The sequence below is a fragment of the Somniosus microcephalus genome, chromosome 3 (genome assembly GCF_052327205.1).
Source record: "Somniosus microcephalus isolate GS21.2 chromosome 3, FLI_Smic_1.0, whole genome shotgun sequence".
NCBI classification, from domain to species: Eukaryota; Metazoa; Chordata; class Chondrichthyes; order Squaliformes; family Somniosidae; genus Somniosus; species Somniosus microcephalus.
In genome coordinates, this window is record NC_140989.1 from 176,932,894 (window position 1) to 177,218,951 (window position 286,058).

The following is a 286,058-nucleotide window of genomic DNA, read 5'->3' on the forward strand; positions in this document are numbered from 1 at the left end:
CTTTGTATCATCTGCAAACTTTGATATGTTACACTCGGTCCCCTCCTCCAAATTGTTAATATAGATTGTAAAGAGTTGGGGACCCAGCACTGACCCCTGCGGAACACCACTAGTTACTGATTGCCAGTCTGAGAATGAACCATTTATCCCAACTCTCTGCTTTCTGTTAGAGAGCCAATTCTCCACCCACGCCAGAATATTACCCCCAATCCCGTGATTTTTTATCTTGAGCAATAATCTTTTGTGTGGCACCTTGTCAAATGCCTTTTGGAAGTCTAAATACACTACGTCCACTGGTTCTCCTTTATCCACCCTGTATGTTACTTCCTCAAAGAGCTCAAGCAAATTTGTCAAACATGACTTCCCCTTCATGAAACCATGCTGAGTTTGTCCTATTAAATTATGTTTATCCAAATGTCCCGTTACTGTCTCCTTAATAATGGATAGCGTGGTGCGCAACTTGCGACCCATTAGGAGTTCAGCAGGTGAAGAACCAGAGTCTAAAGGTGAGGCTCGGTAGCTCAGCAGGGTGAGATAAGGATCAGACTTGCTTTCTGTTGCTTTCTTCAGTAGCTGTTTGAGAACTTGAACACCTTTCTCTGCCTTACCATTCGACTGAGCATACAAAGGACTGGATGTGATGTGCTGAAAGTCATACTGTGCTGCAAGCTGTTGCCACTCCTTACAGTTGAAGGACGGACCATTGTTGCTAATGGCAATCCTGGGAATTCCATGTCTGGCGATGATGGATTTAACATGCATTATGACACTGCTTGCTGTGGTGCTTGAGAGCAGCGCCATCTCAGGATAGTTAGAATAGTAGTCAATCACTATTAGATAGTCTTTACCATTTAAATGAAAAAAGCTCCATACCAACCTTCTGCCATGGTGCTGTTGGTATGTCAGCTACTATCATTGGTTCCTTTGCTTGTTTGTTTTGGTGTTTCTGGCATGTCTCACATTTGCCTATCATGTTCTCAATGTCCTTATTTATGCCAGGCCAATAAACAGTGTCTCTTGCTCTCCTTTTGCACTTTTCAATTCTGAGGTGTCCCTCATGAATCCTTTTGAGCATGTCTTGACGTAGAGCCTGTGGAATGACGATTCTGTTCTGTTTTAGTAATAGTCCACTTGCGACACTCAACTCTGACCTGATGTGATAATATTTTGGACAGGAACCTTTTGGCCAACCATGATGAATGTTCTCTATTACTGTTTGTAACACTGTATCTTTTACTGTTTCTTCTGCTATTTGCTTTGATTTTGTGTCTGACCCGGGCAGCGCAGCAGTGACCATACTCACATGAACATCCACGTCTTCTTCAGTAGAGCTCACATGACTCATTGTGGGTGCTCGGGATAGTGCATCTGCTAACACAATGGGGCAGTAATTTGGCTCGGGTGATTGCCGCGCGTGCAAGGCCCCAAGGTGGACTTACCCGGTGCGCCGACATCTGAAATCTGGCCCGCAATGCCATTCCTGTGACTGGCCAGCTTGAGGTCCTGCCGCGCTGTGCGTGCGTGACCCAGCGGCGTACTTAGTGCGATGAGCCGGCTGGGATCACGTGAGCACAGGGCAACCAATGGGAGGTTGCAAAAGTTCATTCATAAGTTTGGCAGTGAGAGCTGTTAAACTCATGAAAACTCCTGGCCCCAAAACACTACTTAAACCTGAAAGAAAATTTAAAAAAACATTGCACTACTTAAATGAACCATAAATAACTATGAAAAACTATTTTAAACAATAATTTTAAAATTTGAAAAAAAAATTTTTATAAAAAATCGGGGCTAAAACTAAACTTACCTTACTGTAAATTCTTTAAAAATAACAAACCTGTGGGAAAAAAAATTCTAAATTGTATTAATAGACCACTTACCTGAAAAACTAAGCACTTACGTGTGGTTTTTCTGTGTGTAAATATCGGAGGCCTTTACACACGCGCATCTCTCTCAAAATACAGGAATCCCAAGGCGCACGCGCTGCCCGATACCGCGCATGCGTTCAGCCTCTGAACCCCTTCGTTCAGAGGACTGGAAATGCCGGCGTTCCCCGCATGCGCGGTGCTTCCTGAACGCCGGCATTTCCTCCGGCCAGATGCGTGAGTACCCAGACCGTACTCACGCATTTGGACCCGAATTACTGGGCCTATGTGTTTGCCTGGTGTGTAGATCAGTTCAAAGTCATATTTTTGCAGCTTCATCATGAGTCGCTGAATCTTTGGAGACATCTCATTCAGATTTTTTTTAATGATGGCAACCAGTGGGCAGTGGTCTGTCTCAACTGTGAAGGTGGGAAGTCCATATATGTAGCCATGAAACTTTTCTAGTCCAACTACCAAGCCTAGACATTCCTTTTCAATCTGGGCGTATCGACACTCAGAGTCAGTCATAGACCTGGAGGCATAGGCAACAGGCTTCCAATCTTCACCCTCTGCTTGTAGCAAGACCGCGCCTAGGCCATCTTTTGATGCATCCGTTGACACTTTGATTCTCTTTGTTGGGTCAAAGAAGGTGAGTACAGGTGTGGTTGTCAGCACTGTTTTAAGGTTCATCCACTCTTGTTCATGTCTTTCTGTCCATGCGAACTCATTTGTTTTATGTAGCAGGTTTCGCAGACAGGCTGTCTTGGCTGACAAGTTAGGAATGAACTTTCCAATGAAGTTTATCATCCCCATGATGCGTAGCACTCCTTTTTTGTCAGTGGGTCGGGGCATGTTGAGTATGGCGTTTACTTTTTCCATATCTGGCTCTATTCCTTTAGCAGATAGAATATCTCCTAGGAAAGTGACTTCCTGGACGCCAAACTGACACTTGGCTTTGTTGAGCTTCAGTCCATTCCGGCGTATGCTCTGTAGCACTTTAGCCAGTCTCTCATTGTGTTCTTTCAGTGTGGAGCCTCAGATGATGATGTCATCAACATAGACCCGAACTCCTTCCAGACCTTCAATTATGTGTTCCATCATTCTATGAAAGATTTCAGATGCAGATATTATCCCGAAAGTCATTCTGAGGAAACAATACCTGCCAAATGGTGTGTTGAAGGTACAGTATTTGGTGCTTTCTTCATCCAGTTTTAGTTGCCAAAATCCTTGTGAGGCATCGAGCTTTGTGAAGTATCTGGCACCTGACATTTCACTGGTTATTTCTTCTCGCTTGGGAATCTGGTAGTGTTCACGTTTTATGTTTGCATTTAAGTCCTTTGGATCCATGCATATTCTTAGATCATTGTTCTTTTTCTTTACACATACCATGGAGTTAACCCAGTCTGTTGGCTCTTCGACTTTCCTGATGACTCCTAGTGTGGTCATTCTGTCCAGTTCTTTCTTGAGCCAGTCATGCAGGGGTGCTGGAACTCTCCGTGGAGCATGTACCACTGGCTGAGCATCCTCCTTTAGCTGGACCTTGTAAGTGAATGGTAGAACTCCAAATCCTTTGAACACATCCTGGAAATTACTCACTACAGAATCCACCGATTCATCTGGTCTGCTTATGGCACAGTTTATACGGTAGACTCTCTTGACCAGTTCTAAGTCCTCACAAGCTTTGTCACCTAATAGTGAATCAAGTTCTTCAGCCACAACAGAAAACATGAGATGATGCACTTTGTCTTTGACTGTCACTTTAAGTCTGCATACACCTAAGCTATCTATTTTCTGTCCATTATAGTTCTTCAGTAGTACTGACTTTTTCTGTATTTTGGGCTTTTCTTTCATATTTTTAATGTCACTCATACTGATTAAGTTTGCTTTTGCCCCAGTGTCTAATTTCAATGTAACTAATGCTCCATTTACCTGCAGTGACATCATCCATTTGTCCTCTTTTACTGCATTAACTTTATGTTCAGCATTGTCCATTCCTGAGGGCTGCACATTTTCTGTATCCTTTTCTATGTTGTCACATGACACCATTCTTACAAAAAATGTCTCACTTAAATCAGTGTCCTCAATTATATTGACTTGTTGCCCTTTCTTTGTTTTTACTTTTGAAAAGCATTGTTTGGCAAAGCGATTCTTTCCATAACATATTGTGCACATTTTTCCAAATGCTGGGCATTGTCTTAACTGGTGTTTGTAACCACAGCGTTCACAATTAAAAATTCCTTCCTCTGATTGCGTTTCATTTCTGTTCTGCCCACGTTTCTTCCCTTTGTAGGACACAGCACCAACAGCAGCACTATCACTTACTACAATCGCATCATTATTGATTTCACTGAAAGTCTTCGCGTGCTTTTGAGCTCGCTCACTGGCTTGGCATATTTTCACAGCATTTTCCAATGTTAGTTCGGTTTCTCTCAACAAACGTTCCCTGACCTTTTTATCATTAATACCAAACACAATCTGGTCACGAATCATGGATGATTTCAGTTCAGAGAAATTACATGTCTGTGCTTTCAGTTTCAGATCGGTCACAAAGCTATCAAAAGTCTAATTTTGCTGCTGTGTCTGAGAACGGAACACGTACCTCTCATAGGTTTCATTCTTTTTGGGAGAACAATGTGTATCAAATTTCTTTAGCACATCATCAAACTTTTCTCTGTTCTCCTCTTGATCAAATATAAATGTATTAAATACCTCTATCACCTGTGGGCCTGCAACCGTAAGCAGCAATGCTATCTTCCTTGCGTCTGGCTTCGTACCGAACCCAATGGCAGCAATGTAGAGTTCGAATTGTTGTTTGAAAGTCTGCCAATTGCAGTCGACATTCCCCGTGAGTTTCAAACCCTCTGGTGGCTTCAAATTCTCCATGTCACGTTTCACAATATTCAGCAGATTTTACCAATCCTGGTACCATGTTATGTTCATAAATAACTAGACATTCTTATTATGAACAGCTAGCTTCTAGCTAGTCATTTATTCAGCCATATGGACTTGGTATACAGCATCCATCTTGACTACTGCCTTGTGGGTAGCCTAGTGCATCATGGGTAGTCTACTATTTAAACATACAGCTAAACATACAGCAACATACAGCAATATACAGCTCTACAGCTCCACCTAGTGTACCATTCTAGAATGACATGTTACTGATCATTACAGGTAGTACAGTAATCATGGGGGACTTTAATCTACATATAGACTGGATAAACCAAATTTGCAGTAATAGTGTGGAGGATGAATTCATGGAATGTATACAAGATAGTTTTCTAGATCAGTATGTTGAGGAACCAACTCGGGAACAGGCTATTTTAGATCTAGTATTGTGCAATGAGAAAGGGTTAATCAATAACCGTGTAGTAAAGGGGCTTTTAGGGAAGAGTGGCCAGAATATGATAGAATTTTATATTGAGTTTGAAAGTGATTTAGTTAAATATGAAACTAAGGTCTTAAATCTAAACAAAGCAAACTATGTAGGTATGAGGAGTGAGTTGGCTGAGGTAGATTGGGAAACTACATTAAAAGGTATGATGGTAGACAAGCAATGGCTAGCATTTAAAGAATTAATACATAACTTACAACAAATATACATTCCTTTAAGGCACAAAAACTCCACAGGAAAAGTGGTCCAACCATGGCTAAAAATAGAAGTTAAAGATAGTATTAGATCAAAGGAAGAGGCTTATAATGTTGCCAAAAAGAGCAGGCTGAGACAGGAGAAATTATAATGGGGAATAAGGAAATGGTAGTGAAATTAAACAAATACATTGGCCAGAATTTTGCTGGTGCTCAGAGGGCAGGATTGGAGGTGGTTCAGAGGTTAAATTCACAATGATTGATGGTGAGTTCTGAACCCACCGTGATCCCGCCTCCAAGCAACTTTCCCGAGTGTTGGGTCTCCGATTTGCAAACGGACCCGACACCAAGTGGCGGGAAAGGAATTAAAGGCACTTAACTGCCTATTACGTGGTAGTTTACATCTATTTTCACAGGGTTTTTGGATTTTCCAGCTTCTGGGTCGGGTTTCACGACATTCCAACAACACGCCAGGAAAGTGAGGTGTGAACACCAGCCAGCTGCAGACTTCACAGCTGCAACTGCGGTGTAAAAGCTGCAGTCTTCAATCTAGTCATTTAGAAATCTGTGAGGTTGTTGATTGAATAATTTGGGGGGCATATTCTGTGTTTAGGCTGCAAGTATGTGCTGTGCACTATAGATCCACTGTAACCTCATCGAAGTGGGGAGTAGCCTTCGGTTTTTGCGCTGCCATTCCTGCAGCAGCCAGCACTTCAGGGAACAAAAGGGAAATGAATCTGCAGAGGGGACATGGCCCCTTTAAATAATCAGTCCAACATCGCTTCATCAGACACGAGCAACTGACCCGCATCCAGCAATTGCCTTGGAGAACCCGCACGTCTGCCTTAACCAGGCCAATCAACGCAAAATCTCAACTGCAGGGTGACAGGAACTGGGAGCGGTTCCGGAACCCGCCGACCAGCGGGCCCACCACCATCCCGTCTCCAGGCGTAAAATCGTGGCCAATTTGTGTCTGTCTTCACTGAAGACGACGCAAAAAAACTCCCGGAAATAGTGAACAACCAAGGGTCTAACGAGAATGAGGAACTGAAAGAAATTAGTATTAGTAAAAAAATAGTACTGGAGAAATTAATGGGACTGAAAGCCAATAAATCGCCAGGACCTGATGGCCTACATCCTAGGGTTTTGAAAGATAGTGGATGCATTGATTGTCATCTTCCAAAATTCCTTAAATTCTAGAACGGTTCCCGCGGGTTGGAAGGTAGCAAATGTAACCCCACTGTTTAAGAAAGGAGGGAGAGAGAAAACGGGGAACTACAGACCAGTTAGCCTGATATCAGTATTAGGGAAAATGCTAGAATCTATTATTAAGGACGTGGTAACAGGGCACTTAGAATATAAAAATAGGATTGGGCAGAGTCAACACAGATTTATGAAAGGGAAGTCATGTTTGATGAATCTGTTAGAGTGTTTTGAGGTTGTAACTAGCAGAATAGATAAGGGGGAACCAGTGGATGTAGTGTATTTGGATTTTCAGAAGGCATTCGATAAGGTGCCACACAAGAGGTTATTAAAAAAAATTAGGGCTCATGGGATTGGGGGGTAATATACTAGCATGGAATGAGGATTGGTTAATGGACAGAAAACAGAGTGGGAATAAACGGGTCATTTTCGGGTTGGCAGGCTGTAACTAGTGGGGTACCGCAAGGATCAGTGTTTGGGCCTCAGCTATTCACAATCTATATCAATGATTTGGATGAGGGGACAAAATGTAATATATCCAAGTTTGCTGATGATACAAAGCTAGGTGGGAATGTAAGTTGTGAGAAGAATGTGTCTGAAGAATGAGAGGTGATCCCATTGAAACATACAAAATTCTTACAGGGTTTGAGAGGGTAGATGCAGGGAGGATGTTTCCCCTGGCTGGGGAGTCTAGAACCAGGGGTCACAGTCTCAGAATAAGGGGTCGGCCATTTAAGACTGAGATGAGGTGATATTTCTTCACTCAGAGGGTGGTGAATCTTTGGAATTCTCTGCCCCAGAGGGCTGTGGAGGCTCAGTCATTGAGTATATTCAAGACAGAGATCGATAGATTTTTGGATATTAATAGAATGAAGGGGTATGGGGATAATGCAGGAAAGTGGAGTTGAGGTAGAAGATCAGCCATGATCTTATTGAATGGCGGAGCAGGCTCGAGGGGTCGAATGGCCTACTCCTGTTCCTATTTCTTATGTTCTTATGAAGTCAATTACTACCTTTGTAGTGTCCGTGTGTTGATAAAGACACTGAAGACAGGAGTTGGTTCACAGGTGTACTAAGCAATGTCTGGGGGGGGTTCTAACGGATATACACAATATACAGGCTTATATAGCACGAGTGGCCATTACCGGCATTACAGCACACCTGGGGCTCTTAAAGGCACATACACTACAATTCCTCCCCTTTTAGCTAACCAGTACATCATATTTTAAGTAATTATTAATTACATGTTATAATAAAAATAATATACACATTGCTGTAGTTAATTAATTATAAGTCAATCTATCAGGAGGCTTCCTGACTCGGTCCGGATAACGCCTCAGGGGTGTAGTAGTTTCTGGTGGTGTAGTAGGTTCTTTTGGCAAGGCTGATTCGGCTTGAATGCCAGTGTCGGGGTTCATCGGGTTCCAGTATCACCGGATCGGAGGTAGATATGGGTATCTCTACTTCATCGTTAGATGTATAGAGTTGTGGTGTAGGTTGTCCTTTTTCGGATGACTTTATGATTTGGTCAGCATGGCGCCTTATTATGCTTTCTCCGATGTCCACGGAAGACATCAGTGGTCCTAGTCGTGTGCAGATAGTTCCAGGCTGCCATTTCTCGGTACGATAGTCCCGGGCCAAAACTTGTTGACCTATCTGGAAGGTTCTAGTTGGCCTTTCATTCATGCCTTGAAACTGCCGGTTCTCCACGTCCCTTCTGATGTTGGGCTTGACCAAATCCAGCCGGCATCTTAGGTTTCTATTGAAGAACATCATGGCAGGAGTTTGGTTGGTAACCATATGTGTTGCATTCCTGTATGCGAATAAGAAGTTATCCACCTTGTGCTGAAGTTTTATGTCTTCATTACCCATGGCCTTTATGGCCTTCTTGAAGGTCTGGACAAACCATTCAGCCAATCCATTGGTGGCGGGATGGTATGGGGCGGACGTGTAGTGCTTAACCCCATTGTTTTTTAAGAACTTTCTGAATTCTTCGGACACAAATTGCGGTCCATTATCAGAACATATCTGTTCCGGCAGCCCATTCCTGGCAAATATGGTCCTTAATACTGTGATGGTTTTTTCCGTGGTGGTGGAGGACATCTTTATTACCTCCGGCCACTTGGAGTGTGCATCAACCGCGATTAAGAACATTGAGCCCATAAATGGACCAGCAAAGTCGATGTGCACCCTTTTCCAGGGAGATGAGGGCCACTCCCATGGATGTAGAGGGGCTTGTGGTGGAGCGTTTTGGACCTTCTGGCATCCTAGGCAGCTCTTGGTCATTTCTTCGATGTCTCCATCGATACCTGGCCACCATACAAAAGCCCTAGCTAGGTTATTCATTTTCACTCCATCCAGATGCCCCTCGTGAAGCTCCTTTAGCACTTTATCCTGGAGTTTGGGTGGAATCACCACTCTGGGTCCACACATCAAGGTTCCTCGGCACACTGACAGCTGTTCTCTTCTTTGCGAGAATGCTGGCAACAGTGGTTCGCCATGTGCTGGCCATCCCTTCACTGTTAAATCGTAGACCCGTGAGAGAGTCGGGTCATTTCTCGTCTCCCTTTCAATGGCAGAATTTGTTACTGGTAGACATTCCACTATGGTAGAGTGGAACATTTCTACTGGGTCTACTGTAGGTGCCTCTTCTACCATTGGCAACGGTAGGCGCGATAAACCGTCAGCATTCCCATGATGTTTTGATCCTTTGTATTCTATGTTGTATTGGTGTGCCCCTAGAAAAAGGGACCACCTCTGTAGCCTTTGCGCTGTCATAATGGGAACACCCTTTTTAGGGTTGAATATGGAGATGAGGGGTTGATGGTCAGTCAACAAGGTAAATTTTTGTCCGTGTAGGTAATGGTTGAATTTCTTCACTCCCCATACCAGGCTGAGTGCTTCCCTGTCGATTTGGGCATAGTTACGCTCAGCTGAGTTTAATGAGCGTGACGCAAAAGCTATCGGCCGTTCCGAGCCATCAGGGAATTTATGGGATAATACTGCTCCTATGCCGTACGGGGATACATCGCATGCCAGTCTGATTGGCAGTGATGGGTTGTAATGAGCCAAAACTTCTTCGGATGTGATTAAGTCTTTGCATTTATGGAAGGCACGTTTACAGTCTTCGTTCCATTTCCAACTCACTCCTGTCTGTAGAAGTTCATTAAGAGGGTGTAGAAGAGTTGATAAATTTGGTAAAAATTTATGATAGTAATTTATTAATCCCAGGAACGACCTTAATTGTGAAACATTTTCAGGTGCTGGGGCTTTTATGACCGCTTCAATTTTTTCAGGTGACTTATGCAACCCTTCCTTATTAATTATGTGGCCACAATATGATATCTGATTTTGGAAAAATTCGCACTTGGGGCGATTTGCTCGTAGGCCCCGTTCTCTCAGCCTAGTGAGCACCTGCTCCAAATTGGCAAGGTGCTCGTTGTCGTTTTCTCCTGTTACAAGGATGTCGTCTAGGTAGCATTGAGTCCCCGGAATCCCTTGCAGGACTTGCTCCATAGCTCTTTGCCAGATAGCTGGAGCTGATGCTACTCCAAAAACCAGTCGATTGTACTGGTACAGGCCTTTGTGTGTGTTTATCGTGAGATACTTTTTAGAGGCCTCCTCAACCTCCATCTGTAGATATGCCTGTACCAAGTCAATTTTGGTGAAACGTTTCCCTCCGGATAGTGAGGCGAAAATATCTTCTATCCTCGGAAGAGGATACTGTACTGTGTGAAGGACCGGGTTTACAGTCACCTTGAAGTCTCCACAGATGCGAATATTTCTCTGTTCTTCAGATTTATCATTATTCAATGCTTTTTTCATGACTGGAACGATGGGTGTTGCCCACTCGCTCCAATCTATTTTGGATAATACGCCTGCCTTTTCCAAATTCTCCAGCTCTGCCTCGACTGCTGGACGAATTGCGTATGGCACCGGTCTTGCCTTAAAAAATTTGGGAATTGCTGCATCTTCCACTTTTATTGAGGCGGTGATGCCTTTCAAGGTTCCTAGTTTCTCTTGAAACACTTCTTTGGCATTGGCTAAGATGTCTTTTAATCGTTCAGGTATGATGTCATCATTGTTTTTTTTCTTACTGGTCACCGTCAGTGCCTGAATGGAGTGCCAGTCTAAACGTATCTTTCTGATCCATTCACGTCCCAACAACGGTGGACCACCATCTTGTAGAATGTATAAATACAGCTTTTGTATTTCTTTACCGTTGTATACAACAGGCACCCTTATTTTTCCTTTGGGGTATACTTTCTGCCCCGTATATGTTTTTAAGATAATGGATGTGTCTTTTAGAGGTATATGCGAAAATAGCCTCTCGTAATCCCGTCGATTTATTACGGTTAGAGCTGATCCTGTATCTAGCTCCATTTTAACTGGGGACCCTGCTATCGTGAGGGTAACCCAAATGGTTTGGTAATCATCTTTGGCAAGTACATTATGTAATTTGAGACAGCTTAGTCTCTTGTTTTCGGAGTCGCTATCGCTCTTCTGGTCTTCGGAGCTACTGTCCGTCATCATTTGTACCTTCCTGTACTTTCCTTTATTGATTTTTTTTTTTCTGTCTGTGGATTTATTTTGTCCAGATTGGCATACCCGTGCAATGTGTCCAATCTTTCCACATTGCCTGCATGCTTTGTCCTTGAACCAGCAGTCCCTCTGGTTATGGGTGGATCTGCTGCAGCAATAACATCTTTCGAAACCCTGTGTCATTTCATGGGTGCCGAAGTCCTGTGTCTTTTGTTGTATCTCTGCAGCTCCTCTTGCTGCTGCTTCGTATGATACAGCCATACTGAAAGCTTTGTCCAATGTTAAATCTTTTTCAGAAAGCAGCCTTTTTTGTGTTCCTTCACTTAAGAGACCGCAAACGAATTTGTCTCGAAGATAATCTGCTAGTCCTGCCCCGAATTGGCAGTACTTTGATAGCTTTCTTAATTCGGTTAGGTAATCAGTGTTACTTTCATTCTTGTGTTGATTTCTCTTGAAGAATTTGAATCGTTCCGCTATCAACAGCGGTGTTGGGTTTAAGTGCTCCTGCAGGGTATCAACAATTTCTTTAAAATTCTTGTCCTTTGGTTTGGCTGGAGTGATTAAATTTCATAACAGCCCGTATGCCTTTGCGCCCATTAGGTTCAGCAGTACTGAAGCTTTTTTTTCATCTTCTATTCCATTTGCAGTGCAATATACCTCTACTCTTTCCACGTATGTGGTCCAATCCTCTATTTCGCTATCAAAAGCATCAATATTGCCAGATTTAGGCATTTCAGAAAAGATATGGCGCTTCCCGCGCTTTTCTTTCTTTTCTGCAGCAAAGATATGGTGCTTCCTGCGCTTTCCCGCCGCTGCTGTCGATGACAACGCTGTTTCCCGCGGTTTCCGTTCTCTTTTTTTTAAATTTATTTACAGTTGGAGACTCGGTCCCGCCGGACTTTCTCTTCAGGTCTGAACGCTGACCTGCTTGCCGCGCCGGCCGTCTCCCGAGTGCTCCCTCCCAGTCCGTTATTGCTTGCCTCCGATTTCGCTGCCTGTCTCAGCCGCTGGAGCCCCAGCCTGACGCCCAGGAAGGATTAGCGCAGTACCTGCCACCAGCTTGGCCAGCTGGTGAAACCACAGCTTCTCTCACTTTCTTGAGTCTTCTGGACGCCCGAGGAATCGATGTCCTTGAGGTGCTGCTGAATTGCAGGTAAGTCCGTTTCCACTTCGTCGCCACTGTAGTGTCCGTGTGTTGATAAAGACACTGAAGACAGGAGTTGGTTCATTGGTGTTTACTAAGCAAAGTCTGGGGGGGGGTTCTAACGGATATACACAATATACAGGCTTATATAGCCCGAGTGGCCATTACCGGCATTACAGCACACCTGGGGCTCTTAAAGGCACATACACTACAACCTTCCTCACTGTTTACTACACTTCCAAGTTTCGTGTCATCTGCAAATTTTCAAATTGCACCCTGTATCCTCCAAGTCCAAGTCATTAATGTATATCATAAACAGCAGTGGTCCTAGTACTTAATCCTGGGGAACACCACTATATACCTCCCTCCAGTCTGTAAAACAACCATTCACCACAACCCTCTGCTTTCTATCCCTTTGTCCATTTTATATCCATGCTGCCGCTGTCCCTTTAATCCCATGGATTTCAATTTTGCTAACGAGTCTAATATGTGGTACTTTATCAAATGCCTTTTGAAAGTCCATATACACAACATCAATCACACTGCCCTCATCCACCCTCTCTGTTACATCAAAAAACTCAATCAAGTTAGTCAAACACAATTTGCCCTTAACAAATCCCTGCTGGCTCTCCTTTATTAGTCCATGCTTGTCCAAGTGGATGTTAATTTTCTCCCGGGTTATTGTTTCTAAAAACATCCCCACCACTGACTGGCCTGTAATTGCCAGGTTTATCCTTCTCCCCTTTTTTGAACAAGGGTGTAACATTTGCAATCCTCCAGTCCTTTGGCACCACCCCTGTATCTAAGGAGGATTGGAAGATTGTGGCCAGCACCTCCGCAATCTCTACCCTTACTTCCCTCAGCAACCTAGGATGTTGTCAGCCTTTCTAGTACTCCTCTTTATCTATTTTTATTTAATCCAGTATCCCAGCAAGCTCCTCTTTTACCATAGCTTTGGCAATGTCCTCTTCCTGGGTAAACACCAATGCAAAGTACTCATTTAGTACCTCAGCCAGGCCTTCTGCCTCCATCAACAGTTCTCCATTTTGGTTCCTAATCGGCCCCACTGCTCCTCTGACAACCCTTTTACTGTTAATATGCCTATAGAAGACCTTTGGATTCTCTTTTATGTTAAAACTCATTCATAACTTTACCTCTTGTAAGTTATGAAGTCTGTGTCCCCATGGTATGTCTAATATCCCATGTCTGGCTTTAAAATATTCCATTTATAATATATGTGTAGTTTCAATCACAAAAATATGTTTTATTTATTCTTTGGCCATGAAATTATGTTGTGCAATTATTAGCATATGAATGCTTAACACATTCATAGGAACCATAGGAACGGGAGGAGGCCATTCAGCCCCTCAAGCCTGTTCCTTCATTCAGTTAGATCATGGCTGCTCTGTACCTCAACTCCATTTACCTGCCTTAGCTCCATATCCCACGACACCCTTACCCAACAAGAATCTATCGCTCTCAGCCTTGAAAATTGACCCAGCATCCCCTGCCTTTTGGGGGAGTAAGCATACAGGATGCAGGAATTAATTAAAATAGATATCGTTTGCACAGCATAACATATTATATTCCAACTAATCTCAATAATAAGATGCAGAAAAGCAAACCTGACAAATAATTACAGGCACATTGATATGAGGAATATTAATAAGACATACATGAATATCAGTACCCTTCATCTCAGACTCTCTGTTGATTTGTGTTTTTGTTTTCCACCTGTCAGTCACCCTCTTGTTCCACGCTCCCCCCCGCCCCCCCCCCCCCCACTGTCCCACGGTGTCCCTGAGCGAATTGTGATCCATTCGGGTGAGAGCGAATGTGTCAGAGGAGGCCTGCGCTTGTTCTTGTTTACTGATTCATTCACTAGTTAAGTATCTGTACGGGTGACTCTGATGGTCAGGTTTTGTTATTTTAATGAGTAGGAGGCCTGGGCTCACCTGTGCAGCTGCCATGCAGCAACTTTCAATGTACTTTCCACTGAATGAACGTATGTCAGCATGGTGCTGGAGAAGTGCATGGCTCACAGTCTGAGGTGCACTGCACATCCTGTCATTCTCCTAAGAGCAAATCGGAAATTAAAAAAAAGAGCAAATTGGATCGCTTTCCCCTGGATAAGTCAGTCATAGTTTTCAATGTCTCACTATTTTTACTGCAACTTTGTTCATTATTTCATTATGGTTTAATTATAAGTGCAATTTAAATTAAAGTTACTGCCTAACCGCAGCATAATAAAGCACACGGTCAAAAGCACGAAAGAAAGCACGAAAGAAAGAAAGACTGACCTGCAGTTCCAGATTTCCACTGCCCTTTGTGTGATGAAGTGCTTCCTGACATCATCCCTGAATGGCCTGGCTCTAATTTTAAGGTTATGCCCCCTTGTTCTGGACTCACCCACCAGAGGAAATAGTTTCTCTCTATCCACCTTATCAAATCCTTTAATCATCTTAAACACCTCCATTAGATCACTTCTTATTCTTCTATATTCTTTACAACAAGGATTGATCCACTCGACCTACAGCTTTAATTTGTGAAAGTATTAGCATTTACGTCTCACTTGTCTTCATACCTGACCAGTCAGCCACCTCGGCTTCTTCTGACCATGGACCCTTCTTTCAAATTTGGGGACCTACATGGCTTCTATGCATCTTAATTTGCTTTTAAAAATCTGCCACTAAGCTGACCTTAACCAATGCAGTGGTAGGTTACTACAATCGCCCTTGTGTCCATCGAATAAGGAAAGGAAAAATTAGTCAGGTTGCCCACAGCCAACAACTGCTCAGTGCTTGGTCATGGATACTGTGTCCATCTGGACTTCAGGATTGGGGGACACTCTCCAAGACACACGAGAAGCATCAAAAGGCAGTCATAGAGTCATAGAGTCATAGAGTTTCCCAATGCTGTGGGCTGTTCTCAGGTGTACCTCCTTTCCCAATGTTGTGGGCTGTTCCCAGGTGTACCTCCTTCCCAATGTTGTGGGCGGTTCTCAGGTGTACCTCCTTTCCCAATGTTGTGGGTGGCCCTCAGGTGTACCACCTTTCCCAATGTTGTGGGTAGTCCTCAGGAGTACCTCCTTTCCCAATGTTGTGGGCTGTTCCCATGTGTGCCTCCTTTCCCAATGTTGTGGGTTGTCCTCAGGTGTACCTCCTTTCCCAATGTTGTGGGCTGTTCTCAGGTGTACCTCCTTTCCCAATGTTATAGAGTCATAGAGTCATAGAGTTATACAGCACCGAAAGAGGTCCTTCGGCCCATCGCGTCCGCGCCGGCCATCAAGCCCTATCTAATCTAATCCCATTTTCCAGCATTTGGTCCGTAGCCTTGTATGCTATGGCATTTCAAGTGCTCATCCAAATGCTTCTTGAATGTTGTGAGGGTTCCTGCCTCTACCACGCTTTCAGGCAGTGAGTTCCAGATTCCAACCACCCTCTGGGTGAAAAAGTTTTTCCTCAAATCCCCTCTAAACCTCCGGCCCCTTACTTTGAATCTATGCCCCCTTGTTATTGACCCCTCTACTAAGGGGAAAAGTTCCTTTCTATCCACCCTATCTATGCCCCTCATAATTTTGTATACCTCAATCAGGTCCACCCTCAGCCTTCGCTGCTCCAAGGAAAACAACCCCAGCCTGTCCAGTCTTTCTTCATAGCTGAAGCGCTCCAGCCCAGGTAACATCCTGGTAAATCTCCTCTGCACCCTCTCCAAAGCAATCACATCCTTCCTATAGTGTGGTGACCAGAACTGCACACAGTATTCCAGCTGTGGCCTTACCAGCGTTTTGTACAGCTCCATCATAACCTCCCTGCTCTTATATTCTATGCCTCGGCTAATGAAGGCAAGTATCCCATATGCCTTTTTAACCACCTTATCCACCTGTTGTGCTGCCTTCAGGGATCTATGTACATGCACACCAAGGTCCCTCTGATCCTCTGTTTTTCCTAGGGTCTTACCATTCATTGTGTATTCCCTTGCCTTGTTAGTCTATCCAAAATGCATCACCTCACACTTTTCAGGGTTAAATTCCATTTGCCACTGTTCCGCCCATCTGACCAACCCATCTATATCGTCCTGTAGCCTGAGGCTTCCCGCCTCGCTATTTACCACCCCACCAATTTTCGTGTCATCTGCGAACTTACTGATCATACCTTTTACATTCACATCCAAATCCTTAATGTAGACCACAAATAGCAAGGGACCCAGCACCGATCCCTGCGGTACCCCACTGGACACAGGCTTCCAGTCACAAAAACAACCTTCCACCATCACCCTCTGCCTTCTGCCACTAAGCCAGTTTTGGATCCATTGTGCCAAGGCACCCTGGATCCCATGGGCTCTTACCTTCCTGACCAGTCTCCTATGCGGGACTTTATCAAAAGCCTTACTGAAATCCATGTAAACCACATCCACTGCACTACCCTCATCCACACACCTAGTCACCCTCTCGAAAAATTCAATCAAATTGGTCAGACATGATCTTCCCTTGACAAAGCCATGCTGGCTATCCCTAATTAATCCCTGCCTCTCCAAGTGGAGACCAATTCTGTCCCTCAGAATTTTTTCCAATAATTTCCCTACCACTGATGTTAGGCTCACTGACCTGTAATCCCCTGGTTTATCCGTACTACCCTTCTTGAATAATGGTACTACGTTAGCTGTTCTCCAGTCCTCTGGCACATCACCCTGTGGCCAGAGAGGTTCTGAAAATTTGTATCAGAGCCCCTGCAATCCCCTCCTTTGCCTCACATAGTAGCCTGGGATACATCTCGTCCGGGCCTGGGGATTTATCCACTTTTAAGCCTGCTAAAACCGCTAGTACCTCCTCCCTCTCGATGCTAATATGTTCAAGTATATCACAGTTCCCCTGCCCGATTTCTATGTCCACATCGTCCTTCTCCATAGTGAACACAGATGCAAAAAATTCATTTAAAACCCCACCTACATCCTCTGGCTCTACACACAGTTTGCCACTTTGGTCCCTAATGGGCCCTATTCTTTCCCTAGTTATCCTCTTGCCCTTAATATACTTATAAAACACCATAGGATTTTCCTTTATTTTGCTCGCCAGTGTTATTTCATGGCCCCTCCTCGCTCTCCTAATTTCTTTTTTAAGTATCCCCCTGCATTTTTTATACTCCTCTCGGGCTTCCTCTGTCTTTAGTCCTTTGTATCTGCCAAAAGCCCCCCTTTTTTTCCTAATCCATTCTCGTATATCCCTTGACATCCAAGGTTCCCTGGGCTTGTTGGTCCCATCCTTGACCTTTACGGGAACATGTTGCCATTGTACTCTTTCAATTTCCTTTCTGAAAGACTCCCATTGCTCCGATGTGGATTTTCCTACAAGTAGCTGATCCCAGTCCACATTGGCCAGATCCTGCCTTATCATATTAAAATCGGCCTTCCCCCAATTTAGAACCTTTATTTCCGGTCCATCCTTGTCCTTTTCCATGACTACCTTAAATCTCACCGAATTATGGTCACTGTCACCAAAGTGCTCACCTACTAACACGTCTACCACTTGCCCGGCCACATTCCCTAGAATTAGGTCCAGTACCACCCCCTCTCTTTTAGGACTTTCTACATGCTGGCTCAAAAAGCTCTCCTGGATGCACTTTAAGAATTCTGCACCCTCTAAGCCTTTCACACTCTGACTATTCCAGTTAATATTGGGGAAGTTGAAATCCCCCACTATAATTACCCTGTTATTTGCACACTTCTCTGAGATTTGCCTACATATCTGTTCCTCTATCTCCCCCTGGCTGTTTGGGGACCGATAGTACACTCCCAGCAAAGTGCTAGCCCCCTTTTTGTTTTTAAGTTCAACCCATATGGCCTCATTAGAGGAACCTGTTAATATATCATCCCTCCTTACAGCAGTAATTTTCTCCCTGATTAATATTGCGACACCCCCTCCTCTTTTACCCCCCCCCCTCTGTCTCGCCTGAAGATTCTATACCCCGGAATATTGAGCTGCCAGTCTTGCCCCTCCCTCAACGAGGGAAACTGTATCCCAGCCTCAATCAGCACCTTCAGGAGAGGAGTGGATAGACTGGAGAAGCTGGGGTTGTTCTCCTTAGAGCAGAGAAGGCTAAGAGGAGATTTAATAAAGGTGTTCAAAATCATGAAGGGCTTTGATAGAGTAGGTAGGGAGAAACTGTTTCCACTGGCAGGTAACCAAAGGACACAAATTTAAAATAACTGGCAAAAGAACCAGAGGTGACATGAGGAGAATTTTTTAATGCAGCGAGTTGTTGTGATTGGGAATTCACTGCCTGAAAGTGTGGTAGAAATAGATTCAATAGTAACTTTCAAAAGGGAATTGGATAAATACTTAAAAAGGAAAAAATTTGCAGGGCTCTGGGTAAAGAGCAGGGGAGTGGGACTAAATGGAGAGCTCGACCAAAGAGCCGGCACAGGCACTGTGGGATGAATAGCCTCCTCCTGCACTGTATTATGGGGGGTATTTTAGGTGGGTTGGGACAGGATAGGGGGTGAAAACTTTAGATTTTTTGAGCGGGAGCGCAAGCTGGCTCCAACACGCCCACTTCCTGGTTTAATGGAGATGTGTTTGGATGCCGGCAAGAAACCTACTCACCGAAGTCGGGGATTTAATCATTGTTGGCGGGTGGATATTTATTGGCAGAATTTTTGTCCTTCGGAGACGTTAACGAGATATTTGCAAATTGTTTTTAACTTGGCTCCAAATTTAACTTGTGCAGCACATGTTTCCTGGGGCTCGGGAGAGTGACAAGGGAAACGGAGGCGAGTTTGAGCAGAAGTTCAGGTGTGTATTTAAACTTGTCATTGTCCCATCTGAATACAAACTCACTTATTGCAGCTGGTGTCTCAGTGCCTTCTGGCAAATGTTTGGCAGAGAGTGCTTGTGTGGATACAGTTTTTTCAACTTTTGAGGATTTCAAATTGACAAGATTAGGGTGGAGGTGTGTTGGATGTGATTGACAGCACAATTAAGCAACGCCTCGATTTCAAAATGTTCATCCTTGTTTTCAAATCCCTCCATGGCCTCGCCCCTCCCTATCTCTGTAATCTCCCCCAGCCCCACAACCCCCGAGATATCTGCACTCCTCTAATTCTGCCCTCTTGAAGATCCCTGATTATAATCGATCGACCTTTGGTGGCCGTGCCTTCTGTTGCCTAGGCCCTAAGCTCTGGAATTCCCTCCCTAAACCTGTCCGCCTCGCTACCTCTCTTTTACTCCTTTAAGACGCTCCTTAAAACCTACCTCTTTGACCAAGCTTTTGGTCACCTGCCCTAATTTATCCTTATGTGGATCGATGTCAAATTTGTTGTCTTAAAATATTCCTGTGCAGCGCCTTGGGATGTTTTACTACATTAAAGGCGTTATATAAATACAAGTTGTCGTTGTTATCAGAAGGCCATCACCATGCACGGCAGTGCAGTGATGAGGTACTGTGGTGGAATCACCACATGCACAGGAGTGATGACGTACTGTGGTGGAATCACCACATGCACAGGAGCAAGGTAAACAGGACAGAGGTGCGCAGGAGAGAGGAGCACAGAGGAGAGGGGCACAGGAGAGAGGTGCACAGGAGAGAGGGGCACAGGAGAGAGGAGCACAGAGGAGAGGGGCACAGGAGAGAGGGGCACAGGAGAGAGGAGCACAGAGGAGAGGGGCACAGGAGAGAGGTGCACAGGAGAGAGGGGCACAGGAGAGAGGAGCACAGAGGAGAGGGGCACAGGAGAGAGGGGCACAGGAGAGAGGGCACAGGGGAGAGGGGCACAGGAGAGAGGGTCACAGGGGAGAGGGGCACAGGAGAGAGGTGCACAGGAGAGAGGGGCACAGGGGAGAGGGGCACAGGAGAGAGGGCACAGGGGAGAGGGGCACAGGAGAGAGGTGCACAGGAGAGAGGGGCACAGGAGAGAGGAGCACAGAGGAGAGGGGCACAGGAGAGAGGGCACAGGGGAGAGGGGCACAGGAGAGAGGTGCACAGGAGAGAGGGGCACAGGAGAGACGGCACAGGAAAGAGGGGCACAGGAGAGAGGGGCACAGGAGAGAGGAGCACAGAGGAGAGGGGCACAGGAGAGAGGGGCACAGGAGAGAGGGGCACAGGAGAGAGGAGCACAGAGGAGAGGGGCACAGGAGAGAGGTGCACAGGAGAGAGGGCACAGGAGAGAGGGCACAGGAAAGAGGGGCACAGGAGAGAGGGGCACAGGAGAGAGGAGCACAGAGGAGAGGGGCACAGGAGAGAGGGGCACAGGAGAGAGGGGCACAGGAGAGAGGAGCACAGAGGAGAGGGGCACAGGAGAGAGGTGCACAGGAGAGAGGGCACAGGAGAGAGGGCACAGGAAAGAGGGGCACAGGAGAGAGGGTCACAGGAGAGAGGGGCACAGGAGAGAGGGTCACAGGAGAGAGGGGCACAGGAGAGAGGGTCACAGGAGAGAGGGGCACAGGAGAGAGGGTCACAGGAGAGAGGGCACAGGAGAGAGGGCACAGGAAAGAGGGGCACAGGAGAGAGGGTCACAGGAGAGAGGGGCACAGGAGAGAGGGTCACAGGAGAGAGGGGCACAGGAGAGAGGGTCACAGGAGAGAGGGCACAGGAGAGAGGGCACAGGAAAGAGGGGCACAGGAGAGAGGGTCACAGGAAAGAGGGGCACAGGAGAGAGGGTCACAGGAGAGAGGGGCACAGGAGCGAGGGGCACAGGAGAGAGGGGCACAGGAGAGAGGGGCACAGGAGAGAGGGGCACAGGAGAGGGGGCACAGAAGCGAGGGGCACAGGAGAGAGGTGCACAGGAGTGAGGGGCACAGGAGAGAGGGGCACAGGAGAGAGGGGCACAGGGAGAGGTGCACAGGAGAGAGGTGCACAGGAGAGAGGGGCACAGGAGAGAGGGGCACAGGGAGAGGTGCACAGGAGAGAGGGGCACAGGAGAGAGGGGCACAGGAGAGAGGGGCACAGGAGAGGGGGGCACAGGAGAGGGGGCACAGGAGAGAGGTGCACAGGAGAGAGGGGCACAGGAGAGAGGGGCACAGGAGAGAGGGGCACAGGAGAGAGGGGCACAGGAGAGAGGTGCACAGGAGAGAGGGGCACAGGAGAGAGGGGCACAGGAGAGAGGGGCACAGGAGCGAGGGGCACAGGAGAGAGGGGCACAGGAGAGAGGGGCACAGGAGAGAGGGGCACAGGAGAGGGGGGCACAGGAGAGGGGGCACAGGAGAGAGGGGCACAGGAGAGAGGGGCACAGGGGAGAGGTGCACAGGAGAGAGGGGCACAGGAGGGAGGTGCACAGGAGAGAGGGACACGGGAGAGAGGGGCACAGGAGAGAGGTGCACAGGAGAGAGGGGCACAGGAGAGAGGGGCACAGGGGAGAGGTGCACAGGAGAGAGGTGCACAGGAGAGAGGGGCACAGGGGAGAGGTGCACAGGAGAGAGGGGCACAGGAGGGAGGTGCACAGGAGAGAGGGACACGGGAGAGAGGGGCACAGGAGAGAGGTGCACAGGAGAGAGGGGCACAGGAGAGAGGGGCACAGGAGAGGGGCACAGGAGAGAGGGTCACAGGAGAGAGGGGCACAGGAGAGAGGGGCACAGGAGAGAGGTGCACAGGAGGGAGGGACACGGGAGGGAGGGGCACAGGAGAGAGGGGCACAGGAGGGAGGGGCACAGGAGAGAGGGGCACAGGAGAGGGGCACAGGAGAGAGGGGCACAGGAGAGAGGGTCACAGGAGAGAGGGGCACAGGAGAGAGGTGCACAGGAGAGAGGGACACGGGAGGGAGGGGCACAGGAGATAGGGGCACAGGAGAGAGGTGCACAGGAGGGAGGGACACGGGAGGGAGGGGCACAGGAGAGAGGGGCACAGGAGGGAGAGGCACAGGAGAGAGGTGCACAGGAGGGAGGGGCAAAGGAGCGAGGACCACAGGAGAGCGGGGCACAGGAGAGAGGGGCACAGGAGAGAGGGGCACAGGAGGGAGGGGCACAGGACAGAGGTGCACAGGAGGGAGGGGTAAAGGAGAGAGCACCACAGGAGAGCGGGGCACAGGAGAGAGGGTCATAGGAGAGAGGGACACAGGAGAGAGGGTCATAGGAGAGAGAGACACAGAAGAGAGGTGCACAGGAGGGAGGGGCACAGGAGAGGGGGGCACAGGAGAGGGGGCACAGGAGAGAGGGGCACAGGAGAGAGGGGCACAGGGGAGAGGTGCACAGGAGAGAGGGGCACAGGAGGGAGGTGCACAGGAGAGAGGGACACGGGAGAGAGGGGCACAGGAGAGAGGTGCACAGGAGAGAGGGGCACAGGAGAGAGGGGCACAGGGGAGAGGTGCACAGGAGAGAGGTGCACAGGAGAGAGGGGCACAGGGGAGAGGTGCACAGGAGAGAGGGGCACAGGAGGGAGGTGCACAGGAGAGAGGGACACAGGAGAGAGGGGCACAGGAGAGAGGTGCACAGGAGAGAGGGGCACAGGAGAGAGGGGCACAGGAGAGAGGGGCACAGGAGAGGGGCACAGGAGAGAGGGGCACAGGAGGGAGGTGCACAGGAGAGAGGGGCACAGGAGAGAGGGTCACAATAGAGAGGGGCACAGGAGAGAGGGGCACAGGAGAGAGGTGCACAGGAGGGAGGGACACGGGAGGGAGGGGCACAGGAGAGAGGGGCACAGGAGGGAGGGGCACAGGAGAGAGGGGCACAGGAGAGGGGCACAGGAGAGAGGGGCACAGGAGGGAGGTGCACAGGAGAGAGGGGCACAGGAGAGAGGGTCACAGGAGAGAGGGGCACAGGAGAGAGGTGCACAGGAGAGAGGGACACGGGAGGGAGGGGCACAGGAGATAGGGGCACAGGAGAGAGGTGCACAGGAGGGAGGGACACGGGAGGGAGGGGCACAGGAGAGAGGGGCACAGGAGGGAGGGGCACAGGAGAGAGGTGCACAGGAGGGAGGGGCAAAGGAGCGAGGACCACAGGAGAGCGGGGCACAGGAGAGAGGGGCACAGGAGAGAGGGGCACAGGAGGGAGGGGCACAGGACAGAGGTGCACAGGAGGGAGGGGTAAAGGAGAGAGCACCACAGGAGAGCGGGGCACAGGAGAGAGGGTCATAGGAGAGAGGGACACAGGAGAGAGGGTCATAGGAGAGAGAGACACAGAAGAGAGGTGCACAGGAGGGAGGTGCACAGGAGGGAGGGGCACAGGAGAGAGGTGCACAGGAGTGGGGGTGGGATGGGTGGTGTGTGGGGGGGGTGTGGCAGGTGGAGGGTGTGTGGGGTGGTGGGGTGGGGGTGTGTGGGGTGTGTGGGGTGTGTGGGGGGTGGGGGTGTATGTGGGAGGTGGGGGCGTGGGGGTGTGTGTGGGGGGGTGGAGTGGAGGGTGTGTGTGGGGAGGTGTGGTGGGTGTGGGGGGGGTGGGGTGGTGGGTGTGTGGGGGGTGGGGGGGTGTGGGGGGGTGTGCGGGAGGGTGGGGAGGTGTGTGTGGGGGGGTGGGGAGTGTGTGGGGGAGTGGGGTGGGGGGTGTATGTGGGGGGTGGGGGTGTGTGGGGGGGAGGGGGTGCGGGGGCTTGGGGGGGAATGTGTGGGGGGGTGTTGGGGTGTGTGGGGGGGTGGGGAGTGTGCGTGGGTTGGGGTGGGAGGGTGTGTGGGGGGTTGTGGGGGCTGTGTGGGGGAGTGGGGGTGTGTGTGGGAGTGTGGGGGGAGGGTGTGTGGGTTGTGGGGGGTGTGCGGGGGAGGGGGTGTGAGGGGGTTTGTGGGGGGGTGGGGGGAGGGTGTGTGGAGGGGTGGGGGGAGGTTGTATGGAGGGGTGGAGGGATGGGGGGAGGGTGTGTGGAGGGGTGGGGGGGAGGGTGTGTTGGGGGGTGGAGGGGTCGGGGGGAGAGTGTGTGGGGGGGGGTTTGTGGGGGGGTGGGGGGAGGGCGTGTGGAGGGTGTGTGGGGGTGTGGGGGGTTTGGGGGGGACTGCCTGGGGTGTGTGGGGGGGGGGAAGCGGGTGCTTCGGAATTTCCTCCCCGTTCAATAATTCCACGTGACACCGTATTGGTTAGAGTGATATTTTATTAGTTTCACACCACGATTGACACATGTAGGTGTGTGAGCAATTAACAACACAGTATAAGAACCATAATACCTGTTTCTGTGCTGGCTAGAGGTTGTGTTCTATTCCTTTGATTTGGCTCCGCTACCGGGCCTTGGCAAGGCTTCTCTTGTCTAGATCTCCTCTCCACAACCGGTCCGCTCACACTAGCCTCTCTTATACAGACATTCACAATACACATAACAGCAGCTTCTGCCAGCGAAACAATAGTTTCGACACTCCTCTGATCTGCCCAATCAGCGGGTGTCGCTCGTATTCAGCACAGTCTCTGGTTTCCAAGTGACAGGCTTTAGCCCTGGCTGGTTTGTCCCAGATAGCAGAAGTACTTTACGGGTAATACAAAGGTAAAAAGACAGGTTTTGGCACCTCCCTGTTCCACAATGCTTGGTTAACAACTCTTGCACAGTAGCAAATGTCATTTTAAAAAATTCATTCACAGGATGTGGGCGTCGCTGGCAAGGCCAGCATTTATTGCCCATCCCTAATTGCCCTTGAGAAGGTGGTGGTGAGCCGCCTTCTTGAGCCACTGCGGTCCGTGTGGTGAAGGTACTCCCATAGTGCTGTTAGGGAGGGAGTTCCAGGATTTTGACCCCACGACGATGAAGGAACGGCGATATATTTCCAAGTCAGGATGGTGTGTGACTTGGTGGGGAACTTGGAGGTGGTGGTCTTCCCAAGCATCTGCTGCCCTTGTCCTTCTAGGTGTTGGAGGTTGCAGGTTTGGGAGGTGCTGCCAAAGAAGCCTTGGCAAGTTGCTGCAGTGCATCTTGTAGATGGTACACACTGCAGCCATGGTGCGCTGGTGGTGGAGGGAGTGAATGTTTAAGGTGGTGGATGGGCTGCCAATCAAGCGGGCCGCTTTGTCCTGGATGATGTCAAGTTTCTTGAGTGTTGTTGGAGCTGCACTTATCCAGGCAAGTGGAGAGTATTCCATCACACTCCTGACTTGTGCCTTATAGATGGTGGAAAGGCTTTCGGAAGTCAGGAGGTGAGACACACGCCACAGAATAACCAGCCTCTGACCTGTTCTTGTAGCCACAGTGTTTATGTGGCTGGTCCAGTTAAGTTCCTGGTCAATGGTGACCCCCAGGATGTTAGATCGGCAATGGTAGTTCCGCTGAATGTCAAAAGGTGGTGGTTAGACGCTCTCTTGTTGGGGATAGTCATTGCCTGGCACTTGTGTGGCGCGAATGTTACTTGCCACTTATCAGCCCAAGGCTGAATGTTGTCCAGGTCTTGCTGCATGTGGGCACGGATTGCTTCACTATCTGAGGATAACAGAATTAACCCTTTTACCCCTATGTTTCAGCACAGACACTGCACATGATCAAAAGAAAAACAGCACATGATATAAGACTACAGGAGGAAGTGGGAGCGCTTTGAGTGGAGTTCCCACTTACATGTGCCCTTTTGCCACCATCCCTCTCCTGGGCCAGCACCACATCACTCCTACCTGTAGGGGTTTCAAAATTTCCCCTATTTCCCTGAAGATTGAAAAATATTGGTCCACATCGTGGACGAAGAATTGGGTGATGTGACTTGTCTACAATGTTTTAAAATGTGCTTAGAACCACGAAGGACTGCTCTGAGCTGGGCTGCGCATGGACTACAACACAGAATCGAGGAGGTTCGTGGAGGCGTTCACACACATTGAGACAACATATCTTAATGAAATTGTTCCCTGGAGTTTGGGCAATCACAAAAGGTTTTAAAATGGCCACAGAAAGCTTGGCCAAGAGGACAAAGCAGCAAAACAGCTTGCAGCGAGTTGTCTGTGTGAAAAAGTGGGAGGATACAGGGGCTGTGAGTCAGACCTGCCAATCAAAGGGAGGTTCCCTTCGAAGCACTTGAAGTTGTTTATTTACTTAAGAGATTAGCCCACTTGAGAATGACTGCAGGACAATCGATTTGAAACTGCTTCTGTTTACACAGCCATTCAGAGCTCTCTCAGACAATGATAGACTGAAATCATGGAACGGATTTTGATTTGCAACAGTTTAAGAACTGAATGGGTTTAAATCACCCATCATTCTGGACAATAGAGCAGTTGCATTTCCCTTTTGTTTTAGCCGAGGTGGACTCCGGATGTGGGCGGGAACATTTTGGCCCCACAGTGCAGACACACTCACCTAGTCCAACCACTTTGAGTTAGCCAATCACAGCTTTTCTCTTGTGAATTGGAACTTTTTGGGCACGAATTTTCCAGACAGGCAAACAGCAGGGGGGGGGGTCTCACCAGGTATATATGATAGCTCCTGAGAAGCCATCGCTCTCTCTTTTACTTCCTGGGCCCACAGGTGAGCCTCTCTCTCTCTCTCTCTCTCACTTCGCTGGACCACATGTGAGCAGAGTTTCTGACTCCTCAGCAAAGCAACCTAGTAAGGAGTTTGGGGGATGGTAATTAAGGGGATATTGCTAAGATTGTTTAATCAACATTGTAGCCACTTACCCCTAATTTTTGCCGTCTGCATTCCCCCATTTAAGCAATTTTACTGTAGTTACTATGTTCGTGTGGTATAGTTTATAATTTGATTGTAGTTCATTTAGTTAATAAAGTTTGATTTTTTTCTCTCATCCAAACCACGTGTCCGTTTCAATATCCTTAATTATAAGTCCTTCAGTCAGAACTGGAAGGTGGGGTAGCGATTCGAAACCGCTGTTTGAAAATTGGTTTATTGGAAATTGGTTTACAGTGTAGCAGCAAGGCTGCCTGACCAGGTGAATTACCGTAATCCAGGTAAAAGATTGGAATTGGTCAGATTGCAGGCAAAGGCTGCAGACCAGGAAAATTACCTTAAACCAGTTAAAAGAAGCCCCCCTACATACCACTCTGCTGCAGACCAACTTGGTGCAGATCAGTGACATGTTGTAAGGCCACAGATATGGTAATTGTCATCCCGTTTAAGGTAGCAGACAAGTTGGCTTCCAAAGTCTGCACGGCTGTGATCATGGCCTGCATGGACGCATTTGAGAGCCGTGCTTGAAGCTCCATCGAGGCGGTCACTCTCCCCATGGCAGACATTCTCGCAAAATCCTGCGCCACCAATCCACTAGCGATCCGCTATTGTGGAAAGTATGCATAGCACACCCATCAGTACCTGGCTAATTTGCTGATGCACCTCTAGCATTCTCCTTTTCAATGATAGTCCCTGCATTCAGCATCTGTGTCCAGTTGAGCAGAGCTTGGAGAGGATTGCGCTCCCCTCGACACGGACTCTCCATAGCTGTCCCTGTCACCAGTGTCTGCTCATGCTCATTTGTGAGGTATGTAGGAATTAACAGCGGGGTTGGGGTTATTGTCTCTGGCCAGTCAGATCCCTCTGAGATGCTCCAGGGACCACCGTGCGGTTTCAAAGCGCTCCCCTATTCCTGGTTCTGACCGCCGGACTTATTCGGTAGTGATGTGGACAGAAAAACACTGAGACTTGTGGTTTGGGTGCAAAACAGACCAACATTTATTGAAACAAAAGGACAGAAACAACTTAAAATAATCGACAGCACACCTGTGCCTGGTACAGCACTTTTGCTTAACGCAGTACACTTAGTGTCCACTAGAGCGCTCTTTGCTCAGTGCAACACTCCTTTATTTAAACACAGCACTTTTAATATAGAAACACCTTGCTCACTACAGCACCTTTGCTTAGTGGCTTTTACTTAAAAACAGCACTTTAGTACAGCTACTCTCTGTGTTCACTACAGCCTTATCTGCTAGTGCAGCCTCTGAGCTGCTCCAGGGATCCCCGTGTGGTTTCGAAGCGCTCCCCTATTCCTGGTTCTGACCGCCGGACTTATTCAGTAGCGATGTGGACAGAAAAACACTGAGACTCGTGGTTTGGGTGCAAAACAGACCAACATTTATTGAAACAAAAGGACAGAAACAACTTAAAATAATCGACAGCACACCTGTGCCTGGTACAGCACTTTTGCTTAACGCAGTACAATTAGTGTCCACTAGAGCGCTCTTTGCTCAGTGCAACACTCCTTTATTTAAACACAGCACTTTTAATATAGAAACACCTTGCTCACTACAGCACCTTTGCTTAGTGGCTTTTACTTAAAAACAGCACTTTAATACAGAACCCTTAGTGTCCACTGAAGCACTTCTCTGCTTAGTGCAACACCCTGTTTAATAGCACTTTTAACATAGAAACACCTTGTTCACTACAGCACCTTTGCTTAGTGGCTTTTACTTAAAAACAGCACTTTAGTACAGCTACTCTCAGTGTTTACTACAGCCTTATCTGCTAGTGCAACACTGTTACATAAATAGGGGAGGAGAGAATGGACACAATGAGGGAAAATCGACTAAAATCACAGTTCTAACAACATTCCCACTTAATTCCCACCCCTATACCTATTCTAAGTTGCCTTGTAATGGGCCAGAAAAATATATGCTCACCAATGAAGAATGCCTGCTCCATTGAACCTTTCTCACAGACACAGCAGGCTGCCTTTTCAAGTCCTTTTGTCTTCTGCCATGCGGTCTGATGGCCATTTTGATCCCTGGATTTTTAAAGGTATATTACCCAGGTATTCTTTTAATCAAAATTAATCTTCAGAACTGTAGGAAATCGCGAAATTATTGCAAAATCCCTACAGGTGTGAATTACCAAGTGAAAACCCAAATATCTGTCGAAGTGGATCCACCAAAGTGCAAGTATCTGTGCTGGTGCATAGCTGTATGACCTGTGACAGTGCACCCTCAAAAGGAATGAGGTCCTCTGAGGAATCATCCTGATGGATGTCCTGCAACACTTGTAGGCATGAAGGCCCTGGAAGGCAAAAGAAAGGGATATGATTTAGTCATGGCAAAGTCATAATCTTGACAATCACCATACTCAGTCTTCTCATTGTGCAGTCATTGATGAAATAAAGTCAACATATGTGTGTCAGAGATATTTGTAATTTTGTCACCAGCTATCTGTGAGCTCACTGTCTCTCCATCTCCAACTGAGAGGAATGCAGATGTACCGTTTATCTCCAGAGCCTCATCCTCTGCATCTGCTGGCTGGGCTATTTGTGGTGGGCCACCTCCAGGCCTCTCCCTCTCCCTTGTGTTTTGCATCTCTTCTCCCACAGGGGGCGAAAAACAAACCTGTGAGTGAGTGACGGTGAGGTATTTGCCCAATGGATGCAGTGCCTTCAGTGACACTCATGAATTGCATTGCATAAGGATTGAGGTGAATGTCAATGGTGGATGGCTAAATGGGGAGGTGATGAAGTGCATAGAAAGTGAAGGACAGGTGCTGCTGAAAGTTGAGTGGGTGTGAGGAGTGCTGTGATGGAGAACGCTTAGCAAGGCAAAGTGAAAGGGGCAGGGCTTAAACCACAAGATGTAGATGAATCATCAAATATACTCACTTTTCCTGACCTGGTTTGGTCATTAAAGTGCTTCCTACGTTGCATCAATGGCCTGGGCACAACTCTCCTGCTGCTCACCTCCTCAGCTACCTCCAACCCACGCCTTCTTGGTGAGAGCATCAGGTTTCTTCCTCCCATTGCTGGGGAAATTTATGTCCCTCCCGGTGAATCCTGTTCCTGACTGTAGCCAGCAGTAATTCCAGCGAGGCATTATTAAATCTGAGAGCTGCCCTTGCTGTATGTCCACCATCCATCCTGAGCACCTCCAGTTTCCATTTGTGCACTGTCCCTTTAAACACAGCTCAGATCGCGTCAAGCGGGTGCGCATCACGCCCACTGAGCAGCTTGGAGACACAAAACCCAGAAGTCAAAATTAATTGGTGCAATTGAATTCAGATTCTGACCGGCTCAATTGACTTCCGGTTTTCCCCCACGCAATTCCACCACATCCCTGCCCCCGCCAGCCCCCAATCCCCAATCCCCGCACCCCCAAACCCCAAGTCCCGCCCAACCCCCACCCCAACCCCCATCCCCCCGCCCCCAAACCCCAACCCCCACCCCAACCCCCGTCCCCCTGCCCCCAATCCCCGTCCCCCCGCCCCAAACCCCAACCCTCACCCCCAAACCCCAACCCCCGCCCCCCCGCCCCAAACCCCAACCCCGCCCCAAACCCCGTCCCCCCGCCCCCAAACCCCAAACCCCGTCCCCCCGCCTCAAACCCCAACGCCCGCCCCCAACCCCGCCCCAAACCTCAAACCCCAAACCCCCGCCCCCAAACCCCAACTTCCGCCCCCAAACCCCAACCCTGCCCCAACCCCCGTCCCCCCGCCCCCAAACCCCGTCCCCCCGCCTCAAACCCCAACGCCCGCCACCAACCCCGCCCCAAACCTCAAACCCCAACACCCCGCCCCAAACCCCAACCTCCGCCCCCAAACCCCAACCCGGCCCCCGCCCAAACCCCAACCCCTTGCCCCCAACCCCCGTCCCCTGCCCCCAAACCCCAACCCCAATCCCCCACTCCAAACCCCGCCCCAAAGCCCCGCCCCCAAACCCCAACCCCCACCCCCAAAACCCAGCCCCGCCCCAATCCCCGCCCCAAACCCCAACCCCTGCCCCCAACCCCCGTCCCCCCACCCCCAAACCCCAACCCCCACCTCCAAACCTCAAATCCCACACCCAAACCCCAACCCCCACCCCCAACCTCTGCCCCCAAACCCCAACCCCCGCCCCCACACCCCAACCCCCAACCCCCGCCCCCAAACCCCAACCCCCACCCCCAAACCCCAACCCCCGCCCCCCGCCCCCAACCCCCGCCCCGTGTGGAATCTGCCTTCAGATTAATATCGGGGCCCATGATTCTATGATTCCAATTGGAGGGGAAACAAATAGAAAGAAAGCTTCTAAAGTGACTCCGGATGAGGAGGCACAGAGAAAATAGGCCACAAAGCTTTGAAAATAAGAAATGACTGTTAACTGCTGCTAGAAAGATGCCCTCATATTGAGGAAATGAAGCAAGCCTTCAGTGCCTTGTAAGTCATTATTTTTGTGCCTGAATGTTTTCAAAGAATGAGCTGTTTTTGGCATAATGATAATAGCCTGGAGATTAGTGCGGGAGATATGGAGATATTAGTGGATGAATACTTATTGTGTTCACATAGCTATCCTCTGTCCATCATTTTAACGCAGGCATTACTATTGCCAATTATTTCTCGGCTTGGATCTAATTTCGAGCAATACAGCGTGCGTCAAACGGCCACTGTCTTCATTCAGAAATGGTTTTGAAGCCACCTTACACTTTAGTGTTAAACTGTACCTGCCTCAGGTAATGGTGCCAGTTTAAAAATCGAGGGGTTGAATTTCCGTGGGGGTTCGTCTGATGGTTTGCCTTACAGTCACAGAATCACAGAAACCCCACAGTGCAGATAGAGGCCATTTCGGCCCATCGAGCCTGCACCGACACATATCCCACCCGATCCCCGTAACCCCTACACCAACACATATCCCACCCTATCCCCACGTATTTAATCCCCCTAACACTAAGGGTCAATTTATCATAGCCAATCAACCTAACCCGCACATCTTTGGACTGTGGGAGGAAACCGGAGCACCCGGAGGAAACCCACCGCAAACATGGGGAGAATGTGCAAACTCCACACAGACAGTCGCCCGAGGCCGGATTCGAACCCGGGTCCCTGGCGCTGTGAGGCAACAGTGCTAACCACTATGCCACTATACAGTCTGCAGAAGAGTTACAAAAGCCTTGGATAAACTGCTGCAACCGCAGCTTGCACTCTTTTTCTGTGGTTCTTCAGCTGAACTTATGACAGGAGAGTGGGAGAACCCCTTCAAAAATTCTCCCTCCCCCTCCCCCGGAATGTTCACAGTTAAAGAAAGAAAGACTTGTATTTATATAGCGTCTTTCACAACCTCAGGATGTCCCAAAGTGCTTTACAGCCAATTAAGTACCTTTTTTGAAGTGCAGTCACTGTTGTAATGTAGGAAATACGGAGCCAATTTGCACACAGCAAGACCCCACAAACAGGCATCCGTTACCTACGCTTGAAGCTCTTTGCATCTATATATATAAAACAGTATGGCCTAGAAATTCAGTTTTGCCAGTTTTGGGGCGCTAATGTTAGCGCCCGCTTCGCCGAAATTCAGTTGCTTCACCCTAAGAGGTTGCTGGAGCGCTAAAAGAGGCGTTACACGACTATCTTTAGGCGCTAAGCCGGCGGTGCAGAGGGGTAGCGCCGAGGCGGGGCGCAGTGCGGGTGCGGTCATTTTTTGATTGACAGCAGACCCCGTGGCGCCGGCCAGCTCTTAAAGGGGGAAGGGACGATTTGGTCTGCTGCCACGCCCTGCACACTGCAGCTTTCAAACTAGGCCTCAACACTGCTGCTGAGCCCAAGGAGCCATGGCAACGCATGAGAAGGCCCGTGAGCGTGCCCTGCGTTTCTCAGAGCGTGATCTGGATATCATGCTGACAGCATTGGAGAAGAGGCGCAGGATCTTGTTCCCAGACACTGGCAGGAATCCCACCCACCGCGTCTACACCAAAGCCTGGAGGGAGATCGCCACCAGGGTGTCGTCCTACGGCGATGCCCTCAGGGACAAGGTGCAATGTCGGAAGAAATACAATGACCTGACCAGGATTGTCAGGGTGAGTACCCTTTTCACTCTCCTCCTCATTCTTGCATGTACACCTGACATGATGGGCAAAGGGACCTGAAAGGTCTAATGGGCAGCCCTCAGCCAGCAGCTTTGGGACAGTCATGAGCATCAATTGCACATTCTGCACTTTACACACTGGCCAAGCTATTCCACCATGAGAAGCAGTGCACACTCGATCAGGGCTGCACTCTGGCCAAGCTATTCCACCATGGGAGGCAGTGCACACTACGTCACGGCTACACACCGTACTTAGAACCCGTCCTTTCTCTTGCAGGCTAAACTTGCGAATAATCGCAAGCGCCGCGACATCACCGGGGGAGGCCGCGCCAAGTTCCAGAAGCTCACTCCCCTGGAGGAGCGCGTGAGTGGCCTCATGGGAGGCCGCGTGATTGTGCCCAGAGCGTGCGGAGAAGCCGACCCTCCGCTGCCCGGCAATGGTAAGGACCTCGCCTTTTGGCCCTCTCTCGTCACACTTGCGCATCCGAGCTACCTTCTTTGCCACTGTGCCACCAATGCGCTGAATGCCACCAGTCATGACTCCCTCGCTGACGCCCTCTCCTCACTCTGAAGCTACTCTTGTGCCTTCCTGCTTTCAGCTGGTGACGAAGAGCTCCCTGAAGCTGCCAGTGACAGCCCCTCCGAACAGGAGGAGGAGGAGGAGGAGGAGGAGGAGGAGCAGGAAGAGCAACCCGGACCATCAAGGGAGGACTCAGGTCCCGCAGCAGAGGGCGAAGTTTTGGACACGTCTTCCCTGGACGAGAGCCTGGAGCAACTGTCGGAGGGGAGTGCAGCTGCTGGGACCAGTGGCGTCCAGCCACCCAGGAGGGCTGCGGGTGGGCCGCGGCCTTCCCCCCAGAGGGGGGAAGGATCGGAGGGGAGTGCAGTTGCTGCGGACATTCGGCGCCAGCAACGTGCCAAGGGTCGCCTAGCTCGGACCCCTGCTCCCCAGCGGGAGAGTCCCGCCTCCAGTCCGGCCACCTTCACCTCGGAGGAGGTGCGCCAGCTGGACCAAATGGCCGAGGATTCAGACCGCCGCCACACAGATCTCATGCAGGTGGTGGGACGGATGCCTGAGGCCATCGAGTCGCTGGCGACCAGTGTGCGGGAGTTTGGGGCATCAAATGCCGAGAGTGGCCGGATGATGATGGAGGTAGTGGAACGGATGCCTCCGGCAATGGAGTCGCTGGCTGATGCCGTCAAGTCAGTGGCGGATGTGATGCAGGCGCAGACCAGGACAACAGGGGCACTCACTGCTGCCACATGCGCTGCCTCAGCCAGGCATCGCCAGGACACCCACCGCGCTGCAGCAGCACAGCGATCTGCCCTTCGGCTGATTGGTGCAGATCGTGCAGTGCGTGCCCGGGCAAGTGCCAGCGTGCGACATCACCAGCCAGCGCCTCCAATACGCCAGCTTGCCCACATTGCGCCATCCGTCGCCGCCACTCCCCCAGTGGAGCGTCAACGGCAAGCGGCTGGAGCTGATGGTGGGCATGCACATGTGCGCCAATCAACAGCCGGCCCCTCGAGGCCCAAAGCCCGTGTAGGCCGCCCCCCAAGGCCATCTGGCGGAAGGACATCTGACCCTCAGGCGCCTTCCCCCAGCCTCGCAGCAGCCACTGGGCAGAGCTTGCGGAGGAGCAGCAGGCCGGGCAGGGGCGCCAAAAGGCTGGACAAGGTCTCGCCCTCGCGGGCCACTAAGTAGAGGGTGTGGCCAGCTTTCATTTTATATGGCGGTGGACATCTTTATTTTGCCCATGGTTGTTTTGTTTATGGGTATGTTTTTTGCGTTAAGGCCGAGGTTGAGGCCTGGTTTGTTCAAATGTGGAGTTACTCCTCCCCAGGTTGTGGGACTGAGTCGTTTGTTGCACTTTTTGTGGGGGCCGTTGATTGTTTTTGGGATTCATGTGGGAAGGGGTTTCATTTTTGTCAAATATAAATTTATCTTTGTTCAGACAGTGTCCATGGTTGTTCTTGTTAGTCTTTGTTGCCTTCACCGGCTGAGGGCTTGCGGAGCGACTGCATTCATCTTGCTTCATGGCCACAAGGCATTCCCTGACAGGGGGCTTAGAAGTTACATTCAATAAGCTGACGTACTCCTCCTCCTCCTCCTGCTCCTCTTGCTCCTCCTCCTGAGGTGGTGGTCCAACGTCAGGTGGCAGTGCCTGAGTCCTGCGGAGAGCCAGGTTGTGCAGCATGCAGCAAACTACGACAAATTGGGAGACCCGGTGCGGCGAATACTGCAGAGATCCGCCGGAACGATCAAGGCAGCGGAACCGTTGCTTGAGGACCCCAATAGTTTGCTCGATGATGTTTCTGCTCCTTTGATGGCTCTCGTTGTATGCCTCTTCAGCAGCGGTCCTGGGCGCGCGGAGCGGGGTCATGAGCCAGGTACACAAAGGATAGCCTTTGTCCCCGAGTAGCCATCCTCTTGGGGGAGGCTGTGCCTCGAACATGTCATGCACAGTACTCTGCCGCAGGATAAAGGCATCGTGGCAGCTGCCTGGAAAGCAGGCATTGACAGCCAGGATGCGCTGCTTGTGGTCACACACCAGCTGCACATTGAGGGAATGGTAGCCCTTCCGGTTGCGATACTGCTCGCCATGCTCCAGAGGTGCCTGCAAAGCCACATGCGTACAGTCAATGGCGCCCTGCACCAAGGGGAAGGCCGCGAGTCTAGCAAATCCCACTGCACGCTGATGCTGGCTCTCCAGGGCCATGGGGAAGGAGATGAATTGGCGTCTCCTTCTGAAAAGGGCATCGGTCACCTGGCAGATGCAGCGATGCACGCCAAACTGGGATATGTTAGCTATGTCCCCAACAGCGGATTGGAAGGAGCCGGTGGCATAGAAGTACAGTGCCACCGTCACCTTCACTTCCACCGACAGAGACGTCCTGCACCTGAGCTTTGGACGCAGATCTCTGCGAAGCAGGTGGCAGGTCTCTGCAACCACCTCCTTTCGGAATCTCAGCCTTCTTACACATCGCGCGCCACTCATGGTGAGGTAGGAGCGCTGCTGGCGGTATACCCTGACTGGGTAAGGCCTATGTTGCCGACACCTGTTGCCCCCTCTGCCTCTAGCCAGGGCTGCCCCTCTGACCCCGCGTCTGCGAGCCCTACGCACATGGCGCTGAAACTCCGCGTTGGCACCCCATGCAACCCCCATCAAATGCTGGCAAACAGTCAAATTTCCAACAGGGCACTTGCAGCGCTTTGGCCTGAGTCCAAAAATACCTGAGCTATTGCTGCACGAAACCAGTTAGCTCTCCTCCTTGTTGTGTGTCCAGAAATCCGTTGCACAAGAGTGTTTGCTGCAAAATGGCTGCCCTTTATACTGCAGGGTACGTGCCCTTTAATTTGCGCTCCCCGGGGCCCGCGTCGGCTGTGTTGCGTTCCATTTTACAAACGCTCTGGCCGCCAGCCGCACAATGGGGCTGTCCGACTGAAGTTTGGAATCGGGGCGCACAAAGGGCATTGCACGAGGATGTGACGTCATTTTCTGCGCGCGCAGCCGGGCGGGTGCTAAACTTTGCGCCGGCGCTGAGGGTCAACTTAATTTGGGGCGAGGCGCAAACTGCGCTGCGCCCGGGCGCTACACGCATAGCGCCCGAAATTCACATCTCTTAAGGCGCTAGCTGCTGGCGCAACCAACTGAATTTCTAGGCCTATGTCTCTCTGTCTGTCTCTCTGTCTCTCTGTCTGTCTGTCTGTCCGGCGATACAATCAAAAGTTATAGAGCGTACCTACACATATGTTATATCAAAAGAAAGCTCATCATTAGGGGACTCTTGTAGGCTTATTTACTTTTTGGTCGGACAAAAATTGTGCCGACGGTATCCAAAAAACTTTCAAAATTCCGCTCATTATCCGCTCATTAGCATCGAGTGGGGGCGGGTTCATTGTGTGTGCGGGCGGGCCATCCTAGAGTTGAGTGACGTGATGATTGACCAATCTTACAGTTCAGTGACCTGACGGTTGACCAATCGGTGCGTGTGTGGGCGGGCCTTATCATTCTGAACTGAGGTGAGTGTCAGCCATCTTGATTCGTAAGTTTATTTTTTTCCCCCACTTTCTGCGTGTTTCTTTTCAAATCTAGATTTCCAGCAAAAATAAAGTTGCTTTTAAAACACAAATTGTTTTTAAAAAAAGTTAAATTAAGTTGTCAATCTTTTCTCTAACCTCTATAATTTTCCTACCTTTCGCCGTTTTTGCAGGCCTGGAAGCCTGGGCCTCTGTTGCCCAGCCACGCCCGAGCTAGGCACCGCCTCTCCCGCTGGACCCGCCCCGCGGTCGCCGCCATCTTGGTAAAGGCTGGCGGCGCGGGACTGGGCCGAGCGTAGCCATCGCTGCCATTTTGGTAAAGGCTGGCGGGGCGGGAGGGAGCCTAGCGGGAAGTGAGTTGCGGTCACCGCGGGGCTCGGGCTCAACTGATTGGGGGCTCATCAGGGGTCGGCCCGCAACACATCGACCGGAGGAGTGGCAGCTCTCTCTCTCCTTCCCCCCCACACGGCTCGGGCGGGGGGGCGGTGCTCGGGAAATGCGGGGCTCGGGAGGCTGGTGCTCGGGAGAGTGGGAAGGGGGGGAAGGGTTACCCCAGCAACCGGGCCCGGCCCTCTCTCAGCCTCAAGCCGGCTCACGCCCGTTGCCGGGGCTTTGCTCCAGCGCAGGCCCAGCCGCAATCGGCGGTCTTGAAGCCGGGGCTCGGGAGGGCGGGGGGCGGGGCTCAGCTTAACCGGGGCACTGTGCTCGGCTGGGCCATGTCAGTGCGTGGGGCGGCACGGATGTTCCGCGGAGCCATCGCCGGCAGAGGGGAGAGGGTCTGCTGGCTCCCCCCCTCCCTTTCTCCTCCCCTCCCTTTCTCCCTTCCCCCTCCCCCCTCCCCCCTCCTTCCCCCACCCTTCCTCCCCACAACCTTCCCACCCCCCCTTCCCCCCCCACACACCGCCTTCCCCTCCACCCCCCTCCCCCCCTTCACCGCCCCCCCTCCCCTTCCCCTCCCCCTCCCCCCCACCCCCCTCCCTCCCCCCTCCCCCCTCTTCCCCTCCCCCCTCCCCCGCCCCCCTTCCCTCCCCCTCCCCTCTTCCCCTCCCCCGCCCCCCTCCCCCTCCTCCCCCCTCCCCCTTCCCTCCAGTCGCTCTCTCTCTTCCCCCCAGTCGCTCTCTCTCTTCCCCCCAGCCGCTCTCTCTCTTCCTCCCAGCCGCTTTCTCTCTTCTCCCCAGTCGCTCTCTCTCTTCCCCCCAGTCGCGCTTTCTCTTCCCCCCTGTCGCTCTCTCTCTTCCCCCCAGTCACTCTCTCTCTTCCCCACAGTCGCTCTCTCTCTTACCCCCCAGTCGCTCTCTCTCTTCCCCCCCAGTCGCTCTCTCTCTTCCCCACAGTCGCTCTCTCTCTTCCCCCCGTCGCTCTCTCTCTTCCCCCCAGTCGCTCTCTCTCTTCCCCCCAGTCGCTCTCTCTCTTCCCCCCAGTCGCTCTCTCTCTTCCCCCCAGTCGCTCTCTCTCTTCCCCCCAGTCGCTCTCTCTCTTCCCCCCAGTCGATCTCTCTCTTCCCCCCAGTCGCTCTCTCTCTCTCTTCCAACAACAACATGCCCTCAAAAAAGTCTCGGCACTGCCGGGCACTCCAGCTAGTATGCAAATAAAGGGCCTAACTCCTGTTTGAGGCCCACTCTCTGAGATTGGTTTGCCCACTCCAGAGACATGAGTACATAATCTAGGCTGACATTTCAGTGCAGTGCTGAGGGAGCATTGCACTGTCGGAGGTGCCGTCTTTCTGATGAGACGTTAAACTGATGCCCTGTCTGTCCTCTCACATTGACGTAAAAGAGCCCATGGCACTGTTCGAAGAAGAGCAGGCGAGTTCTCCCTGGTGTCTTGGCCAATATTTATCCCTCAACCAACATCACTAAAGCAGATTATCTGTTCATTTATTTCATTGTTGTTTATGGAAGCTTGCTGTGCGCAAATTGGCTGCCGTGTTTCCTACATTACAACAGTGACTACACTTCAAAAGTAGTTCATTGGCTGTAAAGGGTTTGGGACATTCTGAGGTCATGAAAGGCGCTATAGAACTGCAAGTCTTTGGGGAAAAGATGGGTTGGTTTGCGGCTCTCGTTAGCACCCCTGGGAGGCGCTAACGGGGCGCAGATCCCCTAGAGCCCTGGCACGGTGCTGCTAACACCTCCCGCAAAATTCAGCAGGAGGTTAGCAGCGGCGGTAGCCGGTAGCGCCCCACGCCGCTGCGCCGCCAGCAATGATGTCATCGCCTTGCGCAGCATCCCGCTCGCGCCCCGGCCGCAAACTTCCCTCGCACCCCTTGACCTGTCGCCACTCGATATGTGCGACAGGATCAGGGGGTGGTTTGGCAGTGGCGGCAGCGCAACTTAAAGGGCAGGAGTCGGGCAGCCGTTTTTATTTTGGCTGACTGCCAGCACCTGCCTCCTTTCGCTTTTGTATGCAGAGTGCCGGCCGCCATTGCTCAGCCCGACATTCCTCTTGAATGCCAGGCTGTTTTCATGGCACCACACTCCCCAGTGGTCCAGCAGGGCCTCGGTGCACACAACGCTAGCTCCCTCCCCATTAATCAGGGGAGAGGGTCTGCAATGACATGGCGTTACGTGCCAATGCGCGCTGGTGCTGCTGTACAGAGCACCGCGAACTTCAGTAGTAAAGCCCCAAGCAGTAGGTGGCATGCTTTCAGTAGCGACCCACCTCCTGCTTGGGGCACTACTACTGAATTTACGGCGGGGGGGGGGCTAACTTTTTCGGGCGCCAAAAATAGTGCCCCACGATGTGAGCGCCCCAAAATGAGCGCCACCCAATTTTTCCTTCTTTCTTTCTTTCTTTCTTTCTTTCTTTTTCCCAGATTGGCAATGAAAACTTTCATCCCTTAACGTATGTGGAATAATGGGTCCGCTTCTATCGTGTCTTATCAGTCTTCAGCTGAAAATATTATCAGCTTGTCTTCAGCTCACTTGTGCACTGGGAAGCTGATGGGAAAAGCACCCAATGAATAATCTGCAGGAGTTCTCTGCCTGATTCAACCTTTTCGAGTGCAATCTTCTTCCAATTTTATCTAAGGAAATTAGATAAGGCCTTTGCTTCAAGGTATACATCTAATAAATGCATTTAAAAAAATCTTATTTTGAACATTTAATTAAATTGTCACTGTGGTGTTTCCTAAACACTAGCAAACGAAATTAAACCATTGGCTGTGGGGCTTTTGGAGTGTAATGCAAGTGCGATAAAGCTGTACCAAATATTTTAATTTCCCAGCCCATTAGTTTTGTGATTTTTGAGCTACACTTATACAGCGTGATTTGATGGTGCTGGTGAATGGATCTTTGCATTTAATTCCTCACTGGGTTTTTCCTGAGTTAGCAATGGATGGCTCGAGATTAGGATTGACTCCCATTGTTGCTGCACCAGGGAATCTGGATCCGAATCAGGCAGTCAGAGTGGCCTGCATATGAGTTTATAAAGATCATCCCTGTGACAGATTTAGTCCCAGTGTGACATCCATTTCTGATCATTTGCACAGGAACATGGGGCTGGAAAAGACGCTGCAGTCCACCTGGCCAGTTCCAGAATCTAATACCCGCCTTTCACCCACTCCCTCAAATACCTATCCAATTCTCCATTAAATTATCCCCTCGCTACATCCATCCAGTGCCTCCCTCGTCAGCCCACTCCACACTCGCACCACCCTCTGGGTGAACTAGTTCAATCTAAACTGGATGTGCACCTTCCCTCTTGAGTCCATGGGCTTAAGTTCTAGAGTCTGTGATAATCTCAAATGTTCACTGGACAAACAGGGGGCTATGGGGGGGAGGAGCTAAACACGATTAAAATCACTAAGGAGATGGTACTCGGTAAGATAATGGGACTTAAGGCGGATAAATCCCCTGGGCCTGATGGCTTACATCCTAGGGTCTTGAGAGAAGTGGCGGTAGGGATTGCAGATGCATTGGTGGTAATTTTCCAAAGCTCCCTGGATTCAGGAAAGGTCCCAGCAGATTGGAAAACTGCTAATGTAACGCCCTTATTTAAAAAGGGAGGTAGACAAAAGGCTGGAAACTATACACCAGTTAGCCTAACATCTGTGGTTGGTAAAATGTTGGAGTCCATTATTAAGGAAGCAGTGACAGGACATTTGGATAAGCATAATTAAATCGGACAGAGTCAGCATGGTTTTATGAAGGGGAAGTCAAGTTTGACGAATTTGCTCGAATTCTTTGAGGACGTAACAAACAGGGTGGATAAAGGGGAACCAGTGGATGTGGTGTATTTGGACTTCCAAAAGGCATTTGACAAGGTGCCACACAAAGGATTACTGCACAAGATAAAACATCACAGGATTGGGGGTAATATACTGGCATGGGTGGAAGATTGGCTATCTAACAGAAAACAGAGAGTTGGGACAAATGGTTCATTCTCGGGTTGGCAATCAGTAACTAGTGGTGTTCCGCAGGGGTCAGTGCTGGGACCCCAACTCTTTACAATCTATATTAATGATTTGGAGGAGGGGACCAAGTGCAATATATCCAAGTTTGCCGACAATACAAAGATGGGAGGGAAAGCAGTGAGTGAGGAGGACATAAAAAACCTGCAAAAGGACATAGACAAGCTAAGTAAGTGGGCAGAAATTTGGCAGATGGAATATAATGTTGGAAAGTGTGAGGGTATGCACTTTGGCAGAAAAAATCAAAGAGCAAGTTATTATCTAAATGGAGAGAAACTGCAAAGTGCTACAGTACAAAGGGATCTGGGGGTCCTGGTGCATGAAACACAGAAGGTTAGTATGCAGGTACAGCAGGTGATCAGGAAGGCCAATGGAATCTTGGCTTTTATTGCAAGGGGGATGGAGTATAAAAGCAGGGAAGTCTTGTTTCAGTTATACAGGGTACTGGTGAGGCCACACCTGGAATACTGCGTGCAGTTTTGGTTTCCATATTTAAGAAAAGATATACTTGCTCTCGAGGCAGTTCAGAGAAGGTTCACTCGGTTGATTCCGGAGATGAGGGGGTTGACTTATGAGGAAAGGTTGAGTAGGTTGGGCCTCTACTCATTGGAATTCAGAAGAATGAGAGGCGATCTTATCGAAACATATAAGATTGTGAGGGGGCTTGATCGGGTGGATGCAGTGAGGATGTTTCCACTGATGGGTGAGACTAGAACTAGGGGGCATAATCTTAGAAATAGGGGCTGCCCTTTCAAAACTGAGATGAGGAGAAACTTCTTCACTCAGAGGGTAGTAAATCTATGGAATTTGCTACCCCAGAGAGCTGTGGAAGCTGCGACATTAAATAAATTTAAAACGGAGATAGACAGTTTCCTAGCTGATAAGGGATTTAGGGGTTACGGGGAGCGGGCAGGGAAGTGGACATGAGTCTAGATTCGGATCAGCCATGATCCTATTAAATGGCGGAGCAGGCCCGAGGGGCCGTATGGCCTACTCCTGCTCCTACTTCTTATGTTCTTATGTTCTTATGTTTATGTTCTTGGTGTTCAATTTATCTCTTCCCTCGAATACTTGAATAATCTTTCTCCCAATCCTGATTTTTTTTTTCATTATCAGGATACGGGTGTGGCTGGCAAAGCCAGCATGTATTGCCCATCCCTAGTTGCTCTTGAGAAGGTGGTGGTGAGCCGCCTTCTTGAACCGCTGCAGTCCGTGTGGTGAAGGTACTCCCACAGTGCTGTTAGGTAGGGAGTTCCATTTTTTGATCCAGCGACGATGAAGGAATGGTGATATACGTCCAAGCTGGGATGGTGCGTGACTCGGAAGGGAACCTGGAAGCAATGATGTTCCCATGCACCTGAGGTGCTGCCGAAGAAGCTTTGGCGAGTTGCCACAGCGCATCCTGTAGATGGTGGAGGGAGTGAATGTTTAAGGTGCTGGAGGGGGTGCCAATCAAGCGGACTGCTTTGTCCTGGATGGTGTTGTACCTCTTGAGTGTTGTTGCGGCTGCATCCATTCGGGCAAGTGAAGAATATTTCAACACTCTTCTGACTACTGCCTAGTAGGCAGTGGAGAGGCTTTGGGGAGTCAGGAGGTGAGCCACTCACTGCAGAATACCCAGCCTCTGACTTGTTTGCCTCGCTTTAGAACCATGGCTCATCACATCGTGGCAATCGGCCAGAGATAGGTTACAATGAGGCACGTTGCCAAACACGGGTGCTGACTAAGGAGGCATCTGGCCTTCCCCAAACAGGAACCATTCTGGAGGAGAATCTCGCGTGTGGTCGCTCAGAAAGTGACCGAAACCGTGATGTTCTGTTCAGCATTGCCGGTGGTACAGCACCTGCACGCGCGTCACCAGTGAGCTGCAGGGATCTGGCAACGATCAGGAGGTCATTGTTTCCCAACACCGGCCACCTGAGGAGGAAACTGTTGGCAGCTAGCGAGCTTCGTTAGCAGTTTACACCTTTATCCGGTACTGGTAACCATGACGGCCGACCTCTCCTTCCGCTCTGATGGCTGTCCCTTAACCAACATCACTAAAACAGATTGTCTGATCATTATCACATTGCTGTTTGTGCGACCTTGCTGTGCGCAAATTGGCTGCCATGATTCCTACACTACAACAGTGACTACACTTCAAAAGTGCTTCATTGGCTGTAAAGCGCTTCGGGATGTCTTGAGGTTGTGAAAGGCGCTTTAGAAAGACATTTCCTTTTTCTTCCAACTAGGTCCACCCCCAACCAAACGTAGATGATGCATTCCCAGCAGTAAGGAGGGTAGGGGAATAGATTCATGGGGTCAGCTTCCGAGCTTGTGCTACTGGCAGGGAGCCTCACCCTACTGCTGCACATATCAAGATTAAGGACACACTGTCCTCGACATCCTACCCATTAAAATTAACGGACAGTAAATCATGGACGGCACGCCTGCGATCAACTGGTATGTGGGGGTATGGTAGTGTCGTGTTTATGGTACTGGACTAGTAATCCCAAGGGCTGGACTAATAATCCCGAGAACGAGAGTTCAAATCCCACCAGGGCAGTTTGAGGACTTCAATTTTGATTAAAATAAAAATGCTATCAGTAAAAGTGACAGTGAAGCAGTCAGTTTGTCGGAAAAACCCAACTGGCGCACTAATGTCCTTTAGGGAAGGAAATCTGCCGTCCTTACCCGGTCTGGCCTATATGTGACTCCAGACCCACAGGAATGTGGTTGATTCTTAACTGGCCTCTGTGGTAGCCTAGCAAAGCACTCAACTGTATGAAGCTGCTATCAATGGTTCAAAAAGGCAGACCACCGCCTTCCTTATTGGAGGTAGTTCAGAGAAGGTTCACAAGGTTGATTCCTGGGATGAAGGGGTTGTCCTATGAGGAATGGTTGAGCAGTTTGGGCCTATACTCACTGGAGTTCAGAAGAATGAGAGGTGATCTTATTGAAACATATAAGATTCTGAGGGGGCTCGACAAGGTAGATGCAGAGAGGATGTGGGGGAATCTAGAACTCGGGGGCATAGTTTCAGAATAAAGGGTCGCCCATTTAAAACTGAGATGAGGAGAAATTGCTTCTCTCAGATGGTCGTAAATCTGTGGAATTCTCTGCCCCAGAGAGCTGTGGAGGCTGGGTCACTGAATATATCTAAGGTGGAGATAGACAGATTTTTGAACGATAAGGGAGTGAAAGGTTATGGGGAGCGGGCAGGGAAATGGAGCTGAGCCCAAGATCAGATCAGCCATGCTCTCATTAAATTGCGGAGCAGGCTCAAGGGGCCAAATGGCCTACTCCTGCTCCTATTTCTTATGTTCTTATGTTCCTAGGGCAACTAGAGATGGGCAATAAATGCCGGCGACATCTTGGGAATTAATTTTTTAAATGCCCTGCCAGTGGACAAGGTTTGCTGGCAGCAGCACAAGCTAGGAAAATCGGCCCTTACCACCATCCGATTAACACAGGTGAGTAGGTACTTACAATGTTAATTATTCCTCTGTGGCTGCTCAGTGCGTGAACTATATCTTAGACTTGGCTGTGACATCCCATCTCTGAGGGCACCTCTCACTGACTGGGAATAGTGGCAGTGAAGTGTCCCTGGGGATGCTGGAGCCTCTGTACAGCAGCAACTCCAGTGGACCAGAATGATCAGAGGACCTCTTGTTAGGGTCTTGCTCCCTCTTTATCCACAGATTTATAGGAGTGTTTCAATGGCACTTTTCGCTTGTGATTAGACTCTGCACAGAACTGCTGCCAGCAGGAGTATCAATTGGCACAGGGCTGAGTGGCAGCACGCATGCGATGGCAGGAGGGAACGGCCCTTATAATGGGCATTAGTTTTTGTGGGCACCAACTGATTCATGAGCACCTGAATTCCCTTCTTCGGGGTTGCCTCTACTCTTTCACCCAAGGCTGACCCTCACAAAAGTGCTGCCCTGTGTGAGTTAGTTGTATGCACTATGCTTCTGGTCTTCTTGACCGATGATATAACTGTTGTGGTCATTTGCCAGCCACCAGACTGCAGGCAGCAGGACCCTTGCTACATGGTAGTAGCCAGCTGGGCTATGCTAATGGACATAAAAAGAAAGAACTTGCATTTATATAGCGCCTTTCACAACCTTAGGATGTCTCAAAGTACTTCACATCTAATGAAGTATTTTTGAAGTGTAGCCAAGTGTAGGAAATGCAGCAGCCAATTTGCGCACAGTAAGCTCCCACAAACAGCAATGGGCAGATAATCTGTTTCAGTGATGTTGGTTGAGGGATAAATATTGACCTGGGGAACTCCACTGCTCTTTTTCGAAATAGTGCAGTGGGATCTTTTACGTCCACCTGAGAGAGCAGATGAGGCCTCGGTTTAACATCTCATCCAAAAGACGGCACCTCCGACAGTGCAGCACTCCCTCAGTACTTCATTGCAGTGTCAGCCTAGATTTTGTGCTCAAGTCTCTGGAGTGGTACTTTGAACCCATAACCTTCTGACTGAGAGGTGAGAGTGCTACCCACTGAGCCACGGCTGACACCTGCTGAAGATCACTCAGGTCCTCTGCCAAAGTGGAGCCAAAGTAGGTTCTTGCACCACATGCTGCAGCATCCTCTGATCAAATGGGTCTGCATAGAGATCTACCTCCTCAGCTGTGGCAGGAGTGGTTATGGACAAGTTGGGCCTTCACGTTGACCTGGTTGCCCCCCAGTATAAGTAATGATCCTATTCACCACGCCAATTATGCTCTGTGTCTCTCCCTAGCTATGGAGAGGGGGCTGAAGAGTGAAATGAAAGGGTGACACAGATTGATCGTGAAAACCCTCTTCCAGGAACAGTTGTTGCTTCTTCCCAACGTGTGTTCTCTTCACTTGCGCAAAGAACAGATAGAGTGCCATGAGTGATTAAGCGCACGTTAACATTCCAGCATTGACAAGTCAGCATTTACCTGCACCCTACAGACAAACCTTCAGGAGAGAAGACTCTTATCATCATGTGCCACAGTGATGCACACACCAGAATGTGTTTGGGGCACTCATACCTGCAGGCCCTCTGTTCCTAGGGTATTTCAGGACCAATGCGCTTAAGTAGGTGTGATTGCCATGGCAACAAGACCTTCTCCCTACCATGTTTCCCACCAATGTTTTTCTGCCCACGTGTTAGGCAGTTCTTGCGGCGACATTTAGACATGCATTACAGGAATAACAACAGAAAAAACTGGAAAAACTCAGCAGGCCAGGCAACATCCATGGAGAGAGAAACAGAGTCAATGTTTCAGGTCGAAGACCCTTTGTCAGGACTACTATTGTACAGGACAGTTGTTATGTATTGTGTGTTCTCCTCCCACCTGTGGTGGCACTGTCACAGCAGATAAATGGTTGGGTGCTCTCTTGGCTAAGTTTAGCTCTCTTTGTTCGGAACTCTCCAGAACTTCCCTTTCCTTCCTGAATAAAGCACTTCATGTTTGAATCTCTGGGTTCTGAGTTCTAATTGTGTCTAGGTAGAAAGGTACCGACACAACAAAGTGGCGACGAGGACCGGATGAATCTGCGTTGTGGGAACTTTCTTGTTTTCGACTACAAAACACTCGGAACAGAGATTACAGCATCACATTAACGTTACGGGTGCAGTGAGTAAACAGAAATTTTAATTTGAAACGTGAGATGGCTACTATATTAGGAAACATCGGTGATTTTGATGAAAATGTGGAGCAATGGAGTGCTTATACGGAATGTTTTGACTATTTTGTATTGGTGAATGCGGTGGCAAACGAAAAGGTCGTGCCTACCTTTTTGAGTGTAATGGGGCCGAAGACATTCAATTTACTTCGCAGCCTTGTGCAGCCAGATAAGCCAGGAACTAAAACATATAAGCAACTAGTGGAAATTCTTGGAGCACATTTTTCACCAAAACCTCTGGTTATTGCTGAGAGATTTAGATTTCACAAACGGAATCAAGAGGAGGGGGAATCAGTGACAATGTTTATTGCTGCTTTAAAAAGGTTGTCAGAACACTGCGAGTTCAAGGAGGTGCTGAATGACACCATTAGAGACAGACTTGTGTGTGGTCTGCAAAGTGCAGCCACACAGAAGCACCTTCTTACTGAGGACAACCTTACTCTTGAAAAGGCCATTGAAGTTAGTATCTCCATGGAGATGGTGGAAAAGGAGGCTCACCAGTTGAGTTCAACAGGGAGAGTTCACAAGGTGTTGTCTGAGCCTAAAGGTGCACGGAACGGCACATGTTACCGTTGTGGGGAAACGGGCCATCACGCTAATGACTGCTGGTGTACGGAGCTGGAATGCCGAAATTGTGGCAAAAAGGGTCACATTGAACATGCCTGTAGAGGTAAAAAAAGAACAGACAGAGCTGGGAAGCATGAAAGCAAAATGTCTGTATTTGGACAAGAGAGGAAAAAGAGTGTTCATTCAGTGCAGTATGATGGAACAAGCAAAACAGAGGGGAGCGACACCTCTGAGGAGGAAGAGGTGCACATACTGACGGTTGCAGGTGGCTCAAATGGCTATTGGGTGTCACCACTGGTGGAGGGACAATCAGTGCGGATGGAGGTGGACACAGGCGCGGCTGTGTCCCTTGTTTCAGACACTGTCTACAACAAAATGCTAAAGTATCTTACCCTTCAGCCAACAAACATTGTGCTAAAGACGTATACCGGCGAACCTGTGGCCATGAGAGGCGCCATTGAGGTGACAGTTAAATTGAACGGACAGACTGCGAAGCTGCCACTATATGTGGTAAAGGGAAATTACCCATCGCTACTGGGGCGTGCGTGGCTAGAGAAAATCACGCTGGACTGGCCTGCAGTCCGCATGATGTCAAAAGGGGAGTCAGGTCTGACTGCAGTGTTAAACAAACATGCAGAATCCTTCAATGGGGAACCTGGGAGCATGAAAAAGATTAGCGTGAGACTGGACATTAAACCTGACAGCAAGCCGAAGTTTCACAAAGCCCGACCTGTACCCTATGCAATTAGGCCAAATGTTGAGGCTAACTTGGAGGCCTTAGTCGAGAATGGAGTCCTGGAGCCTGTGAGCGTGAGCAAATGGGCCACACCCATTGCTCCTGTCCTGAAAAAGGATGGATCTGTTCGAATCTGCGGGGATTTTAAAGTGACTATTAACCCGGTGCTGTCTGCGGAGCAGTACCCTCTTCCCCTCATTGATGATCTTTTTACGGGCCTGGCCGGAGGGCAAAAGTTCAGCAAAATAGACTTATGCCAGGCTTATCTACAAATGCATGTCGATGACAAATCAAAGGAGCTGCTGACAATTGTGACACACAAGGGGCGACACAGGTACTGCCGCCTTCCGTTTGGAATTACGTCGGCCCCTGCTCTATTCCAAAGGGCAATGGATCAGATTTTGAGTGGACTGCCAGGAGTCCAGTGCTACCTGGACGACATCCTTGTCACTGGGACAAATGAGGAGGATCATCTTCTGAACTTGGATGCGACACTACAACAACTGAAAGAGTACGGACTCAGAGTTCGTAAAGACAAATGTGAATTCTTTCAGTCTTCAGTTGAGTACCTGGGGTATGTGATTGACGCTACTGGTCTGCATAAGGCGCCGTCAAAGGTCAAGGCGATCGTGGAGGCCCCAGCACCCCAGAATGTGAGCCAGTTACGTTCATTTCTGGGCCTACTTAACTACTATGGGAAGTTTATTCCAGACTTAGCAACATTGTTGAAGCCGTTACATCAGTTGCTATGTCAAGGCAAAACATGGAAATAGACTGAACTGTGCAACGAAGCTTTCGCCCAAGCAAAGAAAGCATTGCTGAAATCGGAGGTCCTGACACACTTCGACCCAAAGCTACCCGTGCAGCTAGCATGTGATGCGTCACCATATGGTGTAGGAGCAGTCATATCCCACATCATGCTTTCTGGTGAAGAGAAACCTATCACCTTCGCATCACGCACCTTGAACAAGGCTGAGAGTAACTATGCACAGATTGAGCGCGAGGCTTTGGGAATCGTTTTTGGAATTCGAAAATTTCATCAGTACCTGTTTGGGAGAAGGTTCACACTCCTGACGGACCACCGTCCATTGACTTCAATCTTCGGGCCCCACACCGGAATTCCGCCTCTTGCTGCAAGCAGGATGCAAAGGTGGGCTTTACTGTTGTCAGGACATACATACGACATCAAATATCGCAAATCAGACTTGCACGGCAACGCAGACAGTCTCTCGAGGCTACCCTTGCCTGTTACTCCCCCAGAGCCTCGACAGATAGACATCTTCTACTTTAGACAAGTGGAGGGAGCACCTGTCACTGCAGTTCAGGTGCGAAGGTACACCCGCAACGATCCAGTCCTGTCTGAGGTAATGGACGATGTCATTCGAGGGAGAGCTATAGGAGATTCTCCTAGTTTGAAACCTTACGTTTCAAAAAGAAATGAGCTCTCCGTCCAGGCAGGTTGTCTTCTTTGGGGACGCCGTGTCATCATTCCGCCACCTCTGAGGGAACCTATACTGCAACAACTTCATACAGGCCACAGTGGGATGGTTGGGATGGAGGAAATGGCAAGAAGCTACTTCTGGTGGCCAGGTCTCGATGGGAATATTGAGGAGAAAGCCAAAACATGTTCCCCATGTCAAAGGTTCCGGAATGTTCCACAGCTGGCAACCCTACACCCCTGGGATTGGCCTGCAGAAGTGTGGCAGCGAGTACATGTGGACTTCGCCGGTTCTTTCAAAGAGAAGATGTTTATGGTGGTTGTGGATGCTCATAGCAAGTGGCCGGATGTCGCTGTGATGCGGTCTACCACGGCAGAGAAAACAGTTGAGAAACTTGGTGAGATGTTCAGCCGTTATGGTTCACCGGAACAACTCGTAAGTGACAACGGTCCACAATTTGTATCACAGGAGTTTGCAACCTTCCTGCATGTGAATGGTGTCCAACACATCAGGTCTGCGCCCTATCATCCCTCCACTAACGGCCTGGCAGAAAAGTTCGTGCAAACTTTGAAGCATGTCTTGAAGGCATCGCAAGGTCAGGGCTCAATCCACCAACGTCTGAACAGCTTCCTGTTGTCCTACAGGAACGAGCCGCATGCCACAACCAAAACTTCCCCCGCTTCGCTCATGATGAAGAGGCAGTTGCGGACAAGTTTTGACTTACTCAAACCTCCAAGGGCAGAACAGGTTGTCCATTGTCAACAACAAGCTCAAGTTGAAAAGAGAGAGAAAAGAGCCAAGGAGAGACGGTTTCACCCTGGAGAGCACGTCCTAGCTCGAAACTACAACACTGGACCGAAATGGGTTCCTGCTACGGTGATCGTGCAGACGGACCCTGTGTCTTACACGGTTGAGACTGCCAAGGACGTCGTCTGGAGAAGACACACAGATCAACTGTTGCTAGGAGCAGAGACAGCTGCAGAAGCTCCAACAGCTGGTTGGCCTGAACTGTTTCCGGATGATACCGCAAACCAGCATCCTTTGCCACAGTGCTCTTCTCCAACACAGGAAGTCATAGAGACTGTTCTACCTATGCAAACTCCTGACTTTCGACTGACACAGGCACCTTCTCCATCCAGGCCTGTGTCAATGCCTACTGCTGTGGAAGCCAGCGATGACCGCCGGTATCCTGTCAGAGAGTGGCGGCCTCCAAGACGCTTGGATCTGTAGGCTTAGTGACTTACCCACAAGACTGGGGCAGAATAAACCCCAGGGTAAAGTCAGGGTTTGAGGCAGTCTACCTCTACCCTTGGTTAGTTGAGTGCATTGAAAGTAACTTACCTTTTGAGGAATAATGTGGACCTTTCATTTACGAGGGGAGGAATATGTTATGTATTGTGCGTTCTCCTCCCACCTGTGGTGGCGCTGTCACAGCAGATAAGTGGTTGGGTGTTCTCTTGGTTAAGTTTAGCTCTCTTTGTTCGGAACTCTCCAGAACTTCCCTTTCCTTTCCTGAATAAAGCACTTCATGTTTGAATCTCTGGGTTCTGAGTTCCAATTGTGTCTAGGTAGAAAGGTACCGACACAACAACAGTATTTTGCTATTGCATTAGAAGAAGCTATTTACTGACTACTGCAGAAATAAAAGGCCTCGGTGAAAGTGGATGTTGGTGAAAAAGGCCACACAAATGGTCTCAGTCTATGGTTCCTCTAAAAAGGAAGACTTGCAGTGATATAGCACCTTTCACAACCTCAGGACGTCCCAAAGCACTTTACAGCCAATCAAGTACTTTTGAAGTGTAGTCACTGTTGTAATGTAGGAAATGTGGCAGCCAATTTGCACACTGCAAAGTCCAACAAATAGCCATGGGATCTTTTATGTACACCCAAGAGGTCAGGCAGAGCCTCAGTTTAACATCCAACAGCGTTAGCCTAGATTTTGTACTCAAGTCTCTGAGGAGTGGGACTTGAACCCACAACCTTCTGATTCAGGGACAAAAGTGCTACCAACTGAGCCACACCCTGTTATGAAGAGAGATTGGGTCGATTGGACTTGTACTCGCTGGAGTTTAGAAGAATGAGAGGGGATCTCATTGAAATTTATAAAATTCTGACAGGACTGGACAGACTAGATGCAGGAAGGATGTTCCCGATGGTCGGGGAGTCCAGAACCAGGGGTCACAGTCTAAGGATAAGGGGTAAGCCATTTAGGACAGAAATGAGGAGGAATTTCTTCACCCAGAGAGTGGTGAACCTGTGGAATTCTCTACCACAGAAGGCAGTAGAGGCCAATTCATTAAATATATTCAAGAAGGAGTTGAATATATTTCTTAAGGCTAAAGGGATCAAGGGATATGGGGAGAAAGCAGGGATAGGGTACTGAATTTGGATGATCAGCCATGATCACATTGAATGGCGGAGCAGGCTCGAGGGGCCGAATGGCCTACTCCTGCTCCTATCTCCTATGTTTCTATGTTTCTATGTTATATAGTGCACCTGAGAATTTGCCAGGCATGCAGAGGAATGACTCAATAGGAACACGGCACCGTCAAGCTATATTGGCCCAGTAATTCCGGTCCCAACGCGTGAGTACGGACAGGGTACTCACGCGTGGGCCCATTGGAAGTGCCGGATTTCAGCATGCACAGCGCATGCGCGAGAAACCGGCATTTCCTCCAAGGGGTTCAGAGGTCCAACGCGTGCGCGCAGGACTCTGCGCGCACGCGTTGAACTTCCTTCTTTTTGACAGGTTTGCCCGTGTGTAAGGGCCTCAACTTTTTAGACATATAAAAAGGAGACGTAAGGACTTGATTCTTTAAGGTAAGTGGTCTATTATTTAAAATTATAACATTTTTTCCACAGCTTTATTGTTTTTAAGGACTTTACAGTAAGGTAAGTGTATTTTTAGACCCGATTTCTTAAAAAATTATTTTTTTCAAAAATTTGATTAATTGTTTAAAATAGTTTTTTAAAGTTATTTATAGTTCATTTAATTAGTGGGATGTTTTTTAAAATTTTATTTAAAGTTTAAGTAGTGTTTTGGGCGCCCGTAGTTTTCATGAGTTTGACAGTTCTTACTATCAAACTCATGAATGAAGTTTTCCCTCCCCTGATTGGCTGCCCAGTGCTCACCTGATCCCAGCCGGCACATCGAACTAACTACGCCGCTGGATCAGGCAAGCACAGCGCGCCGACAGCTGAACCGGGCCAGTGACAGGAATTCCAAGCAGGCCCAGGCTTCAGCTGTCGGCGCGCCGGGTAAGTGCACATCGGGGGCTTGCACACGCGGCAAGCCCCCGAACCTAATTTCTGGGCCATTGTCACTTTCAGCTCATTGCATATGAATGAAAGGTCACTGACATAAAACCAAAAGTAACAATGGCCCAAGCACAGAGCCCTGAGGAATGAGCAATCATTCCGAACTTTAAATCTCTTGTGTTCAATTAAATAGATAGAAGACAGGGCCTTGATTTAACAAGGCCTCGTCTGCCCTCTTGGGTGGATGTAAAAGATCCCATGGCACTATTCGAAGAAGAGTGGAGGAGTTTCAGCCCAAATTTATCCCTCAACCAACATCACTAAAATTGGCTGCCGCGTTTCCCTACATTACAACAGTGACAACACTCAAAAAGTACTGCATTGGTTGTAAAGCGTTTTGGGACGTCCTGAGGTCATGAAAAGCGTTATATGATTGCAGGCTCTTTCTCTTTAACTGACCCCGTCAGGGCTGGTTGGTGACCATTTTTACAAAATATTTTTCTCGGGAAACAATATCCTTATTTATTTAAGACACACCAGTCACAAACAGGCTGCTGGGCCTGTGAAATATTCATACAGGAAGCACATTTAAATGTAAGCTGGAGGCCTAGCAATAGCAGCTGCCGCGTTCCTAATTGTGAGGTGTTGGGTCTTGAGAGGCAGAGAGCTTGCTCTGTCAGGCAAAACATGACACGAGAACAGCAGGTAGCTGGTGTTTATTAAAATGGGAAACATTTGACCATTGGTTCAGGGCATGTAAGTGAGGGGAGAATCGCTGCAGCTCAGCGGACAAGCCATTAGTCAGGGAGATGCTGCTTCCCTGCTCTACCTCCTTGACTGGAGTTCAGCATTATTAATCACTGCAGCGAATCACTGGACAGGATCGTATTATCGCTTGGTTTGAATTGTAAATCCTGCTGACCCCGCGGCTTGTGTGTTGCTAAAAAGCGACAGTACAATTAGGCCTGGCCAGTAATTGGTGTGGGGTTGCGGGGGTGCGGGGGGGAAAGCACAGTATCTTTGCTCTTGATAAAACGTCAGGTCTGCTTGCATCACCAATCGAGTGCTAATTGTCAGCAGCTTTTTAATTCGGCTCGCACAGGAGGGCGACCAGCCAGGTTGTGAAGGATCGGGGAATTAGCTCCATTCTCGCTGCTACTACAGATGTGTTCACCCTCGCTAAGGCACACCGTGATTATTACAAAGGGGGCCCATTGAAGAATTCTCAAAAGACCATCCCTCTCTCCTTAAAGGGGAACCGCCCAGCTCTTTGCGCCAATATCATTTAACTCATTGATTGTTGTCCACTCACCACTATTACACCTATTTTCACAGTGGTTCCTGAACTTACAGAGCATCTACAGCACAGAAGCAGGTCATTCGACCCAACTGAGCTATGCTCCTCACAAGCCTCTTCCCACCCTGCCCCCATCTCCCTCTATTCCCTTCTCTGTCATGCACGCTTCAAGCCGCCCATTAAATGCGACCTACTTCAGCCACTTCACGTGGCAGTGAGCTCCACATTCTCACCACTCTCTGTAAAGAAATTCCTCCGAAATTCTTTATTCGATCTGTTAGTGACTTTCTTATCTTCATGCCCCACGTGTCCTGGACTCACCCACAAGTGGAAACAAGGAATTATTCTTTCTTTTTAACACAGTGGATCAGCACTAGAACAGTGGATGGAACCCATTTTCATTTTTTTCCCCAATGATCCAATGAAATGACTTGAATTGAGTTGAAAATGCACCTCCCTCCGGTTTGCTTATGACACCATCCAAACAAGGATCATCCACAAGGAACTTCCCGTAACAAAACAAAAACACAAGTTTTCCAGACAATTCATGTGGAGAACGTGTCCTCCTGTAAAGCAGGAAGAGGCTCCTAAGGCGGCACTCCTCTTCACCTTGGTTAACTGGTATATCTTGAGTGATTCGACATGGACACGTTTGGAAATCTGTCAGATCCCTGAACAATTTTTTTTGTTGTAAACTCAAATATCTTATAGATCTCAGTGCTACTCAGCACCTGTCCCATTCCACCAGAGCACGTCCACAGTGCAAGTACCAGGCCAAAAAAGAAGCTCCCGGGCTTTATATATGATCCGGTTAGCTGGATAATGAACGGTCTGATTCATAGAATCGTACAGAATAGAAGGAGGCCATCATGCCTATTCTGACTCTTTGAAAGTGCGATCCAATTAGTCCCACTCCCTTGCTCTTTCCCTGTAGCACTGAATTTGTTTTCCTTTTCAATTACTATATATATCCAATTCCCTTTTGAAAATTACTATTGAATCTGCTTCCACCACTCTTTCAGACAATGCATTCCAGATCATAACAACTCACTGCGTAAAAACATTCTTCTCCTCTCCCCTTTGGTTCTTATGTTGAAACCCAGTGCTGAGTGGTTCACAGGGAAGGGAAGGGCATTGTACAGAGTTACCCTTTAATCCCAACTCTGATACAGGGAGGTATTTGTACATTTATACTTTACCTTTACAGGATCATAAGATGTCAGCTGTGGCTCAGTAGGTAGCACTAACCCTCTGAGGTAGGAGGTTGTGGGTTCAATCCCCATTCCAGAGACTTGAAGCACATAATCTAGGCTGACACTCTAGTGCAGTACTGAGGGAGTGCTGCACTGTCGGAGGTGCCATCTTTCAGATGAGACGTTAAACCGAGGCCCCATCTGCTTTCCCAGGTGGATGTAAAAGATCCCGTGGCACTATTTCGAAAAAGAAGAGCCGTGGAATTATCCCCAGTGTCCTGGCCGATATTTTTCCCCAACCAACATCACTAAAACAGATTATCTGGTCATTATCACATTGCTGTTTATGGGAGCTTGCTGTGCACAAATTGGCTCCTGCATTTCCTACATTACAACAATGACTCCACTTTAAAAATATTTAATTAGCTGTAAAGTGTTTGGGACATCCTGAGGATGTGAAAGGTATTATATAACTACAAGCTCCTTCTTCAGTATTGGTATGTTCAATATCATGGAAAGGGCCAACACAGTCCACACTTTAAGCACCATCAGTATGATTGGTACAATTGATCAATTGACCCCTCCTAATCCCCTCTCTCCTATCGTCAAGCCTCCTTTCGCTTCTCTCCTCTCAGATACTCTGTTCTCCGAAATCCCTAGCCCAATCCTTCAGCACTCCTTGTCTTTCCTACTCTCCTGCTGCCATCCCGGCTTGACTCCCTCATAGCTAATCCTACAGTTTCCCTCTGTGCCTCTCTTGGCATCCTTTAAAGGCCCATCGAGCCACTTGTCGCTGTCTCCTTACAAGCAGCAACCTCAACTGGCCCATCCTACTCTCTCCCTGACCTTCCCACCCGGTGCACCTGCTGAGGGCTAACCTCTTTCCCGTCCCATTCACTCCTCCCAGCGCTGATCCTATGGGCTCTGCCAGCGAATTGGCCATCACCGCCCCTCTCCACATCTCCTTCCAGAATATGCGTTCACTTGTGACCAAGCCTCTTGCCATCCATGAGCTTATTGTGGATGAATGCATCAGCATCATGGGCTTGATGGAGACTTGGATGAGAGGTAATGAAACCTTCCCACTTAATGAAGCTTCCTCACATGGTTATACCTTCCACCACTTGCCCCGTTCAAACTACCACAGTGACGGTGTAGCCCTTATCTCAAAATCACACCTTGTATGTCTCTCTACTCCCCTGGCACTTTCTCCGCCTTTGTGCATCTCACCTTGTTCCACCCCTCATGCCTCTCATTTCAAATCCTTGTTCTCTGCCGCCCACCCAAGTATCATGTCAAGTTTCTCACAGAGATATCTTCACTGCTCTTCTCCCTCAGTCTCTGCACCGAGCGACTTTTCATCCTCAGTGATTTCAACCTCCATCTCAACTCATCATGCTCTCTCTCCTCTGAGTTCACTGCTCTCCTATCCTCCCTTAATCTCTCCCTCCATATAAACTCCCCAACCCATATTCACGGCCACCCCCTCAACCTCGCCATCTCATGTGGCCTCGCTATTCCCATCATATCAATCACAGATAAGGCCATCTATGATCACTTCCTTGTATCCCTTTCCATTCACTCCCAACTCTGCTTCCTTCTGTATCTGCCCAATGAAAAAACCTCCCTCAAGTCACTTAAAACTGCACTTTCAAATTCCCAACAGTCTAGCCTTTGGCCCTCCATTCATCATGGCATTTCTGTAGCTGCCAATCAGCTCACTCACACTCTCATCAAAAATTCTCATCCTTGTTTTCAAATCTCTCCATGTCCTCGCCCTTCCCATCTCTGTAACTTCCTCCAGCCCTACAACTCTCCGAGATCACTGCTCTCCTCCAATTCTGGCCTCTTGCGCTTCCCCAATTTTAATCGCTCCACCATTGGTGGCCTTGCTTTCAGCTGCCTAGGCCCTAAGCTCTGGAATTCCTTCCCTAAACCTCTCCGCCTCTCTACCTCTCTCTCCACCTTTAAGACGCTCCTTAAACCTACCTCCTTGACCAATCTGTCGTGATATCTCCTTATGTGGCTCAGTGTCAAAATTTGATTGATAATCGCTCTTTTGAAGCACCTTGAGATGCTTTGCTACTTTAAATATGCTATATAAATGCAAATTGTTGTTGTTGTTATTACAGGCAATTAAAAAGGCACTGATATCATCAAAAGATGTTTGGTCTGGTTGTTTTTCTTTGCGAATGAACCATGCATCATTTTCATCATGCTGATGTCACCGTGTTTCTAAACAAATGATAAAGCATTTGTCAAACACTTTATGAAGACAGTGTCCCTTTAAAGTGATAATCTTCCGATTTAAATTGACACACGTGTGCTTTACAAGTGGTAGATGGTTGAATGGGGGAGGGCTTCTTACAATTGGTACAAGTTACTGTTGCTGAGGGGGTGAGCCAGCAGAATGATCTGGGGGAAAAATTGGGTCGCGCCCTCTTTGGGGTGCTAACTTTGCCGGGGCACTACTGGAAGTGATCAGTCAGCTCGACACTCAAGAGCAGAGCCGAGCTGAGCGATTGCAGCCGGCACCTCACAGGGGGAGGCCAGAGTGGGTAGGTGCTGGCAGGTGGCCCAATGAAAATGGCCGCCCGGCACCTGCCCTTTAATTATCACTGCCACGGCCGCAAAACACGCCTCCCTGACCCTGTCGGACATAGCACCCGGTGGTAGATCAGGGGGCACGAGCCAAGTTTGTGGCCGGGGCGCGAACGGGGCGCTGCGCATGGCAGTGCTACCGGCTACCGGCTACCATCTACCGCCACCGCTAACCTCCTGCTGAATTTCACAGGAGGCGTTAGCAGGGCCGTGCCCATGCACCAGGTGCTTTGCGCCCCGTTATCACCCCCTCGGTGCAAAGCAACCAAATTTTTTCCCCAAGTATTAATTCCTTTCTGGCAGTAGTGAAGTTGCTGTAGGGAAGTAGATGTGATAAAAAAAAATGTACTTCCATTAACCCGTCCATCATAAATATCATCAATTCGAGGTACAAGGTTAAAGCAACAAATGAGAAGTATTTATCTCCCAGGTCAGCAAGCTGCTATACACTCATCAATTTTCAAAATTTCCTGCTAATGGTGGGAATGGCGGGAGTGAGTGTTCATGTACCATGTACATCATTGTTTCCTTGCTCACAAAGAAATCAAGCAAGTGAGTGCTCACATGCTTGAATCAGCTCTACAGTCCAGGACATAACAGGTTCAAGGAAGACAGGACACATGGTCAATTGCACTAGTACAACGCAATCTACCAACTATCAGGCCGCAGCAATTTAGTCCACAGATATTGATGGTCATAAAACTACATTTAACAGTTTATGAACAATATGTGCCAATACTGCTAGCGGGCATATCTGCTGAAATAAAAACAGAAAATGCTGGAAACACTCAGCAGGTCAGGCAGCATCTGTGGAGAGAGAAAGAGAGTTAACGCTTCAGGTCGATGACCTTTGATGTTAGAGATGAACAGCAAGTACAGAGCCCGGGGAAAGGGAGGCAGGAAAAGAACAATATGTGGGAGCTGGTGGACACCATTGATGCTCACGGTGATCACATTTGCAGTAAGTGTTGGCTGCTCGAGGAATTCCGGCTCCGTGTTGAAGAGCTGGAGTCCGAGCTTCAAACACTGAGACACATCAGGGAGGGGGAGAGTTACCTGGACTCTGTGTATCAGGAGGTAGTCACACCAATTAGATTAATTAATTCAGATGTAGTCCGTGGCCAGGGTCAGGATGGTGTGACTAGAAGTGAAACAGGTACAGGAATCCAGGAGGTAGTGTTGGAGGAGCCGCAGCCCTTGCTCTTGTCCAACAGGTTTGAGGCTCTTACTCCCTGTGAGGATGGGAACAGGGACTGCGGGGAGGATGAGCAACCCGGCCACAGCACCGTGGAGTGGGGGGCCATTCAAGTGGGGGGAGATAAAAAAAATGTTGTAGTGGTAGGGGATAGTGTCGTTAGGGGGATAGATAGAGTTCTTTGCAGCCGAGAGCGAGAGTCCCGAAGGCTGTGTTGCCTGCCCGGTGCCAGGGTTAAGGACATCTCCTCTGGGCTGGAGAGAAACTTGGAGTGGGAGGGGGAGGATCGAGTTGTCGTGGTCCATGTTGGTACCAACGACATAGATAGGACAAGGAAAGAGGTTCTGCTGAGGGAGTTTGAGCAGCTAGGGGCCAAATTAAAAAGCAGAACCACAAGGGTAATAATCTCTGGATTACTACCTGAGCCACGTGCAAATTTGGCTAGGGTAAATAAAATTAGAGAGTTAAATGCGTGGCTCAAAGACTGGTGTGGGAGAAATGGGTTTTGCTTCTTGGGACACTGGCATCAGTACTGGGACAGGAGAGAGCTGTTCCGTTGGGACGGACTTCACTTGAACCTGTGCTGGGACTAGAGTCCTGGCGAATCGAATAACTAGGGCTGTAGAGAGGGCTTTAAACTAATTAGTTGGGGGGAGGTTTTAAGAGAGCGAAAAATAAAAATGACAGCGGAGAAGGCAATAGAGCAAGGTAGCAGTGGGGGAATTAAAAACCAGAGCGTGTCAGGAAGGGACAGGATGTATAATGATAAAGGTAAAGTAGTAAAAGGGGTAAAAGCAGGAATAAATATTCAGAAAACATATTTGAAAGTTCTTTATCTGAATGCACGCAGCATTCGTAACAAAATTGACGAGTTGACGGTACAAATAACTACACATGGGTATGATCTGGTGGCCATTACGGAAACATGGCTGCAAGATAATCATGACTGGGCACTAAACATACAAGGGTATTTGACAATTAGGAAGGACAGACAGGAAGGAAAGGGAGGTGGGGTTGCTATGTTAATCAAGGATGGAATCACTGCAATAGTCAGAAATGATATTGGGTCAAAGGATCAGGATAGTGAAATAGTTTGGGTGGAGATAAGGAATAATAAGGGGAAAAATTCACTAGTGGGCGTAGTCTATAGGCCTCCTAACAGCTGCAACTCTGTTGGTCGGAGTATAAATCAGGAAATAGTAGGGGCTTGTAATAAGGGAACAGCTATAATCATGGGGGATTTTAACTTTCATATTGACTGGACTAATCAAATTGGGCATGGCAGCCTTGAGGAAGAGTTCATAGAGTGTATTAGGGACGGGTTCCTTGAGCAGTATGTAACTGAACCAACCAGGGGGCAGGCAATCTTAGATCTGGTCCTGTGTAATGAGACAGGATTAATAAAAAATGTCCTAGTAAAGGATCCCCTTGGAATGAGTGACCATAATATGGTTGAATTCCAAATTCAGTTTGAGGATGAGAGAGTTGGATCTCAAACCAGCGTACTGAGCTTAAATAAAGGAGACTATGAAGGTATGAGAGTAGAATTGACTAAAGTGGACTGGGAAAACAGATTAAAGTGTAAGACGGTACAAGAGCAGTGGTCTACATTCAAGGAGATATTTCACATCGTTCAAGATAAATATATTCCACTGAGGAAAAAGGGGAATAAAAGAAAAGACAGCCATCCGTGGCTTAGTAAAGTAATAAAGGATAGTATCCGACTGAAAACAAGGGCATATAAAGTAGTCAAATCTAGTGGGAGGATAGAAGATTGGGAAGCATTTAAAAGCCAGCAAACAATAACTAAAAGATTAATTAAGAAAGGGAAGATAGATTATGAAAGTAAACTAGCAAAAAATATAAAAACAGATAGCAAGAGTTTCTACAGCTATATAAAAAGAAAAAGGGTGGCTAAAGTGAACGTTGGTCCCTTAGAGGATGGGACCAGGAAACTAGTGGTGGGGAACATGGAGATGGCAAAGACGCTGAACAAATATTTTGTATCAGTCTTTACAGTAGAGGACACTAAAAATATCCCAACACTGGACAAACAGGGGGCAATGGGCGGGGGGGTGGTGGAGGAGTTAAACACAATTAAAATCACTAAGGAGCTGGTACTCAGTAAAATAATGGGACTTAAGGCGGATAAATCCCCCGGACCTGATGGCCTACATCCTAGGGTCTTGAGAGAAGTGATGGTGGGGATTGTGGATGCATTGGTGATTATTTTCCAGAACTCCCTGGACTCAGGAAAGGTCCCGGCAGATTGGAAAACTGCTAATGTAACACCCTTATTTAAGAAGGGAAGTAGACAAAAAGCTGGAAACTATAGACCAGTTAGCCTAACATCTGTGGTTGGCAAAATGTTGGAGTCCATTATTAAGGAAACAGTAACAGAGCATTTGGATAAACATAATTTAATAGGACAGAGTCAGCATGGTTTTATGAAGGGGAAGTCATGTTTGACAAATTTGCTCGAATTCTTTGAGGATGTAACATACAGGGTGGATAAAGGGGAACCAGTGGATGTAGTGTATTTGGACTTCCAAAAGGCATTTGACAAGGTTCCACACAAAAGATTACTGATCAAGATAAGAAATCACGGGATTGGGGGTAATATACTGGCATGGGTGGAAGATTGGCTATCTAACAGAAAACAAAGAGTTGGGATAAATGGTTCGTTCTTGGGCTGGCAATCAGTAACTAGTGGTGTTCCGCAGGGGTCAGTGCTGGGGCCCCAACTCTTTACAATCTATATTAACGATTTGGAGGAAGGGACCAAGTGCAACATATCCAAGTTTGCCGATGATGCAAAGATGGGAGGGAAAGCAGTGAGTGAGGAGGACATAAAAAACCTGCAAAAGGACATAGACAGGCTAAGTGAGTGGGCAGAGATTTGGCAGATGCAATATAATGTTGGAAAGTGTGAGGTTATGCACTTTGGCAGAAAAAATCAAAGAGTAAGTTATTATCTAAATGGAGAGAAACTGCAAAGTGCTACAGTACAAAGGGATCTGGGGGTCCTGGTGCATGAAACACAAAAAGTTAGTATGCAGGTGCAGCAGGTGATCAGGAAGGCCAATGGAATCTTGGCTTTTATTGCAAGGGGGATGGAGTATAAAAACAGGGAAGTCTTTTTGCAGTTATACAGGGTATTGGTGAGGCCACACCTGGAATACTGCGTGCAGTTTTGGTTTCCATATTTAAGAAAAGATATACTTGCTCTCGAGGCGGTTCAGAGAAGGTTCACTCGGTTGATTCCGGAGATGAGGGGGTTGACGTATGAGGAAAGGTTGAGTAGGTTGGGACTCTACTCATTGGAGTTCAGAAGAATGAGAGGCGATCTTATCAAAACATATAAGATTGTGAGGGGGCTCGATCGGGTGGATGCGGTGAGGATGTTTCCACTGATGGGTGAGACTAGAACTAGGGGGCATAATCTAAGAATAAGGGGCTGCCCTTTCAAAACTGAGATGAGGAGAAACTTCTTCACTCAGAGAGCAGTAAATCTATGGAATTTGCTACCCCAGAGAGCTGTGGAAGCTGCGACATTAAATAAATTTAAAATGGAGATAGACAGTTTCCTAGCAGATAAGGGAATTAGGGGTTACGGGGAGAGGGCAGGGAAGTGGACGTGAGTCTAGATTCGGATCAGCCATGATCCTATTGAATGGCGGAGCAGGCCTGAGGGGCCGTATGGCCTACTCCTGCTCCTACTTCTTATGTTCTTATGTTCTAAAGGTGAAAGGTCTGAGATAGGCTGGAGGACAGGAGTGATTACATGACAAAAGGCATGATGGTGCAAGGCAAAATGGGGTGGCAATAAAAGCAAAGATTTGCATTTATATAGCGCCTTTCACGACCAGCGGACATCTCAAAGCGCTTTACAACCAATGAAGTACTTTTGAAGTGTAGTCACTGTTGTAATGTAGGAAACGCAGCAGCCAATTTGCGCACAGCAAGCTCCCACAAATAGCAATGTGATAATGAGCAGATACTGAAATTCAGGTCGGAGGCTTCCCGCGGGTGCAAGCCTCCGACCTGCACTTACCTAGCGCGCCAGCCGTTGTGCTGTGGGCCCGCGTGGGATTCCGATCCTGGGCCTGCTCCAACTGCCAGCGCGCAGTTAGTTCGAAGCATCCCCTGGGATCATGTGGGCCATGGAGAGCCAATGGTAGCAGGGAATCTGCATTCATAGATTTGACAGGAAGACCTGTCAAATCTATGAATACACTTCAGCCCCAAAACATAACTAAAACTTCAAATAAATTTAAAAAAAAACATATTTTAAAAATAACTATAAATTACATAAAATAACTATTTTAAACAATAATTAAAATTTTTGAAAAAATTAATTACAGTTTCTAACGGGGCTAAAAATAAACTTACCTTTCTTTAAAGTATTTAAAAATAATAAACCTGTGGAAAAAATGTTTTGATTTTTCTTAATTCACCACTTACCTTGTTAAAAGCAGGCCTTGCGACTGCTTTTTAGAAGCGTAGCTCCTGGAGACTTACCCTCCCAGAGAAACCTGCAAAAAAACGGAAGTTACAGGCGTACGCGCTGCCTCTCCGGCGCACGCGTTTGACCTGTGAAGCCCTTCCTTTAAGGGAACGGAAGTTCCGGTTTCCTGCGCATGCGCGAAACCGCCACTTTCGTTGAGCCTACTTGTGAGTACCCAGCGCGTACTCATCCGTGGGGACCCGAAGTTCTGGCCCATGGACACCGGGGATAACTCCCCTGCTCTTTCTTCAAAATAGTGCCATGGAATCTTTTACATCCACCTGAGAGAGAAAGAGCAGGCAGGGCCTTGGCTTAACGTCTCATCCGAAAGACAGCACCTCCGACAGTGCAGCACTCCAATGGAGCTAAAGGGCGGCGAGGACTGCTGGACCCAGGAGGTAAGTGTCTTTCCACTTCCCTGCTGGATCCAAATGATCTGCTTCCTACCGACTCGCCGTGCGATCGGACAGCATCTGATCCATGATTTCCCCTTCCGCAGCCCTTCTAAGCTCCCCCCCTCCCCGGCCTCTGACCCCACACCTGATGCCTCTAATCTCCCCCCCGACCTCCGACCCCACAGCTGATGCCTCCAATCTCCCCCCCGACCTCCAACCCCACACCTGATGCCTCCATCTCCCCCCTGACCTCCGACCCCACACCTGATGCCTCCAATCTCCCCCCCGCGACCCCACACCTGATGCCTCCAATCTCCCCCCCGACCTCCAACCCCACACCTGATGCCTCCAATCTCCCCCCCGACATCCGACCCCACACCTGATGCCTCCAATCTCCCCCTCCCCGGCCTCTGACCCCACACCTGATGCCTCCAATCTGCCCCCCGACCTCCGACCCCACACCTGATGCCTCCAATCTCCCCCCTGACCTCCGACCCCACACCTGATGCCTCCAATCTCCCCCGCCGACCTCAGACCCCACACCTGATGCCGCCAATCTCCCCCCCGACCCCACACCTGATGCCTCCAATCTCCCCCCCGACCCCTGACCCCACACCTGATGCCTCCAATCTCCCCCCCGACCCACGACCCCACACCTGATGCCTCCAATCTCCCCCCCGACCTCTAACCCCACACCTGATGCCTCCAATCTCCCCCCGACCTCCGACCCCACACCTGATGCCTCCAATCTCCCCCCCGACCCCACACCTGATGCCTCCAATCTGCCCCCCGACCTCCGACCCCACACCTGATGCCTCCAATCTCCCCCTCCCCGGCCTCCGACCCCACACCTGATGCCTCCAATCTGCCCCCCGACCTCCGACCCCACACCTGATGCCTCCAATCTCCCCCCTGACCTCCGACCCCACATCTGATGCCTCCAATCTCACCCCCGACCCCCGACCCCACACCTGATGCCTCCAATCTCCCCCCCGACGTCAGACCCCACACCTGATGCCTCCAATCTCCCGCCCGACCCCCGACCCCACACCTGATGCCTCCAATCTCCCCCCCAACCCCTGACCCCACACCTGATGCCTCCAATCTCCCCCCCCGACCCACGACCCCACACCTGATGCCTCCAATCTCCCCCTCCCCGGCCTCCGACCCCACACCTGATGCCTCCAATCTGCCCCCCCGACCTCCGACCCCACACCTGATGCCTCCAATCTGCCCCCCCGACCTCCGACCCCACACCTGATGCCTCCAATCTCCCCCCCCGGCCTCCAACCCCACACCTGATGCCTCCAATCTCCCCCCTGACCTCCGACCCCACACCTGATGCCTCCAATCTCCCCCGCCGACCTCAGACCCCACACCTGATGCCGCCAATCTCCCCCCCGACCCCACACCTGATGCCTCCAATCTCCCCCCCGACCCCTGACCCCACACCTGATGCCTCCAATCTCCCCCCCGACCCACGACCCCACACCTGATGCCTCCAATCTCCCCCCCGACCTCTAACCCCACACCTGATGCCTCCAATCTCCCCCCGACCTCCGACCCCACACCTGATGCCTCCAATCTCCCCCCCGACCCCACACCTGATGCCTCCAATCTGCCCCCCGACCTCCGACCCCACACCTGATGCCTCCAATCTCCCCCTCCCCGGCCTCCGACCCCACACCTGATGCCTCCAATCTGCCCCCCGACCTCCGACCCCACACCTGATGCCTCCAATCTCCCCCCTGACCTCCGACCCCACATCTGATGCCTCCAATCTCACCCCCGACCCCCGACCCCACACCTGATGCCTCCAATCTCCCCCCCGACGTCAGACCCCACACCTGATGCCTCCAATCTCCCGCCCGACCCCCGACCCCACACCTGATGCCTCCAATCTCCCCCCCAACCCCTGACCCCACACCTGATGCCTCCAATCTCCCCCCCCGACCCACGACCCCACACCTGATGCCTCCAATCTCCCCCTCCCCGGCCTCCGACCCCACACCTGATGCCTCCAATCTGCCCCCCCGACCTCCGACCCCACACCTGATGCCTCCAATCTGCCCCCCCGACCTCCGACCCCACACCTGATGCCTCCAATCTCCCCCCCCGGCCTCCAACCCCACACCTGATGCCTCCAATCTTCCCCAGTGCCTCCGAGTCCCCCGACGGCCTTTACCGATCCCTCCTCTCCGCTCCCTGGCGCTGAAGACTTACCTTACACTTCGTTTCCCATGTGTTGATAAACACATGGGAGTATGATATTGTTGCTATCACGGAGACATGGTTGAGGGAGGGGCAAGACTGGCAGCTCAATATTCCGGGGTACAGAATCTTCAGGCGAGACAGAGGGGGAGGTATAAGAGGAGGGGGTGTCGCAATATTAATTAAGGAGTCAATTACTGCAGTAAGGAGGGATGATATATTAGCAGGTTCCTCTAATGAGGCCATATGGGTGGAGCTTAAAAACAAAAAGGGGGCAAGCACTTTGCTGGGAGTGTACTATAGGCCTCCAAACAGTCAGAGGGAGATAGAGGAACAGATATGTAGGCAAATCTCAGAGAAATGTGCAAATAATAGGGTAATAATAATGGGGGATTTCAACTTCCCCAATATTAACTGGGATAGTCAGAGTGTGAAAGGCTCAGAGGGTGTAGAATTCTTAAAGTGCATCCAGGAGAGCTTTTTGAGCCAGCATGTAGAAAGTCCTACAAGAGAGGGGGTGGTACTGGACCTAATTCTAGGGAATGTGGCCGGCCAAGTGGAAAAAGTGCTAGTAGGTGAGCACTTTGGTGATAGTGAACATAATATGGTAAGATTTAAGGTGGCCATGGAAAAGGACAGGGATGGGCCGGAAATAAAGGTTCTAAATTGGGGGAAGGCCGATTTTAATAGGATAAGGCAGGATCTGGCCAAAATGGACTGGGATCAGCTACTTGTAGGAAAATCCGCATCGGAGCAATGGGAAGCTTTCAGAAGGGAGATTGAGATCACACAATGGCAACATGTTCCCGTAAAGGTCAAGAGTGGTTCCAAAAACCACAGGGAACCTTGGATGCCAGGGGATATACGAGAATGGATTAGGAAAAAAAGGAGGGCTTTTGGTAGATACAAAAGGCTAAAGACGGAGGAAGCCCTAGAGGAGTACAAAAAGTGCAGGGGGATACTTAAAAAAGAAATTAGGAGATCAAGGAGGGGCCATGAAATAACACTGGCGAGCAAAATAAAGGAAAATCCTAAGATGTTTTATAAGTATATTAAGGGTAAGAGGATAACTAGGGAAAAAATAGGGCCCATTAGGGACAAAAGTGGCAATCTGTGTGTGGAGCCGGAAGATGTAAGAGGGGTTCTAAATGAATTTTTTGCATCTGTTTTCACTATGGAGAAGGACGATGTAGACATAGAAATAGGGCGGGGGGACTGTGATATGCTCGAACATATTAACATCGAGAGGGAGGAGGTATTGGCGGTTTTAGCTGGCCTAAAAATGGATAAATCCCCAGGCCCGGATGAAATGTATCCCAGGCTGCTGTGTGAGGCAAAGGAAGAGATTGCGGGGGCTCTAACACATATATTCAGGACCTCTCTGGCCACAGGGGATGTGCCAGAGGACTGGAGAACCGCTAATGTAGTACCATTATTCAAGAAGGGTAATAGGGAAAAACCGGGGAACTACAGGCCAGTGAGCCTAACATCAGTGGTAGGAAAATTATTGGAAAAAATTCTGAGGGACAAAATTTGTCTCCACTTGGAGAGGCAAGGATTAATCATGGCTTTGTCAAGGGATGATCATGTCTGACTAATTTGATTGAATTTTTTGAGGGGGTGACTAGGTGTGTGGATGAGGGTAGTGCAGTGGATGTGGTATACATGGATTTCAGTAAGGCCTTCGATAAAGTCCCGCACAGGAGACTGGTCAAGAAGGTAAGAGCCCATGGAATCCAGGGTGCCTTGGTTCATTGGATACAAAACTGGCTTAGTGGCAGAAGGCAGAGGGTGATGGTCGAAGGTTGTTTTTGTGACTGGAAGCCTGTGGCCAGTGGGGTACCACAGGGATTGGTGCTGGGTCCCTTGCTGTTTGTGGTCTACATTCATGACTTGGATATGAATGTAAAAGGTATGATCAGTAAGTTCGCGGATGATACAAAAATTGGTAGGGTGGTAAATAGCGAGGAGGGTAGCCTCAGTCTGCAGGACGATATAGATGGGTTGGTCAGATGGGCGGAACAGTGGCAAATGGAATTTAACCCGGAAAAGTGCGAGGTGATGCACTTTGGGGGGACTAACAAGGCAAGGGAATACACAATGAATGGAAAGACCCTAGGCAAGACGGAGGGTCAGAGGGATCTGGGTGTGCAAGTACACAGATCCCTGAAGGCGGCGATACAGGTGGATAAGGTGGTAAAAAAGGCATATGGGATACTTGCCTTCATTAGCCGAGGCATTGAATATAAGAGCAAGGGGGTTATGATGGAGCTGTATAAAACACTGGTTAGGCCACAGCTGGAATACTGTGTGCAGTTCTGGTCGCCACACTACAGGAAGGATGTGATCGCGTTAGAGAGGGTGCAGAGGAGGTTCACCAGGATGTTACCAGGGCTGGAGCGCTTCAGCTATGAAGAGAGACTGGGCAGATTGGGTTTGTTTTCCTTGGAGCAGAGGAGGCTGAGGGGGGACATGATTGAGGTGTACAAAATTATGAGGGGCATAGATAGGATGGATGCTGAGGAGCTTTTTCCCTTAGTAGAGGGGTCAATAACTAGGGGGCATAGATTCAAGGTAAAGGGCGGGAGGTTTAGAGGGGATTTGAGAAAGAACTTTTTCACCCAGAGGGTGGTTGGAGTCTGGAACTCACTGCCTGAAAGGGTTGTGGAGGCAGAAACCCTCAAAACATTTAAGAAGCATTTGGATGAGCACTTGAAATGCCATAGCATACAAGGCTATGGACCAAATGCTGGAATATGGGATTAGATTAGACAGGGCTTGATGGCCGGCGCGGACACGATGGGCCGAAGGGCCTCTATCCGTGCTGTATTACTCTATGACTCTATGACTCTCAATCTGGCTGACTGTGGCTGGGAAACAGAGACAAGAAATGTTAAATCATTCCTGTTGTTAAATTTGCCTCGCCCAGGTAACAGCTGAGATTATGTGGCAAATTTCTGGATTGGGATTTGAATCTGCAACCTGCTGACTCAGAGGTAAGAGTGCTGCCCACTGAGCCACAACTTCGATAGCAATGTGCTCAATCATAGAATCATAGAATGATACGGCACGAAAGGAGGCCATTCGGACCATCGTGCCTGTGCCGGCTCTTTGAAAGAGCTCTCCAATTAGTCCCACTCCCCTGACCTTTCCCCATAGTCCTGCAAATTGTTCCCCTTTGATGACTGGGCAATAGGTTTAAAGTGCGCTAACATACGCAGCTTGACACACAGCGACATGGAGCAGATTTTCACGTCCTCTGCCTGGCTGTAGCAAAAATGGCTGTTGACCACTTACTGACACGTTCTCATGCCCAGTATGGCTGTCATCATTTTGGCTCAGCCTTCACATTTGCAGCCCAGGCGCCCACCTGCTTCAGGCGGGATCCTAGTTGTAATAAGCAAAGTGGGGCCTTATGCCAGTTGTAAGACCTCAGTGCAATTTTGAGATACCAATGGGCGAAGCGTGAGTCAAACAGAAGTTTCTGCTTGCAGTCTGATGGCTCGAGCAATAGGCTACTTGTGATGGCAGAACTGAAGAATCACCTCAAGCTCAACTGTCCCTCTAGGCAGCCCTTGGGCATGCTTTGTCCAAACCATGAAGCCACTGCCAGCTTGGCTCAATGAGGGAACTGTCCCTTCTAGGTCAGAAGGTTGTGGGTTCAAGCCCTGCTGTGGGACTTGAGCACAAAATCTAGGATGACACTGAGGGAGTGCTGCACTGATGGAGGTCTTTCAGATAAGATATTAAGCTGAGGTCTATTATTTACCTGTTCAGGTGGATGTAAAGAACTATAAGAAATAGGAGCAGGAATAGGCCACTTGGCCCTTCAATAAACGATCCTATGAGAAACAGAAAAAGGGGTGGGGGAGCTCTCTCTGGTATCCTGGCCAATAGTTATCCTTCATCCTGGCAGTTTAAGCACTTCGGGATGCTAGGGAAAGAAGTATTAAGCCAAGGGATGAGTTTAACGAGAGGTGGAGGGCATTGTGGAGGAAATTCCAGAGCATGGGGCCTAGGCGGCTGAAAACATGACTGCCAATGATGGGGAGAAGGGAGGGGAGATTCACAAGAGGCCAAAATCTGGCAAGTGTTTGATGGGATGCAGTGGGAATTGCTGTAGGGCTGGGGAAGGTCACAGAGATAGGGAGGGGCAAGGCCATGGAAGGGTCCACCTCACAATGTAACTGCGGTAGGATTCCACAGCACCTGCATCCTGAAAGCTGCTTCTGTGTCAAGATGCTGCATAATCTAAAAGGAGGCATTAAGCTTGCACAGTGTTTCAGTGCTAATCACTTACTGTCCAGACTGACTGACCCTCCCTCCCAACTGGAGTAAGATGTGTGGCCTGGGTAAATGGGAATAAGCAATGAGGAAAATCAATCAGGAATAATACAGAAACTAGAGCTGGATGGAAGTAATGAAGTTGTTTTGAGCTAATTGCTTTTCATTCAGTTTCACACTGTTGTGTATGTAATATGTGTGCTACTTTGAACCTATGGACAGGACTGCACTACTTGTAGGGCGTAGTGATACGCAGTACCACTCCTGGCCATAGGGGTATAAATAGTACTGTGGGTACTGATCTCCCCTCAGTTCCCGCCTGTGGGCAAGAAGTAAAGACCTACGTATAGTCCCTACCTCCAACCAGTAAAGACCTGTTTGAGTTATACGTTTAAGTCTTTGTGTTAATTGTTCAATACAATACACATACTTAACACTGGCGACGAGTCAGGTTCTTACCCTGCGGCAGTTGAAGAGAGGTTTCAAACATCACCACCCCACTAGAAGCGACAGGCTTTAGGACTCTGAAGCCTCCATCAGCGACTGAGCACTGGAGTGCAGCAGCCATCCTGACAGCTTCCAGCGACTGACAGAAGTCTTTCTGCAGTTTCCTTGTTCAACCTAGGTGGTGGGGTAAGCCGTGCAGCGTTGGCTGCAAAGACAGGGCTGGGGAAGTTGGAGAAGATAAGGGCGATCGCAATCCCTGATAAGAGCCGCGGTGAAACGCGCGAGCGGGTAAGCCAGAGCCCGGGAGGGAGCGAGCAAGAGCCGCTTCGGTCGGGAGCCACTTCGCGATCCAGCGATCGCATCCGCTGATAAGGGCCGCACTCGGGCGATCGCGGCGAAGATAAGGGCCGCACTCGGGGGCTGAAGGGAGACGGCGTCGGGGGACGGGTGAAGACCGCCAAGCGCGGGAAAACCGCCATTTTGTGGGCGGAGGACGACGGCAAGAGCGGGAAGCCGCCATCTTTGATAACAAGTAAAGAAAAGAAAATCTGAGAAATTGCAAATCTACAATGCCTAAACACGGGAATATTAGCACCTTTGATAGTGACCTCGAAGATTGGGCCATATATGTTGAAAGAGTAAAAAATTATTGTAAGGCCAATAAAATTCGTGACCAAGATAAAGCTCTAACATTATTAAATTTAATGGGTGCGAAGACATACGGGCAATTGAAACACCTGTTATCACCAGATGAACCGGCGGATAAGACGTTCGATGAGATTGTTACTGTCCTGAAAGATCATCTAAACCCCACGCCGCTGATGCTAGCGGAACGATTTAAATTTTACGACAGAAGGCAGCTACAGCATGAAAGCAATGCTGAATATTTGCTGGAATTGCGTAAATTAGCGAAATATTGCCAGTTTGGAACGGGACTGACAGATGCACTACGAGACAAATTTGTGTGTGGTTTATTTAAACAGGATACACAAAAGCGACTGCTCAAGGAGAATGAGCTGACGCTTGAGAAGGCGGTCACTATGGCAGCAGCACACGAAGCCGCAGCGAGAGGCACGGCAGTAATGCAGCTACGGTCACCGGAGCTCAGTGCACACAAATTGGGTGTGAGTTCTGGCAAATGTTATCGTTGTGGAAAGACAACGCATGATCAGAACCAGTGTTGGTTTAAAAACCAAGAATGTAGAACTTGTGGTAGGCTTGGACATATAGCTAGAGTATGCAGGTCAGGGAAGAAGACCAGCAACAAAAAGTCACCGCAAGGAAAATACGCAAAGGTACACAAGGTGACCGAACAGGAGTCCGATTCAGACGCTAGCAGTAATGAACTGGCTAGCTTAAGCTGTAATGAACTGGCTAGCTTAAGAGTACTCAACGCTGGTAAGGGTGCAGACCTCCAGACAATTTGGGTCACTCTTCAGATAGAAGGAGTCCAAGTAAAACTGGAATTGGACACTGGATCGGCATTGACGGTCATAAATAAGAAAGATTACGGAAAGTTATTCCAACATATTCCCCTACAGGATACGGGGATTATATTGAAAACATACACGGGGCAAAGAGTGTACCCCATCGGGAAAATAGAGGTTGCAGTGGTCCACAAGGGCGAAGACAGTCAAATAATGGACTTATATGTGATATCTGAAGGAGGTCCTCCACTACTAGGACGGGAGTGGATTAGGAAAATGAATATGGACTGGCATTTCCTACAAACAATAACGAGTGAGAACTCGGTGAAGATAGTCGGCCCAGACTCTGGAACGGATGATGGTAAGCCCAACTCAGGTGCAAAAGACAAAGTTTCAGCACAGAATTCCACTGAGCAACAACAACATAGTTTAACTGTGGATTCTGAGTCTGGCAAGTCTACTGATGTGCCCATTTCTGAGGGACACCGGGCTCGAACTCAACTCCATTTCAAACTACAACAGCAATTAGAACAAATGCTTCGCCGTTTTGAGCAAGAGTTGAATGCAACGAAAGAGTTCTTTGATATAGAGTTGGAGAATCTGGAAAGACAACAGAAGCAGCTGATGGAGAAAATGGAGCAGGAGCACACAAAACGTCTGATGTCAGAGGAGTTAACGGTCAGCCAACTCCTGCATATGCTGAAGGACAGGACTCTGAAATGGGAAAAACTTGAACACGAACTTCAATATTCAAACGAAAGGGGTTCGGAGCTCTCAAAGGTTATTGGAAGAGCTGAGGTGGCAACACAGACTGAGATGACTGCAACAGAGCAGCCCTTGGATGCCAAAAGTACGCTGACTCACGTCAACGTAGAACAACAGACTGCTGAAACAGCTGCTCCGGTAGAGGGATTGAATAGTCCGATCAATCAATCTCCAAAAGAAGTTGAAGTAGTAAAATCTCAAATGAGGTCATTAGTAAACGACTTGCTGAAAGCCCAGAAAAAGCTGGATGAAGAGGTACGCATGAAGAAGTCTCTTCAGGAAAGATGTCTGGACTTGGAACAAAAGCTGGCTAACGCCCAGCTGGGTATGGAGGAAATAGAAGACCCTCTCGCTGGCCTAGATCAGGACGACACCGAATATTACTATGTCCTGTCCTGCCCAACTTGTAACTTCGACTCCCACCATACAGAAATCATGGAGGAGCACCGAAAGTCTACGGAACATCGGGAGAAGGTGGCTCTACTACGGAAAAAGGAGGAAGAGAAGGAGGAACTGCGCATGCAGCTGGCAGCTGACAGTGGAGCCCAGAGAGTCTCCAAGAAGCAGAAAAGGAAAAGTCGAAACAGAAGATGACCCATCTGAACCATTATTACCTCTACCAGATCACACACGTGGTCCCTCCGAACGGAGCCAATTCAGTTCGGAAGTTCAAACTGTTAAATCCATGGAAGGACCATTGAATGAGTCACTCCAGCAACGTGAACCGACTACACCACAGAGATTGAATCTGTGAACTGTTTTCCGCAGAGACTGAATCTGTGATCTGTTTTGACATGAAGTTATCTATGTATCTATGTTATTCTGTTATGTAAACCTGAAGTTATATATGTATATATATGTTATTACGTTATGTTAAATGGGGAGATGACTGTAAAGCTAGGAAGGGAGGAATGTTGTGTATGTAATATGTGTGCTACTTTGAACCTATGGACAGGACTGCACTACTTGTAGGGCGTAGTGATACGCAGTACCACTCCTGGCCATAGGGGTATAAATAGTACTGTGGGTACTGATCTCCCCTCAGTTCCCGCCTGTGGGCATGAAGTAAAGACCTATGTATAGTCCCTACCTCCAACCAGTAAAGACCTGTTTGAGTTATACGTTTAAGCCTTTGTGTTAATTGTTCAATACAATACACATACTTAACACACACAATATATGTTTTACAGGAGTTTACACCCATTCTGTGCAACATGTTATTATTTCTTCATGTTTTGCCATTGACGAATTGTTTTTCCCAAATCTTCTTTTAGTTTTTCATCATTTTACAGAAGGCAATAAAAAGAGCAGACAAGTATTACAGCATGTGGTAACCACATACCAAACACAAGCACTGGCACCTCACCAGGAAAATGCTGCTGAAAGCTTGTCGGTCTCTATTGTACAATGTGGGGCCTTTAGCAACGGTACACAGTTATAACCTAAACTGCCGCGTTTTTCATACACAGTTCAAGAGGGACATGTAGCCCGACCGGCCTTCCCCTGCAGCCATATAAGACCTCCATCAGTGCAGCACTCCCTCAGTGTCATCCTAGATTTTGTGCTCAAGTCCAGAGCGGAGCTTGAACCCACGACCTTACTTAGTGTTGTGGCGGAGCCACCAGGGGGACTCTGATCTAATGTACATAATTATCTTTAACAAATTATTAGCTACAGAATGAATCTGTATCTTTGTTCATATCATTGCATGTACATAGCGCGGTCCCTTTAAGAATGAGACAAAACGCGATGACGTCATCACGTTGATTACGTGATCCTCCAGTGGCGGGAAAACGTGATGACGTCATGACATCAGGCTGGGGAGCCGCCCTAGCTAGTCCTCGTGGAGCCAGCAAAGAGTACAGACCTGTAATGTAGTTCTCCTGTGTTTTCGTTTTAAACTCTGTTGATTAGTATTAAACATCGCTTGTTTGATAGACTGACTCGACCTCAGTCCTTTTGGTTAGGAATCTAGCCATTCCTACAGTGGTGACCCCGAATTTTCGTGAACAATTTTCGCGCAAGAAGCGAAGCGCGACAAAACATGGAAGCGAACTCCGTGGCTTTGAAGCTCCCACAGTTTTGGGAACAACAGGTGGCCTCCTGGTTCGTCCAAGCAGAAGCACAATTCGATCTCCGAAACATCGTTGCAGATCAGACCCGTTACCTTTACGTGGTCTCCGCACTCGACAGCTCCACAGCCTCACGGATCATCAGCCTGCTCGAAAACCCCCCGGTTGACAGCAAGTATAATACTCTTAAAGCGCGGTTAATACAGGCCTTCGGGCTCACGAAGACGGAGCGTACCCACCGGCTACTCGCTTTGCCCGGGCTTGGCGATTCCAAGCCATCTGAGTTAATGAGCCAGATGCTCACGCTCCTTGGCTCAGAACCACAATGTTTCCTCTTTCGGGAGTTATTCCTGAGTCAACTACCCGAGCAGGTTCAGGCTGCCCTCGCCAGATCGGAAGCCACAGATTGCGCAGCACTGGCTGCAGAAGCAGATACGATTTATGCGGTCACGCAGCAATTCTGCGCCGCCACGAGGCACCCCTCCCCCGCGAACGCCGCCCCGACGCCTCCATCCCCCGGCTTGTGTTCTTAACACGCCCGTTTCGGCGCGAAAGCCAGGGGCTGCCGCCCTCCCTGCAGTTTCGCGCCTAAACAAAAAAACCGACATCAACACCAGCAGCAACTCCAGAAAAGGAGGACCGAGTCTGAGGGACATTCCGCGGCCGAGATGGCGATTGGAAATTCCGGGATGCTCCTCTACATTACAGATTCCCTCTCAGGCCGGCGCTTTTTATGCGACACCGGGGTGCAGTGTAGCATCCTTCCTGCCTCAGCACTCGATATTCAGTTTGGAATGCACGGCCCCTCCCTTGTGGCAGCTAATGGCGGGGCCATTCGTTCCTTTGGCAAACGGCGGGTCCAGGTGTGCTTCGGCGGGCAACGGTTTCAGTGGGAATTTATTACAGCCAAGGTTTCGCAAGCCATCCTCAGCGCGGATTTCTTATGCGCCAACAGCTTCTTGGTGGATGTAAGAAATCATCGGTTGGTCAACGCGGCCACCTTTCACTCCATCGCTTGCTTCTGCAGTTCCGCAACATCGCACACTGTCTCCAGCACGTTGCCCTCGCCGGACGAGTTCACTTGCCTATTAGGTGAATTCCCGGAGCTGACCAAACCCACTTTCTCCTCCTCGGCCACTAAGCATGGTGTCGAACACCACATTACTACGACTGGCTCCCGGTTTACGCACGAGCTCGGCGCCTGGAACCTGGCAAGCTCGCGGCTGCGAAGGCAGAGTTTGCCACGATGGAATGGCTGGGGATTATTCACTGGTCGAATAGTCCCTGGTCCTCGCCTCTCCACATCATCCCGAAGCCCGGCGGTGGATGGCGGCCATGCGGGGACTGCCGACGCCTTAATGACGCCACTACTCCCGATCGGTACCCGATCCCACATATACAGGATTTCTCCGCCCATTTGGCGGGAAACTCAATCTTCTCCAAGGTCGACCTCGTCCATGGCTACCACCAAGTTCCCGTACACCCGCAGGACATCCAGAAAATGGCTGTCATCACTCCCTTTGGACTGTTCGAGTTTCTACGGATGCCATTTGGGCTCAAGAACGCCACACAGACTTTTCAACGACTAATGGACTCGGTCCTGCGGGATCTTACCTTTTAATTTGTGTACCTTGACGACATCCTGATAGCCAGCTCTACCAAAGAGGAACACGTCTGCCATCTCCGCAACCTCTTTCGGCGCCTCAGCCAACATGGCCTCATAATCAACCCGGCCAAGGGTCAGTTCGGCCTACAACAGATTGACTTCTTAGGCCACTGCATTACTTCGGAGGGCGCAATTCCGCTGCAGTCAAAGGTCGAAGCAATTACGGCATTCCCAAGGCCGCAGTCCACCAAGGCTCTTCAAGAATTCCTGGGCATGGTGAATTTCTACCACTGCTTTGTGCCCAAGGCAGCACGACTCATGCAGCCCCTCTATGAGGCCCTCAAAGGCAAGGCCAGAAAGGATACAATAGCCTGGACGGTCGAAATGGACAACGCTTTCTGTAGGATCCGCAAAATTAGACTTTGTATTAATATGGGTCAAATGGCAGAAGAGGCCATGATTTTAAAGACTGTTTTAAAAGAAGCCCAGAAAAAGGGGCATACAAAATGGCCACCATACCATGTGACCAGCTTATTGGGGCACTTTAAAATGGTTCCTGCGCAACCTCAGACAGATTTGTGGATTCAACCCACAGTAAGTTCTGGAAGCCGTTTCTGAGAGAACGAAACCAGACCCACACGTATGCATATGGATTAGATGCAGGTCTAGTCAAGATTGGTCTGGAGACAGAGGCCATCAAGATGTTGCCCCAGACAAAAGGGGACAATTTCATATTCATGAGAACAGTACCCAGGACTAGATAACGAGATCAGCAGGCCATTCAAAACAATGGAGGTAATTCCAAACCAGAGATGGGCCTGTTACCAGCCGTTTAAGACATTTAAAAATATAATAACTACCCCATTGTGCTCTCAGCCCGCCAAAAATAAAACAAAGACTAACCTGATTTTGGGCGGGAAGTGAAGCCTCTAGAAGAAAGGTATATCTGGAGAGACTTTTCGGCAGTTGGGGACGAGTTGAAGCAGAAGCAAGCTTGGACAGTCACAAGGAGAGTCGAGCTGGAACACAGTTACAAGCTGGCAGCTGGAGGACACACAGACATGCCGGGTTGGAGAGCTGGAAACACGCAGCTTGAATCCGGACACCCAGAAGAAGAAAGAGGCACTCACAGGAGGAAGAAGAAGGCCAACATCGAAAAGGCCGTCTCGAAACCAGCATTCCGCCCTGGGGAAGCACATCGGGAGATCATCGACCATCCCTGGGCCATTGCCGGAATGAGAGGCCATCGACCCAGCTTGGGAGAAGAAACAAAAAAATAAAGGTCCCAAGCGTAGAAACCTTCCAGCCACCCCGGCTCGGGAGAAGAGAGGAAAGGAACCTGAAGAAGCGATGGGAGTCAGCCCAAGGCTCCTCTAACCAGGGTCAAGCCGACAATCCTCAACCCCGCAGACATCAAGGCCCGCCGGTGTCCAGCCGCCCCCAACCCCCACCTCAGGAGAGAGGTGTGGCGCAGCTCGCAGGAGCTCCACTATCCACGTGGAGATGAGATGCCTGAAAGGACCAAACACAGACTCGATTTCAAAACCTTGCACTTTCTAGTGGGATTGGTGAGCATGTTTCTGGCCCTTCACAATCAGATCTAGATAGGTTTAATAAGGGGGTGGATTTAAGGGTAGAATTAACATGAGTTGTTGTCCCTCGAGGTTCCGTGTATTTCCTTATTTCATAATGATCTTTGTAGAGTATAAGATGCCTGTATTTGCTTTAGTTAGAGCTGTGTCATTATGATTTGTTTGTGTGTTTTTCCCTCCCATGTACTCCCTTATCTGCTTGCATTTGATTTGATATTTTTCCTTATGCAATAAAATTTCATTTTGTTTCATCAAACTTGGTCTACAAGAGTTTTCTCTACATTGTAGTTCCTGCGCCTAAGTCCAGAGTATAGAATCTAAGGGGCGAGTGGGTCGAACCGCTCAAGGTTTACTGTGCAAGAGAGAGAGGCCCCTAGAGAGAGAAACCTCAGGGAAACCTCTCGAGGACAAAACCCCTTACAGAAAATGGCGACCACGGCAGGACTCTGGCAGCAGGATTGCAATGTAGTAGATCCAAGTTTGAATGGTCGAAATGCAATGGATGAGAGGATAGCGGATTATGTCTTTGGCAAGGTAAATCTCACTAAACAGTGGATTTCCGATCTCTTGTTGGATGGGCGTCCGGTGGACGCAGCCATCAGGTGGACAGAGAGCAAAGAGCATAAGAAGTCAGTGGAAAAGGCAGTGTGGCTGATGTGTTACAAGAAGCAGGTCCAGATCTTGGACCAGGTCGTTGCAGCACAGGCAGCCAAGATCACAACCCAGGCAGCAGAGATAGAGGAAAAGGCCAGGGGTGGGGAAAAACTCATCACAGCGCTTTAAGCGCTGAATCAGGAACGCCAAGTGGTAGCTAGTCAACATCAGGCTAGGATAGAGTACCTGGAGTGCCAGGTTACTGAAGCAAAGATTAATGAAACGAGGATCCGGGAGAAAAGCGCCCGCCTCACACAACAGCTAAGAGCGCAGGAGGAGAGAGTAGTGGAGGTCAAGGCAGCTTACAAGCTAGCCCTCGAGCACCGGTTTGAGAGCACAGACCACGGCCCCTGCCAAAAGACCATAGAGGACCTAAGAACGGCCCTGGTTAAGGCAAGAGGCATGGTGTGTCTCGTCAGCCCGAAAGCCAGTCACATGGACTTTTTAAAGGAATCAAAAAAGCCGATTCCAGCTGAGGTAATTGTGGTACCAGCCACCGAGCCCTCAGCACCGCCAAGCTATAGTGAGACTTGGTCGGAAAAGGAGGGGGTAGCGAAAGAGGAGGTAGCCGAGGTGGAGTGTGTGGAAGAACCACTGGTAGCAAAGACGGGACCGGCACCAACGTGTCCCGCTCGGCACCAGAGGTTCCGTCCCAACGCTGCCGATGGCAGTGTCGGACCCCACCAGAACCAGCTCGTGGTGCCCTACGCTGGCCCGCAATTAAGGTCCATGGTGAGCCACCTCACACGACTCACAGTGAACGGAGATCCCTTGATTGATTTCAGGGAGATAGAGGAAGCAGCAGCCATTAATGACTGTGATGATCAGGAACAGGTCAAACTGTTGCTTTTCTCCCTGGATTCCACAATCCTTCAGTGCCTCTCAGAGGATGGCAAGAGGGGACGGAAAGGGCATGCGGATCTCAGGGAGGAAGTTTTAGAGGTAATGGGAGTGGACGACGGTAGTCCGTTCGACCGTGTAGAAGGGACCATGCAGTTATCTGGAGAACCCCCGCGGGTTTTCGCAGAAAGGCTGTGGCCAGTGTATCGATGCAGCTGTCCGGGTATGCCTGAACGGGCTTTAATGAGCAACGAACAGCGGGTTCATTGGCTCCGTTGCTTGGTCACCAACAGCTTGCCAGAGATACGGGCCCTAGCCAGGTCATGGTTTGATCCCCAAGGTCCCGGTGTCACGGAAGAGACGGTACTCCGTCAGTTAAATGTAGCGTATAAGAATTGCAGAGGTCAGGAAACACCTCCCCAGAAGGGAAAGGTGCATGAGGCAAAACCCGCAGCCCCAAGCGAGCAGGAGTGGCGTCAGGAGGGGAATCGCCCTGTCCAAGCCAGGCTCAATTGCTATGGGTGTGGGAAGGATGGACATTGGCGCAAGGACTGTAGAAATCCGTGGAAGGATAATAAAGGGAGATTTCCCGCAGTCCAAGCCCAAGCCCAGACCGCTGCCCCAGCACCAACCCAAACCCAAGCCGTAACCCCTGCCCCAGCGCAAGGAGCTGGTGCAGTTATGAATCCCGCTGCGATTGAGTCCATTTTAGAGACAATGCGGTCTCTGATGACTTCGCAGGGGAAAGTAGCCGTCACCACCGGTCTTGCATTTATACAGCGCCTTTTTAAACCTTAGGGCACCCCATAGCACTTCACAGCCAATGAGGTACTTTTGAAGTGTGGTCACTGTTGTAATGTATGAAACACAGCAGCCAATTTACACACAGATAAGTCCCACCAACTGTAAGGAGATAAATGACCAGATGATCTGTTTTAGTGATGTTTGTTGAGGGATAAATATTGGCCAACTCCTTTACTCTTCTTCTAATAGTATATTAGTCAGTTTTATTCCAGAAAATAACAGTTTGGAGTACAATGTATGAGTAATTTGAGATATGACATGTGGTAAGTGTAGCATGCTTGAGAGGAACAGGTGGCTTTGGACCCAAGGTTCTCAAAGCTCTCCACCATTGAGGTTTTCCTTGCCTCATATCTGGGTCTGTTGTAGATGAATTGAGAAAGATTGATTGCCACAATTAGTCAATAACTCCATTATTGTTGTATCATGCGGCTCCCAGGGTGGTAGAGGGCAAACTATTCGGTCCTTGAGCTTCTTTCTTCTGGCAATTCCTATGTTCCATGGGATCTTTTACATCCACCTGAGAGGGTCTCAGGGGCCTCAGTTTAATATGTCATCCAAAAGATGGCACCTCCAACAGTGCAGCACTCCCTCAGTACTGCATTGGAGTGGCAGCCTTTTGAACCCACCATCTCCTGACTCTGACTACTGAGCCAAGGCTGCCACCTTACAAATTTTCAAGCTTGACTTGCAATGGATCTGACATTTTGACCAACTCTTGTCTTAGAAAATGGCCGGCTGTGAAATTCGGCCCATTTGCGCTGGCTGTTAAGGCTGGTTTGAGTGAAAAAATGGCGGCCGCCTCGCTACGCCCACTTCCGTCATGTGCCGTCATTTTGGGCAGGTCAGCAGTGCCACCGTTGCCTGTGCTCATCACAGAAATGGTAATGAGGCAGATCGTGATGTCAATCTGATTTGACGCACGACCTGCCATTTTCGACGTCGCCGTCAATGCTCTCTCCTAATCATGAACAGCTGAGCATACGTTCAGCAGCAGGAAGGACCCCCCCACCTGCGCTGTTTAAAGGGATCATCAACAACTTGCAGCTGACTTGCTTATTGATTTCTACTGGCTCTGTGTAAGGTGGAGCTTTCTACAGTTACTTAAAGTTCCTGAGGTGACAGGGAGTGTTGCTGCAAGTGGAGAATGCCTTGCTTCTCATTTAAAGGCTTCTGCTCACACCGCTTGCTCACAGTCATGGGGGCTCGACTTGCAGTCCTCCTCGCGCTCGAGTATCATAGGGGGATGGAGCGGAGGCAGCGAAAAAGAGGACAAGATGCTCACAGAGGGAGAAGGAGGAGGGGCAGGAGAGCTCCTGCAGGAGGCCTTGCCCACCTAGGGTCTTCCGAGAGCACTTCCCCTACCTGCATTTAAGCCAGGTGCAGTGTATTCGGAGGTTCTGTTTCACCAAGGAGGTGGTCATAGAACTCTGCCACCACCTGGAACCAGACCTGCAGTTTCACAGCAGGGCGACGGCGGCGCTGCCAGTGGCCCTAAAGGTCACCGTGACCTTCAATTTTTTGGCCAGCGGATCCTTGTTGTGTGAGGCCCCTTGGGGCGGAGCGATCATAATATGATAGAATTCTTCATTAAGATGGAGAGTGAAGTATTTGACTCAGAGACTGGGGTCCTGAATTTAAATAAAGGAAGCTACGATGGTATGAGGCGCGAGCTGGGTAGGATGGATTGGGGAATGTCACTTAAAGGGTTGACGGTGGATAGGCAATGGCAAACATTTAAAGATCGCATGGATGAACTACAGAATTTGTTCATCCCTGTTTGGCATAAAAATAAAACAAAAAAGGTGACTCAACTGTGGCTAACAAGGGAAATTAGGGATAGCATAAGATCCAAGGAGAGGATATATAAATTGGCCAGAAACAGCAGCAAACCTGAGGATTGGGAGCAGTTTAGGATTCAGCAAAGGAGGACAAAGGGATTCATTAAGAGGGGGGAAATAGAGTATGAGAGTAAGCTTGCTGTGAACATAAAAACTGACTGTAAAAGCTTCTATCGATATGTGAAGAGAAAAAGATTGGTGAAGTCAAGCGTAGGTCCTTTGCAGTCAGAATCAGGGGAATTTATAATGGGGAACAAAAAAATGGCAGACCAATTAAATACATACTTTGGTTCTGTCTTCACAAAGGAGGACACAAATAACCTCCCAAAGATGTCGGGGAAAATAGGGTTTAATGAGAGAGAGGAAGTGAATGAAATCAGTATTTGTAGGGAAATGGTGTTAAGGAAATTGATGGGATTGAAGGCCGATAAATCCCCAGGGCCTGATAATCTACATCCTAGGGTACAAAAGGAAGTGGCCCTAGAAATAGTAGATGCATTGCTGGTCATATTCCAAAATTCTATAGATTCTGGAACAGTTCCCAGGGTAGCTAATGTTACCCCACCATTCAAAAAAGCTGGTAGAAAGAAAATGGGGAATTATAGACCGGTAAGCCTGACATCGGTAGTGGGGAAAATGCTAGAGTCCATTATTATCTACATCTATATATATATAAAGCGGTCGATCTGTCTGTCATTCCGTCTGCCTGTCTGTCTGTCTGTCTGTCTGTATTGTATAAACTCAAAAGTTAAAGAGCGTACCTACACATGTGTTACATCGAAAGAAAGCTTACGATTCCAGAACCGTCATAAGCGTATTTACGTTTCGGCAAGACAAAAATTGCGCCCGCGGTATCCAAAAAACTTTCAACATTCCGCTCATTTTCCGTTCATTAGCATCAAGTGGCGACGAGGTCGACCAATCATACGGTCTTTTATCTAATCTCATTAATTTTCCTACCTTTCCCCGTTTTTGCAGGTAGGCCTCGAAGCCTGGGCGTCTGTTGCCAGCCATGCTGGACCCTAGGCAATTGTTTTGTGGCAAGCTCCTCCCACCTCTCATCCCCCACCCCCCCCCCCCCGCTGGGCCCGCTGGGCCCGATTTCGAACCAGCGGCCAGCCATCTTGGTAAAGGCTGGCTAGGCTCACTGCAACCTCCTCGCGCTTCATTCGGCGGGGGGGCGGGGCTCGGGAGGGGAGGGGGGCGGAGAGGGTTACCCCAGCAACCGGGCTCGCCAGCCGCAATCAGCCACTCAGGCCCAGGCCCGGAGATCGGGAGGTGGAGAGGGGAGGAGGGTTACCAAGGCAACCGGGCCTGGCCAGCTGCAATCGGCCGTCTCAGGCCCAGGCCCAGGCCCGGAGATCGGGAGGCGGAGAGGAGAGGAGGGTTACCAAGGCAAACGGGCCGGCCAGCCGCAATCGGCCATCTCAGGCCTGGTCTCGGGAGGGCGGGGCTCGGGTTCACCGGGGCGCTGCACTCGGCATGTCAGTGCTTGGGGCGGCACGGAGCTCAGCGGAGCCATCGCCGGCAGTGGGGAGAGGGTCTGCTGGCGCCCCCACTCCCTTTCTCCCCCCCACCTTCCCCCACCTCCTCCACCCCTCCCCTCTCCCCCACCCCTCCCCTCTCCCCCACCGCTCCCCTCTCCCCTCCCCTCCCCTCTCCCCCTCCCCTCCTCTCCCACTCCCCCCTCCCCTTCCCTTCCCTCCCTCCCCTCCCCCTCCCCCCCTCCTCCCCCCCTCCCCTTCCCCCTCCCCCTCCCCTTCCTACCTCCCCTCCCCTTCCTCCCCCCTCCCCTCCCTCCCCCTCCTCCCCCCTCACCTCCACCCTCCCCTCCCTCCCCTTCCTCCCCCCTCCCCATCCTCCCCCCCTCCCCTTGCCCCCTCTCCCCTTCCCCCCTCCCCTTCCCCCCCTCCCACTCCCATCCCCTCCCCCTCCCCTCCCCCTCCCCTTCCCCCCCTCCCCCTCCCCTCCCCCTCCACTTCCCTTCCCCCCAGTTGCGCTCTCTCTCCCCCCTTCCCCTTCCCCTTCCCCCCTCCTTCCCCCCTTCCCCGCCTCCTTCCCCCTCCCCCTTCCCCCCTTCCCCTTCCCCCCTTCCCCCCTCCTTCCCCCCTCCTTCCCCACCCCTCCTTCCCTGCCCTCCTTCCTCCCTCCTCCTTCCCCCCTCCTTCCCTCCCCTCCTTCACCCACTTCCCCCCTTCCCAGTCGCTCTCTCTCTTCCCCCCCAGTCGCGCTCTCTCTTCCCCCCCAGTCGCTCTCTCTCTTCCCCCCCAGTCGCTCTCTCTCTTCCCCCGCAGTCGCTCTCTCTCTTTCCCCCCGTCGCTCTCTCTCTTCCCCCCCAGTCACTCTCTCTCTTCCCCCCCAGTCGCTCTCTCTCTTCCCCCCCAGTCGCTCTCTCTCTTCCCCCCCAGTCGCTATCTCTTTTCCCCCCAGTCGCTCTCTCTCTTCCCCCCCATTCACTCTCTCTCTTCCCCCCCAGTCGCGCTCTCTCTTCCCCCCAGTCGCTCTCTCTCTTCCCCCCCAGTCGCTCTCTCTCTTCCCCGCAGTCGCTCTCTCTCTCTCCCCCCAGTCGCTCTCTCTCTTCCCCCCCAGTCACTCTCTCTCTTCCCCCCAGTCGCTCTCTCTCTTCCCCCCCAGTCGCTCTCTCTCTTCCCCCCCAGTCGCTCTCTCTCTTCCCCCCCATTCGCTCTCTCTCTTCCCCCCCAGTCACTCTCTCTCTTCCCCCCGCAGTCGCTCTCTCTCTTCCCCCCCAGTCGCTCTCTCTCTTCCCCCCCAGTCGCTCTCTCTCTTCCAACAACAACATGCCCTCGAAAAAGCCTCGGCACCGCCGGGCACTCCAGCGAGTACATATATATAAAAAGGATCGACCTGCCTGTCTGTCTGTGTGTATGTCCGGGCATCACTCAAACGTTATAGAGTGTACCTACACATATGTTATATCAAAAGAAAGCTTATGATTAGGGGAGCGTCATAGGTGTATTTACGTTTTGGTCAGACAAAACTTGTTCGGACAGTATACAAAAAACTTTCAAAAAGGGCAAAATTCCGCTCATTAGCGGTTGACCAATCCTACCGCTCATTAGTGTTGAGTGATGTGAAGGTTGACCAATCCTACGGGGGGAGCGCGCTGCGTCATGGGGGGCCTTTCATGGCGTGTGTGGGCGGGGCCTAATCTTTCAAACTGCCGTTAATTCGGCCATCTTTACCTCAGCTTTTAGTTTTATTTCACATTTTAACAGCTGCCACCTTCCTGTTCTATATGGCTTAATGCCAGATCATGTAGTGCAGTTGTCTTCTTAGCTATGGGGTGCTTAAAAACCTGAACTTTAATACAGGGAACTAAGGAAAAGAACAAATTAATTCAGTTTTAAATAGTATTTAGGAACAGTTAGAAATGAAGTGACCATTTCAAGTATGAAGGAACTCAGTTGTCTTCCAGGGAAGGTCTCCCCACCTTGTGGAGCTGGAGGCCCCAGCCGGGGACTCAGGCTTCCCCCCCTCGGCCCGCGTCCTCGGCTCCATTTGCAGCCACGGGCCGGGGCTCGGGCTTTCCCCGCCTCGGCCCGGTCCCGGGGCTCGGCTCTGTTTGCGCCCAGGGGACTCGGGCTTTCCCCCCCCTCGACCCGGTCCTGGGTCTCGGCTCAGTGTCCCAGCACCGATAAGCACGTGACACCCCGCCCGGGTATCACCCTACTCGGTTCCGCTCTCAGTGTCCCAGCGCCGAGAACCACATGACACCCCCACCCCGCCCACGGGGTTCACCCTACTTGGTCCGCTCTCAGTGTCCCAGCCCAGCAACTGCCGGAGGGAGTCTGGCAAACCCGGCTCCGAGAACCACGTGACACCCTGCCCCACCCCCGCCCATGGGGTTCACCCTACTCGGTCCGCTCTCAGTGTCCCAGCCCGGGGAGGGAGGGAGCGGGCGGGCGAAAGCGATCACGTGCTTTCTCCAACGGTTTTGTTTGATTTCAAACTCTGGCGTGCTCCCTGTTTCTCTCTCCCTGTTTCTCACGCGCCACCTACTCGCGCTCTTGCTTTTTCCTGCCTTCCCCGCCCCAATGGCCGGCCATTGGCAAACCGCCGCCATCTTTCCTGTGGCAGCTCATTGAAGCTCTCTCCGTTTTGCATTTTTATTTTTGGAATTAACTGTCACTTTTCTTCTCCAGCAATAATAATGCACTTTTTTTTTAATGGCTTTCTCCTTCAAAAATCTGAAGTAGTGTCATTTGAAGTTTCATCCACATTTGTTCATTTCCAAATCTGGTAGCCTTTGACACAAACATTGGCATCTCAGATGACTGGTAAGAGTGGTAGGGGGGTTTTGTTGTTGTTGAGAGAAACAGTAAGGTGAATTGCCAACCCCATTAGCAGTTGACCAATCCCTCCCCCCTTCTCTATCTCACCCTCGTGGCCATCAGGGGTCAGCCCGACCGAGAGACTTGGCGCCATTCCCTCCTTCCTCCCTGCCCAGCGAGCAGGTGAGCAGCGGCGCACGGGGGCTCCGGGTCGTGGGCGGGGCCTAGCGGCAGCGCACGGCTGCTCCAGATCATGGGCGGGGCCTATTCCTGCAGCCTGCTGTGAGTGCAGGACTGATACACCCTCGCGGCCATCAGGGGTCAGCCTGACCGAGAGACTCGGCGCCATTCCCTCCTTCCTCCCCGCCCAGCGAGCAGGTGAGCGGCGGTGCACGGGGGCTCCGGGTCATGGGCGGGGCCTAGGGAGGGAGGGAGAGAGAGCGGGGAGGGAGGGGGAGAGAGAGAGAGAGGGGAGAGAGAGGGGCAGGGAGAGAGAGGGTGGGGGAGAGAGAGAGGGGGAGAGAGAGAGCGGCAGGGAGAGAGCGGGGCAGGGAGAGAGAGGGTGAGGGACGGAAAGAGTGAAGGGGTGGGAGAGGAGAGGGAGAGCTCACCATCTTCCTTCCTTCCTTCCTTCCTTCCTTCGGCCGCTGCAATTCAAACTTCCCGCCGACCTCACAAAATGGCGGCCGCCCTTCTTCACCCGCCGGGCTCTGAGTCCAGCCCCTTCCCCGGGGTGTCTTCCTCTCTTCTCTATCTCCTTCCCTCACTCTCTCCTTCCCTCTCTCTCTCTCTCACCCTCCTTCCCTCTCTCTCTCTCTCTCTCCTTCCCTCTCTCTCTCTCTCCTTCCCTCTCTCTGTCTCTCTCTCCTTCCCTCTCTCTCTCTCCTTCCCTCTCTCTCTCTCCTTTCCTCTCTCTCCTTCCCTCTCTCTCTCTCTCTCCTTCCCTCTCTGTCTCTCTCTCCTTCCCTCTCTCGCTCTGTCTCCTTCCCTCTCTCTCTCCTTCCCTCTCTCTCTCTCTCCTTCCCTCTCTCTCTCTCCTCTTCCCTCTCTCTCTCTCTCTGTCCCTCTCTCTCTCTCTCTCCTTCCCACATAGACAGACAGACAGACAAACTCATTTATATATATAAAAATTATTTCTACTTTTTTCATAACAACATGCCCTCAAAAAACCCTCGGCACCGCCGGGCACTCCAGCTATAAAAGATGTAATAGCAGAGCACTTGGAAAACAGTGACATAATCAGACAAAGTCAACATGGATTTACAAAAGGTAAGTCATGCTTGACTAATCTACTGGAATTTTTTGAGGATGTAACTGGTAGAATAGATAAGGGAGAACCAGTGGATGTGGTGTATTTTGACTTTCAGAAGGCTTTCGATAAGGTCCCGCATAAGAGATTAGCGTGTAAAGTTAAAGCACATGGGATTGGTGGCAAGGTACTGACTTGGATAGAGAACTGGCTGGCAGACAGGAAGCAAAGAGTTGGAATAAACGGCTCTTTTTCTGAGTGGCAGGCAGTGACTAGTGGGGTACAGCAGGGATCGATGCTAGGACCCCAGCTATTCACAATATATATTAATGATCTAGATGAGGGATCTAGATGTAATATCTCCAAGTTTGCAGACGACACAAAGCTGGGTGGGCGTGTGTGCTGTGCAGAGGATGCCGAGAAACTCCAGGATGATTTGGACAGGTTGGGTGATTGGGCAGATGTATGGCAGATGCAGTATAATGTGGATAAATATGAGGTTATCCACTTTGGTGGCAAAAACAGGAAAGCAGATTATTATCTGAACGACAATAGATTGGGAGAAGGGGAAGTGCAACGAGACCTGGGTGTCCTTGTGCAGCAGTCGCTGAAGTTAAGCATGCAGGTGCAGCAGGCGGTTAAGAAGGCAAATGGTATGTTGGCCTTTGTAGCGAGAGGATTCGAGTACAGGAACAAGGATGTCTTGCTGCAGTTGTACAGGGCCTTGGTGAGACCAAACCTTGAGTATTGTGTGCAGTTTTGGTCGCCTTATCTGAGGTAGGATGTTCTTGCCATGGAGGGAGTGCAGCGAAGATTCACCAGACTGATACCTGGGATGGCAGGAATGACATATTAGGAGAGATTGGGTCGATTGGGCTTATACTCGCTGGAGTTTAGAAGAATGAGAGGGGATCTCATTGAAACTGGGAAAACAGATTAAAGTGTAAGACAGTACAAGAGCAGTGGTCTACATTCAAGGAGATATTTCACAGCTTTCAAGATAAATATATTCCACTGAGGAAAAAGGGGAGTAAAAGAAAAGACAGCCATCCGTGGCTTAGTAAAGTAATAAAGGATAGTATTCGACTGAAAACAAGGGCATATAAATTAACCAAATCTAGTGGGAGGATAGAAGATTGGGAAGCATTTAAAAGCCAGCAAACAATAACTAAAAGATTAATTAAGAAAGGGAAGATAGATTATGAAAGTAAACTAGCAAAAAATATAAAAACAGATAGCAAGAGTTTCTACAGCTATATAAAAAGAAAAAGGGTGGCTAAAGTGAATGTTGGTCCCTTAGAGGATGGGACCAGGAAACTAGTGGTGGGGAACATGGAGATGGCAAAGATGCTGAACAAGTATTTTGTATCAGTCTTTACAGTAGAGGACACTAAAAATATCCCAACACTGGACAAACAGGGGGCAATGGGGGGGAGGAGCTAAACACGATTAAAATTACTAAGGAGATGGTACTCAGTAAAATAATGGGACTTAAGGCGGATAAATCCCCCGGACCTGATGGCCTACATCCTAGGGTCTTGAGAGAAGTGGCGGTAGGGATTGTGGATGCATTGTTGATCATTTTCCAGTACTCCCTGGACTCAGGAAAGGTCCCGGCAGATTGGAAAACTGCTAATGTAACACCCTTATTTAAGAAGGGAAGTAGACAAAAAGCTGGAAACTATAGACCAGTTAGCCTAACATCTGTGGTTGGCAAAATGTTGGAGTCCATTATTAAGGAAACAGTAACAGAGCATTTGAATAAACATAATTTAATAGGACAGAGTCAGCATGGTTTTACGAAGGGGAAGTCATGTTTGACAAATTTGCTCGAATTCTTTGAGGATGTAACATACAGGGGTGGATAAAGGGGAACCAGTGGATGTAGTGTATTTGGACTTCCAAAAGGCATTTGACAAGGTTCCACACAAAAGATTACTGATCAAGATAAAAAATCACGGGATTGGGGGTAATATACTGGCATGGGTGGAAGATTGGCTATCTAACAGAAAACAAAGAGTTGGGATAAATGGTTCATTCTCGGGCTGGCAATCAGTAACTAGTGGTGCTCCGCAGGGGTCAGTGCTGGGACCCCAACTCTTTACAATCTATATTAACGATTTGGAGGAAGGGACCGAGTGCAACATATCCAAGTTTGCCGATGATACAAAGATGGGAGGGAAAGCAGTGAGTGAGGAGGACATAAAAAACCTGCAAAAGGACATAGACAGGCTAAGTGAGTGGGCAGAGATTTGGCAGATGTAATATAATGTTGGAAAGTGTGAGGTTATGCACTTTGGCAGAAAAAATCAAAGAGCAAGTTATTATCTAAATGGAGAGAAACTGCAAAGTGCTACAGTACAAAGGGATCTGGGGGTCCTGGTGCATGAAACATAAAAAGTTAGTATGCAGGTACAGCAGGTGATCAGGAAGGCCAATGGAATCTTGGCTTTTATTGCAAGGGGGATGGAGTATAAAAACAGGGAAGTCTTGCTGCAGTTATACAGGGTACTGGTGAGGCCACACCTGGAATACTGCGTGCAGTTTTGGTTTCCATATTTAAGAAAAGATATACTTGCTCTCGAGGCGGTTCAGAGAATGTTCACTCGGTTGATTCCAGAGATTAGGGGGTTGATGTTTGAGGAAAGGTTGAGTAGGTTGGGACTCTACTCATTGGAGTTCAGAAGAATGAGAGGCGATCTTATCGAAACATATAAGATTGTGAGGGGGCTTGATCGGGTGGATGCGGTGAGGATGTTTCCACTGATGGGTGAGACTAGAACTAGGCGGCATAATCTTAGAATAAGGGGCTGCCCTTTCAAAACTGAGATGAGGAGAAACTTCTTCACTCAGAGGGTAGTAAATCTATGGAATTTGCTACCCCAGAGAGCTGTGGAAGCTGCAACATTAAATAAATTTAAAATGGAGATAGACATTTTCCTAGCAGATAAGGGAATTAGGGGTAATGGGGAGAGAGCAGGGAAGTGGACGTGAGTCTAGATTCAGATCAGCCATGATCCTATTGAATGGCGGAGCAGGCCCGAGGGGCCGTATGGCCTACTCCTGCTCCTATTTCTTATGTTCTTATGTTCTTATGTAACAGGACTAGACAGACTAGATGCAGGAAGGATGTTCCCTATGGCGGGGGAGTCCAGAACCAGGGGTCACAGTCTAAGGATAAGGGGTAAGCCATTTAGGACAGAGATGAGGAGGAATTTCTTCACCCAGAGAGTGGTGAACCTGTGGAATTCTCTACCACAGAAGGCAGTTGAGGCCAATTCACTAAATATATTCAAGAAGGAGTTAGATATATTTCTTAAGGCTAAAGGGATCAAGGGATATGGGGAGAAAGCAGGGACAGGGTACTGAGTTTGGATGATCAGCCATGATCTCATTGAATGGCGGAGCAGGCTCGAGGGGCTGAATGGCCTACTCCTGCTCCTATCTTCTATGTTTCTATGTTTCCTTCCAGTCTGTTGTAGGAGACATAGCCAACATCTCCCAGTTCGCCATACATTGTTGCACCTGGGATGTCACAGAGGCTCTCTACTCCAGGAGAAGAAACATAGAAACATAGAAGATAGGAGCAGGAGTAGGCCATTCGGCCCCTCGAGCCTGCTCCGCCATTCAATGCGATCATGGCTGATCATCCAAATTCAGTACCCGGTCCCTGCTTTCTCCCCATACCCATTGATCCCTTTAGCCTTGAGAAATATATCCAACTCCTTCTTGAATATATTTAATGAATTGGCCTCTACTGTCTTCTGTGGTAGAGAATTCCACAGGTTCACCAGTCTCTGGGTGAAGAAATTCCTCTTCATTTCTGTCCTAAATGGCCTACCCCTTATCCTTAGACTGTGACCCCTGGTTCTGGACTCCACGACCATCGGGAACAACCTTCCAGCATCTAGTCTGTCTAGTCCTGTTAGAATTTTCTAAGTTTCGATGAGATCCCCTCTCATTCTTCTAAGCTCCAGCGAGTACAAGCCCAATCGATCCAATCTCTCCTCATACGTCATTCCTGCCATCCCAGGTATCAGCCTGGTGAATCTTCGCTGAACTCCTTCCATGGCAAGAACATCCTTCCACAGATAAGGCGACCAAAACTGCACACAATACTCAAGATGTGGTCTCACCAATGCCCTGTACAACTGCAGCAAGACATCCTTGTTCCTGTACTCAAACCCTCTCGCTACGAAGGCCAACATACCATTTGCCTTCTTAACTGCCTGCTGCACCTGCATGAAGGATCTAGGTTAGCTTCTCTCTGAGCAGGGAGAAGCAGGACAAGCGCGCATGTGGCTTTACCAGGATAGCAGGCTGTCCCATGGTGCAGGGCACCATCGACTGCACACACGTGGCTTTGCAGGTGCTGCGCCGCATATCAATGTTGAGATATTTTGTAACTGCAAAGACTGCCACTTAATGTGTAGTTGGTGTGTGACCACACCCAATACATCATGATGGTGAATGCCCGGTATCCTGGCGGCAGTCATGTTGCCTTTATCATGCGCCAGTTCGTTGTGCCAGCAATCTTCCAGCCGCCATGCCAAACCCAAGGGTGGCTGCTCAGAGACAAGGGCTATCCGTTCTCCACCTGGCTGATGACTCCCCTCTGCAACCCCAGCACTCGTGCACAGCAATCATATAATGACAGCCATGCTGCCATGAGGAACCTGGGCACAAAGCTGAACTAAGAGCCACCATAAAACAAACATTCCAAACGTAATTTATAAATTCCAATTCAACACAAAAACGTCAACTAATCATCCTTTTGCATTCCCTTAGTGTCTGTCTTTTGTGTTCTGTTAAATCTCAAGAGTTTAATAACCTTGCTTGTATAACAATTAAAAGAGTACACAGGAGACAGAGTTCAGTTCACAGCCATCACTTTCCAGAATCTTCTCAACACAATGCATTCTATTTCTCATAGTGCATTGCACATCACAACTACGGTAAGCTATGTGGGACAATTCAAATACAACATTCAAAATACACAACATCTCCTCCCCTCTTACATTAGATGTCCCAATAGAACCACAACATTTTTAAAACACAATAACCTGGAAGTGAGGGTAGACTTCCTCCAACCATGGCTATACCCATGGGGATTGTTCTGCCCCAGATAAAGGGTAAGCCTCTGAATTATAAGTTCAAACCTATAGGGGCCCGCCGCTCTCTGGTAGGATACTGGCGGTCAACCTGGCTCTCCAGTTCATTGTCTGTCACAGGTGACGTCAACACAGGTGTAGGCGGCTGAGGTGCCTGTATACAGGTCTCCCTTGCTGATGAGATAGGGGCTGAAGCGGCTGCTTCCTCAGAAGGTGAGCCTCTCGGTATAGAAGGCGGATGACCCACAGCGTCACCCAATGGCAGATAAACTGCTGTTGGTGGCTCAGTGGGTGTTGCTGCACTTCGTAGAAGCTGATCGGTGTGTCTCTTCCAGGCAATGTCCTCGGGTGTCTGTACAGTGTCGGATACTGGACCAGTCTGTGCAATGACAGTAGCAGGAACCCACTTAGGTTCACCACTGTAGTTCCGTGCCAACACATGTTCACCTGGACTGAAGACTCTGTCTTTGGAGCGTTGTTCACGTCGCTTGATCTGCTTGTCCTGCTGATACTGTACCACGTCTTTCACCTTTGGCGGTTTCAGCAGGTCAAAGTTGGTTCGTAGCTCTCTTTTGAGCAGTAGAGTGGCAGGTGATGCTTTTGTGGTCGCATGTGGTGTGTTCCTGTAACTCAACAGGAAACTATTCAGGCACTGATGAAGCGTTCCCTGGCCTTGCGATGCCTTTAGAGAGTGTTTCATGGTCTGAACAAACCTCTCAGCTAGACCATTGGTCGCAGGGTGGTATGGTTGTTCTGCCTTATAATTGCAGGAGTTTCATTTTGTTGCCGCCAGTAGGTGGTAGTAAATGGAAATGGCCAGTAGGGTCACTCAACAGGAAGTAGTATAGTGATAGCAAACAAAGAGGTCACATCAGCATGGAGCGTGCTGCAATTTAATCCGCTGTAATCTTATATTGTTACGCCTTCGAAAGCATTGCCTGTGAGTTGAATGGTTTCATTACATATTCATGTTTAGAGGTTAGTTATATCTCATGTATGTAACAAAGTGCATTTCTTTCTTTTTTCTTTCTCAGTTTTACTCCAACCCAATGCAACTGATTTGTATTGTTTCATTGACCTCATGCAAGTGTGGCATTATTAAACACTGGAGCTTGGACGCTACATCCTGACTCCCATGTCATTATTGAAAGGAGTTTGGCTGGTTGTCTAACTGCGTACAGACACATACACGTAGGGAGGACAGTGTAATGATCAATAACATGTCATTCTATAGTGGACACTAGGTGGAGCCGTAGAGCTGTATATAGCTATATGTATTAAGACTACACTACCCAGCTGTATGTGTTTAAGACTACATTACCCATGAGGCACTAGGCTACCCACAAGGCAACAGTCAAGATGGCAGCCTGCACACAGGAGCACACATGCTGCAGCCTCTACAGATACTGTACCTAGAGAACGTGTACTGAATAAATGACTAGCTAGAAGCTAGCTGTGTTCATAATAAGAATGTCTAGTTATTAATGAACATAAGAGACAGTACAGTAAAAAGGCAAGCCATCAGCTGGCGCAACAAGCAACATTTGCAGTGCAGCACGGTGCAACCATGGACGGCAAGAGCTTCCAAGACGAGCAGAGATCTGTGACCAGCTCAAGAAGTACACGCTCATCTAGATCATCAACAGCCAGTGTAGCAGCAGCTAGAGCCTGGGCTAAAGCTAAAGCGGCACAGGCTCGCGTGACCTTTGCTAAACAGGAACTGGCTGTGAAGAAAGAGAAGGTCCGACTACAAGCAGAGGCTGCTACATTGGAGAAAGAGAAGATCTGACTACAAGCAGAGGCTGCTACATTGGAGAAAGAGAAGATCTGACTACAAGCAGAGGCTGCTACATTGGACGCCACACTGGAGGCACTACACATTGAGAAAGAAGCAGCTGCCGCTACTGCTGAGGCGGAGATATGGGAAGCGGCACTAGAAGCAGAGGTGGGAGAGCACCGCAGCATTGCTCGTCCTGCATCACCTCAAACCACTGAGAGGCGGACAAGCAACTATGTCCAGGAGCAGGCTAGGATACGCACAGACATCTCCTCCTTCCCAAACTTTGAACTGTTGCACAAGAACACGGAATCACCATCACCAGCCCAACATGAGGTCACTCAGGTGGATCATTCACACTACACTGATGACGACCCCTTCCTTGTTATTGATGACTGGTCACACGAAGGAGAGTTTGCAGCGCTCCCGAAGAAACCTGTGCCTCAATCCGCCACTCCCAACCACTTGGAAGGTACTCATGCCAAAATTCCACACATCAAAAAAGAACCCTTTTTAAAGGCTAGAACCGGTCATCCGGCATGGCAGTTTCCCATCCAATCACAGCCCTTCCGATGCGATCATACTCTGGCAACCCATGCACAGACTCCTAATATGACAGGCATTGCCCAATATTTGGCACGTAGAGAACTTGTAAGGACAGGTTTCACAAAATTTGACGACAAGCCAGAGAGTTTTAGAGCATGGCAGTCATCCTTCCTTAATGCCACTGACGGCTTGAGCCTGAGTGCTAGTGAGGAATTGGATTTTTTGGGCCAGAAATTCCAGAACGGGGCTTGCAGCGCGTGCAAGCCCCGTATTTGCACTTACCCCGCGCTCCTGCCAATCAGCTTCTGGGACGCCTGAACTTGGAGAAATAGAAAGCACATTCCCGGGCAGCGTATGACGTCACGCCGCCCAGGAGTGCAGCCAGCGCGGACCCAGGAGCGTGCAGTGTAAGTGAGACACGCCCCTTGAGGTCTCAGTTTCACTGGACACGCCCCCAATGTTTCTGTCAAGCTGCTTTGCTTTTTTACATGCAAAGCAGCAGTTTAAATAGGTTTTTGGAAGTTTTTTGAAGATTTTGGTAACTTTTATAAACTTTTTAAAATGTTTACATTATTTTGAGTAATCTGAAGTAGTTTTAAAGAGAATTAAAGCAATTTAAAGACTTTTAAAAGCCCTAAAAGAATTTTTTAAATTCCATTTATTTATTTAGCAATGTCGTCGTCATACGTGTCTTCACACTGTTCCCTTTGGGGAACTGTATGAAGTGGTGGAAGGATTTATGGCCGTGATTAACGCTCATTCCGTGACCGTAACCATCTTTGAACCAGCCATTAGGGCGGTTAGTCCTATGGCGGGAGGGTTTTACGGGCTCCCACAAGCTATACAAGGAGGGGGGGCCACCCACACCCACGGACGCAAATATCCCACTGGATGTCAACCCAGAATTTAGAGCCGGAGCTCCGACTCCACTTGCCGGGACTGTCTGGAGCGGGGTTCGAAACCCTACCCTGATCTGGCCCAGCGGCGGGGATCCGACCGCTATGACAAACGCCCAATCCGATTAGCAACGTGAAATGGCAGCATAGGGCTCCAGTCACGGGGAGGGAAAAGGCGCAGGAAACGTATGGGTGTCACCTTTTGTGCGGAGTGGGCCTTTTGCGTAGCAGTAAGCATCCCCGCCGCTGGGCCAGAAGGAGTAGGGTTTTGAACCCCACTCCAGACAGTCCCGGCAAGTGGAGTCGGAGCTCCAACTTTAAATTCTGGGTGGACATCCAGCGGGATACTTGCGTCCGTGGGTGTTGGTGGCCCCCCCCCCTCAGATGGGTTGTGGGAGCCCGTAAAACCCTCCCGCCATAGGACTAACCACCCTAATGGCTGGTTCAAAGATGGTTACGGTCACGGAATGAGCGTTAATCACGGCCATAAATCCTTCCACCACTTCATACAGTTCCCCAAAGGGAACAGTGTGAGGATACGTGCGATGATGACCTCTTGTGCAATGCACCTCCTTGGACCCTCAGTCGCAGATGCGAGGGGGCAAGTCGTGCAAGTGTTAAATTTTTTATTTTATTGACATGTAAAATGTTGGCCCAATAATTCCCTTCCAAATGCGCTAGTACGGTCGGGGTACTTACGCATCTGGCCGGATGAAATGCCGGTTTTCAGCATGCACAGTGCATGTGGGGAAAACCGGCATTTCCTGTCCTCTGAACGAAGGGGTTCAGAGGCAGAACGCGTGCGACTGCACAGGCAGCGCGTGCGCAGTATAATTCGCCGCTTTCATTAATGCTTTCAGTGAGGTCCAGTCATTACAACTTACACATGAAAAAAGCATGGGTACAGTTGCTACAGAGGCTGCGGAGGAAGATATTTCTTATCGTGGAGCTTCTGAAAGTATGTATGTCTGTATATATTCCTTTGCGTGTTATGTATATATTCCTTTACTTATGTGTATGAATGTATTATTTAATTATGACTTTCAGAGAAAGTAACTTATTGGAAAATCATAATTAAAAACATACATTCATAGTAAAGGAATATAAAACATACATACATATACGTAAAGGAATATATGTGGACATACATACATAACTCATTCTCACATTCCATTCACACAGCCACAATTGCTCCTTCTACCTACCGTTCTGAAAACCCTTTAAAAAAAAAAAAATTTTAACTTTAAAACTTACTTAAAATTTCTTAAAATAACTTCCCCCCCTTTCCCAAACAAAAATATTGCATTTCAAAAGCTCCACGATAAAATATATCTTCCTCCGCAGCCAATGAACCACTTTACACTTGCTTTTTTTCAGTGTAACTTCTAAGGACTTAACCTCACGGATTTCATGAATGAAATCCACGAAGTTCACTGCGCAAGCGCTGCCTGTGCAGTCGCACGCGCTCGAGGTCTGGAAATGCCGGCGTTCCCCGCATGCGCTGTTCATGCTGAACGCCGGCATTTCCAACGGCCAGAAGCGTGAGTAAGCCAACCGCACTCACGCTTCTGGCCTGGAATTTCTGGCCCATTGTCATCATGGCTGGGCAAAGAATCATCAGAACATGCCCGTAGGATCCAGTTTGTGTACACAAATGACCCAAGCACAGCCCTTAGAATGGTCTGGGCAAGACTCAGGGAGTGTTACTGCGCTCCTGAGGTGATAGAGAAGGCCCTCTTCAGTAAGCTGGAAAACTTTCCTAAAATAGGTAACAGAGACGACCTTAAGCTTAGAGAACTCGGAGACCTTTTAATGGAGTTACTGGCAGCCAAAACAGATGGATACTTACCTGGGCTCTCCTATTTAGATACTGCTCGCGGCATCAACCCAATAGTGGAGAAGTTGCCCCACCCTCTCCAAGAAAAATGGATCAACGTAGGCTCAAAATTCAAAGAAGACAACCACATGTGGTTTCCCCCATTTTCCTTCTTTGTGAACTTTATCTGCAGAGAGGCCAGAATTAGAAATGATCCAAGCTTTGCCCTGTCCAGCTACTGTAGTGGACCCTCAAAGTATGAGGAGCCCATGTCAAAGTACGCAGGCACAAGAATGCCTATATCTGTGCATAAGACGGATGTCACTGCAAAGACCGACATCAGCATAGATGCAGCAAAGAATGAAGACGATCCCGGAAAACACTGCCCCATCCATCATAAGCCTCATCCGCTCGCAAAAATGTAGAGGCTTCAGAAACAAGACCATAGATGAACACAAAGCCTACCTCAAAGATAATGGGATATGTTTTAGGTGTTGCGCCTCCGTTTCCCACACTGCAAGAAACTGTAGGATAGCGTTGAGATGCAGGGAGTGTGAGAGTGACCGCCACAGCACAGCTATGCACCCAGGTCCTACCCCCACAATGGAAAAGCCAACCATCAAAGACTCTGAGCCCAGAGACGAGAGAAAGGGAACCCTTACCACTGCACCAACGGTGAGCTCCATATGCACTGAGGTGTGTGGCCAAGGCCTCACAGGACGATCGTGTTCCAAAATATGCCTTGTAAGAGTCTACCCACAAGGACAGCGCGACCGCTCAGTTAACATGTACGCAATACTCGCTGACCAAAATAACCGGTCACTCGCACGGTCAGACTTTTTTGACATATTTGGTGTTGAGAGTAGCCCAGCCCCTTACTCACTGAGAACCTGTGCCGGACTCTTGGAGATGGCAGAAAGGAAAGCAGATGGGTTCTGTGCCGAGGCAGTGAGTGAAGGGGTGAGCATAGACTTACCGCCACTGATAGAGTGCAGTGAAATCCCGAACAACCGATCGGAGATACCAACGCCTGAGACAGCACTTCACCATGCCCACTTAAAGCCCATAGCATCACGCATCCCAGCATTGGATCCAAAGGCCCAGATTCTCCTCCTGCTCGGGAGGGATGTGGTGAGGGTGCATAAGGTGAGAGAGCAAGTTAACGGACCACACGATGCCCCCTTTGCCCAAAGACTCGACTGCACAGACATGAGCGACTGGGACTCTCCACTCCCCGAAGGCAGGTTAACAGAATGGGAGACATGGAGAAAGTCTCTCAAAAATCTAAAAAATCCTCATATCCCACACACCTACTCACCAGACACACTCTCCAAATCCAAACGCACTGAGTTGTGTGTATTCTCAGATGCGTCCGAGAAAGCTATTGGCGCGGTAGCCTACCTGAGATCCCTGGATGATGAGGGCCAAAGCAACGTGGGATTTGTCCTGGGAAAGGCGAAGTTGACACCCCGGCCAGAGCCCACCATACCACGCCTGGAGTTATGCGCTGCAGTATTAGCGGTGGAGATGGCGGATCTCATCCTGGATGAGATAGATTTCAAGCTTGATGCAGTGAAATTCTACTGTGACAGCAAAGTTGTGCTCGGTTACATCTCCAATGAGTCAAAGAGATTCTTCATATATGTACACAACAGCGAATAAGACAATCAACATGCCCCGACCAGTGGCACTATGTGCCCACAGAGCTGAATCCAGCTGACCTCGCCACCAGGTCAGTGCCTGCCTCCCAGCTCTCCAATACAATGTGGTTTACCGGGCCAGCTTTCTTACACAAACCTGACCAAGCTGACCATACGGCACAAGAATCATTCAAGCTCGTCAGCCCAGAACTAGATGTGAAGGTCCATCCTCATGTGATCAGCTTAATGACTCACACCCAAGAGAGCCTACTTACCTGTGAGCGCTTTGAGCGCTTTTCAACCTGGCGATCGCTCGTTAGAGCCATAGCTTTCTTAATCCATGTGGCTCGCTCTCACAAGTCCGATCCTGGCAGCTCATCAAACAAATGCAGAGGTTGGCACTGGTGCAGGAAGCCTCGTTCCCCAGACGGGTTGACTGCAGCTGAGAACATTATCATCAGGTCAGTTCAAGTTCAGGCGTACTCTGAGGAGTACAGAGCACTTGCTGAAAAAAGAACCATTACCAAGACCAGTTCACTGTGGAAACTGAATCCAGTTTTGAATGACAGCCTCATCAGAATTGGAGGACGGCTGACGCATGCAGAACTGAGCTTGCAAGAAAGGAGTCCTGTTGTCCTGCCACATCAAAGCCACATCACAACATTGCTCACAAGACACCACCATGAACTGATAGAACACCAGGGCCGCCAGTTCACTGAGGGAGCCATTCGAGCAGCCGGCTTGTGGATTGTCAGCGGCAAACGGTTGATTGGATCTGTCTTACACCAATGCGTCACATGCAGAAAGCTCAGATGGAGAACGGAGGAGCAGAAGATGGCTGATCTGCCTCCGGAATGACTTAGTTCATCGCCACCATTTTCATACGTCGGCCCTTGGACTATCACTACTCGCCGCACCAGAGGAGGCGCCGCTCATAGCAAACGCTGGGCTATGCTATTCACTTGTATGAGCACAAGAGCTGTGCATATAGAAGTGATCGAGTCCATGGACACGTCCAGCTGCATTAATGCATTACGAAGATTCTTCGCCATCCGCGGGCCAGCAAAGCAGTAAAGATCCGACTGTGGAACAAATTTCATTGGAGCCTGTCGAGAGCAAGAGTTAGGGAATGAACACAACCAAAGGCCAAGCATCCTGACATACCTAAGCCAGCAAGGTTGCACATGGGAATTTAATTCTCCACATGCTTCACACATGGGTGGTGCGTGGGAGCGCACGATTGGAGTGTCGAGGCGCATTCTGGATTCAATGTTGCGACAGAACAGACCACCTCAGCTGACGCACGAAGTGCTGTGCACCTTCATGGCTGAAGTGTCAGCAATCATTAATGCGAGGCCCCTTGTTCCTGTTTCTTCCGATCCAGATTCACCATTCCTTTTGATTCCAAACATGTTACTCACACAGAAGGGCTGTGTACCCACTCCTCCTGGAGACTTCACTGACAAAGACCTCCTGAAGAGCCAGTGGAGAAGAGTACAAGCCTTGGCCAGTAAGTTCTGGAGCCGCTGGCGCACCGAGTACCTTCCCACTTTGCAAAGCCGGCGGAAGTGGAACAAGGCTCGTCGGAGTCTCCGAGAAGGTGACATCGTCTTACTGAAAGAAAGCCAAGTATCCCGCAATGAGTGGCCTATGGGTCGTGTCACCTCTGTCTTCCCCAGCAAAGACGACAGGTTGCGAAAGATAGAGGTGAAGGCCACTGTTCAAGGGAAGGTCAAAAAGTTCTTCAGACCCATGTCAGAGATCGTACTCCTCTTACCTAAGGAGGACTGAGTGTTATTGATTCCACAGTTCTGTATGTTTTATAAGTAGTGGCATCTAATAGACGCCAGGCGGGGAGTGTTCTGCCTTATAATTGCAGGAGTTTCGTTTTGTTGCCGCCAGTAGGTGGCAGTAAATGGAAATGGCCAGTAGGGTCACTCAACAGGAAGTAGTATAGTGATAGCGAACAAAGAGGTCACATCAGCATGGAGCGTGCTGCAAGTTAATCCGCTGTAATCTTACATTGCTACGCCTTCGAAAGCATTGCCTCTGGTTTCATTACATATTCATGTTTAGATGTTAGTTATATCTCATGTATGTAACAAGGTGCATTTCTTTCTTTTTTCTTTCTCAGTTTTACTCCAACCCAATGCAACTGATTTGTATTGTTTCATTGACCTCATGCAAGTGTGGCATTATTGAACACCGGAGCTTGGACGCTACATCCTGACTCCCATGTCATTATTGAAAGGAGTTTGGCTGGCTGTCTAACTGCATACAGATACATACACGTAGGGAGGACTGTACAATGGTGCAGCCCTGATATGTTGTACGCCATTCACCTGCAGGAATGTAGCCATTTCTTGTGACACCCACTGTGGACCGTTGTCTGAGACAAGTTGCATCAGAGATCCAAATCGGCTGAACACCTCACCTAACTTCTCGATGGTCTTCTCAGCGGTGGTGGACCTCATTATAACAACCTCTGGCCACTTACTGTGCGCGTCAACAGCCACCAGGAACATTCTCTCCTCGAATGGACCTGCAAAGTCTACATGAATGCGGTGCCATGCTTCCTCCGGAAAGTCCCAGGGGTGAAGAGGTGCAAGCTGTGGCACATTACGAACTCTCTGACATGGGGAACAGGTTTTAGCTTTGTCCTCAATCTGTCCATCCATACCCGGCCACCAGAAGTAGCTCCTCGCTAATTGTTTCATACGAACCATTCCGCAGTGTCCGGAGTGTAGTAGCTGTAACGCTGGTTTCCGTAGCAATGGTGGAATAACCACTCTCCTCCCCCACAGCAAACATCCAGAGTGCACCAACAGTTCATTTCTCCTTAAGAGATATGGTTTCAGGTTTGGGTCATCGCTGTCAAGCTTGCCCCTGACAATAATGTCCAGCACTGCAGACAACACTGGGTCGTTTCTGGTGTTTTGTCGGACCTGTGTCGAAGTAACAGGCGCGTTCTCCACCTGCCTAAAATAGCAGATGTCCATGCTACGCATCATAGGCTTGGTGACAGGCAGCGGCAACCTGGAAAGACCATCGGCGTTGCCGTGCAGGTCAGACTTACGATATCTAATGTCAAATGTGTGTGCAGACAACAGCAGCGCCCACCTCTGCATTCTGCTCGCAGCAAGTGACGGAATCCCTGTATGTGGCCCGAAGATGGTCGTGAGAGGGCGGTGATCTGTTAGTAGGGTGAACTGTCTCCCGTACAAATATTGGTGAAACTTGCGAATGCCAAAATCGATGCTCTGTGCTTCTCGTTCTATTTGGGCGTATTTAGTTTCAGCTCTGTTCAAATTCGTAGATGCGAATGCTATCGGCTTCTCTTCTCCGTTTGGCATGATATGAGAAACGACTGCTCCCACACCATTTGACGATGCATTGCAAGCTAACTGTATTGGTAATGAAGGGTTAAAATGCGCCAAAGCCTTTGACTTCAGGAGCGTGTCCTTTGCTGTCATGAACGCCTCCTGGCACTTGTTAGTCCATTCCCACTTCTTGTCTTTACATAGCAACCAATGCAGCGGCCTCAGCATCGAGGCTAGGTTCAGTATGAACCGTCCATAGTAGTTCAGTAACCCTAGAAAAGAACGCAGCTGGCTGATATTTTCAGGTGCTGGTGCATCCACGATTGCCTTGGTCTTGGACGGTGCCTTGTGAAGGCCTGTGGCATCGATCACATGACCGAGGTACTCAACTGATGCCTGAAAAAAATCGCATTTATCCCTGCGAACTCCGAGTCCGTGATCCCTCAGTCTCTGTAGCGTTGCGTCCAAGTTACGCAGATGGTCTTGGCCATCACACCCAGTAACTAAGATATCATCTAAGTAGCACTGGACTCCAGGCAATCCACTAAGGATCTGGTCCATAGCACGTTGGAAAAGCGCTGGAGCTGATGTAATTCCAAAAGGAAGTCGACGATACCTAAATAGGCCCTTGTGCGTCACAATAGTCAGCATTTCTCGTGACTGTTCATCCACATGCATTTGCAGGTAGGCTTGACAGAGGTCGATTGTGCTGAACTTCTGGCCCCCAGCAAGTCCCGCAAACAAATCATCAATATGGGGAAGCGGATATTGCTCCACTGACAATACAGGGTTAACAGTTACTTTAAAATCTCCACATATCCTAACTCCACCCCCTTTCTTGAGCACTGGTATGATGGGCGTTGCCCATTCACTCACGCTGACTGGTTCTAGTACTCCGCTTTCAACTAGGCCTTCTAAGTCAGCCTCGACTTTTGGTCTGATGGCATAAGGTACGGGTCGTGCCTTCATGAACTTAGGTTTGCTATCCTGCTTAATACGAAGCTTCACAGTAATATTTTTCATGCTACCCAGTTCTCCATTAAAGACTTCTGCATAGAAACATAGAAAATAGGAGCAGGAGTAGGCCATTCGGCCCTTGGAGCCTGCTCTGCCATTCAGTGAGATCATGGCTGATCATCCAAACTCAGTACCCTGTCCCTGCCTTCTCCCCATATCCCTTGATCCCTTTAGCCTCAAGAAATATATCCAACTCTTTCTTGAATATATTTAATGAACTGGCCTCCACCGCCCTCTGTGGCAGAGAATTCCACAGGTTCACCACTCTCTGGGTGAAGAAATTCCTCCTCATTTCAGTCCTAAATGGCTTACCCCTTATCCTTAGACTATGACCCCTGGTTCTGGACTCCCCGGCCATCAGAAACACCCTTTCTGCATCTAGTCTGTCCAGACCTGACAGAATTTTATAGGTTTCGATGAGATTCCCCTCTCAATCTTCTAAACTCCAGTGAGTATAAGTCCAATTGACACAATCTCTCCTCGTACGTCATTCCTGCCATCCCAGGTATCAGTCTGGTGAATCTTCGCTGCACTCCTTCCATGGCAAGAACGTCCTTCCTCAGATAAGGTGACCAAAACTGCACACAATACTCAAGGTGCGGTCTCACCAAGGCCCTGTACAACTGCAGCAAGACATCCTTGTTCTTGTACTCGAACCCTCTTGCTACGAAGGCCAACATACCATTTGCCTTCTTAACCGCCTGCTGCACCTGCATGCTTACCTTCAGTGACTGGTGCACAAGAACACCCAGGTGTCTTTGCACTTTCCCTTCTCCCAATCTATTGCCATTCAAATAATAATCTGCCTTCCTGTTTTTGCCACCAAAGTGGATAACCTCACATTTATCCACATTATAGTGCATTTGCCATGTTTCTGCCCAATCACCCAACCTGTCCAAATCGTACTGGAGTTTCACGACATCCTCCTCACAGCATACCCTCCCACCCAGCTTTGTGTCATCTGCAAATTTGGAGATATTACATCCAATTCCCTCGTCCAGATCATTAATATATATTGTGAATAGCTGGGGTCCTAGGACCGATCCTTGCGGTACCCCACTAGTCACTGCCTGCCACTCGGAAAACTATCCGTTTATTCCAACTCTTTGCTTTCTGTCCGCCAACCAGTTCTCTATCCAAGTCAATACCTTGCCCCCAATCCCATGTGCCTTAATTTTGCATGCTAACCTCTTATGCGGGACCTTATCGAAAGCCTTCTGAAAGTCCAAATACACCACATCCACTGGTTCTCCCTTATCTATTTTACCAGTTACATCCTCAAAAAATTCCAGTAGATTAGTCAAGTATGATTTACCTTTTGTAAATCCATGTTGACTTTGTCCGATCCTGTCACTGCTTTCCAAGTGCTCTGCTATTACATCTTTTATAATGGACTCTAGCATTTTCCCCACTACCGATGTCAGGCTTACCGGTCTATAATTCCCCGCTTTTTCTCTGCCACCTTTTTTGAATAGTGGGGTAACATTAGCTACCCTCTAATCCGTGGGTACTGTTCCAGAGTCTATTGAGTTCTGGAAGATGACCAGCAATGCATCTACTATTTCTAGGGCCACTTCCTTAAGTACCCTGGGATGTAGATTATCAGGCCCTGGGGGTTTATCGGCCTTCAGTCCCATCAATTTTCCTAACACCATTTCCCTACAAATACTGATTTCTTTCAGTTCCACCCTTTCATCAGACCCTATGTTCCGCGGTATTTCTGGGATGTTATTTGCGTCTTTAAGATGGCGGGTAAGCCTGGATCATTGTGTGACATCATGTAGACTGATGACCAGTCTAATTTTATTCTCTCCATCCACGAATGTCCCAGCAGGGAGGGGTAGTCTCCTTTAACTACGTAGAGTGGTAACTTCCTAGTTTGTCCATTCACCTGAACTGTGACCTCAGTGATACCCCTCACGGTTACTCTTTCACCGGTATATGTCTTTAACGCTATGTTAGCTGGCTGAAGTGGAAGGTGCTTTAATGTATTTTTGTAGACTGTCTCTTAACAATGTAGGTACTACTTTGTTCCCTCCAATGTCATTTGCTTGTGTGAAGTATTCAAATCGTTCTGTGTATGAGCTCCATTGTTCGACATTCTCATCAAACGGTCCAATGTTACCGATAATTCCAGCCATTTTCCTTCTCTCAGGCTCCTAATTATCATTCACTAAGGATCCTTCCAATGTTGAACTCAACTAAAATCACTATCAGTTATTTAGTGCTTCAATTCACAGATCGTTTCACAGTTGAATAAATGTCCTTCCCGATTTACTCACTTCTTTTCCTCGAGCCAGCCTCACTTTATTTAACTGTCCACGGCAAAAATAATAGTTTTAAACACGTAAAACCCGACAACTTCCGCACTGCAGAGACACGTAAGTTCAGACGTCCTCGTCGCCACTTTTGTTAAATCTCAAGAGTTTAATAGCCTTGCTTGTATAACAATTAAAAGAGTACACAGGAGACAGAGTTCAGTTCACAGCCATCACTTTCCAGAATCTTCTCAACACAATGCACTCTATTTCTCATAGTGCATTGCACATCACAACTACGGTAAGCTATGTGGGACAATTCAAATACAACATTCAAAATACACAACATGTTCCTTTTCCTACTCCAGTGCTCCTACGCAGTGCTACCCCAGTGGCTGCAGCATGGCTGGTGGAAGGCTGCTGACTTTCAGTGGAGGTGACTGCAGATGGCCTTCGAGGACGACCTCGAGCAGCTCTAGGCCTAGAAGGCCCGGCTGTAGACTGCACCACCTTGGCATGGGTGGCAGCAGTCTGGGCTGGCTGGATGACAGGCAGCAGCAATGGCACTGGCGGAGTGGCAGTGGTGGGAGTAGGAATGCTGTCATCCTAAGAGAAGACAGCAGGTTCTTGCTCCATGGAGCCACTGGCACTCACCCACGACAGTGCCTCAGCAAGTCTCCAAGTTTGCAGATGACACAAAGCTGGGTGGGCATGTGTGCTGTGAGGAGGATGCCGAGAAACTCCAGGATGATTTGGGCAGGTTGGGTGATTGGGCAGAAGCATGGCAGATGCAATATAATGTGGATAAATGTGAGGTTATCCACTTTGTTGGCAAAAACAGGAAGGCAGATTATTATCTGAATGGCACTAGATTGGGAGAAGGGGAAGTGCAACGCGACCTGGGTGTCCTTGTGCACCAGTCGCTGTAGGTAAGCATGCAGGTGCAACAGGCAGTTAAGAAGGCAAATGGTATGTTGGCCTTCGTAGCGAGAGGGTTTGAGTACAGGAACAAGGATGTCTTGCTGCAGTTGTAGAGGGCCTTGGTGAGACCACATCTTGAGTATTGTGTGCAGCTTTGGTCGCCTTATCTGAGGAAGGATGTTCTTGCCATGGAAGGAGTTCAGCGAAGATTCACCAGGCTGATACCTGGGATGGCAGGAATGACATATGAGGAGAGATTGGGTCGATTGGGCTTATACTTGCTGGAGTTTAGAAGAATGAGAGGGGATCTCATTGAAACTTATAAAATTCTGACAGGACTGGACAGACTAGATACAAGAAGGATGTTCCCGATGGTCAGGGAGTCCAGAACCAGGGGTCACAGTCTAAGGATAAGGGGTAAGCCATTTAGGACAGAAATGAGGAGGAATTTCTTCACCCAGAGAGTGCTGAACCTGTGGAATTCTCTACCACAGAAGGCAGTAGAGGCCAATTCATTAAATATATTCAAGAAGGAGTTGGATATATTTCTTAAGGCTAAAGGGATCAAGGGGTATGGGGAGAAGGCAGGGACAGGGTACTGAATTTGGATGATCAGCCATGATCGCATTGAATGGCGGAGCAGGCTCGAGGGGCCGAATGGCCTACTCCTGCTCCTATCTTCTATGTTTCTATGTTTCTATGCTAGCAGAGGCCAGATGTTGGACTGCTGTGACACCCTGCAAGCCCCTTTCCACACTCGTAAACCCAGCCATGATGGCAGCAGTCTGATCTTGCGTGGCAGCAAGCTGAGACTGCATAAAAGCAGGCTGAGCTTCCACTGTAACACTGAGACGTTGGGTTGCTTCCACTTGTGCTGCAATAGAAACAGTGACATCGCCCATCACACCCAGCATCATGGTTGGGTCCACAAGTACTCTAATGGAGTAGCCCATCACTTCCATTCTGCAAATCATGGGCTCTGAGCTCCGCACAAAAACCCGTGCAATCACTGCGACAGGTGGTGAGAGAACCAACACGAGGGAAAGACCTACTTGACCTCGTCCTCTCCAATCTACCTGTCACAGATACATCTGTCCATGACAATATTGGTAGGAGTGACCACCACACAATCATTGTGGAGACGAAGTCTCGTCTTCACACTGAGGACACCCTCCATCGTGTTGTGTGGCACTACCGCCGTACTAAATGGAATAGATTCAGAACAGACCTAGCAGCTCAAAACTGGGCATTCATGAGGCGCTGTTGACCACCTGCAGCAGCAGAATTGTATTCCACCACAATCTTTAACCTCATGGCCCAGCATATCCCTCACTCTACCATTACCATCAAGCCAGGGGACCAATCCTGGTTCAATGAGGAGTGCAAAAGAGCATGCCAGGAGCAGCACCAGGCATACCTAAAAATGAGGTGCCAACCTGGGGAAGCTGCAACACAGGACTACATGCATTCTAAATAATGGAATCAGCCTGCTATAGACAGGGCTAAGCGATCCCATAATCAATGGCTCAGATCAAAGCTCTGCAGTCCTGCCACATCCAGTCGTGAATGGTAGTGGGCAATTAAAGAACTAACGGGAGGAGGAGGCTCCATGAACACCTCATCCTCAATGATGGCAGAGCCCAGCACATGAGTGCAAAAGACAAGGCTGAAGCATTTGCAACCAACTTCAGCCAGAAGATGGATGATCCATATTGGCCTCCTCCTGAGGTCCCCACCATCACAGACGCCAGTCTTCAGCCAATTCGATTCACTCCACGTGATATCTAAAAACGGCTGAGCACACTGGATACAGCAAAGGCTATGGCCCCCAACAACATCCCGGCTATCGTGCTGAAGACTTGTGCTCTAGAACTAGCTGCACCTCTAGCCAAGCTGTTCCAGTAGATCTACAACACTGGTATCTAGCCGACAATGTGGAAAACTGCCCAGGTATGTCCTGTCTAAAAAAGCATGACAAATCCAATCCAGCCAATTACCGCCCCGTCAGTCTACTCTCAATCAGCCAAGTAATGGAAGATGTCGTCGACAGTGCTATCAAGCGGCACTTACTCACCAATAACCTGCTCACTGATGCCCAGTTTGGGTTCTGCCAGGACCACTCAGCTCCAGACCTCATTACAGCCTTAGTTCAAACATGGACAAAAGAGCTGAATTCCAGAGGTGAGGTGAGAATGACATCAAGGCAGCATTTGACCGAGTGTGGCATCAAGGAGTCCTAGTAACATGGACTGCAGCAGCTCACCACCACCTTCTCAAGTGAAACCAGTGATGGGCAATAAATGCTAGCCTTGCCAGCGACGCCCAAATCCCATGAACAAATAAAAAATAAAATGTTGGCGCCGGACTCCTCCATGCTGCTTGACACTGACAAGAGGCTCTCTGCACCAAGCGTTTCTGTGTGCATGCCCATCACCCTTCTTCTGAAGGCCGCCCCATCGAGGTTGTAGTGTATGTACCCGTCTACCTTTAAGAGAACTATTGTATGTAACCGTTCACCTTTAAGAGAACTATTTTAGGTGTGGCACTACTTTGTTTGGCTTCTGTATACTGTAATACCGACGGTGACCACACCAGTATATAAGTGTTGTGTCAGGATTTATTGGGCAGATTCGCCCTGACCTTCGAATAGTAAAGTCCTGTTTTAAGTTACTCTGGTAGCCTGTGTATTAATTAACTAAACAACCCACAGACTTTACAGTGGTGACGAGTCCGATCGTACCCTGCGGCAACAATACTTCCGAAGCAGTTAATGAGCGTCGAGAAGAGGCAACCGCCCTCGTCGTTCTGCTGGGAGAAAACTTGAGGCTGCAGAACTAGAAAGGAGGAAGAATTTAGAGACAAAGACTTCCATCAGCAACAGGCACTGACTGTCCCTTCTGCCACGGTGAGGAGTGAGCCGATCAGCACGAGAAGCAAGGCGGCCACAGTGACTGTGAGTAAGGGAAAATAAAAAGAATAACCGGAGGATAAGGGCGGTGCACTCGACCACGGTCGAGGGGGAAAGGAGCCGGACAGAAGTCGGGTCCAGAGGCGCTGAGACTGGGGCAGCGTGGAGCAAGGAAGCCGCAGTACAGACAGGCTGGGGGACGCAACGGTGTCGTGAGACAGCTAGACCGCGACCGGCGAAAAAGGCCGGGCAGCGACCGAAGCCACGAAGCGCTGCGACCGGGAACGTAGGCGTGGGAAGAGATAAACTCAGCCGCAGCCGGGGAGGGAAGCACCGGACTGCGAGAGGGCTGGGAGGCGCGATTGGGAGCCGAGCGAGAGGGAGAGGCAGAGCCGACCAAGGGAGACTGAGCGAGAGCCAGTCCAGCGGCTGAACCTGTTCGCCATCAACGGGGTGTACCCAGCGCCGGTAGAGCCGAGCGAGCGGGAGAGAGACAGAGCCCGAGCAAGGGGAACTGAGCGAGAGCCAGCCCAGCGGCTGAAACTGTTCACCGTCAACGGGGTGTACCCAGCGCCGGTTGCCCTGCCGAGAAAAGGGAAAGCACTGAAGCCGACGCGCAGGCTGTGAACCTGAAAGCCAGCGGCCGTCGCCCGTGGGGAAAGTGTACCCCTCCCGCCAGGGGAAGGAACGCGGGAGGCCGCCATTAGGCGGAGAAGAAGACAGAAGCGGGGAACCGCCATTGAAGTGGACGGGGAGAGAAGATAAGCGCGGGAAACCGCCATTTTCGCGGGAACCGCCATCTTGAAAAAAAAAGAAAATTTTAAAGAAATAATTCGTGGTGTTTATCAGGAAGAGAGGAAGATGCCTAAGCGTGGTAACATCAACGATTTTAATTCCGAGGTAGAAGACTGGGCCACGTATGTGGAACGCATTGAGATCTATTGTGAGGCCAATAAAATAGAAGAAGATGACAAAGCTATAACCTTGCTAAACTCGATGGGCGTGAAGACATACGGGCTCTTGAAGCATCTACTATCACCAGCTAAACCGACGGATCAGACTTTCGATGATATTGTGACTGTTCTGAAGGATCACTTGAACCCCACACCGTTGATGTTGGCGGAACGATTCAAATTCTATGCGAGGACGCAACGGAAAGACGAAAGCAACGCAGAATACTTGGTCGAACTGCATAGACTAGCGAAATACTGCCAGTTTGGAGGGAATCTGACAGAGGCATTGCGAGACAAGTTCGTGTGTGGATTGGCAAAGGAAGGAACGCAAAAGCGACTACTCGAAGAGAACGACCTTACACTTGACAGGGCTGTCCTTATTGCAGCATCGCACGAAGCCGCAGCGAAGGGAACTGCAGAAATGCAGCTAAAGACAGCGGCACTCAGTGTGGATCAAATTACCTCGACAACAACAAAATGTTACCGTTGTGGGAAGACAACACACGACCAGAACCAATGCTGGTTTAAGAACCAGGAATGTAGGAAATGTGGCAAACTGGGTCACATAGCTAAGGTATGCCGGTCAGGGAAGAAGACCAACAACCAAAGGACCAACAACCAAAGGAAGCCATCACAGGAAAAGTACAACAAGGTACACAAGGTGGCTGAGAAGAGTTCAGACGAACAGAATTCGGACTCAGACCCAAACGGCCAGGAGCTGGGTAGTCTGAGAATTCACAATGTGAGTAAGGAAGCTGACCTACAAACTATCTGGGTCATGCTAAAAATAGCTGGAGTCCAAGTGAAAATGGAGTTGGACACTGGATCAGCTCTATCAGTCATAAATCGAAGGGATTACCACCAGCTATTCTCACATATACCCTTAAGAGATACCAAGTTCGTATTGCAGACATACACGGGGCATAAAGTATACCCCATGGGAAAGATAAGAGTCAAGGTGAGAGATAGGGGTAAAGAACACCCAAGAATGAACTTATACGTACTACCTGAGGGAGGACCACCACTTCTAGGACGGGAGTGGATCAAGAAAATAGACATGGAATGGCACTATCTAAAAGCCATAACGAGTGAGGACTCGGTGCAGACAATCAGCTCAGATTCTGAATCGGATGACGATAAGACCAACCCAAATGTGAAAGACAAGGCTAAAATGGACTTGCCGACTAAGGTTGGAAAAACGAAGGCATGCAGAAAGGCTTACGCTCCAGAGAAGAACAAAGTTTCAGAACAGAACTCCACCGAACAACGACAACATAGTTTGACAGAGAATTCTGAGTCTGTTCAGTTTAAGGACATATCCATGACGGAAGAACACCGAGCTCGGACTCAACTTTATTTCAAATTACGACAACAATTAGAACAATTGAGTTACCGTCTCGTACAAGAGATGAAAACAATGAAAAAGTTCTATGACACCGAATGGGAGAATCTGGAAAGACAACAGAAGCAGCTAGCTCAAGCAGAGAGCGACCATAGAGCCATCGTGACCAATCACCGATCACATCTCCCTTATGATGTTCAGGAGTTAGAATATTTGCAGAAAGAAGCAAATGAAGAGGAATCTTCAGGAAGCCAGGATTTTATTCCAGTTCTTCTCTACGACTCCTTACAAGCAGAGTTTAAGAAGTTGAAGGAACAGTATGAACAGGCCCAGGCTACAATCCTGGAGGGGGTTAACTCGGCAACCTCCGAAAAGCTAGTTTCAGTGGAAGCATATGAGCAACTAAAGGTTGAACATGAGCAAGAAGTCCAAAGGCTGCAGGAAATTCTTGATGAGCTCAAGGCCAAGACAGACTCATCGGTAGAAGTTCCATCCATAGATGAGAAATTAGAGGTGAAAGACATGGCAGAACATGAAAGTCAAGATGTCCAAGAACTCATAAAAATATTGAAGGAAACCCAAGACAAATATGAGGCGGCAATGACCGAGGTTCAACAACTTGAAGAACAGATTCAACTGGGAATTCTTTCAGTGAAAGAAAAGGCAACTGTAAGAAACACAGAGACTGTAAGAATGGCCCCTGAACATGAGCTAGAGAGCATCAAGGCGCAACTTCTCCGAGCGCTTAAAGCCAAAGTACAAGAGGAAAAAAAGGTGAAAGCATTGGAGGAAAAGGTGGATGAAATGGAGAAGACTCTGATCCACAGGGTCCCCGTGGAAGAGTTAACGGTCAGCCAACTCCTTCATATGCTGAGAGACAAGACTCTGCAATGGGAACCATTTGAACACGAGCTTCAATCTTCAAAGGGAAGGGGTTCAGAGCTCTCAAAAGTTTGGGGAATAGTTGAGGTTGCAACACAGATTTTACGGGGCTGCCGAAAGTACGCTGAATCACGTCAATGTGAACTACAGAATGTTGAAACAGCTGCTCCAGTAGAAGGATTGAATAGCCCGATCAATCAATCCCCGATGGAAGGGGAAGTATTGGAATCACAAATGAGGTCATTAGTGAAGGATTGGCAGGAAACCCAGGAAGAGCGGGATGAATATGAACGCATGAAGAAGTCTCTTCAGGAAAGATGTCTAGGGAGGGAACAACAGTCGGCTAACGTCCAGTTGGGTAAGGAAGAAGTAGCAGGCCCTCTCGCTAGACTAGCTCAGGATGACACCGAATATTACCATGACCTGTTGAGTGACACGGAATATTACGATGACTTGGTCTGCCCAGCTTGTGATGAAAACTCCCAAAGTGCAGAAATCAGGATGAAGCACTTAAAGTCTAAGGAACATAGGGAGATGGTGGCGCTACAGCTGGCAGCGGATAAGGGAGCCCCGAGAGTCTCCAAGAAGCAGAAAAGAAAAAGACGAAGCAGAAGACGATAACCATCTAAATCATTATCACTTCTATCAGATCATGCACGTGGGCCCTACGAAGGGGGCCAAATCAGTTGGAAAGTAGGAAAAATTACCAAGGCAGTCCAGTTGTTTGTAAAAGTCAGCACTGCTGGTTCAGCAGGATGGAAGTTCAAGCTGTTAAGCCAAGGGAAAGACTATTGGATGAGTCACGCTAGAAATGTGAACCGGCTACACCACAGAGATGTTGTTCGGACCGAGTCAAGACCAGAGACTGAATCTGTGAACTGTTCCCGCAGAGACTGAATCTGTGAACTGTTTCCCGCAGAGACTATATCTGTGAATTGTTTTACATGAAGTTGATTATATGTTATGTTTAATGGGGAATAAGTATGTTGTAAGCTAAAAAGGGAGGATTGTAGTGTATGTACCCGTCTACCTTTAAGAGAACTATTGTATGTAACCGTTCACCTTTAAGGGAACTATTTTAGGTGTGGCACTACTTTGTTTGGCTTCTGTATACTGTAATACCGACGGTGACCACACCAGTATATAAGTGTTGTGTCAGGATTTATTGGGCAGATTCGCCCTGACCTTCGAATAGTAAAGTCCTGTTTTAAGTTACTCTGGTAGTCTGTGTATTAATTAACTAAACAACCCACAGACTTTACAGAGGTCATCATTTGAGTTCTGTGCAGTAGAACCCGTGTGCGAACTCGTCCTCCGGGGAGCTGGCCCCCGAGCTGCCCTTTCCCCCTGGCCTGGCTGCAGCCCACTTGTGCCCGGTGACTCACCACGTGCAGATCCTGCCTCTATACTACCCTCTAAAGTTCGTGCAGGAGTGTCTGATTGAGTGATGGTGTCTCTTCTTCTCCATCACTCACCTCCTCTATTTCTTCCTGCACAGACTGGGCAGGTGGCAGTTCTTGGGTATCAGAAAGGAGAAAGGCACAAGAGTCAGATTGCGGTGAGGGAGGAGGGAAAGCAAGATGTGCATACTTACACCATCCGCAGTTTGTAAGTGAGACGTGACTGTGGGATGAGTGGGAAGTTGGTTGTGAAGAGGAGCATTAGGTATGAGCACACCGTCATCATTTGCAATGCTTTCAATTTCGCCGCTCGCCACGGGCTCAGTGACGGCCCCTCCAATGATCTCCAGCATTGCTTCCTCCAGCTCCGTGAGGTTCTGAAGTCGGGCGACCACTCCACCCGTCTGCTGCTGCTCACGGTGGTTGTGCAACAACTTTGCCTGTATGAGAAAGGGAAGTGTGTCAGTGAGTGTGGTGCAATGCGTTTGGGTGAAGTGTGTCAGTGAGTGTGGTGCAATGCGTTTGGGTGAAGTGCGTCAGTGAGTGTGGTGCAATGTGTTTGGGTGAAGTGTGTCAGTGAGTGTGGTGCAATGTGTTTGGGTGATGTGTGTGTCAGTGATTGCGACGCAATATGTTTGGGCGAAGTGTGTCAGTGAGAGTGGTGCAATGTGATTGGGTGAAGTGTGTCAGTGAGTGTGGTGCAATGTGTTTGGGTGAAGAGTATTAAATCCGTGTGTTAATGGAGACACGGAGTGCAGGAGTTGGTTTAACAAGTCTTTACTGAATGGAGACAATCTGGAAACGGAAACTACAGAAGCCTGCCAGGGCCTTTTATACAGGGATGGTCACTGCCGGTACTGCAGTCTGAGACCAGTTATTCCCTTAAAGGGACATACACAACAATTCCTCCCCTTTTAGATAAACAGTACATAACATTCATTTAACAACTAAATAATAATTAATTGCAATTACAATTACGGTTGCTAGATACATTAGTTGAAATTAAGCAATTATAAGTTCAGTCTTTGAGGAGGCTTCCTGATTCTGTCTGGATAACGCCTCTTTGGGATATCAGGTTCTTCTGGCAAGGTTGAGTCGGGATCAATGTCGTTGTTTGGTTCGTCTGCTTCCAATATCACCGATTCTGCAGTAGATGCAATTGGTACTTCGGTTTCATCGCTAGGTGTATCAGATCGTGGTGTGGAGTTGAGGTTTTCCAGTGACTCTAGAATCTGGTCAGCATGGCGTCTTATAATGCTTTCTCCAACGTCCACGGTATACATTAGAGGTCCTTGCCATGTACAGATCGTTCCTGGCTGCAATTTCTCTGTGCGGCAGTCCCGGGCCAAAACTGGTTGACCTATCTTAAAACTCCTGGTCGGCCTTTCATTCATATTCTGAAACTGCCTGTTCTCCACATCTCTTCTGATGTTTGGCTTAACCAAATCCAAACGGCATCGTAGTCTTCGATTGAAGAACATCATGGCTGGAGTTTGGTTGGTAACCGCATGTGTCGCATTCCGGTAGGCAAACAAGAAGTTATCCACCTTGTGTTGTAGGGGTATATCTTCATTACACATTGCCTTGATAGCCTTCTTGAATGTTTGAACAAACCTCTCGGCCAATCCATTAGTGGCTGGATGATATGGGGCGGATGTGTAATGCTTAATACCATTGTGCTTTAAGAACCTCCGGAACTCTTCAGACACAAACTGTGGTCCATTGTCAGAGCAAATCTGTTCAGGCAGCCCATTCCTGGCGAATATGGTTCGTAAGACTGTGATAGTTTTTTCTGTGGTGGTTGAGGACATTTTTATTACCTCTGGCCACTTTGAATGTGCATCCACCGCAATTAAAAACATCGAGTCCATAAAGGGACCAGCAAAATCAAGGTGCACCCTTTGCCATGGAGATGAGGGCCATGCCCATGGATGTAGAGGGGCTTGTGGTGGGGCGTTTTGGACCTTCTGGCATCCTGTACAGCTCTTGGTCATCTCTTCGATTTCTCTATCGATTCCCGGCCACCACACAAACGCTCTGGCTAAGTTCTTCATTTTTACCCCTCCCAGATGACCCTCATGAAGCTCATTGAGCACTCTATCCTTCAATTTGGGTGGAATTACTACTCTGGATCCACACATCAAGGTTCCTCTGCACACTGACAGCTGTTCTCTTCTCAGCGAGAATGCTGGCAGCAGTGGTTCGCCATGTGCTGGCCATCCCTTCACCGTTAAATCATAGACCCAGGAGAGTGTCGGGTCATTTCGTGTTTCCTTTTCTATGTTTGCATTCGTCACAGGGAGACATTCGACAATAGTCGAGTGGAATAAATCCACTGGATCCATTGCCAGTTCTTCATCCACCGTCGGCAACGGTAGGCGCGACAATCCATCAGCATTCCCATGCTGTTTAGTTCCTTTGTACTCGATGTCATATTGGTGTGCCCCTAGGAAAAGGGACCACCTCTGTAGCCGTTGTGCCGTCATTATCGGTACGCCCTTCTGAGGGTTGAAAATGGAGACGAGAGGTTGATGATCAGTTAGTAGAGTAAATTTCTGACCGTGCAGGTAGTGATTGGACTTCTTCACCCCCCACACCAGGCTGAGGGCCTCTCTGTCAATCTGGGCGTAGTTACGCTCGGCTGAAGTTAACGAGCGTGACGCAAAAGCTATCGGCCTCTCAGAACCATCAAGGAATTTATGTGACAGTACTGCCCCAATGCCGTAGGGAGACGCATCACACGCCAGTCTTATCGGTAGTGATGGGTTGTAGTGAGCCAATACTTCTCTTGAAGTGATTAGGTCCTTACTCTTCTGAAAGGCCCGCTTACATTCATTGCTCCATTTCCATGCTACTCCCGTTCGTAGTAGGGCGTTCAGTGGATGCAGAATTGTGGACAAATTCGGCAAAAACTTATGGTAGTAATTCACCAATCCGAGGAATGACCTCAGTTGTGACACATTTTCAGGCGCTGGAGCCTTAACTACCGCTTCAATTTTGTCAGGGGACTTATGCAACCCCTCTTCATCAATCACGTGGCCACAATACGATATCTGTTTCTTAAAAAACTCGCACTTGGGGCGATTGGCTCGTAGCCCATGTTCACGTAGTCTAGTGAGCACCTGCTCTAGGTTGGCAAGGTGTTCACTGTCATCTTCACCTGTCACTAGGATGTCGTCCAAGTAACACTGAGTCCTCGGAATCCCTTGCAGGACTTGTTCCATCGCTCTTTGCCATATCGCCGGAGCTGATGCTACTCCGAATACCAGTCGATTATACTGGTAAAGACCTTTGTGAGTGTTTATCGTGAGATACTTCCTGGAGGATTCTTCAACCTCCATCTGCAAATATGCTTGCGCTAGGTCAATTTTTGTAAAACGCTTCCCTCCGGATAGTGAGGCGAAGATATCTTCTATCCTTGGAAGAGGATATTGTACTGTGTGAAGGACTGGGTTCACTGTCACCTTGAAGTCCCCACAGATGCGAACCTTCCTTGGCTCCTCAGACTTATTGTTTAATGGTTTCTTCATGACAGGAACGATGGGTGTCGCCCACTCGCTCCAGTCTACCTTAGATAACACGCCTGCATTCTCCAGATTCTCCAGATCTGCCTCGACGGCTCGGCGAATTGCAAATGGTACCGGTCTTGCTTTGAAAAACTTGGGAATTGCATTCTCCTCTATTTTTTTGAGGCAGTTACGCCTTTAAGAGTGCCCAGTTCATATTGAAATACCTCTTTGGCGTCAGCTAAGATTGTTGACAATCGTCCAGGAGTGACGTCGTCATCCTTTTTAACAGCCACCGTCAGTGCCTGAATGGAGTGCCAGTCTAAACTTATCTTTCTGATACATTCACAGTGAGTGTGGTGCAATGTGCTTGGGTGAAGTGTGTCAATGAGTGTGGTGCAATGTTTTTGGGTGAAGTGTGCTAGTGATTGTGGTGCAATGTGTTTGGGTGAAGTGTGTCAGTGAGTGTGGTGCAATGTGTTTGGGTGAAGTGTTTCAGCGAGTGTGGTGCAGTGTGTTTGGGTGAAGTGTGTCAGTGAGTGTGGTGCAATGTGTTTGGTTAAAGTGTGTCAGTGAGTGTGGTGCAATGTGTTTGGGTGAAGTGTGTCAGTGAGTGTGGTGCAATGTGTTTGGGTGATGTGTGTCATTGAGTGTGGTGCAGTGTGTTTGGTTGATGTGTGTCAGTGAGTGTGGTGCAAAGTGTTTGGTGAAGTGTGTCAGTGAGTGTGGTGCAATGTGTTTGGGTGAAGTGTGTCAGTGAGTATGGTGCAATGTGTTTGGGAGAAGTGTGTCAGTGATTGTGGTGCAATGTGTTTGGGTGAAGTGTGTCAGTGAGTGTGGTGCAATGTGTTTGGGTGATGTGTGTCAGTGAGTGTGGTGCAATGTGTTTGGGTGAAGTGTGTCAGTGAGTGTGGTGCAATGTGTTTGGGTGATGTGTGTCAGTGAGTGTGGTGCAATGTCTTTGGCTGAAGTGTGTCATTGAGTGTGGTGCAATGTGTTTGGGTGATGTGTGTCAGTGAGTGTGGTGCAAAATGTTTGGGTGAAGTGTGTCAGTTAGTGTGGTGCAATGTGTTTGGGTGAAGTGTGTCAGTGAGTGTGGTGCAATGTGTTTGGGTGAAGTGTGTCAGTGATTGTGGTGCAATGTGTTTGGGTGAAGTGTGTCAGTGAGTGTAGTGCAATGTGTTTGGGTGATGTGTGTCAGTGAGTGTGGTGCAATGTGTTTGGGTGAAGTGTGTCATTGATTGTGGTGCAATGTCCTTGAGTGAACTGTGTCAGTGAGTGTGGTGCAATGTGTTTGGGTGAAGCGTGTCAGTGAGTGTGGTGCCATGTGTTTTGGTGAAGTGTGTCAGTGAGTGTGGTGCAATGTGTTTGGGTGAAGTGTGTCAGTGAGTGAGGTGCAATGTGTTTGATGATGTGTGTCAGTGAGTGTGGTGCAATGTGTTTGGGTGATGTGTGTCAGTCAGTGTGGTGCAATGTGTTTGGGTGAAGTGTTTCAGTGAGTGTGGTGCAATGTGTTTGGGTGAAGTGTGTCAGTCAGTGAAGTGCAATGAGTTTGGATGAAGTGTGTCATTGAGTGTGGTGCAATGTGTTTGGGTGAAGTGTGTCAGTGAGTGTGGTGCAATGTGTTTGGGTGAAGTGTGTCAGTGAGTGTGGTGCAATGTGTTTGGGTGAAGTGTGTCAGTGAGTGTGGTGCAAGTGTTTGGGTGAAGTGTGTCAGTGAGTGTGGTGCAATGTGTTTGGGTGAAGTGTGTCAGTGAGTGTGGTGCAATGTGTTTGGGTGAAGTGTGTCAGTGAGTGCGTTCAATGTGTTTGGGTGAAGTGTGTCAGTGAGTGTGGTGCAATGTGTTTGGGTGAAGTGTGTCAGTGAGTGTGGTGCAATGTGTTTGGTGAAGTGTGTCAGTGAGTGTGGTGCAATGTGTTTGGGTGAAGTGTGTCAGTGAGTGTGGTGCAATGAGTTTGGGTGAAGTGTGTCAGTGAGTGTGGAGCAATGTGTTTGGGTGATGTCTGTCAGTGAGTGTGGTGCGATGTGTTTCGGGGATGTGTGTCAGTGAGTGTGGTGCAAAGTGTTTGGCTGAAGTGTGTCAGTGAGTGTGGTGCAATATGTTTGGATGAAGTGCGTCAGTGAGTGTGGTGCAAGGTTTTTGTGTGAAGTGTGTCAGTGAGTGTGGTGCAATGTGTTTAGGTGAAGTGTGTCAGTGAGTGTGGTGCAATATGTTTGGGTGAAGTGTGTCAGTGAGTGTGATGCAGTGTGTTAGGGTGAAGTGTGTCAGTGAGTGTGGTGCAATATGTTTGGGTGATGTCTGTCTGTGAGTGTGGTGCAATGTGTTTGGGTGATGTGCGTCAGTGATTGTGGTGCAATGTGTTTAGGTGAAGTGTGTCAGTGAGTGTGGTGCAATGTGTTTGGGTGAATTGTGTCAGTGAGTGTGGTGCAATGTGTTTGGGTGAAGTGTGTCATTGAGTGTGGTGCAATGTGTTTGGTTGATGTGTGTCAGTGAGTGTGGTGCAAAGTGTTTGGTGAAGTGTGTCAGTGAGTGTGGTGCAATGTGTTTGGGTGAAGTGTGTCAGTGAGTGTGGTGCAATGTGTTTGGGTGAAGTGTGTCAGTGATTGTGGTGCAATGTGTTTGGGTGAAGTGTGTCAGTGAGTGTGGTGCAATGTGTTTGGGTGATGTGTGTCAGTGAGTGTGGTGCAATGTGTTTGGGTGAAGTGTGTCAGTGAGTGTGGTGCAATGTGTTTGGGTGATGTGTGTCAGTGAGTGTGGTGCAATGTCTTTGGCTGAAGTGTGTCATTGAGTGTGGTGCAATGTGTTTGGGTGATGTGTGTCAGTGAGTGTGGTGCAAAATGTTTGGGTGAAGTGTGTCAGTTAGTGTGGTGCAATGTGTTTGGGTGAAGTGTGTCAGTGAGTGTGGTGCAATGTGTTTGGGTGAAGTGTGTCAGTGATTGTGGTGCAATGTGTTTGGGTGAAGTGTGTCAGTGAGTGTAGTGCAATGTGTTTGGGTGATGTGTGTCAGTGAGTGTGGTGCAATGTGTTTGGGTGAAGTGTGTCAGTGAGTGTGGTGCAATGTCCTTGAGTGAAGTGTGTCAGTGAGTGTGGTGCAATGTGTTTGGGTGAAGCGTGTCAGTGAGTGTGGTGCCATGTGTTTTGGTGAAGTGTGTCAGTGAGTGTGGTGCAATGTGTTTGGGTGAAGTGTGTCAGTGAGTGAGGTGCAGTGTGTTTGATGATGTGTGTCAGTGAGTGTGGTGCAATGTGTTTGGGTGATGTGTGTCAGTGAGTGTGGTGCAATGTGTTTGGGTGAAGTGTTTCAGTGAGTGTGGTGCAATGTGTTTGGGTGAAGTGTGTCAGTCAGTGAAGTGCAATGTGTTTGGGTGAAGTGTGTTATTGAGTGTGGTGCAATGTGTTTGGGTGAAGTGTGTCAGTGAGTGTGGTGCAATGTGTTTGGGTGAAGTGTGTCAGTGAGTGTGGTGCAATGTGTTTGGGTGAAGTGTGTCAGTGAGTGTGGTGCAATGTGTTTGGGTGAAGTGTGTCAGTGAGTGTGGTGCAAGTGTTTGGGTGAAGTGTGTCAGTGAGTGTGGTGCAATGTGTTTGGGTGAAGTGTGTCAGTGAGTGTGGTGCAATGTGTTTGGGTGAAGTGTGTCAGTGAGTGCATTCAATGTGTTTGGGTGAAGTGTGTCAGTGAGAGTGGTGCAATGTGTTTGGGTGAAGTGTGTCAGTGAGTGTGGTGCAATGTGTTTGGTGAAGTGTGTCAGTGAGTGTGGTGCAACGTGTTTGGGTGAAGTGTGTCAGTGAGTGTGGTGCAATGTGTTTGGGTGAAGTGTGTCAGTGAGTGTGGAGCAATGTGTTTGGGTGATGTCTGTCAGTGAGTGTGGTGCGATGTGTTTGGGGGATGTGTGTCAGTGAGTGTGGTGCAATATGTTTGGATGAAGTGCGTCAGTGAGTGTGGTGCAAGGTTTTTGTGTGAAGTGTGTCAGTGAGTGTGGTGCAATGTGTTTGGGTGATGTGTGTCAGTGAGTGTGGTGCAATATGTTTAGGTGAAGTGTGTCAGTGAGTGTGGTGCAATATGTTTGGGTGAAGTGTGTCAGTGAGTGTGATGCAGTGTGTTTGGGTGAAGTGTGTCAGTGAGTGTGGTGCAATGTGTTTGGGTGATGTCTGTCTGTGAGTGTGGTGCAATGTGTATGGGTGAAGTGTGTCAGTGAGTGTGGTGCAATGTGTTTGGGTGAAGTGTGTCAGTGAGTGTGGTGCAATGTGTTTGGGTGATGTGTGTCAGTGAGTGTGGTGCAATGTGTTTGGGTGAAGTGTGTCAGTGAGTGCATTCAATGTGTTTGGGTGAAGTGTGTCAGTGAGTGTGGTGCAATGTGTTTGGGTGAAGTGTGTCAGTGAGTGTGGTGCAATGTGTTTGGTGAAGTGTGTCAGTGAGTGTGGTGCAACGTGTTTGGGTGAAGTGTGTCAGTGAGTGTGGTGCAATGTGTTTGGGTGAAGTGTGTCAGTGAGTGTGGAGCAATGTGTTTGGGTGATGTCTGTCAGTGAGTGTGGTGCGATGTGTTTGGGGGATGTGTGTCAGTGAGTGTGGTGCAATATGTTTGGATGAAGTGCGTCAGTGAGTGTGGTGCAAGGTTTTTGTGTGAAGTGTGTCAGTGAGTGTGGTGCAATGTGTTTGGGTGATGTGTGTCAGTGAGTGTGGTGCAATATGTTTAGGTGAAGTGTGTCAGTGAGTGTGGTGCAATATGTTTGGGTGAAGTGTGTCAGTGAGTGTGATGCAGTGTGTTTGGGTGAAGTGTGTCAGTGAGTGTGGTGCAATGTGTTTGGGTGATGTCTGTCTGTGAGTGTGGTGCAATGTGTATGGGTGAAGTGTGTCAGTGAGTGTGGTGCAATGTGTTTGGGTGAAGTGTGTCAGTGAGTGTGGTGCAATGTGTTTGGGTGATGTGTGTCAGTGAGTGTGGTGCAATGTGTTTGGGTGAAGTGTGTCAGTGAGTGTGGTGAAATGTGTTTGGGGGATGTGTGTCAGTGAGTGTGGTGCAATGTGTTTGGGTGATCTGTGTCAGTGAGTGTGGTGCAATGTGTTTAGGTGAAGTGTGTCAGTGAGTGTGGTGCAATGTGTTTGGGTGAAGTGTGTCAGTGAGTGTGGTGCAATGTGTTTGGTTGAAGTGTGTCAGTGAGTGTGGTGCAATGTGTTTGGGTGATGTGCGTCAGTGATTGTGGTGCAATGTGTTTAGGTGAAGTGTGTCAGTGAGTGTGGTGCAATGTGTTTGGGTGAAGTGTGTCAGTGAGTGTGGTGCAATGTCTTTGGGTGAAGTGTGTCATTGAGTGTGGTGCAATGTGTTTGGTTGATGTGTGTCAGTGAGTGTGATGCAAAGTGTTTGGTGAAGTGTGTCAGTGAGTGTGGTGCAATGTGTTTGGGTCAAGTGTGTCAGTGAGTGTGGTGCAATGTGCTTGGGTGAAGTGTGTCAATGAGTGTGGTGCAATGTGTTTGGGTGAAGTGTGCTAGTGATTGTGGTGCAATGTGTTTGGGTGAAGTGTGTCAGTGAGTGTGGTGCAATGTGTTTGGGTGAAGTGTGTCAGTGAGTGTGGTGCAATGTGTTTGGTTGAAGTGTGTCAGTGAGTGTGGTGCAATGTGTTTGGGTGATGTGCGTCAGTGATTGTGGTGCAATGTGTTTAGGTGAAGTGTGTCAGTGAGTGTGGTGCAATGTGTTTGGGTGAAGTGTGTCAGTGAGTGTGGTGCAATGTCTTTGGGTGAAGTGTGTCATTGAGTGTGGTGCAATGTGTTTGGGTGAAGTGTGTCAGTGAGTGTGGTGCAATGTGCTTGGGTGAAGTGTGTCAATGAGTGTGGTGCAATGTGTTTGGGTGAAGTGTGCTAGTGATTGTGGTGCAATGTGTTTGGGTGAAGTGTGTCAGTGAGTGTGATGCAAAGTGTTTGGTGAAGTGTGTCAGTGAGTGTGGTGCAATGTGTTTGGGTGAAGTGTGTCAGTGAGTGTGGTGCAATGTGCTTGGGTGAAGTGTGTCAATGAGTGTGGTGCAATGTGTTTGGGTGATGTGCGTCAGTGATTGTGGTGCAATGTGTTTAGGTGAAGTGTGTCAGTGAGTGTGGTGCAATGTGTTTGGGTGAAGTGTGTCAGTGAGTGTGGTGCAAAGTGTTTGGTGAAGTGTGTCAGTGAGTGTGGTGCAATGTGTTTGGGTGAAGTGTGTCAGTGAGTGTGGTGCAATGTGTTTGGGTGAAGTGTGTCAGTGATTGTGGTGCAATGTGTTTGGGTGAAGTGTGTCAGTGAGTGTGGTGCAATGTGTTTGGGTGATGTGTGTCAGTGAGTGTGGTGCAATGTGTTTGGGTGAAGTGTGTCAGTGAGTGTGGTGCAATGTGTTTGGGTGATGTGTGTCAGTGAGTGTGGTGCAATGTCTTTGGCTGAAGTGTGTCATTGAGTGTGGTGCAATGTGTTTGGGTGATGTGTGTCAGTGAGTGTGGTGCAAAATGTTTGGGTGAAGTGTGTCAGTTAGTGTGGTGCAATGTGTTTGGGTGAAGTGTGTCAGTGAGTGTGGTGCAATGTGTTTGGGTGAAGTGTGTCAGTGATTGTGGTGCAATGTGTTTGGGTGAAGTGTGTCAGTGAGTGTAGTGCAATGTGTTTGGGTGATGTGTGTCAGTGAGTGTGGTGCAATGTGTTTGGGTGAAGTGTGTCAGTGAGTGTGGTGCAATGTGTTTGGGTGAAGTGTGTCATTGATTGTGGTGCAATGTCCTTGAGTGAAGTGTGTCAGTGAGTGTGGTGCAATGTGTTTGGGTGAAGCGTGTCAGTGAGTGTGGTGCCATGTGTTTTGGTGAAGTGTGTCAGTGAGTGTGGTGCAATGTGTTTGGGTGAAGTGTGTCAGTGAGTGAGGTGCAGTGTGTTTGATGATGTGTGTCAGTGAGTGTGGTGCAATGTGTTTGGGTGATGTGTGTCAGTGAGTGTGGTGCAATGTGTTTGGGTGAAGTGTTTCAGTGAGTGTGGTGCAATGTGTTTGGGTGAAGTGTGTCAGTCAGTGAAGTGCAATGAGTTTGGATGAAGTGTGTTATTGAGTGTGGTGCAATGTGTTTGGGTGAAGTGTGTCAGTGAGTGTGGTGCAATGTGTTTGGGTGAAGTGTGTCAGTGAGTGTGGTGCAATGTGTTTGGGTGAAGTGTGTCAGTGAGTGTGGTGCAAGTGTTTGGGTGAAGTGTGTCAGTGAGTGTGGTGCAATGTGTTTGGGTGAAGTGTGTCAGTGAGTGTGGTGCAATGTGTTTGGGTGAAGTGTGTCAGTGAGTGCATTCAATGTGTTTGGGTGAAGTGTGTCAGTGAGAGTGGTGCAATGTGTTTGGGTGAAGTGTGTCAGTGAGTGTGGTGCAATGTGTTTGGTGAAGTGTGTCAGTGAGTGTGGTGCAACGTGTTTGGGTGAAGTGTGTCAGTGAGTGTGGTGCAATGTGTTTGGGTGAAGTGTGTCAGTGAGTGTGGAGCAATGTGTTTGGGTGATGTCTGTCAGTGAGTGTGGTGCGATGTGTTTGGGGGATGTGTGTCAGTGAGTGTGGTGCAATATGTTTGGATGAAGTGCGTCAGTGAGTGTGGTGCAAGGTTTTTGTGTGAAGTGTGTCAGTGAGTGTGGTGCAATGTGTTTGGGTGATGTGTGTCAGTGAGTGTGGTGCAATATGTTTAGGTGAAGTGTGTCAGTGAGTGTGGTGCAATATGTTTGGGTGAAGTGTGTCAGTGAGTGTGATGCAGTGTGTTTGGGTGAAGTGTGTCAGTGAGTGTGGTGCAATGTGTTTGGGTGATGTCTGTCTGTGAGTGTGGTGCAATGTGTATGGGTGAAGTGTGTCAGTGAGTGTGGTGCAATGTGTTTGGGTGAAGTGTGTCAGTGAGTGTGGTGCAATGTGTTTGGGTGATGTGTGTCAGTGAGTGTGGTGCAATGTGTTTGGGTGAAGTGTGTCAGTGAGTGCATTCAATGTGTTTGGGTGAAGTGTGTCAGTGAGTGTGGTGCAATGTGTTTGGGTGAAGTGTGTCAGTGAGTGTGGTGCAATGTGTTTGGTGAAGTGTGTCAGTGAGTGTGGTGCAACGTGTTTGGGTGAAGTGTGTCAGTGAGTGTGGTGCAATGTGTTTGGGTGAAGTGTGTCAGTGAGTGTGGAGCAATGTGTTTGGGTGATGTCTGTCAGTGAGTGTGGTGCGATGTGTTTGGGGGATGTGTGTCAGTGAGTGTGGTGCAATATGTTTGGATGAAGTGCGTCAGTGAGTGTGGTGCAAGGTTTTTGTGTGAAGTGTGTCAGTGAGTGTGGTGCAATGTGTTTGGGTGATGTGTGTCAGTGAGTGTGGTGCAATATGTTTAGGTGAAGTGTGTCAGTGAGTGTGGTGCAATATGTTTGGGTGAAGTGTGTCAGTGAGTGTGATGCAGTGTGTTTGGGTGAAGTGTGTCAGTGAGTGTGGTGCAATGTGTTTGGGTGATGTCTGTCTGTGAGTGTGGTGCAATGTGTATGGGTGAAGTGTGTCAGTGAGTGTGGTGCAATGTGTTTGGGTGAAGTGTGTCAGTGAGTGTGGTGCAATGTGTTTGGGTGATGTGTGTCAGTGAGTGTGGTGCAATGTGTTTGGGTGAAGTGTGTCAGTGAGTGTGGTGAAATGTGTTTGGGGGATGTGTGTCAGTGAGTGTGGTGCAATGTGTTTGGGTGATCTGTGTCAGTGAGTGTGGTGCAATGTGTTTAGGTGAAGTGTGTCAGTGAGTGTGGTGCAATGTGTTTGGGTGAAGTGTGTCAGTGAGTGTGGTGCAATGTGTTTGGTTGAAGTGTGTCAGTGAGTGTGGTGCAATGTGTTTGGGTGATGTGCGTCAGTGATTGTGGTGCAATGTGTTTAGGTGAAGTGTGTCAGTGAGTGTGGTGCAATGTGTTTGGGTGAAGTGTCTCAGTGAGTGTGGTGCAATGTCTTTGGGTGAAGTGTGTCATTGAGTGTGGTGCAATGTGTTTGGTTGATGTGTGTCAGTGAGTGTGATGCAAAGTGTTTGGTGAAGTGTGTCAGTGAGTGTGGTGCAATGTGTTTGGGTCAAGTGTGTCAGTGAGTGTGGTGCAATGTGCTTGGGTGAAGTGTGTCAATGAGTGTGGTGCAATGTGTTTGGGTGAAGTGTGCTAGTGATTGTGGTGCAATGTGTTTGGGTGAAGTGTGTCAGTGAGTGTGGTGCAATGTGTTTGGGTGAAGTGTGTCAGTGAGTGTGGTGCAATGTGTTTGGTTGAAGTGTGTCAGTGAGTGTGGTGCAATGTGTTTGGGTGATGTGCGTCAGTGATTGTGGTGCAATGTGTTTAGGTGAAGTGTGTCAGTGAGTGTGGTGCAATGTGTTTGGGTGAAGTGTGTCAGTGAGTGTGGTGCAATGTCTTTGGGTGAAGTGTGTCATTGAGTGTGGTGCAATGTGTTTGGGTGAAGTGTGTCAGTGAGTGTGGTGCAATGTGCTTGGGTGAAGTGTGTCAATGAGTGTGGTGCAATGTGTTTGGGTGAAGTGTGCTAGTGATTGTGGTGCAATGTGTTTGGGTGAAGTGTGTCAGTGAGTGTGATGCAAAGTGTTTGGTGAAGTGTGTCAGTGAGTGTGGTGCAATGTGTTTGGGTGAAGTGTGTCAGTGAGTGTGGTGCAATGTGCTTGGGTGAAGTGTGTCAATGAGTGTGGTGCAATGTGTTTGGGTGAAGTGTGCTAGTGATTGTGGTGCAATGTGTTTGGGTGAAGTGTGTCAGTGAGTGTGGTGCAATGTGTTTGGGTGAAGTGTGTCAGTGAGTGTAGTGCAATGTGTTTGTGTGAAGTGTGTCAGTGAGTGTGGAGCAATGTGTTTGGGTGAAGTGTGTCAGTGAGTGTGGAGCAATGTGTTTGGGTGAAGTGTGTCAGTGAGTGTGGTGCAATGTGTTTGGGTGATGTGTGTCAGTGAGTGTGGAGCAATGTGTTTGGGTGAAGTGTGTCAGTGAGTGTGGTGCAATGTGTTTGGGTGAAGTGTGTCAGTGAGTGTGGTGCAATGTGTTTGGGTGAAGTGTGTCAGTGAGTGTGGTGCAATGTGTTTGGGTGAAGTGTGTCAGTGAGTGTGGTGCAATGTGTTTGGGTGAAGTGTGTCAGTGATTGTGGTGCAATGTGTTTGGGTGAAGTGTGTCCGTGAGTGTGGTGCAATGTGTTTGGGTGAAGTGTGTCAGTGAGTGTGGTGCAATGTGTTTGGGTGAAGTGTGTCAGTGAGTGTGGTGCAATGTGTTTGGGTGAAGTGTGTCAGTGAGTGTGGTGCAATGTGTTTGGGTGAAGTGTGTCAGTGAGTGTGGTGCAATGTGTTTGGGTGAAGTGTGTCAGTGAGTGTGGTGCAATGTGTTTGGGGGAAGTGTGTCAGTGAGTGTGGTGCAAGTGTTTGGGTGAAGTGTGTCAGTGAGTGTGGTGCAATGTGTTTGGGTGAAGTGTGTCAGTGAGTGTGGTGCAATGTGTTTGGGTGAAGTGTGTCAGTGAGTGCGTTCATTGTGTTTGGGTGAAGTGTGTCAGTGAGTGTGGTGCAATGTGTTTGGGTGAAGTGTGTCAGTGAGTTTGGTGCAATGTGTTTGGTGAAGTGTTTCAGTGAGTCTGGTGCAATGTGTTTGGGGGAAGTGTGTCAGTGAGTGTGGAGCAATGTGTTTGGGTGATGTGTGTCAGTGAGTGTGGTGCAATGTGTTTGGGGGATGTGTGTCAGTGAGTGTGGTGCAATGTGTTTGGGTGAAGTGTGTCAGTGAGTGTGGTGCAATGTGTTTGGTTGAAGTGTGTCAGTGAGTGTGGTGCAATGTGTTTGGGTGATGTGCGTCAGTGATTGTGGTGCAATGTGTTTAGGTGAAGTGTGTCAGTGAGTGTGGTGCAATGTGTTTGGGTGAAGTGTGTCAGTGAGTGTGGTGCAATGTCTTTGGGTGAAGTGTGTCATTGAGTGTGGTGCAATGTGTTTGGTTGATGTGTGTCAGTGAGTGTGATGCAAAGTGTTTGGTGAAGTGTGTCAGTGAGTGTGGTGCAATGTGTTTGGGTCAAGTGTGTCAGTGAGTGTGGTGCAATGTGCTTGGGTGAAGTGTGTCAATGAGTGTGGTGCAATGTGTTTGGGTGAAGTGTGCTAGTGATTGTGGTGCAATGTGTTTGGGTGAAGTGTGTCAGTGAGTGTGGTGCAATGTGTTTGGGTGAAGTGTGTCAGTGAGTGTGGTGCAATGTGTTTGGTTGAAGTGTGTCAGTGAGTGTGGTGCAATGTGTTTGGGTGATGTGCGTCAGTGATTGTGGTGCAATGTGTTTAGGTGAAGTGTGTCAGTGAGTGTGGTGCAATGTATTTGGGTGAAGTGTGTCAGTGAGTGTGGTGCAATGTCTTTGGGTGAAGTGTGTCATTGAGTGTGGTGCAATGTGTTTGGGTGAAGTGTGTCAGTGGGTGTGGTGCAATGTGCTTGGGTGAAGTGTGTCAATGAGTGTGGTGCAATGTGTTTGGGTGAAGTGTGCTAGTGATTGTGGTGCAATGTGTTTGGGTGAAGTGTGTCAGTGAGTGTGATGCAAAGTGTTTGGTGAAGTGTGTCAGTGAGTGTGGTGCAATGTGTTTGGGTGAAGTGTGTCAGTGAGTGTGGTGCAATGTGCTTGGGTGAAGTGTGTCAATGAGTGTGGTGCAATGTGTTTGGGTGAAGTGTGCTAGTGATTGTGGTGCAATGTGTTTGGGTGAAGTGTGTCAGTGAGTGTGGTGCAATGTGTTTGGGTGAAGTGTGTCAGTGAGTGTAGTGCAATGTGTTTGTGTGAAGTGTGTCAGTGAGTGTGGAGCAATGTGTTTGGGTGAAGTGTGTCAGTGAGTGTGGAGCAATGTGTTTGGGTGAAGTGTGTCAGTGAGTGTGGTGCAATGTGTTTGGGTGATGTGTGTCAGTGAGTGTGGAGCAATGTGTTTGGGTGAAGTGTGTCAGTGAGTGTGGTGCAATGTGTTTGGGTGAAGTGTGTCAGTGAGTGTGGTGCAATGTGTTTGGGTGAAGTGTGTCAGTGAGTGTGGTGCAATGTGTTTGGGTGAAGTGTGTCAGTGAGTGTGGTGCAATGTGTTTGGGTGAAGTGTGTCAGTGATTGTGGTGCAATGTGTTTGGGTGAAGTGTGTCCGTGAGTGTGGTGCAATGTGTTTGGGTGAAGTGTGTCAGTGAGTGTGGTGCAATGTGTTTGGGTGAAGTGTGTCAGTGAGTGTGGTGCAATGTGTTTGGGTGAAGTGTGTCAGTGAGTGTGGTGCAATGTGTTTGGGTGAAGTGTGTCAGTGAGTGTGGTGCAATGTGTTTGGGTGAAGTGTGTCAGTGAGTGTGGTGCAATGTGTTTGGGTAATGTGTGTCAGTGAGTGTGGTGCAATATGTTTGGGTGAAGTGTGTCAGTGAGTGTGATGCAGTGTGTTTGGGTGATGTCTGTCTGTGAGTGTGGTGCAATGTGTATGGGTGAAGTGTGTCAGTGAGTGTGGTGTAATGTGTTTGGGGATGTGTGTCAGTGAGTGTGGTGCAATGTGTTTGGCTGAAGTGTGTCAGTGAGTGTGATGCAATGTGTTTGGATGAACTGTGTCAGTGAGTGTGGTGCAATGTATTTGGGTGAAGTGTGTCAGTGAGTGTGGTGCAAAGTGTTTGGGTGATGTGTGTCAGTGAGTGTGGTGCAATGTGTTTGGGTGAAGAGTGTCAGTGAGTGTGGTGCAATGTGTTTGGGTGATGTCTGTCAGTGAGTGTGGTGCAATGTGTTTGGGTGAAGAGTGTCAGTGAGTGTGGTGCAATGTGTTTGGGTGATGTCTGTCAGTGAGTGTGGTGCAATGTGTTTAGGTGAAGTGTGTCTGTGAGTGTGGTGCAATGTGTTTGGGTGATTTCTGTCAGTGAGTGTGGTGCAATGTGTTTGGGTGATGTGTGTCAGTGAGTGTGGTGCAATATTTTTGGGTGAAGTGTGTCAGTGAGTGTGGTGCAATGTGTTTGGGTGATGTGTGTCAGTAAGTGTGGTGCAATGTGTTTGGGTGAAGTGTGTCAGTGAGTGCGTTCAATGTGTTTGGGTGAAGTGTGTCAGTGAGTGTGGTGCAATGTGTTTGGGTGAAGTGTGTCAGTGAGTGTGGTGCAATGTGTTTGGGTGAAGTGTGTCAGTGAGTGTGGAGCAATGTGTTTGGGTGATGTCTGTCAGTGAGTGTGGTGCGATGTGTTTCGGGGATGTGTGTCAGTGAGTGTGGTGCAAAGTGTTTGGCTGAAGTGTGCCAGTGAGTGTGGTGAAATATGTTTGGATGAAGTGCGTCAGTGAGTGTGGTGCAAGGTTTTTGTGTGAAGTGTGTCAGTGAGTGTGGTGCAATGTGTTTGGGTGATGTGTGTCAGTGAGTGTGGTGCAATATGTTTAGGTGAAGTGTGTCAGTGAGTGTGGTGCAATATGTTTGGGTGAGGTGTGTCAGTGAGTGTGATGCAGCGTGTTTGGGTGAAGTGTGTCAGTGAGTGTGGTGCAATGTGTTTGGGTGATGTCTGTCTGTGAGTGTGGTGCAATGTGTTTGGGTGAAGTGTGTCAGTGAGTGTGGTGCAATGTGTTTGGTTGAAGTGTGTCTGTGAGTGTGGTTCAATGTGTTTGGGTGATGTGCGTCAGTGATTGTGGTGCAATGTGTTTAGGTGAAGTGTGTCAGTGAGTGTGGTGCAATGTGTTTGGGTGAATTGTGTCAGTGAGTGTGGTGCAATGTGTTTGGGTGAAGTGTGTCATTGAGTGTGGTGCAATGTGTTTGGTTGATGTGTGTCAGTGAGTGTGGTGCAAAGTGTTTGGTGAAGTGTGTCAGTGAGTGTGGTGCAATGTGTTTGGGTGAAGTGTGTCAGTGAGTGTGGTGCAATGTGTTTGGGTGAAGTGTGTCAGTGATTGTGGTGCAATGTGTTTGGGTGAAGTGTGTCAGTGAGTGTGGTGCAATGTGTTTGGGTGATGTGTGTCAGTGAGTGTGGTGCAATGTGTTTGGGTGAAGTGTGTCAGTGAGTGTGGTGCAATGTGTTTGGGTGAAGTGTGTCAGTGAGTGTGGTGCAATGTGTTTGGGTGAAGTGTGTCATTGATTGTGGTGCAATGTCCTTGAGTGAAGTATGTCAGTGAGTGTGGTGCAATGTGTTTGGGTGAAGCGTGTCAGTGAGTGTGGTGCCATGTGTTTTGGTGAAGTGTGTCAGTGAGTGTGGTGCAATGTGTTTGGGTGATGTGTGTCAGTGAGTGTGGTGCAATGTGTTTGGGTGAAGTGTTTCAGTGACTGTGGTGCAATGTGTTTGGGTGAAGTGTGTCAGTCAGTGAAGTGCAATGAGTTTGGATGAAGTGTGTCATTGAGTGTGGTGCAATGTGTTTGGGTGAAGTGTGTCAGTGAGTGTGGTGCAATGTGTTTGGGTGAAGTGTGTCAGTGAGTGTGGTGCAATGTGTTTGGGTGAAGTGTGTCAGTGAGTGTGGTGCAAGTGTTTGGGTGAAGTGTGTCAGTGAGTGTGGTGCAATGTGTTTGGGTGAAGTGTGTCAGTGAGTGTGGTGCAATGTGTTTGGGTGAAGTGTGTCAGTGAGTGTGGAGCAATGTGTTTGGGTGATGTCTGTCAGTGAGTGTGGTGCGATATGTTTGGGTGAAGTGTGTCAGTGAGTGTGATGCAGTGTGTTTGGGTGAAGTGTGTCAGTGAGTGTGGTGCAATGTGTTTGGGTGAAGTGTGTCAGTGAGTGTGGTGCAATGTGTTTGTGTGATGTGTGTCAGTGAGTGTGGTGCAATGTGTTTGTGTGATGTGTGTCAGTGAGTGTGGTGCAATGTGTTTGGGTGAAGTGTGTCAGTGAGTGTGGTGAAATGTGTTTGGGGGATGTGTGTCAGTGAGTGTGGTGCAATGTGTTTGGGTGATGTGTGTCAGTGAGTGTGGTGCAATGTGTTCAGGTGAAGTGTGTCAGTGAGTGTGGTGCAATGTGTTTGGGTGAAGTGTGTCAGTGAGTGTGGTGCAATGTGTTTGGTTGAAGTGTGTCAGTGAGTGTGGTGCAATGTGTTTGGGTGATGTGCGTCAGTGATTGTGGTGCAATGTGTTTAGGTGAAGTGTGTCAGTGAGTGTGGTGCAATGTGTTTGGGTGAAGTGTGTCAGTGAGTGTGGTGCAATGTCTTTGGGTGAAGTGTGTCATTGAGTGTGGTGCAATGTGTTTGGTTGATGTGTGTCAGTGAGTGTGATGCAAAGTGTTTGGTGAAGTGTGTCAGTGAGTGTGGTGCAATGTGTTTGGGTGAAGTGTGTCAGTGAGTGTGGTGCAATGTGCTTGGGTGAAGTGTGTCAATGAGTGTGGTGCAATGTGTTTGGGTGAAGTGTGCTAGTGATTGTGGTGCAATGTGTTTGGGTGAAGTGTGTCAGTGAGTGTGGTGCAATGTGTTTGGGTGAAGTGTGTCAGTGATTGTGGTGCAATGTGTTTGGGTGAAGTGTGTCCGTGAGTGTGGTGCAATGTGTTTGGGTGAAGTGTGTCAGTGAGTGTGGTGCAATGTGTTTGGGTGAAGTGTGTCAGTGAGTGTGGTGCAATGTGTTTGGGTGAAGTGTGTCAGTGAGTGTGGTGCAATGTGTTTGGGTGAAGTGTGTCAGTCAGTGAAGTGCAATGAGTTTGGATGAAGTGTGTCATTGAGTGTGGTGCAATGTGTTTGGGTGAAGTGTGTCAGTGAGTGTGGTGCAATGTGTTTGGGTGAAGTGTGTCAGTGAGTGTGGTGCAATGTGTTTGGGGGAAGTGTGTCAGTGAGTGTGGTGCAAGTGTTTGGGTGAAGTGTGTCAGTGAGTGTGGTGCAATGTGTTTGGGTGAAGTGTGTCAGTGAGTGTGGTGCAATGTGTTTGGGTGAAGTGTGTCAGTGAGTGCGTTCATTGTGTTTGGGTGAAGTGTGTCAGTGAGTGTGGTGCAATGTGTTTGGGTGAAGTGTGTCAGTGAGTTTGGTGCAATGTGTTTGGTGAAGTGTTTCAGTGAGTCTGGTGCAATGTGTTTGGGGGAAGTGTGTAAGTGAGTGTGGAGCAATGTGTTTGGGTGATGTGTGTCAGTGAGTGTGGTGCAATGTGTTTGGGGGATGTGTGTCAGTGAGTGTGGTGCAATGTGTTTGGGTAATGTGTGTCAGTGAGTGTGGTGCAATATGTTTGGGTGAAGTGTGTCAGTGAGTGTGATGCAGTGTGTTTGGGTGAAGTGTGTCAGTGAGTGTGGTGCAATGTGTTTGGGTGATGTCTGTCTGTGAGTGTGGTGCAATGTGTATGGGTGAAGTGTGTCAGTGTGTGTGGTGTAATGTGTTTGGGGATGTGTGTCAGTGAGTGTGGTGCAATGTGTTTGGCTGAAGTGTGTCAGTGAGTGTGATGCAATGTGTTTGGATGAACTGTGTCAGTGAGTGTGGTGCAATGTGTTTGGGTGAAGTGTGTCAGTGAGTGTGGTGCAATGTGTTTGGGTGATGTGTGTCAGTGAGTGTGGTGCAATGTGTTTGGGTGAAGAGTGTCAGTGAGTGTGGTGCAATGTGTTTGGGTGATGTCTGTCAGTGAGTGTGGTGCAATGTGTTTGGGTGAAGAGTGTCAGTGAGTGTGGTGCAATGTGTTTGGGTGATGTCTGTCAGTGCGTGTGGTGCAATGTGTTTAGGTGAAGTGTGTCAGTGAGTGTGGTGCAATGTGTTTGGGTGATGTGTGTCAGTGAGTGGGGGCAATGTGTTTGGGTGAAGTGTGTCACTGAGTGTGGTGCAATGTCTTTGGGTGATGTATGTCAGTGACTGTGGTGCAATGTGTTTGGGTGATGTCTGTCAGTGAGTGTGGTGCAATGTGTTTAGGTGAAGTGTGTCTGTGAGTGTGGTGCAATGTGTTTGGGTGATTTCTGTCAGTGAGTGTGGTGCAATGTGTTTGGGTGATGTGTGTCAGTGAGTGTGGTGCAATATTTTTGGGTGAAGTGTGTCAGTGAGTGTGGTGCAATGCGTTTGGGTGAAGTGTGTCAGTGAGTGTGGTGCAATGTGTTTGGGTGAAGTGTGTCAGTGAGTGTGGTGCAATGTTTTTGGGTGAAGTGTGTCAGTGAGTGTGGTGCAATGTGTTTGGTGAAGTGTGTCAGTGAATGTGTTGCAATGTGTTTGGGTGAAGTGTGTCAGTGAGTGTGGTGCAATGTGTTTGGGTGAAGTGTGTCAGTGAGTGTGGTGCGATGTGTTTGGGTGAAGTGTGTCAGTGAGTGTGGTGCAATGTGTTTGGGTGATGTCTGTCAGTGAGTGTGGTGCGATGTGTTTCGGGGATGTGTGTCAGTGAGTGTGGTGCAAAGTGTTTGGCTGAAGTGTGCCAGTGAGTGTGGTGAAATATGTTTGGATGAAGTGCGTCAGTGAGTGTGGTGCAAGGTTTTTGTGTGAAGTGTGTCAGTGAGTGTGGTGCAATGTGTTTGGGTGATGTGTGTCAGTGAGTGTGGTGCAATATGTTTAGGTGAAGTGTGTCAGTGAGTGTGGTGCAATGTGTTTGGTTGAAGTGTGTCTGTGAGTGTGGTTCAATGTGTTTGGGTGATGTGCGTCAGTGATTGTGGTGCAATGTGTTTGGGTGAGGTGTGTCAGTGAGTGTGATGCAGCGTGTTTGGGTGAAGTGTGTCAGTGAGTGTGGTGCAATGTGTTTGGGTGATGTCTGTCTGTGAGTGTGGTGCAATGTGTTTGGGTGAAGTGTGTCAGTGAGTGTGGTGCAATGTGTTTGGTTGAAGTGTGTCTGTGAGTGTGGTTCAATGTGTTTGGGTGATGTGCGTCAGTGATTGTGGTGCAATGTGTTTAGGTGAAGTGTGTCAGTGAGTGTGGTGCAATGTGTTTGGGAGAATTGTGTCAGTGAGTGTGGTGCAATGCGTTTGGGTGAAGTGTGTCATTGAGTGTGGTGCAATGTGTTTGGTTGATGTGTGTCAGTGAGTGTGGTGCAAAGTGTTTGGTGAAGTGTGTCAGTGAGTGTGGTGCAATGTGTTTGGGTGAAGTGCGTCAGTGAGTGTGGTGCAATGTGTTTGGGTGAAGTGTGTCAGTGATTGTGGTGCAATGTGTTTGGGTGAAGTGTGTCAGTGAGTGTGGTGCAATGTGTTTGGGTGATGTGTGTCAGTGAGTGTGGTGCAATGTGTTTGGGTGAAGTGTGTCAGTGAGTGTGGTGCAATGTGTTTGGGTGAAGTGTGTCAGTGAGTGTGGTGCAATGTGCTTGGGTGAAGTGTGTCAATGAGTGTGGTGCAATATTTTTGGGTGAAGTCTGCTAGTGAGTGTGGTGCAATGTGTTTGGGTGAAGTGTGTCAGTGAGTGTGGTGCAATGTGTTTGGGTGATGTGTGTCAGTGAGTATGGTGCAATGTGTTTGGGTGAAGTGTGTCAGTGAGTGTGGTGCAATGTGTTTGGGGGATGTGTGTCAGTGAGTGTGATGCAATGTGTTTGGGTGAAGTGTGTCAGTGAGTGTGGTGCAATGTGATTGGCTGATGTGTGTCAGTGAGTGTGGTGCAATGTGTTTGGGTGATGTGTGTCAGCCAGTGTATTGCAATGTGTTTGGATGAAGTGTGTCATTGAGTGTGGTGCAGTGTGTTTGGGTGAAGTGTGTCAGTAAGTGTGGTGCAATGTGTTTGGGTGAAGTCTGTCCGTGAGTGTGGTGCAATGTGTTTGGGTGAAGTGTGTCAGTGAGTGTGGTGCAAAGTGTTTCGGTGATGTGTCTCTGTGAGTTTGGTACAATGTGTTTGGGTGAAGTGTGTCAGTGAGTGTGGTGCAATGTGTTTGGGTGATGTGTGACAGTGAGTGTGGAGCAATGTGTTTGGGTGAAGTGTGTCAGTGAGTGTGGTGCAATGTGTTTGGGTGATGTGTGACAGTGAGTGTGGTGCAATGTGTTTGGGTGAAGTGTGTCAGTGAGTGTGGTGCAATGGGTTTCGGTGTAGTGTGTCAGTGAGTGTGGTGCAATGTGTTTGGGTGAAGTGTGTCAGTGAGTGAGGTGCAATGTGTTTGGGTGATGTATGAAGGTGAGTGTGGTGCAATGTGTTTGTGTTAAGTGTGTCAGTGAGTGTGGTGTAATGTGTTTGGGTGAAGTGTGTCAGTGAGTGTGGTGCAATGTGTTTGGGGGAAGTGTGTCAGTGAGTGTGGTGCAATGTGTTTGGGTGATGTGTGTGTCAGTGAGTGTGGTGCAACGTGTTTGGGTGAAGTGTGTCAGTGAGTGTGGTGCAACGTGTTTGGGTGAAGTGTTTCAGTGAGTGTGGTGCAATGTGTTTGGGTGAAGTGTGTCAGCGAGTGTGGAGCAATGTGTTTGGGTGAAGTGTGTCAATGAGTGTGGTACAATGTGCTTGGCTGAAGTGTGTCAATGAGTGTGGTGCAATATTTTTGGGTGGAGTCTGCTTGTGAGTGTGGTGCAATGTGTTTGGGTGAAGTGTGTCAGTGAGTGTGGTGCAATGTGTTTGGGTGATGTGTGTCAGTGAGTATGGTGCAATGTGTTTGGGTGAAGTGTGTCAGTGAGTGTGGTGCAATGTGTTTGGGGGATGTGTGTCAGTGAGTGTGATGCAATGTGTTTGGATGAAGTGTGTCATTGAGTGTGGTGCATTGTGTTTGGGTGAAGTGTGTCAGTAAGTGTAGTGCAATGAGTTTGAGTGAAGTGTGTCAGTGCGTGTAGTGCAATGTGTTTGGGTGAAGTGTGTCAGTGAGTGTGGTGCAATGTGTTTGGGTGAAGTGTGTCCGTGAGTGTGGTGCAATGTGTTTGGGTGAAGTGTGTCAGTGAGTGTGGTGCAAAGTGTTTCGGTGATGTGTCTCTGTGAGCTTGGTACAATGTGTTTAGGTGAAGTGTGTCAGTGAGTGTGGTGCAATGTGTTTGGGTGAAGTGTGTCAGTGAGTGTGGTGCAATGTGTTTGGGTGATGTGTGACAGTGAGTGTGGTGCAATGTCTTTGGGTGAAGTGTGTCAGTGAGTGTGGTGCAATGTGTTTGGGTGATGTGTGACAGTGAGTGTAGAGCAATGTGTTTGGGTGAAGTGTGGCAGTGAGTGTGGTGCAATGTGTTTGGGTGATGTGTGTCAGTGAGTGTGGTGCAATATGTTTGGGTGATGTGTGACAGTGAGTGTGGAGCAATGTGTTTGGGTGAAGTGTGTCAGTGAGTGTGGTGCAATGTGTTTGGGTGATGTGTGACAGTGAGTGTGGTGCAATGTGTTTGGGTGAAGTGTGTCAGTGAGTGTGGTGCAATATGTTTGGGGGATGTGTGTCAGTGAGTGTGGTGCAATGTGTTTGGGTGATGTGTGTCAGTGAGTGTGGTGCAATGTGTTTGGGGGATGTGTGTCAGTGAGTGTGGTGCAATGTGTTTGGCTGAAGTGTGTCAGTGAGTGTGATGCAATGTGTTTGGATGAAGTGTGTCAGTGAGTGTGGTGCAAGGTGTTTGGGTGAAGTGTGTCAGTGAGTGTGGTGCAATGTGTTTGGGTGATGTGTGTCAGTGAGTGTGGTGCAATGTGTTTGGGTGAAGAGTGTCAGTGAGTGTGGTGCAATGTGTTTGGGTGATATCTGTCAGTGAGTGTGGTGCAATGTGTTTAGGTGAGGTGTGTCAGTGAGTGTCGTGCAATGTGTTTGGGTGATGTGTGTCAGTGAGTGTGGGGCAATGTGTTTGGGTGAAGTGTGTCAGTGAGTGTGGTGCAATGTGTTTGAGTGAACTGTGTCAGTGTGTGTGGTGCAATGTGTTTGGGTGATGTGTGTGTTAGTGAGTGTGCTGCAATGTGTTTGTGTGAAGTGTGTCAGTGAGTGTGGTGCAATGTGCTTGGGTGAAGTGTGTCAATGAGTGTGGTGCAATGTTTTTGGGTGAAGTGTGCTAGTGATTGTGGTGCAATGTGTTTGGGTGAAGTGTGTCAGTGAGTGTGGTGCAATGTGTTTGGGTGATGTGTGTCAGTGAGTGTGGTGCAATGTGTTTGGGTGAAGTGTGTCAGTGAGTGTGGTGCAATGTGTTTGGGTGAAGTGTGTCAGTGAGTGTGATGCAATGTGCTTGGGTGAAGTGTGTCAATGAGTGTGGTGCAATATTTTTGGGTGAAGTCTGCTAGTGAGTGTGGTGCAATGTGTTTGGGTGAAGTGTGTCAGTGAGTGTGGTGCAATGTGTTTGGGTGATGTGTGTCAGTGAGTGTGGTGCAATGTGTTTGGGTGATGTGTGTCAGCCAGTGTAGTGCAATGTGTTTGGATGAAGTGTGTCATTGAGTGTGGTGCAGTGTGTTTGGGTGAAGTGTGTCAGTAAGTGTGGTGCAATGTGTTTGGGTGAAGTCTGTCCGTGAGTGTGGTGCAATGTGTTTGGGTGAAGTGTGTCAGTGAGTGTGGTGCAAAGTGTTTCGGTGATGTGTCTCTGTGAGTGTGGTGCAATGTGTTTGGGTGAAGTGTGTCAGTGAGTGTGGTGCAATGTGTTTGGGTGAAGTGTGTCTGTGAGTGTGGTGCAATGTGTTTGGGTGAAGTGTGTCAGTGAGTGTGGTGCAATGTGTTTGGGTGATGTGTGACAGTGAGTGTGGAGCAATGTGTTTGGGTGAAGTGTGTCAGTGAGTGTGGTGCAATGTTTTTGGGTGATGTGTGACAGTGAGTGTGGTGCAATGTGTTTGGGTGAAGTGTGTCAGTGAGTGTGGTGCAATGGGTTTCGGTGAAGTGTGTCAGTGAGTGTGGTGCAATGTGTTTGGGTGAAGTGTGTCAGTGAGTGTGGTGCAATGTGTTTGGGTGATGTATGAAAGTGAGTGTGTTGCAATGTGTTTGTGTTAAGTGTGTCAGTGATTGTGGTGCAATGTGTTTGGGTGAAGTGTGTCAGTGAGTGTGGTGCAATGTGTTTGGGGGAAGTGTGTCAGTGAGTGTGGTGCAATGTGTTTGGGTGAAGTGTGCCAGTGAGTGTGGTGCAATGTGTTTGGGTGAAGTGTGTCAGTGAGTGTGGTGCAATGTGTTTGGGTGAAGTGTGTCCGTGAGTGTGGTGCAATGTGTTTGGATGAAGTGTGTCAGTCAGTGTGGTGCAATGTGTTTGGGTGATGTGTGTCAGTGAGTGTGGTGCAATGTGTTTGGATGAAGTGTGTCAGTGAGTGTGGTGCAAGTTGTTTGGGTGAAGTGTGTCACTGAGTTTGGTGCAATGTGTTTGGGTGATTTGTGTCAGTGAGTGTGGTGCAATGTGTTTAGGTGAAGTTTGTCAGTGAGTGTGGTGCAATGTGTTTGGATGAAGTGTGTCAGTGAGTGTGGTGCAATGTGTTTGGGTGATGTGTGTCAGTGATTGTGATGCAATGTGTTTGGTTGAGGTGTGTCAGTGAGTGTGGTGCAATGTGTTTGGGTGATGTGTGTCAGTGATTGTGATGCAATGTGTTTGGGTGAAGTGTGTCAGTGAGTGTGGTGCAATGTGTTTGGGTGATGTGTGTCAGTGAGTGTGGTGCAATGTGTTTGGATGAAGTGTGTCAGTGAGTGTGGTGCAAGTTGTTTGGGTGAAGTGTGTCACTGAGATTGGTGCAATGTGTTTGGGTGATGTGTGTCAGTGAGTGTGGTGCAATGTGTTTAGGTGAAGTTTGTCAGTGAGTGTGGTGCAATGTGTTTGGATGAAGTGTGTCAGTGAGTGTGGTGCAATGTGTTTGGGTGATGTGTGTCAGTGATTGTGATGCAATGTGTTTGGTTGAAGTGTGTCAGTGAGTGTGGTACAATGTGTTTGGGTGAAGTGTGTCAGTGATTGTGATGCAATGTGTTTGGTTGAAGTGTGTCAGTGAGTGTGGTACAATGTGTTTGGGTGAAGTGTGTCAGTGAGTGTGGTACAATGTGTTTGGGTAAAGTGTGTCAGTGAGTGTGGTGCAAGGTGATTGGGTGATGTGTGTCAATGAGTGTGGTGCAATGTGTTTGGGTGATGTGTGTGTCAGTGAGTGTGGTGCAATGTGTTTGGGTGAAGTGTGTCAGTGAGTGTGGTGCAATGTGTTTGGGTGAAGTGCGTCAGCGAGTGTGGAGCAATGTGTTTGGGTGAAGTGTGTCAGTGAGTGTGGTGCAATGTGTTTGGGTGAAGTGTGTCAGTGAGTGTGGTGAAATGTGTTTGGGTGAAGTGTGTCAGTGAGTGTGGTGCAATGTGCTTGGGTGAAGTGTGTCAATGAGTGTGGTGCAATATTTTTGGGTGAAGTCTGCTAGTGAGTGTGGTGCAATGTGTTTGGGTGAAGTGTGTCAGTGAATGTGGTGCAATGTGTTTGGGTGTTGTGTGTCAGTGAGTGTGGTGCAATGTGTTTGGGTGAAGTGTGTCAGTGAGTGTGGTGCAATGTGTTTGGCTCATGTGTGTCAGTGAGTGTGGTGCACTGTGCTTGGGTGATGTGTGTCAGTCAGTGTAGTGCAATGTGTTTGGATGAAGTGTGTCATTGAGTGTGGTGCAGTGTGTTTGGGTGAAGTGTGTCAGTGAGTGTGGTGCAATGTTTTTGGGTGATGTGTGTAAGTGAGTGTGGTGCAATGTGTTTGGGTGAAGTGTGTCAGTGAGTGTGGTGCAATGTGTTTGGGTGAAGTGTGTCAGTGAGTGTGGTGCAATGTGTTTGGGTGATGTGTGACAGTGAGTGTGGAGCAATGTGTTTGGGTGAAGTGTGTCAGTGAGTGTGGTGCAATGTGTTTGGGTGATGTGTGACAGTGAGTGTGGTGCATTGTGTTTGGGTGAAGTGTGTCAGTGAGTGTGGTGCAATGGGTTTCGGTGAAGTGTGTCAGTGAGTGTGGTGCAATGTGTTTGGGTAAAGTGTGTCAGTGAGTGTGGTGCAAGGTGATTGGGTGATGTGTGTCAATGAGTGTGGTGCAATGTGTTTGGGTGATGTGTGTGTCAGTGAGTGTGGTGCAATGTGTTTGGGTGAAGTGTGTCAGTGAGTGTGGTGCAATGTTTTTGGGTGATGTGTGACAGTGAGTGTGGTGCATTGTGTTTGGGTGAAGTGTGTCAGTGAGTGTGGTGCAATGGGTTTCGGTGAAGTGTGCTAGTGATTGTGGTGCAATGTGTTTGGGTGAAGTGTGTCAGTGAGTGTGGTGCAATGTGTTTGGGTGGTGTGTGTCAGTGAGTGTAATGAAATGTGTTTGGGGGATGTGTGTCAGTGAGTGTGGTGCAAAGTGTTTGGGTGAACTGTGTCAGTGAGTGTGGTGCAATGTGTTTGGGTGAAGTGTGTCAGTGAGTGTGGTGCAATGTGTTTGGGTGAAGTCTGTCAGTGAGTGTGGTGCAATGTGTTTGTGTGAAGTGTGTCAGTGATTGTGGTGCAATGTGTTTGGGTGAAGTGTGTCAGTGATTGAGGTGCAATGTGTTTGGGTGAAGTGTGTCAGTGAGTGTGGTGCAATGTGTTTGGGTGAAGTGTGTCAGTGATTGTGGTGCAATGTGTTTGGGTGATGTGTGTCAGTGAGTGTGATGCAATGCGTTTGGGTGAAGTGTGTCAGTGATTGAGGTGCAATGTGTTTGGGGGATGTGTGTCAGTGAGTGTGGTGCAATGTGTTTGGGTGATGTGTGTCAGTGAGTGTGGTGCAATGTGTTTGGGTGAAGTGTGTCAGTGATTGAGGTGCAATGTGTTTGGGGGATGTGTGTCAGTGAGTGTGGTGCAATGTGTTTGGGTGATGTGTGTCAGTGAGTGTGGTGCAATGTGTTCAGGTGAAGTGTGTCAGTGAGTGTGGTGCAATGTGTTTGGGTGAAGTGTGTCAGTGAGTGTGGTGCAATGTGTTTGGTTGAAGTGTGTCAGTGAGTGTGGTGCAATGTGTTTGGGTGATGTGCGTCAGTGATTGTGGTGCAATGTGTTTGGTTGAAGTGTGTCAGTGAGTGTGGTGCAAGTTGTTTGGGTGAAGTGTGTCAGTGAGGTTGGTGCAATGTGTTTGGGTGATGTGTGTCAGTGAGTGTGGTGCAATGTGTTTGGGTGAAGTGTGTCAGTGAGGTTGGTGCAATGTGTTTGGTTGAAGTGTGTCAGTGAGTGTGGTGCAAGTTGTTTGGGTGAAGTGTGTCAGTGAGGTTGGTGCAATGTGTTTGGGTGATGTCTGTCAGTGAGTGTGGTGCAATGTGTTTAGGTGAAGTGTGTCAGTGAGTGTGGTGCCATTTGTTTGGATGAATTGTGTCAGTGAGTGTGGTGCAATGTGTTTGGGTGATGTGTGCCAGTGAGTGTGATGCAATGTGTTTGGGTAAAGTGTGTCAGTGAGTGTGGTGCAATGTGTTTGGGTGATGTGTGTGTCAGTGAGTGTGGTGCAATGTTTTTGGGTGATGAGTGTAAGTGAGAGTGGTGCAATGTTTTTGGGTGAAGTGTGTCAGTGAGTGTGGTGCAATGTGTTTGGGTGAAGTGTGTCAGTGAGTGTGGTGCAATGTGTTTGGGTGAAGTGTTTCAGTGAGTGTGGTGCAATGTGTTTGGGTGAAGTGTGTCAGCGAGTGTGGAGCAATGTGTTTGGGTGAAGTGTGTCAGTGAGTGTGGTGAAATGTGTTTGGGTGAAGTGTGTCAGTGAGTGTGGTGCAATGTGTTTGGGTGAAGTGTGTCAGTGAGTGTGGTACAATGTGCTTGGGTGAAGTGTGTCAATGAGTGTGGTGCAATATTTTTGGGTGGAGTCTGCTAGTGAGTGTGGTGCAATGTGTTTGGGTGAAGTGTGTCAGTGAGTGTGGTGCAATGTGTTTGGGTGATGTGTGTCAGTGAGTGTGGTGCAATGTGTTTGGGTGAAGTGTGTCAGTGAGTGTGGTGCAATGTGTTTGGGGGATGTGTGTCAGTGAGTGTGATGCAATGTGTTTGGGTGAAGTGTGTCAGTGAGTGTGGTGCAATGTGTTTGGGTGATGTGTGTCAGCCAGTGTAGTGCAATGTGTTTGGATGAAGTGTGTCATTGAGTGTGGTGCATTGTGTTTGGGTGAAGTGTGTCAGTAAGTGTGGTGCAATGAGTTTGAGTGAAGTGTGTCAGTGCGTGTAGTGCAATGTGTTTGGGTGAAGTGTGTCAGTGATTGAGGTGCAATGTGTTTGGGTGAAGTGTGTCAGTGAGTGTGGTGCAATGTGTTTGGGTGAAGTGTGTCAGTGACTGTGGTGCAATGTGTTTGGGTGATGTGTGTCAGTGAGTGTGATGCAATGTGTTTGGGTGAAGTGTGTCAGTGAGTGTGGTGCAATGTGTTTGGGTGATGTGTGACAGTGAGTGTGGTGCAATGTGTTTGGGTGAAGTGTGTCAGTGAGTGTGGTGCAATGTGTTTGGGTGATGTGTGACAGTGGGTTTGGAGCAATGTGTTTGGGTGAAGTGTGGCAGTGAGTGTGGTGCAATGTGTTTGGTGATGTGTGTCAGTGAGTGTGGTGCAATGTGTTTGGTTGAAGTGTGTCAGTGAGTGTGTTGCAATGTGTTTGGGTGAAGTGTGTCAGTGAGTGTGGTGCAATGTGTTTGGGTGATGTGTGTCAGTGAGTGTGGTGCAATGTGTTTGGGTGATGTGTGTGTTAGTGAGTGCGGTGCAATGTGTTTGTGTGAAGAGTGTCAGTGAGTGTGGTGCAATGTGCTTGGATGAAGTGTGTCAATGAGTGTGGTGCAATGTTTTTGGGTGAAGTGTGCTAGTGATTGTGGTGCAATGTGTTTGGGTTAAGTGTGTCAGTGAGTACGGTGCAATGTGTTTGGGTGGTGTGTGTCAGTGAGTGTGATGAAATGTGTTTGGGGGATGTGTGTCAGTGAGTGTGGTGCAAAGTGTTTGGGTGAAGTGTGTCAGTGAGTGTGGTGCAATGTGTTTGGGTGAAGTGTGTCAGTGAGTGTGGTGCAATTTGTTTGGGTGAAGTGTGTCAGTGAGTGTGGTGCAATGTGTTTGTGTGAAGTGTGTCAGTGATTGTGGTGCAATGTGTTTGGGTGAAGTGTGTCAGTGATTGAGGTGCAATGTGTTTGGGTGAAGTGTGTCAGTGAGTGTGGTGCAATGTGTTTGGGTGAAGTGTGTCAGTGACTGTGGTGCAATGTGTTTGGGTGATGTGTGTCAGTGAGTGTGATGCAATGTGTTTGGGTGAAGTGTGTCAGTGAGTGTGGTGTAATGTGTTTGGGTGATGTGTGTCAGTGAGTGTGATGCAATGTGTTTGGGTGAAGTGTGTCAGTGAGTGTGGTGCAATGTGTTTGGGTGAAGTGTTTCAGCGAGTGTGGTGCAATGTGTTTGGGTGAAGTGTGTCAGTGAGTGTGGTGCCATGTGTTTGGTTAAAGTGTGTCAGTGAGTGTGGTGCAATGTATTTTGGTGAAGTGTGTCATTGAGTGTGGTGCAATGTGTTTGGGTGAAGTGTGTCAGTGAGTGTGGTGCAATGTGTTTGGGTGAAGTGTGTCAGTGATTGTGGTGCAATGTCCTTGGGTGAAGTGTGTCAGTGAGTGTGGTGCAATGTGTTTGGGTGAAGTGTGTCAGTGAGCGTGGTGCAATGTGTTTGGGTGATGTGTGTCAGTGAGTGTGGTGCAATGTGTTTGGGTGAAGTGTGTCAGTGTGTGTGGTGCAAAGTGTTTGGGTGAAGTGTGTCAGTGAGTGTGGTGCAATGTGTTTGGGTGAAGTGTGTCAGTGAGTGTGGTGCAATGTGTTTGGGTGAAGTGAGTAAGTGAGTGTGGTGCAATGTGTTTGGGTGAAGTGTGTCAGTGAGTGTGGTGCAATGTGTTTGGGTGAAGTGAGTAAGTGAGTGTGGTGCAATGTGTTTGGATGAAGTGTGTCAGTGAGTGTGGTGCAAGTTGTTTGGGTGAAGTGTGTCACTGAGTTTGGTGCAATGTGTTTGGTGAAAGTGTGTCAGTGAGTGTGGTGCAATGTATTTTGGTGCAGTGTGTCAGTGAGTGTGGTGCAATGTTTTTGGGTGATGTGTGTCAGTCAGTGAAGTGCAATGTGTTTGGATGAAGTGTGTCATTGAGTGTGGTGCAATGTGTTTGGATGAAGTGTGTCAGTGAGTGTGGTGCAATGTGTTTGGGTGAAGTGTATCAGTGAGTGTGGTGCAATGTCTTTGGGTGATGTATGTCAGTGAGTGTGGTGCAATGTGTTTGGGTGATGTCTGTCAGTGAGTGTGGTGCAATGTGTTTAGGTGAATTATGTCTGTGAGTGTGGTCCAATGTGTTTGGGTGAAGTGTGTCAGTGAGTGTGGTGCAATGTGTTTGGGTGAAGTGTGTCAGTGAGTGTGGTGCAATGTGTTTGGTTGAAGTGTGTCAGTGAGTGTGGTGCAATGTGTTTGTGTGAAGTGTGTCAGTGAGTGTGGTGCAATGTGCTTGGATGAAGTGTGTCAATGAGTGTGGTGCAATGTTTTTGGGTGAAGTGTGCTAGTGATTGTGGTGCAATGTGTTTGGGTGAAGTGTGTCAGTGAGTGTGGTGCAATGTGTTTGGGTGGTGTGTGTCAGTGAGTGTGATGAAATGTGTTTGGGGGATGTGTGTCAGTGAGTGTGGTGCAAAGTGTTTGGGTGAAGTGTGTCAGTGAGTGTGGTGCAATGTGTTTGGGTGAAGTGTGTCAGTGAGTGTGGTGCAATTTGTTTGGGTGAACTGTGTCAGTGAGTGTGGTGCAATGTGTTTGGGTGAAGTGTGTCAGTGAGTGTGGTGCAATGTGTTTGTGTGAAGTGTGTCAGTGATTGTGGTGCAATGTGTTTGGGTGAAGTGTGTCAGTGATTGAGGTGCAATGTGTTTGGGTGAAGTGTGTCAGTGAATGTGGTGCAATGTGTTTGGGTGAAGTGTGTCAGTGACTGTGGTGCAATGTGTTTGGGTGATGTGTGTCAGTGAGTGTGATGCAATGTGTTTGGGTGAAGTGTGTCAGTGAGTGTGGTGCAATGTGTTTGGGTGATGTGTGTCAGTGAGTGTGATGCAATGTGTTTGGGTGAAGTGTGTCAGTGAGTGTGGTGCAATGTTTTTGGGTGAAGTGTTTCAGCGAGTGTGGTGCAATGTGTTTGGGTGCAGTGTGTCAGTGAGTGTGGTGCCATGTGTTTGGTTAAAGTATGTCAGTGAGTGTGGTGCAATGTATTTTGGTGAAGTGTGTCATTGAGTGTGGTGCAATGTGTTTGGGTGAAGTGTGTCAGTGAGTGTGGTGCAATGTGTTTGGGTGAAGTGTGTCAGTGATTGTGGTGCAATGTCCTTGGGTGAAGTGTGTCAGTGAGTGTGGTGCAATGTGTTTGGGTGAAGCGTGTCAGTGAGTGTGGTGCAATGTGTTTGGGTGAAGTGTGTCAGTGAGCGTGGTGCAATGTGCTTGGGTGATGTGTGTCAGTGAGTGTGGTGCAACGTGTTTGGGTGAAGTGTGTCAGTGTGTGTGGTGCAAAGTGTTTGGGTGAAGTGTGTCAGTGAGTGTGGTGCAATGTGTTTGGGTGAAGTGTGTCAGTGAGTGTGGTGCAATGTGTTTGGGTGAAGTGAGTAAGTGAGTGTGGTGCAATGTGTTTGGGTGAAGTGTGTCAGTGAGTGTGGTGCAATGTGTTTGGGTGATGTGTGTCAGTGTGTGTGGTGCAATGTGTTTGGGTGAAGTGTGTCAGTGATTGTGGTGCAATGTGTTTGGGTGAAGTGTGTCCGTGAGTGTGGTGCAATGTGTTTGGGTGAGGTGTGTCAGTGAGTGTGGTGCAATGTGTTTGGGTGAAGTGTGTCAGTGAGTGTGGTGCAATGTGTTTGGGTGAAGTGTGTCAGTCAGTGAATTGCAATGAGTTTGGATGAAGTGTGTCATTGAGTGTGGTGCAATGTGTTTGGGTGAAGTGTGTCAGTGAGTGTGGTGCAATGTGTTTGGGTGAAGTGTGTCAGTGAGTGTGGTGCAATGTGTTTGGGGGAAGTGTGTCAGTGAGTGTGGTGCAAGAGTTTGGGTGAAGTGTGTCAGTGAGTGTGGTGCAATGTGTTTGGGTAAAGTGTGTCAGTGAGCGTGGTGCAATGTGTTTGGGTGAAGTGTGTCAGTGAGTGCGTTCAATGTGTTTGGGTGAAGTGTGTCAGTGAGTGTGGTGCAATGTGTTTGGGTGAAGTGTGTCAGTGAGTGTGGTGCAATGTGTTTGGTGAAGTGTTTCAGTGAGTCTGGTGCAATGTGTTTGGGTGAAGTGTGTCAGTGAGTGTGGAGCAATGTGTTTGGGTGATGTGTGTCAGTGAGTGTGGTGCAATGTGTTTGGGGGATGTGTGTCAGTGAGTGTGGTGCAATATGTTTGGGTGAAGTGTGTCAGTGAGTGTGGTGCAATATGTTTGGGTGAAGTGTGTCAGTGAGTGTGATGCAGTGTGTTTGGGTGAAGTGTGTCAGTGAGTGTGGTGCAATGTGTTTGGGTGATGTCTGTCTGTGAGTGTGGTGCAATGTGTATGGGTGAAGAGTGTCAGTGAGTGTGGTGTAATGTGTTTGGGTGATGTGTGTCAGTGAGTGTGGTGCAATGTGTTTGGGGGATGTGTGTCAGTGAGTGTGGTGCAATGTGTTTGGCTGAAGTGTGTCAGTGAGTGTGATGCAATGTGTTTGGATGAAGTGTGTCAGTGAGTGTGGTGCAATGTGTTTGGGTGAAGTGTGTCAGTGAGTGTGGTGCAATGTGTTTGGGTGATGTGTGTCAGTGAGTGTGGTGCAATGTGTTTGGGTGAAGAGTGTCAGTGAGTGTGGTGCAATGTGTTTGGGTGATGTCTGTCAGTGAGTGTGGTGCAATGTGTTTAGGTGAAGTGTGTCAGTGAGTGTGGTGCAATGTGTTTGGGTGATGTGTGTCAGTGAGTGGGTGCAATGTGTTTGGGTGAAGTGTGTCAGTGAGTGTGGTGCAATGTCTTTGGGTGATGTATGTCAGTGACTGTGGTGCAATGTGTTTGGGTGATGTCTGTCAGTGAGTGAGGTGCAATGTGTTTAGGTGAAGTGTGTCAGTGACTGTGGTGCAATGTGTTTGGGTGATGTGTGTCAGTGAGTGTGGTGCAATATTTTTGGGTGAAGTGTGTCAGTGAGTGTGGTGCAATGTGCTTGGGTGAAGTCTGTCAGTGAGTGTGGTGCAATGTTTTTGGGTGATGTGTGTCAGTGAGTGTGGTGCAATGTGTTTGGGTGAAGAGAGTCAGTGAGTGTGGTGCGATGTGTTTGCGGGATGTGTGTCAGTGAGTGTGGTGCAATGTTTTTGGGTGATGTGTGTCAGTGAGTGTGGTGCAATGTGTTTGGGTGAAGTGTGTCAGTGAGTGTGGTGCAATGTGTTTGGGTGAAGTGTGTCAGTGAGTGTGATGCAATGTGTTTTTGGGTGATGTGTGTCAGTGAGTGTGGTGCAATGTGTTTGGTTGAAGTGTGTCAGTGAGTCTGTTGCCATGTGTTTGGGTGAAGTGTGTCAGTGAGTGTGGTGCAATGTGTTTGGGTGATGTGTGTCAGTGAGTGTGGTGCAATGTGTTTGGGTGAAGTGTTTCAGCGAGTGTGGTGCAATGTGTTTGGGTGAAGTGTGTCAGTGAGTGTGGTGCCATGTGTTTGGTTAAAGTGTGTCAGTGAGTGTGGTGCAATGTATTTTGGTGAAGTGTGTCAGTGATTGTGGTACAATGTCCTTGGGTGAAGTGTGTCAGTGAGTGTGGTGCAATGTGTTTGGGTGAAGCGTGTCAGTGAGTGTGGTGGAATGTGTTTGGGTGAAGTGTGTCAGTGAGCGTGGTGCAATGTGTTTGGGTGATGTGTGTCAGTGAGTGTGGTGCAATGTGTTTGGGTGAAGTGTGTCAGTGTGTGTGGTGCAAAGTGTTTGGGTGAAGTGTGTCAGTGAGTGTGGTGCAATGTGTTTGGGTGAAGTGTGTCAGTGAGTGTGGTGCAATGTGTTTGGGTGAAGTGAGTAAGTGAGTGTGGTGCAATGTGTTTGGGTGAAGTGTGTCAGTGAGTGTGGTGCAATATGTTTGGGGGATGTGTGTCAGTGAGTGTGGTGCAATGTGTTTTGGTGATGTGTGTCAGTGAGTGTGGTGCAATGTGTTTGGGGGATGTGTGTCAGTGAGTGTGGTGCAATGTGTTTGGCTGAAGTGTGTCAGTGAGTGAGATGCAATGTGTTTGGATGAAGTGTGTCAGTGAGTGTGGTGCAAGGTGTTTGGGTGAAGTGTTTCAGTGAGTGTGGTGCAATGTGTTTGGGTGAAGAGTGTCAGTGAGTGTGGTGCAATGTGTTTGGGTGATGTGTGTCAGTGAGTGTGGTGCAATGTGTTTGGGTGATGTGTGTCAGTGAGTGTGGTGCAATGTGTTTGGGTGAAGAGTGTCAGTGAGTGTGGTGCAATGTGTTTGGGTGATGTCTGTCAGTGAGTGTGGTGCAATGTGTTTAGGTGAAGTGTGTCAGTGAGTGTGGTGCAATGTGTTTGGGTGATGTGTGTCAGTGAGTGTGGGGCAATGTGTTTGGGTGAAGTGTGTCAGTGAGTGTGGTGCAATGTGTTTCAGTGAACTGTGTCAGTGAGTGTGGTGCAATGTGTTTGGGTGATGTGTGTGTTAGTGAGTGTGCTGCAATGTGTTTGTGTGAAGTGTGTCAGTGAGTGTGGTGCAATGTGCTTGGGTGAAGTGTGTCAATGAGTGTGGTGCAATGTTTTTGGGGGAAGTGTGCTAGTGATTGTGGTGCAATGTGTTTGGGTGAAGTGTGTCAGTGAGTGTGGTGCAATGTATTTTGGTGAAGTGTGTCATTGAGTGTGGTGCAATGTGTTTGGGTGAAGTGTGTCAGTGAGTGTGGTGCAATGTGTTTGGGTGAAGTGTGTCAGTGATTGTGGTACAATGTCCTTGGGTGAAGTGTGTCAGTGAGAGTGGTGCAATGTGTTTGGGTGAAGCGTGTCAGTGAGTGTGGTGCAATGTGTTTGGGTGAAGTGTGTCAGTGAGCGTGGTGCAATGTGTTTGGGTGATGTGTGTCAGTGAGTGTGGTGCAATGTGTTTGGGTGAAGTGTGCCAGTGTGTGTGGTGCAAAGTGTTTGGGTGAAGTGTGTCAGTGAGTGTGGTGCAATGTGTTTGGGTGAAGTGTGTCAGTGAGTGTGGTGCAATGTGTTTGGGTGAAGTGAGTAAGTGAGTGTGGTGCAATGTGTTTGGGTGAAGTGTGTCAGTGAGTGTGGTGCAATATGTTTGGGGGATGTGTGTCAGTGAGTGTGGTGCAATGTGTTTGGGTGATGTGTGTCAGTGAGTGTGGTGCAATGTGTTTGGGGGATGTGTGCCAGTGAGTGTGGTGCAATGTATTTGGCTGAAGTGTGTCAGTGAGTGTGATGCAATGTGTTTGGATGAAGTGCGTCAGTGAGTGTGGTGCAAGGTGTTTGGGTGAAGTGTGTCAGTGAGTGTGGTGCAATGTGTTTGGGTGATGTGTGTCAGTGAGTGTGGTGCAATGTTTTTGGGTGAAGAGTGTCAGTGAGTGTGGTGCAATGTGTTTGGGTGATGTCTGTCAGTGAGTGTGGTGCAATGTGTTTAGGTGAAGTGTGTCAGTGAGTGTGGTGCAATGTGTTTGGGTGATGTGTGTCAGTGAGTGTGGGGCAATGTGTTTGGGTGAAGTGTGTCAGTGAGTGTGGTGCAATGTGTTTGAGTGAACTGTGTCAGTGAGTGTGGTGCAATGTGTTTGGGTGATGTGTGTGTTAGTGAGTGTGCTGCAATGTGTTTGTGTGAAGTGTGTCAGTGAGTGTGGTGCAATGTGCTTGGGTGAAGTGTGTCAATGAGTGTGGTGCAATGTTTTTGGGTGAAGTTTGCTAGTGATTGTGGTGCAATGTGTTTGGGTGAAGTGTGTCAGTGAGTGTGGTGCAATGTGTTTGGGTGATGTGTGTCAGTGAGTGTGGTGCAATGTGTTTGGGTGAAGTGTGTCAGTGAGTGTGGTGCAATGTGTTTGGGTGAAGTGTGTCAGTGAGTGTGGTGCAATGTGCTTGGGTGAAGTGTGTCAATGAGTGTGGTGCAATATTTTTGGGTGAAGTCTGCTAGTGAGTGTGGTGCAATGTGTTTGGGTGAAGTGTGTCAGTGAGTGTGGTGCAATGTGTTTGGGTGATGTGTGTCAGTGAGTATGGTGCAATGTGTTTGGGTGAAGTGTGTCAGTGAGTGTGGTGCAATGTGTTTGGGTGAAGTGTGTCAGTGAGTGTGGTGCAATGTGTTTGGGGGATGTGTGTCAGTGAGTGTGATGCAATGTGTTTGGGTGAAGTGTGTCAGTGAGTGTGGTGCAATGTGATTGGCTGATGTGTGTCAGTGAGTGTGGTGCAATGTGTTTGGGTGATGTGTGTCAGCCAGTGTAGTGCAATGTGTTTGGATGAAGTGTGTCATTGAGTGTGGTGCAGTGTGTTTGGGTGAAGTTTGTCAGTAAGTGTGGTGCAATGTGTTTGGGTGAAGTCTGTCCGTGAGTGTGGTGCAATGTGTTTGGGTGAAGTGTGTCAGTGAGTGTGGTGCAAAGTGTTTCGGTGATGTGTCTCTGTGAGTTTGGTACAATGTGTTTGGGTGAAGTGTGTCTGTGAGTGTGGTGCAATGTGTTTGGGTGAAGTGTGTCAGTGAGTGTGGTGCAATGTGTTTGGGTGATGTGTGTCAGTGAGTGTGGTGCAATGTGTTTGGGTGATGTGTGACAGTGAGTGTGGTGCAATGTGTTTGGGTGAAGTGTGTCAGTGAGTGTGGTGCAATGGGTTTCGGTGAAGTGTGTCAGTGAGTGTGGTGCAATGTGTTTGGGTGAAGTTTGTCAGTGAGTGTGGTGCAATGTTTTTGGGTGATGTATGAAAGTGAGTGTGGTGCAATGTGTTTGTGTCAAGTGTGTCAGTGAGTGTGGTGCAATGTGTTTGGGTGAAGTGTGTCAGTGAGTGTGGTGCAATGTGTTTGGGTGAAGTGTGTCAGTGAGTGTGGTGCAATGTGTTTGGGTGAAGTGTGCCAGTGAGTGTGGTGCAATGTGTTTGGGTGAAGTGTGTCAGTGAGTGTGGTGCAATGTGTTTGGGTGAAGTGTGTCGGTGAGTGTGGAGCAATGTGTTTGGGTGATGTGTGTCAGTGAGTGTGCTGCAATGTGTTTGGATGAAGTGTGTCAGTCAGTGTGGTGCAATTTGTTTGGGTGAAGTGTGTCACTGAGTTTGGTGCAATGTGTTTGGGTGATGTGTGTCAGTGAGTGTGGTGCAATGTGTTTAGGTGAAGTTTGTCAGTGAGTGTGGTGCAATGTGTTTGGATGAAGTGTGTCAGTGAGTGTGCTGCAATGTGTTTGGGTGATGTGTGTCAGTGATTGTGATGCAATGTGTTTGGTTGAAGTGTGTCAGTGAGTGTGGTGCAATGTGTTTGGGTGATGTGTGTCAGTGAGTGTGGTGCAATGGGTTTGAGTGAAGTGTGTCAGTGAGTGTGGTGCAATGTGTTTGGGTAAAGTGTGTCAGTGAGTGTGGTGCAAGGTGATTGGGTGAAGTGTGTCAGTGAGTATGGTGCAATGTGTTTGGGTGAAGTGTGTCAGTGAGTGTGGTGCAATGTGTTTGGGTGATGTGTGTGTCAGTGAGTGTGGTGCAATGTGTTTGGGTGATGTGTGTCAGTGAGTGTGGTGCAATGTGTTTGGGTGAAGTGTGTCAATGAGTGTGGTGCAATGTGTTTGGGTGATGTGTGTGTCAGTGAGTGTGGTGCAATGTGTTTGGGTGATGTGTGTCAGTGAGTGTGGTGCAATGTGTTTGGGTGAAGTGTGTCAGTGAGTGTGGTGCAATGTGTTTGGGTGAAGTGTGTCAGTGAGTGTGGTGCAATGTGTTTGGGTGAAGTGTGTCAGTGAGTGTGGTGCAATGTGTTTCAGTGAACTGTGTCAGTGAGTGTGGTGCAATGTGTTTGGGTGATGTGTGTGTTAGTGAGTGTGCTGCAATGTGTTTGTGTGAAGTGTGTCAGTGAGTGTGGTGCAATGTGCTTGGGTGAAGTGTGTCAATGAGTGTGGTGCAATGTTTTTGGGGGAAGTGTGCTAGTGATTGTGGTGCAATGTGTTTGGGTGAAGTGTGTCAGTGAGTGTGGTGCAATGTATTTTGGTGAAGTGTGTCATTGAGTGTGGTGCAATGTGTTTGGGTGAAGTGTGTCAGTGAGTGTGGTGCAATGTGTTTGGGTGAAGTGTGTCAGTGATTGTGGTACAATGTCCTTGGGTGAAGTGTGTCAGTGAGAGTGGTGCAATGTGTTTGGGTGAAGCGTGTCAGTGAGTGTGGTGCAATGTGTTTGGGTGAAGTGTGTCAGTGAGCGTGGTGCAATGTGTTTGGGTGATGTGTGTCAGTGAGTGTGGTGCAATGTGTTTGGGTGAAGTGTGCCAGTGTGTGTGGTGCAAAGTGTTTGGGTGAAGTGTGTCAGTGAGTGTGGTGCAATGTGTTTGGGTGAAGTGTGTCAGTGAGTGTGGTGCAATGTGTTTGGGTGAAGTGAGTAAGTGAGTGTGGTGCAATGTGTTTGGGTGAAGTGTGTCAGTGAGTGTGGTGCAATATGTTTGGGGGATGTGTGTCAGTGAGTGTGGTGCAATGTGTTTGGGTGATGTGTGTCAGTGAGTGTGGTGCAATGTGTTTGGGGGATGTGTGCCAGTGAGTGTGGTGCAATGTATTTGGCTGAAGTGTGTCAGTGAGTGTGATGCAATGTGTTTGGATGAAGTGCGTCAGTGAGTGTGGTGCAAGGTGTTTGGGTGAAGTGTGTCAGTGAGTGTGGTGCAATGTGTTTGGGTGATGTGTGTCAGTGAGTGTGGTGCAATGTTTTTGGGTGAAGAGTGTCAGTGAGTGTGGTGCAATGTGTTTGGGTGATGTCTGTCAGTGAGTGTGGTGCAATGTGTTTAGGTGAAGTGTGTCAGTGAGTGTGGTGCAATGTGTTTGGGTGATGTGTGTCAGTGAGTGTGGGGCAATGTGTTTGGGTGAAGTGTGTCAGTGAGTGTGGTGCAATGTGTTTGAGTGAACTGTGTCAGTGAGTGTGGTGCAATGTGTTTGGGTGATGTGTGTGTTAGTGAGTGTGCTGCAATGTGTTTGTGTGAAGTGTGTCAGTGAGTGTGGTGCAATGTGCTTGGGTGAAGTGTGTCAATGAGTGTGGTGCAATGTTTTTGGGTGAAGTTTGCTAGTGATTGTGGTGCAATGTGTTTGGGTGAAGTGTGTCAGTGAGTGTGGTGCAATGTGTTTGGGTGATGTGTGTCAGTGAGTGTGGTGCAATGTGTTTGGGTGAAGTGTGTCAGTGAGTGTGGTGCAATGTGTTTGGGTGAAGTGTGTCAGTGAGTGTGGTGCAATGTGCTTGGGTGAAGTGTGTCAATGAGTGTGGTGCAATATTTTTGGGTGAAGTCTGCTAGTGAGTGTGGTGCAATGTGTTTGGGTGAAGTGTGTCAGTGAGTGTGGTGCAATGTGTTTGGGTGATGTGTGTCAGTGAGTATGGTGCAATGTGTTTGGGTGAAGTGTGTCAGTGAGTGTGGTGCAATGTGTTTGGGTGAAGTGTGTCAGTGAGTGTGGTGCAATGTGTTTGGGGGATGTGTGTCAGTGAGTGTGATGCAATGTGTTTGGGTGAAGTGTGTCAGTGAGTGTGGTGCAATGTGATTGGCTGATGTGTGTCAGTGAGTGTGGTGCAATGTGTTTGGGTGATGTGTGTCAGCCAGTGTAGTGCAATGTGTTTGGATGAAGTGTGTCATTGAGTGTGGTGCAGTGTGTTTGGGTGAAGTTTGTCAGTAAGTGTGGTGCAATGTGTTTGGGTGAAGTCTGTCCGTGAGTGTGGTGCAATGTGTTTGGGTGAAGTGTGTCAGTGAGTGTGGTGCAAAGTGTTTCGGTGATGTGTCTCTGTGAGTTTGGTACAATGTGTTTGGGTGAAGTGTGTCTGTGAGTGTGGTGCAATGTGTTTGGGTGAAGTGTGTCAGTGAGTGTGGTGCAATGTGTTTGGGTGATGTGTGTCAGTGAGTGTGGTGCAATGTGTTTGGGTGATGTGTGACAGTGAGTGTGGTGCAATGTGTTTGGGTGAAGTGTGTCAGTGAGTGTGGTGCAATGGGTTTCGGTGAAGTGTGTCAGTGAGTGTGGTGCAATGTGTTTGGGTGAAGTTTGTCAGTGAGTGTGGTGCAATGTTTTTGGGTGATGTATGAAAGTGAGTGTGGTGCAATGTGTTTGTGTCAAGTGTGTCAGTGAGTGTGGTGCAATGTGTTTGGGTGAAGTGTGTCAGTGAGTGTGGTGCAATGTGTTTGGGTGAAGTGTGTCAGTGAGTGTGGTGCAATGTGTTTGGGTGAAGTGTGTCAGTGAGTGTGGTGCAATGTGTTTGGGTGAAGTGTGTCAGTGAGTGTGCTGCAATGCGTTTGGATGAAGTGTGTCAGTCAGTGTGGTGCAATTTGTTTGGGTGAAGTGTGTCACTGAGTTTGGTGCAATGTGTTTGGGTGATGTGTGTCAGTGAGTGTGGTGCAATGTGTTTAGGTGAAGTTTGTCAGTGAGTGTGGTGCAATGTGTTTGGATGAAGTGTGTCAGTGAGTGTGCTGCAATGTGTTTGGGTGATGTGTGTCAGTGATTGTGATGCAATGTGTTTGGTTGAAGTGTGTCAGTGAGTGTGGTGCAATGTGTTTGGGTGATGTGTGTCAGTGAGTGTGGTGCAATGGGTTTGAGTGAAGTGTGTCAGTGAGTGTGGTGCAATGTGTTTGGGTAAAGTGTGTCAGTGAGTGTGGTGCAAGGTGATTGGGTGAAGTGTGTCAGTGAGTGTGGTGCAATGTGTTTGGGTGAAGTGTGTCAGTGAGTGTGGTGCAATGTGTTTGGGTGATGTGTGTGTCAGTGAGTGTGGTGCAATGTGTTTGGGTGATGTGTGTCAGTGAGTGTGGTGCAATGTGTTTGGGTGAAGTGTGTCAATGAGTGTGGTGCAATGTGTTTGGGTGATGTGTGTGTCAGTGAGTGTGGTGCAATGTGTTTGGGTGATGTGTGTCAGTGAGTGTGGTGCAATGTGTTTGGGTGAAGTGTGTCAGTGAGTGTGGTGCAATGTGTTTGGGTGAAGTGTGTCAGTGAGTGTGGTGCAATGTGTTTGGGTGAAGTGTGTCAGTGAGTGTGGTGAAATGTGTTTGGGTGAAGTGTGTCAGTGAGTGTGGTGCAATGTGCTTGGGTGAAGTGTGTCAATGAGTGTGGTGCAATATTTTTGGGTGAAGTCTGCTAGTGAGTGTGGTGCAATGTGTTTGGGTGAAGTGTATCAGTGAATGTGGTGCAATGTGTTTGGGTGATGTGTGTCAGTGAGTGTGGTGCAATGTGTTTGGGTGAAGTTTGTCAGTGAGTGTGGTGCAATGTGTTTGGCTGATGTGTGTCAGTGAGGGTGGTGCAATGTGCTTGGGTGATGTGTGTCAGTCAGTGTAGTGCAATGTGTTTGGATGAAGTGTGTCATTGAGTGTGGTGCAGTGTGTTTGGGTGAAGTGTGTCAGTAAGTGTGGTGCAATGTGTTTGGGTGATGTGCGTTTCAGTGAGTGTGGTGCAATGTTTTTGGGTGATGTGTGTAAGTGAGTGTGGTGCAATGTGTTTGGGTGAAGTGTGTCAGTGAGTGTGGTGCAATGTGTTTGGGTGAAGTGTGTCAGTGAGTGTGGTGCAATGTGTTTGGGTGATGTGTGACAGTGAGTGTGGAGCAATGTGTTTGGGTGAAGTGTGTCAGTGAGTGTGGTGCAATGTGTTTGGGTGATGTGTGACAGTGAGTGTGGTGCATTGCGTTTGGGTGAAGTGTGTCAGTGAGTGTGGTGCAATGGGTTTCGGTGAAGTGTGTCAGTGAGTGTGGTGCAGTGTGTTTGGGTAAAGTGTGTCAGTGAGTGTGGTGCAAGGTGATTGGGTGATGTGTGTCAATGAGTGTGGTGCAATGTGTTTGGGTGATGTGTGTGTCAGTGAGTGTGGTGCAATGTTTTTGGGTGATGTGTGTAAGTGAATGTGGTGCAATGTGTTTGGGTGAAGTGTGTCAGTGAGTGTGGTGCAATGTGTTTGGGTGAAGTGTGTCAGTGAGTGTGGTGCAATGTTTTTGGGTGAAGTGTGTCAGTGAGTGTGGTGCAATGTGTTTGGGTGAAGTGTGTCAGTGAGTGTGGTGCAATGTGTTTCGGGGAAGTGTGCCTGTGAGTGTGGTGCAATGTGTTTGTGTGATGTGTGTCAGTGAGTGTGGTGCAATGTGATTGGGTGAAGTGTGTCAGCGAGGGTGGAGCAAAGTGTTTGGGTGAAGTGTGTCAGTGAGTGTGGTGCAATGTGTTTGGGTGAAGTGTGTCTGTGAGTGTGGTGCAATGTGTTAGGGTGATGTGTGTCAGTGAGTGTGGTGCAATGTGTTTGGGTGAAGTATGTCAATGAGTGTGGCGCAATGTGTTTGGGGGATGTGTGTCAGTGAGTGTGATGCAATGTGTTTGGGTGAAGTGTGTCAGTGAGAGTGGTGCAATGTGTTTGGCTCATGTGTGTCAGTGAGTGTGGTGCAATGTGTTTGGGTGATGTGTGTCAGTCAGTGTAGTGCAATGTGTTTGGATGAAGTGTGTCATTGAGTGTGGTGCAGTGTGTTTGGGTGAAGTGTGTCAGTAAGTGTGGTGCAATGAGTTTGGGTGAAGTGTGTCAGTGAGTGTGGTGCAATGTGTTAGGGTGAAGTTTGTCAGTGAGTGTGGTGCAATGTGTTTGGGTGAAGTGTGTCCGTGAGTGTGGTTCAATGTGCTTGGGTGAAGTGTGTCAGTGAGTGTGGTGCAATGTGTTTCGGTGATGTGTCTCTGTGAGTTTGGTACAATGTGTTTGGGTGAAGTGTGTCAGTGAGTGTGGTGCAATGTGTTTGGGTGAAGTGTGTCAGTGAGTGTGGTGCAATGTGTTTGGGTGATGTGTGACTGTGAGTGTGGTGCAATGTGTTTGGGTGAAGTGTGTCAGTGAGTGTGGAGCAAAGTGTTTGGGTGAAGTGTGTCAGTGAGTGTGGTGCAATGTGTTTGGGTGATGTGTGTCAGTGAGTGTGGTGCAATGTGTTTGGGTGATGTGTGACAGTGAGTGTGGAGCAATGTGTTTGGGTGAAGTGTGTCAGTGAGTGTGGTGCAATGTGTTTGTGTGATGTGTGACAGTGAGTGTGGAGCAAAGTGTTTGGGTGAAGTGTGTCAGTGAGTGTGGTGCAATGTGTTTGGGTGATGTGTGTCAGTGAGTGTGGTGCAATGTGTTTGGGTGATGTGTGACAGTGAGTGTGGTGCAATGTGTTTGGGTGAAGTGTGTCAGTGAGTGTGGTGCAATGTGTTTGGGTGAAGTGTGTCAGTGAGTGTGGTGCAATGTGTTTGGGTGATGTGTGACAGTGAGTGTGGTGCAATGGGTTTCGGTGAAGTGTGTCAGTGAGTGTGGTGCAATGTGTTTGGGTTAAGTGTGTCAGTGAGTGTGGTGCAATGTGTTTGGGTGATGTATGAAAGTGAGTGTGGTGCAATGTGTTTGGGTTAAGTGTGTCAGTGAGTGTGGTGCAATGTGTTTGGGTGATGTATGAAAGTGAGTGTGGTGCATTGTGTTTGGGTTAAGTGTGTCAGTGAGTGTGGTGCAATGTGTTTGGGTGAAGTGTGTCAGTGAGTGTGGTGCAATGTGTTTGGGTGAAGTGTGTCAGTGAGTGTGGTGCAATGTGTTTGGGTGAAGTGTGCCAGTGAGTGTGGTGCAATGTGTTTGGGTGAACTATGTCAGTGAGTGTGGTGCAATGTGTTTGGGTGAAGTGTGTCGGTGAGTGTGGAGCAATGTGTTTGGGTGATGTGAGTCAGTGAGTGTGGGGCAATGTCTTTGGGTGATGTGTGTCAGTGAGTGTGGTGCAATGTGTTTGGGTGAAGTATGTCAGTTAGTGTGGTGCAATGTGTTTGGGTGAAGTGTGTCAGTGAGTGTGGTGCAATGTGTTTGGGTGATGTGTGTCAGTGAGTGTGGTGCAATGTGTTTGGGTGATGTGTGTCAGTGAGTATGGTGCAATGTGTTTAGGTGAAGTGTGACAATGAGTGTGGTGCAATGTGTTTGGGTGAAGTGTGTCAGTGAGTGTGGTGCAATGTGTTTGGGTGATGTGTGTCAGTGAGTATGGTGCAATGTGTTTAGGTGAAGTGTGTCAGTGAGTGTGGTGCAGTGTGTTTTGGTGAAGTGTGTCAGTGAGTGTGGTGCAATGTGTTTGGGTGAAGTGTGTCAGTGTGTGTGGTGCAATCTGTTTGGGTGAATTGTGTCAGTGAGTGTGGTGCAATGTGTTTGGGTGATGTGTGTCAGTGAGTGTGGTGCAATGTGTTTGGATGAAGTGTGTCATTGAGTGCGGTGCAATGTGTTTGTGTGAAGTGTGTCAGTGAGTGTGGTGCAATGGGTTTCGGTGAAGTGTGTCAGTGAGTGTGGAGCAATGTGTTTGGGTGAAGTGTGTCAGTGAGTGTGGTGCAATGTGTTTGGGTGAAGTGTGTCAGTGAGTGTGGTGCAATGTGTTTGGGTGATGTGTGTCAGTGAGTGTGGTGCAATGTGACTGGATGAAGTGTGTCATTGACTGTGGTGCAATGTGTTTGGGTGATGTGTGTCAGTGAGTGTGGTGCAATCTGTTTGGGTGAAGTGTGTCAGTGAGTGTGGTGCAATGGGTTTCGGTGAAGTGTGTCAGTGAGTGTGGAGCAATGTGTTTGGGTGAAGTGTGTCAGTGAGTGTGGTGCAATGTGTTTGGGTGAAATGTGTCAGTGAGTGTGGTGCAATATGTTTGGGTGAAATTGCTAGTGAGTGTGATGCAATGTGTCTGGGTGAAGTGTGTCAGTGAGTGTGGTGCAATGTGTTTGGGTGAAGTGTGTCAGTGAGTGTAGTGCAATGTGTTTGGATGAAGTGTGTCATTGAGTGTGGAGCAATGTGTTTGGGTGAAGTGTGTCAGTGAGTGTGGTGCAGTGTGTTTGGTTGAAGTGTGTCAGTGAGTGTGGTGCAATGTGTTTGGGTGAAGTGTGTCCGTGAGGGTGGTGCAATGTGTTTGGGTGAAGTGTGTCAGTGAGTGTGGTGCAATGTGTTTGGGTGATGTGTCTCTGTGAGTTTGGTACAATGTGTTTGGGTGAAGTGTGTCAGTGAGTGTAGTGCAATGTGTTTGGGTGAAGTGTGTCAGTGAGTGTGGTGCAGTGTGTTTGGGTGAAGTGTGTCTGTCACTGTGGTGCAATGTGTTTGGGTGATGTGTGTCAGTGAGTGTGGTGCAATGTGTTTGGATGAAGTGGGTCAGTGAGTGTGGTGCAAGTTGTTTGGGTGAAGTGTGTCACTGAGTTTGGTGCAATGTGTTTGGGTGATGTGTGTCAGTGAGTGTGGTGCAATGTGTTTAGGTGAAGTTTGTCAGTGAGTGTGGTGCAATGTGTTTGGTTGAAGTGTGTCAGTGAGTGTGGTGCAATGTGTTTGGGTGATGTATGTCAGTGAGTGTGATGCAATGTGTTTGGTTGAAGTGTGTCAGTGAGTGTGGTGCAATGTGTTTGGGTGATGTGTGTCAGTGAGTGTGGTGCAATGGGTTTGAGTGAAGTGTGTCAGTGAGTGTGGTGCAATGTGTTTGGGTAAAGTGTGTCAGTGAGTGTGGTGCAAGGTGATTGAGTGATGTGTGTCAGTGAGTGTGGTGCAATGTGTTTGGGTGAAGTGCGTCAGCGAGTGTGGTGCAATGTGTTTGGGTGAAGTGTGTCAGTGAATGTGGTGCAATGTGTTTGGGTGAAGTGTGTCAGTGAGTGTGGTGCAATGTGTTTGGGTGAAGTGTGTCAGTGAGTGTGGTGCAATGTGTTTGGCTGATGTGTGTCAGTGAGTGTGGTGCAATGTGTTTGGGTGATGTGTGTCAGTCAGTGTAGTGCAATGTGTTTGGATGAAGTGTGTCATTGAGTGTGGTGCAGTGTGTTTGGGTGAAGTGTGTCAGTAAGTCTGGTGCAATGTGTTTGGGTGATGTGTGTGTCAGTGAGTGTGGTGCAATGTTTTTGGGTGATGTGTGTAAGTGAGTGTGGTGCAATGTGTTTGGGTGAAGTGTGTCAGTGAGTGTGGTGCCATGTGTTTGGGTGAAGTGTGTCAGTGAGTGTGGTGCAATGTGTTTGGGTGATGTGTGACAGTGAGTGTGGAGCAATGTGTTTGGGTGAAGTGTGTCAGTGAGTGTGGTGCAATGTGTTTGGGTGATGTGTGACAGTGAGTGTGGTGCATTGTGTTTGGGTGAAGTGTGTCAGTGAATGTGGTGCAATGGGTTTCGGTGAAGTGTGTCAGTGAGTGTGGTGCAAGGTGATTGGGTGATGTGTGTCAGTGAGTGTGGTGCAATGTGTTTGGGTGATGTGTGTGTCAGTGAGTGTGGTGCAATGTTTTTGGGTGATGTGTGTAAGTGAGTGTGGTGCATTGTGTTTGGGTGAAGTGTGTGAGTGAGTGTGGTGCAATGTGTTTGGGTAAAGTGTGTCAGTGAGTGTGGTGCAAGGTGATTGGGTGATGTGTGTCAGTGAGTGTGGTGCAATGTGTATGGGTGATGTGTGTGTCAGTGAGTGTGGTGCAATGTTTTTGGGTGATGTGTGTAAGTGAGTGTGGTGCAATGTGTTTGGGTGAAGTGTGTCAGTGAGTGTGGTGCAATGTGTTTGGGTGAAGTGTGTCAGTGAGTGTGGTGCAATGTGTTTGGGTGAAGTGTGTCAGTGAGTGTGGTGCAATGTGTTTGGGTGAAGTGTGTCAGTGAGTGTGGTGCAATGTGTTTCGGGGAAGTGTGCCTGTGAGTGTGGTGCAATGTGTTTGTGTGATGTGTGTCAGTGAGTGTGGTGCAATGTGTTTGGGTGAAGTGTGTCAGCGAGTGTGGAGCAAAGTGTTTGGGTGAAGTGTGTCAGTGAGTGTGGTGCAATGTGTTTGGGTGAAGTGTGTCAGTGAGTGTGGTGCAATGTGTTAGGGTGATGTGTGTCAGTGAGTGTGGTGCAATGTCTTTGGGTGAAGTATGTCAGTGAGTGTGGTGCAATGTGTTTGGGGGATGTGTGTCAGTGAGTGTGATGCAATGTGTTTGGGTGAAATGTGTCAGTGAGAGTGGTGCAATGTGTTTGGCTCATGTGTGTCAGTGAGTGTGGTGCAAAGTGTTTGGGTGATGTGTGTCAGTCAGTGTAGTGCAATGTGTTTGGATGAAGTGTGTCATTGAGTGTGGTGCAGTGTGTTTGGGTGAAGTGTGTCAGTAAGTGTGGTGCAATGTGTTTGGGTGATGTGTGACAGTGAGTGTGGAGCAATGTGTTTGGGTGAAGTGTGTCAGTGAGTGTGGTGCAATGTGTTTCGGTGATGTGTCTCTGTGAGTTTGGTACAATGTGTTTGGGTGAAGTGTGTCAGTGAGTGTGGTGCAATGTGTTTGGGTGAAGTGTGTCAGTGAGTGTGGTGCAATGTGTTTGGGTGATGTGTGACAGTGAGTGTGGAGCAATGTGTTTGGGTGAAGTGTGTCAGTGTGTGTGGTACAATGTATTTGGGTGATGTGTGTCAGTGAGTGTGGTGCAATGTGTTTGGGTGATGTGTGACAGTGAGTGTGGAGCAATGTGTTTCGGTGAAGTGTGTCAGTGAGTGTGGTGCAATGTGTTTGGGTGATGTGTGACAGTGAGTGTGGTGCAATGTGTTTGGGTGAAGTGTGTCAGTGAGAGTGGTGCAATGTGTTTGGGTGAAGTGTGTCAGTGAGTGTGGTGCAATGTGTTTGGGTGATGTGTGACAGTGAGTGTGGTGCAATGGGTTTCAGTGAAGTGTGTCAGTGAGTGTGGTGCAATGTGTAAGGGTGAAGTGTGTCAGTGAGTGTGGTGCAATGTGTTTGGGTGAAGTGTGTCAGTGAATGTGGTGCAATGTGTTTGGGTGAAGTGTGCCAGTGAGTGTGGTGCAATGTGTTTGGGTGAAGTGTGTCAGTGAGTGTGGTGCAATGTGTTTGGGTGAAGTGTGTAAGTGAGTGTGGTGCAATGTGTTTGGGTGAAGTGTGTCGGTGAGTGTGGAGCAATGTGTTTGGGTGATGTGAGTCAGTGAGTGTGGGGCAATGTGTTTGGGTGATGTGTGTCAGTGAGTGTGGTGCAATGTGTTTGGGTGAAGTATGTCAGTTAGTGTGGTGCAATGTGTTTGGGTGAAGTGTGTCACTGAGTTTGGTGCAATGTGTTTGGGTGATGTGTGTCAGTGAGTGTGGTGCAATGTGTTTAGGTGAAGTTTGTCAGTGAGTGTGGTGCAATGTGTTTGGATGAAGTGTGTCAGTGAGTGTGGTGCAATGTGTTTGGGTGATGTGTGTCAGTGATTGTGATGCAATGTGTTTGGTTGAAGTGTGTCAGTGAGTGTGGTGCAATGTGTTTGGGTGATGTGTGTCAGTGAGTGTGGTGCAATGGGTTTGAGTGAAGTGTGTCAGTGAGTGTGGTGCAATGTGTTTGGGTAAAGTGTGTCAGTGAGTGTGGTGCAAGGTGATTGGGTGATGTGTGTCAATGAGTGTGGTGCAATGTGTTTGGGTGATGTGTGTGTCAGTGAGTGTGGTGCAATGTGTTTGGGTGAAGTGTGTCAGTGAGTGTGGTGCAATGTGTTTGGGTAAAGTGTGTCAGTGAGTGTGGTGCAAGGTGATTGGGTGATGTGTGTCAGTGAGTGTGGTGCAATGTGTTTGGGTGAAGTGTGTCAGTGAGTGTGGTGCAATGTGTTTGGGTGAAGTGTGTCAGTGAGTGTGGTGCAATGTGTTTGGGTGAAGTGTGTCAGTGAGTGTGGTGAAATGTGTTTGGGTGAAGTGTGTCAGTGAGTGTGGTGCAATGTGCTTGGGTGAAGTGTGTCAATGAGTGTGGTGCAATATTTTTGGGTGAAGTCTGCTAGTGAGTGTGGTGCAATGTGTTTGGGTGAAGTGTGTCAGTGAATGTGGTGCAATGTGTTTGGGTGATGTGTGTCAGTGAGTGTGGTGCAATGTGTTTGGGTGAAGTGTGTCAGTGAGTGTGGTGCAATGTGTTTGGCTGATGTGAGTCAGTGAGGGTGGTGCAATGTGCTTGGGTGATGTGTGTCAGTCAGTGTAGTGCAATGTGTTTGGATGAAGTGTGTCATTGAGTGTGGTGCAGTGTGTTTGGGTGAAGTGTGTCAGTAAGTGTGGTGCAATGTGTTTGGGTGATGTGCGTGTCAGTGAGTGTGGTGCAATGTTTTTGGGTGATGTGTGTAAGTGAGTGTGGTGCAATGTGTTTGGGTGAAGTGTGTCAGTGAGTGTGGTGCAATGTGTTTGGGTCAAGTGTGTCAGTGAGTGTGGTGGAATGTGTTTGGGTGATGTGTGACAGTGAGTGTGGAGCAATGTGTTTGGGTGAAGTGTGTCAGTGAGTGTGGTGCAATGTGTTTGGGTGATGTGTGACAGTGAGTGTGGTGCATTGCGTTTGGGTGAAGTGTGTCAGTGAGTGTGGTGCAATGGGTTTCGGTGAAGTGTGTCAGTGAGTGTGGTGCAGTGTGTTTGGGTAAAGTGTGTCAGTGAGTGTGGTGCAAGGTGATTGGGTGATGTGTGTCAATGAGTGTGGTGCAATGTGTTTGGGTGATGTGTGTGTCAGTGAGTGTGATGCAATGTTTTTGGGTGATGTGTGTAAGTGAGTGTGGTGCAATGTGTTTGGGTGAAGTGTGTCAGTGAGTGTGGTGCAATGTGTTTGGGTGACGTGTGTCAGTGAGTGTGGTGCAATGTGTTTGGGTGAAGTGTGTCAGTGAGTGTGGTGCAATGTGTTTGGGTGAAGTGTGTCAGTGAGTGTGGTGCAATGTGTTTCGGGGAAGTGTGCCTGTGAGTGTGGTGCAATGTGTTTGTGTGATGTGTGTCAGTGAGTGTGGTGCAATGTGATTGGGTGAAGTGTGTCAGCGAGTGTGGAGCAAAGTGTTTGGGTGAAGTGTGTCAGTGAGTGTGGTGCAATGTGTTTGGGTGAAGTGTGTCTGTGAGTGTGGTGCAATGTGTTAGGGTGATGTGTGTCAGTGAGTGTGGTGCAATGTGTTTGGGTGAAGTATGTCAGTGAGTGTGGCGCAATGTGTTTGGGGGATGTGTGTCAGTGAGTGTGATGCAATGTGTTTGGGTGAAGTGTGTCAGTGAGAGTGGTGCAATGTGTTTGGCTCATGTGTGTCAGTGAGTGTGGTGCAATGTGTTTGGGTGATGTGTGTCAGTCAGTGTAGTGCAATGTGTTTGGATGAAGTGTGTCATTGAGTGTGGTGCAGTGTGTTTGGGTGAAGTGTGTCAGTAAGTGTGGTGCAATGAGTTTGGGTGAAGTGTGTCAGTGAGTGTGGTGCAATGTGTTTGGGTGAAGTGTGTCCGTGAGTGTGGTGCAATGTGCTTGGGTGAAGTGTGTCAGTGAGTGTGGTGCAATGTGTTTCGGTGATGTGTCTCTGTGAGTTTGGTACAATGTGTTTGGGTGAAGTGTGTCAGTGAGTGTGGTGCAATGTGTTTGGGTGAAGTTTGTCAGTGAGTGTGGTGCAATGTGTTTGGGTGATGTGTGACAGTGAGTGTGGTGCAATGTTTTTGGGTGAAGTGTGTCAGTGAGTGTGGAGCAAAGTGTTTGGGTGAAGTGTGTCAGTGAGTGTGGTGCAATGTGTTTGGGTGATGTGTGTCAGTGAGTGTGGTGCAATGTGTTTGGGTGATGTGTGACAGTGAGTGTGGAGCAATGTGTTTGGGTGAAGTGTGTCAGTGAGTGTGGTGCAATGTGTTTGGGTGATGTGTGACAGTGAGTGTGGAGCAAAGTGTTTGGGTGAAGTGTGTCAGTGAGTGTGGTGCAATGTGTTTGGGTGATGTGTGTCAGTGAGTGTGGTGCAATGTGTTTGGGTGATGTGTGACAGTGAGTGTGGAGCAATGTGTTTGGGTGAAGTGTGTCAGTGAGTGTGGTGCAATGTGTTTGGGTGATGTGTGACAGTGAGTGTGGTGCAATGTGTTTGGGTGAAGTGTGTCAGTGAGTGTGGTGCAATGTGTTTGGGTGAAGTGTGTCAGTGAGTGTGGTGCAATGTGTTTGGGTGATGTGTGACAGTGAGTGTGGTGCAATGGGTTTCGGTGAAGTGTGTCAGTGAGTGTTGTGCAATGTGTTTGGGTTAAGTGTGTCAGTGAGTGTGGTGCAATGTGTTTGGGTGATGTATGAAAGTGAGTGTGGTGCAATGTGTTTGGGTTAAGTGTGTCAGTGAGTGTGGTGCAATGTGTTTGGGTGAAGTGTGTCAGTGAGTGTGGTGCAATGTGTTTGGGTGAAGTGTGCCAGTGAGTGTGGTGCAATGTGTTTGGGTGAACTGTGTCAGTGAGTGTGGTGCAATGTGTTTGGGTGAAGTGTGTCGGTGAGTGTGGAGCAATGTGTTTGGGTGATGTGAGTCAGTGAGTGTGGGGCAATGTCTTTGGGTGATGTGTGTCAGTGAGTGTGGTGCAATGTGTTTGGGTGAAGTATGTCAGTTAGTGTGGTGCAATGTGTTTGGGTGAAGTGTGTCAGTGAGTGTGGTGCAATGTGTTTGGGTGATGTGTGTCAGTGAGTGTGGTGCAATGTGTTTGGGTGATGTGTGTCAGTGAGTATGGTGCAATGTGTTTAGGTGAAGTGTGACAATGAGTGTGGTGCAATGTGTTTGGGTGAAGTGTGTCAGTGAGTGTGGTGCAATGTGTTTGGGTGATGTGTGTCAGGGAGTATGATGCAATGTGTTTAGGTGAAGTGTGTCAGTGAGTGTGGTGCAGTGTGTTTCGGTGAAGTGTGTCAGTGAGTGTGGTGCAATGTGTTTGGGTGAAGTTTGTCAGTGTGTGTGGTGCAATCTGTTTGGGTGAATTGTGTCAGTGAGTGTGGTGCAATGTGTTTGGGTGATGTGTGTCAGTGAGTGTGGTGCAATGTGTTTGGGTGATGTGTGTCAGTGAGTGTGGTGCAATGTGTTTGGATGAAGTGAGTCATTGAGTGCGGTGCAATGTGTTTGTGTGAAGTGTGTCAGTGAGTGTGGTGCAATGGGTTTCGGTGAAGTGTGTCAGTGAGTGTGGAGCAATGTGTTTGGGTGAAGTGTGTCAGTGAGTGTGGTGCAATGTGTTTGGGTGATGTGTGTCAGTGAGTGTGGTGCAATGTGTTTGGGTGAAGTGTGTCAGTGAGTGTGGTGCAATGTGTTTGGGTGATGTGTGTCAGTGAGTGTGGTGCAATGTGATTGGATGAAGTGTGTCATTGACTGTGGTGCAATGTGTTTGGGTGATGTGTGTCAGTGAGTGTGGTGCAATCTGTTTGGGTGAAGTGTGTCAGTGAGTGTGGTTCAATGGGTTTCAGTGAAGTGTGTCAGTGAGTGTGGAGCAATGTGTTTGGGTGAAGTGTGTCAGTGAGTGTGGTGCAATGTGTTTGGGTGAAATGTGTCAGTGAGTGTGGTGCAATATGTTTGGGTGAAATTGCCAGTGAGTGTGATGCAATGTGTCTGGGTGAAGTGTGTCAGTGAGTGTGGTGCAATGTGTTTGGGTGAAGTGTGTCAGTGAGTGTAGTGCAATGTGTTTGGATGAAGTGTGTCATTGAGTGTGGAGCAATGTGTTTGGGTGAAGTGTGTCAGTGAGTGTGGTGCAGTGTGTTTGGTTGAAGTGTGTCAGTGAGTGTGGTGCAATGTGTTTGGGTGAAGTGTGTCCGTGAGGGTGGTGCAATGTGTTTGGGTGAAGTGTGTCAGTGAGTGTGGTGCAATGTGTTTGGGTGATGTGTCTCTGTGAGTTTGGTACAATGTGTTTGGGTGAAGTGTGTCAGTGAGTGTAGTGCAATGTGTTTGGGTGAAGTGTGTCAGTGAGTGTGGTGCAATGTGTTTGGGTGAAGTGTGTCGGTGAGTGTGGAGCAATGTGTTTGGGTGATGTGAGCCAGTGTGTGTGGGGCAATGTGTTTGGGTGATGTGTGTCAGTGAGTGTGGTGCAATGTGTTTGGGTGATGTGTGTCAGTGAGTGTGGTGCAATGTGTTTGGATGAAGTGTGTCAGTCACTGTGGTGCAATGTGTTTTGGTGATGTGTGTCAGTGAGTGTGGTGCAATGTGTTTGGATGAAGTGTGTCAGTGAGTGTGGTGCAAGTTGTTTGGGTGAAGTGTGTCACTGAGTTTGGTGCAATGTGTTTGGGTGATGTGTGTCAGTGAGTGTGGTGCAATGTGTTTAGGTGAAATTTGTCAGTGAGTGTGGTGCAATGTGTTTGGGTGAAGTGTGTCAGTGAGTGTGGTGCAATGTGTTTGGGTGATGTGTGTCAGTGAGTGTGATGCAATGTGTTTGGTTGAAGTGTGTCAGTGAGTGTGGTGCAATGTGTTTGGGTGATGTGTGTCAGTGAGTGTGGTGCAATGGGTTTGAGTGAAGTGTGTCAGTGAGTGTGGTGCAATGTGTTTGGGTAAAGTGTGTCAGTGAGTGTGGTGCAAGGTGATTGGGTGATGTGCGTCAGCGAGTGTGGTGCAATGTGTTTGGGTGAAGTGTGTCAGTGAATGTGGTGCAATGTGTTTGGGTGAAGTGTGTCAGTGAGTGTGGTGCAATGTGTTTGGGTGAAGTGTGTCAGTGAGTGTGGTGCAATGTGTTTGGCTGATGTGTGTCAGTGAGTGTGGTGCAATGTGTTTGGGTGATGTGTGTCAGTCAGTGTAGTGCAATGTGTTTGTGTGATGTGTGTCAGTGAGTGTGGTGCAATGTGATTGGGTGAAGTGTGTCAGCGAGTGTGGAGCAAAGTGTTTGGGTGAAGTGTGTCAGTGAGTGTGGTGCAATGTGTTTGGGTGAAGTGTGTCTGTGAGTGTGGTGCAATGTGTTAGGGTGATGTGTGTCAGTGAGTGTGGTGCAATGTGTTTGGGTGAAGTATGTCAGTGAGTGTGGCGCAATGTGTTTGGGGGATGTGTGTCAGTGAGTGTGATGCAATGTGTTTGGGTGAAGTGTGTCAGTGAGAGTGGTGCAATGTGTTTGGCTCATGTGTGTCAGTGAGTGTGGTGCAATGTGTTTGGGTGATGTGTGTCAGTCAGTGTAGTGCAATGTGTTTGGATGAAGTGTGTCATTGAGTGTGGTGCAGTGTGTTTGGGTGAAGTGTGTCAGTAAGTGTGGTGCAATGAGTTTGGGTGAAGTGTGTCAGTGAGTGTGGTGCAATGTGTTTGGGTGAAGTGTGTCCGTGAGTGTGGTGCAATGTGCTTGGGTGAAGTGTGTCAGTGAGTGTGGTGCAATGTGTTTCGGTGATGTGTCTCTGTGAGTTTGGTACAATGTGTTTGGGTGAAGTGTGTCAGTGAGTGTGGTGCAATGTGTTTGGGTGAAGTTTGTCAGTGAGTGTGGTGCAATGTGTTTGGGTGATGTGTGACAGTGAGTGTGGTGCAATGTTTTTGGGTGAAGTGTGTCAGTGAGTGTGGAGCAAAGTGTTTGGGTGAAGTGTGTCAGTGAGTGTGGTGCAATGTGTTTGGGTGATGTGTGTCAGTGAGTGTGGTGCAATGTGTTTGGGTGATGTGTGACAGTGAGTGTGGAGCAATGTGTTTGGGTGAAGTGTGTCAGTGAGTGTGGTGCAATGTGTTTGGGTGATGTGTGACAGTGAGTGTGGAGCAAAGTGTTTGGGTGAAGTGTGTCAGTGAGTGTGGTGCAATGTGTTTGGGTGATGTGTGTCAGTGAGTGTGGTGCAATGTGTTTGGGTGATGTGTGACAGTGAGTGTGGAGCAATGTGTTTGGGTGAAGTGTGTCAGTGAGTGTGGTGCAATGTGTTTGGGTGATGTGTGACAGTGAGTGTGGTGCAATGTGTTTGGGTGAAGTGTGTCAGTGAGTGTGGTGCAATGTGTTTGGGTGAAGTGTGTCAGTGAGTGTGGTGCAATGTGTTTGGGTGATGTGTGACAGTGAGTGTGGTGCAATGGGTTTCGGTGAAGTGTGTCAGTGAGTGTTGTGCAATGTGTTTGGGTTAAGTGTGTCAGTGAGTGTGGTGCAATGTGTTTGGGTGATGTATGAAAGTGAGTGTGGTGCAATGTGTTTGGGTGAAGTGTGTCAGTGAGTGTGGTGCAATGTGTTTCGGGGAAGTGTGCCTGTGAGTGTGGTGCAATGTGTTTGTGTGATGTGTGTCAGTGAGTGTGGTGCAATGTGATTGGGTGAAGTGTGTCAGCGAGTGTGGAGCAAAGTGTTTGGGTGAAGTGTGTCAGTGAGTGTGGTGCAATGTGTTTGGGTGAAGTGTGTCTGTGAGTGTGGTGCAATGTGTTAGGGTGATGTGTGTCAGTGAGTGTGGTGCAATGTGTTTGGGTGAAGTATGTCAGTGAGTGTGGCGCAATGTGTTTGGGGGATGTGTGTCAGTGAGTGTGATGCAATGTGTTTGGGTGAAGTGTGTCAGTGAGAGTGGTGCAATGTGTTTGGCTCATGTGTGTCAGTGAGTGTGGTGCAATGTGTTTGGGTGATGTGTGTCAGTCAGTGTAGTGCAATGTGTTTGGATGAAGTGTGTCATTGAGTGTGGTGCAGTGTGTTTGGGTGAAGTGTGTCAGTAAGTGTGGTGCAATGAGTTTGGGTGAAGTGTGTCAGTGAGTGTGGTGCAATGTGTTTGGGTGAAGTGTGTCCGTGAGTGTGGTGCAATGTGCTTGGGTGAAGTGTGTCAGTGAGTGTGGTGCAATGTGTTTCGGTGATGTGTCTCTGTGAGTTTGGTACAATGTGTTTGGGTGAAGTGTGTCAGTGAGTGTGGTGCAATGTGTTTGGGTGAAGTTTGTCAGTGAGTGTGGTGCAATGTGTTTGGGTGATGTGTGACAGTGAGTGTGGTGCAATGTTTTTGGGTGAAGTGTGTCAGTGAGTGTGGAGCAAAGTGTTTGGGTGAAGTGTGTCAGTGAGTGTGGTGCAATGTGTTTGGGTGATGTGTGTCAGTGAGTGTGGTGCAATGTGTTTGGGTGATGTGTGACAGTGAGTGTGGAGCAATGTGTTTGGGTGAAGTGTGTCAGTGAGTGTGGTGCAATGTGTTTGGGTGATGTGTGACAGTGAGTGTGGAGCAAAGTGTTTGGGTGAAGTGTGTCAGTGAGTGTGGTGCAATGTGTTTGGGTGATGTGTGTCAGTGAGTGTGGTGCAATGTGTTTGGGTGATGTGTGACAGTGAGTGTGGAGCAATGTGTTTGGGTGAAGTGTGTCAGTGAGTGTGGTGCAATGTGTTTGGGTGATGTGTGACAGTGAGTGTGGTGCAATGTGTTTGGGTGAAGTGTGTCAGTGAGTGTGGTGCAATGTGTTTGGGTGAAGTGTGTCAGTGAGTGTGGTGCAATGTGTTTGGGTGATGTGTGACAGTGAGTGTGGTGCAATGGGTTTCGGTGAAGTGTGTCAGTGAGTGTTGTGCAATGTGTTTGGGTTAAGTGTGTCAGTGAGTGTGGTGCAATGTGTTTGGGTGATGTATGAAAGTGAGTGTGGTGCAATGTGTTTGGGTTAAGTGTGTCAGTGAGTGTGGTGCAATGTGTTTGGGTGAAGTGTGTCAGTGAGTGTGGTGCAATGTGTTTGGGTGAAGTGTGCCAGTGAGTGTGGTGCAATGTGTTTGGGTGAACTGTGTCAGTGAGTGTGGTGCAATGTGTTTGGGTGAAGTGTGTCGGTGAGTGTGGAGCAATGTGTTTGGGTGATGTGAGTCAGTGAGTGTGGGGCAATGTCTTTGGGTGATGTGTGTCAGTGAGTGTGGTGCAATGTGTTTGGGTGAAGTATGTCAGTTAGTGTGGTGCAATGTGTTTGGGTGAAGTGTGTCAGTGAGTGTGGTGCAATGTGTTTGGGTGATGTGTGTCAGTGAGTGTGGTGCAATGTGTTTGGGTGATGTGTGTCAGTGAGTATGGTGCAATGTGTTTAGGTGAAGTGTGACAATGAGTGTGGTGCAATGTGTTTGGGTGAAGTGTGTCAGTGAGTGTGGTGCAATGTGTTTGGGTGATGTGTGTCAGGGAGTATGATGCAATGTGTTTAGGTGAAGTGTGTCAGTGAGTGTGGTGCAGTGTGTTTCGGTGAAGTGTGTCAGTGAGTGTGGTGCAATGTGTTTGGGTGAAGTTTGTCAGTGTGTGTGGTGCAATCTGTTTGGGTGAATTGTGTCAGTGAGTGTGGTGCAATGTGTTTGGGTGATGTGTGTCAGTGAGTGTGGTGCAATGTGTTTGGGTGATGTGTGTCAGTGAGTGTGGTGCAATGTGTTTGGATGAAGTGAGTCATTGAGTGCGGTGCAATGTGTTTGTGTGAAGTGTGTCAGTGAGTGTGGTGCAATGGGTTTCGGTGAAGTGTGTCAGTGAGTGTGGAGCAATGTGTTTGGGTGAAGTGTGTCAGTGAGTGTGGTGCAATGTGTTTGGGTGATGTGTGTCAGTGAGTGTGGTGCAATGTGTTTGGGTGAAGTGTGTCAGTGAGTGTGGTGCAATGTGTTTGGGTGATGTGTGTCAGTGAGTGTGGTGCAATGTGATTGGATGAAGTGTGTCATTGACTGTGGTGCAATGTGTTTGGGTGATGTGTGTCAGTGAGTGTGGTGCAATCTGTTTGGGTGAAGTGTGTCAGTGAGTGTGGTTCAATGGGTTTCAGTGAAGTGTGTCAGTGAGTGTGGAGCAATGTGTTTGGGTGAAGTGTGTCAGTGAGTGTGGTGCAATGTGTTTGGGTGAAATGTGTCAGTGAGTGTGGTGCAATATGTTTGGGTGAAATTGCCAGTGAGTGTGATGCAATGTGTCTGGGTGAAGTGTGTCAGTGAGTGTGGTGCAATGTGTTTGGGTGAAGTGTGTCAGTGAGTGTAGTGCAATGTGTTTGGATGAAGTGTGTCATTGAGTGTGGAGCAATGTGTTTGGGTGAAGTGTGTCAGTGAGTGTGGTGCAGTGTGTTTGGTTGAAGTGTGTCAGTGAGTGTGGTGCAATGTGTTTGGGTGAAGTGTGTCCGTGAGGGTGGTGCAATGTGTTTGGGTGAAGTGTGTCAGTGAGTGTGGTGCAATGTGTTTGGGTGATGTGTCTCTGTGAGTTTGGTACAATGTGTTTGGGTGAAGTGTGTCAGTGAGTGTAGTGCAATGTGTTTGGGTGAAGTGTGTCAGTGAGTGTGGTGCAATGTGTTTGGGTGAAGTGTGTCGGTGAGTGTGGAGCAATGTGTTTGGGTGATGTGAGCCAGTGTGTGTGGGGCAATGTGTTTGGGTGATGTGTGTCAGTGAGTGTGGTGCAATGTGTTTGGGTGATGTGTGTCAGTGAGTGTGGTGCAATGTGTTTGGATGAAGTGTGTCAGTCACTGTGGTGCAATGTGTTTTGGTGATGTGTGTCAGTGAGTGTGGTGCAATGTGTTTGGATGAAGTGTGTCAGTGAGTGTGGTGCAAGTTGTTTGGGTGAAGTGTGTCACTGAGTTTGGTGCAATGTGTTTGGGTGATGTGTGTCAGTGAGTGTGGTGCAATGTGTTTAGGTGAAATTTGTCAGTGAGTGTGGTGCAATGTGTTTGGGTGAAGTGTGTCAGTGAGTGTGGTGCAATGTGTTTGGGTGATGTGTGTCAGTGAGTGTGATGCAATGTGTTTGGTTGAAGTGTGTCAGTGAGTGTGGTGCAATGTGTTTGGGTGATGTGTGTCAGTGAGTGTGGTGCAATGGGTTTGAGTGAAGTGTGTCAGTGAGTGTGGTGCAATGTGTTTGGGTAAAGTGTGTCAGTGAGTGTGGTGCAAGGTGATTGGGTGATGTGCGTCAGCGAGTGTGGTGCAATGTGTTTGGGTGAAGTGTGTCAGTGAATGTGGTGCAATGTGTTTGGGTGAAGTGTGTCAGTGAGTGTGGTGCAATGTGTTTGGGTGAAGTGTGTCAGTGAGTGTGGTGCAATGTGTTTGGCTGATGTGTGTCAGTGAGTGTGGTGCAATGTGTTTGGGTGATGTGTGTCAGTCAGTGTAGTGCAATGTGTTTGTGTGATGTGTGTCAGTGAGTGTGGTGCAATGTGATTGGGTGAAGTGTGTCAGCGAGTGTGGAGCAAAGTGTTTGGGTGAAGTGTGTCAGTGAGTGTGGTGCAATGTGTTTGGGTGAAGTGTGTCTGTGAGTGTGGTGCAATGTGTTAGGGTGATGTGTGTCAGTGAGTGTGGTGCAATGTGTTTGGGTGAAGTATGTCAGTGAGTGTGGCGCAATGTGTTTGGGGGATGTGTGTCAGTGAGTGTGATGCAATGTGTTTGGGTGAAGTGTGTCAGTGAGAGTGGTGCAATGTGTTTGGCTCATGTGTGTCAGTGAGTGTGGTGCAATGTGTTTGGGTGATGTGTGTCAGTCAGTGTAGTGCAATGTGTTTGGATGAAGTGTGTCATTGAGTGTGGTGCAGTGTGTTTGGGTGAAGTGTGTCAGTAAGTGTGGTGCAATGAGTTTGGGTGAAGTGTGTCAGTGAGTGTGGTGCAATGTGTTTGGGTGAAGTGTGTCCGTGAGTGTGGTGCAATGTGCTTGGGTGAAGTGTGTCAGTGAGTGTGGTGCAATGTGTTTCGGTGATGTGTCTCTGTGAGTTTGGTACAATGTGTTTGGGTGAAGTGTGTCAGTGAGTGTGGTGCAATGTGTTTGGGTGAAGTTTGTCAGTGAGTGTGGTGCAATGTGTTTGGGTGATGTGTGACAGTGAGTGTGGTGCAATGTTTTTGGGTGAAGTGTGTCAGTGAGTGTGGAGCAAAGTGTTTGGGTGAAGTGTGTCAGTGAGTGTGGTGCAATGTGTTTGGGTGATGTGTGTCAGTGAGTGTGGTGCAATGTGTTTGGGTGATGTGTGACAGTGAGTGTGGAGCAATGTGTTTGGGTGAAGTGTGTCAGTGAGTGTGGTGCAATGTGTTTGGGTGATGTGTGACAGTGAGTGTGGAGCAAAGTGTTTGGGTGAAGTGTGTCAGTGAGTGTGGTGCAATGTGTTTGGGTGATGTGTGTCAGTGAGTGTGGTGCAATGTGTTTGGGTGATGTGTGACAGTGAGTGTGGAGCAATGTGTTTGGGTGAAGTGTGTCAGTGAGTGTGGTGCAATGTGTTTGGGTGATGTGTGACAGTGAGTGTGGTGCAATGTGTTTGGGTGAAGTGTGTCAGTGAGTGTGGTGCAATGTGTTTGGGTGAAGTGTGTCAGTGAGTGTGGTGCAATGTGTTTGGGTGATGTGTGACAGTGAGTGTGGTGCAATGGGTTTCGGTGAAGTGTGTCAGTGAGTGTTGTGCAATGTGTTTGGGTTAAGTGTGTCAGTGAGTGTGGTGCAATGTGTTTGGGTGATGTATGAAAGTGAGTGTGGTGCAATGTGTTTGGGTTAAGTGTGTCAGTGAGTGTGGTGCAATGTGTTTGGGTGAAGTGTGTCAGTGAGTGTGGTGCAATGTGTTTGGGTGAAGTGTGCCAGTGAGTGTGGTGCAATGTGTTTGGGTGAACTGTGTCAGTGAGTGTGGTGCAATGTGTTTGGGTGAAGTGTGTCGGTGAGTGTGGAGCAATGTGTTTGGGTGATGTGAGTCAGTGAGTGTGGGGCAATGTCTTTGGGTGATGTGTGTCAGTGAGTGTGGTGCAATGTGTTTGGGTGAAGTATGTCAGTTAGTGTGGTGCAATGTGTTTGGGTGAAGTGTGTCAGTGAGTGTGGTGCAATGTGTTTGGGTGATGTGTGTCAGTGAGTGTGGTGCAATGTGTTTGGGTGATGTGTGTCAGTGAGTATGGTGCAATGTGTTTAGGTGAAGTGTGACAATGAGTGTGGTGCAATGTGTTTGGGTGAAGTGTGTCAGTGAGTGTGGTGCAATGTGTTTGGGTGATGTGTGTCAGGGAGTATGATGCAATGTGTTTAGGTGAAGTGTGTCAGTGAGTGTGGTGCAGTGTGTTTCGGTGAAGTGTGTCAGTGAGTGTGGTGCAATGTGTTTGGGTGAAGTTTGTCAGTGTGTGTGGTGCAATCTGTTTGGGTGAATTGTGTCAGTGAGTGTGGTGCAATGTGTTTGGGTGATGTGTGTCAGTGAGTGTGGTGCAATGTGTTTGGGTGATGTGTGTCAGTGAGTGTGGTGCAATGTGTTTGGATGAAGTGAGTCATTGAGTGCGGTGCAATGTGTTTGTGTGAAGTGTGTCAGTGAGTGTGGTGCAATGGGTTTCGGTGAAGTGTGTCAGTGAGTGTGGAGCAATGTGTTTGGGTGAAGTGTGTCAGTGAGTGTGGTGCAATGTGTTTGGGTGATGTGTGTCAGTGAGTGTGGTGCAATGTGTTTGGGTGAAGTGTGTCAGTGAGTGTGGTGCAATGTGTTTGGGTGATGTGTGTCAGTGAGTGTGGTGCAATGTGATTGGATGAAGTGTGTCATTGACTGTGGTGCAATGTGTTTGGGTGATGTGTGTCAGTGAGTGTGGTGCAATCTGTTTGGGTGAAGTGTGTCAGTGAGTGTGGTTCAATGGGTTTCAGTGAAGTGTGTCAGTGAGTGTGGAGCAATGTGTTTGGGTGAAGTGTGTCAGTGAGTGTGGTGCAATGTGTTTGGGTGAAATGTGTCAGTGAGTGTGGTGCAATATGTTTGGGTGAAATTGCCAGTGAGTGTGATGCAATGTGTCTGGGTGAAGTGTGTCAGTGAGTGTGGTGCAATGTGTTTGGGTGAAGTGTGTCAGTGAGTGTAGTGCAATGTGTTTGGATGAAGTGTGTCATTGAGTGTGGAGCAATGTGTTTGGGTGAAGTGTGTCAGTGAGTGTGGTGCAGTGTGTTTGGTTGAAGTGTGTCAGTGAGTGTGGTGCAATGTGTTTGGGTGAAGTGTGTCCGTGAGGGTGGTGCAATGTGTTTGGGTGAAGTGTGTCAGTGAGTGTGGTGCAATGTGTTTGGGTGATGTGTCTCTGTGAGTTTGGTACAATGTGTTTGGGTGAAGTGTGTCAGTGAGTGTAGTGCAATGTGTTTGGGTGAAGTGTGTCAGTGAGTGTGGTGCAATGTGTTTGGGTGAAGTGTGTCGGTGAGTGTGGAGCAATGTGTTTGGGTGATGTGAGCCAGTGTGTGTGGGGCAATGTGTTTGGGTGATGTGTGTCAGTGAGTGTGGTGCAATGTGTTTGGGTGATGTGTGTCAGTGAGTGTGGTGCAATGTGTTTGGATGAAGTGTGTCAGTCACTGTGGTGCAATGTGTTTTGGTGATGTGTGTCAGTGAGTGTGGTGCAATGTGTTTGGATGAAGTGTGTCAGTGAGTGTGGTGCAAGTTGTTTGGGTGAAGTGTGTCACTGAGTTTGGTGCAATGTGTTTGGGTGATGTGTGTCAGTGAGTGTGGTGCAATGTGTTTAGGTGAAATTTGTCAGTGAGTGTGGTGCAATGTGTTTGGGTGAAGTGTGTCAGTGAGTGTGGTGCAATGTGTTTGGGTGATGTGTGTCAGTGAGTGTGATGCAATGTGTTTGGTTGAAGTGTGTCAGTGAGTGTGGTGCAATGTGTTTGGGTGATGTGTGTCAGTGAGTGTGGTGCAATGGGTTTGAGTGAAGTGTGTCAGTGAGTGTGGTGCAATGTGTTTGGGTAAAGTGTGTCAGTGAGTGTGGTGCAAGGTGATTGGGTGATGTGCGTCAGCGAGTGTGGTGCAATGTGTTTGGGTGAAGTGTGTCAGTGAATGTGGTGCAATGTGTTTGGGTGAAGTGTGTCAGTGAGTGTGGTGCAATGTGTTTGGGTGAAGTGTGTCAGTGAGTGTGGTGCAATGTGTTTGGCTGATGTGTGTCAGTGAGTGTGGTGCAATGTGTTTGGGTGATGTGTGTCAGTCAGTGTAGTGCAATGTGTTTGGATGAAGTGTGTCATTGAGTGTGGTGCAGTGTGTTTGGGTGAAGTGTGTCAGTAAGTGTGGTGCAATGTGTTTGGGTGATGTGTGTGTCAGTGAGTGTGGTGCAATGTTTTTGGGTGATGTGTGTAAGTGAGTGTGGTGCAATGTGTTTGGGTGAAGTGTGTCAGTGAGTGTGGTGCAGTGTGTTTGGGTGAAGTGTGTCAGTGAGTGTGGTGCAATGTGTTTGGGTGATGTGTGACAGTGAGTGTGGAGCAATGTGTTTGGGTGAAGTGTGTCAGTGAGTGTGGTGCAATGTGTTTGGGTGATGTGTGACAGTGAGTGTGGTGCATTGTGTTTGGGTGAAGTGTGTCAGTGAATGTGGTGCAATGGGTTTCGGTGAAGTGTGTCAGTGAGTGTGGTGCAAGGTGATTGGGTGATGTGTGTCAGTGAGTGTGGTGCAATGTGTTTGGGTGATGTGTGTGTCAGTGAGTGTGGTGCAATGTTTTTGGGTGATGTGTGTAAGTGAGTGTGGTGCATTGTGTTTGGGTGAAGTGTGTAAGTGAGTGTGGTGCAATGTGTTTGGGTAAAGTGTGTCAGTGAGTGTGGTGCAAGGTGATTGGGTGATGTGTGTCAGTGAGTGTGGTGCAATGTGTTTGGGTGATGTGTGTGTCAGTGAGTGTGGTGCAATGTTTTTGGGTGATGTGTGTAAGTGAGTGTGGTGCAATGTGTTTGGGTGAAGTGTGTCAGTGAGTGTGGTGCAATGTGTTTGGGTGAAGTGTGTCAGTGAGTGTGGTGCAATGTGTTTGGGTGAAGTGTGTCAGTGAGTGTGGTGCAATGTGTTTCGGGGAAGTGTGCCTGTGAGTGTGGTGCAATGTGTTTGTGTGATGTGTGTCAGTGAGTGTGGTGGAATGTGTTTGGGTGAAGTGTGTCAGCGAGTGTGGAGCAAAGTGTTTGGGTGAAGTGTGTCAGTGAGTGTGGTGCAATGTGTTTGGGTGAAGTGTGTCAGTGAGTGTGGTGCAATGTGTTAGGGTGATGTGTGTCAGTGAGTGTGGTGCAATGTCTTTGGGTGAAGTATGTCAGTGAGTGTGGTGCAATGTGTTTGGGGGATGCGTGTCAGTGAGTGTGATGCAATGTGTTTGGGTGAAATGTGTCAGTGAGAGTGGTGCAATGTGTTTGGCTCATGTGTGTCAGTGAGTGTGGTGCAAAGTGTTTGGGTGATGTGTGTCAGTCAGTGTAGTGCAATGTGTTTGGATGAAGTGTGTCATTGAGTGTGGTGCAGTGTGTTCGGGTGAAGTGTTTCAGTAAGTGTGGTGCAATGTGTTTGGGTGAAGTGTGTCAGTGAGTGTGGTGCAATGTGTTTCGGTGATGTGTCTCTGTGAGTTTGGTACAATGTGTTTGGGTGAAGTGTGTCAGTGAGTGTGGTGCAATGTGTTTGGGTGAAGTGTGTCAGTGAGTGTGATGCAATGTGTTTGGGTGATGTGTGACAGTGAGTGTGGAGCAATGTGTTTGGGTGAAGTGTGTCAGTGAGTGTGGTGCAATGTATTTGGGTGATGTGTGTCAGTGAGTGTGGTGCAATGTGTTTGGGTGATGTGTGACAATGAGTGTGGAGCAATGTGTTTCGGTGAAGTGTGTCAGTGAGTGTGGTGCAATGTGTTTGGGTGATGTGTGACAGTGAGTGTGGTGCAATGTGTTTGGGTGAAGTGTGTCAGTGAGTGTGGTGCAATGTGTTTGGGTGAAGTGTGTCAGTGAGTGTGGTGCAATGTGTTTGGGTGATGTGTGACAGTGAGTGTGGTGCAATGGGTTTCGGTGAAGTGTGTCAGTGAGTGTGGTGCAATGTGTTTGGGTGAAGTGTGTCAGTGAGTGTGGTGCAATGTGTTTGGGTGAAGTGTGTCAGTGAATGTGGTGCAATGTGTTTGGGTGAAGTGTGCCAGTGAGTGTGGTGCAATGTGTTTGGGTGAAGTGTGTCAGTGAGTGTGGTGCAATGTGTTTGGGTGAAGTGTGTAAGTGAGTGTGGTGCAATGTGTTTGGGTGAAGTGTGTCGGTGAGTGTGGAGCAATGTGTTTGGGTGATGTGAGTCAGTGAGTGTGGGGCAATGTGTTTGGGTGATGTGTGTCAGTGAGTGTGGTGCAATGTGTTTGAGTGAAGTATGTCAGTTAGTGTGGTGCAATGTGTTTGGGTGAAGTGTGTCAGTGAGTGTGGTGCAATGTGTTTGGGTGATGTGTGTCAGTGAGTGTGGTGCAATGTGTTTGGGTGATGTGTGTCAGTGAGTATGGTGCAATGTGTTTAGGTGAAGTGTGACAATGAGTGTGGTGCAATGTGTTTGGTTGAAGTGTGTCAGTGAGTGTGGTGCAATGTGTTTGGGTGATGTGTGTCAGTGAGTATGGTGCAATGTGTTTAGGTGAAGTGTGTCAGTGAGTGTGGTGCAGTGTGTTTTGGTGAAGTGTGTCAGTGAGTGTGGTGCAATGTGTTTGGGTGAAGTGTGTCAGTGTGTGTGGTGCAATCTGTTTGGGTGAATTGTGTCAGTGAGTGTGGTGCAATGTGTTTGGGTGATGTGTGTCAGTGAGTGTGGTGCAATGTGTTTGGGTGATGTGTGTCAGTGAGTGTGGTGCAATGTGTTTGGATGAAGTGTGTCATTGAGTGTGGTGCAATGTGTTTGGGTGAAGTGTGTCAGTGAGTGTGGTGCAATGGGTTTCGGTGAAGTGTGTCAGTGAGTGTGGAGCAATGTGTTTGGGTGAAGTATGTCAGTGAGTGTGGTGCAATGTGTTTGGGTGAAGTGTGTCAGTGAGTGTGGTGCAATGTGTTTGGGTGAAGTGTGTCAGTGAGTGTGGTGCAATGTGTTTGGGTGAAGTGTGTCAGTGAGTGTGGTGCAATGTGTTTGGGTGAAGTGTGTCAGTGAGTGTGGTGCAATGTGTTTCGGGGAAGTGCGCCTGTGAGTGTGGTGCAATGTGTTTGTGTGATGTGTGTCAGTGAGTGTGGTGCAATGTGTTTGGGTGAAGTGTGTCAGCGAGTGTGGAGCAAAGTGTTTGGGTGAAGTGTGTCAGTGAGTGTGGTGCAATGTGTTTGGGTGAAGTGTGTCAGTGAGTGTGGTGCAATGTGTTAGGGTGATGTGTGTCAGTGAGTGTGGTGCAATGTCTTTGGGTGAAGTATGTCAGTGAGTGTGGTGCAATGTGTTTGGGGGATGTGTGTCAGTGAGTGTGATGCAATGTGTTTGGGTGAAATGTGTCAGTGAGAGTGGTGCAATGTGTTTGGCTCATGTGTGTCAGTGAGTGTGGTGCAAAGTGTTTGGGTGATGTGTGTCAGTCAGTGTAGTGCAATGTGTTTGGATGAAGTGTGTCATTGAGTGTGGTGCAGTGTGTTTGGGTGAAGTGTGTCAGTAAGTGTGGTGCAATGTGTTTGGGTGAAGTGTGTCAGTGAGTGTGGTGCAATGTGTTTCGGTGATGTGTCTCTGTGAGTTTGGTACAATGTGTTTGGGTGAAGTGTGTCAGTGAGTGTGGTGCAATGTGTTTGGGTGAAGTGTGTCACTAAGTGTGGTGCAATGTGTTTGGGTGATGTGTGACAGTGAGTGTGGAGCAATGTGTTTGGGTGAAGTGTGTGAGTGAGTGTGGTGCAATGTATTTGGGTGATGTGTGTCAGTGAGTGTGGAGCAATGTGTTTGGGTGATGTGTGACAGTGAGTGTGGAGCAATGTGTTTCGGTGAAGTGTGTCAGTGAGTGTGGTGCAATGTGTTTGGGTGATGTGTGACAGTGAGTGTGGTGCAATGTGTTTGGGTGAAGTGTGTCAGTGAGTGTGGTGCAATGTGTTTGGGTGAAGTGTGTCAGTGAGTGTGGTGCAATGTGTTTGGGTGATGTGTGACAGTGAGTGTGGTGCAATGGGTTTCGGTGAAGTGTGTCAGTGAGTGTGGTGCAATGTGTTTGGGTGAAGTGTGTCAGTGAGTGTGGTGCAATGTGTTTGGGTGAAGTGTGTCAGTGAGTGTGGTGCAATGTGTTTGGGTGAAGTGTGTAAGTGAGTGTGGTGCAATGTGTTTGGGTGAAGTGTGTCGGTGAGTGTGGAGCAATGTGTTTGGGTGATGTGAGTCAGTGAGTGTGGGGCAATGTGTTTGGGTGATGTGTGTCAGTGAGTGTGGTGCAATGTGTTTGGGTGAAGTATGTCAGTTAGTGTGGTGCAATGTGTTTGGGTGAAGTGTGTCAGTGAGTATGGTGCAATGTGTTTAGGTGAAGTGTGACAATGAGTGTGGTGCAATGTGTTTGGTTGAAGTGTGTCAGTGAGTGTGGTGCAATGTGTTTGGGTGATGTGTGTCAGTGAGTATGGTGCAATGTGTTTAGGTGAAGTGTGTCAGTGAGTGTGGTGCAGTGTGTTTCGGTGAAGTGTGTCAGTGAGTGTGGTGCAATGTGTTTGGGTGAAGTGTGTCAGTGTGTGTGGTGCAATCTGTTTGGGTGAATTGTGTCAGTGAGTGTTGTGCAATGTGTTTGGGTGATGTGTGTCAATGAGTGTGGTGCAATGTGTTTGGGTGATGTGTGTCAGTGAGTGTGGTGCAATGTGTTTGGATGAAGTGTGTCATTGAGTGTGGTGCAATGTGTTTGGGTGAAGTGTGTCAGTGAGTGTGGTGCAATGGGTTTCGGTGAAGTGTGTCAGTGAGTGTGGAGCAATGTGTTTGGGTGAAGTATGTCAGTGAGTGTGGTGCAATGTGTTTGGGTGATGTGTGTCAGTGAGTGTGGTGCAATGTGTTTGGGTGATGTGTGTCAGTGAGTGTGGTGCAATGTGTTTGGGTGAAGTGTGTCAGTGAGTGTGGTGCAATGTGTTTGGGTGATGTGTGTCAGTGAGTGTGGTGCAATGTGTTTGGATGAAGTGTGTCATTGAGTGTGGTGCAATGTGTTTGGGTGATGTGTGTCAGTGAGTGTGGTGCAATCTGTTTGGGTGAAGTGTGTCAGTGAGTGTGGTGCAATGGGTTTCGGTGAAGTGTGTCAGTGAGTGTGGAGCAATTTGTTTGTGTGAAGTGTGTCAGTGAGTGTGGTGCAATGTGTTTGGGTGAAGTGTGTCAGTGAGTGTGGTGCAATGTGTTTGGGTGAAATTGCCAGTGAGTGTGATGCAATGTGTCTGGGTGAAGTGTGTCAGTGAGTGTGGTGCAATGTGTTTGGGTGAAGTGTGTCAGTGAGTGTAGTGCAATGTGTTTGGATGAAGTGTGTCATTGAGTGTGGAGCAATGTGTTTGGGTGAAGTGTGTCAGTGAGTGTGGTGCAGTGTGTTTGGTTGAAGTGTGTCAGTGAGTGTGGTGCAATGTGTTTGGGTGAAGTGTGTCAGTGAGTGTGGTGCAATGTGTTTGGGTGATGTGTGTCAGTGAGTGTGGTGCAATGTGTTTGGGTGATGTGTCTCTGTGAGTTTGGTACAATGTGTTTGGGTGAAGTGTGTCAGTGAGTGTGGTGCAATGTGTTTGTGTGAAGTGTGTCAGTGAGTGTGGAGCAATGTGTTTGGGTGATGTGTGTCAGTGAGTGTGGTGCAATGTGTTTGGGTGAAGTGTGTCAGTGAGTGTGGTGCAATGTGTTTGGGTGATGTGTCTCTGTGAGTTTGGTACAATGTGTTTGGGTGAAGTGTGTCAGTGAGTGTGGTGCAATGTGTTTGAGTGAAGTGTGTCAGTGAGTGTGGAGCAATGTGTTTGGGTGATGTGTGACAGTGAGTGTGGTGCAATGTGTTTGGGTGATGTGTCTCTGTGAGTTTGGTACAATGTGTTTGGGTGAAGTGTGTCAGTGAGTGTGGAGCAATGTGTTTGGGTGATGTGTGTCAGTGAGTGTGGTGCAATGTGTTTGGGTGAAGTGTGTCAGTGAGTGTGGTGCAATGTGTTTGGGTGATGTGTGTCAGTGAGTGTGGTGCAATGTGTTTGGGTGATGTGTGTCAGTGAGTGTGGTGCAATGCGTTTGGGTGAAGTGTGTCAGTGAGTGTGGTGCAATGGGTTTCGGTGAAGTGTGTCAGTGAGTGTGGAGCAATGTGTTTGGGTGATGTGTGTCAGTGAGTGTGGTGCAATGTGTTTGGGTGAAGTGTGTCAGTCATTGTGGTGCAATGTGTTTGGGTGAAGTGTGTCAGTGAGTGTGGTGCAATGTGTTTGGGTGAAGTGTGTCAGTGAGTGTGGTGCAATGTGTTTGGGTGATGTATGAAAGTGAGTGTGGTGCAATGTGTTTGGGTGAAGTGTGTCAGTGAGTGTTGTGCAATGTGTTTGGGTGATGTGTGTCAGTGAGTGTGGTGCAATGTGTTTGGGTGATGTGTGTCAGTGAGTATGGTGCAATGTGTTTAGGTGAAGTGTGACAATGAGTGTGGAGCAATGTGTTTGGGTGAAGTGTGTCAGTGAGTGTGGTGCAATGTGTTTGGGTGATGTGTGTCAGTGAGTATGGTGCAATGTGTTTAGGTGAAGTGTGTCAGTGAGTGTGGTGCAGTGTGTTTCGGTGATGTGTGTCAGTGAGTGTGGTGCAATGTGTTTGGGTGTATTGTGTCAGTGAGTGTGGTGCAATGTGTTTGGATGAAGTGTGTAATTGAGTGTGGTGCAATGTGTTTGGGTGAAGTGTGTCAGTGAGTGTGGTGCAATGTGTTTGGATGAAGTGTGTCAGTGAGTGTGGTGCAATGGGTTTCGGTGAAGTGTGTCAGTGAGTGTTGTGCAATGTTTTTGGGTGATGTATGAATGTGAGTGTCGTGCAATGTGTTTGGGTGAAGTGTGTCAGTGAGTGTGGTGCAATGTGTTTGAGTGAAGTGTGACAGTGAGTGTGGAGCAATGTGTTTGGGTGATGTGTGTCAGTGAGTGTGGTGCAATGTGTTTGGGTGAAGTGTGTCAGTCAGTGTGGTGCAATGTGTTTGGGTGAAGTGTGTCAGTGAGTGTGGTGCAATGTGTTTGGGTGATGTATGATAGTGAGTGTGGTGCAATGTGTTTGGGTGAAGTGTGTCAGTGAGTGTTGTGCAATGTGTTTGGGTGATGTGTGTCAGTGAGTGTGGTGCAATGTGTTTGGGTGATGTGTGTCAGTGAGTATGGTGCAATGTGTTTAGGTGAAGTGTGACAATGAGTGTGGTGCAATGTGTTTGGGTGAAGTCTGTCAGTGAGTGTGGTGCAATGTGTTTGGGTGATGTGTGTCAGTGAGTATGGTGCAATGTGTTTAGGTGAAGTGTGTCAGTGAGTGTGGTGCAGTGTGTTTCGGTGATGTGTGTCAGTGAGTGTGGTGCAATGTGTTTGGGTGTAGTGTGTCAGTGAGTGTGGTGCAATGTGTTTGGATGAAGTGTGTAATTGAGTGTGGTGCAATGTGTTTGGGTGAAGTGTGTCAGTGAGTGTGGTGCAATGTGTTTGGATGAAGTGTGTCAGTGAGTGTGGTGCAATGGGTTTCGGTGAAGTGTGTCAGTGAGTGTTGTGCAATGTTTTTGGGTGATGTATGAATGTGAGTGTCGTGCAATGTGTTTGGGTGAAGTGTGTCAGTGAGTGTGGTGCAATGTCTTTGGGTGATGTGTGACAGTGAGTGTGGTGCAATGGGTTTCGGTGAAGTGTGTCAGTGAGTGTGGTGCAATGTGTTTGGGTGAAGTGTGTCAGTGAGTGTGGTGCAATGTGTTTGGGTGAAGTGTGTCAGTGAATGTGGTGCAATGTGTTTGGGTGAAGTGTGCCAGTGAGTGTGGTGCAATGTGTTTGGGTGAAGTGTGTCAGTGAGTGTGGTGCAATGTGTTTGGGTGAAGTGTGTAAGTGAGTGTGGTGCAATGTGTTTGGGTGAAGTGTGTCGGTGAGTGTGGAGCAATGTGTTTGGGTGATGTGAGTCAGTGAGTGTGGGGCAATGTGTTTGGGTGATGTGTGTCAGTGAGTGTGGTGCAATGTGTTTGGGTGAAGTATGTCAGTTAGTGTGGTGCAATGTGTTTGGGTGATGTGTGTCAGTGAGTGTGGTGCAATGTGTTTGGGTGATGTGTGTCAGTGAGTATGGTGCAATGTGTTTAGGTGAAGTGTGACAATGAGTGTGGTGCAATGTGTTTGGTTGAAGTGTGTCAGTGAGTGTGGTGCAATGTGTTTGGGTGATGTGTGTCAGTGAGTATGGTGCAATGTGTTTAGGTGAAGTGTGTCAGTGAGTGTGGTGCAGTGTGTTTCGGTGAAGTGTGTCAGTGAGTGTGGTGCAATGTGTTTGGGTGAAGTGTGTCAGTGTGTGTGGTGCAATCTGTTTGGGTGAATTGTGTCAGTGAGTGTGGTGCAATGTGATTGGGTGATGTGTGTCAGTGAGTGTGGTGCAATGTGTTTGGGTGATGTGTGTCAGTGAGTGTGGTGCAATGTGTTTGGATGAAGTGTGTCATTGAGTGTGGTGCAATGTGTTTGGGTGAAGTGTGTCAGTGAGTGTGGTGCAATGGGTTTCGGTGAAGTGTGTCAGTGAGTGTGGAGCAATGTGTTTGGGTGAAGTATGTCAGTGAGTGTGGTGCAATGTGTTTGGGTGATGTGTGTCAGTGAGTGTGGTGCAATGTGTTTGGGTGATGTGTGTCAGTGAGTGTGGTGCAATGTGTTTGGGTGAAGTGTGTCAGTGAGTGTGGTGCAATGTGTTTGGGTGATGTGTGTCAGTGAGTGTGGTGCAATGTGTTTGGATGAAGTGTGTCATTGAGTGTGGTGCAATGTGTTTGGGTGATGTGTGTCAGTGAGTGTGTTGCAATCTGTTTGGGTGAAGTGTGTCAGTGAGTGTGGTGCAATGGGTTTCGGTGAAGTGTGTCAGTGAGTGTGGAGCAATGTGTTTGGGTGAAGTGTGTCAGTGAGTGTGGTGCAATGTGTTTGGGTGAAGTGTGTCAGTGAGTGTGGTGCAATGTGTTTGGGTGAAGTGTGTCAGTGAGTGTGGTGCAATGTGTTTGGGTGAAGTGTGTCAGTGAGTGTAGTGCAATGTGTTTGGATGAAGTGTGTCATTGAGTGTGGAGCAATGTGTTTGGGTGAAGTGTGTCAGTGAGTGTGGTGCAGTGTGTTTGGTTGAAGTGTGTCAGTGAGTGTGGTGCAATGTGTTTGGGTGAAGTGTGTCCGTGAGTGTGGTGCAATGTGTTTGGGTGAAGTGTGTCAGTGAGTGTGGTGCAACGTGTTTGGGTGATGTGTCTCTGTGAGTTTGGTACAATGTGTTTGGGTGAAGTGTGTCAATGAGTGTGGTGCAATGTGTTTGGGTGAAGTGTGTCAGTGAGTGTGGAGCAATGTGTTTGGGTGATGTGTGACAGTGAGTGTGGAGCAATGTGTTTGGGTGAAGTGTGTCAGTGAGTGTGGTGCAATGTGTTTGGGTGATGTGTGTCAGTGAGTGTGGTGCAATGTGTTTGGGTGATGTGTGTCAGTGAGTGTGGTGCAATGTGTTTGGGTGAAGTGTGTCAGTGAGTGTGGTGCAATGGGTTTCGGTGAAGTGTGTCAGTGAGTGTGGAGCAATGTGTTTGGGTGATGTGTGTCAGTGAGTGTGGTGCAATGTGTTTGGGTGAAGTGTGTCAGTCAGTGTGGTGCAATGTGTTTGGGTGAAGTGTGTCAGTGAGTGTGGTGCAATGTGTTTGGGTGAAGTGTGTCAGTGAGTGTGGTGCAATGTGTTTGGGTGATGTATGAAAGTGAGTGTGGTGCAATGTGTTTGGGTGAAGTGTGTCAGTGAGTGTTGTGCAATGTTATTGGGTGATGTGTGTCAGTGAGTGTGGTGCAATGTGTTTGGGTGATGTGTGTCAGTGAGTATGGTGCAATGTGTTTAGGTGAAGTGTGACAATGAGTGTGGTGCAATGTGTTTGGGTGAAGTGTGTCAGTGAGTGTGGTGCAATGTGTTTGGGTGATGTGTGTCAGTGAGTATGGTGCAATGTGTTTAGGTGAAGTGTGTCAGTGAGTGTGGTGCAGTGTGTTTCGGTGATGTGTGTCAGTGAGTGTGGTGCAATGTGTTTGGGTGTAGTGTGTCAGTGAGTGTGGTGCAATGTGTTTGGATGAAGTGTGTAATTGAGTGTGGTGCAATGTGTTTGGGTGAAGTGTGTCAGTGAGTGTGGTGCAATGTGTTTGGATGAAGTGTGTCAGTGAGTGTGGTGCAATGGGTTTCGGTGAAGTGTGTCAGTGAGTGTGGTGCAATGTGTTTGGGTGAAATTGCCAGTGAGTGTGATGCAATTTGTCTGGGTGAAGTGTGTCAGTGAGTGTGGTGCAATATGTTTAGGTGAAGTGTGTCAGTGAGTGTGGAGCAATGTGTTTCGGTGATGTGTGTCAGTGAGTGTGGTGCAATGTGTTTGGGTGAAGTATGTCAGTGAGTGTGGTGCAATGTGTTTGGGTGATGTGTCTCTGTGAGTTTGGTACAATGTGTTTGGGTGAAGTGTGTCAGTGAGTGTGGTGCAATGTGTTTGGGTGAAGTGTGTCAGTGAGTGTGGTGCAATGTGTTTGGGTGATGTGTGACAGTGAGTCTGGTGCAATGTGTTTGGGTGAAGTGTGTCAGTGAATGTGGCGCAATGGGTTTCGGTGAAGTGTGTCAGTGCGTGTGGTGCAATGTGTTTGGGTGATGTATGAAAGTGAGTGTGGTGCAATGTGTTTGGGTTAAGTGTGTCAGTGAGTGTGGTGCAATGTGTTTGGGTGATGTATGAAAGTCAGTGTGGTGCAATGTGTTTGGGTTAAGTGTGTCAGTGAGTGTGGTGCAATGTGTTTGTGTGAGGTTTGTCAGTGAGTGTGAAGCAATGTGTTTGGGTGACGTGTGTCAGTGAGTGTGGTGCAATGTGTTTGGGTGAAGTTTGTCAGTGAGTGTAGTGCAATGTGTTTGGGTGAAGTGTGCCCGTGAGTGTGGTGCAATGTCTTTGGGTGAAGTGTGTCAGTGAGTGTGGTGCAATGTGTTTAGGTGAAGTGTGTCAGTGAGTGTGGTGCAATGTATTTGGGTGAAGCCTGTCAGTGAGTGTGGTGCAATGTGTTTGGGTGATATGTGTCAGTGAGTATGGTGCAATGGCCTAGAAATTCAGTATAGCCACTTTTGGGGCGGTAATGTCGGGCGGCCGCTAAAGTTTGTGCCCGGCGCAAAGTCGCACCCCCTTCGCCGATATTCAGTCGCATCGCCCCAAGAGGTTGCTGCTGCGCTAAAACAGGCGATGCACGACTATCTTTAGGCGCTAAGCCGGCGGTGCTGAGCGATACCCCCGAGGCCGGGCGCAGCGCAGGTGCGGCGAGGTCTTGATTGACGGCAGACACTCTGGCGCCGGTCAGCTCTTAAAGGGTGAGGGTGGATTTGTTTGCCTGCCACGCCCTGCACACTGCAGCCCTCAACCTAGGCCTGACCACTTCAGCTTCACCTGTACAACGCCCAGGACTATGGAGAAGGCCAGGGAGAGAGCGCAGCGCTTCAGCGACGGAGACCTGAGGGTGCTGGTTGGCGGAGTGGAGCACAGGCGCCATGTTTTGTTCCCAGAAGGTGGCAAGAGGCCGCTGCCCAGCGCCTACCGGAAAGCCTGGAGGGAGGTGTCCAACAGGGTGTCTTCCAGCAGCGTGGTTGCCAGGACTCCTGTGCAATGCCGGAAGAAGTTCAACGACCTCACTCGGGTTGTCAGGGTGAGTACCCTTTCCAGTGTCCTCCTCACCCTTGCATGTGCACATCACATTATGGGCAAAGGGACCTGAAAGCCCTAATGGCCAGCCCTCATCCAGCAGCTATGGGACTGGCATGAAAATCAATTGCACATTCAGCACTTTACACACTGTCCAAGCTATTCGACCATGGGAGGCAGTGCAGACAAGATCAGGGCTACACACTGTACAAGCTATTCTACCATGGGAGGCATTGCAGACAAGATCAGGGCTACACACTGTCCAAGCTATTCGACCATGGGAGTCATTGCAGACAAGATCAGGGCTACACGCTGTCCAAGTTATTCGACCATGGGAGGCAGTGCAGACAAGATCAGGGCTACACACTGTACTTAGAGGCCGTCCTTTCTCTTGCAGGCCAAGGTTGCGCACAACCGGCGCAACCGAACTGAGACCGGCGGAGGCCGTCCTGACCTCAAAGAGCTCTCCGACCTCGACCAGCGTGTGGAGCGCATTATGGGAGGCCGGCTGATTGGCCCCGTCGCCAGTGGAGATGCCGACCCTGTTCTGGGCACCAATGGTAAGGGCATCACCTTTTGGACCTCTCTCGTTCCACTTGCGCATCAGAACAGCATCCTTTGCCACTGTCCGACCAATGCGGTGAATGGCACCACTCATGCCTCCCTCGCTGCCGCCCTGTCCTCACTCTAAAGCTACTCTTGTGCCTTCCTGCTTTCAGATGGTGAATCGCCAGGTGAGGAGGTGGGCCCTCAAGCTGCCAGTGTCAGCCCTTCGGAAGACGAGGAGGAGGAAGAGGAAGCCGGCCCATCAGTGCCACCCTCAGCCGCGCCAGCCCATGGCGATGTAGGGGACACGTCTTCCCTGGAGGGGAGCCGGGGGGAAGGGTCGGAGGAGAGTGAAGCTCCGGGGCCCAGCGGCCTGCAGCAACGCGGGAGGGGTGGGGAAGCTCGGCGGACTTCTCCCCGGAGGGTGAGTGCGGCCTCCAGTCCTGCGACGGTCAGCGCAGAGGAGGAGCGCCTCCTAGAGGAAATGGCCGTCCAGGCTGAGCGCAGGCACACTGAGCTCATGGCTGCAGTGGCAAGGATGCCTGACTCCATAGAGTGTCTGTCAAGGAGTGTGCAGGAATTCGGAGCAGCACAGGCCAGGAGTCTGGAGCAATTCAGTGCAGCACAGGCCAGGAGTCTGCAGGACTTCGCGGCAGCACAGTCGGCTTCTAGCCAAGTGCTCAGTCGTGCCGTCCATTCACTGGCTGGTGTCATGCGGACACAGACCAGGGCCACACGGGCACTAACTGCTGCCACCCTCGCTGGATCAGCCAGGCATCGCCAGGGCACTCGCCGCGCAGCAGCAGCCCAGCAGTCTGTTCTTCAGCTGTTTGCTGCGCATGCTGCACTGCTGGCCCGTGCGAGTGCCAATGTCTCAGGCGACCAGCGAGCACCTGCGATCTGCCAGGTTGCCACCATTCCTGCAGCCGACACTGCCACTCCGCCATTGCAGCTGCCACGAGCTGCTGGACAGACTGCTGCCGCCCAGCCAGAGTTGGAGCAGTCAGCAGCCGGCCACTCCAAGGCCAGAGCTGGTGCAGGCCGACCCCCAAGGGCATCTGCCGTCTCGCCATCTGCCCCTCAGCAGCCTTCCCCCAGCCTTGCTGCAGCCACTGGGCTCCCATTGAGGAGGAGCAGCAGGGCGGGCAGGGGCCAGGCAAGGATGCGCAAGGCATCGCCCTCGCAGGGCAAAAAGTAGAGGTATGCACAAATGCCTGGTGCTTGTTGTAAGGCCGACACTGGTGCAGTTGTTTTGTGTAAGGCCGAGACTGGTGTCTTTCTTTCTTTGTGTAAGGCCGAGACTGGTGCAGTTGTGTTTTTGTAAGGCCGAGACTGGTGTCTTTCTTTCTTTTTGTAAGGCCGAGACTGGTAGTTTTGTGTTTTTGGAGGGGGCTTCTCCACATGAGCATGTAATGTGGGAAGGGCAGAGGTTTTCAATAAATTTTTGTTGTTAAATTGCAGTGTGCATGGTTTTTTGGTTAAGTCCTGGTTGCCCTGCTTGGCTGAGGGCTTGTGGAGTGGCTACATTCATCTGCTGACATTGGCACAAGCCAGTCCCTGAGAGGGGGCCTAGAACCGACGTTCAATAAGCCGGCGACAGGCGGCCCTTGCACTTTCTGCCTCCCTCCTGTGCTGGTCCTCCTCCTCCTCCTCCTGCTGCTCCTCCTCCTCAGGTGGTCCTCCAATCTGTGGTGGCAGTGGCTGAGTCCTGCGGATAGCCAGGTTGTGCAGCATGCAGCAAACGACCACGAAATGGGAGACTCGCTCCGGCGAATACTGGAGGGCTCCACCGGAACGATCCAGACAGCGGAACCGTTGCTTCAGGACGCCGATTGTTTGTTCGATGATGTTCCTGGTCGCTTGATGGCTCTCGTTGTATCCCTCTTCAGCAGGGGTGCTGGGCGCATGGAGCGGGGTCATCAGCCAGGTACACAAAGGATAGCCTTTGTCCCCGATAAGCCATCCTCGTGGGTGAGGCTGTGCCTGGAACATGTCTGCCACAGAAGTCTGTCGCAGGATGAAGGCATCGTGGCTGCTGCCTGGAAAGCGGGCATTGACAGCTAGGATGAGCTGCCTGTGGTCACACACCAGCTGGACGTTCAGCGAATGGTAGCCCTTTCGGTTGCGGTAATCCTCGGCATTCTCCAGAGGTGCCCGCAAAGCCACATGCGTGCAGTCAATGGCGCCCTGCACCATGGGGAAGCCCGCGAATGCTGCAAAGCCCATTGCACGCTGTTGCTGCTTGGCAAGGGCCATGGAGAAGATGAACTGACGTCTCCTTTTGAAAAGGGCATTGGTCACCTGGCGGATGCAGCAATGCACGGCAAACTGGGAGATGTTGGCAATGTCCCCAGTAGCGGATTGGAAGGAGCCGGTGGCATAGAAGTTGAGAGCCACCGTCACCTTCACTGCCACCGACAGAGACGTCCTGCTCCTCAGCTGTGGCTGCAGATCACCGCCAAGCAGGTGGCAGATCTCTGTGACCACCTCCCTTCTGAATCGCAGCCTCCGAACACACTGCTCCTCAGACATGTTGCGATAGGAGAACTGCTGGCGGTATACCCTGGGTGGGTAAGGCCTCCTTTGCCGATGCCTGTTGCCCCCTCTGCGTCTAGCCAGGGCTGCCACTCTCTCACGGCGTCTGTGAGCCCTTTGGATGTAATTGAGAAAGCCAGCGTTGACACCCATTGCAGCCCCCATAATATGCTGGCAAACAATGAGATGTCAATGAAGGCAAAGACTAGTGGAAAGCTGTGGCCTGAAGCCAGAAGTACCTGTCCGAGTGTTGGGCCAAAGCAGAAAGCTATCTACCTTGGTCTCTCTCCAAAGATCCGTTTCGCAAGAAGGTGTGCTGCGAAATGGCAGCCTTTTATATTGCAGGAGGAGTGCCCTTTAATTTGCGCCCCCCGCGCCCCGCATCGGCTGAGCACCGTTCCACTCTAACAGTCACTAGGGGCGCCAGGCGCACAATGGGGCGTTGCCACTGAAGTTCCAGTTGGGGGCGCACAAAGGGCGTTGCACGAGGAAATGACGTCATGATCTGCGCGCGCAGCTGAGCGCGCGCAAAGACTTTGCGCCACCGCTAAATCTTGAGTGAAGTTGGGGCGAGGCGCAGATCGCGCTGCGCCCGGGCGCTACCCGCCTAGCGCCCGACATCTACTCCTCCTAAGGCGCTAACGGCTGGCGCAACCAACTGAATTTCTAGGCCAATGTGTTTAGGTGAAGTGTGTCAGTGAGTGTGGTGCAGTGTGTTTCGGTGAAGTGTGTCAGTGAGTGCGGTGCAATGTGTTTGGGTGAAGTGTGTCAGTGTGTGTGGTGCAATGTGTTTGGGTGATGTGTGTCAGTGAGTGTGGTGCAGTGTGTTTGGATGAAGTGTGTCATTGAGTGTAGTGCAATGTGTTTGGGTGAAGTGTGTCAGTGAGTGTGGTGCAATGTATTTTGGTGAAGTGTGTCAGTGAGTGTGGTGCAATGTGTTTGGGTGATGTGTGTCATTCAGTGCAGTGCAATGTGTTTGGGTGAAGTGTGTCAGTGAGTGTGGTGCAATGTGTTTGGGTGAAGTGTGTCAGTGAGTGTGGTGCAATGTGTTTGGGTGAAGTGTTTCAGTGAGTATGGTGCAATGTGTTTGGTTAAAGTGTGTCAGTGAGTGTGGTGCAATGTATTTTCGTGAAGTGTGTCAGTGAGTGTGGTGCAATGTGTTTGGGTGATGTGTGTCAGTCAGTGTAGTGCAATGTGTTTGGATGAAGTGTGTCATTGAGTGTGGTGCAATGTGTTTGGGTGAAGTGTGTCAGTGAGTGTGGTGCAATGTGTTTGGGTGAAGTGTGTCAGTGAGTGTGGTGCAATGTGTTTGGGTGAAGTGTGTCAGTGAGTGTGGTGCAATGTGTTTGGGTGAAGTGTGTCAGTGAGTGTGGTGCAATGGCCTAGAAATTCAGCTGTTTGCGCCAGCCGTTAGCGCCAGATTTCCGGCGCTAGCCACTTAGCGCCCGGGCACCGCCGGATCTGCGCCTACGCCGAAATTCAGCTGGGATTTAGCGCCGGCGCAAAGTGTTAGCGCCCGCTCAGCTGCGCGCGCATCTTATGACGTCATTTCGTCGTGCAACGCCGTTTGTGCGCCCCAAACCGGAAATTCAGTGGCGCCCGGCCGATGTGGGCGTGGTGCTGCTAAGAACTGTGAAATGGAACTCAACAGAGGCCCTGTGGGATTCAGGGAGCGCTAATTAAAGGGCACATCCACTCACCCATAAAAGCCAGCCATTTCGCTGCAATGACTTTACTGCTTTGGATTTCTGCACAGAGAGCAAGGCACAGAGATTACTGATTTCGGACACCATAGGAGAGGTATTTTTGGCTTCTAGCCAGTGCTTTGACATTTGCATCCTTGTGATTTTGCTGTTTGGAACTTTGTAATGGGGGCTGCATGGGGGGCCAACCCTCAGTTGCTACATTTTGTGCGAAGGGCTCGCAGACGCTTTGAGAGAGGGCCAGGCATGCCTAGACGCAGAGGGGCCATTAGGCGTCGCCAACGTAGGCCTTACCCAGTCAGGCAATACCGGGAGCAGGTCTCATATCTCACCATGACTGCGGCGCATTGTGTTAAGAGGCTGCGCTTCAGAAGGGAGGTGGTTGGAGAGATCTGCCAGCTGCTTCACGCAGATTTGCAGCCACAGCTCATGTCCAGGGCGTCTCTCTCGGTGGAAGTGAAGGTCACGGTGGCTCTCAGCTTTTATGCAAGCGGCTCCTTCCAAGCCGCTGCTGGGGACATTGCGAACATCTCCCAGTTCGCCGCGCATCGCTGCATCTGACAGGTCACCGAAGCACTTTTCGCGAGGAGGCACCAATTCATCTCCTTCCCCATGACCCAACACAAGCAGGAGCAGCGTGCAGTCGGATTTGCCAGGATCGCGGGCTTCCCCATGGTGCAGGGCGCCATTGACTGCACGCATGTGGCTATGCGGGCACCTATCCACAATGCCGAGCAATACCGCAACCGGAAGGGCTACCATTCCCTAAATGTGCAGCTGGTGTGTGACCACAGGCAGCGCATCCTAGCTGTCAATGCCCGCTTCCCAAGAAGCAGCCACGATGCCTTTATCCTGCGCCAGACTACTGTGGCTGACATGTTCCAGGCACAGCCTCCACCAAGGGGATGGCTTATCGGGGACAAGGGCTACCCTTTGTGCACATGGCTCATGACCCCGCTCCGCGCGCCCAGGACCCCAGCGGAGCTGGCATACAACGAAAGCCATCAAGCCACAAGGAACCTAATAGAGCAAACGATAGGCGTCCTCAAGCAACGGTTCCGTTGCCTGGATCGTTCGGGCGGGTCTCTTCAGTATTCGCCGGATAGAGTCTCCCAGTTCGTCGTGGTGTGCTGCATGCTCCACAACCTGGCTATCCGCAGGACTCAGGCACTGCCACCTGACATTGCCCCACCACCTCAGGAGGACGAGCAGGAGGACCCTGAGGAGGAGGAGCACCAGGCCAGGAGGGAGCGACAAGGTCCAAGGGCCGTCCGCCGGGGGCTTATTGCTCGACACTTCTAGGCCCCCTGTCAGGGAATGGCCTGGGCCACTGAACGCAGCTGAAGGCAGCCGCTCCGCAAGCCCTCAGCCGGTTAACCCAACAACCACTTGAAACATGACACCTGCACATGGTGAATAAATAAACATCTTTATTTCAAAAACTCAGGGCCCTTCCCACATGGAAGAGCAAAACAGAGAAGACCCCCAAAAAACAGTCACAAACTTCTGTCACTCCCAAAACCTGGGGAGGACTAACAAAACATCAACATCCAAATGGCCTTCCTCACTGGCCTAACAAAAACAAGCCCCCCCCACAACACAAACACCCCCATAAAACCAAACAACATAATGCCCCCCAGAACAGAAGCCCCCGCATCACCCAAACCCTCGCTCACCACACTCTATTCAGTGTGGCGAGAGGGCGAGTCCGTCGACAGCCGTCTTTTGCCCCGGCCCGTCCTGCTGCTGCACCTCAAGCTGGGCCGTGAGGCTGTGGCGAGGCTGGGGGAAGGATCTTCAGGGCGACAAGGCGTCTCGCCAGATGCCCTTGGGGGTCGGCCTACACGAGGGCGGGCCCGGGAGGGGCCGGCTGGTGGCTGCTGCAGCTGTGGGTGGCCCTCTTCACTGCCTGCAGCAGCTCCTTGCACCCTGGCTGGGGGAGTGGCAGGCTCGCCTGCACCAATGGGGACAAGGTGGGTGATGCCAGGCGCGCGCTGGGCGCCAGACACACGTGCACTCGGGCGGCCTGGCCGGGGAGCAAGCGCGCCAAACTGTTGGTCGCCAGACCGGTGTGCGGCAGCAGGGCGGCGGCTGGCCTGGCGACGCCTCCGCGCCAGTGCGAGGGTGGCAGAAGTCAGTGCCCCAACTGCGCCGGCATGTGCCCGCATCTGCAGTGCCATTGTCTGCCCAGCACCTCTCAGCTGGCGACTGGCGTGCTGCGCTGCCTCGAGTTGTTGCACCCCCCTCTCATGCGCTGCCACAAGGAGCTCCACCCCCCTGGCATGCGCTGCTGCGATTTGCTCCAGCCCCCTGGCCTGGGATTGGCCGAAAGCCACCACACTTTGTGCGAGGCTTTCGATGGCGTGAGGCATCTGTGCCACCACCTCCATGAATTCGACGTGCCGCCGCTCCGACGCCGCCGACATCTCGTCCAGGAGGCGCACCTCCTGGGCGACGTCCGAGTCCGGACTGGAGGGCGCCTCCCCCCTCTGGGCAGAAGGCTGGCGTGCCGCCGGAGCCTTGCCGCGTGTGGCCACGCCGCTGGGAGCAGGTTCTGCCCTCCCCTCCACCGCCTCCCCCCTCTGGGCAGAAGGCTGGCGTGCCGCCGGAGCCTTGCCGCGTGCGTCCATGCCACTGGGACCAGGTTCGGGGCTCCCCTCCCCCGCCTCCCCCTGGCTCTCCGGCACGCCAGACGTCTCCCCTTCATTGCCATCTCCTGGAGCGGAGGAGGGTTCCCCCGAGGTGGCGCCTTCCTGCTGCTCCTTGACGTCCTCCTCCTCCGAGGGCCTGGCTGTGTGGGCTTCAGGGAGCACCTCCTCCTCACCAGCTGAAAGCAGGAAGGCACAAGTGTAGCTTTAGAGTGAGGACAGGCCGACAGCGAGGGAGGCCGCACTGGTGCATTATGCGCATTTTTCGGCCAGTGGGGAAGGATGTAGATCTGATGCGCGAGGGCAAGGAGAGAGGTGCACCCGGTCCTGTCCTTACCAGTGGGTTCCAGTATAGGGTCTGCGTCGCCGAGCGCCACAGGCCCAGTCACCGGGTGACGCAGGAGTCGGGCCACCCTCTCTTCCAGAACCGTTAGCTCCTGGTAATCGCGAGGGCCTCCACCAGTGACACGCAGGCTCCTGGCGTTCCTTGCCAGCTTGGCCTGCAAGAGAAAGGAGGGCGTCTAAGTACAGTGTGGTGCCCCGTTGGTGTGTGTGAGTCCTCCCATGGTGGAATAGCTTGGACAGTGCGGTGCCCTGTTGCTGTGTGTGAGTCCTCCCATGGTGGAATAGCTTGGACAGTGTGATAAGTGCAGAAAGAGCTATTGATTAACATGCAAGTGCCATTGCAGCGGGAGGAGGGCTGGGCATTAGACCTTTGATGTCCCTTTGGCCCTAACGGGAGGTGCACATGCAAGGATGAGGGGGACACTGGAAAGGGCACTCACCTTGACCAGCCGACATAGGTCATTGTATTTCTTGCGGCACTGGTCCGCACTCCTGGGAACATCGGAGTTGGAGGAGACCCTCCGGGCAATTTTGGTCCAGGCCTCCCTGAACTTGCTCCTGGGAGCCTTCCTGCCACTAGCCGGGCACACGACCCGTCTTCTCTTGCGTACCCCATGAAGGAGCACACCCAGTGCATGGTCAGAGAACCGCTGGGCTCTTTCACGGGCCCTCTCCATTACCTCCAGGCGTTGATTTGGGACACAACCAGTCCTGAGGCCTAGTTGCAGGGCTACAGCATGCAGGGCGTGGCTGCAGTCAAAGTTGACCCTTCCCCCTTTAAGAGCTGGCCGGCGTCAGGGTGTCTGCTGACACTCACCACATGATCGCACCTGCGCTGCGCCCGGAATCGGCGTTATCAGGCCGCATCGCCGGATTAGCGCCTGAACACAGGGTTCCAACGCCTATTGCAGAGCTCGGCCAAAATGTTGGCCAAATCTACTGAATTTCGGCGAGGTCGCCTGCACTTTCCGGCGGCCGCTAAATTTGCCGAGCGCCCGACTTTAGCGCCGCAATAGCGTCCGAACTGAATTTCTAGGCCAATGTGTTTGGGTGATGTGTCTCTGTGAGTTTGGTACAATGTGTTTGGGTGATGTGTGACAGTGAGTGTGGTGCAATGTGTTTGGGTGATGTATGTCAGTGAGTGTGGTGCAATGTGTTTGGGTGAAGTGTGTCAGTGAGTGTGGTGCAATGTGTTTGGGTGAAGTGTGTCAGTGAGTGTGGTGCAATGGGATTCGGTGAAGTGTGTCAGTGAGTGTGGTGCAATGTGTTTGGGTGAAGTGTGTCAGTGAGTGTGGTGCAATGTGTTTGGGTGATGTGTGACAGTGAGTGTGGTGCAATGTGTTTGGGTGAAGTGTGTCAGTGAGTGTGGTGCAATGGGATTCGGTGAAGTGTGTCAGTGAGTGTGGTGCAATGTTTTTGGGTGATGTATGAAAGTGAGTGTGGTGCAATGTGTTTGGGTGAAGTGTGTCAGTGAGTGTGGTGCAATGTGTTTGGGTGAAGTGTGTCAGTGAATGTGGAGCAATGTGTTTGGGTTAAGTGTGTCAGTGAGTGTGGTGCAATGTGTTCGGGTGAAGTGTTTCAGTGAGTGTGGTGCAATGTGTTTGGGTGAAGTGTGTCAGTGAGTGTGGTGCAATGTGTTTGGGTGAAGTGTGTCAGTGAGTGTGGTGCAATGTGTTTGGGTGAAGTGTGTCAGTGAGTGTGGTGCAATGTGTTTGGGTGAAGTGTGCCAGTGAGTGTGGTGCAATGTGTTTGGGTGAAGTGTGTCAGTGAGTGTGGTGCAATGTGTTTGGGTGAAGTGCGTCAGTGAGTGTGGTGCAATGTGTTTGGGTGAAGTGTGTCAGTGAGTGTGGTGCAATGTGTTTGGGTGATGTGTGTCAGTGAGTGTGGTGCAATGTGTTTGGGTGAAGTGTGTCAGTGAGTGTGGTGCAATGTGTTTGGGTGAAGTGTGTAAGTGAGTGTGGTGCAATGTGTTTGGGTGAAGTGTGTCAGTGAGTGTGGTGCAAGGTGTTTGGGTGAAGTGTGTCAGTGAGTGTGGTGCAATGTGTTTGGGTGAAGTGTGTCAGTGAGTGTGGTGCAATGTGTTTGGGTGAAGTGTGTCAGTGAGTGTGGTGTAATGTGTTTGGGTGAAGTGTGTCAGTGAGTGTGGTGCAAGGTGTTTGGGTGAAGTGTGTTAAGTCTGTGAATTATTTAGTTAATTAAGACACAGACTAATGAGTAACAATAAAAACAGGTCTTTACTGGTTGGAGGTAGGGACTATATTGAATACAAGATTACTGCACAGTGCTTATATACCGGTGTGTTCACCCCCGGTATTACGTCGACAGCAGCCTGAGAAAGTAGTACATCTCTTAAGGTGGAACAGGCTTAAGCTCTCTTAAGGTGGAACAGGTTACATACACAACACTCCTCCCTTCTTAGCTTTATAGTCATCCCCCCCATTTAACATAACGTAATAACATATATACATATATAACTTCATGTTTAACGTAACATATCACAGATTCAGTCTCTGCGGAAAACAGTACACAGATTCAATCTCTGTGGTGTAGTCGGTTCACGTTACTCATTCAATAGTCCTTTCATGAATTTAACAGCTTGAACTTCCGAACTGATTTGGCTCCGTTCGGAGGGACCACGTGTGTGATCTGGTAGGGGTGATAATGGTTCAGATGGTTATCATCTTCTGCTTCGTCTTTTCCTTTTCTGCTTCTTAGAGACTCTCTGGGCTCCCCTGTCAGCTGCCAGCTGTAGCGCCACCATCTCCCTATGTTCCTTAGACTTTAAGTGATTCATCCTGATTTCTGCACTTTGGGAGTTTTCATCACAAGCTGGGCAGACCAGGTCACTATAATATTCAGTGTCACTCAATAGGTCATGGTAATATTCGGTGTTGTCCTGATCTGGGCCAGCGAGAGGGTCTTCTATTTCCTCCATACCCAGCTGGACGTTAGCCAGTTCTTGTTCCAAATCCAGACATCTTCCCTGAAGAGACTTCTTCATGTGTACCTCTGCATCCAGCTTTTTCTGGGCTTTCAGCAAGTCGTTTACTAGTGACCTCATTTGTGATTTTAATACTTCAACTTCCTTTGGAGATTGATTGATCGGACTATGCAATCCCTCTACCGGAGCAGCTGTTTCAGCGGTCTGTTGTTCTACGTTGACGTGAGTCAGCGTACTTTTGGCATCCAAGGGCTGCTCTGTTGCAGTCATCTCAGTCTGTGTTGCCACCTCAGCTCTTCCAATAACCTTTGAGAGCTCCGAACCCCTTTCGTTTGAATATTGAAGTTCGTGTTCAAGTTTTTCCCATTTCAGAGTCCTGTCCTTCAGCATATGCAGGAGTTGGCTGACCGTTAACTCCTCTGACATCAGACGTTTTGTGTGCTCCTGCTCCATTTGCTCCAGCAGCTGCTTCTGTTGTCTTTCCAGATGTTCCCACTCTATATCAAAGAATTCTTTCGTCGCATTCATCTCTTGCTCAAAACGGCGAATCATTTGTTCTAATTGCTGTTGCAGTTTGAAATGGAGTTGAGTTCGAGCCCGGTGTCCCTCAGAAATGTGCATGTCAGTAGACTGGACAGACTCAGAATTCTCTATCTCAGTGGAATTCTGTGCTGAAACTTTGTCTTTTGCACACGGGTTGGTCTTACCCTCATCAGTTCCAGAGCAGGCACATCACACGTCGCGCTGCACACGTCTGATTTCGAGCCGTATCAAATTTCACCCTCACGATGTTCGTTGAGGGATAGATATTGGCAATCTCCCCCACTCTTCTTCTAGTATTGCATTAGATTTATTCCTTTAAAAGGAAATGTTGTTTCAGTTTTATTTATTACTGTTTCAGAGGTCAATGAAAGGATTTCATGGAAAGCAAGAGGGAATGTGTGGAGCCATGGATCAGAAGACTTTCTTTTCTGGGTTCCACTTTCGAATGCAGTCCAGACGGATAGCGTGAAAACATCTTCACCTGACAGCTGCTCCAGGCCCGAAGCAACACTAGTTAAGTCGGCCTCCACCCAGTCTTTAGTGAACAGGGCTTAAAAGCACAAAGCTGCCAAAAACAAAATCCGGTACTAGTTGGACAATCTGGATCAGATAAACTATAAAGACGGAGATTGCATCGGAAGCAAAGCAAGCCTTCTGGTCCAGGTCGCGGCCGACCGTCAGTCAGGACCAGGGAAAGTGCCCTGGTTGGATTCCTGTGCTCAGTCAGCTGACCTTGGTCAGGATGTAGCTGAAATACATTGACAGCCTCCGCACCCCCGGAGCAGGCAGGAGGGAGGAAGGGGAAGGGGGGATGGTGGGGGGGTGTTAAGAATCCAGCCAGTGTTACTACTGGAAAGACGACTGGACCTATGTGGATTTTTTTTTAAATTCATTTTAAGGCAAGGCCAGCATTTATTGCCCATCCCTAATTGTCCTTGAGAAGGTGGTGGTGAGCCGCCTTCTTGAACCGCTGCAGTCCGTGTGGTGAAGGTACTCCCACAGCGCTGTTAGGTAGGGAGTTCCAGGATTTTGACCCAACAACAATGAAGGATCGGCGATATACTTCTAAGTCAGGATGGTGTGTGACTTGGAGGGGAACTTGGAGGTGGTGGTGTTCCCATGCACTTGTTGGAGATTGTCATTACCTGGCACTTCTGTGGCGCGAATGTAACCTGCCACTTATCGGCCCAAGCCTGGACGTCGTCCAGGTCTTGTTGTATGCGGGCATGGACTGCTTCATTATCTGAGGAGTTGTGAATGACGCTGAACACTGTGCAGTCATCAGCGAACATCCCCATTTCTGACAGGTGGGGTGAGGAATGAGGTCAGACATGACAACAACAACAATTACACAGTGCACATCATGTGTAAAAAAAAGTCCCAAATCTTCCTACAAATAGAAATAGATAGGGGAACCAGTCCTGAGCCATACAAGGAGAGATTAGGCTGAGCGACCTAAATGTTGCTCAAAAAGATGGGTTTTCAGAAAGAAAGACGGCCTAGATTATGTGCTCAAGTCTCTGGAGTGGGATTGAACCCACAACCTTCTGACTCAGAGGTGAGAGGGCTACCCAGTGAGCCACAGCTGACACCTTTAGCGACAAAGAGACCAAGTGGAAAGGCAGAGGGATTTAAGGCAGAGCAGGTCAGAAAGTAGGGCGGAAGTGTTTGAAGGCCCTGTCACCAATGGCGGGACAGAGGGGAGGGCGGAAGTGTTTGAAGGCTCTGTCACCAATGGCGGGACAGAGGGGAGGGTGGGAGTGTTTGAAGGCTCTGTCACCAATGGCGGGACAGAGGGGAGGGTGGAAGTGTTTGAAGGCTCTGTCACCAATGGCGGGACAGAGGGGAGGGCGGGAGTGTTTGAAGGCCCTGTCACCAATGGCGGGGCAAAGGGGAGGGCGGGAGTGTTTGAAGGCTCTGTCACCAATGGCGGGACAGAGGGGAGGGTGGGAGTGTTTGAAGGCTCTGTCACCAATGGCGGGACAGAGGGGAGGGTGGGAGTGTTTGAAGGCTCTGTCACCAATGGCGGGACAGAGGGGAGGGTGGAAGTGTTTGAAGGCTCTGTCACCAATGGCGGGACAGAGGGGAGGGTGGAAGTGTTTGAAGGCTCTGTCACCAATGGCGGGACAGAGGGGAGGGTGGAAGTGTTTGAAGGCTCTGTCACCAATGGCGGGACAGAGGGGAGGGTGGGAGTGTTTGAAGGCCCTGTCACCAATGGCGGGACAGAGGGGAGGTCAGAAGTGTTTGAAGGCTCTGTCAGCAATGGCGTGACAGAGGGGAGGGTGGAAGTGTTTGAAGGCTCTGTCACCAATGGCGTGACAGAGGGGAGGGTGGAAGTGTTTGAAGGCTCTGTCACCAATGGCGGGACAGAGGGGAGGGTGGGAGTGTTTGAAGGCCCTGTCACCAATGGCGGGACAGAGGGGAGGGTGGGAGTGTTTGAAGGCCCTGTCACCAATGGCGGGACAGAGGGGGGGGGGCGGGAGTGTTTGAAGGCTCTGTCACCAATGGCGGGACAGAGGGGAGGGCGGAAGTGTTTGAAGGCTCTGTCACCAATGGCGGGACAGAGGGGGGGGTGGGAGTGTTTGAAGGCTCTGTCACCAATGGCTGGACAGAGGGGAGGGTGGAAGTGCTTGAAGGCTCTGTCACCAATGGCGGGACAGAGGGGAGGGTGGAAGTGTTTGAAGGCTCTGTCACCAATGGCTGGACAGAGGGGAGGGTGGAAGTGTTTGAAGGCTCTGTCACCAATGGCGGGACAGAGGGGAGGGTGGAAGTGTTTGAAGGCTCTGTCACCAATGGCGGGACAGAGGGGGGGGCGGGAGTGTTTGAAGGCTCTGTCACCAATGGCGGGACAGAGGGGGGGGGCGGAAGTGTTTGAAGGCTCTGTCACCAATGGCGGGACAGAGGGGAGGGTGGGAGTGTTTGAAGGCTCTGTCACCAATGGCGGGACAGGGGGGGGGCGGGAGTGTTTGAAGGCTCTGTCACCAATGGCGGGACAGAGGGGAGGGTGGGAGTGTTTGAAGGCTCTGTCACCAATGGCGGGACAGAGGGGAGGTCGGAAGTGTTTGAAGGCTCTGTCACCAATGGCGGGACAGAGGGGGGGGGCGGGAGTGTTTGAAGGCTCTGTCACCAATGGCGGGACAGAGGGGAGGTCAGAAGTGTTTGAAGGCTCTGTCACCAATGGCGGGACAGAGGGGAGGGCGGGAGTGTTTGAAGGCTCTGTCACCAATGGCGGGACAGAGGGGGGGGGCGGAAGTGTTTGAAGGCTCTGTCACCAATGGCGGGACAGAGGGGGTGGGCGGGAGTGTTTGAAGGCTCTGTCACCAATGGCGGGACAGAGCGGGGGGGGCCGGAAGTGTTTGAAGGCTCTGTCACCAATGGCGGGACAGAGGGGGGGGGCGGGAGTGTTTGAAGGCTCTGTCACCAATGGCGGGACAGAGGGGGGGGGCGGGAGTGTTTGAAGGCTCTGTCACCAATGGCGGGACAGAGCGGGGGGGGCCGGAAGTGTTTGAAGGCTCTGTCACCAATGGCGGGACAGAGGGGGGGGGCGGGAGTGTTTGAAGGCTCTGTCACCAATGGCGGGACAGAGGGGAGGGCGGAAGTGTTTGAAGGCTCTGTCACCAATGGCGGGACAGAGGGGAGGGTGGAAGTGTTTGAAGGCTCTGTCACCAATGGCGGGACAGAGGGGAGGGCGAAAGTGTTTGAAGGCTCTGTCACCAATGGCTGGACAGAGCGGGGGGGGCCGGAAGTGTTTGAAGGCTCTGTCACCAATGGTGGGACAGAGGGGGGGGGGCCGGAAGTGTTTGAAGGCCCTGTCACCAATGGCGGGACAGAGGGGGGGGGCGGGAGTGTTTGAAGGCTCTGTCACCAATGGCTGGACAGAGGGGAGGGCGAAAGTGTTTGAAGGCTCTGTCACCAATGGTGGGGCAAAGGGGAGGGCGGAAGTGTTTGAAGGCTCTGTCACCAATGGCGGGACAGAGGGGAGGTCGGAAGTGTTTGAAGGCTCTGTCACCAATGGCGGGGCAAAGGGGAGGGCGGGAGTGTTTGAAGGCTCTGTCACCAATGGCGGGACAGAGGTGGGGGGCGGAAGTGTTTGAAGGCTCTGTCACCAATGGCGGGGCAAAGAGGAGGGTGGAAGTGTTTGAAGGCTCTGTCACCAATGGCGGGGCAAAGGGGAGGGCGGAAGTGTTTGAAGGCCCTGTCACCAATGGTGGGGCAAAGAGGAGGGTGGAAGTGTTTGAAGGCTCTGTCACCAATGGCGGGACAGAGGGGGGGGGCAGGAGTGTTTGAAGGCTCTGTCACCAATGGCGGGACAGAGGGGAGGGCGGGAGTGTTTGAAGGCTCTGTCACCAATGGCGGGACAGAGGGGGGGGCGGGAGTGTTTGAAGGCTCTGTCACCAATGGCGGGACAGAGGGGAGGGCGGGAGCGTTTGAAGGCTTTGTCACCAATGGCGGGACAGTGGGGAAAGTGGAAGTGTTTGAAGGCTCTGTCACCAATGGCGGGACAGAGGGGAGGGCAAAAGTGTTTGAAGGCTCTGTCACCAATGGCTGGACAGAGGGGAGGGCGAAATTGTTTGAAGGCCCTGTCACCAATGGCGGGACAGAGGGGAGGGTGGAAGTGTTTGAAGGCTCTGTCACCAATGGCGGGACAGAGGGGAGGGCGGGAGTGTTTGAAGGCCCTGTCACCAATGGCGGGACAGAGGGGAGGGCGGAAGTGTTTGAAGGCCCTGTCACCAATGGCGGGGCAAAGGGGAGGGCGGGAGTGTTTGAAGGCTCTGTCACCAATGGCGGGACAGAGGGGAGGGCGGAAGTGTTTGAAGGCTCTGTCACCAATGGCGGGACAGAGGGGAGGGCGGGAGTGTTTGAAGGCTCTGTCACCAATGGCGGGACAAAGGGGAGGGTGGAAGTGTTTGAAGGCTCTGTCACCAATGGCGGGGCAAAGGGGAGGGCGGGAGTGTTTGAAGGCCCTGTCACCAATGGTGGGGCAAAGGGGAGGGCGGAAGTGTTTGAAGGCTCTGTCACCAATGGCGGGGCAAAGGGGAGGGCGGAAGTGTTTGAAGGCTCTGTCACCAATGGCGGGGCAAAGGGGAGGTCGGAAGTGTTTGAAGGCTCTGTCACCAATGGCGGGGCAAAGGGGAGGGCGGAAGTGTTTGAAGGCTCTGTCACCAATGGCGGGGCAAAGGGGAGGGCGGAAGTGTTTGAAGGCTCTGTCACCAATGGCGGGGCAAAGGGGAGGTCGGAAGTGTTTGAAGGCTCTGTCACCAATGGCGGGGCAAAGGGGAGGGCGGAAGTGTTTGAAGGCTCTGTCACCAATGGCGGGGCAAAGGGGAGGGCGGAAGTGTTTGAAGGCTCTGTCACCAATGGCGGGGCAAAGGGGAGGGCGGAAGTGTTTGAAGGCTCTGTCACCAATGGCGGGGCAAGGGGGAGGTCGGAAGTGTTTGAAGGCTCTGTCACCAATGGCGGGGCAAAGGGGAGGGCGGGAGTGTTTGAAGGCTCTGTCACCAATGGCGGGGCAAAGGGGAGGTCGGAAGTGTTTGAAGGCTCTGTCACCAATGGCGGGGCAAAGGGGAGGGTGGGTTGTACAACAGGCCAGAGTCAGGGGACAGAAGGGTAGGGGAGTGGAAGCTAGTCTGGAAGAGTTTACAGATCTAGAATGCAGAGAGGCCACTGAGCGATTTGAAGACAAGAAGATGGATTTTGAATTTACTGCGCTGGAGTTCAGCAAGTCACGGGAACAGGGGTGGCCAAGTGGGACTTAGCGTATGGCGCAATGTGGGCTGCTGACCTTTCGGCAAATTGGCTTTTCTGGAGGATGGGATGCTGCCAATGACAGCGGTGAAATAAAACTGAGTGTAGAGGTGAGAAGAGCGTGGATAAGGGTTTCAGCAGTAGTGGGGCTGAAGTAGAGGCAGAGGGTCAATGTTGCAGAGGTGAAAGTAAGTGGACTTGGCGCTGGAGAGGATGTAGGGTTTGAAGTTCAGCTATGGGCCAAGCAGAACATTAAACGTTCAGCATAAGCGAGTGGCCGGATTGGAGGATGGAGCCACTGGCAAGGGTGCAGAGTTGATTCAGGGAGCTGGAAACAGCGGCCTTTCCAAACTTAAGTTACAACGCAGTTACGACTTGGTGACGAACGGGCTGCTTTACAGCACAGAGGTGGTTGCGGGGGTCAAAAGTGGTAAAGAGAAAGCAGAACGGTTGCTGATGTCTCTGCAGAGCAGCATTGTAGATAAGGAAGAAGAAAAGGCCAAGGATAGATCTTTGGGGGTATCAAGAAGTGGCAGTGGGAAGATAAGATCTCGGCTCAGACATGAAAAATGGTCACTTGGGCAGAGAACCCTTTCAGGCCCTATGGAACTGCAGGACTCATGGGAGCAAAGCACATATACATTCCTGTCGATAGTGACCTTGATATGGAAGCTGTAGCCTGTGACGCTAAGATTTGGAGTATCAGGACATCCCAAAGCGCTTTACAACCACTTTGGAAGTCCAGTCACTGTTGTAACGTAGGAAATGCAGCAGCCAATTTGCGCACAGCAAGCTCCCACAAATAATCTGTTTTAGTGATGTTGATCGAAGGTAACTGTTGGCCAGGACACCAGGGAAAACTCCCCTGCTCTTCTTCAAAAGAGTACCATTTTACAGTCACCTGAGAGGGCAGATGGGGCCTATGTTTATCATCTCATCTCAAAAATGGCACCTCTGGCAGTTCAGCACACCCTCAGTACTCCACTGGAGTGTCAGCCTAGAGTGGGACTCTGAACCCACAAACTTCTGACTCAGAGGCGAGAGTGCTACCCACTGAGCCACGGCTATTACTTGCACTATGGTGCACAAGGAAGGGAACAACACTGAGTTTCTTGCGGGTAATATTTCTGTTTGAATTCGATCTTCAAAGGCGCCTGTAAAGGCACGATGCATAAATTGGTTGCTGCGTCACATCTTCGGGCCCAGCGCACTCACAAGGCAGTGGCAGACTTCTTGAAGCAAAACAGACTTTAACAAGCTCACAGCCTGCGTTTAACAAAATACGCCGAGTGTTTTGAACCTTCAAAGTATTAAGAACATTATTTATTAAAGAAAAAGCACCGCATAACAAGGAAAAGAGCTAACTTTGAAAACCGATACATTCATGTCAACAGGAACTTTCCAGAATTACGACGAACGGCACGTTGAAAAAAAAATGTTTTATTTTCCCCGCTTTGTGTGTGTGTGTGTGTGTGTGTCTCTTGGCTGGGTGAATGGCTGCAACTAATGAACCTGTTGTTGTAAAACATGATGGGCAAACAGAGGCTGGAATTCCTTGGAGCTAATCGGGAGCCTGGTGTGAAAATGGCCAGGGCTTGGCAAGGCCCTCATTAGGATTCGAGGGCTGCAGCTGGGACTGAGCCCTCTGTGCAGGTGATAAAGTTAGCTGTTGTTTGCGTGGGAGGGCTACAGGCCTCCTGGCAACAGTGCAGAATCCATCAGCCCTTTATGCGGGCTGAGTTCGCCCACTGTTCTCATACAACAGTGCATTCAGGCAAAGACACGACCTCCCTCGGTTGCCCCCCGAAAAAACCCCAGCTTCAAGCCAGTGAATGGGCACTAGTCCTCTCTGAGTACATCACCACTGTGGGAACTGGCAGTGATGTCACCCCAAATGCATTTCCACTTTTCTCTTTCACTCTCTCTCTTTCTTCCTGCCTCGTTTTTTTTTCTCTTCACGAGAGCCTTCCTGTTTCGGAAAGTTCAGAGCAACCATGTAACCAGACGCGAAGACTCCACTGTGACGGCGTTGTTGTGGTAACGAGAGGTGACTCTGTGTCTCTCTGCTTGAACGAGCTAGTTCGAACTGGCTGGGGCTTGGAGGCGGGGGTGGTGGGGGGGGCGGTGAAAGCGATGGGACCTTGGACACGGTGGAAAAACAAAATTTGTAATCCCTTCACACTCCGAGCCCTTTGAAAAGCTTCTCAATTGTGAGGGTTTGTGAAAAGGGAGAGACTAGCACTGCTTAGCGAGCCATAAGGAACATTCATCGATGCCACTAAAGAGCTACTAAACAGCGCAGTTAAATGGGCAAAGTTACAAGAAGAAGGCCTTCGTCTGTGTCCTGCACAGAAAGATTTCAAGTGGCCTCGATAGATTTTGACAGAGAGGCCAATAAAAGTGATTTAAAGTCTGCATTCTGCGGTCAGAATTCAATTTCTGAGCTTGTCAGAAAATTATAAGACTAACTCAACAGTCCATGCGAGCTTTCTGTGGGATTCTCATAAGAGGTTTATCCAATTTCCATTTAGTATTCATTGACTGAAAATTATACTTTGTATCGGCACATATTTTGCCTTAAAGCGACAGTGTCCCTTTTCATCAGCCGATTACTGATCAGTTATAACTGGGGAAGAAAACCCACTACCCTGTTTTTAAAACTCTGTACGTTCAATTTGAGAGGGACAGAATTGAAAAGCAGAGAAGTGATGTTAAACTTGTACAGAACCTTGGTCAGACTACACTTGGAGTACAGTGAACAGTTCTGGTCTCCATATTACAAAAATTATATAGAGGCACTGGAGAAGGTGCAAAAAAGATTTGCAAGGATGATACTAGAACTGAGAGATTATAAATATCAGAAAAGATTGATCAGGCTGGGGCACTTTGCTCTAGAAAAGAGAAGGCTGAGTGGTGACCTGATGGAGATTGTTAAGATTATGAAAGGGTTTGATAGGGTAGATGTAGAGAGGATGGGGTCGATTTTAACTCAGGTGCGGGCAACTGTCAGGTTCCCCGAATTTCTTGATTCCCATACGAATCTAAATGGATGTGTGAGTTTGATGCAATTTTAAGTCAATTGGCCAATTGATTTCCAACATGTGGGAAGCCTTTGCAAATGGGTTTTTCATGACTGCAAGTCCCCTCCGATGACGTCATCATTGCTGCTGCATTTAAGGTCGACAGCAAGCCTTGCTTCCTCTGCAGGCTTCCAAGCTTTCCTCTTATGATGGCACAGGAGCCTGCAGGAACAATGGCCAGCAGGAGGGCAGGAGCTGTGCCTAAATTTGATGAGGCATCACTGCAGGCATTATTGGATGGGGCTAGGGCCCACAGGGAGGTCCTGTTCCCTTCTTCAGGGAGGAAGAGGCTTCCCAGTCAGACCAAGGCTGTGTGGCTACTTGGAGCTCACACGGGGCACCTGGATGCAGTGCAGGAAAAGATCCCATGACCTTCATCGCACTGGAAAAGTAAGTATGAAGTTCCCATCACCCTCAATCTGATCCCCATTGCCTCTCCTCACCAGCACTCAGCTTTAGCAATCTCTTCCTCCACATCCCACTTGACACTCACATCCATGCACCCTTACCCATTCCCTCTCTCTCTATGCTCACATTCACCTAACTATTCGACCATGCAGCCCTCACACTCCCTCTCACTCTGATGCTTTGAACACAACTGACAACACACAGGGAGGGCCCTTGGTCTTGCAACCTCACTCCATCTTTGTCTCCTTCTAAGTATCTATGCTATGCAATCTCTACACTCACTCCTTCATTCTCACTCAACCTCCACTTGTCTCCCTCATTGCAGGAGAAGAGAGCTCACAGCAGGAGAGAGCGAGCCAGGACAGGAGGAGGGCCACCCTCAATAGCCCACCTGACCTCCTGGGAGGAAGCCATCCTGGAGATAGTCGGGGCTGATACAGAGGCAGAAGTTGGGGAAGGACAGACAGGTGCATCCCCGCAAGCTGGTGACAGAATAGTTCTCCATCTCTCTCATTGACATTGCATGAGTCGCTGATAATGATTCTGAAGCTACATCATATGGACTTATGATCATCTGCAAAATGCAATGTGCATGTAACCTTGGCATCACATCTCTAACTTTTTCCTTGACTCCCCCACAGGACCATCGGGAGCCCCCGTCCCCACTGTGCAGGAGGAAGAGCCTGAGAATCCAGACTCCTCAGAGGAATCTGCAACCTCTGAGGGCGCAGCGTCAGCAGAAATAAGTGCACCCAGCACCAGCGCAGACACTCACACCTCGGGGGGACCTTCAGGACATAGAGTAATGTTGTCACCTGGTGTATCACAGCTCACAAGTGAGCATCAGCAGATTGTAGAGACAGGGACAGCAGTGGAGAGTCCTCGTCGGAGGGCGTAGGACTCTGCCAGCTCAGCTCAGCTGCATGTCGACCCTCTGCCTCTGCGTCCATCCATAAGATCAGAGGTGATGGAACTCCATGCACAAATGCAGGAGTCTCTGGCAGGCTGTGTCTCCAGGGTCGCTGCGAGTGTGGAGCGAATGGAGGAGTCCATAGCAAACATGAGCAGAGCCTTTGTGGAGTCAGTGGCGCATGAACGCATCAACACGGAAAGGATGGCTACCTACGTGGAAATGATTGCTGCCTCCATGGTAAGGCTGGCTATGGTAGAGGAGAGGAGGGCTACGGCCATGGAGGAGGTTAGTCGCCAGGGTATGGAAAACATGGTGAGTGTTCAGAATAGAATGACATCTCTTGAGGAGCGATGGGCATCTATTGAACAGAGAAACCAGACCTTCATGGAAGTCCTTCTGAGTAGGACTGCCATTGCAGATACGGGTCCCCATGGCCCCCCTGATGTGCAGCAAGGTGCTCTCAAGCCACTTGCAGGCACCGAGGGGGAGCTGACCCATGAGAGGGAGGTTGGTGGCAGACCTCAAGGAAGCGGGGGTTCCTCTCCAAGCGCTCACACTTCCATGCCACTGCAGAGCCCTCAGTCAGAGCCCCGCCGGAGTCCACACCCAAGTGAGATAGACGTCTCAACTCCTGCACAGCCGCAGGAGCAGCAGACTGCTGATGAGCCCTCACAGGCTTGCCACCCCAGAGGATGCCTGCCAAAGGTGTCGAGACAGGAGCAGCAGGAAAGTGAGCAAGGGGCCTCCACATCTGCTGAAGCCACAGGGGAACCATTACGTAGGAGCACGCGTAAGAGGAAAATAAAGCACAAGTAGTCACAAGGGTAGTCACTTGGGTGAAATGTTGTGTATATTGTAAAAATGCCATCAGTTGGTTCTTGTGCATAAAAATTCTGATGGCAACTGTTGCAGTTCTGGCGTGTGTCATTTCGCAAATGGGGCTTTCACATTGAGGGCTTAGGATTACTTGCAGTTGTCAGGATGCTGGTCAAATAGCTAGGAATCCGCAGGGTTTGGCCATTGTCGATGCTCAAGTAAGAAGCTGCGAGGCAAAAGAGTTTGATTTACTAGGCTAAGCAAATCTGGCCAAGATGAGTGCGTTCCTTGCATCCCGGGCAGCTATGTTCTTGCGTAATTGATGGGCCTCTGCAGGATGCTCGTTTTCACCCTCCTCCTCCTCATCATCATCATCATCATCATCATCATCTGAGGAGGGTATGTGAGGAGCCACTTGGTCCTCAGGAATCTGCAAGCCACGACGCTGTGCCATGTTGTGGAGTGCACAGCAAACCACGATGATTCTGGAGACCCTGGCTGCTGAGTACTGTAGGGCTCCACCTGATCTATCCAGGCATCTGAAGCGCATCTTCAGCAAGCCGATGGTTTGCTCAATTATGGATGGAAATGTGGCTGGAGTTGTAGCGCTCCTCAGCTTCGTTGACTGGCCTCCTCAACAGCGTCATTAGCCAGGTCCTCAGAGGATAGCCCTTGTCTCCAAGTAGCCATCCGTGAAGTTGGTCTGGCAGCCTGAATAGCGGAGGCACACTAGACTGGCGCAGTATGAAGGAGTCATGGCAACTGCCAGGGTACTTGGCACAAACATGCAAAATCTCCTTCTTGTGGTCACACACCAGCTGAACGTTAAGGGAGTGGAAGCCCTTGCGGTTGACAAAAATACCTGGATTGCGATGGGGTGCCCTAAGGGCCACAGGTGTGCAGTCAATGACGCCCTGCACCCTTGGAAAGTCTGCCAGATGAGCTAATCCAACCGCTCGCGCCGTCACATTAACGCGATCCCTGGTGAAATGGATGTGATTGTGCATGAGGGCAAAGAGGGCATCGGTTACCTGCGTGATGCAAGTGTGTGTGGCCACCTGGGAGATGCCGCTGATGTCTGCTGATGATCCCTGGAATGAGCCTGAGGCAAAAAAGTTCAGTGCGGTGTTGACTTTGATGGCCACTGGTAAGGAGTGTCCACCTGGTCCTCTGGGCAGCAGGTCTTGCTGTAGCATTGCACAGATGTCAGTCACTACCTGTCGCGAAAGTCGGAGCCGCCTTTGGCAATGCTGCTCAGTCATGTTGAGGTAGTTGACCCTGTGTCTGTAGACCCTGTTTGGGGGGGTATCTCCTGCGCCGACGGGCTTCCATGCGCTGGCCCCTTCTGGCCTGTGCTGCCTCAGGTGGGTGAGCAGCAGCCTGTCGCTCCTGCTGCTGCTGTTGCTGGTGCTGCTGTTGCTCCTGGTTCTGCTGCTGCCGCGCCTGGTGCTCAAGCTCCTCTAATGCCAAGAAGGGAAGGAGAAAAATGGCTCCCATGCTTCTGGCATATGCCTCCGCTGAGGAAGCGCTGAGTGAGGTTGGCGAGAGGGGTTTCCCAGGAGTTCACACTGGAGATGTGTGTGAGGCTCCAACCTTCCACATGTGTGGTTAAGCCTGGTAAAAGTTGCCCCAGGCCTGAAACAACAAAGTCCTGCCACCTGTAAATGATGACTGATCAGATCGCCTCTTTAATGGTTGACCTGCAGCTGATAGTCAGCAAGCCAATAGTGCTCGCGCCAGGTTTCACAGGCGTGATCCCCACCAGGCGTGGTTTACGTGGGAAAAGGGTTAAAAATGCAAGGGCCTGTTAAAATGGCATTAAAAAGGCCAATTATTGCTGATTAAGGGCCTTAAAGACCAGTCCCGCCTGTTGGAGGCGGGACTGATTCGGGACCATCAGACACGCCTGGGTTAAAATGGCTCAGGGTCGGGAACCAGGTGGGGGGAGTCCCATCCACCAGTTTTAGCGATTTTTAACCCCCCGCACGCCTCAAAGCCCGCCTCACGGCCCAGTTAAAATCGACCCCGATGTTTCTACTTGCAGGGGAGACTATAAAGGTCATAAATATGATAGTCACTGATAAATCCAATAGGGAATTCGAGAGGAACTTCTTTATCCAGAGAGTGTTTAGAATGTAGAACGCGCTACCACAGGGAATAGTTGAGGCCAATATCATTTAAGGGGAAGCTGGATAAAGATGCAAGGGAGAAAGGAGTAGAAGGGTATGCTGATAGGGTTAGAGGGGTGGGAGGAGTCTTGTGTGGAATGTAAACACTGCCACAGACCAGTTGGGCCAAATGGCCTGTTTCAGTGCCGTACATTCTATGTAATTCTACACAGTTATGTTTAATAGATGTTTTAAAATAAGAAAGACTTGCATTTATAGAGCGCCTTTCACGACCACCGGACGTCTCAAAGTGTTTTATAGCCAACGAAGTATGTTTGAAGTGGAGTCACTGTTGTAATGTGGGAAACGCGGCAGCCAATTTGCGCACAGCAAGCTCCCACTAACTAGCAATGTGATAATGACCAGATAATCTGCTTTAGTGATGTTGGTTGAAGGATAAATATTGGTCAGGACACCGGGGATAACTCCCCTGCTCTTCTTCGAAATAGTGCCACTGACCCTCACTGGAGGTAAGTGCAACTTGACAAGTGCGTTGATATTATGAGGATCATACTGGATCTGAAAATCCCATTTGATATCACACAAATGAGATCTGGTCAAGGATTTAATCTTATCTCCATGAAGGAAGGTAGAAACTTGTATCTATAGAGCACCTTATCACATCCCTCAGGATGTCCCAAAGCGCTTCACACCCAATGAACCTCAGCAAGATCCCACAGACAACAATGAGATGAGCGGCCTAGACATTGGGCCCCGCGGCTCCTGCTTTTCAGGGGCTAACTGGACTACTAAGGCCCCAATATGTTGGGCAGGAAGCCTGGACACATTTCAAGGGTTGCCTGCCATGTTGGGTAAGGTAGATGCATTAGCGGCAGGAGCGCACACTAGGAACATTTAAAGGCCAGAATAATTTATTCAAATGTGGGTCCTGTGCGTCTTGGAGGTTTTAGACCCCCCCAGTGTTGCCCTCGCCACGCGCTGAGCTTGCACAGCACAATGTGGCGCTAACCGGCAGGAAGGCCCCCGTGCTTATGTGAATGTGGAGCCAGGAGGAGCAGGAGTGCTCTCACCGCCCCCCTGGCCTACCACCTGGCCCGAGGCCTGATAGTACGACCCTTCCTCACTTATGTGAGGGCCGCAGCAGCCCATTCGCTGGCAGGTCTGCACAGCCCGCCAGGCCCATCGAACTGAGGCCCGAGGCCCAATATCAGGGTGTGCCTTGGGCCCCACCATTCAGGCACAGGGATTGTACACTGCCTTTCCTCCCGCCCCCCCACCCACCCCCCACCCGCATGCCCAACAGTGGGCAAACATAGATTTGTAAGCCAATCTGTTTTTGGTGATGTTGCTCGAGGGAGGACTTTCAGCCGGGACACTGGGAGTGCTCGGTGCTCTTCTTTGATTAGTGCCATGGCATCTTTAACCTGGTAGATGGGGCCTTGGATTAATGTTTCATCTAAAGGGCGGCACCTCCGACAATGTTGTACTCCTTCAGTACGGCACTGATTTGTCAGCTTAGCTGTGACTAAAGCGGGTCTAGCTCCACACCGGAGAGTTTATGAAGAGATTGCCAGAGCAGTCACGCAACAGGTCTGTGTTTTAAGCTGAGCCACATCTGCTTGTTGCTTGTCACAGTAAAGTCAATGTGACAGGTTGCCACAACCGGTACAGTGTAAACCTTTGCCATTTGAGTTTTCGTTTAAACCAAGGTAGAAATAACACGACTGGTGTGACGAAGGGTCATCGACCTGAAACTTTAACTCTGTTTCTCTCTCCACAGATGCTGCCTGACCTGGCCTGCTGACTATTTCCAGCATTTTCTGCTTCTACTATAGTACAAATAACACTGTACTTCAGCCAGGTAGGATTCTGCGAGGGCCATTTTTACCTTCGCTGCCTTGATGGTCTTCTGGTGGAGCAGATCGGCTGGCCATTGTAGAACCCATCCAATTTTCATCCCATTGAAATCAAGTTGAAAATGACCCGCACGGTATTAACAGCCTAGAACCCGCTCTTAGTCAGCAGTGCTAACCAAGGTAATGGAGGGAAATTTGGTTCTCGTTGGTAAGTGTGGTACTTGCACATTTGTTAACTGAACACTAGATGCCACCACCCTGATGGGAGTAAGTGCATGATCGCAATTACACTCCAAGGCCTCTCTTGTATTGCTTTTGTCATTCTTTGACAAAATATTCCAGAGGGCCTAGAAAGGAAAGCATCTAGTTATTCCCATGCTACGATGTGCGTGTTTATTCTGACGTAACACTAATGAAAAAAGGAAGAACTGCACTTCCATACAGTCTTTCACTTCCTTAGATCATCCCAAAGAGCCAATGGCTTGTTTTTGAACTGTGATCACTGTTGTTATGTAGGTGAATGATTCAAATGCCTCTCTCCAGTCTTGTCATGCGGGCATTATTTTAAATGGGTTAATGCGACACCAGGGCAAGAAATTTGAAACAAATGCAGCGTTTGTGCCACAACATTGCTGAGAGCAGCTTCCAGGCTTCTATCCTTGTTATTGGGCAGTTCATTCACATCTCTCACCATGTGGCTCGAATCTGTCACAGTGTCAGCTTCTGCACATCTGCACTGTAAACAGAGTAAATTGTACGCCTGCCATGAGAGAGGATCTGAGAGCTGGGCCAGCTGCGTGGGTGATGGAGGAGCTGATTCCAATACACACAGTAGCTAAATGCAGAATCATAGGATCTTTCAGCACAGAAGGAGGCCATTCAGCCCGTCATGCCTGTGCCGGCTCTTTGAAAGAGCTCTCCAATTTAGTCCCACACCCCAGCTTTTTCCTCATAGCCCTGCAAATTAATCCTCTTCAAGCACATGTCCTTTTAAAAATTCCTATGGAATCTGCTTCCACCACCCTTTCGGGCAGTGCGTTGCAAATTTTTACAGCCCTCTGTGTGAAAATAATTCTCCTCATTTCCCCTCTAGTTCTCCATGTGCACTACACCTCCTGTACAAGTGGGATGTGTATTGCGTACAAACTGTGCACAGTTCCCCAGCTGGCATTTCGTGGGCCGTTGCTGTATGAGTAGATTTATCTTCACCAAAGGAGCTCACTTGGGATTATCACCTACTACGTTCATTGTCAGAGATGAACTGCACAAAAACACTGTACGCATTTTGCTCTCTGACCCCTTCAGTTTAATCCTGTTACACAACGTCAGTTTCCACATGTACGCTGACGACACCCAGCTCTACCTCAGCACCACCGCTCTTGACCCCTCCACTGCCTCGTATTTGTCACGCTGGTTGTCTGACATCCAGTATTGGATGAGAACTTTCCTCCAATTAAATATTGGGAAGACCTTCAGTCTTCACCACAAACTCCGTTCCCTAGCCATTGATTCCATCCCTCTCCCTGCCCACTGTCTGTGGCTGAACCAGACCATTCACAACTTTGGCGCCTTATTTGACCCTGAGCTGAGCTTCCGACCCCAGATCCTCTCCATCACAAAGACCGCCTACTTCCACCTCCATAACATCGCTCGTCTCCAACCCTGCCTCAGCTCATCTGCTGCTGAAACCCTCATCCATGCCTTTGTTACCTCTAGACTTGACTATTCCAACGCACTCCTGGCTGGCCTCCCACATTCCACCCTCTGTAAACTTGAGCTCGACCACAACTCTGTTATCTGTACCCTAACTCGCACCAAGTCCCATTCACCCATCTCCCCTGTGCTCGCTGACTTACATCAATGCCTCAACTTTAAAATTCTCATCCTTGTTTTCAAATCCCTCCATGTCCTCGCCCCTCCCTATCTCTGTAATCTCCTCCAGCCCTACAACCCTCCGTGATCTCTGCGCTCCTCCAATTCTGGCTTCTTGAGCATCCGCAATTTTCATCGTTCTACCAGTTCTGGAATTCCCTCCCTAAACCTCTCTACCTCCCTCTCCTCCTTGAAGACGCTCTTTTAAAGCTGCCTCTTTCACCTGTCCTAATATCTCCTTATGCGGCTCGGTGTCAAAGTTTGTTTGAAAATTGTTCCTGCAAAGCACCTTGGGACGCTTTACTAAGTTAAAGGAGCTAACAGTAACAGTTGTTACTGTTACAGAAAGTTCATCTGCTTTTTTTCTTCCAAACAACATAATTCCTATGATTGGGCACACATTCAGCCTTCACGCCCGATTCTTAGTGAGATCTCCTGCTGCCTAATCAGATGGAAAATGTCCAACAACAGCTTGCCAATATTTCTTTTTATTCAATGTTTCTCTCTGATACAAGAAGGACCAAAAAGGGTGTACTGAGGTTTAACAGTAAATGAACATCAGGATCTTTTCATGGGACACTCCTGGTGCACAGTAAACTCTTCATTGTCCAATTATTCCTATGGGGTCCGGCAGTGTAGTGGTCATGTTACTGGACTAGTGATCCAGAGGCCTGGACTAATGATCTGGATGATAGTTCATAATCCCATGAAAAAATAAAATCAGGAAATCAAAGATCGTGAAGCTGCCAGCTTGTCGTAAAATGGGACATGGATTGGTACATGAGCAAATCTTTCCTTTGACAAATTCACCATTACTGGTGACCAATAATTAAAGAGTTCTGTATGGACCAACCATGAGATAAGCCTAATTTATCAACATCTCTGAGTTCAAGGGACTCGTGCACTTACTGCAAATGTTCCTGCACCCAAAAAAACCTCTCAACAAACATTACAATGAAAGATTGTGCTGCATAGATGGTATTCCTGATGTCATGTGAACTACTTCTGGCTTCTCCTTTATTGTTCTTTATTATGGAAAGACAAGGCCAACCACCAATACCTCAGGGCAATGAGGGATGGGCAATAACTGCTGGCCTTGCCAGTGACGCCCACACCCTGAGAATGAATTTTAAAAAATGATTATTATAAAGAACTTATAGCAGCAGACATGATAAACAATATGATTATGAAATTGCGCTACCCATCATATTGCTGCATTCTTCTCTGTGTCCGAACCTGCTACATTGTCTTGTAGGATGCTCTACCACAGCTACAGTTCCCTTTAAATGGCTTCACATTTTTATGGTCAAATAATCTTTTTGTTCCGCTGAGCAATGCATCCGAATGCAGCCATTCAGCCAAGTTAAACTGACCACAAACGGAGGAAGGAAGGAAGGATCATAAATTCCTTTCAGATATCCTGAGCTTAGGTGCAACATTTTGTCGGCATGTCTTTATTAAGTTTATTCTAGTGTTGGGTGAATAAGCAGTGGATCTGAGTCCAGATTCAGACCTTTTGTATGTTTTAGGTTTCATGCAAATCTTAGAATCAGAGGCCTAGAAATTCGGTTGGTAGCGCCAGCGATTAGCGCCTAAAGAGCCCGAGAATTGGGGCATTACCCAATTTTCGGGCGGGCGCTGTGAATATAGCGCCACCTCCCATATTGAGTATGATTTTAGCGCTGGCGCTAACTCTTTGCGCGCGCCCGCGGGCACAGGCAGATCATGACGTCATTTCAGTGTGCAACGCCATTTTTGCGCCCCGGACCGGATATTCGGTGGCGCCCGCAACCTTTCCGCCTGGCGCTATTAGTGACAGTTGGATGGAGTGTTCCCAGGCCCTTCTCGGACTCGGGGGGCGCTATTTAAAGGGGACAGCACTAGTATAAAAGCTGCAGCCATTTGGGCTGGCCATCCTGATCGTTGCTGGAGAGAGTTGCTGACCTTCTGTTGGACAGTAACTTTCTCATTGAGCCTTCGGAGGCACTGGCACTGGCAGCTTGAGGGCCCGGCTCCCGAGCTGGTGATGCAGCATCTGAAAGCAGGGAGGTGGAACAGTGGCTTTAGCAAAAGGACAGGTTCGCAGCAAGGGATGCCAGATTGCGGCAAGGCTATGACATGGGTCCACAGTGAGAAAGCACGCTGGCGGGGGGAACAAGTAGAAGGAGACAGTTGTAAGAGGTGAGAACCTTACCATCGCTGTCGACAATGGGGTCGGTAGCTGCAGTGGTTACAGGACCATTCAGACGTCCTCCAAGAATCTGGTGGACTCTCTCCTCGAGATCCGTGAGAGTGACCACTTGTGGAGGTCCTCCACCGGTGCGAAGCTGGTCTTTGCCAATCCTCGCCAGCATGGACTGCAGGGGAAAGGAGGGGAAGTTATGTTACCTGATGCCCTGAGTGATCATCTCATGCCCCCATGGTGCAAGAGCCCTTACATGACGCCCTGAGTCAAATGTGCATGTGTGTGCCCAGAAAGGGCCATGGGTGCTTGCTGGCAGATGGCCAATGGGGCACAGCCCACCCTGTAGCCATAAAGTCAGGTGCAAATGAAGGGATGCAGAAGTTTGCAGGAACAACACTCACCCTCACGACCCGAGTGAGGTCGTTGAATTTCTTTCTGCATTGGACAGGGCTCCTGGTCACCATGCTGCTGGAGTTGACCCTCTGGCATACATCCCTCCAAGCTCGTCGGTAGTCCTTATGATTCGGCCTCCTGCCATTGTCTGGGTAGAGAACATCTCGCCAGCGCTCCACTGCGGCCACCAATTGCTCCAGAGCCTCATTGATGAAGCGCTCTGCTCTCTGCCTCACCTTCTCCATCTGGTCCAAGTTTTTATCGCCAGAGAAGGGCCTGCGCCGATTCTGAGGCCTGCAAGGCGCAGTGTGTGGATGCTGAAGCTAACTGACCCACCCCTTTAAGAGCTAGCCAGCGCCTGGAAGTCTCGTGGTCATCGGTAATTGAGAGCACCTGCGCTGAGCCCGTACGCTCCGCTATTGGGTTGCACCGGAAGTTTAGCGCCTTAGAAGTCCCGTGTAACGCCTGAATTCGCGCCTCAATCACCTTTAGGGGTGATGCAACCCAATATCGCGCCAGGCGGCGATAAGTTTCGTCTGGCTATAAACTTTGCGCAGCGCCAGTTCTAAAGCCTCAAGCCGGGCTATACCCAATTTCTAGGCCAGAGAATCTTACAGCCAAGAAGGAGGCCACTCGATCCAGCGTGCCTGTTACAGCTCTTTGAAAGAGCAATCCAATTAGTCCTGCTTCCCTGCTCTTTCCCCTATCCTCCTATCCGCTCCTACACCCAAACACCTGGCTCTGCCAGAGTCCAGCAACAGTAAGAACATTTAAGCGCAACTTAATGGCCGCGAAATTCACCCTCTTAGCACCGGTTACATTATCACATTATTCCAATATTACGTTACAAAGTCAACTAATCACCCTTGTGCATTCCATTATTGTCTGCCTTTCGTGTTCCTTGCCTGTCCTAATGCTCCTACGAAGTGCTACCCCAGTGCCTGCAGCATGGCTGGTGGAAGGCTGCTGACTTTCAGTGGGGGAGACTGCAGATGGTCTTGGAGGATGACCTCGAGCAGCTCTGGGCCTAGAAGGCCTGGCTTTAGACTGCACCACCTTGGCATGGGAAACAGCAGTCTGGGCTGGCTGGCTGACAGACAACAGCAAGGGCACTGGCAGAGTGGCAGGGGAGGAAGTACAAATGCTGTCATCCTGAGAGAGGACAGCAGGGTCTTGCTCTATGGAGCCACTGTCACTCCCCCGGGGCAACACCTCAACCATCTCAGTAATTTGTTGGAGGACAGATTGCTGGACTGCTGTGACACCCTGGAAGCCCCTTTCCACACTCGTAAACCCAGCTGCAATGGCATCAGTCTGTGCTTGCATGGCATCAAACTGAGCCTTTATGAGAGCAGTCTGAGCTTCCACTGCAGCACTCAGACAATGGGTCGCTTCCAATTGTGCTGCAATGGAAGCCGCGACATCGCCCATCACACCCAGCATCATGGTCGTGTCCACAAGTGCTCTAATGGAGTTGCCCATCACTTCCATCCTGGAAATCATAGGCTAAAGCTCCGGGCAAAGCCCTGTGCAATGTTGGAGCGGCCACCTCCATGCTCCTTGACACTGACAAGAGGCTCTCTGGCAGGCCTGCCATTGCAACAAGCTTTCTGTGTGCAAGCCCATCACCCTTCTTCTGAAGGCTGCCCCATCGAAGTCATCATCTGAGTCCTGTGCAACAGAACCTGTGTGTGACCTTGCCCTCCAGGGAGCTGGCACCTGAGCTATCCTTTCCCCCTAGCCTGGCTGCAGCCCACTCCTGCCCGGTGACTCACCACTTTCAGATCCCGCCTCTATACTACCCTCTAAAGTTCGCACAGTGCCATTTTCTGAGCTGGTGCCTGGGAATTTCAGATCGAGTAATGGTGCCTCTTCATCTCCAATACTCTCCTCCTCTAGTTAATCAGAGACTGGCTGGGTTGCTGGCAGTTCTTGGGAATCTGAATGGAGAAAGGCACAAGGGTGGGGTTATGATGAGGGGTGGGGGGAGGGCAAAGTGTGCATGCTTACACCATCAGCAGCTTGTAAGTGAGAAGAGATTGTGGGGTGAGGGGGAAGTGGGAGGTGAGAAGAAGGATTAGGTATGAGCATACCATCATCATCAGTAATGCTTTCAACCTCGCCGCTCGCCACAGCCTCAGTGACGGCCCCTCCAATTATCTACAGCACTGTCTCCTCCAGTGCAGTGAGGTTCTGCAGATAAGCTTCACTCCCGCCTGTCTGCTGCTGCTCACAGTAGTTGTGAGCCACCTTGGCCTGCAAGAGACGGGGAAGTGTGTCAGTGAATGTGGTGCAATGTGTTTGGGTGATGTGCCTGTCACGGTTGAATAGCTGGCAGTGTGTGCAAGGTGTAAGATGTGGGTGTTAGGCTTGCAGCAGTGTTAAGTGTGTGAGGGTGAGGTGAAGCTATGATTGTGAGGTATGAGTGGTGATTGCTAGAGATTGTTGGTAGGTGGTTGATGGGGGTGTGGTGCATTGTGCAGTGTGCGAGGCTGGTGGTGTAGTTGGTGGGGATATGGAATTTGAAGATGCATTCACTGACCTTGACCACTCGTGTGAGGTCATTAAACTTCTTGCGGCACTGGATCCATGCCCTGGGGGCAACACTAGTGGCACTGATGGCTTGGGCTATCTCCTCCCACTGCCTTCTGGTGTTCTGTCTCGAAGGCCTCCTGCCCCCTGCGTGTAGAGGACCTGACATCTTCTGTGCACCCCGAGGACCAAGGCCTCCAGTGTTGCAACTGAGAAGCGCCGCGCCCTCTCTTCCCTGTTGCGAGATGGCTGCATCCACATTGACAATGAACTGCATCGGCAACAAAATACCTCCCTTTTAAGAAGTGCAGGAAGCCTAGGCAAAATTTTATTGGCCAGCAGACCGCACCTGATATTGGCCCTCCCTCTCGAGCGCTGAGCCAATCAGCAGCGCGCTAAGTGCTGAGCTCAGCGCTCCTATCATAATGAGCGGGCAGCAGGAATTTTGCGGGCTGCCTGCACCACTTTGAACGGGTGCGAGCAGATTGCGTTTTGCGATCCCCCGTGTAATGTATGTACCTTTAAGGGGAGAACTACTTTTTACAGCTCCTGTATACTGTAGTACCGGCAGTGACCACACCTGTATATAAACCCTGAGTAGTGATCTGTACATTTAGTTCTAGAGTAACCCTCATTCAGTAAAGACCTGTTGAATCGTTCCCTGCAGTCTTGTTGTCTAATTATTGAAGGACACAACATCAAAATACACGGACCTAACATTGGCGACGAGCAGGTTCAAACCTACCTGTAACTCTGCATCACCTCCCAGGGATTCGCTCCTGGAGAACAGTGGAAGAAGGCTGAGTCCAGAAGCACAGGCGTCGACCACGGGAAACCCCCCAGTCATCCAGCGGAGATTTGAGCATCACAGGGGAGGCTGTCGAGAGCCAGGCTTGGCTTTCCAGTCACGGTGGTCCAGCGAAACGGGCTGGCAACAGGTACTGCACCGACCCTTCCCGGACAGCGGCGGCTAGAGCCGACCGAGCAGCATAGGAAAAGGCCGAGCAGCGTCGATGGGGGAGAGAGAGAGGGTAGAGCGCACAGGGCACAGCCGGTGTTCAGGACCGAGCGACGTCAACGGGGGAGAGAGGCGAGAGAGAGCAGAGCGCAGCCAGTGTTCAAGGGCCGAGCAGCGTCAACGGGGGAGAGAGTTGCGCAGGAAAACGCACAGATTGCAGCTGGTGTTCAAGGGCCAAGCAGCGTCAACGGGGGAGAGAGGCGCGCAGGAAAACGCGAGGCGCTGCCATTACCACGAGGACCGCAGAGAGCGGCATTGGCAGCAGCGCAGGAGCAGCGCACGAAACCCACAGGGCGTCGCCATTTGCCACGAGGACCGCCGAGAGCGGCGTTGGCAGCAGCGCGGGAGACGCCATTTTAAACCGCAGCGGGGAAGAAAGGAAAGCGCAGGAGACGCCATTTTAAGCCACAGCGGGGAAGAAAAAAAACCCCGGGAGACGCCATTTTAAGCCAGTCTAACCACACCCAAAAATGCCGAAGAGTGGCAGTATCACAGCATTCGACAATGAAGTCGAAGATTGGACGACATATGTCGAACGCATAGAAGTATACTGCAAGGCGAATTAAGTGCCAGATGACAAGAAAGCGCTGGTATTGTTGAAATCAATGGGTGCAAAAACGTATGGTTTACGACGAAACCTAGTAACCCCAGAGAAGCCAGCAGAAAAGGATTTTGAAAACATAGTGTCAATCCTACAGGACCACTTAAACCCCACACCACTGCTGATAGCAGAAAGATTTAAGTTTCACAAAAGGAACCAGCATAAGGATAAAAGTAATGCTGAGTATTTAACGGAACTGCGCAAGCTATCGAAACACTGCCAGTTTGGAACGGGACTAGCAGATACTTTAAGGGACAAGTTTGTGTGTGGGCTTCAAAGTGAAGGAACCCAGAAACGGCTTCTATCAGAAAAGGATCTTACGCTGGACAAGGCTTTCAGCATTGCAGTATCACACAAAGCAGCAGCATGGGGCACTGCAGAGATACAACGGAGACCGCAAGAATATGGCACAAATGAAATGTCATACGGAACAGTGAAGTGCTATCGCTGCGGCAGAACAACACACGACCATAGGGATTGCTGGTTCAAGGACAAAGTGTGCAGACAGTGTCGAAAAGTAGAACACATAGCAAGAGTCTGCAGGTCGGGAAAGAAAACCAGCAGCAAGAAATCTCCACAGGAGAAGTACAAGAAGGTACATAAGGTGACGGAGAGTAGTTCAGACGAACAGAAAAGTGATACAGACTCCGGAAGCAAGGAGCTGGGTTGTCTGAAACTACATAATGTGATCAAAACGGAGGATCACCAAACTATCTGGGTCACGCTCAGGATAGCAGGAGTCCAAGTGAAAATGGAATTGGGCACAGGATCAGCCCTAACAGTCATAAACCGAAGGGACTACAAGCGGCTATTCTCACATATACCCTTGAGAGATACAAAGATTGTCTTGAAGACGTACACGGGGCAAAAAGTCTACCCCAAAGGAAAAATAAGGGTGAATGTTATATATAATGGCAAGGAAACACCAAAAATGGACCTGTATGTATTGCCAAATGGAGGACCACCACTACTAGGACGTGAATGGACCAGGAAGATACAGCTAGATTGGCATTCCATACAAGCACTGACTGTAGATGCCAAAAAGGATGACGACGTCACACCTGGACGACTGTCAAAAATGCTAACTGACGCACAAGAAGTGTTCCAGCAGGGACTCGGAACACTAAAAGGCATAACAGCGACGATCAAAATAGAGGAAAATGCAAGCCCAAAGTTTTTTAAGGCCAGACCGGTACCTTATGCGATCCGCCCAGCCGTCGAAGCAGAGCTGGAAGGTTTGGAACGTTCAGGAGTACTGTCCAAAGTGGACTGGAGCAAGTGGGCTACACCCATCGTTCCTGTAATGAAGAGGTCGTTGAGTAATACGCCTGGGGAACCAAAGAAGGTTCGCATCTGTGGGGATTTTAAGGTGACAGTGAACCCAGTCCTTCACACTGTACAATATCCGCTTCCGCGGATTGAAGATATTTTCGCCTCGCTATCGGGAGGGAAACGCTTCACTAAGATTGATCTGGCCCAGGCGTACCTGCAAATGGAGGTAGAAGAAGCCTCGAAACAGCACCTCACGATCAACACTCATAAAGGTCTCTACCAATACAACCGGCTGGTGTTCGGGGTAGCATCAGCTCTGGCTATTTGGCAAAGGGCAAAGGAACAAGCCCTGCAAGGGATTCCAGGGACCCAGTGTTATTTGGACGACATCCTGGTCACAGGCGAAAATGACAGTAGTCACCTCGCCAACCTGGAGCAGGTGCTCACTAGATTGAAGGATTATGGGCTCCGAGCTAACCGCCCCAAATGCGAGTTTTTTAGAAAACAGATCTCGTATTGTGGCCACGTTATCGATAAAGAGGGGTTACATAAGTCCCCAGAGAAGATTGAAGCAGTAGTCAAGGCTCCAGCACCGGAAAATGTGTCACAACTGAGGTCGTTCCTCGGGCTGGTAAACTACTACCATAAGTTCTTGCCAAATTTGTCTACAATACTACACCCACTGAACACCCTACTGCAAACGGGGGTACCATGGAAGTGGAATGACGAACGTAAACGAGCTTTCCAGAAGTGCAAAGAATTGATCACATCAAAAGAGGTGTTGGCCCATTTCAACCCAGCACTACCAATTCGTTTGGCATGTGATGCATCACCCTATGGCATTGGAGCGGTGCTGTCGCACAAATTCCCGGACGGCTCGGAGAGGCAAGAAGCCTTTGTGTCTCGGTCACTAACCTCAGCCGAGCGTAACTACGCCCAGATTGACAGGGAGGCACTCAGCCTAGTGTGGGGAGTGAAAAAGTTCAATCACTATCTGCACGGGCAGAAGTTCACCTTGCTGACTGACCACCAAACACTTGTCTCCATCTTTATTCCAAAGAAGGGCGTTCCGGTGATGACTGCGCAACGGCTACAAAGATGGTCCCTTTTTCTAGGGGCGCACCAATATGAAATCGAGTATAAGGGCACGAAACAGCATGGAAACGCTGATGGGCTATCACGCCTGCCACTGCCTACTGCGGAGGAAGCACCAGCAGTGGATCCTGTCGAAATATTTCATTCGACTATAATTGAATGCTTGCCAGTAACTAACGCTGGTATAGAGAAGGAGACCCGAAATGACCCGACACTGTCTCGGGTATATGATTTGACGGTGAAGGGATGGCCAGCACATGGCGACTCACTGTTGCCAGCATTTTCATCCAGAAGAGAACAGCTGTCAGTATGCCAGGGGACCTTGATGTGTGGATCCCGAGTGGTAATTCCACCCAAGTTAAGGGAGAGAGTGCTCAATGAGCTTCACGAAGGTCATCTGGGAGGGGTGAAAATGAAAAGCCTTGCTAGGGCTTATGTGTGGTGGCCGGGGATCGATCAGCAAATCGAGGACCTGACAAAGAGCTGCTCAGGATGCCAGAAGGTCCAAAATGCACCACCACATGCCCCTCTACACCCATGGGAGTGGCCCTCATCTCCATGGCAACAGGTGCATATTGATTTTGCTGGTCCATTCATGGACTCAATGTTTTTAATAGCCGTGGATGCGCACTCGAAATGGCCTGAGGTGATCAAAATGTCCTCCACCACCACAGAGAAAACTATTGCAGTCCTACGGACCATTTTTGCCAGGAACAGCTTGCCAGAGCAGATTTGCTCTGATAACGGACCACAGTTTGTGTCCAAAGAGTTTCGAAGATTTATGAAAAGGACTGGGGTAAGGCATTACACATCCGCCCCGTATCATCCAGCCACAAATGGATTGGCTGAGAGGTTCGTACAAACCTTTAAAAAAGCAGTAAAGGCCATGTGCGATGACGACATTCCACTGCAGCATAAGGTGGACAATTTCCTGTTAGCCTACAGAAATGCGACACATGCAGTCACCAACCAGGCCCCGGCCATGATGTTCTTTAACCGAAGGTTGAGATCTCGTCTGGATTTGCTCAGACCAAATATACGAAGAGATGTTGAGAATAAGCAATTCCACCACATCAATGAGAAGCCGACAAGGAGCTTCAATGTAGGGCAACCAGTCTTGGCCCGCGACTACCGAACAGAGAAATGGCAACCAGGAACGATATGCACACGGCAGGGGCCATTAATGTACACAGTGGATGTTGGGGAGAACATTGTGAGACGCCATGCTGACCAGATCCTCGAGTCACAGGAATGAGTCAACCCCATGTCTCGCCCATACATACCTGGTGATGAACCCGACGTACAGGTAGCATCTACCCCAGAAACAGTAGCATCGGAAGCGGATGAACCAACCGACGACAGGGGGCCAGAATCGCCTCCGCACCAAGAGCAAGACCCTCGGGAAAGGCGCTATCCAGAAAGGATCAGGAAGCCTCCCCAAAGACTGAATTTATAAATAGACTATTTTCAGCTAATGTTGCATGTTAAAAGTGTTAATTGTAATTAGTTTGATATTTAATTGTTAAATGAGTGTTATGGTACTGTTAATCTAAAAGGGGAGGAATTGTAATGTATGTACCTTTAAGGGGAGAACTACTTTTTACAGCTCCTGTATACTGTAGTACCGGCAGTGACCACACCTGTATATAAACCCTGAGTAGTGATCTGTACACTTAGTTCTAGAGTAACCCTCATTCAGTAAACACCTGTTGAATCGTTCCCTGCAGTCTTGTTGTCTAATTATTGAAGGACACAACATCAAGATACACGGATCTAACACCCCGTGCCCCTTTTCGGGCCCAATCCAATTTCACCCCCAATATTTCTAAGTATAAGCGGATGTGGGAAATAAACAGAAAAGCTGTCAAAGATTACTCAGCTAGGCACAGACAAAGAAAGTACTGACCATAATGATTTGCGCGCTTCATCACGGTACCAGTAAAGGCCTGGTTGTCCTTTCAGCAAATTAGATTTTTTTTAAATCTCTAGCTTTTGAACTACCTCATGATGTGTGACAGAACTAAACCCCTAGATGTTCGTCCAACCACAGCTCCTGTCCTGCATGAGAATATCTTGGGTTTCCCGTACGCCATTGCAAAGCCACCGTTCCCTCGGCAACAGTCTGGATTCAGGACGTTCTAAATGTTTTCCTGGAAGGTTCAGGGCTGAATCACATTTATTGTGGAAAGAGTTACGTTTGGCTCGGTTTAAACTACAGATTTACTGTAGATGTTTTGTGCTCAGCGCTGTGATAAATGATAGCAGCGGGAAATGAAACGGTTTCCTTCTTTGTGTCGTGTGACAGAATCGAGCCTTTTCCGATCACGCACTGCGCAGGGTCGATACAGAGCAGAGCTGCCTTCACACTACCCCGGCAACAGGCCGTAAACCTCAACCTTAGAAAAGGGCCTTCACTGTGGCATTTCTATTGACGTATCAGAGAACCTTACAGCCTCTCTGTGTGAGACCGCACAATTAGTGTCGAGTTATAGGCTTCGGTCTTGTATCCACTGGGAAATGGGTCGAGAAATCCCTATCATTGTTTGACTGAAGACCACTGACAAGCCTAAGGAGAGAGAAAACTTTCATCTTTTTGCTGTATTCCATCTGCCAGGCTTTGATTTGAACCCAAGGCCAGAAGATGAAAGGACTTGTATTTCACCCAATGTGTCAACCAACCCCCAGATGATCAGTTCGTATTGCCAAAGCCTCTGAAATCCAATAAATATTTTGATGAAATCACATCAGAGAATGAGATCAAATACTTCTGACTGACATTTCTATTAAATGAACGTGATTCGTGGGTTTACATGTTGTTTCAAAATCATGAGGGGTTTTGCTAGAGTAACTAAGGAGATACCGTTTCCACTGGCAGGAGGGTCGGTAAGCAGAGGACACAGAGTTAAGGTCATTGGCAAAAGAATCAGAGGCGAGATGAGGAGAATTTTTTTTATTCAGCGAAATGTTATGATCTGGAATGCACAGCACTGATTTTTCCATCTGCACCACAGTCAAACATGTCACATCCATCATCTCACCTGCACTTTCAGGAACCTCTTGTGTACTTTCTTCAATGAAGATCAATTCAAGAATGTAATTTGGCACTTGGTATGGGATGGTGGGGCGGTGGTTGAAATTGAGCTAAATGGGCGATTCTTTGCAAGATGATGTTAACCTCTTTGAGCTTGTCACACAAAATGGCACCAATATGGATATTCATCCATTCCATGGCTCAGTGATAGCACTCTCGCTTCTGAGTCAGAAGGTTGTGTCCCACTCCAAACCTGCCAACTCTGGTTGAATGTATACCAGGAGGTTTCATCACATGACCTCCGGCCTCTTACTGCCCCGCCCCCACTGTACTGGCCACGCTAGACGTGCTCCTATCTAGTTATCCAGCAAGTTAAACACTTATTCAAAATAATTCTTCGTGAAGCCGTTTGCTGTTTGAAGCCTTTACTTGAACAATTTTTGTGAAACTGTAAACAAAGACAAAGTATGTTTTGTACTTAAACTGAGTACTATACATTCGATATTACATAAGATATAACATATTTACAACAGTAGAATAGATTAATTGTATAACTAACTAACATTTGGACTCACTTCTGTAACTATCAAATATTAACCTTTTATAAACATAGTGTTATCAAAATACTACTCTGACAACGTTGCTATTATGCTAACAAACAAAGATACTCACAGATATTGCGCTTGGCCTAACATAGAACATCAGATTACATTGGATTGTGAATCCCTTATGGAATCCTCCATTACTGCCAGGTTCTTCCTGGGATTCTACTTCCTGGATCACACAGGAAGAAAGGTAGGGAGGTCAAATGACCTCACACAGGAAGAAAGGTAGAAAGGTCAAATGACCTCTGCTTCATACAAACTGCTAACACGATAACCACCACCAGAGGGTGCTATCTGCATATACAATGGTTCATCAGTCCAGAACACTCCCCATCTGGGGTCGTTAACGACTCTATATAGTCCGAACTCTACTTGTCACTGGAGTCCTCTGGCGACAAAAGAAGAACCACCTCGGAGACGGTCCGTCAGTGTCGATGATAGGATGCAGCTTCCGTAGGCTGCTGTGAGGAGGTAGGTTGCGTTCTGCTACGCACAGTTCCAATCTGGGTATGGTGAGGTCTGGCTGGGGCACCAACTTGCCTCTATCAAAGACAAAGCCGATTTTGCTTTGTCTTTCTTGAGTGGTGACCTTCAGATAAGCCACACTTACAATGGCCTTAGCGGATGCATCTGCAAAGACACAAAGCTCTTTGAATTGGGTATTTAAGGGAGAGAAAGACGAATAGCAGCGAGGTATTCGGATCTCCTGTAAGTCTTGGAGTGAGTCTCTCCATCTGTCCCACTCTGCTTCCATCTCTTCAGCGCGTGTGGAGAGCTCCCTGAGGAGCAGCCTGCCTTGTATGGTGACTGGGGCTAAGAAGCCGAGAGGGTCGTATAGGCTGTTGACTGTAGAGAGCACTCCTCTACTTGTGAAGGGTTTCTTGATGTCTAAGACTTGGAACGTGAACATGTCTGTTGCTATGTTCCACAACACCCCTAGGCTACGCTGTAGGGGGAGGCCATCAGTGAAGAGGTCTAGGTCCTTGACGTCCTTAGCACGATCTTCAGGGGAGAATGCCTCCATCACTGCTGGTCTGTTAGAGGCTATCTTATGCAGCCTGAGGTTGGATAGTGCAAGTAGTTCCTGGGCTCGTCCGAGGGTACTGATGGCCTCTGCTTCGGTCGGGAATGACTTCAGTGCGTCGTCGACATAGAACTCTCATTCGATGAACCCTCTCACATCACTGCCAAAGTCGTCGTCTTCTTCCTTGGCAGCCCTCCTTAGTCCGTATATGGCGACAGCAGGGGATGGGCTATTCCCAAAGACATGGACACGCATTCTGTAGTCCACAATGTCTCTATTGGGGTCATTGTCCCGATACCACAGGAAGCGGAGGAAGTCTCTCTGGTCTTCTCTCACCACGAAGCAATGAAACATGTGCTGGATATCGGCAGTGATGGCGACGGGCTCTTTCCTGAATCTCATGAGCACTCCCAAGAGGCTGTTATTAAGATTGGGCCCTGTGAGGAGTACGTCGTTGAGAGAGACTCCCTGAAATGGTGCACTGGAGTCAAACACCACGCAGATCTGTTCCGGCTTTTTGGGGTGATAGACTCCAAAGGAAGGGAGGTGCCAACACTCTTGGCCTTCCTGGAGTGGAGGAGCTATCTCTGCATGATCGTTGACAAGCATTTTCTTGACAAATTCTAGGAAGTGTGCTTTCATCTCTGGCTTCTTCTCTAGTGTGCAACGGAGTGAGTTAAGACGATGATAGGCATACATCTTTTCAGATTCCTGGCGACATCCTACAGGGTACACATTAACGAGGCATATCTTGGAGCATGCTCTTGCACTCACTCCTTCTCCACACACCTCGGTGCACCTGGATGTAATCTCCGGACCGGCAGCTCCCTCTCTCTCCCCGCCGTGCTCTGAAGCGGGAGGAGGCGACTCTGACTCCCAAGGAGCTGGGCCTGGGTGTAGTCCTGAAACGTGCCGATCACTTTCACATTCAGTGCATTTTGCCTCTACCTTGCAGTTCTTGGCGAGATGGCTCGAGGAAGAGCAGCACTTGAAACATATAGAGTTCTCTTTAAGGTATTGTTTCCAATCTTCCAGGGACATCTCCCTGAAGCCTCTGCACTTCTTTAAAGGCTGGGGCTTGTTGTGGATAGGGCATTGTTTGCTCATATCCTCAGGTTTCTTCTGAATCTTTGTGTGCTCAGTTGAGGACACTTGCATTTTGTGGACAGGTATTGGCGTCCTTCCATGTCTGTCGAACTTGTCTCTTCTGGCAAGTGCTGGGTGGGAGGAGAAGAAGTTGAAGCTGGGGTCGTTCCTGACTTTGGCTTCTTTACGGATGAATTTAACGAACGCAGAGAATGGTGGGAACGCCACGTTGTGCTTTAGCTTGAACTTTGATCCAAACGTTATCCACTTCTCCTGCAGGTTAAATGGAAGCTTCTCAATGATGGGACTTACCCCTCTCCCCCCTCCCCCTTCCCCCCTTCCCCTCCCCTCCCCCCCCTTCCCCCCCTCTTCCCCCTCTTCCCCCCTCTTCCTCCCCCCTCTCTCCCCCCTCCCCCTCTCCCCCCTCTTCTCCCCTCTTCCTTCCCCCTCTCCCCCCTCCCCCTCTCCCCCCTCCTCCCCCCCTCTTCCCCTTCCCCTTCCCCTTCCCCCCCTCTTCCCCTTCCCCCCTCCCACCTTCCCCTTCCCCCCACCCCCCTTCCCCTTCACCCCTCCCCCTTCCCCTCCACCCCTCCCCCCTTCCCCCTTCCCCCCCACCCCTTCCCCCCACCCCTTTCCCCCCACCCCTTTCCCCCCCACCCCTTTCCCCTTTCTCTCCTTCCCTCTCTCTCTCCTTCCCTCTCTGTCTCCCTCTCCTTCCCTCTGTCTCTCTCTCCCTCTCTCTCTCTCTCTCTCTCCCTCTCTCTCTCTGTCTCTCTCTCCCTCTCTCTCCATCTCTTTCTCTTCCCCCCAGTCGCTCTCTCTCTTCCCCCCAGTCGCTCTCTCTCTTCCCCCCAGTCGCTCCCTCTCTTCCCCCCAGTCGCTCTCTCTCTTCCCCCAGTCTCTTTCTCTCTCTCTTCCAACAACAACATGCCCTCAAAAAACCCTCGGCACTGCCTGGCACTTCAGCTAGTAACTAATAAATGGAAGTGTTCAAAGAAAATGAAAAAAAAGATACAATTTTTTTAATGGCCTAATGCCTTGTCTCTCGGGTTGTTCACAGCAGTGTCCAGCAGATTAATCTTCAATTCCTGAAGACACCTGTAGGATTCGCAAAATTGGACTTTGTATTAATAAGGGTCAAATGGCAGAAGAGGCCATGATTTTAAAGACTGTTTTAAAAGAAGCCCAGAAAAAGGGGCATACAAAATGGCCACCATACCATGTGACCGGCTTATTGGGACACTTTAAAATGGTTCCTGCGAAACCTCAGACAGCTTTGTGGATTCAACCCACAGTAAGTTCTGGAAGCCATTTCTGAGAGGACGAAACCAGACCCACACATATACATATGGATTAGATACAGATCCAGTCAAGATCGGCCTGGAGACAGAGGCCATCTAAATGTTGACCCAGACAAAAGGGGACAATTACATATTCATGAGAACAGCACCAAGGACTAGATAACGAGATCAGCAGGACATTCAAAACAATGAAGGTCATTCCAGACCAGAGATGGGCCTTTACCGGCCATCTAAAACATTTTAAAATATAATAACTACCCCGCTGTGCTCCCAGCCCGCCAAAAGTTAAACAAAGACTAACCTGATTTTGGGCAGGAAGTGGAGGCTCCTGAAGGAAAGGTATAATTGGAGGAGTTGGAGTTGTATGGACACTCAGGAAAACACTCAGAAGACAGGGCAGACACACGACCGAGTGGCATTGGGGCAAGAGGAGTTGGTTTGGGAGAAGATCAACGAACTCCTCTCCACCATCGGAGGAGGAAGAAGATTAAGCCAGCATCAAGAAGGTCGTTCGAAGCCGGCGTCCCGCCCCGGGGAAGACCATCGAGAGATCATCGACCATCCCCGGGCCGTTGCCGAAACGAGAGGCCATCGAGCCAACTTGGGAGAAGAGACAAAAAAATAAAACCCCGAGAGAAGAAACCTTCCAGCCACTCCGGCTCGGGAAGAAACGAAAATTAAACTGAAGAAACCTATATGAAGACCAGCCCAAGGCTCCTCTGACCAGGGTCGAGCCGACGATCCTCGACCCCGCCGATGTCCAGGCCCGCCGGTGTCCAGCCGCCCCGACCCCCACCTCAGGAGAGAGGTGTGGCGCAGCTCACAGGGGTTCCACGATCCATGAGGAGACGGGGCTCCTGAAGGAATCAAAACACAGACTTGTTTTCAAAACCTGGTACTTCCTGGTTGGATTGGTGAGCATGTTTCTGGCCCTTCACAATCAGATCTAGAGAGGTTTAATAAGGGGGTGGATTTAAAGGTACAATTAACATGAGTTGTTGTCCCTCGATGTTCCGTGTGTTTCCTTATTTCATGATGATCTTTGTAGAGTATAAGATGCCTGTATTTGCCTTAGTTAGTATTGTGTCGTTATGATTTGTTTGTGTTTTTCCCTCCCATGTACTCTCTTATCTGCTTGCATTTGATTTATTTTTCCATATGCAATAAAATTTCATTTTGTTTCATCAAACTTGGTCTACAAGAGTTTTCTCTACATTGTAGTTCCTGCCCCTAAGTCCAGAGTATAGAATCTAAGGGGCGAGTGGGTCGAACCACTCAAGGTTTTACTGTGCAAGAGAGAGAAGCCTCTAGAGAGAGAAACCTCTGCGATCTAAAACCCCTTACACACCGGGACCATCCTGGAGGGCTGGGAACCCTAATCAGCTCTCAGATGCCTCTTATCCAGACTGAAAGGCCCGGTCTCTCCAATCTTTCCTCATAACTCTGACACCAGGGATCAGCCACATCACTCCTCTCTGCACTGCCTCCAGTGCTTGAGTGTCTCCTGAGTTTCTCAGTGACCAGAATTGGACGCAGTACACATGGTGTGGTCTGAGCAGAGCGCTGTAAACTTTTGAAGCAGGTTAGCCAGAAGTAATACAAAGACAAAATACTGTGGATGCTGGAACTCTGAAATATAAACAGAAAATGCTGGAAATTCTCAGCAGGTCAGGCAGTATCTGTAGAGAGAGAAACAGAGTTAACGTTTCAGGTCGATGACCCTTCGTCAGAACTGGAAAAAGTTAGAGATGTGCAAGTGCAGGGGCAGGGAAAGTGGGGTGGGGAGGAAAGAACAAAAGGGAAGGTCTGTGATAGGATGGAATGGACTAAAGGGATGATGGTGCGAGGCAAAAGGAGATGGTAATGGGACAAATGAAGAAATAACAGATGGGTCTAGAGGAGGTGTAAATGGTAACAACCGAATTATTACCAGCAGTTGCTGCCCAAAAAATGGGAGCAGTGGTTATGATCTGAAATTGTTGAACTCGATGTTGAGTCCAGAAGGCTGTAAAGAGCCTAATCGAAAGATGAGGTGCTGTTTCTCAAGTTTACGTTGAGTTTCATTGGAACTGTGTCAGAGGCCGAGGACAGAGAGGTCAGAGTGGGACAGAGAATTAAAATGGCAAGCAACCGAAAGCTCAGGTTCACACTTGTGGACTGAACAGAGATATTAAGCAAAGCAATCACCCAATCTGCGTTTGGTCTCACCAATGTAGACGAGACTGCATCGTGTTTATTGCGGTAGCTACTAAAACTCGCTTTCACAGCCACATCTCCTTCCTCAGCAGCTCTCTGGCTCCGACTTTTTCCATGTGGGTTCCAACTGAAATTCCACCCTTCATGATTCGGATCCACCCATGATTACAGATAACTCCAAGATATTCAGTCTCCCTCGAACCACTGCTCTTGCCGCTTCCTGAGATCCAGCTTCAACAACTCTTAGATATCAACGCCCCTCCGGAACCTTCTTCCCCTTCACTTTCCTCCGATCTCATCCCTTCTTCCAATCTCACCCTTTGCCGTGTTTTCACTATCCCCTCTGACCTTCCCCTCTCTGACCCCGAGCAAGCAGTCCTCAGCAAAGGCCTGAGCTTCATCCCCTTACACCCCCAGTTCAATGAATTTCGAGCTCGACACGATGCTGAACTCTTCTTCCGTTGCTTTTGCCTTCACGCCCACATGGATCTTGGGAAGGAGATAGAAGCTCGAGGAACTGCACCTCATCCTTCGATGAGGCGCTTTACAACCTTCCGGACTCAACATCGAGTTCAACAATTTCAGATCGCTGCTCCCATTTTTTCAGACAGCAGGTGCCAGTAATGATTCTGCTGTTGCCATTTACAGCTCCTCTAGACAAGTGGTTCTCACAGGGATAGAGCAGGGGAATGGGAATGACTGGATTGCTCTACAGAGAGCTGGCACGGACTCAATGGGCCCAATGGCCTCCTTCTGTGCCGTTATGACTCTATGACTCAAACTGGGGTCTGCAGACCCCTGGCGGTCCATAGAGACTTTCCAGGAGGTCCACGAAATTATGTGAAAGCGCTTACTGAGCAGAGGGTTTTTAATAGGGCTGGTCCAGAGGGTTGGTAGCTTGGATCTCCTGCAGCAGGTCGATAGACTGCTGCAACTAACGTTAAGCAAGGGCTTCACCCGTTCCCACTCCTTTACTAATCCCAGCCCTCCCGAGGGTCTAAGTACTCAGGAGTTCTGATCGTATTTTAGACAAGGCGGCTCTGCGCAAATATATATTAGGGACATGGGAATGGTTTCCTGACAGCAGATACTAAACAACAGCAAATTACGGGCTGGGGTTGCTTCAGATGTGTGATGTCAAACTGCTTCATGTCATTGGTAATCTGATCTAAACACTTACACTCAATAAGAAAATCTCTGACTCCCGTGAAGTGAAAGGTGAGAAATAACGATCTCTGAAACCTCATCATTGAAATGTGCAATATAACAATGATCATACATCACTTCCAAAGGCAGCGAAACAAAGGGCACCAGTTAGTCAGCATCTCCTTCCAGCATTGATACATGTGAAATCAAAGCGAGTAAGTAAATTTCAGAATTTGTGTAGCCAGTACCATTTTGAAATAAAATACATATTTGCAGGTTTATTAATTTTACCAAATGTCACTTGTAAAATAGGTATCCTTGCAGAGTTTGTGCTTCTTTTAATCTCTCTTGTTTCTGTGTTTCTCATTTTTCTCTGCTCTTTCTGTATTTCTTTTTTTCTGCTGCTCGATTATACCTTTTGCAGTTCTCCTCTTTTTCTTTCTTATCCTAGTGCCACCCCCATACACAACCCAATCTGAGCTGAGCATTGCATGCAGTTCTGGGCACCCCATTTTCAGAAACATATCCGAGCCATAGGAATGCATTAACTGGCATGATTCTAGTTATGAAGAAGGGCTTGAAATATTAGGACATTTTTACTGGAACAGAGAAGATTAAGCTGTGGTGGGGTGGGGGGGTGGTGAAATCTAACAGAGGCTTTCAAAATTGTCATTGTCAAACATCACACCAAGGATATTGGAAATTGGAGACAAACGCACCGATTTCTTCACCCAGAGAAGAGGCGTCCGGCAGGGCTGCAATTTGAGCCCGACCCTGTTCAACATATACATAAATGAATTAGCAGACATGCTGGAGCAAAGCGAGTCACCAGGTCTCCGTCTCCTGGATGGAGAAGTGAAATCCCTGTTCTATGCGGACGACCTGGTTCTGCTGTCTCCCACAGAACAGGGATTACAGCAACAACTAGACCTACTCGACAAATACTGCCAAAATTGGGCTCTAACAGTAAATCTAAAGAAAACCAACATCATGATTTTTCAAAAAAGGCCCAGATGTCAGGAAAACAAATACCAGTTTACCCTCAGTGATACCACTATAGGACACACTATGAGCTACACCTACCTTGGTCTAACTATTACAGCATCAGGGAGCTTCAACATAGCAGTGAATGCACTAAAAGAAAAAGCCCGAAGAGCCCTATATGCAATAAAAAGAAAATTCTACAACATCCAAATCCCAATCAAAATCTGGCTCAAAATATTTGACAGCATAATCCTGCCCATTGCACTGTACGGTAGTGAAGTATGGGGCCCGCTAAATCACCAAAGCTACACTAAATGGGAAAAACACACAATAAAAGCCCTACATGCAGAATTCTGCCGAAGCATCCTTCGCATCCAAAGAAAAACGCCAACAAATGCATGCAGAGCCGAACTAGGCAGATACCCACTGATAATAAACATCCAAAAACGAGCACTAAACTTCCTAAATCACCTCAAATCTAGCTCCCCAGACACCCTTCATTTCAAAGCCTTTCAGACCCAAGAGCTAAATCCAGAAAAGAGTCCCCTGAGTCAGCTGCTACTGAAACTAAGTACTCAGCCGGACCCTGACCAGCCCCAGACCAACACAGCCGTCCAAACACCAATCCGAGTGAACCAAATCATTAAACAATGCAAAGAAACCTACCTGGAACATTGGAACAAAATAACCGAAAGCCAAAGCAGATTAGAATGTTACCGGGCCCTAAAAAGAGAATATAAACTGGTAGACTACCTCACGACCATCAGAGACACAAAACAGAGACAGACCCTCACCAGGTACAGACTAAGCGACCACCAACTGGAAATTGAAAAAGGCAGATACAAGAAATCCTGGCAGCCTAGAGAGAATAGAATATGCGATCAATGTCTGGCCGGCGAGGTTGAAACAGAAATGCATTTCCTCCTAAAATGCGAAAAATTCAACACATCAAGAAACATATTATTCAACAAGCTAAGCCAAACAACCCCAGATTTCAAGGAATTGGATGACCTGTCAAAATTGAGATTAGTCCTGGGAGAAGGAGACAGACCATACCTTGGGGCCAAATATGTAACAACATGTCACAACCTGAGGACTGTTTAAAATTAAGACTGTTTAAAATTAATATTGAACGTACCAAATGAAGTACAAAGACTGTTTAAAATTAATATTGTTTAAAAGTAATATTGTATGTACCCAACAAATGTCAAATCGATTGACACCTACAGAATGTTTGAAAATGTACCTTTTTGCTATGTAAGCTTTGGCAATATGGTTCTCTGTAAACTTTCATGCCAATAAAGCATTTGAATTTGAATTTGAATTTGATTTGGATAGACAGATTCTGCAATGAGAAGCAGGCACAACCATCTCACTGATATCTGTAGCAAATACCTGTTTTCTTGAAAGCATTATTAAAATACTCTTTACATGCAGCACTTTCATATTATAAGTATTATATCTATGTATATAAAGCGGCTCTTCTGTCTGTCCCGATGTCTGCCTGTCTGTCTGTCTGTCTGTCTGTCTGTCCGTTCTCTATACGTTTGAAAGTTACAGAGCGTACCGACGCGCGCGTCGCCTCAAAAGAAAGCTTGCGATTCCGGACCGGTCATAGGCGTATTTACGTTTCGGCCGCACAAAAATCCCGCCCGCGGTATCCGAAAAACGTTCAGCCTTCCGCTCATTAGCATCTCATTAGCCACCGTGTGACGTCGAGGTCGACCAATCGTACGGCGGGTTCCTGGCGCGTGCCGTCCTACAGTTGAGTGTCGAGTGACTCGACGATTGACCAATCCTACGCTTCGGTGACCTGACCGGTCGACCAATCGGTGCGTGTGTGGGCGGGCCTTATCCTTCTGAACCGAGGTGAGTGGCCGCCATCTTGATTTTTCACGATTTTTTCCCCCACACTTTCAGTGTGCTAGGGAAGTAAGGTAAATATTTGAATTATGTGTTAGGGAATTAATTAACAATTTATTTCAGTTTTATATTGTGTTTAGCAACCCCCCCCCTCCTCCTCACCCTCGCGCAGGGGGGACTCGGTGCTGGTCTCCAGGCCCGCTGCAGGCAGGCCTGAAGCTCCAAAAATTTCTCTCTCTCTCTCTCTTCCCTCTCTCTCTCTCCTTCTCCTCTTCCCTCTCTCTCCTTCTCCTCTTCCCTCTCTCTCCTTCTCCTCTTCCCTCTCTGTCTCTCTCTACTTCCCCCTCTCAGGTTTGACGGTGTCGGGGCCCGAAGTGAGCCGCTCTAACGGCCGCCAGCCCGCGGGGTTTCCCTGCCTACTCCCCGCTCTAACGACCACCAGCCCGCGGGGTTTCCCTGCCTACTCCCCGCGGGCTGCCTCGCGCCGCTGGCACTGACCGTGCATGCGCCGCCCGCCCGCGAGAGCCCGCTCTGGCTTTTTTTTTAAACAGCAACCACGCATGCGCACAGCCCGCCACCCCGTGACGCCAGCACGCATCAGTTTAAAAAAAATGAAGAGGCCGCCAGTTGCGCAGCCGCCTTGACATCGGCACGCATGTGCACGGCCCCCGTGACGCCAGCACACAGCCTCGGGAGATCGCGGGGGGTGCGAGCCTCGGGAAATCATGGGGGGGAGAGCCTCGGGAAATCGCGGGGGGGGAGAGCCTCGGGAAATCGCGGGGGGGAGAGCCTCGGGAAATCGCGCGGGGGGAGAGCCTCGGGAAATCGCGGGGGCGGGGGGGGAGAGCCTCGGGAAATCGCGGGGGGGGAGAGCCTCGGGAAATCGCGGGGGGGGAGAGCCTCGGGAAATCGCGGGGGGGGGGGAGAGCCTCGGGAAATCGCGGGGGGGGAGGGGAGAGCCTCGGGAAATCACGGGGGGGGGGGAGAGCCTCGGGAAATCGCGGGGGGGGAGAGCCTCGGGAAATCGCGGGGGGGGGGAGAGCCTCGGGAAATCGTGGGGGGGGAGAGCCTCGGGAAATCGCGGGGGGGGGGAGAGCCTCGGGAAATCGCGGGGGGGGGGGAGAGCTTCTCTGTCCACCCCCCCCAGTCTCTCTCTGTTCCCCCCATCTCTCTCTGTTTCCCCCCCCAGTCACTCTCTGTTCCCCCCCAGTCTCTCTCTGTTCCCCCCCCCAGTCTCTCTCTGCCGCCCCCCCCCACCCCCCCAGTCGCTCTCTCTCTCTCTTCCAACAACAACATGCCCTCGAAAAAGCCTCGGCAACGCCGGGCTCACCCCAGCTAGTAGTATTATAATTTAGATGTGGGTCCGTACTTACTAATCCATTTGAAAAGGGGTACTTCAACCAAAAAAGTTTGAGAACCACTGGACTATCATGTGTTTCCTTACTTGTCCCATTACCACCTCACTCCTGCCTTTCACCCTATCACTGACCTTCCCTTTTGTTCTTTCCTCCCCTCCCTCCCCCCTTTCCCTGCCTCTGTACTTGCTTAAAACCTATTACATCTGTAACATGTTCCAGTTCTGACAAAAGGTCTTCGACCTGAAACATTGGCCCAGATTTTGTGGTTGTAATGATGGCGAAACTGTCAGTGTTCACCGTTATTACTGTGTAGAACAGACAGCAACTTTTGACACGGTTAAATGCAGGAATCCAGAAGTTACTGTCAGCGATTCCCTGCTTCTCCATAGGGGCCATTGTTGAAGTCCTTCCACTTTTTACGCTCTAATCTCACTGTAAAAACCCCTGAAAAAGTTAAGCTTTGTTGAATGAGGTGTAACTGGGTTTTTAACGGTGTACTAAGTCATATTTACTGTGGAACAACCTCTCTGGCCCTGAAAAACTAATTTTATATTTGTGGAATGTCAAATTTCTCCATTATGATAAAAATTCCCATAGATTTTTAAAATAATAAAACATATATTTTTTTATTTGTTTATGATTTTTTCAGTTTCTACCTTAATCCCATGTGAATGTGCCAATCGTTACTTCACTCTCTGTAAAGTGATTAAAAAGTGAAGGATAATCAATGTTTTTTACTTCCTGGTTTGCTGTCTGTGAGAATTCTTCAATGTGATTGGCTGCTTAGCCTGCTTGATGACATCACTGTTGCTGGATGCAGGAGATCCCCTATAGATGGCACCAGAATGAAATGAATGCCGAGAAAGATGAAATCCATGCCTCGGAGATCGCTAGATCTTTGTGGGCAGCTTTCTTCAAGGTTAGCGGCGAGCACCACCACTTTGCCGCTGACCATTAAATCTGGGCCAATAACTCTGTTTCTCTCTCCATGGATGCTGTCTGACTTGCTGAGTATTTCCAGAATATTCTGTTTATACTGCCGGAAGTAATTATTTGTAGCCATCAGTTTGAAACAAAATCGTCTTATTTCAGATCGATTGCTCCCACCTTTTCCCACAACACCAGCTGATTATTTAACGTAAGCAATTTTACAGGGTGGGGTAGGGATAAAGACATCAAGATGGCAGGCTGCAATGGGTCAACAGTATCCTTGGTCACTGTGATCAGAGCTCAAGCTATGTCAAAGATGAATAATGTAGGATGCAAGGTCAGGTATCTGGCCTGGAATTCCATCTAGTTGGGAGAAGGGGAAGCAGACACTTCATTAAATCGTTCCTTTGGAGAATAGGTGGGTTGGGTAAAGTCCTTGGTCGAGCACATTCCATGCTTTACTACTTTCTAAATAAGTGGACGGCACCTTTGGAGAGCTGGCACCAGCACAATGGGCTTCCTTGTGTACTGTACAGTTCTCTGATTCTACACTTAGGCCAAACCAGAGGAGATATATTTGTAATCAAAACCCCAAAAATGTTTGAAGATTTTTTTTCTGATGACCAACTATTTAAATATCACGGCCTAGTAATTTGGCAGTTTGTTTTTCGGGCGCTAACGGGCCTACTAGGCCCCAATATGGCAGCCAGGTAGCGTACGCAAATCCCGGCTGGAAGTGCGCTGCCCCCCGTATTGGGAAAGGACAACATTTTGGCGTGCAGTGCCCACGCCTTAAACAGGCATTAGCCCATTTACATCTACAAATATATCGTCTGTTTTAGACCCCCCACTTCAAGATTGGCTTGCCTTGAGGAAATCTAGGCCTCAGGAACACCTGCTAGGTAAGTTTTTAAAATTTACTTCCCTGAATATGGAGCCTGAAGGAGCAGGAGAGTGTAGTGTATGTACCTTTAAGAGAGAACTACTTTTACAGCTCCTGTATACTGTGGTACCGGCAGTGACCACCCCTGTATATAAGCCTTGAGCATGCCTCTGTACCCCCAGTCTTGAGACTACCCTACTCCAGTAAACACCTGTTGATTGTTAAGTTACAGCCTCCGTGTAGTTATTGGAAAACATCATACTCTAAGAATCACGGATCCAACAGTGGCGACGAGGTCGACTCGAATCTACCTGCAACTCTGCATTTCCCTTCAAGGATTCGCTCTGGGAGGGTGGTGGAAGAAAGTCGAGGCCAGAAGCACGGGCGTCGACCACGAGCAACCGCTCAGTCGTCCGGCAGAGAGTGAACATCGCAGGGGAGGCTGTTGAGAGCCGGGCTTAGTTCCCCAGCCACGACGATCCAGCAACAGACTGGCAACAGGTACAGCGCAGACCCTTCCCGGACAGCGGCGGCTGGAGCCGACCGACGGCAGAGAAAAAAGCCGAGCAGCGTCGACGGTGTAAGAGAGAGGGTGAAGCGCACAGGGCGCAGCCGGGGGTTGAAAACCGAGCGGCATCGAGGAAAAACAAAAACAGAGAGAGAGGGTAAAGCAGCAGCCGGGTTCAGGACCAAGCGGCGGAAATGGGAAAGGCGCACAAGAGAACGTGCAGAGCACAGCCAGGGCTCGAGGGCTGAACAGCGTCCGTGGGGAGAAGAAGGGAGAGCGCGGGAGATTCCATTGAGCTGCGGAGAAGAAGGGAGAGCGCGGGAGACGCCATTTTTAGAAGCCGCAGCGGAGAAGAAGGGCGAGCGCGGGAAGAAAGGAAAGCGCGGGAGACGCCATTTTGTGCCAGCGGAGAAGAAGGGAGAGCGCGGGAGACGCCATTTTTGACAGTTAAATCACACCCAGGGATGCCGAAGAGTGGCAGTATCTCTGCGTACGACAATGAAGTCGAAGATTGGGCGACATATGTGGAACGCATTGAGGTGTACTGCAGGGTGAATGAAGTGCCAGATGCTAGGAAAGCACTGGTTTCATTAAATTCCATGGGTGCAAAAACTTATGGCTTACTGCGAAACCTAAAAACCCCAGAGAAGCCCGTGGATAAGAATTTCGGAAGCATAGTAGAAATCCTACAGGACCACTTAAACCCCACACCGCTGCTGATAGCAGAAAGATTTAAGTTCCACAAACGGAACCAGCATAAAGATGAAAGTAATGCTGAGTACTTAACGGAACTGCACAAGCTATCGAAACACTGCCAGTTTGGAGTGGGACTAGCAGATACGTTAAGGGACAAGTTTGTGTGTGGGCTTCAAAGTGAAGGAACCCAGAAACGGCTTCTATCAGAAAAGGATCTTACGCTGGACAAGGCTTTCAGCATGGCAGTATCATATGAAGCAGCCGCAAGGGGCGCTGCAGAGATACAACGGAGACCGCAAGAATATGGCACCAATGAAATGTCATATGGAGCAGGGAAGTGTTATCGCTGCGGCAGAACAACACACGACCAGAAGGATTGTTGGTTCAAGGACCAAGTGTGCAGACAGTGTGGAAAAGCAGGACACATAGCAAGAGTCTGCAGGTCAGGGAAGAAAACCAACAGCAAGAAATCTCCACAGGAGAAGTACAAAAAGGTACATAAGGTGATGGACAGTAGTTCAGACGAACAAAAAAGTGATACAGACTCCGGAAGCAAGGAGCTGGGTTGTCTGAAACTACATAAGGTAACCAAAATGGAGGATCACCAGACTATCTGGGTCACACTCAAGATAGACGGAGTCCAAGTGAAAATGGAATTGGACACAGGATCAGCCCTAACAGTCATAAACCAAAGGGACTACAAGCGGCTATTTTCACATATACCCTTGAAAGCTACAGAGATTGTCTTGAAGACGTACACGGGGCAAAAAGTCTACCCCAAAGGAAAAATAAGGGTGAAAGTGATATACAAAGGCCAGGAAATACCTAAAATGGACCTATATGTATTGCCAGATGGAGGACCACCACTACTAGGACATGAATGGATCCAGAAGATACAATTAGATTGGCATTCCATACAGGCACTGAAAGTTGAGGCCAAAAAGGATGACGACGTCACACCTGGACGACTGTCAAAAATGCTAACTGACGCAAAAGAAGTGTTCCAGGAGGGACTCGGAACACTAAAAGGCATAACAGCAATGATTAAAATAGAGGAAAATGCAAGCCCAAAGTTTCTTAAGGCCAGACCAGTGCCTTATGCGATCCGACCAGCCGTCGAAGCAGAGCTGGAAGGGTTGGAACGTTCAGGAGTACTGTCCAAAGTAGACTGGAGCGAGTGGGCTACACCCATCATTCCTGTAATGAAGAGGTCGTTGAGTAATACGCCTGGGGAACCAAAGAAGGTCCGCACCTGTGGGGATTTTAAGGTGACAGTGAACCCAGTCCTTCACACGGTAGAATATCCGCTTCCACGGATTGAGGATATTTTCGCCTCGCTATCTGGAGGTAAACGTTTCACCAAAATTGATCTAGCCCAGGCGTACTTGCAAATGGAGGTAGAAGAAGCCTCGAAACAATACCTCATGATCAACACTCATAAAGGTCTCTACCAATACAACCGGCTGGTGTTCGGGGTAGCATCGGCTCCGGCTATTTGGCAAAGGGCGATGGATCAAGTCCTGCAAGGGATTCCAGGGACCCAGTGTTATTTGGATGACATCCTGGTCATGGGCGAAAATGACAGTGATCACCTCGCCAACTTGGAGAAGGTGCTCACTAGATTAAAGGAATATGGGCTACGAGCTAATCGCCACAAGTGCGAGTTTTTCCAGAAGCAGATCTTGTATTGTGGCCACGTTATTAATGAAGAGGGGTTACATAAGTCCCCTGAAAAGATTGAGGCAGTAGTCAAGGCTCCAGCACCGGAAAATGTGTCACAACTGAGGTCGTTCCTCGGGCTGGTAAACTACTACCATAAGTTCTTACCAAATTTGTCTACAGTATTACACCCACTGAACACCCTACTGCAAACGGGGGTACCATGGAAGTGGAATGACGAACGTAAACGAGCTTTCCAGAAGTGCAAAGAATTGATCACATCAAAAGAGGTGTTGGCCCATTTCAACCCAGCACTACCAATTCGTTTGGCATGTGATGCATCACCCTATGGTATTGGAGCGGTGCTGTCGCACAAATTCCCAGACGGGTTGGAGAGGCCAGTAGCCTTTGCGTCTCGGTCACTAACCTCAGCCAAGCGCAACTACACCCAGATTGACAGGGAGGCCCTCAGCCTAGTATGGGGAGTAAAAAAATTCAACCACTATCTGCATGGGCAGAAGTTCACCTTGCTGACTGACCACCAACCACTTGTCTCCATCTTTAATCCAAAGAAGAGCGTTCCGGTGATGACTGCACAACGGTTACAAAGATGGTCCCTTTTTCTAGGGGCGAACCAATATGAAATAGAATATAAAGGCACGAAACAGCATGGAAACGCTGATGGGCTATCGCGCCTGCCACTGCCTACTGTGGAGGAAGCACCAGCAGTGGACCCTATCGAGATATTTTATTTGTCAATTATTGAACGATTGCCAGTAACTAACGCGGATATAGAGAAGGAGACCCGCAATGATCCGACACTGTCTCGGGTATATGATTTGACGGTGAGGGGATGGCCAACACATGGCGATTCACTGTTGCCAGCATTCTCATCCAGAAGAGAACAGCTGTCAGTATGTCAGGGGACAGTGATGTGTGGATCCTGAGTGGTAATTCCACCCAAGTTAAGGGAGAGAGTGCTAAATGAGCTTCACGAAGGTCATCTGGGAGGGGTGAAAATGAAAAGCCTTGCTAGGGCTTATGTGTGGTGGCCGGGGATCAATCAACAAATCGAGGACGTAACCAAGAGCTGCTCAGGATGCCAGAAGGTCCAAAATGCACCAGCACATGCCCCTCTACACCCATGGGAGTGGCCCGCCTCTCCATGGCAACGGGTGCATATTGATTTTGCTGGTCCATTCATGGACTCAATGTACTTAATAGCAGTGGATGCTCACTCGAAATGGCCTGAGGTGATAAAAATGTCCTCAACCACTACAGAGAAAACGATTGCAGTCCTACGGACCATATTTGCCAGGAACGGCTTGCCAGAGCAGATTTGCTCTGATAATGGACCACAGTTTGTGTCCGAAGAGTTTCGGAAATTTATGAGAAGGAATGGGGTGTGGTGTATGTGCCTTTAAGAGCCCCTGTGTACTGTAATGCCGGTAGTGGCCACTCGGGCTATATAAGCCTGTATAGTGTCTTGTATCTGTTAGTTCACCTCCAGACTTTGTTCAGTAAACACCTGTAAACCAACTCCTGCATTCCGTGTCTCCATTAACACACGGATACAACAGTGGCGACGAATTGGAAACGGACTTACCTGCAATTCGGCAGCACCTCAAGGAGATCGATTCCTCAGACGAAGGTCAAAGAAAAAAAAAGAAAAAACTGTGGTTTCACCAGCTAGCCGGGCTGGTGGCAGGTACTGCAATAATCCTTCCTGGGCGGCGGGCTGGGGCTCGATCGGCTGGCTCTGCAGCGGGGCTGAGCAGCGAAGGTGGAGGCAAACAGAGACGGAGGGTGGAGCACTCAGGAGACGGCCAGCGCTGCAAAGCAGATCGGCGTTCGGACCAAGCAGAGGGAGGGAAAAGTCCCAGAGAGTCCAGCGGGAACGAGTCTCCAACTATTAAAAAAAAATATATCTGTATAGATAAAAACCGTGGAGAACAGCATTGTCAGCAGCAGCAGTGGCGGGAAAGCGCGGGAGGCGCCATTTTTTCTCGGCAGGGAAGAAAGGAAAGCGCGGGAGGTGCCATTTTTTTTTCAGGTTGCCTAAGACTGGCAATATTACTGCTTTTGATAGTGATGTAGAGGATTGGACCACATATATGGAAAGAGTGGAGGTATATTGCACAGCGAATGAAATAGAGGCTGATAAAAAGGCATCGGTACTTCTAAATCTAATGGGCGCAAGGACATACGGGCTGTTACGAAACTTAATCACTCCAGCCAAACCGCTGGACAAGAATTTTAAGGAGATTGTTGATACCCTACAGGAGCACTTAAACCCAACACCGCTGCTGATAGCGGAACAATTCAAATTCTTCAGGAGGAATCAGCACAAGAATGAAAGTAACGCTGATTACCTCACCGAATTAAGGAAGCTGTCAAAGCACTGCCAATTCGGGGCAGGACTGGCAGATTCTCTTCGAGACAAATTCGTCTGCGGTCTCCTAAGTGAAGGAACACAGAAAAGGTTACTTTCTGAGAAAGATTTAACACTGGACAAGGCTTTCAGTGTGGCTGTATCATACGAAGCAGCAGCAAGAGGAGCTGCAGAGATACAGCAAAAGCCACAGGACTTCGGCACCCATGAAATGACACAGGGTTTCGAGAGATGTTATCGCTGCGGCAGATCCACCCATGACCAGAGGGACTGCTGGTTCCAGGACAAAGCATGCAGGCAATGCGGAAAGATGGGACACATTGCACGTGTATGCCGATCTGGAAACAAAAAATCCACTGACAGAAAAAAAATCAATAAGGAAAAGTACAGAAAGGTACAAATGATGACGGACAGTAGCCCCGAAGATCAGAAGAGCAATAGCGACTCCGGAAACAAGAGACTAAGCTGTCTCAAATTACATAATGTAATTGCCAAAGAAGATTACCAGACCATTTGGGTTACCCTCACGATAGCGGGGTCCCCAGTTAAAATGGAGCTAGATACAGGATCAGCTCTGACCGTCATAAGTCGACGGGATTACGAGCGGCTATTTCCGCATATACCTTTGAAAGACACATCAATTATCTTGAAAATATATACGGGGCAGAAAGTATACCCCAGAGGGAAAATAAGGGTGCCTGTTGTATACAACGGCAAGGAAATACAGAAGTTGTATTTATACGTTCTGCAAGATGGTGGTCCACCGCTGTTGGGATGTGAATGGATCAGGAAGATACGTTTAGACTGGCACTCCATTGAGGCACTGACGGTGACCAGTAAGAACAAAAATGATGATGACGTCATACCTGAACAATTAAAAGACATCTTGGCCAACGCCAAAGAAGTGTTTCAACAGGAACTAGGACCCGTGAAAGGCGTCACCGCCTCGATAAAAGTGGAAGGTGCGGCAATTCCCAAGTTTTTTAAGGCAAGGCCGGTGCCATACGCAATTCGTCCAGCAGTCGAGGCAGAGCTGGAGAATTTGGAAAAGGCAGGCGTGTTATCCAAGATAGATTGGAGCGAGTGGGCAACACCCATCGTCCCGGTCATGAAGAAAACGTTGAATAATGATAAATCTGAAGAACAGAGAAAAATTCGCCTCTGTGGGGACTTCAAGGTGACTGTAAACCCGGTCCTTCACACGGTACAGTATCCTCTTCCAAGAATAGAAGATATTTTCGCCTCACTATCCGGAGGGAAACATTTCACCAAAATTGACTTGGCACAGGCATATCTACAGATGGAGGCTGAGGAGGCCTCTAAAAAGTATCTCACAATAAACACACACAAAGGCCTGTGTATTGATTTCTTTGTGGGTTCAATGATGAGACATTTATGAAAGAGAATGAGTTTTAATCTAAAGTCTGTTCAACTCTTTTATACAGCTTTTACAGGAGACATGATGCTGTGATGCATCTAGAACGAAACCGAAACTAAACTAACTGCCTTGCTTCTCTCGGTCACATGCCCTCTGCTGGTCAGGCACAAGCAATCAATACATGCAACCATGTTATTAAGGCATCATAATCGAACAGGCAAATACCATCTCTATTTGCTGATATCATTACATCTCCTTTTCTTAAAACAAAAGTATTTTACTTTTAACTAACAACATGTTTTCTTTGTATTAATCTGCATTTTAACTGTAACACTTAATGAACTTACATTATCATTATCATGATCAAGGTTTTTTAACCTTGCTTTGTGTGTTCACATGAAATATGTCAATACACTAGAACTTGAAGAAAGAATAAGATAACATTACTTCCTTCTATAACAATAGTCCTTAAATTTGCTCAATGAGTCTCTCAGGAGGCTTCACGTGTCTTGGGGATTTTCTGATTGATTGTCCTTGAATCTGAGTTGTTGCCTCAGGTGATGTGTTCTCAGCTGTGTGATCAGGTTGTTCAACAGTATCAGTCTCTTGACCTGCTGTGGCTGGTCCCATGAGAAGATCTCGACGATTTCTTCTCAGAACAGCACCCTCATCTGTCTGAATGGTGTATGATCTTGGTTGAACTTCACTCAGGACAGTTCCCTTCTGAGTCCATGTGTTTGTTTTGTCTTTGAACCTTACTTGGTCACCAGTGTGGAGTTCAGGTAGGTTTTGTGTTCCTCTGTCATAGTAGTACTTTTGCTTTTCTTTCTGTCGCTCTTTGAACTTCCTCACTTTCTCCCCCTCTTTTGTTTTCAGGAGGTTCTCCGGGATGGGTAGGTTTGACCTTAGCCGACGTCCCATCAGGAGTTGGGCTGGTGACATACCACACTCGAGTGGCGTTGTGCGGTATACAAGCATGCTCTGGTAGAAGTCAGTTCCACTGTCTTTTGCCTTGTACTTCAGCCTTTTCACTGTGTTTGCGGGCTCTCCTGGGTCAACAGCTCTGGACAACGTGTCTGCTGTATACATCAGCTTACCCGGTGTGTATGCAACATTCAGTTCATCATAGACTGTCTCTCCTTCGCTTTCCACAACGAGGACTCTCTTTACCAGGTTCAGTCTCTCACAGGCTTTTAAACCTAGTATGGCTTGCACATCCTTTGGCACCGCGATTAATGCTAACGTGTGCTCTCTGTCCTTGTGTGTTACTTTGACAATGCATCTTCCTTTCACTGGTATATCAGTACCTGAGTATCCTGTCACTTTCACTTTTATTCCATGTATCTTTGATCTGGGTCTAATTTTCTTAAAATCAGTCTCTGATATCACATTAACTTGTGCTCCAGTATCCAATTTAAATGGAATGTGTATGTCATTCACTTTTAGTGTCAACATCCAGTCTCTTTCTTCGTTTTTGTTTTCAGACACAACATCTACATTGAACTCCTCTATGTCGCTTTCATCTACTGCATGGACCTTGCTTTGTTGCACTTGGTTCTTGCAGCAACGGGCATAATGGTTGTTCTTGTTGCAACTATTGCATTTTTTACCATATGCTGGACACTTTTTTGGTGGATGCTGTGTACCGCATCGACTACATGACTTTCGATTGTCCCTTTCATTTTCGTTCGCTGGCCACGCCTCTTTTTTCACATTGGCGCTCGTTTTGTTAAACGGTTTGTATCCGTTCTTTCTCACTGCATCCACGTTGCAGCTATTGTCACTGAACAGCTCCTTTGCCTGCAACTTCACAGTCTCTGTAGCCCTACACAGTACTATGGCTTTTCCCAGGTCTAGATCTTGCTCTCTTAGCAGTCTTTCCCTTAGACCATTATCTGGAAAACCCGCACCAGTCTGTCTTTTATCAGCGAGTCTGCCAGTCCCCCAAATTCACACGATTTGCTTCTGTTTCTCAGTTCAGTCACATACTGATCAATAGTCTCACCCGTTTTCTGTACACATGTGAAAAATCTGTGCCTCTCAAGCGTCACGTTACGTTTAGGTATGCAGTAGGCCTCAAACTGTTCCATTATTTTATCTAGCTTCATTTTGTCTCCATTAGCAGCGAATGTGAAGTTATTATACACCTCCAGCGCTTCATCACCCACGACATGTAAGAACAGTGACGATTTCTTTTTATTACTTTTCTCGTCAGCTCCAATTGCCGCTAAATACAACCCCACATGTTGTTTGAATCTCCTCCAATTTTCAGCCACATTACCTGTCAACTGAAGCGTCGCCGGTGGGTGTAAACCTTCCATTTTTTCACTTCGTTAGCTATTCTCTAATGGTAAGCAACGATGTTCACTTTTGGCTTGCTAATATGTGGAGAGCTGGTTTCACTTTAGATTTTTTCTCTTCATCTCTTTCAGTCACTTCTGACACCATGTATTGATTTCTTTGTGGGTTCAATGACGAGACATTTATGAAAGAGAATGAGTTTTAATCTAAAGTCTGTTCAACTCTTTTATACAGCTTTTACAGGAGACACAATGCTGTGATGCATCTAGAACGAAACCGAAACTAAACTAACTGCCTTGCTTCTCTCGGTCACATGCCCTCTGCTGGTCAGGCACAAGCAATCAATACATGCAATCATGCTATTAAGGCATCATAATCGAACAGGCAAATACCATCTCTATTTGCTGATATCATTACAGCCTGTACCAGTACAATCGACTGGTTTTCGGAGTAGCATCAGCTCCAGCTATCTGGCAAAGAGCTATGGAGCAAGTCCTGCAAGGGATTCCGGGGACTCAATGCTACCTAGACGACATCCTTGTAACAGGAGAAAACGACAACGAGCACCTTGCCAATTTGGAGCAGGTGCTCACTATGCTGAGAGAACGGGGCCTACGAGCAAATCGCCCCAAGTGCGAATTTTTCCAGAAACAAATATCATATTGTGGCCACATAATTAACGAAGAAGGGTTGCATAAGTCACCTGAAAAAATTGAAGCGGTCATAAAAGCCCCAGCACCTGAAAATGTCTCACAATTAAGGTCGTTCCTGGGATTGATAAATTACTATCATAAATTTTTACCGAACTTGTCAACTCTTCTGCACCCTCTTAATGAACTGCTACAAACGGGAGTAATTTGGAAATGGAGCAAAGACTGTAAACGTGCCTTCCATAAATGCAAAGGCTTGATCACGTCCAAGGAAGTTTTGGCTCATTACAACCCATCACTGCCAATCAGACTGGCGTGCGATGCATCCCCTTACGGCGTAGGAGCGGTATTATCGCATAGATTCCCTGATGGCTCGGAGCGGCCGATAGCTTTTGCGTCACGCTCATTGAACTCAGCTGAGCGTAACTATGCCCAGATCGACAGGGAAGCACTCAGTCTGGTATGGGGAGTGAAGAAATTCAACCATTACCTACACGGACAAAAATTTACCTTGTTGACTGACCATCAACCCCTCATCTCCATATTCAACCCTAAAAAGGGTGTTCCCATTATGACAGCGCAAAGGCTACAGAGGTGGTCCCTTTTCCTAGGGGCACACCAATATGACATAGAATACAAAGGATCAAAACAACATGGAAATGCTGATGGTTTATCGCATCTACTGTTGCCAACGGTAGAAGAGGCACCTACAGTGGACCCAGTGGAGATGTTCCACTCAACCATAGTGGAATGTCCACCAGTAACAAATTCTACCATTGAAAAGGAAACGAGAAATGACCCGACTCTCTCACGAGTCTACGATTTAATGGTGAAGGGATGGCCAGCACATGGCGAACCACTGTTGCCAGCATTCTCGCAAAGAAGAAAACAGCTGTCAGTGTGCCGAGGAACCTTGATGTGTGGATCCAGAGTGGTGATTCCACCCAAACTCCAGGATAAACTGCTAAAGGAGCTTCACGAGGGGCATCTGGGTGGAGTGAAAATGAAGAACCTAGCCAGAGCGTTTGTGTGGTGGCCAGGTATCGATGGAGACATTGAAGAAATGACCAAGGGCTGTTTAGGATGCCAGAAGGTCCAAAACGCCCCACCACAAGCCCCTCTACATCCATGGGAGTGGCCCTCATCTCCATGGCAAAGGGTACACATCGACTTTGCTGGTCCACTTATGGACTCAATGTTCTTAATCGCAGTTGATGCACACTCCAAGTGGCCAGAGGTAATAAAGATGTCCTCCACCACCACGGAAAAAACCATCACAGTATTAAGGACCATATTTGCCAGGAATGGGCTGCCTGAACAGATCTGTTCTGATAATGGACCGCAATTTGTGTCCAAAGAATTCAGGAAGTTCTTAAAAAACAATGGGGTTAAGCACTACACGTCCGCCCCATACCATCCCGCCACCAATGGATTGGCTGAAAGGTTTGTCCAGACCTTCAAGAAGGCCATAAAGGCCATGGGTAATGAAGACATAAATCTACAGCATAAGGTAGATAACTTCTTGTTTGCATACAGGAATGCAACACATGTGGTTACAAACCAAACTCCCGCCATGATGTTTTTCAATAGAAGACTAAGATGCCGGCTGGATTTGATCAAGCCAAACATCAGAAGGGACGTAGAGAACCAACAATTTCAAGGCATGAATGAAAGGCCAACTAGAACCTTCCAGATAGGTCAACAAGTTTTGGCCCGGGGCTACCGTACCGAGAAATGGCAGCCTGGAACTATTTACACACGACTAGGACCGCTGATGTATACCGTGGACATTGGAGAAAGCATAATAAGGCGTCATGCTGACCAGGTCATAGAATCATCCGAAAAGGGACAACCTACACCACAACTCTATACGCCTAATGATGAAGCAGAGATACCCATAGTATCTACCTCCGATCCGGTGATACTGGAACCAGATGAACCCGACACTGGCATTCAAGCCGAATCGACCTTGCCAAAAGAACCTACTACACCACCGAAAACTACTACACCACCGAGGCGTTATCCGGACCGAGTCAGGATGCCTCCAGAGAGACTGACTTATAATTGATTAACTGCAGCAAATGTGTAGATTATTGTTCTTGTAAACATGTTAATTAATGATTACTTAAAATGTTATGTACTGGTTGTCTAAAAGGGGAGGAATTGTGGTGTATGTGCCTTTAAGAGCCCCTGTGTACTGTAATTCCTGTAGTGGCCACTCAGGCTATATAAGCCTGCATAGTGTCTTGTTAGTTCACCTCCAGACTTTGTTCAGTAAACATCTGTAAACCAACTCCTGCATTCTGTGTCTCCATTAACACATGGATACAACATGGGGTAAGGCATTACACATCCGCCCCGTATCATCCAGCCACAAATGGATTGGCTGAGAGGTTCGTACAAACCTTTAAAAAGGCTATAAAGGCCATGTGCGGTGATGAAATTCCGCTACAGCATAAGGTGGACAATTTCCTGTTAGCCTACAGAAATGCAACACATGCAGTTACCAACCAGACCCCGGCCATGATGTTCTTTAACCGAAGGTTGAGATCTCGTCTGGATTTGCTCAGACCAAATGTGCGAAGAAATGTTGAGGATAAACAATTCCAGCACATCAATGAGAAGCCGACAAGGAGCTTCAATGTAGGACAACCAGTCTTGGCCCATGACTACCGAACAGAGAAATGGCAACCTGTAATGATATGCACACGGCAGGGGCCATTAATGTACACAGTGGATGTCGGGGAGAACATTGTGAGATGCCACGTCGATCAGATCTTAGCGTCACAGGAACGAGTCAACCCCATGTCTCGCGTACCTGGGGATGAACCCGACATACCGGTAGCATCTACCTCAGAAACAGTAGCAGTGGAAACGGATGAACTAACCGACAAAAGGGGGCCAGAATCGCCTCCGCACCAAGAACAAGAACCTCAGGAAAGGCGCTATCCAGAAAGGATCAGGAAGCCACCCCAAAGACTGAATCTATAAATGGACTATTTCTGTTTAATGTGCATGTTAAAGTGTTAATTGTTATTTGAATATTATGGGTACTGCTAATCTAAAAGGGGAGGAATTGTCGTGTATGTACCTTTAAGAGAGAACTACTTTTACAGACTGAATTTATAAATAGACTATTTTCAGCTAATGTTGCATGTTAAAAGTGTTAATTGTAATTAGTTTGATATTTAATTGTTAAATGAGTGTTATGGTACTGTTAATCTTAAAGGGGAGGAATTGTAATGTATGTACCTTTAAGGGAGAGAACTACTTTTTACAGCTCCTGTATACTGTAGTACCGGCAGTGACCACACCTGTATATAAACCCTGAGTAGTGATTTGTATAGTTAGTTCTAGAGTAACTCTCATTCAGTAAACAGCTGTTGTACCGTTTCTCCTGCAGTCTGTGTCTTATTATACACAGACACAACACAAAGCACTTCACAACCAATCAAGTATCTTTGAAGTGTTCAGTCACATATTGGAATCTTTACTCAAAGCAGTAATAGAAAAGCATCCAGAAACCAAAAATATAATAAGGAATAGTCAACACATATTTCAAAAGGAAGATCATGCCTGACCAACCTTCTTGAATTCAGTGAAGAAGTAACAAGGGTAATGCAGCAGATGTAATAGACACGGGCCTGTAATTTCCGACAGGAGGCTTCCTGCGTGCGGATGTCTCCTATCGGGAAAAAATCTACGCCTTTACCTGAGGGCCCCCGAGGTCCGGACTCTTCCGACCCTGGGCCTCTCCTGGTGCGCGCGCAGAGGCCCAGGTATCCCAGGGGCGCAGGCGGCTCGCAAGCGTCCCTGGGATCACGTGGGCCAGGTGAGCCAATGGGAGAAGGGAATCCCCCTTCATACTTTTGACAGGTAGACCCATCAAAAGAATGAATGGGGATCACTGAAAAAATACATCAAAACATTAAATACATTTTTTTTAAATGATCACGTTTTTAAAATGAGTTAAAATTACATTAAATTAAATATTTTAAACAAAAATTTAATTTTTTGAAAAAATAATCCGTTTTTTTACGGGGCTAAAAAATAACTTACCTTTTTTAAAGTATTTTTAAATTATGAATGAATTTTTAAAAAAAACTTTTAAAAACTCTAATGCTGGTAAAAGCAGGCCTTACGCTGGGGCTTTTTTCTCTAGGAAGAGTAAGAGGTGACCTGATAGAGGTCTTTAAAATTATGAAGGGGTTCGATAGGGTAGATGTAGAGAAGATGTTTCCACTTGTGGGGAGTCCAAAACTAGGGGTCATAAATATATAAGACAGTCACTAATAAATCCAAGAAGGAATTTAGGAGCAACGTCTTTACTCAGAGAGTGGTTAGAATGTGGAACTCGCTACTACGTGGAGTGGTTGAGGTGAATAGCACAGATGCATATAAGAGGAAGCTAGATAAGTACATGAGGGAGAAAGGAATGGATGAGATATCAGATAAATCGACTGGAATTTTGTGGGGTCCATGCGAGTGTGATTGGAGGTGGGTCGGGTGGGAAATTTGAAATATCTTGGAGCGGGTCAGAAACCCGCCGTCATCCCACCCCCACGCACCTTTGCCTCGGGCGCGTTTGCCAGCGTGGCAGCGACCTGAATGGGAGAGGCGGGCGAGCTAATTAAAATCATTATCAGGCACTTGTTAGACCCTTAAGAATCTTTTTCACCCTACCTTTCAAATTTCCCTGGATAAGCATGGGAATCACGCAGCTCGGGAACCACATCTGTCAACCTGAGGCAGGAGTTGAGTGGCCATTGATCCAGCTCATTAGTGCACAGCACTAAAAGTACAATAAAAACTCCCACCTCATAGCTGATCACTTTCCTCAGGCAGATGCTGTAGCTGAGTGCATTGTCAGCACAGATTTAGCTTTCCAGAGGATGCAAATATTTGCAGCAAAATCGCCATCCAGTCTCAACTCATTGTTAGAACCTATCACATTATTGACAGGTTGCTTCTGTCATCTCTACTTGACCTGCCATCTATTCCATCAGCATGGGTGTCATTTATACTGTCTCACCTTGGTCCCCAGAATTGGACCATGATCATTCCCAACACCAGCAGCACCAGGCACACCAGCAGATTGCTGGAGCAAGACCTGCAGCCCAGTGGAACGGGTGGACACACCTTACCAGTGGCTGTCAAAGTCACCAGCGCCCTCAACTTCTTCACCTCAGGCTCTTACCAGGGATCTGCAGTAAACATTTGCGGCATCTCGCAGTCGGCCGCCCACTAGCCACCGATGCCCTCTTTGACAAGTCAGCCAATTATATCAACTTTGCCGCTGATGAAGCCAGTTTACTGAGTGGGTGCTCGGCTTTGCCACTCTGGCTGGCTTCCCACGGGTGCAGGGCGTCATTGACTGCACACATGTGACCATCAGGGCACCCCATCATTATGCAGGAGTCTTTGTCAACCGCAAGGGCTTCCACTTCCTCAATGTGCAGCCTGTCTGCAACAATAGGAAGATCATCATGCATGTGTGTGCCAAATTCCATGGCAGCTGCCATGACTCTTTCGTGCTGCGCCAGTCCACCCTCCCTTAGCTCTTCGCTCCTCCAAACAGACTTTCTGGCTGGCTGCTTGGAGACATGACATCCTTGAGGAGGCCAAGTACTGATGTAGGGGGGCTTCTTTTAACTGGTTTAAGGTAATTCACCTGGTCTGCAGCCTTTGCCAGCACTCTGACCAATTCCAATCTTTTACCTGGTTTACGGTAATTCACCTGGTTAGGCAGCCTTGCTGCTACACTGTAAACCAATTTCCAATAAACCAATTTTAAAACAGCAGTTTTGAATCGCTACCCCACCTTCCAGTTCTGACTGAAGGACTTATAATTAATGATATTAAAATGGACAAATGGTCTGGATGAGAGGAAAAATCAAGCTTTATTAACTAAAAGAAACTATAATCAAATATCAAACTATACCACACGAACACAGTAATTACAGTAAAATTGCTTAAATGGGGGAATGCAGATGGTAAAAACGAGGGATTAGATGGCTACAATGTTGATTAAACAATCTTAGCAATATCCCCTTAATTACCATCCCCTAACTCCTTACTAGGTTGCTTTGCTGAGGAGTCAGAAACTCTGCTCACATGTGGTCCAGCGAAGTGAGAGAGAGAGAGAGAGAGGGGCTCACCTGTGGGCCCAGGAAGTAAAAGAGAGCGATAGCTTCTCAGGAGCTATCATATATACCTGGTGAGACCCCCCCCACCCCCTGCTGTTTGCCTGTCTGGAAAATTCGCGCCCAAAAAGTTCCAATTCACAAGAGAGAAGCTGTGATTGGCTAACTCAAAGTGGTTGGACTGGGTGAGTGTGTCTGCACTGTGGGGCCAAAATGTTCCCACCCACATCCGGAGCCCACCTCGGCTAAAACAAAAGGGAAATGCAACTGCTCTATTGTCCAGAATGATGGGTGATTTAAACCCATTCAATGCTTAAACTGTTACATATCAAAATCCGTTCCATGGTTTCGGTGTCTCCCATTGTCTGTGAGTGCTATTGAATGGCTGTGTAAACATAACTGATTGTTTTGCGGTTTCTACTCTCAAGTGGGTAATTGCTTAAGTCAATAAACAGACCTTGCCTCTGAAGAGAAGGGGAACCTCCCTGTTTTGATTGATGGGTCTGACTGCCACTGCTGGATCCTCCCACTTTTATACACAGACATCCTTGCTGCGAGCTGCTTGTCCTTTTGCCATGCTTTGTGATGGCCATGTTAAAACCTTTTGTGATTTACCAGGCTCCAGGGAACGACTTTATTAATAAAGGTACTGTCTTAAGGTGTGTGAATATTTTCCACGGAGCTCCTCGACTCCCGTGTTGTCCACGTTCTTTCCATCTCAGAGCAGTCTTTTGCGGTTCTCGGCACATTTTAAAACACTGTGGACAAGTCACATCACCCAATTCTTCGTCCACGATGTGGACCAATATTTTCAATCTTCAGGGAAATAGGGGATTTTGCAAAACCCCTACATTCCCCCCTTTTGATACTCCTAACTTGCTTGTAGTATCAACTCGAAGGAGTAAGCAAAATTTTAGACCCCCTCACAAACAACCATCCCCTGTCTTTACCTAACAGCTATCTGCCACTGATCTCTGAACCGTCCTTTCCCCTAAAATTCGAGAAAAAACGTGGTACAGTAGGCATCTTACAGATACATCAGTTTTCAATAAGGGTCGCATACCCCTGCATGCTTGTAGAATTATACAATGCAATCAAAATTTACAATCACTTTTTACATTATAACTTATTACAAAATGTTGCAATCTTAGTTACACAATAAAAACTTGAACAACATTCTTAAACAAACCCCGACCATCATGTGCCAATGATGGGTCGCAAAATTCGAGTGGGTATTGCTCCTCCCACCCAGGCAGTAAATGTACCTTCCACCCCTCTTTGATCGTCTTAAACTTTAAAACAGACAGAATGGATTTACAGACCAGCCTGCTCCGCCAGCCCCGAGCCGTTCCCTTGTCCCTTTGTGGAGGCGGGGTACCCCTCATGTTAAAGATTACCTTGGCACAGACCGAGACCGGGGAGTATGGGATCGTGAGTCCCAGTCCCTCCCCCTCCCGTCTTCCCTCGACTGGCTGCAGAAAATGATGGGTGCCTGTGTGGTGGATCTCCCTGGCCCCACACTGAAACTTGGATCCCAGATACAGCCACCCACTCATCCTTCCCAGCCACACTTACTCTCTTTGCCCGTGGGCCCCCGGATGAGTTCCTCACTCCCCCGACCGCACTCACGCGACTCTTGGGTCTCCCCCTCCTCTTTACAATCTTTCCCGGGCCATCACCACCCACTCCCGGGGAACGCGTCCCTTTGTGGCAAGGCGCCCGCGCTTCCCCACCATGACTCCTCAACAGCGAGGTCTCCCGCAAGTGAACTTCGGTCAGGATAGTGCTGGGTTGGGGGCCGTGCCCCACCCAGCTGGGGCCATCTCTTCCGCGTAGGAGGAGTAGGCAAGTTCCTCCGAACCCTGAAGGCCGCTGTGAGTTTTCCCTCTGGATTCGTCCGGTGGCAAGGTGATCCCCAACATTCCGTATCCATATCTTCATTCGGTGCCCAGCTCGGGCTGGGCGAACAGGGCTGCTTCACTTTCCAATCCCCTGCAAAAACTTAAAAGGACATGCAGCCAGGTCTCACTGACCTGCTGCCTTAGGTGGAGACATGGTCGGGTCCCTTGACCTCGGACCAAAATACAAACATTTGGCACACATGTAAACTTAAACTCTTTAAACTTAAACTTAAAACTAGTTATATCAACAAAACTTAAAATACACCTTAAAAGCACGCTATATACACACATAGCTATAATACAAATGCCGCCCATCTCCGGACGGCCTGGCTAATCTCTGGCATTGTTGCAGATTGCTGCTGGCTGCAGCGAAGCTGGACTGCCTCCTGTCTCTGGTCCCCCGCAGCTTATGGCTGTTGAGTGGGGACCCCTGCCCTTTGGCTTCTCCCCGGTTTGGGAGATTGCTCTTTGTGTCAGGTACCCTGGTGACCACCTTTTCTTGGGCTTGCGGGCCCGCTGAGACCTTCTGAGGGGTGTCTCTGTGGGGGAAACTTTGGCTGGCGGACCCTGAGCCAGGGTCGCAGCCCTAGCTGGATGGGAACCTTCTCCCCCATGTCCAAAACCCGTTACCAGCTCCCTTGCAAGAGGAATTGCTATCCCTGCCTCCCCAGGGTCCCACATCATGGGGGGGATCACTCTGGAAGCGGGCTGGGAAGCTGGTCCCTTTAAACAGGCCACTGCGCCTGCGTGGATCTCCTCCCCTGAGTCCCGAGGCAGAGGTTGTGAAGCCTGTGTCTTCAAACAAGCAGATGCGCCTGCTTGAAAAAATTGAGGAAGAGCCGCTGTGGTCCCCCCGGCAACTGCGCCTGCGTGAACTTCCCCTTTGGATTCCCGCGGCAGAGGCTGTGAAGCCTCTGTATTCAAGCAGGCGGCCGCACCTGCGCAAACCTCCTCCTCTTTGTCCCACGGCAGAGGCTGTGAAGCCTCCGGCTTCAAACAGGCAATTGTGCCTGCGCGGGAAAACAGAAGAGGGGCCGCTGGAGTCCCGCAGGCAACCGTGCCTGCGCAAACAATTTCTTTAAAGGGCTGGGGAACTGCTACACTAGCGCAGGCAACCGCGCCTGCGTGTTCGGTTTGTTTAAAAAGGGTTGGAAGAACTGCCGAGTCTTCCAAGCAGGCCTGTGCGCTTGCGCATAAAAACTGAGCAGCAGGGATGTTTAAATGGCCGACTGCGCCTGCGCGCTCGGCCTCACTGTGAGCAAGAGCCGCTGGGGGTTCAGAGTTCGCGACTGCACCTGCGCGAACCCGGTGTTGAGAAACCCTTACCCTCAGTCGCGCGGCTGCGCCTGTGCGGCCCTCCTGTTGGCAAACCTCTCTCCATAGGCGCGCAACCGTGCCTGCGCAGGAAAGCTGAGGAGGATCCACTGGGGGTACGGGCTGGGGAACCGCGCCTGCGTGAGCAGTTTCAGTGAATGGAGTGGCAGCAGCCTGCTGATTCCTAATCCCAGGCTAAGCTACCTAACTCGCTCAAATTCAAACTTTGGTTAAAATTAGGGTCCCACTGGGGTAGGGAAGTGTCCCAATTTGTGGGCTGGACAACTTTTCCCTGGGAACAAGCCACAGTGCCTGTCTTTACAGTCTGTGAACTTGAACTTGTCTGGTGGGCAAACTCATGTCCTCTTACCTGGGTGGCTTTAAATGGGGAATTTTGGACTTGGACCTACCTTTGGTCTGGGGCCAAAACTATCCCCTTTGTGCCTCCCTTGTCCCGGATTTCTGCTACTGGACCTGCTCTACAGGGGTCCCAGAACTCCCCTTCCCTGTTCCCTGGCTTAAACAGCTTACTCTGCCCAGGAATGGCTCCTCCCCCCACACAAGCCACCGCACTTGCCTGTGAACTTGTACCTACTGTGGGCTGAGGATTCCTATTCTCAGGCTCACTCCCAGCTACCTGGTTGGGGTTTACTTTAAACCCCTTTCTTTCCAGTCATAGTGGGGAGGCAGAGGTGGGCGAGGGGGCTGCAGCACCACTGATGGCTGCTCCCTTTCCCTGATTGGCCCTCATGAGAGATTTAACGTCTCCAGGACAGACTCGATTGTGTCTGTCTCTGCCTTCTGAGTTGGGGTTGCGGGGTTCCTGGCTGTATCACCTCTCCCAGGCTTTTTACAATCCCTGTGCCAGTGGCCCTCCTCCCCACACTTGTAACAAGTGACCTTGTTCTGGGAGGGATGGCTCCCCTCCTGGCGCCACTCTTTCTGATATGGAGCCCCAGGTTTATCAAATTCCCTATCCAGCACCGTTCTGGGTGCTGCCTGTGGGATGGTTTTACTTGGGCTGCCAGTAAAATCCGGCTGACCTGCCTTCGGGCTGATCAGGCAAATCATTCCCCTTGCTCCCTTTAAAGCCACGTTAAGGCTTTCTATCTCTGCCCGACAGGGGTCATGATCTGCTTCACTAAACCTTTGGGCGCAGGCCAGCTTATAAGCTGTCCTTACTTCTCTAAACCTTTCCTCCTGCTCTGTTACTTCTGACATGAGGTGGACGTTCTCTTCCCGCAGTCTCATCTCGCTATCTCTGGCCTCAGTGACTTCCTGCACCAGGCGCTCTATAAATGCCTGGCATTTCGTGACATCTAGTGTGAGGCGTGCATTCTCTTCCTGCACCCTCATCCCACTAGCTCTGGCCTCATTCACCACTCTTATGAGGCATTCTACCCCTGCCTGGCACTTCTCAAACTGGGACTCCTGATTCTTGGCCTCTTTAACCTGGCCACCTATACTATAATAGGTCAGCCTACACACTGCCACTAACATCCGCAGGGCTACCCGCATACTGAAAATGAGAGAAACAAGAGCTAATGCTTTCTCCAGATCCAGACCACTTATCCAATCAAAAACGGCCTGCAGTCCTGCCGTGGTCGCCATTTTGTAGGGGGGCTTCTTTTAACTGGTTTAAGGTAATTCACCTGGTCTGCAGCCTTTGCCAGCACTCTGACCAATTCCAATCTTTTACCTGGTTTATGGTAATTCACCTGGTCAGGCAGCCTTGCTGCTACACTGTAAACCAATTTCCAATAAACCAATTTTAAAACAGCAGTTTTGAATCGCTACCCCACCTTCCAGTTCTGACTGAAGGACTTATAATTAATGATATTAAAATGGACAAATGGTCTGGATGAGAGGAAAAATCAAGCTTTATTAACTAAAAGAAACTATAATCAAATATCAAACTATACCACACGAACACAGTAATTACAGTAAAATTGCTTAAATGGGGGAATGCAGATGGTAAAAACGAGGGATTAGATGGCTACAATGTAGATTAAACAATCTTAGCAATATCCCCTTAATTACCATCCCCTAACTCCTTACTAGGTTGCTTTGCTGAGGAGTCAGAAACTCTGCTCACATGTGGTCCAGCGAAGTGAGAGAGAGAGAGAGAGAGGCTCACCTGTGGGCCCAGGAAGTAAAAGAGAGCGATAGCTTCTCAAGAGCTATCATATATACCTGGTGAGACCCCCCCCCACCCCCTGCTGTTTGCCTGTCTGGAAAATTCGCGCCCAAAAAGTTCCAATTCACAAGAGAAAAGCTGTGATTGGCTAACTCAAAGTGGTTGGACTGGGTTAGTGTGTCTGCACTGTGGGGCCAAAATGTTCCCGCCCACATCCGGAGCCCACCTCGGCTAAAACAAAAGGGAAATGCAACTGCTCTATTGTCCAGAATGATGGGTGATTTAAACCCATTCAATGCTTAAACTGTTATATATCAAAATCCGTTCCATGGTTTCGGTGTCTCCCATTGTCTGTGAGTGCTATTGAATGGCTGTGTAAACATAGCCGATTGTTTTGCGGTTTCTACTCTCAAGTGGGTAATTGCTTAAGTCAATAAACAGACCTTGCCTCTGAAGAGAAGGGGAACCTCCCTGTTTTGATTGATGGGTCTGACTGCCACTGCTGGATCCTCCCACTTTTATACACAGACATCCTTGCTGCGAGCTGCTTGTCCTTTTGCCATGCTTTGTGACGGCCATGTTAAAACCTTTTGTGATTTACCAGGCTCCAGGGAACGACTTTATTAATAAAGGTACTGTCTTAAGGTGTGTGAATATTTTCCACGGAGCTCCTCGACTCCCGTGTTGTCCACGTTCTTTCCATCTCAGAGCAGTCTTTTGCGGTTCTCGGCACATTTTAAAACACTGTGGACAAGTCACATCACCCAATTCTTCGTCCACGATGTAGACCAATATTTTCAATCTTCAGGGAAATAGGGGATTTTGCAAAACCCCTACAGTGAGGCCCAGGAGAGATATAATGAGAGTCACATTTCCACCAGATGTGTCATAGAGCAGACAATAGGCATGCTGAAAATGCGCTTCAGATGGCTTGACAGATCTGGAGGAGCTCTTCACTACGCACCAGCCAGGGTCGCCAGAATCATCATGGTCTGCTGAATGATGTTGTCTCTCGCAGGATCAAATTAGCACTGATATTCTCGCAATCCCTGGTCCCTCGCGATCCACTAGTCACTAGATCATTAGTCTAGTGGAGAAGCGTAGTCTTATCAGCAGAGAGGTCTGGGAATTTGGGAGCTAAGTTCGCATCAACCGCATCACCTGCGCCATGACAGGAGCTGATGACTGCTGGACAGACCACTGCCTAATCCGCTCTGTCATCTCCATCAATGCAGCCCCAAAACAGTGGCAGCAACAGAAACAATGCCGCAGGAAAATTAACGCTGGAGCACTCAAAGATCCCGCTAAGAAAGCCCTATTCAGCCTGCGCCTCACAAACAACCTGACGACTCCCAGTGATGCAGAGACACAGAGTGCCCAGAGCACCTGGTCTGCACTCAAGGCCTCCATAATCAGCACCTGTGAAGGGACGCTCGGTCACTCGACCAGGAAACACCAAGACTGGTTTGACGAGAATGACCAGGAGATCCAGGAGCGAATAAGTCACAAGCGCAAGGCATTCCTGATCTGGAAACAGCAACAGAACTCGAGAGCAAGAAAGCAGCTCTACAGAAACCTGAAGGCCGAGGTCCAACAAAAAACTCGCGACCTAAAGAACAGATGGTGGGTGGAGAAAGCGCAGGAGATCCAGCAGCTAGTCGACAACCATGACATGCATGGATTCTTTAGCACAGTCAAGACCTTCTACGGCCCAAGCACTGCAGGCCAAGAACGGAGAGGTACTCATCAAGGACAGAGAGGCAGTCAGTGCCCGCTGGAAGGAGCACTTTGAAGATCTCCTTAATCACGACTCTGTCTTCGACACGAGTGTCCTCAACTCCATCCCACAGCATGCTGCCCGCCACCATCTCAACACAACCCCAGACCGGCATGAGGTTGAAAAGGCCATCCAACAACTGAAGAACAACAAGGCCTCAGGAGCAGATGGAATCCCCGCCGAGGCACTAAAGCATGGCGGAGAAGCACTACTGACGTGAATTCATGAACTCATTTCTCTTATCTGGAAGGAGGAGAGCATGCCAGGGGATCTCAGAGATGCCGTAATTGTGACCATCTTCAAGAAAGGTGACAAGTCCAACTGCGGTAATTACAGAGGAGTTTCCCTGCTGTCTGCCACAGGGAAAGTCATCGCAAGAATCCTCCTCATTCGCCTTCTCCCAGTGGCCGAAGAGCTCCTCCCAGAGTCGCAATGCGGATTCCACCCACTAAGGGGTACAATGGACATGATCTTCACCACACGTCAATTACAAGAGAAATGCAGGGAACAGCACCGATCGCTGTCTTCTCTGATCTCACAAAGGCTTTCGACACTGTCAACCATGAGGGATTATGGAGTGTCCTCCTCAAATTCGGCTGCCCTCAAAAGTTTGTCACTATCCTCCGCCTGCTTCACGACGACATGCAAGCCGTGATCCTGACCAACGGTTCCACCACAGATCCAATTCACATATGAACCAGGGTCAAACAAGGCTGTGTCATCACACCAACGTTCTTCTCGATCTTCTTTGCTGCAATGCTCCATCTCACCCTCAGTAAGCTCCCCACTGGAGTGGAGCTAATTTACAGAACAAACGGGAAACTGTTCAACTTCCGTCGCCTCCAGTCCAGATCCAAGGTCATCCCATCCTCTGTTGTCAAATTACAGTATGCAGACGATGCTCGAGTCTGCGCTCACTTGGAGGTCGAACTCCAAACCATCGTCAACACCTTCACTGAAGCATACGAGAGCATGGGCTTTACACTAAACATCCGTAAGACAAAGGTCCTCTACCAACCTTCCCCCGCCACACAGTACTGCCCCCCGATTATCAAAATCCACAACAAAGCCTTGGACAACATGGACCACTTTCCATACCTCGGGAGCTTACTGTCAACAAGGGCAGACGTCGACGACAAAGTCCAACACTGTCTTCAGTGTGCCAGTGCAGCCTTCGATCACCTGAGGAAGAGAGTGTTTGAAGACCAGGACCTCAAGCCCGGCACTAAGCTCATGGTCTACAGAGCAGCAGTGATACCCGCCCTGCTGTATGCCTCAGAGACATGGACCATGTACAGCAGGACCTCAAAGCACTGGAGAGGTACCAACAATGTTGCCTCTGCAAGATCCTGCAAATCCATTGGCAGGATAGGCGCACTAACGTCAGTGTTCTCGCTCAGGCCAACATCCCCAGCATCGAAGCTTTGACCACGCTCGATCAGCTCCGATGGATGGGTCACATTCTTTGCATGCCCGATACGAGACTCCCAAAACAAGCACTCTCATCGGAGCTCCAACATGGCAAGAGAGCCCCAGGTGGGCAGAGGAAACACTTCAAGGACACCCTCAAAACCTCCTTGAAAAAATGTAACATCCCCACCGACACCTGGGAATCCCTGGCCCAAGACCGCACAAAGTGGGGGAGAAGCATCCGGGAAGGCACCGAACACCTCGAGTCTCTTCACCGGGAGCAAGCGGAAGCCAAGCGTCTCTCCAAACCAAGGAGTGCACGTCAACCCAAGCACCCCACCCACCCACCCCTTCAACCACCGTCTGCCCCACCTGTGACAGAGACTGTAGGTCCCGCATTGCACTAATCAGTCACCTGCAAACTAATTTTTAATGTGGAAGCAAGTCATCCTCGGTTCCAAGGGATTGCCTAAGAGAAGAAGGTCTGCTGCGCCCTGCACAACATAGCGCAGCAGCAAGGATTAGCACTGCATGAGAAGCAAGGCACTGAGTGCACATCCTCTTCAGAGGAGGAGGAGGAGGAGCATCAACTAGAAGACAAGGAGGAGGAGGAGGAGGAGCAAGAGGAACCTGCGGTTCAGATCCCACCAGCACCCGAGCATATTGTTGCCTGTGAGGCCAGGGATGGGCTCATCATGTCCAGATTTACTTAACTTCACGCAGTACACCCATATGACTGCCACATGCTGTTCCAGGTTGGCACTACCCTACAGCAGCACCACAAACCATCCCTACAATGACCAAGCCATTCCTTTCACACTGACCACCATTGCTGGAGGTACCGTTATGCCTCACCATTCACTAAGCAACTCACTAAGCCACTTCCAAAGGTGCACACAAATGTGTCCAAAACTGGAAAGTGGTGACATCACAGTAATGGAAACTTTACAGAAACATTGAATAAAGTGGCTACCCTGGTGAATCTACTTGTATGTCATCTTTCTCTTCCGCATGCTTCGACGAGGTGCTACTCCTGTGGCTTCAGCAGAGGTAGAGGCAGCCTGCTCACTTCCCTGCTGCGACTGCTTAGACACTCTTGGCGGACGTCCTCTGGGTTTTGGAGCCTCTGATGACCCCGCCAAAGTCTGCTCCTCCTGTGACTGTGCAGGGGCAGACTCGGTCATCGCTGTCTGAGGAGGCATCTGGGGCTCTGTCTGAGGGGGTGGCAATGGGGGAGAAATGTGAGTGCTTTGAGAGGAGCCCCTGCTTCCAAGTGTCCTCTCAACATCATCCCTCTCATGGGCAACCCACACTTCCCTTCTAGCAAGGAGCTGGAGAGCACCTTGCTGTGCATCAGTGGGGCCATGAGGACCCACGTCTACGCTGACATCCCTCCTCCACAGGAGGTCTATGAGCCTCTGGGATCTATTCTTCATAGAGACCATGTGCTCCTGTGAATGGTGCATTAGCTGCTCCATGCAGGTGGCCATCCTTTCCATGGAAGAGCCTACAGTCACCATCGCCTGCGACAAGATGGTGCTTTTGTTGGAGATGGACTCCTCCATTCTCTGCATATTTGCAGACATCGTGCTAGCAAAACCTGTCAGAGCCTCCTGCACTTCTTGCTGCACCTCCAGGATCGCCCTCTTTCTGGAAGGCCCCTGAGGCTCAGCATCTGCATGCAGCTGAGCAGAGCTCGGAGCGTCCTGCGCCCTCTGGTGAGGAGCATCCACTGCTGTCCCTGTCTCCACCATCTCCTCTTGCTCACTTGTGACTTGTAAGACACCAAGTGACAACACTACTCTATCTTGCGTGGGACCCACCAAGGTGTGCGTATCTGTGCTGGTGCTGGGTGCGCTTAGGTCTGGTGATGGTGCACCCTCAGAGGCTGGAGGCTCCTCTGAGGAGTTGTCTTCCTTTTCTGCCTGGACAGTGGAGGGGGGGGGGCGTTGCTCTTGATGGGCCTGTGGGAGAGTAGAGAGATGAGTTAGATATGTCATATGAAGAATGGGTACAGATACCATTATGCACATGATGAACATTCACTGGCTGTTGACATCAGTTTCTATATGAGTGACTGAGGTATGCCATGTAGCTGTATGAGATGTAATCCTATCACCAGGTTGCTGAGATGTCCCCTTCTCTCCGTCTCCCACCTCCAGCTGCTCGGCGACTCCAGACACTTTCAAGGCAGCCATTCTGCTGATGTTAGGGTCGCCAATGATGGCGGTCCACCTCCAGTTCTCTCCCTCTCCCTCTTATTGTGGGCTCTCTTTTCCTGCAAGGAGGGAAAGAAGAGAAGGTTGAGTGAGAGTGATGGAATGAGTGCAAGGAATAGATGGGTTACATCTGTAGAGGGTGACTATGATGGATTGGGGTGGCAATGCCAAGTGACCTCCTTGTGTGTTATTAGTTGATATGATTGCATTAGGATGAGGGTGAGTGTGAGAGGTGGCTAATCAGATGGGGATGTAATAATGTAGATAGAGAGCGAGGGATGGGTGGAGGTGCAAGGTATGTTGGTGTGAGTAAGGATGTGCAGAAGCAGCGTTGGGAAGGCAGAGTGGTGGGGATGTGATGAGAGGCACAGCAGGATGAAGTTAAGTGTGGCTTTGCACTCACCTTTCCAGATCTAATGAGAGAATTGAAACGTTTCTGGCACTGCACCCAGGTCCTCCTGAACACATCCCTGCTGTTGACCTCCTCTACAAATTGGAGCCAGGCTCTTTTGGTCTCCTGGGGAGGTCTCTTCTGCCCATTGGAAGAGAAGAGGACCTCCCTGCATGCTCTGACTCCCTCCACAAGAATATCGAGGGCGTCATCGGAGAACCTGGGTGCCACCCTCTGCCTCTGAGCAGCCATCTCTTCAACTGTTTGGAGCAATGAAAGCCTCCAGTGTGCTGCCTGCACACTCCTAGATGAACCTTCAAATGCAATGTGGCCATGGCTCCTTTAAATATCCCGGTTGAAAATGCATCATGGATGATGTCATCAGGCTCGCACCATTTAATAGGGCTGGAATATCGCAGGGTGGGCTTAATAGGCCCCATTATCGCAAAGTCGATTTCAGGAGCCAGATGGAATCAACAGTGGGGTCACAACCTGCCACGGTGACCGTTCTTACCCGACCTGCCCAGGTACAGAAATTTCCGGCCATGGTGATAGGGTGAGATGAAGTAAGGTGGGAGGAGGTTCATGTGGAGCACAGGCCAGTTGGGCTGAATGACCTGTTTCTGTGCTGTAAAAGTCTTTGTAATTCTATGTAATTCATCTGTTGTGAGGTTTGAGGCTTAATATAGCTATAGAATAGTTTTCTACATATATCTTTTACCTACATGTAGCAAGAACTGCGGAACATAATGTTAAATCTGTTACAACAGAGTATTATGCTTTCCATGATGTATATAGCGCTAGCCATCGAAGAGCTTGTTAAAACAACAAGCACGGTGTCAGCTATAGCTCAGTCACAGCACTCTCACCTCTGAGTCAGAAGTGACTTGAGCACAAAATCAAAGCTGACAATTCAGTGCAGTACTGAGGGAATGCTGCACTGTCAAAGGTGCTGTCTTTTGGATGAGATATTAAAGTGAGGCCCGTCTACCCTCTCAAGTTGACATAAAAGATCCCTTGACACTATTCGAAGCACAGCGGGGAGTTCTCCCCAGTGTCCTGGCCAATGTTTATCCCTCAACCAACATCACTAAAACAGTTTATCAGGACATTTATCTCATTGCTGGGACTAAATTAATGGGACTAAAAGTCGATAAATCCCAAGTACTGAATGGCCTACATCCTAGGGTTTTGAAAGAGGTGGCCATTGGGATAGTGGACGCATTGGTTATCATCTTCCAAAATTCTATAGATTCTGGAACAGTTCCTGCAGATTGGAGGATAGCAAATGTAACCCCACTATTTAAGAAAGGAGGGAGAGAGAAAACGGGGAACTACAGACCTGTTAGCCTCACATCAGTAGTTGGGAAAATGTTGGAATCTATTATAAAGGATGCAATAACTGGGCACTTAGAAACTAATAGTAAGATTGGGCAGAGTCAACATGGATTTATGAAAGGGAAATCCTGTTTAACAAACTTATTGGAGTTCTTTGAGGATATAACTAGTGGAGTAGACAAAGGGGAACCGGTAGATGTGGTGTATCTGGATTTTCAGAAGGCCTTCAATAAGATCCCACACAAGAGGTTGATGAACAAAATTAAGGCACATGGAATTGGGGGTAATATAATAGCATGGATTGAGAATTGATTAACAGACAGAAAACAAAGAGTAGGGATAAACGGGTCTTTTTCAGGATGGCAGGCTGTGACTCGTGGGGTACCACAAGGATCAGTGCTTGGGCCCCGGCTATTCACAATCTATATCAATGATTTGGATGAGGGGACTAAATGTAACATTTCCAAATTTGCTGATGATACAAAGCTAGGTGGCAGTGGCAGTTGTGAAGAGGATGTGAAAAGGCTTCAAGGGGATCGCGACAGGCTCAGTGAGTGGGCGAGAACATGGCAGATGGAATATAATGTGGATAAATGTGAAGTTATCCACTTTGGTAGAAAAAACAGAAAAGCAGAGTATTTCTTAAATGGTGAAAGATTGGGGAATGCAGATGCTCAAAGGGACCTGGGTGTCCTTGTACACAAGTCACTGAAAGTGAATGTGCAGGTGCAGCAAGCCATTAGGAAGGCAAATGGTATGCTGGCCTTCATTACAAGAGGATTTGAGTACAGGAGTAAAGAAGTCTTACTCCAATTATATAGGGTGAGACCACACCTGGAGTACTGTGTACAATTTTGGTCTCCTTACCTAAGGAAGGATATACTTGCCATAGAGGGAGTGCAACGAAGGTTCACGAGACTGATTCCTGGGATGGTGGGACTGTCGTATGAGAAGAGATTGAGTAAACTAGGCCTGTATTCTCTTGAATTCAGAAGAATGAGAGGGGATCTTATTGAAGCGTACAAAATTATTACAAGGCTTGATAGAGTGGATGCTGGGAGAATGTTTCCCTTGGCTGGGGAGTCTAGAACCAGGGGCCACAGCCTCAGGATAAAGGGTAGGCCATTCAGGACTGAGATGAGAAGAAATTCCTTCACACAGAGGGTGGTGAATCTTTGGAATTCTCTACCCCAGAGGGCTGTGGAGGCTCAGTCATTGGGTATATTCAAAACAGAAGTCGATAGAGTTCTGACTAGTAAAGGCATCAAGGGATATGGCGATAGGGCCGATGAATGGAATTGAGGCAGAAGGTCAGCCATGATCTCATTGAATGGCGGAGCAGGCTCGAAGGGCTGAATGGCCTGCTCCTGCTCCTATTTCTTATGTTCTTATGTTCTTATGCTGTATGTGGGACCTTGCTGTGTGCAAATTAGTTGCCGCATTTCCTACATTACAACAGTGACTACACTTCAAAAAGTACTTCAGTGGCTATGAAGCGTTTTGGGACATCATGAAGTCATGTAAAGCGCGCTATAAATGCAAGTCTTTCTTTTAGTCCCATTTGGTAGTTGTGGACTTCAGCTAACTCATTGAAGTAGGAAAGCTGTATACTGATTCCTCCATAACCCTTACTTACATGTTATTCCAATGCTCTCCTGGCGGCCTCCTACCTTCCACCCTATATAAACTTGAACTCATCCAACACTCTGCTACCCGTATCCTAACTCACACCAAGTCCTGTTCACTATTCACCCCTGTGCTCGTTGACCTACATTGGCTCCCAGTCCAGCAACGCCTCAGTTTTAAAATTCTCATCCTTGTTTTCAAATCCTTCCATGGCCTCGCCTCTCCCTGTCTCTGTAACAACCCTACGCTCATCCAATTCTGGCATTCCCGATTTCCTTTGCTCCACCATTGGCAGCCGTGCCTTCAGCTGCCTCGGCCCTAAGCTCTGGAAATCCCCCCAAATCTCTCCGCCTCGCTCTCCTCCTTTAAGACGCTCCTTAAAGCCTACCTCGCCGACCAAGCTTCAGGTCACCTGTCCTAACATCTCTTCACGTGGTGGCTTGGTGTCAATTTTTTGTCTGATTACGCTCCTGTAACATGCCTTGGGACTTTTTATTACATTAAAGACGCTACATAAATGTAAGTTGTTGTTATTTGTGGAATGTGTGGTTCTGTCAGAGGAGCCTCACAGGGATGCATAACTATAATTCTCTCGACAGGAGAGGCAAGCCACTCAGCTCTGACATTCGGTTGTCCATGACACTGCTTCCCGAGGAGCAAGATTGTGGAAGAAAGGAAGCCATCGGGGATGGACCTATTTAAGCCGGGAGCATTCATTTCCGCCGAAACAAGCAAGCCTTTGTACTCTTGGGCAGTGGGTTTCCCAGTGCATCAGAAAGTGCTGCTGTAAGCTTTGTGCCTGTGTGGTCAAGGTTACTGCCTGCAACAAGATGGTTACCATGGCAGGGGAAAAGGCTCCATCCAACATTGTCGCTCAATTGAATCGCAAAGAGTATGTGTCATCTGTTCAGGTTCAATGTATCCCTGGAAGAACACATTTCTTTTTTATTCTTCTGAACAAAGAATAATTACTTCCTCTAAGTACTTTGAATCGAAGCGGGCCTCAGTTTGCCAAACACACCAGGGACTAAAATCCCCTGAATTTGCTAATTTTAAGAAACAAAACGTGGATGTGAGGGGAAAAAAAGCCAGTTGGAAGCGCAGACTGTGTTCAGAGCTGCTTTGAGAAAGCTGAGTTACAGATCAAGTCACGATCTAACCAAATGGCGGAACAAGCTCGAGGGGCTGAAGGGCCTAAGAAGAAAGGACTTGCATTTATATAGCGCCTTTCACAACCTTACAGCCAGTGAAGTACTCATGAAATGTAGTCACTGTTGTAATGTAGGAAACATTTCACCATGTAGGAAACAATTTGGGCACAGCAAGGTCCCACAAACAGCTATGAAACAAATGGCCCAATAATGTTCTTTCGTGATGAATATTAGCCAGGACACCAGGGAATAGTCACCAGCTTTCTCTTTGAATAGTGCCATGGGATCTTTTACATCCACCTGAGAGGGCAGACATTTCATCTGAAAGATGACACCGCCAACAGTACAGCACTCCCTCAGTATTGAGTGTCAACATAGATTGTGTCCCTAGAGTGGGAATTGAACCGCACAATCTTCTAATTCTAAAGGTGAGAGTGCTAACAACTGAGCCACAGCTGACACCTAGTCCAGCCCTACTCCTGTTCCTATGATTCCTCCTAATACCAAAAATACCTTCACAGAAATGAGCAGAACAGCCATTATTTGCTTATTAATGCCTGGTTAATCTCGTTAATAATGTATCCTTGATGTCATCGAATGTTACAGTACAGCCATAGGTCATTCAGCTCGTCAAGTCTGTCCCTAGTGTTTTCCTCCACAGAAGCTACCCTGTCTAATTCCTGCTTGCTCCCAATACTCTTTTTAACATTCCTCTTTTTTAAGCAACGATCTAATTCCTGTTTAAAAGTATTCACCAGCTCTGCTTCGATATGGGTTTGTGGCAGAGAATTGCTCATTCTTTTACATTCAATTCCCATTAAATTACTTCCATCTGAAACAAATGAGATTTAAATTCTGCAAAATCAGGGGTGTTTTGTCACGTTGATATAAATTGAAAAACAATCTCCTGTTAATTCAAGCTCAATGTTGCTTAAAAAAGAAAGGTTTGAATTATCCAGTAGTACAATTAAGCAATTTTAATAAAACGGTACAGGAGGTTTATTTTGCACAGTTTCAATTTGACTTAACCAATGCTTTGAATTGAGCAACCTTGAATTAAGAGGAGACTGAATGCGAGCATCATTCTTAGACATCAATATTTTCCCTATCAAAGCGTATGTGATACATACTTAATGGGAGCCCGTGGGACACAAAATCTACTTGGTGAGTGAGGAAGACGTGTTGGCACATGAGAGTGCTCTGGAGTTCAGTGAGGTCCCGTGCCAGGATAAGGCCTACTTCAAGTTGTTGTGTTGGCCCCCTTTGCTGGTAGAACAGTCTGATCATCTCCTCATAGACTGCTTGGGGTGGCGGTGGGGGGGACACGTGTGAAATGGGTCTTTGGGTGATAGTATAAAACGGCTGGTAGCGAATCGGTAGCCTGACTTACACTCTGCCCAATCGGGCGGGTATAAAACGGGCAGCCCATTCATCACCGCCCGTTTGGTGTTATCGCCTAAAGACCCATTTCACGCCCCCCCCACCCGATCCTTGGCCCCATGGTGAATTGCTGGTGGGAAGGGAGAAATTGGGAGCCAATTGGGCGTCCAGTCCCCACCGCCGACATTGTCCATGCTTATCATTGGCAGCTGCCTATATCGGGCAAATAGCACTAACCATTTGCCATGGCCATCGGAGTCAGTTACAAAGCCACCACTTATAAAGCACGCTGACTATTTCGGGCTGTTCAATAACTACTTACCCTGTACTCACTGATTTAAAAGACCCTGCTGATATCAGCCAAAGAAAGAAAGAATGAAAGACTTACATTTCTATAACCTCAGGATGTCCCAAAGCGCTTTACAGCCGATGAAGCACAAAGTCAGGTCTTTGAGTAGTTTCAATCCGCTGTTCGCATCTTGTTAAAGCACGGTTTCCTTAGCAATGAGATTCTGGATGCAACTGTTAACAGTTAGGAGTGGAGATTTCCTATGTTGGCTACTTTGTTTTACCGGATACCGCGTATAGCGGGCAAATCGCGATGACACCAACTATAAGCGGTGGGGACTGTATCTTTATGATTTCCTGGGGACAGATAGTGGAATCAGTCCACATCTCTGCACTCGGGGAGTCCACAAACAGGAGTTCAAAATCAGAATAGGGTCACCAACTCTGGTTGGACATATTCCTGGAGGTTTCATCACATGACCGCCAACCGCCCCGCCCCCACACTCCCACCATTGGTCGGCTGACATGTCCATCCTCGTGGTGCACAGCCCTCCCATGCTCATTGGAAAGCAAGCAACCTCTTCATTACCCAATTGGATAATTCTTGACTGTCAGTGTAACAGCCTTTTTCCCATCTCCAATATTTTTATAACAAGCAAACAAAAGTGTTCAAAGAATTTTTAAAAACCGCAATAATTTATTTCCCCTCTGATTTTTCTCCTGGGTTGCTCGCAACAGTGTCCTGGAGATTAGTTTTTAATGCCTTGAGTCTCCAGGGCAATCTTGGGAGGGTTGGCAACTCTACCCCATAAATTCATTGTTAACGCACAATTCTCAGTCACCTCCCTGAAATACACGGAGAGTGATAACATGTCTGTAGTGCATGTGCCTTTAAGTCAGAACTACTTTTACAGCTCCTGTATACTGTAGTACCGGCAGTGACCATACCGGTATATAAGCTTTGCGCATGCCTCTGTACCCCAGTCTTGAGACTACCCTCCTCCAGTAAAGACCTGTTTATTGTAAATGTACAGCATCCGTGTGATTATTTAATAATAGCATATCTACTGAACCACGGATCCAACAGTGGCGACGAGTGTCGATTCGAATCTACCTGCAACATAAAAAAAAATTTTTTAAATAGTCGAGGCCAGGAACACGGGCGTCGACCACGAGCAACCGCCCAGCAGTCAGGCAGAGATTGAACTTTGCAGGGGAGGCTGTGGAGAGCCGGGCTTGGTTCCCCAGCCACGACGAGCAGTAAGAGACCGATGACAGGTCCAGCGCAAACCCTTCCCGAGCAGCGGCGGCTGGAGCCGACCGACGGCGGAGAGAAAGCCGAGCAGCGTTGACGGGGTAAGACAGAGGGTGAAGAGCGCAGGGTGAAGCCGGGGGTTGAACACCGAGCGGCGTCGAGAAAAAGAAAACAAACCGGAGAGAGAGAGGGTAAAGAAACAGCCGGGTTCTGGACTGAGCGGCGTCGAAAAATATAAAAAGAAGAACGCGCAGAGCACAGCCAGGGCTCACGGGCTGAACAAGGTCCGCGGGGCAAAGAAAGGGGCGTGCGGGAGACGCCATTGAGCCGCGGAGAAGGAAGAGCGCGGGAGACGCCATTTTTAGAAGCCGCAGCGGAGAAGAAGGGCGAGCGCGGGAAGGAAGGAAAGCACGGGAGATGCCATTTTGTGCCAGCGGAGAAGAAGGGGAAGTGCGGGAGGCGCCATTTTTGACAGTTAACTCATACCCAAGGATGCCGAAGAGCGGCAGTATCTCTACGTTCGACAATGAAGTCGAAGATTGGGCGACATATGTGGAACGTATTGAGGTGTACTGCAGGGCGAATGAAGTGCCAGATGCTAATAAAGCACTGGTTCTGTTAAATTCCATGGGTGCAAAAACTTATGGGTTACTGCGAAATCTAATAACCCCAGAGAAGCCGGTAAACAAGAACTTTGAAAGCATAATAGAAATCCTACAGGACCACTTAAACCCCACACCGCTGCTGATAGCAGAACGATTTAAGTTCCATAAAAGGAACCAACACAAAGACGAAAGCAATGCTGAGTACCTAACGGAACTGCGCAAGCTATCGAAACACTGCCAGTTTGGAGCGGGACTAGCAGATACGTTAAGGGACAAGTTTGTGTGTGGGCTACAAAGTGAAGGAACCCAGAAACGGCTTCTATCAGAAAAGGACCTTACGCTGGACAAAGCTTTCAGTATGGCAGTATCACACGAAGCAGCCGCAAGGGGTGCTGCAGAGATACAATGGAGACCGCAAGAATATGGCACCAATGAAATGTCCTATGGAAGAGGGAAGTGTTATCGCTGCGGCAGAACAACACATGACCAGAAAGATTGTTGGTTCAAGGACCAAGTGTGCAGACAGTGTGGGAAAGCAGGACACATAGCAAGAGTCTGCAGGTCTGGGAAGAAAACCAACAGTAAGAAATCTCCACAGGAGAAGTACAAAAAGGTACACCAGGTGATGGACAGTGGTTCAGACGAACAGAAAAGTGACACAGACTCCGGAAGCAAGGAGCTGGGTTGTCTGAAACTACATAAGGTAACAGAAATGGAGGATCACCAGACTATCTGGGTTATACTCAAGATAGACGGAGCCCAAGTGAAAATGGAATCGGACACAGGGTCAGCTCTAACAGTCATAAATCAAAGAGACTACAAGCGGCTATTTTCACACATACCCTTGAAAGCTACAGAGATTGTCTTGAAGACGTATACGGGGCAAAAAGTCTACCCCAAAGGAAAAATAAGGGTGAAAGTGACATATAAAGGCCAGGAAATACCTAAAATGGATATATATATATTGCCAAATGGAGGACAACCACTGCTAGGATGTGAATGGATCCGGAAGATACAATTAGATTGGCATTCCATACAGGCACTGAAGGTTGAGGCCAAAAAGGATGACGACGTCACACCTGGACGACTGTCAAAAATGCTAACTGATGCAAAAGAAGTGTTCCAGGAGGGACTAGGAACAATAAAAATAATAACAGCAACGATTAAAAGAGAGGAAAATGCAAGCCCAAAGTTTCTTAAGGCCAGACCAGTGCCTTATGCGATCAGACCAGCTGTTGAAGCAGAGCTGGAAGGGTTGGAACGTTCAGGAGTACTGTCCAAAGTGGACTGGAGCGAGTGGGCTACACCCATCGTTCCTGTAATGAAGAGGTCATTGAGTAATACGCCTGGGGAACCAAAGAAGGTCCGCATCTGTGGGGATTTTAAGGTGACAGTGAACCCAGTCCTTCACACGGTGCACTCTCCGCTTCCACGAATTGAGGATATTTTCGCCTTGCTATCTGGAGGTAAACGCTTCACCAAAATTGATCTAGCCCAGGCGTACTTGCAAATGGAGGTAGAAGAAGCTTCGAAACATTACCTTACGATCAACACTCATAAAGGTCTCTATCAATACAACCGACTGGTGTTTGTAGTAGCCTCGGCTCCGGCTATCTGGCAAACGGCGATGGATCAGGTCCTGCAAGGGATTCCAGGGACCCAGTGTTATTTGGACGACATCTTGGTCACAGGCGAAAATGACGGTGATCACCTCGCCAACTTGGAGAAGGTGCTCACCAGATTAAAGGAGTATGGGCTACGAGCTAATCGCCACAAGTGTGAGTTTTTCCAGAAACAGATCTCGTATTGTGGACACGTCATCGATGAAGAGGGGTTACATAAGTCCGCTGACAAGATTGAGGCAGTAGTCAAGGCTCCAGCACCGGAAAATGTGTCACAACTGAGGTCGTTCCTCGGGCTGGTAAACTACTACCACAAGTTCTTACCAAATTTGTCTATGGTATTACACCCACTGAACACCCTACTGCAAACAGGGGTACCATGGAAGTGGGATGACGAACGTAGACGAGCTTTCCAGAAGTGTAAAGAATTGATCACATCAAAAGAGGTGTTGGCCCATTTCAACCCAGCACTACCAATTCGTTTGGCATGTGATGCATCACCCTATGGTATTGGAGCGGTGCTGTCGCACAAATTCCCAGACGGGTTGGAGAGGCCAGTAGCCTTTGCGTCTCGGTCACTAACCCCAGCCAAGCGCAATGATGCCCAGATTGACAGGGAGGCCCTCAGCCTGGTATGGGGAGTAAAAAAATTCAACCACTATCTGCATGGGCAGAAGTTCACCTTGCTGACTGACCACCAACCACTTGTCTCCATCTTTAATCCTAAGAAGGGCATTCCAGTGATGACTGCACAGCGGTTACAAAGATGGTCCCTGTTTCTAGGGGCGAATCAATATGAAATAGAATATAAAGGCATGAAACAGCATGGGAACGCTGATGGGCTATCGCGCCTGCCACTGCTTACTGTGGAGGAAGCACCAGCAGTGGACCCTATCGAGATATTTTATTCATCAATAATTGAACGATTGCCAGTAACAAACGCGGATATAGAGAAGGAGACCCGCAATGATCCGACGCTGTCGCGGGTATATGAATTGACGGTGAGGGGATGGCCAACACATGGTGACTCACTGTTGCCAGCATTCTCATCCAGAAGAGAACAGCTGTCAGTATGCCAGGGGACAGTGATGTGTGGATCCAGAGTGGTGATTCCACCCAAGTTAAGGGAGAGAGTGCTAAATGAGCTACATGAAGACCTAACTAAGAGCTGCTTAGGATGCCAGAAGGTCCAAAATGCACCACCACATGCCCCTCTACACCCATGGGAGTGGCCCTCCTCTCCATGGCAATGGGTGCATATTGATTTCGCTGGTCCATTCATGGACTCAATGTTCTTACTAGCAGTGGATGCTCATTCAAAGTGGCCTGAGGTGATAAAAATGTCTTCAACCACTACAGAGAAAACAATTGCAGTCCTACGGACCATATTTGCCAGAAACGGTTTGCCAGAGCAGATTTGCTCTGATAATGGACCACAGTTTGTGTCCGACAAGTTCCAAAAATTTATGAGAAGGAATGGGGTAAGGCATTACACATCCGCCCCGTATCATCCAGCCACAAATGGATTGGCTGAGAGGTTCGTACAAACCTTTAAGAAGGCGATAAAGGCCATGTGCGATGATGAAATTCCACTACAGCATAAGATGGACAATTTCTTATTAGCCTACCGAAACGCAACACATGCAGTTACCAACCAGACCCCGGCCATGATGTTCTTTAACCGAAGGTTGAGATCTCGTCTGGACTTGCTCAGACCAAATGTGCGAAGAAATGTTGAGGACAAACAATTCCAGCACATCAATGAGAAGCCGACAAGGAGCTTCAATGTAGGGCAACCAGTCTTGGCCCGTGACTATCGAACAGAGAAATGGCAACCCGGAACGATATGTACAAGGCAGGGGCCATTAATGTACACAGTGGATGTCGGGGAGAACATTGTGAGACGCCACGTTGATCAGATCTTAGCGTCACAGGAACGCGTCAACCCCATGTCTCGAATACCTGGGGATGAACCCGACATACCGGTAGCATCTACTTCAGACCCAGTAGCAGTGGAACCCGATGAACTACCCGATGAAAAGGGGTCAGAATCGCCTCTGCACCAAGAACAACAACCTCCGGAAAGGCGCTATCCCGAAAGGGTCAGGAAGCCGCCCCAAAGACTGAATCTATAAATGGACTTTTGTTGTTTAATGTACCTGTTGAAATGTTAATTGTTATTTGAATATTAGGGGTACTACTAATCTAAAAGGGGAGGAATTGTAGCGTATGTGCCTTTAAGTCAGAACTACTTTTACAGCTCCTGTATACTGTAGTACCGGCAGTGACCACACTGGTATATAAGCTTTGCGCATGCCTCTGTACCCCCAGTCTTGAGACTACCCTCCTCCAGTAAAAACTTGTTTATTGTTAATGTACAGCATCCGTGTGATTATTTAATAATAGCATATCTACTGAACCACGGATCCAACAATGTCTACCCTGATCAGTTGATGGTTATCTTTGCTGACAGCTTCCCTCTTTTGTCTCTATTGAGGGAAGGACACTGGATTCCTGGGGAATCTTCACAGATGTTCACAGCTCGGCCAAGGCAGCATCAGTGACTGGGACTGGTAGCCTCACACTGGAATTGCTTGAGTCTACAAGGCCTCCCTGACACTTCTACATTTCTCTCCATCCTATATACATGTGTCTGGGTTCGATGTCACATCACCGACATTCTATCCTTTCTTCTACATCATCTCCCAATGTGGAGGAACCCTTTCGATTCTCTCGAGTTTTGAGTTTGGCCCATTGTTTAAATGCACCCTTAGTTTATTTCAATTCATTCTCCATTATTCGCTATTTCTCCCTCCTTTCCAGGTACAGCCAGTCATCGGGGCTACTGGCTGCCAGAACTTGACCCATGCCATGGTGTGGAAGGTTACCTGTAAACATCAGTTGGAAAGGTTACCTGTAAACATCTGACATGATTCTCTGACTATATAAGCTGTGTCTTTATGCATTTCTCCACTTCACCTGAAGAAGGAGCAGCGCTCCGAAAGCTTGTGATTTCAAATAAAGCTGTTGGACTATAACCTGGTGTTGTGTGACTTCTTACATTTGACCCATGCCAAGCTGTAATTGGCCAGAGGGGGTCCTCAGCGGGAAGACACCTCACGTCCACTCGCTGCGTCTCCGTGACAACCCGGTTAAACATCTGCCATCCGCGACATTGAAAAAATAAGTTGGACAAAAGCAACTTATTATGACGCCGAGCTAAAAAAAGTAAAACAGAGAATAGATCCCAGACTGTGCATCACACATCACATGTACTGATACAGGCAGCACCGTAACTCAGATTGTGTATCACACATTCAACACATCAATCTGGGACTGGTATCTATAGTAGAACCCCTCAACACAGATGGCACTAAGCTTAAGAAAATCAGTACAGGTCTACAAGGACAAGCCATGCCCAAGAAGGCAAATACAAGGAGGGAAGAACAACAGCTAGAAGGCAAGAGCCAAATCTACTCATTACTTGACAGAGCAGCATCTATTTTGCTAGGTCATTGAGTCATAGGCCTAGAAATTCGGTGGAGGCCCAAACGGGGCGCCAAGCTCGCCTGGGCGCCGGAATTACCGCTGCGATCGGAGCAGTTGTGACCGCCAGAAATTCATCTTGTGCGCCCCAAGAGGGACACGGGGCGCTGCTCGAGGTGCTCCGCGTCCCTCTTAGGGCGCTGAAACTGAATATTGCAGCACAACGTGCCGCAGCGCCACACGATGCGGCACGGCGCGCTGCGGTACTGCAGGCCTTCCTCCCATTCTTAAGGGGGAGGAGCCTGCTGCAGCAAAAGAGCCTGGCACCGAGGAGAAGTGCCGGGCTCTCGGCAAACAGCCGGCACTGCCGCGGGGGGAGATCAGGAGGCCGGGGACGGAGGTGCTAGCAGGCAGCCGCCAAAAAAGACAGCCGCCCCACACCTCTACCTTAATTTGCGCCACTCCCGCCACAGGTAGGCCCCGTGAACCGGGCACGATTTGTGGCCAGAGTAGCGGAGGCGGACGCAAACAAATATGGCGATCGGGGCGGTAGTGGGGCGCTGCGCACACCGATGACGTCATCGGTGGCGGCGCAGAGCTACAGGCTAACGTCGCCATTAGCTCCCCCGATAAATATCACGGGAGGCACGGCCAGTGGTGCTACAGGCACTGAGTGCCCTCTATAGGCACTAACTAGTGGCGCAGCCCACCGAATTTCTAGGCCATTGAGTCATAATGGCACAGAAGCAGGCCGTTTGGCCCATCGAGTCTGTGCCAGCTCTCTGTAAAGCAATCCAGTCAGTCCCATTCCCCCGCTCTATCCCCGTAGCCCTGCAAGTTTATTTCCCTCAAGTACCTATCCAGTCTCCCCTTGAAAACATTGAGTGTCTCCGCTTCCACCACTTCCGTCGGCAGCGAATTCCAGGTCATCACCACTCGTTGTGTAAAAAAGCTTTCCTTTGCATCCCCCCTGTATCTCTTGCCCAAAACCTTAAATCTGTGTCCCTTAGTCCTTGTACCATCAACTAGTTGGAACAGCCTTTCCCTGTCTAGCCTATCCAAACCCATCATAATCTTGTACACCTCTATCAAATCACCCCCCAACCTCGATTGCTCTAATGAAAACAAATCGAGCTTCCCCAACCTGTCCTTGTAGCCCTGTAGATTTTGACAGCCTATTGATAGATTGCTAGAGTGATATCAGATAAGGCTGGAGATGCCGACAATATTTCAAAGTCAAACACATTGGAAAGAGGGAGGGGTGAGTCACACCTGGCTCCAAGGTAGAAGGAAAAAAATGTTAATGACATTCGGACAATCCAGTAGGAAAGTCAACCAGACAAATAAAGTCTGAAATCGTTGATGTCAATGTTTAGATCAGAGGGCCGAAGAAGAGGATGATTAAACTCTTGAATGGCCCAGCTCCAATTACAAGATTGTATCCCATCATTCTTGATTCATAGTCATAGAATCATAGAGTTATACAGCACAGAAAGAGGCCCTTCGGCCCATCGCATCTGCGCCGGCCATCAAGCCCTGTCTATTCTAATCCCATTTTCTAGCACTTGGTCCGTAGCCTTGTATGCTATGGCGTTTCAAGTGCTCATCTAAATGCTTCTTGAATGTTGTGAGGGTTCCTGCCTCTACCACCCTTTCAGGCAGTGAGTTCCAGATTCCAACCACCCTCTGGGTGAAAAGGTTTTTCCTCAAATCCCCTCTAAACTTCCTGCCCCTTACCTTGAAACTATGCCCCCTGGTTATTGACCCCTCTACTAAGGGGAAAAGTTCCTTTCTATGCCCCTCATAATTTTGTACACCTCAATCAGGTCCCCCCTCAGCCTTCTCTGCTCTAAGGAAAACAACCCCAGCCTGTCCAGTCTCTCTTCATAGCTGAAGCGCTCCAGCCCAGGTAACATCCTGGTGAAGCTCCTCTGCACCCTCTCCAATGCAATCACATCCTTCCTATAGTGTGGCGACCAGAACTGCACACAGTATTCCAGCTGTGGCCTAACTAGCATTTTGTACATTTCAAACAACTCGATCAGATTATCCCTCAATCTTCAATACTCAACAACAACAACTTGCGCTTTAACGTAGTAAAACATCTCAAGGCGCGTCACAGGAATGTTATAAAACAAAATTTGACACTGAGCCAAATAAGGAGATATTAGGGCAGATGATCAAAAGCTTGGTCAACGAGGTAGGCTTTAAGGAGTTTCTTACAGTAGGAACGAGAAGTAGAGAGGTGGAGAGGTTTAGGCAGGGAATTCCAGAGCTTAGGGCCGAGGCAGCTGAAGGCACGACCACCAATGGTTGAGCGATTAAAATCAGGGATGCTCAAGAGGACAGAATTAGAGGAGTGCAGATATCTCGGGGTGGGGGGGGGGGGTTGTGGGGCTGGAGGAGATTACAGAGATAGGGAGGGAGGAGAAATTTGAAAACAAGAATGAGAATTTTTAAATTAGTACGTTGCTTAACCGGGAGCCAATGTAGGCCAGCGAGCACAGGGGTGATTTGAACGGGACTTGGTGTGAGTTAGGACACGGGCAGCCGAGCTTTGGATGACCTAAAGTTTACGTACGGTAGAATGTGGGCGACCAGCCAGGAGTGCGTTGGAATAGTCAAGTCTAGAGGTAACAAAGACATGGATGAGGGTTTCAGCAGCGGATGAGCAGAGGCAAGGGCGGAGACGGGCGATGTTACCAAGGTGGAAATAGGCAGTCTTGGTTATGGCACGGATATGTGTCGGAAGCTCATTTCAAGGTCGAAGATGACACCAAGGTTGCAAACAGTCTGATCCAGCCTCAGACAGATACTCGGGAGAGGGATGGAGTCGGTGGCTAGGGAACAGAGCTTGTGGCGGGGACTGAAGGCAATGGCTTCGATCTTCCCAATATTTAGT